This window comes from Moschus berezovskii, chromosome 8 (assembly GCF_049115385.1).
Source record: "Moschus berezovskii isolate FMDL1 chromosome 8, NW_MosBer_1.0, whole genome shotgun sequence".
Classification (NCBI taxonomy): Eukaryota; Metazoa; Chordata; class Mammalia; order Artiodactyla; family Moschidae; genus Moschus; species Moschus berezovskii.
In genome coordinates, this window is record NC_142467.1 from 78,086,385 (window position 1) to 78,374,742 (window position 288,358).

The following is a 288,358-nucleotide window of genomic DNA, read 5'->3' on the forward strand; positions in this document are numbered from 1 at the left end:
ATGGATATTTCTCCTGCCAATCTTGATTCCAGCTTGTGCTTCTTCCAGCCCAGCGTTGCTCATGATGTACTCGGCATATAAGTTTAAATAAGCAGGGTGACAATATACAGCCTTGACGTACTCCTTTTCCTATTTGGAACCAGTCTGTTGTTCCGTGTCCAGTTCTAACTGTTGCTTGAGATTCTTCTGTACAATTGATTGCTTGGTATATAGGTATGACCTTTGTAACAGAATCTAAGCAGTACAATGTTATCAGCCCAGGATATGAGTTTTTAAAGTTTTAAAATCTGTATTCCTCCCACATGCAAAACATTCATCACCCCGCCAATAAACTCCACAGTGTTTTTATCCTGTTACTGCATCAGTGTTAGGCTTTTGAACCCCCAAGATCTCATCTAAATCAGGTTCAGGTGTATATGTGACTCCTTATATGAGTTTCCTTAAGGATAGTACTTCTCAGTTTAAAGACCCATGAAGTAAAGAGGCAAGTTACGGGCCTCCTGCCTGTGAAACAGACAATGGTGAGACAGAGTAGCTGTCTCCTATTCTAAAAGATGAGAAGTAATAGTCATATGATGGTCTCTAGTCCAGAGGGATTCTGAAAGTTAGGTGGGTGTCTGTCACCAATTTCTTAAGTAATCCTGTCCCTTGCAAGTATTTCTCCAGAGCTCTTGGCTCCACCTTCTGGGCTGTTTTTTTCCCCTACCTCTAAGTTATTCTTGCCACCTCTTCTTAATATCTTCTGCTTCTGTTAGGTCTATACTATTTCTGTCCTTTATTGTGCCCATCTTTGCATGAAATGTTTCCTTGGTATCTCTAATTTTCTTGACGAGATCTCTAGTCTTTTCCCCGTTCTATAGTTTTCCTCTATTTCTTTGCACTGATTACTGAGGAAGGCTTTCTTATCTCTCCTTGCTATTCTTTGGAACTCTGCATTCAACGTTGTATATATTTCCTATTCTTGTTTGCCTTTTGCTTCTCTTCTTTTCTCAGCTATTTGTAACACCATCAGACAACCATTTTGCCTTTTTGTATTTCTTTTTCTTGGGGATGATCTTGATCACTGCCTCCTGTACAATGTCATGAACCTCCATTCATAGTTCTTCAGGCACTCTATCAGATCTAATCCCTGAACCTGTTTGTCACTTTCACTGTATAATCGTAAGGGATTTGATTTAGGTCATACCTGAATGGCCTAGTGGTTTTCCTTTCTTCAATTTAAGTCTGAATTTGTCAATAGGGAGTTCTTGATGTGAGCCACAGTCAGCTCTCGGTCTTGTTTCTGCTGATTGTGTAGAGCTGCTCCATCTTTGTTTGCAAAGAATATAATCAATCTAATTTCTGTATTGACCATCTGGTGCTGTCCATGTGTTGTTGGAAGAGGGTGTTTGCTATGACCAGTACATTTTCTTGGCAAAACTCTATTCGCGTTTGTCCTGCTTCATTTTGTACTCCAAGGCCAAATTTGCCTGTTACTCCAGGTATCTCTTGACTTCATACTTTTGCATTCTAGTTCCCTATAATGAGATAAGTCCTGGGTGTTCATTGGAAGGGCTGATGCTAAAGCTGAAACTCCAATACTTTGGCCACCTCATGAGATGAGTTGGCTCACTGGAAAAGACTCTGATGCTGGGAGGGATTGGGGGCGGGAGGAGAAGGGGACGACAGAGAAGAAGATGGCTGGATGGCATCACCGACTCGATGGACATGAGTTTGAGTGAACTCCGGGAGTTGGTGATGGACAGGGAGGCCTGGCGTGCTGTGATTCATGGGGTTGCAAAGAGTCGGACACCACTGAGCGACTGAACTGAACTGAACTCCCTATAATGAAAAAGACATCTTTTTGGGGTGTTCTAGAAGGTCCTGTAGGTCTTCATAGAACATTCAGCTTCAGCTTCTTCAGCATTACTGGTTGAGGCATAGACTTGGATTACTGTGGTATTGAATGGTTTGCCTTAGAAATGAACAGAGATCATTCTGTCATTTTTGAGATTGCATCCAAGTACCACATTTTGGACTCTTGTTGACTGTGATGGCTACTCCATTTCTTCTAAGGGATTCTTGCCCACAGTAGTAGATATCATGGTCATCTGAGTTAAATTCATCCATTCCAGTCCATTTTAGTTCACTCATTCCTAAAATGTCAGTGTTCACTCTTACCATCTCCTGTTTGACCACTTCCAATTTGCCTTGATTCATGGACCTACCATTCCAGGTTCCTATGCTATATTGCTCTTTACAGCATTGAACTTTACTTCCATCACACATCACATCCACAACTGGGTGCTATTTTTGCTTTGGCTCCGTCTCTTCATTGTTTCTGGAGTTGTTTCTGCACTCTTCCCCAGTAGCATATTGGGCACCTACCGACCTGGGGAGTTCATCTTTCAGTGTCATACCTTTTTGCCTTTTCATACTGCTCATGGGGTTCTCAAGGCAAGAATACTGAAGTGGTTTGCCATTTCCTTCTCCAGTGGACGACATTTTGTCAGAACTCTACCTTGTGACCTGTACGTCTTGGGTTGCCCTACATGGCATGGCTCATAGTTTCATTGAGCTAGACAAGGCTGTGGTCCATGTGATCAGTTTGGTTAGTTTTCTCTGATTGTGGTTTTCATTCTGTCTGCCCTCTGATGGATAAGAATTAGAGGCTTGTGGAAGCTTCTTGATGGGAGGGACTGACTGAGGGGGAAACTGGATCTTGTTCTGATGGGTGGAGCCATGTTCAGTAAATCTTTAATCCAATTTCCTGTTGATGGGCGGGGCTGTGTTCCCTCCTGGTTGCTTGACCTGAGGCCAAACTATGGTGGGTGTAATGAAGATAATGGTGACCTCCTTCAAAAGGTCCCATGCACACACTGCTGCACTCAGTGCCTCTGACCCTGAAGCAGGCCAGCATTGACCCACGCCTCCACCGGAGTCTCCTGGACACTCATGGGCAAGTCTGGGGCAGTTTCCTGTGAGGGTCACTGCTCCTTTCTCCTGGGTCCTGGTGCTCACAAGGTTTTGTATGTGCCTTCCAAGAGTCTGTTTATCTAGTCCTCTGTAAGTTCTGGTGGTTGTATAGTGGGGTTAATGGCGACCTCCTCCAAGAGGGCTTATGCCATACCCAGGTCTGCACCCAGAGCCCCTGTGGCAGGCCACTGCTGACCCGTACCTCCTCAGGAGACACTCAGACAATTCTGGCTCAGTCTCTGTGAGCTGGGCATGCCTTTTGTGCCCTTCCCAGGGCTGAGCAGCTCAGGCGACCAGGTGCTTGGCAAGCACACTGTCCCAGGTGGACCCTGCATCTTAATCACCTCCGTGGTCCTGGCCACTCTGTTTCGGACTCAGGTGTGCTGTATGTCTCCTCTGGAGAGCTGATCTCAAGCTGGTAGTCTTCTGGTGGATGTCAACCATCCATGATCTCAGGATGATGTGGTTAGGAGCTGGGAGTCTGCTCACAATTTGGTGGAAGTTGCCTTCCCTGGGACTGAAATTGTAGCAGCCCTTTGCCTTCTGGCCCTGGCTGTCGCAAGCCTGCCTCTCTGCCTCTAGGCGGGGAGCGACTGGTATGCAGCCAGCTGGCTCTCCTTTGGTATCCACTCAGTCCTTTGTTCTGTGAGCAGGCAGGCTGTACCTTCAGTTCAGTTCAGTTCAGTCGCTCAGTCGTGTCCGACTCTCCGTGACCCCATGAATCACAGCACGCCAGGCCTCCCTGTCCATCACCAACTACCGGAGTTCACTCAAACTCATGTCCATCGAGTCGGTGATGCCATCCAGCCATCTCATTCTCTGTCGTCCCCGTCTCCTCCCGCCCCCAATCCTTCCCAGCATCAGTGTCTTTTTCCAGTGAGTCAACTCTTCGCATGAGGTGGCCAAAGTATTGGAGTTTGCCTTAGGTTTTTAGGTTAGAGCCTTTCGCGGGAAAATTCTCTTTTTCGCAGTTGCAGTTAGGCGTGTATTCTGTGGTTTTGTTTTGTTTTTTCTCTCCCAGTTATTTTGACCTCTGAGATTCCAAAACTCCCCACAGACCCACCTGTGAGAGGGTTTCCTACTGTGTGGAAACTTCTCCTTCACGACACCTCCCCAGGACAGGTCTCTGCCTAACTCTTTTGTGTCTCTTTTTGTCTTTTAAATTTTGTCCTACCTCCTTTTGAAGAGAATGGGGTGCCTTTCTGGGTGCCTGGTATCCTTCACCAGTGTTCAGAAGTTGTTTTGTGGAAGTTGCTCAACATTCAAATGATCTTTTGATGAATTTGTGGGGGAGAAAGTGGTCTCTCCATCCTATTCCTCTGCCTTCTTGAAGCAGCAAGCAAGAATACACAGAAGAACTATACAAAAAAGATCATGACCCAGATAACCACGATGGTGTGATCACTCATGTGGAGCCAGACATCCTGGAATGTGAAGTCAAGTGGGCCTTAAGAAGCATCATTCTGAACAAAGCTAGTGGAGGTGATGGAATTCCAGTTGAGCTATTTCAGATCTTAAAAGATGATGCTGTGAAAGTGCTGCACTCAATATGCCAGCAAATTTGGAAAACTCAGCAGTGGCCACAGGACTGGAAAAGGTCAGTCTTCATTCCAATCCCAAAGAAAGGCAATGCCAAAGAATGTTCAAACTACTGCATAATTGCACTCATCTCACATGCTAGCAAAGTAGTGCTCAAAATCCTCCAAGCAAGGCTTCAACAGTACGTGAACCATGAACTTCCAGATGTTCAAGCTGGAATTAGAAAAGGCAGAGGATCCAGAGATCAAATTGCCAACATTCTCTGGGTCATCGAAAAAGCAAGAGAGTTCCAGAAAAACATCTACTTCTGCTTTATTGACTATGTCAAAGCCTTTGACTGTGTGGATCACAATAAACTGTGGAAAATTCTGAGAGATGGGAATACCAGACCACCCGACCTACCTCCTGAGAAATCTGTATGCAGGTCAGGAAGCAACAGTTAGAATGGGACATGCAACAACAGACTGTTTTCAAATTGGGAAAGGAGTACATCAAGGCTGTATATTGTCGCCCTGCTTATTTAACTTCTATGCAGAGTACATCATACAAAATGCCGGGCTGGATGAAGAACAAGCTGGAATCAAAATTCTTGGGAGAAATATCAATAACCTCAGATATGCAGATGACACCACCCTTATGGCAGAAAGTGAAGAACTGAAGAGCCTCTTGATGAAAGTGAAAGAGGAGAGTGAAAAAGTTGGCTTAAAACTGAACATTAAGAAAACTAAGATCATGGCATCCAATCCCATCACTTGATGGCAAATAGATGGGGAAACAGTGAGAGACTATTTTTTTGGGCTCCAAAATCACTACAGATGATGACTGCAGCCATAAATTTAAAAGATGCTTGCTCCTTGGAAGAAAAGCTATGACTAACCTAGATAGCATATTAAAAAGCAGAGACATTACTTTCCCAAGAAAGTCTGTCTAGTCAAAGCTTTGGTTTTTCCAGGAGTCATGTATGGATGTGAGAGTTGGACTATAAAGAAAGCTGAGCGCCAAAGAATTGATGCTTTTGAACAGTGGTGTTGGAGAAGACTCTTGAGAGTCCCTTGGACTGCAAGGAGATTCAACCGGTCAATCCTAAAGGAAATCAGTCCTGAATATTCATTGGAAGGATTGATGCTGAAGCTGAAACTCCACTACTTTGGCCACCTGATGCGAAGAACCAACTCTTTGGGAAAGATCCTGATGCTGGGAAAGATTGAAGGCGGGAGGGGAAGGGGATGACAGAGGATGAGATGGTTGAATGGCATCACCGACATGGTGGACATGACTTTGAATAGGCCTCAAGAGTTGGTGATGGACAGGGAAGCCTGGCATGCTGTAGTCCATGGAGTCACAAAGAGTAGGACATGACTGAACTGAACTGAAGTCATTCTTTTTCTAAAAAAGTGGCTTATGTTTTTACCTGTAGTTTTCTCACCCTGTTTTCCTGGCTAGAAAAGTTTGAGCATGCAAAGACCTCTTTACATTTTGTATTGTTCCTGTCGTTTATGGTTCAGTGTAGTAAAATTGCTTTTAAAAACGTTGTGGGTTCCTTGTTTTTATATTATATTAAATTATAATCCATTCATTGGATAAAAGCCACATTCATATTTTATTTCTGATACAGGCTCTACCTTGGGACCCCTGTGAGACTTCTGTGTTCAACTGTTCTGAGTTTCTAGTAGGTGTGATATCAAACAGTTGTCCTAACCTACCCAACCTGTACCTTGACTTCTATTAGGAAAAATGTTCTCTACCATACTCATACTGTTACTTTAAGGACATGTTATGATAAAGCTCTGAAAAGAAATAGAACTGGAAGGAGCTGAAGGAGTAGACAATCAGATAATGATCTTGAAGGATGGTGAAGTTATAGCCATGTTTTGAGTCTGGCATGTTACTAATACACTCCCATGAAACTGTAGTTAAAGCACAGTGGCCTTATAGGTATTTTTGTGGGCTATATTTGAGGTATATAGCCCATAGGTATGAAGCCTTGATTCAGTGCTTTTAGCCTGTAGAAAATATTATATGCGTATCTTCTTTCTCCACGATGCCTGGAGTACTTTCTCTCTCCCTGGTCAGCTTGAGTTCGTCCTTTTCGACTTGGTTGGATGGAATCTCTGTGAAATCTCCATTCCCCCAAGGAATGTGAATCGTCTCCACTCTCCTCCCAATGCATACATTTTTATTGCACATTTCACAGTGCCATGTAGTTATTTCCTTTTCACTCTGAAAGAGGAGGCTGATACTGAATAAGTGGAGTAGAGGCTTGAGGCAAATGAAGAGTACAAGAGGAAGCTGGGTCAAAAGATTTTTTAAGACACTACTACTGTGTGATATTAGTTACTATATCTTCAGCTGGGCAGAAGTGAAAATAGAAGGTATGTACAGAGGTATTTCTGGCATGCAGCTCTAGTTACAGCTATCTCCACTTTATGTGATTTATATGGTTTGGGGTCTTTTCTTGGGGGTAGGTGATCTGAGAGGATTCAGTTATTCCAGATACAGCTGTAATTATTTCAAAATATAATTAGCCATTGAATGATGGACTAGTTATTAGGAGATTCCTAGGTACTGTTCTTTTTTGTTTGTTTGTTTTGTTTTGGGTTTGTTTTTTTTTTAAAATAAATCCAAATGGAAATATGCAAGTACTAGTTTGAAAAAGAAATGATCCAAGTACTTTTTGGCCCAAGTAAGATAGAAAAGGTCAATATCTTGTTAATTTCTAAATATCATCACAGTATGAAGCAAGGTGGAGTCCTATGTCTTTATTCAAGAGAAGCAACACTGGTTGTTCTTTGATAACAGTGACACACATTTCCTGGAATTGTAGAGATTCCTTCCCAGGTCTCCTAAAGGAAGCACTGAGGCACTGGCCACTCTGTATTGTTTCTACTGTCAAGTCTAGATGGCCCTAGTAAAGAGGTGAGAGAAGGTGGTAGGATCCGTGGTGATATTTAAATTTTATTATTTTAGTATTAAAAAATCTTTTGTGGGGAAAGCATAGAAATTGAGAGGTTGAAAATAAAAGAGAATGGATATTCAACAGGATACAGCCTCTCTAAATAGAAGGGAGGACTCCTTAGGGACCCTGAAAGCTGATGAATGGGTTTGCTCTGATCCACCGGGATCAGAGGAAAGGAAGTCAAGGTGATTGTGGATGTAAATGGCATCTTTGTTAGCTGGGCTAAGTAGAGAAAATTCTGTATTGATGATCTGTATGTTTTCTCTGAAATAGGTAAGATCGTATATCAAGTGTAGGAAGGGTTAGGGGTGTGAAAGATGTCTTGAGGAAAGGGATAAAGATCGAACTCCCTTCTCCTTTCCATCAGTGATGCAAGAGAAAATCCATCCTGCTTGAGGATTTAACAGATCAGAGATCATGAATCTGCAGAGCATCAGGTTTCACATCTTTTGGTTCTTAAGTAGCACATAATGTGGATTGGATAGAAGGATGTGTCAAGTCAGAGAAGGAAAGGACGATGGCATAAAGCAATGAGAGGCATTAGCAGTGACTGACTGAGGTGCTGGCTCTTCAGGTTAGCCTGGTAGGAAGGGAAGTCAATAGAAATGCAGGTCTGCACGAGGTAAAGAAAGCATGTGAAGACCAAGGATGAGAGGGGTGTGGAATGATAAAGAGAAAGGCTAAAGAATATATCTAAATAGAAGTATCCCTGGAGAGTGCTGCTCCAGGACACAGCTTGAGACAAGGGAGACTGAAATGAAGCAATGATGAAAGTTACTGGGTTGAGGTTACAGACACCACAACACCCTGGCTGACTCAGGAATCATGCAGATGGGGCTCCTCCTATCCCACACAGTAGAAGAAGCCAAGTTTTACTGACGCTGTGTGCTCTGTCCAAAGTCATCCAGCTTACACAGAGCAGATCCATTTCCAGAACACTAGGCGGTAACAAGTATCACTGCCCATGGACTTTCGGGGACTGTTTCTAATGATTTTAAGGAGTAGGAAAGGCTTGCGAGTGTGTAAACCTTTTTAATCCTAGAAAGACCTGCCTTTGTCCTTTCCTCCACTGGGTGGCATCACCAAAGACAGCCTGCCAATCCAGAAACCCTGTAAATCAACCTAGATTAATCTCCTTCCTTCAGCCCCCACATCCCATCAATCTCCAGGGCCTTGTGAGTGTTGAATCCATCTTTCCATCCACTTAGTTTAAGCATTCAGCGTCTATAATTATTTCCTATTACTGCCAAAACAAATTAACACCAATTTAGGAGTTTAAAACAACATACATCTATTATTTTACACTTTTACATTTCTGGTCAGAAGTCCAGTAGCGGGGACGGTGGGGTGGGGGTCTCACCAGGATAAGCTGAATTCCTTTCCAGAGGCTCTAAGGGAGGATCCATTTCCTTATGGTGTTAGAATGAAATTCCCATTTTTTGTTGTTGTTGTTGGCTGAGGTCCATTCCCAGCTTCTGGAGGCCACCCACATTCCTTGGCTCCTGACCCAGGTCAAGTTCTTCTCATACTTTGAATCTCTCTGACTCATTCATCCTCTTTATGGGAATCATATAATTAGATTAGATCCACCCAAATAATCCAAGATAATCTCCCCATCTCATTCTCTTTGACCTTAATCACACCTGCCAAGTCCCTTTTGCAAAGGTAACATATTCACAGGTTCTGGGGATTCAGGTGGGGATATCTTTCCTGAAATTCGTATCCTGCCTACTGCTGTATCCTAGGGCTTCCCTGGTGACTCAGGTGGTAAAGAATCTGCCTGCAATGCAGGAGACCTGGCTTCAATCTCTGATTCAGGAAGATCCCCTGGAGGAGGGCATGGCAACCCACTCCAGTATTCTTGCCTGGAGAATATCCATGGACAGAGCAGCCTGGTGGGCTACAGTCCATGGGGTCACAAATAGTCAGACACGACTGAGCTGTATCCTAACTGATCCATCCTTGCAATGACTTCATAAGCAAGTTTCTCAGCTCTGATGTTTTCTATACTGTTTTCAGAGAAACCTTTCTAGAACATTTGATATGTCTCCCATGCTTAAAATCCTTCTGACTTTATACTTACCAAAGGTCAAATTAATGTTCTTCAACTCCTATAGGAAGAAAACACTTAGATTTGGTATTTTTCTATTGTTCCACTCCTTCACCAACCCTTCTTAATGCTTGAAAAAATGCTTACCATGTCCTTCCTTAGAAGAAAGAAGCTCCCATTCCTTCTTCTAAATTGATCTCAGACATTACCTCCTTCAGAAAAATTTTCCTGATTTTCCCCTCCCCACAGGACAGTGTCTTAAACATCTCTGAACCTTCTGTATATTCCTATTGTGGGCATTAAACCCAAATGTATTTACTTTCCTGTGTCCCAACCATACTCTGCCACTTACTAAATGTGAAATGTTGGTAGATTATTTTATTTCACTATGCCTCCCTTTCCCTTTGTGAAACTAAGGTAGCTATATTGTTCAGTTACTCAGTCTTGTCCAACTCCTTGCGACCCCATGGACTGCAGCACACCAGCCTTCCCTGTCCTTCACTATTTCATGAGTTTGAATTTGTTCAAACTCATGTTCATTGAATTGATAATGCCATCCAATCATCTCATCCTCTGTCACACCCTTCTCCTCCTGCCCTCAATCTTTCCCAGCATCAGGGTCTTTTCCAATGAATTGGCTCTTCACATCAACTAGCCAAAGTACTGGAGCTTCAGCTTCAGCATCAGTCCTCCCAATGAATAGTCAGGGTTGATTTCTTTAGGATTGACTGGCTTGACTTCCTTGCTGTCCAAAGGACTCTCAAAAGTCTTCTCCAGCACCACAGTTTGAAAGCATCAATTCTTCAGTACTCAGCCTTCTTTATGGTTCAACTCTCACATCCACACATGACTACTGGAAAAACCGTAACTTTGACTGTACGGACCTTTGTTGGCAAAGTGATGGCTCTGAGTGATGTCTCTGCTTTTTAATATGCTGTCTAGGTTTGTCATAGCTTTTCTTCTGAAGAGCAAATGTCTTTTAATTTCATGGCTGCAGTCACCATTTGCAGTGGTTCTGAAGCTCAAGAAAAGCCTGTGACTGTTTCCATTTTTTCCCCATTTATTTGCCATGAAGTGATGAGACTGGAAGCCATGATCTCAGTTTTTTGAAACTAAGGTAGCTATAGGATCTATAAGTTGTTATGACGATTTTAACAGTGACCAGCACATACAAAGTTTTGCTAGTATTACTAAAATTTCCAGTCCTCTGCAAAGAACCATCATACAGTAGGTGCTTAATGGAAGAAAGGCAATGCCAAAGAATGCACTAACGCACAATTGCACTCTTCTCACACACTAGTAAAGTCATGCTCAAAATTCTCCAAGCCAGGCTTCAACAATATGTGAACCGTGAACTTCCAGATGTTCAAGCAGGTTTTAGAAAAGACAGAGGAACCAGAGATCAAATTGCCAACATCTGCTGGATCATGGAAAAAGCAAGAGAGTTCCAGAAAAACATCTATTCCTGCTTCATTGACTATGCCAAAGCCTTTGACTGTGTGGATCACAATAAACTGTGGAACATTCTGAAAGAGATGGGAATAACAGACCACCTGACCTGCCTCTTGAGAAACCTATATGCAGGTCAGGAAGCAACAGTTAGAACTGGACATGGAACAGACTGGTTCCAAATAGGAAAAGGAGTACGTCAAGGCTGTATATTGGCACCCTGGTTATTTAACTTATATGCCGAGTACATCATGAGGAATGCTGGGCTGGAAGAAGCACAAGCTGGAATCAAGATTGCCGGGAGAAATATCAATAACCTCAGATATGCAGATGACACTACCCTTATGGCAGAAAGGGAAGAGGAACTAAAAAGCCTCTTGATGAAAGTGAAAGAGAAGAGTGAAAACGTTGGCTTGAAGCTCAACATTCAGAAAACTAAGATCATGGCATCTGGTCCCATCACTTCATGGGAAATAGATGGGGAAACAGTGGAAACAGTGTTAGACTTTATTTTTTTGGGCTCCAAAATCACTGCGGATGCTGATTGCAGCCATGAAAGTAAAAGACGCTTACTCCTTGGAAGGAAAGCTATGACCAACCTAGACAGCATATTAAAAAGCAGAGACATTACTTTGCCAACCAAGGTCCATCTAGTCAAGGCTATGGTTTTTCCAGTGGTCATGTAGGGACGTAAGAGTTGGATTGTGAAGAAAGCTGATCGCCGAAGAATTGATGCTTTTGAACTGTGGTGCTGGAGAAGACTCTTGAGAGTCCCTTGGACTGCAAGAAGATCCAACCAGTCCATTCTAGAGGAGATCAATCCTGGGTGTTCATTGGAAGGACTGATGCTAAAGCTGAAACTCCAATACTTTGGCCACCTCATGCGACGAGTTGACTCACTGGAAAAGACTCTGATGCTGGGAGGGATTGGGGGCGGGAGGAGAAGGGGACGACAGAGAATGAGATGGCTGGATGGCATCACCGACTCGATGGACATGGGTTTGAGTGAACTCTGGGAGTTGGTGATGGACAGGGAGTCCTGGCGTGCTGTGATTCATGTGGTTGCAGAGAGTCCGACACGACTGAGCGACTGAACTGACTGAATGGAAGATGGAGTCATCACACTCCCAAGAAGGTCTGGCAACATTTGCCCTTGAGAATGACTACGTCGGGTTAAGGACCCAGATTCTGCCCATTCCGGTAAATAGCCATTCTTAGACTCTGTGGGCAGGGGCAGTCATTGAAGTCCGCAGAGGTGGCTTAGACCAGACTGACTTGCTGGGATCCAGTGACCCTTTAACTCTTAAAAAGAAACCTTGCATCCCTCGCGAATGGAAACTTAAGAATCACTTATGCATCAGCTATCGCCGGGTAGACTTGAGGCCAGTAAAGGCTGAAAAGAGAAAGAAAAAAAGTTAAGGGCAGGCGGGCTTTTGGGGCTTATACGGAAAATGATGTCGACGACGAAGATAACGGCAACAGATAATAGATAATACATGCGTACTTGTTAGGAGCCTGGCATGAGCTCGCTTAAAGAGACTCAGTAGACTTGACTCTGGTATCTCATTTTCATAGCTGAAGAAACCGAGAGACCCGAAAGGTAACTTCTTCCCTGCGTATCTCCCAAAGCCGGTCCTGGCTCCTTGAGCCCAAAGCTCTTGCCTTACAGCTGAAGTCCAGCTCCTCGGCCGCTGTCCAGCTCTCCTCCGCATTTCCCCGAGCCCTGGCCACTCCTGACCCCCAGTGCCAAGCCCTGCCTCTGAAGCCCGGGCTCTCCTCCCCGCCCTGCCCGGAATGCCTCCGCGCACGCTCCGCCCCCGACCTCCGGCTCCTCCTCCTCGGTCGGCTCCGCCCCCACTCTCCTAAACCCTCCTCCAGCCCCGCCCCTGGCCCTTTAGCTCCTCCTCCTGTCCCCGCCCCAGGCTCATTTAGCCCCGCCCCCGGCTCCTTTTCTCCCGCCGTCTCTGACCCGCGCTCTGCTGGTGAGTCCGCGGCAGCCCGCGTTCGTTCAAGCGGCGAGGCAGCTCAGCGCCGTAACCTCGCCCAGCTCGCCTCTTAGCGTCCCCGCGCCACCGGGCCCCTCTTCAGAGTAAGTGCCTCCCGGGCGCGCCGGTCCCGCATACACCCTCACAGGACTTCCCCGGCCACTGGGCTGCGGGGTGTTCCTGGGGGCACGCTTTCAGCTCACAGAGAGTTTCTGAAGTAAATGTGAGTGGGTGTGAGTGAGTGCGTCTGAGCGTGTGTGTGTGTGTGTGTGTGTGTGTGTGTGTGTGCAGGCGCGCACAGCTCCGGAAACTCCCGGGAGTTTTACCCAGTTCCTGTGTCGCCGAGATAATCTGAGACCTCCAGCTGGGAGCGAGCCCTTACCGATTCGAGCTGATGACCCCTTCACTTCCACCCTCCTGCCCTAAGCCGCTTACTGTTCCTTCTGCAGATGGGGGTCCCGCTACGTGTCACGCCCTCCTGGTCACAGCTCCTCTGTCGAAAGGACCGCCCCGGTTATCAGAATGTCCCAGATTGCAGACCAAGATGCTGGCCTGAGATTGTAATCCAACCCTGCATTGTAAAATGGGCAGGGACTAGAGTTTTGCGTTGAGACCTTTCCTTCCTTTGAGGAAGAAAATGTGTGTGTGTGTGTGTGTGTGTGTGTGTGCGCGCGCGCGCGCGAGTTCGTGGCTTTGAGCGCTCAGCACCTGATGCAAGAACACTTGGGCGCCTTAGAACCTGGACGGCTGGTAGGCAAGTCCAAGACCAGGTTGACCAACAGGATTTAGGGCCAAAAGATCTTCATTGATTGAGTAACACCGTATTGCTAAAGCCAACAGACTTCCTAAAACAGAGCACTGGGTAGGAGGAGCAGTACTCTGAGAGAATCAAGGGAGGTAGGAGATAGTTGGGTGCTCAATGTTGAAACAACGGAAATCCTTGCGCTACTTAAGACTGATAATTCGACCCTTCTATACATAATTTTTATTGAGGAGGTCAATACTATTTCAATATAGGGTGTATTTTTGCCCTAAAAACATATTTAATTGATAGCAGGACAGTACTCTAATCCACCTGTAAAATGATTCCCTGATTGCTGAGGTCCCATCCAATTATAACGGTCTCTGAATTCTTCTGTATCTCGGTTTATTCTTGCCATGTTCTTGCTGTGAAAGTAGAGATGGCCATAATGTTTTCCCACTTTCTTGATAAGACTTCATTTATGAGATGCTGGCAGGAAAATGGAATATAGAGTAGAAATTATTCATTGAGGCCTAAGGAAAACACAACTATATAGTTAAAGGAAATAACCAGAACAGAGCAGACTTGAAGTTGCCATTGTGCCCTGGCATATGAAACTTAGAGCTGATAAATCACTTTAAGTGCTGCTTATCACAGCAGATATTTTTATCCTGGTTTGAATCCTGTGTTTCACAAAAGTATTTCCACAGTGTTTTAACTAAGGAAACATTATGCTTTGAAATGTAAACATATGATTCCATCCGTCTTTAAGGAAAGAAATAATTATCACACTTAATTAAACACCTGGAAAGATTTATTGCCACCTTCTAATTAGATCTGTCGTGGGGAGTTAAGTCAGCAAGTTATGGTGACACAACTGGCTTTTTTGTAGATTTTTTTGGGAGTACCAGTTCGCCCCATGTGTACTACTTGGCTCTGCCACTTCTTGGCTCGGCTTTTAAGTATATACCTGTAATTTGAATAAAGAAAGTTTAGGAAAATGGACTACCATCTACCTCCCTGTAAAATATGGATACCTTAGACATTGAATGTTTGGTATTAAGGTCTTTGCATTAACGGAAATAAGCTTCTAAGCCATTATATCCATCTAGATTAGCTGCTAATTTAAGAATGATCAATAAAATATTGAATATAAGAAGGTTCCCCCCTAAATGTAGTAATTATACACAGATGGTCCCTTAAATTGTTTTCTTTAAGGGAGACTTTAATCTTAGTGCCTTTTGTTCTGTTTAAATCTAGTAAGAAAAGGGGTGACGTGAACTAGAAAATCTACTTATCTTTGTTGTCTCTCAATTTTCTGTTTCTACTACGTTGCTGGATATAGTCTCCCTCTGTGTAGCGAGTGTTGTGGACAGGCTATTCTGGGAGCCTTACGGAATGGCAGAAACTGAGGATGTGCCCTCACACTGCAGGGGCCAGGAACAGAGCGTTTTATGAGACCTGTTCTCTGCAATTCTTTATTCTGTTGAAATTGGAGGAAAGGGTGTGTGGAGAGAAATGATTGCATCTAAACAGTGGCCATTAGGAAATGCTGTGTGGGGGGAGGAGCAGCTTCTGGATGGTTTATGACTTAGGGAACTTCGAATAGCAGATCCTTGAAACTGAGACTGCCTTAGTGCCAGGCACTCGAGAGACCTCATAGTTTGTTGATTAAATTAATCCTCGTCTGCTTGGATCAGCCCCTTGGAATGAACACATTTCCTTCTTGGAGATTTCGTTTGTCCTCAATCAGAATTTAGCTTTGCTTCCACATCTAGTGGAAGAGTCCATTCTCTACTCCCTCTGTTTTTGCATGGTACAAATTGAGGGGGTTGAGCATGGGGTGACCTCTTGGAGGCAGGGGAGGGTGGGTGATAGTAGATAAAGGCCACCTGTTTTCTCATGGAGGTGGAAGGAGCATTCGTGCAACCCCAGTACCATGGACACTGACACAGGGGCCAACCTGGATAAATGGGGAACACTTCCCTCAGTTTGGCCTTCACAGAATCGGCTCCACTGCAGAGTGTAAGAGTAGGCACTGTGTGGTGCCAGATAAACTTTTATCACCTCAACTTGCCTCATGCTGCCCACATCCTGCCTTTAATACCAAATGCACACAGTAAGAACTCAGCAAACCCCCAAAAGGAGCTTTTAACACCTCAGCCTTCATGTCTCCCTGTGAGAAACAGTTTACTTCCTGCTCCCCTCCCCTTCTAGTTTTGATAACTTTGGCCTAGGGGTCTGAGCCAATTGCATTTTCTAGACTTCTGTCCATCAGTGGGTCTTCCCAATAGCTAAAAATGGATGAGTCATTACGGGTAAAAAGAAAAACAATCAGTGAACCTTGCTGCAAAATGTAAATGAGGTTAAGCAGTACCAGTGAATGTCAATTTGAATTCTGCATTTTGGCCTTAAGAGGAAATGAGCTGCCAGTAGTGGGTAGATGATTCTAGAATGAGAGGCAAGCAGTACCTTAGGGACCATCTGGCCCATGAGTCTTAGATTGCAGCATTGGCCCTTATACAAGTTGAGAGGTGCATCCCCCACATCCAGCTTGCCAGGGCTCCATTCATTCAGGCAGCAGGTATTATTGAGCTCCTACTGTGTGAATGGCACTGTGCAACCCTCTCATGTTTCCACCAGGGCCTGGGATCCAAGATGACTGGTGACATACACAAAAATATTTGAACAGGTCCCTAAAGGTAAATTGATAGTGCAAAGATGGGTTCACAATTCTTCTGAGTTTCACAAAGGAAAGTAAAGGCACTTCCTTAGTACAGTAGATGAACCATTTTCAAAATATTTTTTTATTTCTCAATAATAAGAAGCTGAAATAAATGTCTTTCTTCTGATGTCTATTTCAAACGACCAGAGGCATAATTGCAATAAACCTGAGTCCATAGGTTTTGTTTTCTTGGTCTTGCATGTGAAGCATGGAAATTACCTGAGAAACTTGTTTTAAAGTGTCACATGCTCCACCATAATCAAACAACATCCATTCATCCTTTTAGAGAGCAGTTGCTTTTTCTCTGGAAACAAGTGTTTATGGTTCGGAGCCAAGGTAGCAAAGATTCAGTGTGTGTGTGTGTATACTCAGTTATGTCCAACTCTGCAATCTGGTGAACTGTAGCCCTCCAAGCTCCTCTGTCCATGGGATTTCCCAGGCAAGGATATCGGAGTCGGTTGCTATTTCCTTCTACAGGGGATCTTCCTGACCCAGGGATTGAACCCTTATCTACCTTCATCTCCTGCATTGCAGATGGATTCTTTACTTCTGAGCCACCAGAGCCAGCTGCAAAGCTGGATGGACATCACTAAGTTTGTTTTCCAAGAATTGTATTTTTTTTTTTTTTTTTGCCACCTGCAAGGCTTGTGGGATCTTAGTTCCCTGATTAGGGATCAAACCCAAGCCCTCAGCAGTGAAAGTGCAGAGTCCTAACCACTGGACCACGAGGGAATTTCTGTATTGTGCTTTTTTACATAGAACAAGATGGGTGATTGTTCTCTTGCTGGTCAAACATGAAGATATTTCACTCGAGGTGACTGAGGGGTAGGCATGCAGCCATCTTCCCCACCAAAAAGGGTGAGAGATCACTGGAATGGGCCTTCCCTGGAGCAACCCAAGCTAACTTATAAACAGTGGAGTTTGTTTCTTTAATAACTGAGTATGGAATCAAGTCCAAATTTCCACTTGTTGTCATTTCCTTAACACTGGGAATTAAGATGACTTCTAGTTTAGTCAAAAAGTGATTGGTTCACAGGACACTGATGGAATCACCTGTTCATATCTCGGCTACTACTGGCTGTGTAACTTGGGATAAGCTACTTGAGCTTTGAGCCCATTGCTTTATCTAAAAAGTAGGGATATATATTTCTATTACAGAATTGTTGTTTTAGTTAAGCAGGATATTCCTCTCTTTATATCCAGTGTGCCAAAGCAAGTGGTCAACTTTGCTGGACTGGCCAAATTACTCTCATTTCAAGATGATGGTGTTTGTACATAGTGTATCAGAGAGGAAGAGTGGTGACTTGTACCACATATGCTTTTAACATGAACTTTCCTTTTTTGCCTCTGATGATGCCAGAGAAGCCCAGAGAAGAACAGGCATGTAGCACAGTTTCACTGATTCTTGGGCTTCCCAGGTGGCACAGTGGTAAAGAATTCACCTGCTAATGCAGGAGATATAAGAGACTTAGGTTTAATCCCTGAGTGGGGAAGATACCCTGGAGTAGGAAATGGCAACCCATTCCAGTATTCTTGCCTGGAAAATCCCGTGGACTAAGGAGCCTGGAGGGCTACAGTCCATGGAGTCACAAAGAGTCGCACACAACTGAGCATGCACGCACACACGCAGTGATTCCCGGCTGCAGGACCATGTGATTATATAGGCAAATCTTGCTGCTGCTGCTGAAGAGAAATGAACCAGAACAGGGCACCTGGGTTTTATGTGTCTGGGCAGGAGAAGAGCCATGGTATACAGTAACCCTTCCTGTACATGAGGGAAAGTTTTAAAAGATTTGTTACAGTTCATTTGTGAGCCATGGGTTGCCCTTTCACCTGTGGGGGCTCTTATTTGAAACAGGTAATGGATGAAACCAGGTTTTCCGAGCCAGACAGGAAGTGATGTCTCTGCTGCCCTTGGTGTCTCAAAGTTGCCTTGGCTGTCCTCAGGGAAAGTTGTGAGAGTTCTCAGCTGTAGAAGGCAGGGACGCTACCTCCAGGGCTGTCCCCTGGAGCTAACTCTTCCGGGAACACAGCACTCCGCAGGGCACACAGGACACTGTGAACATTTGAAAGGAGCCACCTGGCCAATACCCCGTTTAAACCTGATTCTTATTCCTTCAAGCCAAATTCACCTAGTTCAAGCCTTCTCCACTCCTGACTATTATTTTATTTCAATAAATGAGTTCCCTGGGACTTCCCTGGGGGTTCAGTGGTTAAGACTCTGTGCTTCCAATGAAGGGGGCACAGGTTTGATCCCTGGTCAGGGAACTAGATCCCATGTGTTGTGTGATGCAGCCAAAAAAAAAAAAAGCATTCCTTAAAACATGACTTATAAATGGCACCATCAACTCAATAGACACACGTCTGAGCTAACTCTGGAAAACAGGGAAGGACAGGGAAGCCTGGCGTGCTGGAGTCCATGGGGTCACAAAGAGTTAGACACGACCAAGTGACTGGACAACAGTAAATAACATGACTGTCAACCAAAGTGAAAGAGACAGAGGTTGTGTGTGTGCTTGTGGAGCCCTCACTGTCCTCATCTTTTCCCATCTCCAGCTTCTTGAGTTGTGTGTAGACTCTCACACACACATAGATGGGAACAAGGGAATTTTATAGAAATGCAACAACAAGGGAATTCTATAGAAATGTTAGTGTCCTCTGAGAAAAAGTGCCGGTACAATGTTGGCCAGAGGTTGCAAAGTTCAGAACAATCTTTGATGACTCAGAACTTTAAGAAATAAATCCAATACCTGGTTCCATCCCTCTGTGATCAGGAAAAAACTCCTTTTCCCCTTCCCCTTCTTCTCTGTTTAAAAAGATGAAGTAGTTTTCTGGGAAATGGCTGGTGTTTGATTCAATACTATCCCCGCCCTGGAAGGGTAGAGCAGTCTAGACTCAGTGATGGAATTCTGTCTGCCTCAGTACAGAGATAGGCCCCAGGTGACTCACCAAATATACCTGGGAGAGGTGGTGAACTCAGACCTCTCCTGGCATTCAGCGATGGCCTCTGTGTAGCCGTTTTGCTCCTTTGCTTTTAATGGCCTGGAACACATGAAGGTTCTTGAAAAAGCAGCTGCTCTTCTTGTTAAGGTGAGAGACTCTTTGTCGACAAGTAACTTCCTGGGTCCCTGCCCTGTGTATCCTGAGTGGGCTGATTTGAGGATACAGCTATCTGAGCAGCCACAGAGGTGATCTCTCAAGTGAAACTTTGAATTTGTCCAAGATGTTGCTCTATTTTAGGGCTCATCTGGGGTCACAGCTCCCAAAATGACTGCAAATTAGAATCATCTGAGAAGCCTGATCCAAAAGGTGCAGATTCCTGGGCCCTACCTACTGTGTTATCACAAAGTGGGGCCTGGGAATCTGCATTCCTAACAAACCTCACAGCCCTCCCACCCCATCCCCAGGGACTGACACCCAGCCAATTGAAAACCCCCAGCCTGGGAGAACAGTTTTAATGTCTTGGTCTCTAAAGATAATTCATTCAGCAGGTATCTGTAGGTGTTCTGTGTTTTTCGGCAGTGGAAAATGCAAATCTCTTGAAAGTAATAGAGTAGCTTTCAAGTTTAAAGATGATTGACAGGAGCATGCCCCAAGTGAACACCTGTGTACCCATCCTAAGAAATAACGAAGTTTATACAAGTAGATCCTCACTGGGTTGAAAAATGTTGACCAACAGCCAGATCAGGAACAAAAAATAACAACCAAAACCACTTGTGGTGTCGCACAGATAGATTCAGGACTTGAAAGCCGTGAAGCAGGGACACCAGGGAGTCTGCTCAGCGCACATTTGTTCACAATCTCGCTTTCAAATCACTGGCGGTGCTGACCTCATTCTTCAGTGCTGCTGACTTGATACCTCGTGTCTCTTTGATCCCTGACATGGGTGAGTGGGACCTGTTGGGAGGAGCCCCAGGCTCAAGACTCTTGAGTTGCCCAGTGGCCTGTTTTCTCTTCCCTGAGTCTACCCCTCTGTCCAGAGGTCCTGGCACCTCCCGGAATCTATCCTGTTCTGAAGGTACCCTTTTCGTGTTGTAATTGGTGAGCAGTAGAAAATGGAGAACAATTTTCTTTGTAATGGTCTTGCTTGCTCTAACTTCCTTTTCCCTCTCCCCTCCTCCACGTCCTCTTCCTTTTCTTCTTCCTCCTCCTCCCTTTGCTTTAGTTTGCATTTTGAGTTGTGTCAGTACTTGAGACTTTCTTCCCTATTTCTAAATTCTGATCAGTTTTTAATTTATCATTCTCATAGCGGCCTTGAAAACTGAATAATAGTGGTCTGCTACTGATGATTGTTGTTTAGTTGCTCAGTCGTATCTGACACTTTGTGACCTCCGTGGACTGTAACCGGCCAGGCTCCCCTGCCCGTGGGCTTTTCCAGGCAAGAATACTGGAGTGGCTTACCATTTCCTTCTCCAGGGGATTTTCCCAACTCAGGGATTGAACCCGCATCTCTTGCACTGGTAGGCAGATTCTTTACCCCTGAGCCACCAGGGAAGCCCACTACTAATGATACGTAATACTAATTTTCATAGAACCATGATTTTTTTTTTTAATCTAGGTTTAAATATCTGACTAGGGACCCACAAGTGTGGATGATTTGAGTTTGCCTGAGGCTTCCTCTCTAGCCAGCCATCCTCTGGGTTTGCTGCCCCCAAGTCTAGCACACCAGGGGCTTTCCAGCCTCATAATTTGGGAAAAGGGACAGATGGAGGAGGTTGGGCACTGACTTGCAGAGACAGACCACAGGGCAGAGAGTGAATCACTATGGTCTTCCTGGTTCATACCTGGGCTCTGAGTTCCTTATAAACATGTCCACCTGAAAGTTTACCCTTCGATCAGTCTTTTGTAAGTTCTCTTCCCTTTTGTGGTTGCCCTAGTATTTGTGTATTCCTGATAATAAATAGTATACTAGATCCCTGTAACAGTTTGCTGGGGCTTTCATAACAATATACTGCAGACTGGGGGGCTTAATAGGAATTTACTTCTCACAGTTCTGGAGGCTGGAAAACCAAGATCAAGTTGTTGACAGGTATGATTTCTCCTGAGGCTTCTCTCTGAGATTTGAAGGTGATCACCTTCCTCTTGTTTCTTTTACATGGTCTTTCCTCAGTGTTCATGCATCTGTGGTCTCTTTCTCTTTGTAAGGACAGCATCCATATTGGATTAGAGTCCTACCCTTTTGATCTCACTGAACTGAACCTTTATAACTTTTTAAAAAGCCCTCTCTCACCCTGGGGTTAGGGCTTCACCATATGAATTTGCGGGGGAGGGGGCAGAAGTCTTATCTATAACAGTCTCTTTTGTAAAGGTTATTACAGAGAGTTCCCTGGCAGTCTAGTGATTAGGACAGGGCACTTTCATTGCAGTGGCCTGGATTCAATCCTTGATTGAGGAACTAAGGTCCTGAAAGTTGTACAGAATGACCCTCAAAAAAGGGAGGGGGTATTACAAATAATACCCTTTGTAATATTATATGGTTTACGTCTACATATAAGTCATACAGCATGGTCAAAAAAAAAGGGGAGGGAGGTATGCCAAATAATAGCCTTTTTGTTATCACATGGTTTATGTCTACAGATATAATCCTCAGAAATCATGGTTATTAGTTTTCACTTTAAGCAATGATCTATTGAAGAAATTAAAACATGGGGAAAAGTTTTTTATATTTGTCTACTTATTTGAGGCTCTTCATTCTTTAGTACAGATCTATTTTCATCATGTGTTTTTCAATCCTTCTGCCTTAAGGAACTTCCTTTAATATTACTGCATTCCAGAGCTGCTGGCAACCAGTTCTCTCAGGCTTCTTTGTGAATGTGCCCCTCATGTCTGTGTGTCCAAATTTCTTCTTATAAGTACAGTAGTCAGATTGCATTAGGGCCACCCGAGAAGCCTCAGTGCACTTGAATCAAACTTTTTAAAGACCGTATCTCCAAATATAGTCCCATTTTGAGGTAGTGGGGGTGAGAAAGTCAGTATATGAAAGTGCAAATCTCTCTAGTTTTAGTGGAACCATGATTTGTTTCCTCTGACCGGGGACCCACAAGTATGGATGATTTGAGTCTTGCTTCAACCTTTCTCTCTAGCCAGCCATCCTCCAGGTTTGCTGCCCTTGAGTCCAGCACATCGGGGGTTTTCCAGCCTCACAATTTGGGCAAAGGGGCAGATGGAGGAGGTTGAGACAGAGACAGACCACAGGGGGCACAATTTATCCCATACCAATTAGGATGGGGTGGGGGTGGGGGCACAAGTCAGCCCATAATTAGAATGCGTTAGGCTGCAGGTAAGAGAGTGCACAGCTAACAGTGGTTTGAGCCGTAAAGACATTCAATTATCTTACGTGACAGGTACCAACCCAGAGTTGACTCAGTGCCTCAAGCAGTGTCATCCGGAACCAGGTTCCATCCATCCTTCTCTTCTCCCATTCTTAGTATGTTATGTTTTTTTTAATTGCAGAACTGCGACCTACTAGACAGAAAATAATTTCTTCTGTGATGGGTATCACAAGTGTCTCCAAACTCATTCAAAGGCAGGAGGAGCTGGCGGATATGGGGGGAGGGATGGGCACAGAGAGGGCAGCGATAAATCTGTTCTACTGTAGTGTCTGTCTTTTTTCTTTTTACTTACTTATTTCTATTTTGGGGCCAGGCTGGGCCTTGCTGCGTAGCATGTGGGATCTTCCCTGTGTGTATGGTTTTTTTTTTGCATGTATGTACTCGATTGTGTCCAACTCTTTGCAGTCCTATGGACTGTAGCCTTCCAGGCTCATCCATCTATGGGATTTTTCAGGCAAGAATACTGGAGTGGGTTGCCATGTCTTCTTCCAGGGGATCTTCCTGACCTGGGGATTGAACCCATGTCTTCTGTGTCTCCTGCATTGCAGGTGGATTCTTCACCACTTAAGCCATCCTGACCAGGGATCAAACCCGAAGTTCCTACATTGGAAGTGTGGAGTCTTAACCACTGGACCACCAGGGAAGTCCCCATCTCTTTTCGTTAGAGGATAAATCTTTCCTGAAGCCTCCTTAGGTCTCACTGGCCAGAACTGAGTTACAGCTGCCAGGGAAACTGTGAAAGTAAGTAGTGGATAGTAGGGGAAAATTTCTACTGTGGGAGGTTGGCAGTACTCATGGGAACAAGGGAGGGAGGCATGATTATTGGGCAGACAAATAATATCTGCACCAGCCCTAGGCTCCCAAGCTCTAGAAGCTCTCTAGCTAAGCCATCACTATTACTGATAATAATAATCCACAGTTTTATTGGAATTAAAATTATCCACCCAGGATGAGTAGTTGGGGAAAAAAAAAACAAAGCAGAGATGTGGAAGGTATTAATCACACATATATACTTAAGCACTGCTAGTAATGACTTTTTAATGTTGTGGGTTTATAAAAATAGCACCACTCACTTTGGAGACAGTAGGCTGCATTGAAACCCAGCAGATGTTCATCAAATAGAGAGTTCTGTAGGTTTATAGAAATGTTTACAACACCAATCCAACAACGGTACTTTTTGAGTGCTTACAGTGGGGCGGGCACTGTGCTAAATGCTTTATACACATTGTTAAATTCATCTTCCTAACAGATCTGTGAGAAAGGTATTGTTGTTAATCTTCATTGAGGCTCTGGGAGGTTAAATGACCTGCCACAGATGCGTGGCTGAGCAGGGAGTCACACCCTCAGCTTCATCCCATCCTCGTGCTCTGAACGGCTGCAGGATATTACCCCTCAATAAAACTGCTCTAGACTCCTCCAGCCAGAGTCTGTATCACAGCTTATGTCCCATTTTATTCTTCACATTTTAAGATTGAGAGAGAATTGACATTGTGGTGTTTTTAGTAGTAGAAAGATGAACCTTGAGAGTGTGCTCGGCTGATACTGACTCACCTAGTGACCTTCAACAAGCCACCTCAGTCTCCTCAGCGAGGTGCAGGTGACGACCGAGTCTGTGGGGCCATGTCCAGGCATTTAGGGTCTGTCATTCACAGACCCTTGCCATTGCAGATGATACTAAAGTCCTGTGTTTATTTCAGATGTAATTCACTAATGTATTTCAGCATAAGGATGTGGAAGTTCAAGATCAATGGTGATGCACTTCCCAAGTAGAAAATAACATTTATCTCCTTTTTTATATTGGGAAGAAGTTGGACAATTTTCATAACCCAGACGAATGTGTGTTTCATTATTGGCTTGTACAGAAGATTGCCAGTCTGAGATGGGAAATTTGTGCTCAGGTTATAGAATCATAGTGTGAGGCCAATTCAGTAAAAGCTGGGAAAACTCTTTTTAAATTGATTTTTTTTGTTTATTTTTGGCTGCGCTGAGTCTTTTGTTGCTTTTGAAGGCTTTCTCTAGTTGTAGCACCTGTAGGCTACTCTTCGTTGCTGTACACAGGCTTCTCATTGCTGTGACTTCTCTTGTTGCAGAGCCCAGGCTCTGAGGCATGCATAATCTTCCAAGACTAGAGGTCGAACTTGTGTCCCCTGCATTGGCAGGTCTATTCTTCCCCACCGTGTCATCAGGAAAGTCCTAGGAAAACTTCTTGATGGTCATCTTGCAGAGACTGCACCTTGCAGAAGACTTGGCAGCTGGGAGTTGGTCTTAGCAGATGCAGGGCTAAATATGCTTCTCGTTTGGTGACTCTGATCCAGGGATGCAATGCAACTGCTGCTCCAGGTCCTGTCTGCAGAGTTCAGTGCAGACCTGGGGAGCCTGTGTCTCTTCTCTTAGTCCTGAACTCACTTGCCAAAGCTGTAATAACATTTTGTGTGTGGCAGTTCACTCAAACTTTAGGATGTTTAATGTTTGGGGAAAATTCTTTTTCTCATTTTTTTTTAAATAGACTATTGCTAATAATATGCATCTGGAGCTAAGTAGGGGAGTAAGGGGTGTAAGGTTCTTGTCTAATTCTGGGAACTCAAAGCTGCCTTACCTTGGTATGCTGAATGCTACAAGTTTGAGTCAAATGATTAATCTTATCTCTGTGAGAAATCAATACCCAACAGTTATTTGCAATTCCAGTTAAGCATCCAAGAGGTCGTTTTGAATTGAGAGCAGCTTTGAGATATTTTGGAGTACACTATTTGCCATACGATTTAAAACATAATTTGAGGTGTTACGAGGCAAATTTTCATTATAACAGTATTCCAACCTGGATTCCTTGTCTTGGAATTAAACCTCCCACATGCTATGTGGCAGGGCTTCAGTTCAGTTCACTTCAGTTCAGTTCAGTCGCTCAGTCGTGTCTGACTCTCTGCGACCCCATGAATCACAGCACGCCAGGCCTCCCTGTCCATCACCTACTCCCGGAGTTCACTCAAACTCATGTCCATCGAGTCGGTGATGCCATCCAGCCATCTCATTCTCTGTCGTCCCCTTCTCCTTCTGCCCCCAATCCCTCCCAGCATCAGAGTCTTTTCCAATGAGTCAACTCTTCGCATGGGTTGGCCAAAGTATTGGAGTTTCAGCTTCAGCATCAGTCCTTCCAATGAACACCCAGGACTGATCTCCTTTAGAATGGACTGGTTGGATCTCCTTGCAGTCCAAGGGACTCTCAAGAATCTTCTCCCACACCACAGTTCAAAAGCATCAATTCTTCGGCAATCAGCTTTCTCCACAGTCCAACTCTCACATCCATACATGACCACTGAAAAAACCATAGCCTTGTGGCAGGACTTAAGAACAAAAAGAAATCATTTAATGTCACCATGAGCAGTTCATTGAGACAGAAGGCCTTCCTAAGATACTGGCTTCAAGCTGATTGGCTGCTTCTCTGTTACCCTGCTGGGTTTTCTACCAGTTGGCTGTTACTGTGCTGAGAAGTCTAGATTTTCTTTTTTTAACTTAAAAAGAAAATGTTACTTTATTGCTTTTTATTTAAAGTATAGTTGATTTGTAATATTAATACAACATAGTGATTCAATATTTTGTAGATTATATTCCATTTAAAGTTATTATAAAATATTAGTTCTATTCCCTGTGCTATACAGTATATATATCCTTACAGCTATTTATTTTGTATTTGGTAGTTTGTACTTCTTAATACCTTCCCTTCCTCTTTCCCCTCCCTCTCCCCTCTCCTCAGTGGTAACTGCTGTCGCTAGTTTGTTCTCTCTATATCTGTGAGTTTGTTTCTGCTTTGTTATACTCATTCATTTGTGTTATTAGATTCCACGTATAAGCAATAAATACAATATTTATCTTTCTCTGTCTGACTTGTCTTACTAAGCATAATACTCAGTTCCATCCATGTTGTTAAAATGGTAAAAAAATTTTTATGACTAATATTCTATGTGTATATAAATACACACCAGTTCTTCATCCACTGGTCTGTCAGTGAACACTGAGGTTGCTTCCATGTCCATGGGGTTCTCCAGGCAAGAATACTGGAATAGGTTGCCATTCCCTCCTCCAGGGCATCTTTCTGATCCAGGGATTGAACCCATGTCTCTTAGGTCTCCTGCACTGGCAGACCATTCTTTATCACTGGTGCCACCTGGGAAGCTCTGCATCACATGGTAGTTCTATTTTTAGGTTTTTGAGGCACCCCCATACTGTTTTCCATAGTGGCTGCACCAACTTACATTCCCATAACAGTGTGTAAGGGTTTCCTTTTCCTCCACATTCTTGCCAGGATTTGGTATTTGTGGTCTTTTTGGTGATAACCATTCTGACAGGTGTGAGGTGATATCTCATTGCGGTTTTGATTTGTATTTCTCTGATGAGTAGCGACATTGAGCATCTTTTCATGTGCCTGTTGGCCATCTGTATGTCTTCTCTGGATAAATGTCTATTCAGATCGTCTGCCCATTTTTTGATTGGGTTTTTGTTGTTTTGATATTGAATTATATGAACAGTTTGCATATTTTGGGTATTAACCTGTTATATAGGTCACATCATTTGCAAATATTTTCTCTCATTTACATACAAACATATATACACATATAAAGATGAAATACTTTGTGAGTTCATATTGATATTTCCAGTTCAAATTCAAGACTATGGGGTTTTGTTTAATCTCTTCTATGTTGCAGTTGTATTTCCTTTCTTTCATACTTACAATCTTTGCTTTTTAGTCCCAAAGGAGATAGAATATCTTTTAATTACCCATTTATTATCCTGTACTACACATACATCAGTCTCTAAATAATCAGCTATGATTAATGAAAACCGTAAAAGTAGTTTGTTTGGCATGTCCCTACTCATTCTTCCCCAATTTTTTAAATGGTTGTACTATATCTGCTGCTGCTGCGTCACTTCAGTCGTGTCCGACTCTGCGTGACCCCATAGACAGAAGCCCACCAGGGTCCCCCATCCCCGGGATTCTCCAGGCAAGAACACAGGAGTGGATTGCCATTTCCTTCTCCTTCTACACTGTCAGATAATATAGCCATTATATACTAAAATAGATCCCTTTCAGTGCTCAGTCATATCTCTACAGGTAACTATATATGTCATGCTAATCATCAATCCTCATATCACTATCTTTACAAATTTTGATTGAAGCTGTTTCTCTAGTGGATTCCTTAGGTAAGGCTCATGGGAAGAGTATTCTGTAATTTCTTTTTTCCTCCTAATTTCTTGATAAAATCGTGACCTTTATATTAAAGGTCAGTTTTGCTGGGTATAATCTACTTGGCTCACATTTTCCTTCCTTGAGAATCTTAAATATGTTACTCCACTTTCTTTGGACAAAGTATCATTGTCAAAAGTCTGATGATGATGATAATTTAATTTAATTAGCCTCTATAGGTTGCTTTTGAGAGCATCCACTGCACATCTTTCCCCTTCAATCTGCTATCTGTCTAGCCTTCCTGCACAGTGCTTAGAGAGCTAGTAAGTTACCAAGTCCAAGTTTATGACTTGGTCAACCCTGGTGCCAAACAATCTCTCCCTCTCGTTAACCTAGAATGATGAGCCACTTGCTCCCAGTAGCTATAGCTTTTTATTTTTGTAACCTCAACTGTACCTTGTAATGGATAAAGAGTTAGCACTAAACACATCCTTTTCCAAGAAATAACTGAATTGGAAAGGTGTGTTTTTTCCCCTTTCCTTTAGCCTGTTCAGAACTGCCCTGCCCCTTAGGCTCTTTGCCTCCAATCAGGTGCACCCTTGCCGCAGACTCAGCTGTGCTCACCAGGGCAGGCCCTTCTCTGAGCGGGCATGTGGGCGCTGCACCTGTGGGACCCTGCCCCTGTCCTCACCGCATCGAGATGTCACACCATGTTCTCGTGATACTGCTTTCTCAAGATGAGCACTAGGAGTCCCTGGCTCACAGAGTGCTGGCTCCACAACAGACACCACCATGGTCCCCACACCTGCGTGCGTGCCCTCCCCACGGTCAGTACTTCGTTTCTCACTGTGAGTGTTATGGCCCAGGCCCCTAGCATGTGCGGCCCAGACCCCTGCATCTCTGAGAGTGCCTGACCTTTCTTTTCCTGGCTGACCTTTTTCCTCTTCCTATTTTGATAATCGGAACCAATGGCAGGACATCATAATGGGAACCCTTGCCCAGACATGATCCCTGATTTTCTTATACACAAACACACTCTTTAGTTTTTGAAATGGAAATGCCAATTGGTCAGCATTGATACCACATTGGCCAAAGCCCCTGCTGCTTGCTTCTTTATTACCTGGGTCAGCCACACATTCTGTTTATCAGTTGAGTTTGTGGCCTGTGACCTCTGTTACCTCCTAATTCTCTGGGCACTGTCATATGGGTATGACCTTGCCCGATTTTCGGCTTCACCTGCACTGTGGTCAGAGATGTCCCTGCCCTGGCTCTCCTTGTCAGGTCCTGGCCTGTGGTTGTGCTTTTTTTTTTTTCATTCTTTCTTCTGGAGAACCTCCGGGGTCTCCTGCATTGCAGGCAGATTCTTTACCAATTGAGCTATGAGGGAAGTCCTGGAGTACCTCAGGTCCATGTAATTAAAAAAAAAAAAAAAAAGAGCATTGTGGTACATGACTTTTAAAAACATTCACCTGCATTTTTTTTTCCTTGTGATGAGAGCTTTGAAGATTTATGTTCTTGGCAACTCCCAAATATATACTACAGTGTGCTTAATTGCTCAGTTGTGTCTGACTCTTTTCGACCCTCTGGACTATAGCCCACCAGGCTTCTCTGTCCATGGGATTCTTCAGGCAAGAATACTGGAGTAGGTTGCCATTTCCTCCTCCAGGGGATCTTTCCAACCCAGAGATCAAAATTGAGTTTATTTACAGGGCAACAATGGAAAAACAGACATAGAGAATAGACTTACGGACATGGGGAGAGGGGAGGAGAGGGTGAGATGTATGGAAAGAGTAACATGGACACTTACATTACCATCTGTAAAATAGATAGCCAACAGGAATTTGCTGTATGACTCAGGAAACTCAAACAGGGGCTCTGTATCAACCTAGAGGGGTGAGATGGGGAGGGAGTTGGGAGGGAGTTTCGAAAGGGAGGGGATATATGTATACCTATGGCTGATTCAGTTGAGGTTTGACAGAAAACAGCACAATTCTTTAAAGCAATTATCCTTCAATAAAAAAATAATTTTAAAAAATCAAGTCTCCTTCATTGTAGGCAGATTCTTTACTGCTGAGCCATCGAGGAAGACCACATACTACAGTATTATTGACTATAGTCACCATGTTGTACATTACATCCCCACGACTTGTTTATTTTATAACTGGACATTTGTACTTCTTGACCCGCTACCCCCTTTATCCATTTTGTCCACCCCCTGCAACCCTCCTCCCGCCTGGCGACCCCATTCCATTCTCTGTATCTATGAGTTTAGTTTTATTCTGTTTGTTCATTTGTTTTGTTTCTTACATTCCACATATAAGTGAAATCATATAGTATTTGTCTTTCTTTGACCTGTTTCACTGAGCGTAATGCCCTCAGGATCCATCATGTTGTCACAAACAGCAAGATTTCATTCTCTTATGACTGAGTAATATTCCATTATAAGGCTTCTCTGGTGGTTCAGTGGTCAGGAATCCACCTGCCAATGTCGGAGACACTGGTTTGATCCCTGAGTCAGGAAGATCCCCTGGAGAAGGAAATGGCAACCCACTCCAGTATTCTTGCCTGTGAAATCCCGTGGACAGAGGAGCCTGGTGGGTTACAGTCCATGAGATCACAAAAGAGTAGGACACTACTTAGCAACTAAACAACAACAAATATTCCATTATATATATGTGTATATATATAAATATCTTCTTTATCCATTTGACTGTCAGTGGATGTGGTTGTTTCCATATATTGGTTATTGTAAATGATGTTGCAGTGAACACAGTGGTGCATATATCTTTCTGAATTAGTGTTTTCACTTTCTTCAAATAAATACCCAGGCTGGGTCATATGGTAGTTCTGTATTTATTTGAGGAACTGCCATACTGTTTTCCACAGTGGCTGCACCAACCCAGATCTAGTGTTTCAAGTCTCAGTTGATACAGACCTTGGAATGAGTCTATTGCTCCAAGGAATCTCCATAGGCAAATATGAACTTATATAAACACGTAGCTATTTTTTATTCCTCTTTTGTTAATTTTAGCAGAAATTTTGCTGAAGGCTTTTGCTTCTTTTTCTATGCCCAGCTACGTGTGTTTTTGTCTTTGGCCTCTGGTTGGCTCCTGGTAAACCAGCTGTGGTGGTAGACGCTCAGTATTCATCAAGCGCTTACTATGTGCCAGGAATTGTACTAGGCTCAATAAATGTTGAGCCTCTACCAAATCCTCAGTTCTATTGTTATTATTTCCATCTTAAAGATAAGGAAACTGAGACCATGAGAGTTTAAATCCTTACTCAAGGCCAAAACCAAAGCTGATATTCACATCCTTTGGTTCTTAACCATATTGCTGTACTTCCTCATGAAGAAATATAGGCTCAACAAGGACCTTCTATATTGCACAGGGAACTATATTCAATATCTTATAATAGCATATAATGGAAAAGAATCTGAAAAAAGAATATATATACATGTATAGCTGAGTCAATTTGCTGTAACCTGAAACAGTGTAAATCACCTATAGGTCAATTAAAAAAAAAAAATGAAAGAAACACAGGTGTTACCGAGGCAGCTTGTAGGTCTTGCCCAAGGTCAGTAACCTTGCTGGGCTCCAGGGGTTGGAAGGTGGAGCTGACGGCTCTATGATGTTTAGTTCTTGAACAGACTTCTGTTAGAGCTATTTAAGAGCCTTGATTTAGACTGTGCAGCATGAATGGGAGGGGGAGTGGGGAGTAACAGAAATACAGCTCCAGAGTCTCACAGCATGGGGTAGCCCCAGGTTTGAAAATCCATTGTGAGGCCTGCAGACATCCTGAGTGCTGCTTGTCTTGCTGATAACAGGTCAGTGTTGTTAGCAACACTTGCTTGTTAACACAAGGGGTGGGAGAAGGAAAGGGACACTTCAGTGTGTCAGTATTGACACTTGGTAGACATTCTAGTAGTGAATTTGGTGGAGAAAGGGTTTTAAATTATCTAAAATAAGATTTGTCTGTGCTGTCTCTACATACGTTCTCATGATTTTTTTTTAGCATGATTGTTTCTATCCAGGGAAATATTATAGACACATTTTGCTTATGTGATGTTTTTGAAATGATTAGCTGAGGATGCAGATATTTTTGGGCTTCTCAAGTGGTGCTAGTGGTAAAGAACCTGCCTACCAGTGCAGGTAGATGTAAGAGACATGGGTTCGATCCCTGGGTTGGGAAGATTCCCCTGGAGGAGGGCACAGCAACCCACTCCAATGTTCTTGCCTGGAGAATCCCATGGACAGAGGAGCCTGACAGGCTACTATCCATAGGATCACAAAGAGTCAGACACGACTGAAGCAACCTAGCACACAAATGTTTTTTGGTACTGTATAATGGAGAAAGCTCTAGATAGGTATGTGGAAGGTGGGCTGTGCGGTGACCTGCTAGGTGAGTTTGTTGAGATAGTCGCCCCTCTGGGTCATAATCACCACATCTGAGAAATGTAAGGTATAGACTGGATAATCTCTGATCCCTTTAGCTCTGAAATTCTGTGATTCTGATTGTTGATTGTTGTCATCTGAATTTTTCATTGCCATTTTAACCATGGAAACCAAGCCACTGGTAGAGCAGGAAGGTAGAGCCCTGGATTTCTCTGGAAGGAATGCCACCCTGCCTCAGCGTGGAATGGGGAATTCCATACCAGAGCCTCAGGGTGGAAAACTAGAACTCTGGCCCTGAGTCTTTCCTGTAGGCTCCAGCACTAAAATGAGATACTCCTGTGAGTAAATTTATTTTTAGGTTATCTTTGTGTTCCCTTTCATTGCTAAGATATGTGGCTGCTAACTATATGAATATCTGAGGAAATTTGCTAAATTATGTCTTATACCAGAGAGCCCATCTGTGACTATCCAAGAAACTGATAGAAGTGACCACAAGTTAATTTGGTTTGAGACTAAAAGAGTTTATTGCAGTGTTGTATTTAAGAATAAACAAAATGAAAACTTTAAACAACTTAAATATGCACAAACAGCTTATATACATTACAGTACTTCCATGACATGAAACATTATGCAACTTTAGAACAAGGTTGGTCTGTGTGTACTGATGTGGAAAGATCTCTAGGACAGATTAAATAGAAAAGCAAAATAATGATCTCATTATGTTTTAAAAAAGGCATATTATGTGTTTATGAGTGCATAAGCTTTTTCAAAGAATGAACAATACACTATTAATAGTGGAATTTGGATTTGAAGGAGAAAAAGGAGTTTAACTTCATTTTATGCCTTCTATTGTTCTTAAATTTCATAATAAAAATACATTTGGTAAAGGAGAGAATTTAGATTTCAGTTGAGTTTTTGAGGCAGTCTAATATTTCCTTTAGTATTAGTTGCTCAGTCGTGTCTGACTCTTTGGAGCCCCATGAACTGTAGCCTGTCAGGCTCCTCTGTCCATGAAATTCTCCAGGCAAGAATACTGGAGTGGGTAGCCATTTCCTTCTCCAGGGGATCTTCCGGACCCAGTGATTGAACCTAGGTCTCCCGCACTGCAGGCAGACTCTTTACCATCTGAGCCACCAGGGAAGCCTAGTACTTTCTTAGAAAAATCTTTATAAACAAAGCATACTGAGCAAAGCAAGATGTTAGTAAACACGAGTCTCCCAGTATTAGATAACCCCCTACCTCCCCAGCCTTTACTGTCCTCTTCTTAACACACAGCTCTCAGATTACACATCCTTTAACCCCAAATCGCCAGTGGCTCCCATTGTCTGTCTTAAGTCTGGAAGTGCATTATTGTGGACCAGCAGCTCACGGGCCTGCTGGTTCATCGTCCACGCATCCGGCACTATTTGTCGAGGACCTGGGGACAGGATACAATGCTAGTTCCAGGATGTGTAGGTGATGGTTGTGCTTTTCAGAAACTGTATATGACTTCTTGGAGCCTCAATCTTCTCACTTATAAAACAAATTGTTGGGATTAAATAGGAAAGCAAATGCAAGACTCCTTGCCCAGGCCCCAAAGGACAATATTTGCTTGCTTGCCTCACCCTTCTCTCTGTATTGAAGGCCAAGTCTGATCCCCACTACTCTTCTGCATGTTTCCTTTGGTTCCTATTCCTAAAGTGTGCATTGTTCTAGCACACAACCCACTATTCCTTGCTTTCATTTTTGCTGGTTATATCCCCCTTGCTTGCATGCCCATCACTTCTCTTTCCTGGGCAAAGACTATCCTTCAGGGTTTGGTTCATATGTTGCCTCCTCTATGCAACTTTTCCTGGTCCTGTTCTTTAACAGGAAAGAGTCCAAGAATAATGTCTTCCTCTTAAGAATTTGAATAGCTCATTCTGGTCTCCCTATCTTTATATCTTTTATATTATCACTTATGACACCGCGCCTTAATTGGCAGCTGTCTGCCCCCAACTATGGAGAAGGAAATGGTAACCCACTCCAGTGTTCTTGCCTGGAGAATCCCAGGGACGGGGGAGCCTGGTGGGCTTCCATCTATGGGGTCACACAAAGTCGGACACGACTGAAGTGACTTAGCAGCAGCAGCAGCAGCCCCCAACTAAATACTTTCCTGAGAGCAGTAACTAAGTTTGGTTCATGTCTAGAAGTCATCTGTGTCTCCATGTTCTCAGGAAATATGAATGACTTCATTTTTATGATTACCCAAATATCATTTTTACTTTTCTTTAAAAGATTGGTGGTGGTTTGGTCACTAAGTCATGTTCGACTCTTACGACACCATGGACTGTAGCCTGCCATGCTCCTCTGTCCACAGGATTCTCCAGGCAAGAATACTGGAGTGGGTTGCCATTTCCTTCTCCAGGGGATCTTCCTGACCCAGAAATAACCCCCTGGTCTCCTGCACTGCAGGTAGATTCTGTATCGACTGAGCTGTGAGGGAAGCCCAAACTAAAAATGAGGACATGGTCTTGAAATCCACTATCCACAGCAGGTTAGACAGAGTTTATTTCCCCCTTCTGGGATTAATCTTGGAAATTGTGTAGTAGCTGTTGCTGAAGAATATTCAGGAAAGGAGAGACCTCTGTCTAGCATGGTCCAGGCAGTCACTGCCTTTGAGTAACTGGCTCATAAGATCTTGTCTGATGAGGTCAGATCTTATCCTGATAATTTCAAAAAGCAAACAAACTACACCCACTATAAGACAACTCCTAGCAGAAATAAAGGAGATTAGAAAGAAAAAAATCTTAGGTTTCAGATGTGTGTGAGAAAAACGTTTCATTTTTCATATTTCTTTCTATCTTTATCCTTAGTCATACAGTATAGCTATGGCCATAGCATATACACAGTTTAATGTTCTGCTTTTCTCTTAACATGATTTCCTACAGTTTCCTATGTTTTTACGGGCATTTTTGACTCTGTTTTCTCAGTGAAAGGATTGGAGTTCAATTGGTACCTTTCTTGAGTAAGAAATGGAGACACTAAAGCAAAGATGTAGCCTAAGGAAATGTCAGCATAGTGTATTTTTAAAAGATGTGATCTTATTCTGATACTGCTGAGATATACTGGAGCACAAATATTATCAAATAATTTTATTAAATCTTGCAGCACAGTAAATGAGATTAAGATCATGAGCCACTTTAAATGTTTTATTAAATGGAAATACAGCATCTTTAAGAGATTAGACAGACTTTTGCCCAAGCAATGGCTCTTTATTCACAAAAGCGTGTGGGGAACAGCTGGAAGGCAGTCTTTTCTTATCAGCAGGTTTGTGTAACTAGCTTCAAGTTGTTTGCTAATGAAGTCCAGGTCTCCCACAACTAATAGAACGGAATAATTTTATGTAGAAGAATCAAACCCTAGCCTCCTTTTTCAGAAGAAATTAATTTGACTGGTGCCTGTAGGCAACGAGGTGTGTTTAACATGTGGAAATCATTAGGCTAAATACCAGAATCTCTTTGAGGTCTGTGGATATAGTCTCTGAAGAGAGAGAGAGAGGCATTTAAAACCAAACTGTACAGAATTCTAACAAGCACTCTATACTCATTCTTGGAACTAATCCTCTGTCTTTGGCCCCAGGCTAAATTGACTAGATTTTTACTCCCTTTGTTGATTTCAAGCCACATTCACTCCTTTCTACAATGAGAACCAACTGCCCTTTAATGTGATTTTGCAGCTTTCCTATAGGGAGGTTCTTAATTATTTTGCTATGTCTATCACCTGTCAGAATCATTCCTATAAATGTCAGTTCAAGGTAAGTTTACCCTCTGGGCCAGCTCTCCTGTTAGGAATTGGTATATTTCATCATTTCAGATGGTCCCTGATTTACGATGGCTCGACTTAAGATTTTTTGATTCTATGATGGTGAGAAGGCCATGTGCATTCTGTAGAAACTGTGGTTTGAATTTTGAATTCTGATCTTTGTCTGAGTTAGTGACAGATGGTGCATACTCTTTTGTGATGCTGGGCAGTGAAGCCCCCAGTCAGCCATGTGATCATGATGGTAAACTACCCATACACTTAGAACCATGCTGTATTCACACAACCATTCTGGTTTTCACTATAAGTACAATATTCCATGGACTTCCCAGGTGGCGCTAGTGGTAAAGAACTGTCAATGCAGGAGATGCTGGAGACAAAGGTTCGATTTCTGTATCAGAAAGATCCCCTGGAGGAGGGCATGGCAACCCACTCCAGTATTCTTGCCAGGAGAATCCCCATGGACAGAGGAGCTTGGTGAGCTACAATCCATGGTGTCACAAAGAGGGTGAGAGACGAGTCCTGAGGTAGAGATGAGGCAAGATCTCCCTGTACTCCTGGCATCCTGGCAGTATTTCCTGGCAAGAGGAGACTGGCTATCTCAAGAGGCAATGTTCTTGTGTAGAAATGCAAAAAATAGTGTTGGAGGTGCTCCAGGGAAGGAGATGGCTTGTGAAGCTGATGGATTTTCAGTGGCTGAGATTGTGGGAAAAGGTGTTGAAGGACAGAGCATCGGGAGCCTAGAGGGGATGGAACAGCATTAGGTATTTGTGTGTTCAAGGAACATGCAGCTGGAGCAAAACCTGGCAAGGCGAAAGGGGCAGGGCCTGTGAGGTCTTGAAGGGGAAGCTGGGAAGTGTGGAATTTTCTTTGATTCCTAGTGATAAGAACCAGGAGAATTTTTGAGCAGGCAAATAGCATAATCATTGTCACAGCTCAGCTTTTGTCTGTGTGTGAGCTTTAGGGTTTTGGGGCCCTTGTTTCCCTTTTCTTCCTTGGTATTATCCAAGTTGTCAGCTCTGTAATTTCTAAAATTCTTTAACACTTCTCCCCACGCCCCTTAACCACATACTTCCTTGTACTGTTTAACTTTTCATGCTTTTGTCTTATCACAAGTAGATTATAAGGGTCATAAGGGCCATATCTGTATCCACTCCTATTTCCCCTGCTGTGCCTAGTGCACTGGATGCCCAATAAATATTTGCTGATTGGATAATAGCAGCCAATTACTGTATGTAAGTACAGCCACAGCTTCCTTCCTGTGGGGCATAATTTACAGCTAAACCTTTTTCAAGAGAGAGAGCAATCATAGTGGATTTGATTTATGTAGGTTAAGAAAAAAAAAAGAAATATTCAGAATCAGTTTTGTGATCTTGGTGTTTGCCGCCAACATATTTTTAGGAAACTTAGGATAATCCTTTTATTTTTAAAATCCCATGGATTATTTTCAGCTTCAAACAGAGTTCTTATTTTGCCTAAAGTAGGCAAATGGAGTAATAGCCAGCCACAGAGTGAAGTCAGGGCTGCTTGACTCTTTGAACAGTGAAAGGTCGCCTTTTTTCGTGCTGATGTAAAGACACTGATGGAATGAAACTCTCGTTTGGGATTTGGGGCAGGGTTTTATCTCCTTCCCCTTTTCCTAATTTGAATGAAATTTTCATTGTCTCTGTAATTTCATTTACCAAATGTTTCATCACATTCTCATGATTGTTGGAGACTTTTGCTTCCAAGCTATCAAAGACAATTTGCTTTCTTCTCCTGACAATGCCCCCAAACCAGTGAAAAGGGCAAAAGATCAGGAATATTTTCTGCATACTCTATTCTTATAAACCTAGGAGATATCTATAACCCCAAACCACACAGAACTTTAAGAAGGAAAGCAGATGAAGTGAATGCAAATGAGTTTGCAGAGAGAGACGGTCAAGAATAAACTGCTTGTGGGAGAGTGAGGAGGGAGGACCAGAGGTCACTGATGTGCTCACGGAATCCCAGGAAGGCTCGGAAGCAAGTTCCCAGTTCCCCAGGGGTGAGACAGAAGGCCCTACGATGTTTGTGGGGGGGATGTGAGAGTTGACAAGAGGTATAAGGGCATCCTACTTTGACTAAGAAGAGAAGTTCTTCAATAGCAGCTCTGGAACAGAGAATAAGCAATCCAGAATGGGGCAGAGCAAAGAAGGCTCCATGAGGGATGTGGGTGAGCAATGAAACTGACTAAAAAAGAAGGAAATGGAAGTCTGGGTTTAAATCCTGTCTCTATCACCAGTGAACTATGAATACAGCAAATCAGTTAATGCCTCTGGTCTTCAGATTCCTCTGAAGGTTAGAAATAAAGGTTGCTGCTGCTGCTGCTGCTGCTAAGTCGCTTCAGTCGTGTCCGACTCTGTGCGACCCCACAGATGGAAGCCCACCAGGCTCCCCCGTCCCTGGGATTCTCCAGGCAAGAACAGTGGAGTGGGTTGCCATTTCCTTCTCCAAGAAATAAAGGTTAAAGGTTAAAATAAAAGGTTAGAAATGTGATGTTTAAGGGCCATTCAAACTGTTGATATTTTGACATGATGTTGGGTGGAAGGCAATAAAACCCCAGTAGTTCCACTTCTAGGTGTCTGCCAAAGAGAAACAAAAAGATATTCACACAAATACATCTAAGAAAATATTTGTAGAAGCATTATACATAAGAGCCCCAAACTAGAAAGAGCCTAAATATCCATCAGTTGGTAAATGTTTAACAAAATGTGAAATAGTTATACAATGGAATACTATTTAGCAATTAAAAAGAACTACTATATATACTAGGAGAAGGCAATGGCAAGCCACTCCAGTACTCTTGCCTAGAAAATCCCATGGATGGAGGAGCCTGGTAGGCTGCAGTCCGTGGGGTTGCTAAGGGTCAGACAGGACTGAGCAACTTCACTTTCACTTTTCACTTTCACACATTAGAGAAGGAAATGGCAACCCACTCCAGTGTTCTTGCCTGGAGAATCCCAGGGATGGGAGAGCCTGGTGGGCTTCCGTCTATGGGGTCACACAAGTCGGACACGACTGAAGGGACTTAGCAGCAGCAGCAGCAGCAACTATATATACTACAACATGGATGAACCTTGAAAATATTATACTAAGTGCAAGAAACCAGATACAAAAGACTGTATTGTAAGATTGCCTTTATATGAAATGTCCAGAAAAGGCAAATGGGTAAAGAGAGAAAATAGAGGCATGGTTGTCTGAAGCTGAAGTGAGAATGGAGATCAAGGGCACACAGGCACTTGTGGGATGATGAAATTTTCCAAAACTGGCTGTGGTGACGGTTGTAGAACGTTCTAAATCTACCAAAGCTCATTGCGTTGTACATTTATCATTATAAATTGTACCCCAGTGAAGCTGTAAAAAAAAAAGAAAAAGATAACCAACCAACAAAGGGTAAGGGAAGGAGAGGTGTAAGTGACTCAGGGTTGGCAACATGCTGATGATTGTTGAGGGTGAGTGATGGATAGTGAGGGCTTGTTATATGTTTCTTTCCACTTCGTGTATGTTTGAAATTTTACAAAATAAAAAAGTCTAAAGATATAAGAATAAGGAAAAAAGGCAACCACAAGCCTATTCTGTGGGTGTCAGGTAACACTTGTGATATGTATTTTACATGTGATAGCAGGGAATGTTATAGACATGCTTAGGATATAATTTAAACCCCATTGACAGCAAATCTGTAGTCTATCAAGTCCCTGTTTTTTCTTTTTTAACTTAAAAAAACTGAGATACTATTGATGTACTAGATGCACAGCATTATATAAGCTACAGGTGTACTTATATAGTGATTCACAATTTTTAAAGGTTCTAGTTTACTTAAGACTATTATTATATTTGGGGGCTATATTCCTATCAAGTCATTTTTAATGTGACTTACCCTTTACCTCAGCAGGCATTTGAGAAAAGCATGGTGACCACATCATCAGAAAGAAGCTTTCATTTTTATCAGCATGTTCTGTTTAAGTGTTACACATTTTAGAGAGGATAAGGTTAAAATAGGCTTTCTGGCTTTACAGGGAACCCTACATCTTAGAAAAGTAGACCATCTAAAACCATGTCATTTGTAATAGTTGTCAATAGCTAGATTTTTTTTTATACTTGAAACTGAGAAGCAATATCCATTGCAGAGGCTGTCTATTGTCAAAAGTGGGTATAAGAATGAGTCTTGTATTTCTTGTTTACTGTATACTTGTGCGTGTATGTGTGCTTAGTCGCTTCACTCATGTCCGACTCTTTGTGACCCTATGGACTGTAGCCTGCCAGACTCCGCTGTCCATGAGATTCTCCAGGCACGAATACTGGAGTGGGCTGTCATTTCCTTCTCCAGGGGATCTTCCTAACCCATGGATCAAACCCATGTCTCCTGTGCCTTCTGCATTGCAGGCAGATTCCTTACCTACTGAGCCACCTGGGAAGCCCACTGTATACTTGTACAAGGACCTGTTTTTAAACATCATATCAACATTCTGAAGAAGATCGCTGTTTTGTTCTTACTTCATGATGAGAAAAGTTAAGGCCGAGGAAGCTGAATAACTTGCCTGAGATCAAGCAGCTGGTTAATGTTCGGGCTGGGACCACCTGAGACTCTATAAGATTGAGCTCTCATTGGTTTTATTCTCGTGGTTGTATTGGAACATATTTCATGTCAGAGGCCTTTCTTCCACAAACCTCAGGCTCACTTATGTGGTGCGCTCCCTCAGTGGAGTGGACGTGAGGTGGATGAGAAAGAGGAGGAGGCATTCTTCTGGGGTGTGGTGCTGTACATGTCGATCCCTGTTATGGCAGTGACCATCCTGGTGGCAGGTTTTAGGCTGCTTCATGCTAAAAATGTTACAGATGATTCCCGAGCTTTGATTTGAAAGTGATGGAGACAGTTGTCTCAAAGTCAGATCCCTAAGTAACCATGATTATTATTTCTCACTTGTCTCTTGGCTTCCAGTCCATTCTTGAACTTGCCACCCAGCTGTGTTACTTTCATGTGTGAAAAACTGTCAGTTAATAAACCTCATTGGCTACAGAGTAAACTCTGAAATCTTTTGTGTTCAGAGCTCCTCATATTTTGCTTCACCCTGTCTTTCTACTCTTCCTCCCACTGTTTCCCATCCGATACCCTATGCCCATGACATCTGGTATATTCCGCAGTTTGTACTCCTTTGTATATTGTTTTGTTCCTACTGACTATCATTCCCTGATTCCCCCTTCTCTACTTGGCCAGCTCCTATTCAGCCTTCAAAGTCCCAGTGAAGCATCATCTCCTATGGGAAACCTCTGATTTTTCCCTCATCAGCAATAGGCTCTTCCTTCTCTGGATCTTCATGATACTTTCTACACACCTCAATTACATGTGATTTTTGTAGTTATGTATGTGCCTCAGCGACTTCAGGCTGGAGACCTGGTAGCCCCATCTTTGTGTCTTATCACCCACTTCTATGTCTGGCATTTACTAGGCCCTCAGGGAATGTTGGTAGAACTTATTTTTCCACAGAAATCTGATTTACATGTTTTAAAGACTTTTACCAAATGTCTTTATGTGGAAAAGAAATGAGAACTGGCCTGGAAGTATCAATATGAGATACTTACAATGTATCAGAAATACAGTCCTATTCCTTAAGGTAAAATATATTCCAAGTACCAGCCAGGATGCTAATATTCCCACTATGCCCTCGTCCCCCTCTAGTGTCTCATCTAACTGTTTTTGTGGGGGAAGGTGTAGTCAGATGAGGGTCCAGTTACTGGACAGGGGTGAGAAAGATGTGCCCAGGAATTTTCCAGTTTATCATAAGAAAGAAGACACCACTTAGATTAAATAATTTCTAAGGTCCCATCAAGCTCTGAAATATTTTTAGTTGTTTTAGTCTCCATCTTTTAGCAAATAAGAGAAAGGAAATTTTGGTTAATCACTCACTAGATATTGTGAATCATAGGACAATATGTGGTGACCTATTTGGGGTCAGACTGGCCGGTTCTTTGAACTTGACCTTCTAACCATCTGTTTGAACCATCCATATGTTCAGATCATTTGGTTCTAAGCTATAGCTTGTGTGACTGCTTACTAGGACTTTATGGACAAGAAGATTCCTATGCTTTCATGATGATAATCCCAATAGATTTATATTTCAAGGGAGCTAGTCTAGAAACATGAAATCTTTTTATGAGAGAAAATAATTTCTAGAAACTTGAACAGTTTTTTTCCCTCCTCTGCTTCTAGTATGTTTCCAATAGTCACTGGGTAAGTGTTAAAAGTAAAAATTCACCTTTCTTTGGGAAGGATGAGCTGAAAATGATCTCTGTTTCCTTGGAAAACTGGTTTGCAGTTTATTCATCTGAACTTTCTCCCTGCCCTCCTTTTGCATCTCCCTTAAAGGAGAGAGACTTCCTAGTTGGATTTGTTTCATATTTGATATTGTACATTATTATACTTTGAGCCATTAAAACTATAATTTCTGCCTTCATTCATTTGATTATTCATCCATATCGAGTGGGAGAGCATCTGGTTTTCCATGGTGCCCTCCTGCTGTTTCCCATCATGGTTTAGTGGACATTTTATGAGCTCACTTGGAGGGTGTTGCTCTCCTGACCGTCATCTTTTCATCTGGGTTAGCTGGCTCAGTGCATTAATTTCCATTCTTAATTAACACTTTAAGCATATGAGCTAAGACGGTTCACCTACAAAAACAAATGAAAATGCTAAACTGCAAAGCAAAGCAGGTTTCCTGTCATGTGCTAGGAAGAAAATAACTCTGAACTTTCTCCCTGCCCTCCTTTTGCATCTCCCTTAAAGAAGAGCGACTTCCTAGTTGGATTTCCCACTTCTCGTTTCATATTTGATATTGTAATATTTTGAGCCATTAAAACTATAATTTCTGCCTTCATTCATTTGATTTTTATTATGTTTTAGAACTTTGCATGGGAAGATCTACCTGTCATGCCTGCCGTATCCTACCCTGCTTCTCTTCTCTGAAAAAGACTGTTTCTGTGCCCTAGAGCCCTGCAAAGCAGAAACCACAAAAACGGGAAAAATTGGGGAACTGGGGCCTGGTTTCTGGGTGAACTCCTTTAGGGGAACAGCTCTGCAGCCAGAATAAACATTCCAATTTTGTAGAGATAACTACTGGGTTTTCCATTACCCACGCCAGTGAGGTCATACAGAGTATGGTTACTTTAATGAGCGTCATGTTTTGTTTAAAGTGTGTATTGCTTGGTGGCAAATGCTCAGAGCTCAGCAGCCAGAGGACTGGGTCCCAGTCAGTGTTTTGCTGCTGATGGCATGTTGCGCAGAAAGCACTTGGCCCACTTCCTCCTCCCTCTGCCCTCTCTTGCCGCGCACAGAGTGCGGAGGGCTGCGGGGTGGGCTTGGGTAGATGGACCTGATCTCTGGAGGGCTGGCACCACTGGGTATCTTCACAGCCCTCAAAGATAGGAGACAGGGCTTTCTCTCCCATTATCCTGTGGGTGCAAGAGAGTGAAGTAAATCCAAGAAGATGTATGTGTTGTGTTAGTCGCTCAGTCGTGTCTGACTTTGTGACCCCCATGGACTATAGCCTGCCAGGCTTCTCTGTCCATGGGATTCTCCAGGCAAGAATACTGGAGTGGGTTGCCATTTCCTTCTCCAGGGGATCTTCCCGATCCAGGGGTCAAACCCAGGTCTCCTGAATTGCAGGCAGATTCTTTACTATTGAAACACGAAGGCAGAAGGCTCGTGAATGCTTGCTTCAGAGGAAAAAAAAGAACTGAGAGGAAAAACAAGTTGAATTCAGTAGAAGGTCAACGCGGGAACCAGAATAACCATGGGCAGAATAGGAAGCAATGGGAGGAAAGGGTGAGCCTGGTCCAGCCCTGGCACAGGCATTCCTGAGAGGGTCACCCTGCCCGTAAGTTCTAGCCCTTCACATTGTGTAAGTGAACCCAACAGTGAGAAGTAAATAGAAATCAACAGTTTCTATCACCTTGTGTAACAGTTTCCCACCATTGTTTGGGGGTGAAATATTTCACCTAAGTAAATTTACCGGGTAAGTGGTTTCCACCTGTTAACATTTCAACCAGCTGGAATAGAACTTTTCTCCACCTTTCTGCCCTCTGTCTTCTGAGTATAAACTAAGGAGAGACTCTCTTCCGTGTTTCTGCCTCCTGCAGGCTCTTTCTCAGACATGAATCCCATCCTGTCTCACCCAAGCTTCAAATGCTAGAAATTGGTCCCCCTGCTTTCAGGATCAAGTTCAAACTCCTTCACTTAAAAATGAAAGGCCTCATTAACTGGTTCTGGTCCAACTCTCAAGTCTCATTCCCTTCCCCCTTTCCAGAGGCATTCTGTGCTTCAGCCATCCTGAGCTATTTCTTACACTTATGTACATTATGCGTGCCTAGTCACTCCGTCGTGTCTGACTCTTTGCATCCCCATGGACTGTAGCCGACCAGGCTCCTCTGTCCATGTGATCTCCCAGGTAAGAAAACTGGAGTGGGTTGCCATCCCCTTCTCCAGGGGATCTTCCTGACCCAGGGATTGAACCAAGGTCTCCTGCATTGCAGGCAGATTCCTAACCATATGAACCACTAGGGAAGCCCTTCTTACAGTTAGTTGAATTTAAGCTTTCACATATATTGTTCTTTCTGCATGGAGTGCCCACCTGCCTCATTGATCTGCATTCCTGATGTGAGATGCTCCTAGGTGTATCCTCCTCTTCTCAGCCCCTGACTGCCCCACATAAATAGGATGATGCCCTTCTGGATTTCCCCAGGGTGTCTTATCACAGAATTCTCTACTGTACTGTAACTGTGGGTCTACTGACCTGCCTCCCCAACAATGGTGATTATAGCATTTAGTGAGCAGTTACTAAATATTAGGCGCTTTTCTAAGGGTTTAATGTGTATTAACTAATTTCATCTTTATAGCAACATTTTTTAATAGATGCTATTATTTTCTCTATTTTAAGGAGGAGTAAATTGAGTCACAGGACACTGTATAACTCACCCACGGTCTTGCTGCTACTGTTGATAGAAGTAGGATCTTTTTAAAAGGCTTTTTAACCATTTTATTTGAAACTGTTTTAGTTGCAACATTTCAAAAAAATTAATTTATTTTTTATTTTTTGCTGTGCTGGGTCTTTGTTGCTGCATGGGGGCTTTCTCTATTTGCATCAAGTGGGTGCTACTCTCTAGTCATGATTCGCGGGCTGCTCATTGCGGTGGCTTCTCTTGATGCAGAGCACAGGCTTTAGAGCAGGGGCTCAGTAGTTGTGGTGCAGGGGCCTAGTTGCTCCACGGCAGGCGGAATCTTCCTGGACCAGGGATTGAACCCGTGTCCCCTGCATTGCAAGGAAGAGTCTTAACCACTGGACTACCAGGGAAGCCCTGAGGTAGGATTTGATCCCAAGCACACTGGCTCCACAGCCTGAATCAGTACACGCCCTGCCTGTCGGTAGCGACTGCATCCCTCATTAGGGATGCTTTTGAACTGTGGTGCTGGAGAAGACTCTTGAGAGTCCCTTGGACTGCAAGGAGATCCAACCAGTCCATTCTAAAGGAGATCGATCCTGGGTGTTCATTGGAAGGACTGATGCTAAAGCTGAAACTCCAATACTTTGGCCACCTCATGCGAAGAGTTGAGTCACTGGAAAAGACTCTGATGCTGGGAAAGGTTGGGGGCGGGAGGAGAAGGGGACGCCAGAGAATGAGATGGCTGGATGGCATCACCGACTCTGTGGACATGAGTTTGAGTGAACTCCGGGAGTTGGTGATGGACAGGGAGGCCTGGCGTGCTGTGATTCATGGGCTCGCAAAGAGTCGGTCACGACTGAGCGACTGAACTGAACTGAACTAGGTTGGTCATAACTTTCCTTCCAAGGAGTAAGCGTCTTTTTATTTCCTGGCTGCCATCACCATCTACAGTGATTTTGGAGCCCAAAATAAAGCCTGTCACTGTTTCCACTGTTTCTCCATCAATTTGCCATGAAGTGATGGGACCAGATGCCATGATCTTTGTTTCCTGAATGTTGAGCTTTAAGCCAACTTTTTCACTCTCCTCTTTCACTTTCATCAAGAGGCTCTTTAGTTCTTCACTTTCTGCCATAAGGGTGGTGTCATCTGCATATCTGAGGTTATTGATATTTCTCCAAGCAATCTTGATTCCAGCTTGTGCTTCTTTCAGCCCAGCGTTTCTCATGATGTACTCTGCATAGAAGTTAAATAAGCAGGGTGACAATATACATACAGCCTTGACGTACTCCTTTTCCTATTTGGAACCAGTCTGTTGTTCCATGACCAGTTCTAACTGTTACTTCCTGACCTGCATACAGATTTCTCAAGAGGCAGGTCAGGTGGTCTGGTATTCCCATCTCTTTCAGAATTTTGCAGTTTATTGTGATCCACACAGTCAAAGGCGTTGGCATAGTCACTAAAGCAGAAATAGATGTTTTTCTGAAACTTTCTTGCTTTTTTGATGATCCAGTGGATGTTGGCAATTTGATCTCTGGTTCCTCTGCCTTTTCTAAAAGCAGCTTGAACATCTGGAAGTTCACGGTTCACGTATTGTTGAAGCCTGGCTTGGAGAATTTTGAGCATTACTTTGCTAGCATGTAAGATGAGTGCAATTGTGTGGCAGTTTGAGCCTTGTTTGGCATTGCCTTTCTTAGGGATTGGAATGATAACTGACCTTTTCCAGTTCTTATTGTCTTATTGACCTTTTCCATTCCTACCCTCTTCCTGTTTATACACAGATAGAACTGGCTAGGGAAAAGAGCTTGTGAGGAGGGGCTAGAATGATGACTGCTGCAGAATACAGTGCTGGTCTTTTGTAAACTTGTGGCCCTCCTTGACCCACAGGGAAAGCCTTCATGGTGCAACCAAAGTCCCCAGAGCCTGAACTTCGGAATCCTTATCATTATCTGAGTACAGTGTGTAGTCAACACAGTTACCATCTTATTGGTGATGTTGTGAAATCAAAGACTCTGAATATAGGAACTCATTTTTCTCAGATGAAACTAACTTAACTATCCCTGTTTTCTTGTAATTTCCTTTCAATAAACTGATAGTATCTTTTTAGAAATTATTTTAAATGATCTTCTATACCAATCTTGTAGCACACGTTTCCCTTTTGGATGTTTCCAGAAGCAAGACAACACATCTCTGTTTAATACAAATTGATTTAAGTGATACCTTTTCCTAACTTCTAACCTGGTGTTGTAAACTGCGCTGTACCAGAACAAAGAAGTCCAAAGGAATGGGGAGGCGAAAATTATCGTTGAAAGAGAACATATAATTAAACCATTTACAAGTCAGTCAATGTAATATGCCTTCTATCATGACATAAAGAGAAAAATAATGCCACGTTGCTTAAAGGGAGGGGGCGGTAAATGTAAATCTTTACATTCCAAACTGTAACAACAGAGATGGAGGCATTTGAAGTGTAAGTTCTGGCGCTGTGGGCTACTCAGGTACAGGCTCCCCCTATGAGCAGAATTTAAGTAAGCTGATTTGCAAAAGAAAATGGGAGGTCTGAGGAAATACAGAGTATTTAAAATATTTTCTTGATCATCATTTTAGGAGTTCCTCCCCTCAAAAATGAGCTTAATTTTCAAGTGGCCATTTTCTTAATTGATTAAATTGGGTAGGGAGAGAGTATACTTTGTCATCAGGGAATGAAATTTCTGAATGTTTGCTTCACTTTATAACAAGTGTTAGAATATTAAGGTCTTAATCTCAAAAGATTTAGGTCTTTCATCTCAGAATGGTATTATCAATTCTTATTTTTCTGTTTCATTTTGCTTTTATTTATTTTTTTCATTTCCCTTTTTTCTTTTCAATTCTAATCTTAAAAATCATTTGGAAAAAGTTTTTTAAACTGTGTTACTTCTAATCTATTTTTTATGTGTTATAAAGGATACCCACCTTATGTGAAAATATTCAGGTCATGGTAGCTCTGGCCTCTGCTGGACTGCTATTGGAAATTTCTTTGCCTTAGACCTGGGTAGGCCAGAGAATTACTGCCTTCCCCCCCAGCCCCTGCCACCTTAGTAATTCCAAGGATGGAGGACCTTAAGGTGAGAATCACTGCCCTGAAGTTTCACCTTCTGAGAGTTCCGCAGGGACCTAGCGTACCTGTGCTCAGGACTGGCGCTGGTCCTTCTGGTTGGCATCCTCCGCTGGTGTCCTCGGCTATGGCCAGACTCGGTCTCTCACCCCGACACCCGCTGCTTTCTCCCTCAGATAACACTTTCTCTGCTTTGCTGCTCTGTCTTCCCAGAAGGCAAGATTTCCTCTGAGTTCCCAACCCTTCCCCCCACCCCCGCCCGTCTTGCCCCCACCAGTCTTCCAGCCTGAAGACCAAGCTAGAGCTTTTGGCAGTACTTGCCTCAGTGATCAGAAAGGAAGAAACATTGCTATGTGCTCAGGATTTCTTAGTGAACTTCCCTCTTCTTCGATCCTTGCTTTTAATTTCTTGTAAAATAAAAAAATCTCCTGGGGGTGATTTCCCCAAAAGGAATAACCTGTCCCAATGTTTGTCCAAGTCACTACTTTTTAGGAACCTGCAACTACTTATAAGTGGTTTGTTTTGTTTTTATTTGGAAATAATATGTGTTCCAGGAAACACCTCAAACCTTAAGAAAGAATGTAGGATAAAGTAAAATAAAACAAAGAAAACATTGTTTGCTTCCCTTGTGTTATAATTAGAAGTAATTTTCCAGAAAATCGTAATGCATGTTCAAGCATGTGTATTAGTATGTACAGAAATAGTATTGTACCACTCTGTTTCATGGATTCTAAGATGCCATTATTTGTACACCAATTTCCCAGATGTTAAGACGTGAAGAAATGTGCATTTTACAGTCAATCAGATATAGAATATTACTCTTAAAACTGAGACCTTTCTTTTTTCACACATATTCAATATCTCGAGCATCAGTCCATATTAGCAGAGAGATCTACTTCATTTTTTTATGTCATGGTAGTCTACATTCCCAATCTATATTCAGATACACACGTGCATATGTGTGCTTGTGTGCTGAGTTGTGTCTGACTCTTTGCAACACTATGGGCTGCAGCCTGTCAGGCTCTTCTGTCCATGGGATCCTCTAGGCAAGAATAATGGAGTGGGTTGCCATTTCTTCCTCCAGGGGATCTCCCTGACCCAGGGATTGAACCTGAGTCTCCTGCATTGTAGGCAGTTTCTTTACTACTAAGCCACCTGGGAAGCCCATTCAAATACACATTCCATATTTCAAATCCACACTGTATCATGATTTAAGAATTTTTTTATTGTTGAACATTCATGCTTTTATAGGTTTTCTATATCAGTTTTTATAGAAACATAGTTTCTTTAATTTATTTTTATTTTTATTTTTTTAATTAAATGAAAGAGTCTTTAAATTCTATAGTATTTTATAGTTTTCGAAAGTTTCACACACATGTATTCATATAATCCCATAATAACTATCCCTCCAGCTTTATATTGCCCATCCCCTCTCCTCCCCCCAGTGGTAACCACCAGTTCTCTATATCTGTGGGTCTGCTTCTTTTTTGTTTTATACTAGTTTGTTGTATCTTTTAGATTCCACATATAAATGGTATCATACAGTGAAATATAGGTTTTATATTCCAATTAATGCTACAGTAAACCTCCTTGTTTATATGTCACTGTATTCAAGCAGTAATAAGTTTCTCAAAGTAAATTGTTGGGTCATTATACTTTTTTTAGTGCAACTTTTATAAAATTATTTTAATAGCTTCTGTGCTTTCAGTGTGAGGAAGGAGTCAAACACCCTGATGCATAGCTTCTGCTAGTGATCCCCTGTCAAGAAAACTTGGAAAGATGGATAGACACATCTAATTAAGCATCTGTATTTATCCATTCATGGGCTTCCCTGGTGGCTCAGACGGTAAAGAATCAGGGTTCAATCCCTGGGTCCCTGGAGAAGGGAATGGCTACCCTCTCCAGTATTCTTGCCTGGGAAATCCCATGATTTCCTCTGAGCCTGGCAGACGACAATCCATGCAGTCACAAAGAGTCAGACACAGACTAAGCAACTAACACTTTCACTTTTTTTCACTTTCACTGTAGTCTTTCATTTTGAGGTGCTGTTTTTCATTTTTAACAATTCTAATTGGAGATGTGCTATCATGTTGTAGTCCTTCCCCTATAACTCCTGCTATTAAATTGTATATCTTAACCATCAATTGAATCAAAATATGATGTATTTTAGTGTGTGTGTGTGTATGCATATGTAGATGCACTTCAAGACTTACTTGGAAATGATTCTTATTCTGATTTAATGATGAAAATGTAGTTGTTATTTTCCCACTGAAGCAGTCTTGCCACTAACCAGAGTTTTACAGCTACACTGTGTTTATCTAGCATCAGCTACTCCTCTCCTTTAGAGTCTGCACATGTAATTTAAAAACATTCATTTACTGAAGAGTACCTTCTCAAGGAAAAATCAAATCACAAACAGCACCTTGAGAATTGCTAATACCATTTCACTTAGAGTTAAAGCATTTAGAAGGTGATTCCAACCTCCTTAACTTACAGAGGAGGAAACTCATGACTTAACACATGCTATCTTGGACATCTTGCCCAACTGATAATTGACAGTAAAAGAATATTATTAAGTGAATACGGCGGAGCTTGAAGGCATACTTGAGTCATGAAATGACAGCTTTGGTGCAAATAACAGCCTTCCCTCCTGTCCTGCTGACGTCCTCACAAATATTCTACCTGCAAACTTTTTTCAGGGTAATCTGCGTCATTTCTTAGGAGCTTGGTGTTGGCGAGCCTGGCCCCTCACACTTGTTTCTCCCTTTCTGCTTAATTCATATAACTCTCCTGTATTTTTCTGTGAAGCACTCTTCCTCCACCTTTATTTTTTTAGTTTCCCAGCTGGTGGGCAGTATATCATACAGGCTGCCCTCTCCTGACTTTTGGCGCCAGAAGGCTTCCAGTACATCAGAAGTGGCATTGTGAGTAGGTCTTAAACGGTTGGCACTTAATAAATGTTGTTGATTGTCTTAGCTTTTTTTTTTTTTTGGGCTCTCTTAAGACCGGTCCAGTAGTGCACTGGCAGGGTATCTGAGCCAGTGTACTCCTCTGTGCCCCATAGAAGTTGACTTATTTTCTTTCCAGCCATTGATCATTTACCTAGTCAAAAGGCAAAAGCAATCTTGCATGTGTATAATAAAATTGTTAAAACTGCTTTCTTGTTATCTGTCACCCAGTATGGAAGGAGACAGTTATTTACATTTTCAGTTGCTTTTTATGAAACAAAGATCAAATACCTCTTCTGCAGTTTCCTCCTCTACTTAAACCACAACTTCCTTCCTCTGTATTAAAAGCCTTGGTAACATGCATTAGTATTAGACTTTCTCACCCTGAGTGGCAGATAATAATTTTGTTGGACCAAGATGACATGTGGACACTTCATCTGTGGGTGCCCCTGTATTTCTGAATGGAAGCCCTTGCAACACATTTAGAGGTCTATGAAGAAGTATATTTTGTTTTTATTTCTTTCAGGGAGAAAGACTTTATGGGGGTGTGTCTCACTAATTTTCAATCTTTTTCTGGTTATGGACCCTTCTGAGCATCTGATAAAAGCTTGAGGTGTGTGAGGCTTGGTAGCTCAGGACAGCCATGATTCATTTCAGCACTTCTCTGAAAGTGATTCCCTTTCAATTGTTGTTTAAATAATATGTTAACAAGATGACTCCTCAGGATAATGAAAAGCTAACAGTAGAGGAATTATGGTAAGAGCAAGGGTGGGTAGTTCTACACATGATTGAAGCATCAGTGTTCAGACTGTTGGAGAAGGAAAGGAGATCAAGGGGGGCATTTGGTGACCCTCCCACAAAAGGCAAGCACCCCACTCTCAGGATATTCTGATGCCCTCAGAGCCCATTCAGGGGCTCTTAGGGGTCTGCAGGCCTCAGGTTGGGAAGTTCTGCTCTCAGGCTTGATGGGAATTACTTTCTTGGGTCCAAGAAACCTGGAGTTGGGGGGGGAGCATTACCTGAATTTCAGCTCACGCTTCCCAGGTGTGAGGCCCTGCCAGTCAAGTTCCTTCACCTCTTTTAAGTCACTGTTTTCCCACTGAAAGTGGGAAGAAATAAAACCAGGCACACAGGATGGTGGGAGGCCTAACAGGGATGTGGTGAATAAAGCACCTGCCACATTCAGCTGGTGGCTCTTCTTTTCTCTTTCCCCATCCCTCTTTGCTTTCTTTTGTGGGGAGTTTTCTTCCTTAAGGAGTTAGATTTCACAGAGTAACAGAAATCACTAGCTGTACTGAGGCTGCTTTCAGAGCTCCAATGCCTTTGCAGAGGTTGGGAAATGGATGTCACTCTTTGACCCCCCACCCCACTTCCCCATCCTTCCCCCAGCCCCCCACCACCAAAGACACCACTGGGGGCATGCACCGAGACCAGAAAGGCAGTGGGGCCATCCTCAGAGGACCCCGAGGGGAGAGGGGAGGGAGCACAGTGCACTTTGACCAAAATGGAACCTCCCTCTAGGACAGTAACAACCATGGGAGACTCTGATGGGGAAGGTAAGGCAGGACAGCGCCCCCTAGAGGATTCCAGGACAACTCTCCACAGTGGAGGGAAGGAAGGTCTCAGAAAGCTTGGAGAAGGCGAGAGACAAACCTGGCCTGGGCCAAAGACTGGTCTTAAACCTGATGACTGCTCCGAGAGCAGGGCTTTGTCTTTCCCTTCTTTCTTTTCCTTCCCCTTTTCTTCAAGACCAAAAAACCCTATGCCCCAAAATCTTAAATATTCCTAGCTTTGTTTGGTGTTCATTTTAAAGGGAATTAAAGGAGGAGAAGGGGGTGACAGCAGATGAAATAGTTGGATGGCATTACTGACTCAATGGACATGAGTTTGAGCAGGAGATAGTGAAGGATAGGGAAGCCTGCTGTGCTGCAGTCCATGTGGTTGCGAAGAGTTAGACATGACTTAGCGACTGAACAGCTACAAAGGAGGAAATGGCGGCATGGATCTTGAAAGATTAAGTGAGTATGACCCTAATGCAAGAACACTTTTATATCAGTGTGAGGAGGACAGTGATTAGCAAAAGTGGAGTAAAATTAGTAAGGAATGCTGATGGAAGGACCTTGTAAATGTTCATTCAAGAAGGAGGAATGAAGTTCGGGTTTGTGGAGTTGGAGTGTTCATCAGTTCAGTTCAGTTCAGTCGCTCAGTCGTGTCCGACTCTCCGCGACCCCATGAATCACAGCACGCCAGGCCTCCCTGTCCATCACCAACTCCCGGAGTACACTCAAACTCATGTCCACAGAGTCGGTGATGCCATCCAGCCATCTCATTCTCTGTCGTCCCCTTCTCCTCCCGCCCCCAACCTTTCCCAGCATCAGAGTCTTTTCCAGTGAGTCATCTCGTCGCATGAGGTGGCCAAAGTATTGCAGTTTCAGCTTTAGCATCAGTCCCTCCAATGAACATCCAGGATTGATCTCCTTTAGAATGGACTGGTTGGATCTCCTTGCAGTATAAGGGACTCTCAAGAGTCTTCTCCAACACCACAGTTCAAAAGCATCGATTCTTCGGCGATCAGCCTTCTTCACAGTCCAACTCTCACATCCATACATGACCACGGGAAAAACCATTGCCTTGACTAGACGGACCTTGGTTGGCAAAGTAATGTCTCTGCTTTTTAATATACTATCAAGGTTGGTCATAACTTTCCTTCCAAGGAGCAAGCGTCTTTTAATTTCATGGCTGCAATCAGCATCTGCAGTGATTTTGGAGCCCCAAAAAACAAAGTCTGACACTGTTTCCACTGTTTTTCCATCTATTTCCCATGAAGTGATGGGACCAGATGCCATTATCTTTGTTTTCTGAATGTTGAGCTTCAAGCCAACCTTTTCACTCTCCTCTTTCACTTTCATCAAGAGGCTTTTGAGTTCCTCTTCACTTTCTGCCATAAGGGTAGTGTCATCTGCATATCTGAGATTATTGATATTTCTCCCAGCAATCTTGATTCCAGCTTGTGCTTCTTCCAGCCCAGCGTTTCTCATGATGTACTCTGCATATAAGTTAAATAAGCAGGGTGACAATATACAACCTTGACGTACACCTTTTCCTATTTGGAACCAGTCTGTTGTTCCATGTCCAGTTCTAACTGTTGCTTCCTGACCTGCATACAGGTTTCTCAAGAGGCAGGTCAGGTGGTCTGGGATTCCCATCTCTTTCAGAATGTTCCACAGTTTATTGTGATCGACACAGTCAAAGGCTTTGGCATAGTCAATGAAGCAGAAATAGATGTTTTTCTGAAACTCTCTTGCTTTCTCCATGATCCAGCGGATGTTGAGGAATAAAAATATCTATCCGGAGGAGGAAATAGCAACCCACTCTAGTGTTCTTGCCTGGAAAATCCCATGGATAGGGGAACCTGGTGGGCTACAGTTCATAGGATCAGAAAGAGTTGGACACAACTGAGTAAGTACATACAAACAACAAAATTACCTACAGACTTTTGGTCCTTTTGAGGTTCAGCAGAATGCTACACTAGTTGTTTCTCCAGGATGATTGCAAAGTATGGAACTGGCTTCCTCCTTGCAAAGTATTGATTGATTCTTCATCCATCGTATCCTTGAACCGCTTTTTCCCTCTTTGAATTCTCTTTCTCCTACATCCTTTGTATTTCTTTCTTTCTTTTTTGGACTTTTGCAAAGTAGATTTAGCCTCATAGTATGGACTGTTGAACATAGCACTTGACGAAAACCTTATAACTCAGAATTGGTGTAAACTGATTTCTTATCTAGAACATTTTCAGTGGGAACTCAGGCATTAGGATAATCAAGGGGGAAATTGAAGTCCTAGATCTGTGTGCTTTGGGATGTTACTTCCTAGTTATCTGATAGGCAGAGTTTGGTAAGACCCAGGGTTGGAGGGCAAGGGGGCAAACATGGGAATTTTTCAAATACTATTTATATATTTCTCAAATACTATTTATAAGATTGCAATTTACAACTTTCTGGGGAACAGTCTGTCGCTATGTATCAAAATTTGAAATATGTATATCTTTTGACCCTGCCATCCCACTCCTAGGAATTCTTGTTTTTCCCTAGGAATCCATTCTTAGGTAACAACTGGACACATGCAGAAATATGTTAGGCTCAAATGTATTCTTATGATATCCACTGCAATATTATATGTAAAAGAAAAGAATTGGAAGCAACCTAAATGATGATTAACCAAACCTAGTTTAACTAAAGGACTTCCCTGGTGGCTCAGGTGGTAATGTGTCTGCCTGCAATGCAGGAGACCCAGGTTTGATCCCTGGGTTGGGAAGATCCTTTGGAAAAGGAAATGGCAACCCACACCAGTATTCTTGCCTAGAGAATCCCATGGACAGAGGAGCCTGGTGAGTTAAATTAGTTATGAAACTTCTATCTGGTCACTAGTGTTGAGCCATGACAGGAAGAAAAAAGACCTATACATTCTCTTTGAAAGATACTCATAATATATTATTGAATTCCAAACTAATGTGTATGATATGTTTTAGGTAAGAGTAAAGGCATTGGAAGGACTGATGCTAAAGCTGAAACTCCAATACTTTGGCCACCTCATGCGAGGAGTTGACTCACTGGAAAAGACTGATGCTGGGAGGGATTGGGGGCGGGAGGAGATGGGATTGACAGAGAATGAGATGGCTGGGTGACATGACCGACTCGATGGACATGAGTTTGAGTGAACTACAGGAGTTGATGATGGACAGGGAGGCCTGGCGTGCTGTGATTCATGGGGTCGCAAAGAGTCAGACACGACTGAGCAACTGAACTGAACTGAACTGAACTGAAAGGCATTGAGGCCAGGAGTAGACATGCTTGTTTGGCATTTAAAATTTGGAAAGAGGGAGGTGGGTGAAGCCCTTGAAGGTGGTCAAAGGAACAAACTTCCAGTTTTAAGATGAATGAATTCTGGGGATGTGAAGCACACATCATGGTGACTGCAGTTAACAATACTGTATTGTGTGTTTGAAAGTTGCTAAGAGACTAGATTTAAGAAGTTCCCACCATTAAAAAAAAATGTAACTGTGTGAGGTGATGAATGTGTTAAGTAACCTTATTGTGGTAATCATCTTGTAATCTGCACGTTTATGAAATCAGTATGTTGTACATCTTAATGTAGTACAATGTATATATCAATTATATATCAATAAAACTGAGGGAAAATTTTAGAAGGAAAAAACAAATGTTATCAGCTATTCTAACTGGGGAAAAATTGGGAAGAATGCTATGGTTTGGCACAGCAGCTTGAGCTAGAGTCTGTACTTATTGTTGTTTGCTTGTTTTGTTTTTTAAATTATTTGTTATTTCAGCCAGGCTTTGAAAACAGGGATCTGGATTCATGTATCACGGCCCTGCTGTTTCCTAGAGTTGTGACTTTGACATTGTGCTTAACCTCTCTTCCTCTGGGTCATGGAACTCATCATGACTCTGACCTCACTTTGTGAGGATTAAAAATCAGACAAAAAAAATAAAATACTTAGTTCAACACTCGGCACATAATATGTAGTAAGTGTTCAGCCTATTGTAATTTTTATGAAGAAAATGTGTTACTTCTTTCATTACAGAGAAAGGAAAGCTATTTCGTAGGAAATGGTAGTGCCGTTTAGAAGCTTAAGTAATATTCTCAGGAACTAGAATGTAACCACCAAAGGGGACAGATTTGTTAACAGGGTAGAGTAAGAGCTTGTCAGCTTTGTGAAATCCAAATGTGAAAGAATATTAAAGGGCAGAGGGAACCTAAAGGCAAATGGGGTAAAGTTCTATAAAAACTAAATAGGATACAAATCTTTAAAGTGAAGTTAACGTTAATTGGAACAATCTGTGCTTGGAAAAAAAAAAACTATTCAATAAAAGCCAGGATAAATACTTGTTTTGATTGTCACTATAATCTTTGGCTTCAATATTAAAAGGGGTAAAATACGTTGAAAGGATATTATATAAGGTAAAAAATGGTTGACAGTACTCCAGAAATTTTCCATAACAATTGGATAAGAAGTGAGAGCTTTGTATTTGTCATTTTTGTCATTGATAATTAGTTCAAGGCTGAGAATTTAGATTTGACTTTAAAGTTATTTAAAAGTTCCAAAGAAAATTATTTTCCACTTATTTTAAAAATCCACTTAAAAAAAAAATTAGCCACAGTCTCAAAGGATTTTCATGAAAACCTTAGAGACCATTGGGAGTCTCAAAGTGCTCAGCTTTTAAATTGTACAAGGCTTGGAGCAAATGTCATCTGGATCAAGGTGAGGTTGGAAGGCAAGCGGAGAGCAGGGAGATCATCATGGCCAGACCTGCCAGGGTGCTGAGGCTTCCTGAAGGATCTCATAGTAGGCACAGGTTTTACCATTTTGTTTTATTCCTTAGGTGTCCTACAATAGGGGAGGGTACATTTGCTGGAGTTTAATACACTGTAGAATATAGTAGTTGCCTTATTAACCTGTGGTTGATTAATAGAATTCTCAGCACCTTTAATGACTTCATTAAAGTACAGACAGTGTATGCTATTTTTCTTTTTTTCTTTCTTCCCAGTCTTACTGAGATATAATTGATATCTAAGACTGTAAGTTTAAGGTGTTCAGTGTACTGATTTTATATATGTATGCATTAGTTTGAGTGAACTCCGGGAGTTGGTGATGGACAGGGAGGCCTGGCGTGCTGTGATTCATGGGGTCGCGGAGAGTCGGACACGACTGAGCGACTGAACTGAACTGATGCATTGCAAAATGATTGCCATGATAAGCTTAGATAATGCATTCATCATGTCACGTAGTTATAATTTTTTCCCCTTTGGTGAAAACTTTTAACATCCAATACACTATTGTTAAATTTAGTCACCATGATGTATATTACATCACCATGATTCATTCATCTTGTCACTGGAGATTTATACCCTTTGATTTCCTGCACCTATTCCCTCCTCCACTCCCTCCCCTCTGGCCGCCACCAGTCTGCTCTTTGTTTCTGAGTTTGGGGTTTGTTTTTTTGATTCTGTGCATAAGTGATGTCATACAGTATTTGTCTTTCTCTGTCTGACTTATTTCATTAGGTTAATGCCCTTGAGTTTCTTTCACACTGCTTCAAATGGCAGGATTTTCTTTTTTACGTTTGAATCATTTTGTTCATCCATTCATCCACTTAGATTTTGATTGTAGGTAATGCTGCAAACATGGAGGTGTAGAGAGCTCTTCAAGATAATTTCATTTCCTTTGGATATAGCTCAGAAGTGGATCATATAGCAGTTCTATTTTTAATTTTTTGAGAAACCTTCATACTATTTTCTATAGTGGCTGCTCCAGTTTATAGTCTGACCAACAGTGCACAAGGCTTCCTTTTTCTCCATATTCTGTGAGCAGTATCTTGTCTTTTTGATGACAACCATTCTGATAGGTGGGAGGTAATCTCTCATTGTGGTTTTGATTTGCAGTTTCCTGATGATTGAGCATTTTTTCATGTACCTGTTGGCCATCTAAATATCTTCTTTAGAAAAATGTTTATTCAATTCCTTTGCCCATTTAAAACCCAGATTATTGTTTTTATTAAGTTGCAGCAGTTATTTGTATATATATATGTTTGCATATGAATCAAACTTATCAGATATATGGTTTGCAAATAGCAGATATTTTCTTCCATTCCATATGTTATCTTTTCATTTTGTTGATCATTTCTTTTGCTGTGCAGAAGTTTTTATTTTTTAAAATTTTATTTGGAGGTTAATTACTTTACAATATTGTATTGGTTTTGCCATACATTGACATGAATCCACCCCGGGTGTACATGTTTTCCCCATCCTGAACCCCCCTCCCACCTCCCTCCCCATATCATCCCTCTGGGTCATCCCCGTGCACCAGCCCCAAGCATCCTGTATCATGCAGCGAACCTGGACTGGTGATCCGTTTCACATATGATAATATACATGTTTCAATGACATTCATCCCACCCTCGCCCTCTCCCACAGAGTCCAAAAGACTGTTCTATACACCTGTGTCTCTTTTGCTGGCTCATATACAAGGTTATCATTACCATCTTTCTAAATTCCATATATATGCATTAGTATACTGTATTGGTGTTTTTCTTTCTGGCTTACTTCACTCTGTATAATAGGCTCCAGTTTCATCCACCTCATTAGAACTGATTCAAATGTATTCTTTTTAGTTGCTGAGTAATACTCCATTGTGTATATGTACCACAGCTTTCTTATCCATTCGTCTGCAGATGGACATCTAGGTTGCTTCCATGTCCTGGCTATTATAAACAGTGCTGCGATGAACATTGGAGTACATGTGTCTCTTTCAATTCTGGTTTCCTCGGTGTGTATGCCTAGCAGTGGGATTGCTGGGTTGTATGGCAGTTCTATTTCCAGTTTTTTAAGGAATCTCCACACTGTTCTCCATAGTGGATATACTAGTTTGCATTCTAACAACAGTGTAAGAGGGTTCCCTTTTCTCCACACCCTCTCCAGCATTTATTGCATGTAGACTTTTGGATAGCAGCCGCTCTGACTGGCATGAAATGGTACCTCATTGTGGTTTTGATTTGCATTTCTCTGATTATGAGTGATGTTGAGCATCTTTTCATGTGTATATTAGCCATCTGTATGTCTTCTTTGGAGAAATGTCTGTTTAATTCTTTGGCCTATTTTTTGATTGGGTCATTTATTTTTCTGGAATTGAGCTGCAGGAGTTGCTTGTATATTTTTGAGATTAATCCTTTGTCAGTTGCTTCATTTGCTATTATTTTCTCCCATTCTGAAGACTGTCTTTTCACCTTGCTTATAGTTTCCTTTGCTGTGCAAAAGCTTTTAATTTTAATTAGGTCCCGTTTATTTTTGCTTTTATTTCCAGTATTCTGGGAGGTGGGTCATGGAGGATCCTGCTGTGATTTATGTCGGAGAGTGTTTTGCCTATGTTCTCCTCTAGGAGTTTTATAGTTTCTGGTCTTACATTTAGATCTTTAATCCATTTTGAGTTTATTTTTGTGTATGGTGTTAGGGAGTGTTCTAGTTTCATTCTTTTACAAGTGGTTGACCAGTTTTCCCAGCACCACTTGTTAAAGAGATTGCCTTTTCTCCATTGAATATTCTTGCCTCCTTTGTCAAAGATAAGGTGTCCATAGGTGCGTTGATTTATCTTTGGGCTTCTTATTTTGTTCCATTGATCTATATTTCTGTCTTTATGCCAGTACCATACTGTCTGTGCAGAAGTTTTAAATTTGACATAGTCCCACTTGTTTATTTTTGCTTTTGTTGCTTGTGCTTTTGGTGTCATGTCCATGAGATAATTTCTAAGGCCAATGTTAAGGAAATTTTATTTTATGTGTTGTTTTTTATTCTAGGAGTTTAAAGTTTTAAATTTTACATTTAATCCATTTTGTGAGTGGTGTCAGAGAGCAGTCCAGTTTTATTTTTTTGCATGTGATTATTCAATTTCCAGCACCATTTATTGGAGACACTGTCAAATTTAAAAGCTTTGTCATTGAATCTTTTTGGTGTCCTTGTCAAACATAGTTGACTGTATTCATGAGTTCATTTCTGGGCTCTCTATTCTGTTCCATTGATCTATGTGTCTGTTTTTATGCCAGTACCATACTGTTTTGATTATTATAGTTTTGTAATATATTTTTAAACCAGGAACTGTGATGCCTCCAGCTTTGTCTTCTTTCTCAGGATTGCTTTGGCAATTTGGTGTGTGAGTGTGTGTGTGTGTATTCCATATAAATTTTAGGATTGATTTTTCCTATTTCTGTAAAAAAAAATGCCACTGAAATCTTTATAGTGATTGTATTGAATCTATAGATGGCTTTGGATAATATGGACATTTTAGCAGTTTTAATTCTTCCATTGTCTGAGTACAGGATATCTTGCCATTTATTTGTGTCTTTAATTTCTTTCATCAGTGACTTATAGTTTTCAGTGTAGAGTTCTCTCATTTCTTTGGTTAAGTTTATTAAGTTTATTTTTTGATGCTATAATAAATGTTTTCTTAAATTCCATTTTGTATAGTTCATTGTTAGTGTTTAGAAATGCAAGTGATTTTTGTATATTGACAGTGTATCATGCAACTTTACTAAGTTTATTAGTTCTAACAGTCTTTCAGTGGAATCTTTAGGATTTACTATATAAGGATCATGTTATCTACAAACAGAGATATGTATGCTTCTTTTAAATTCTGAGTTCGTATTTTATGAAGCAGCCTTAAGATGGGATAGTTTCATTTGGTACAAATAAATAGAACATGATCCTTGTGCTTAAGAGGTTTATACTCTGGGAAGACAAAAGCTAAAGCACGTGAAACATTTTCATACATCTAGCTTAGTTTGTAAACTAAGTGCTAACTTGTATAACATTGGCTGATTGATTTTTCAACAAATCTGAGAGTGCTTATTATGTGCTAAGTATTTGTATATCAGGTTGGGGTTAAAGTCAAGAACAAAATTTTGTTTTCTACACTGTAAATGTGTTGTTGCTGAGTTGCCAAGTTGTGTCCAACTCTTTGTGACTCCAGGGACTATAGCCCACTAGGCTCCTCTGTCTATGGAATTTCCCAGGCAAGAATACTGGAGAGAGTTGCCATTTCCTTTTCCAAGGAATTCTTCCCGACCCAGGGATCAAACCTGTGTCTCCTATACTGGCAGGAGATTCTTTACCACTGAGCCACCACGGGAGCCCACACTATAGAATAATTATTATTAATATTATCCTAGAATAATAAAAATTACTCCACACTGTTGAATAATTTGGTCAAATGCAATTAGCAGATACTTTAGTGGAGGCAGCATAGCCTAGTGATTAAGAATGGCTTATGTCTGTTTTGTTCACCCGTTAATCTCTAGCAAGTGAGACAGGAACTGTTTCATAGTAACCATTCAGTAATAGCTGTGGACTGAATTAATGCTCATAGCAATAGTTCATGCCCTTTGGGAATTTACAAACTAGTGGTAAAAGCAGTTTTTCCCAGAAGATATATCCTGTAGGATTTTTCTTTCTTCTTTCTCTCTCATGAACACAAGCAGGTTTCTTTGATGACTACTAGATTGAAGCAAGTAACCTAACTCTGTTCTGCAGGACTTCTCATGTTCATTCCTCAAGAGGGTGCTGGCTATAGCACACAGCATTTACTAAATTCATTTGAACATTAGCATGTATGGTCCTGGCATCTTTGGGAAATGTGGCTCATGTGCATGCTCAGTCACTCAGTGGTGTCCTACTCTTTGCCACCCTATAGACTGTAGCCTGCCAGGCTCCTCTGTCCATGGGATTTTCCAGGCAAGAATACTGAAGGGGATTGCCACTTCCTCCTGCACAGGATCGTCCCATCCCAGGGATCAGATGCATCTCTGTATCTCCTGCATTGCGGGTGGATTCTTTACTGCTGAGCCATCCAGGAAGCCCCTGGGAGAGGTGCATTTGGCCATAAAGGTCCTAGGAGGTTTAGAGAAGGAACAATGCCAGGAATACAGGGAACTTAGCTCTTATACTGTCTGGTCTGTCTCCACACCCAAAACAGTGTTTGAAGCCACTTAATAAATTTTGAGAGAGGAATGAGAGTATGCCAAAGTGGATGGAGTCCCATCCAAAGACGGGAGTGTCTCAGTAAGGTAGTTTTGCCTTAGACATCTATCCATCTATCTACTGATATCTGTCTATGAATAGATGAATATAATAAAGGATTTGAAGTGAGGGAAGTGGGTCTTGATTCAGACATGGAGAATGGGACTCTCAGTGCCAGGTCACAAAGGTTGGTATCACAGAGAGTGTTTTGGGGAGGTATTGGAAGTCGGTCCGACTTAGAGTTTTCATGTTTTAATTTTAGTTTTTTAAATATTTATTTGTCTGTTCCAGGTCTTAGTTGTAGCATGTGAAATATAGTTCCCTGATCAAACCCTGGCCCCCTGCATAGGGAGTACCAGTCCTAGCCACTGGACTGCCAGGGAAGTCCCTAGAGTTTTGAGATTTTGTACTGAGAAATAGTGAGGAGAATTCTGGATGGTAGGAGCCTTCAGAGGTGTGCAGAAGAGTTGGGGGTATCTCAAAGAGGGAACTCTTGCACATTTTTTAGCAGAAGAGGGAAAACTTGAAAGTGGCACTAAAATATTTGACATCTGTATGCAAGATGGGTTGCAGTTATGTGAGCTGATGTAAGCCAGTTCAGAGGCACTTGCAAATCCAAGAGTGAGAAATGAGAGAATCTTAGCATGAACAATAGAGTTTTAGGGAGAGACTTGAAAGAAGAATCAGTAAGCATGCTGAGTGTGAGGAGTCAAAGCTGAACTCCAGGATTAATTCAAGGCAAGTTCAAAGACACGTACAATGTCCTGTGATCTCATTGATGCAGTCTGGGATGAAACTGGATACCACACATCCTTTCTGTACCTGGGAAATTTTCTCCTATCCTAGGATTTCTAACCCAAATCAATGAGAACTTGAAATGTTAATAGTTGGTGGAGTTTAAGTCCAAGTTCAAGAACCATGGGAGGCAGGATTAAGTGGTGGTTAAGACCAGGGGCTTTGATGCCCCAGAAAAATGCATCCAAGTCCTGACTTGGCCTTGGATAAGTTTCTTAAACTGCATAAGCCTCAATAAATTTTTCTACCAAATGGAGACAGTACTAGCATCTCCTTTACAGTACTGTCAGGAGTCAGATAATGCATATACAGTTCTTAGCAAAGTACTGTACACATCATAAATACTCAATACAAATTGCTGGTTAGTGTCCTTGCTGAACTGGCAGAAGAATCACTTTCATGTTTGTATGCATGTGTCTACTTGCTGTTTTTCCAACTTAAAGAGCAGCAGTCAGTCTGTCAGCCCAGCTGATAGGTTGGTACATGGTTGACCGGAAAGCCACAGCCAGAGACCAGGCAGTTAGGGGAACAGTGCCTTCTGGGGAAGTGCCATGCCATTCTCTGCAAAAGTTGGAACTAAGCCTAGAGTTGAACATATTGAGGCTGGCAGAGGATGCAGAGGCATAAGTGAGGAAGAGAAGAATTTGGGTTGTTTGTGGCCATGAAGCTTTTGTGCAGGGCTCCAGCTATGCTGTCAGCTCCAGGTAGGTCCCTGGTAATGTCATCTAGTACAAGCATGATCCCACCGGAAAGGGCTTGATTTCAGTTCCCATGTCGGTTCTCTGAGTGTCTTTCCAGCCCACAGATTGTTTGCTTGTGTATTGTTTTTAATGAACTCTGCATTTCTCCAAGGCCAGTTTAGTGGTGCTCATTAAAGAGATGGCAGCTCCATCGTTTCTTCATTGTAGAGCTTGTATTTTCACCCTGTGAGGACATAGTTCTGTTTTTCCTGTCTATGAAGCTTGGTTTCTAAATCACCCAATCTGTGTTTGAAGATACAGCATTAAGATTCAAGCAAGTCCTTTTGTACTTGTTCCTGTCCAATCAAAATGGAAAAGAAGTTGTCAGAACAGGACTACAGTCAACATTTTTCCATTTCCTCTACTGGTTTACTATAATTGTATAGATTCTAATACTAACATAAAAAAATACTCTAACTTGCAGGAATATAATGCATTTTTGTGTTGCCTTAGATTGGTTCAGTGACTTCCTTGATATCATTGATAAATCTAGGGCAGATATCCTCACACTTGGCTGCATAATTTAGAATCTCCTGGCTTTCAAAAATTCAGATGCCCAGCACTCAGCCCAAATGAATTAAATCAAAATCTCATGTGGGGATAGGAGTTGGGGCAGGTGGGTGGGACTTGGAATCAGTATTTTTCAAAAGTCCTCAGGTCCTTCCAATGTGTAGCCAAGAACCAGTGCTCTAGAACAGTGTCTCTCAACCAGGAACAGTTTTGTGCGCCCCTCCCCGCTCCCAAGGATCGTTAGCAATGTCTGGATATACTTTTGATTGTCACAACTAGGAGGGGTCTTCTTCCTGGCATCTACCAGGTAGAAACCAGAGATGCAGCTAAACAACCTGCAATTCACAGACAGCCCTACCATAAAAAATCATCACTCAGAAAATGTCAGTAGTACTGAGGTTGGGAAACAGTGCTCTAGAATAATCAGACTTAAGAAATGAGATATGTCAGAGCAGTGGGTAAGGCCATTGTGATGAAAGCCTAGCATGAAGAAGTTTACATTTTTGACCTCCCAGCAAGATGAGGGGAAGGGAGTGGCTTAGCAAATGTCTCTACTGTGCCTTACATCACAGGGGTCTGATGGTGTGTTCCTGGCCTGTCTGTGTAGCGGGAGCATCTCCTGGATCTGATTTTTTGGACAGGCTATCTTCTTGTGGTTCTCTAAGTTTTTTGCATTTGAATGACTTGGAAGAATACTGAAGTTAGGAAAATTAAACCTATGTAAATTAGCCAAAATAAATTATTTTTAAGTAAGCTTTTGAATTGGTTGTTTTTTATATATAAAGTTTTCTAAAATCAGAGAGTGAATCATTTGAAAGTGACTATAATGGGCTATAAGAAATATCATTCTATGTGCTGTAGAGCTTTATTTTCTCTTCTTTCCTTTTGATTGGATATGAGGAAGGTAGGAAAGGCACTTTTAATTTTAGTGCAGTTAGCGTTTGCTCTGAGACACTCAGAAAAACTTTTCTAGCAGTTTCTTTCATCTATATTTATTATATTGTATAATTTATTTAATGAACTTTATCTCCCTCTGCACATACCCAGTTTTCCAGAGCGTAACACACATAAAAGATATTTGCCATAAACAAGTTGAAGTTTCCTGGGTACACTTGTCAAATTTAATTGAAGTGGTGAAATTCAATATTAAATATAAACATAATATACTGAATATTTTCAAAACTGTGCTTCTAAAAACCTATGAAAATGAATAAAGCTCTTGAAGTAGCTCTGAATTCATTGATCTTTATGCAAGTGGTTGACTACCAATTTTTTAAAAAATTTTGTCTCTTTACAGAGATTTCAAGAGATTTTAAGTAGTACCTTTAGTGTTCTACATCAGCCTTTTGTACTTAAAGTTAAATTCATGTTTATGAATCTGGGGTTATGTCTCTAATAGTTTTTCAGTTTTTCTCTTCTTTGGGGTTGGGGGGCCCTTTTTCTCCATGTAATGCAATCTATTCATTTACTAAACATTTCAGGGCCTACTATACATTAATAACTAAAATAACTTTAAAATTGTTTAAGTCTAGTTTATTGAAATTTGAGGCATTATGCCAATACTCTTGTGTGCTGGGTCCCTTTTACACCTAGTGGTTGGAATGTTTTAAATTAAGACTAGAAGAATAACAACTCATGTAATATTTGGCATGAATACTCCAAATTTCTTTGTTGAAATCCCATATCTTGTTTCTTCATTGAGTTTCAGCAATAACTCCATAATCCAAGGGACACTTTAATTTTAATCTAAAACTTTTTTTTTGTAGCTATGGTATTAAATTAATTTATAATTGCATTTTTTAAAAAGTACTCTTTGGATAGCTAAACATTTATGTTTTTCTTCATACTTTGGAGTTTTGTTGAATGAAGTCTGTAAAAATTAATCTAAATTTATAGTATAGAAATTACTAAAAACTGGACTGCCATGAGAATCATGACAAGACGCTTAATGACAGTTATATTTAATAGTAAATGGACCGTATTCTGCTGAGAGTCAGAGTATGCATATGTGGTGGATGTGTATGTTGAGGGGAGGATGTGTCCTGGGATTGGGGGACAGGATGCGTCGGAGAATTAAATTAGTGCTTAAGGATTGAATTGGAGAAGGCAATGGCAAGCCACTCCAGTACTCTTGCCTAGAAAATCCCATGGATGGAGGAGCCTGGTAGGCTGCAGTCCGTGGGGTCGCTAAGGGTCGGACACAACTGAGCGACTTCACTTTCACTTTCACACATTGGAGAAGGAAATGGCAACCCACTCCAGTGTTCTTGCCTGGAGAATCCCAGAGACGGGGGAGCCTGGTGGGCTTCCGTCTATGGGGTCACACAGAGTCGGACACGACTGAAGTGACTTAGCAGCAGCAAGGATTGAATGGATCAAGCCAAACCTAGAAGGAGAAATCACTGAGAGCCATTCTGGTTTCTTGGAAACCAGGGCTATTGTGGGTAATTTGTATATCTATGGGTGTAACTTTTATTGCAATATGTTTGCCCACAACTTCATCATATTAAAGAACAACTGGGTTGATTGGTAGCCCCTGTCTAGATATTTCCTAAAATGGAAACGTGTTTGTCAATACATATAAAAAGAATTTATTTGGTTTGGGAGTATGGGAATAAGAGAGTGGAGCAAGAATTAGTCGTTTCCCAATGTTTGAAAGACATAGAAGACGAATTAGACATGTTCTTTGTGCCCTGAACATATGGAACCAGAACCAGTGGTTTGACATACAGGAAAACAGCTTCTGGCTCAGTTCAGGGAGTGTCCAAAAATATCATGAACCATGGAGTTGTGAGGTATAAGATGGTTAAGTGAAGAGGTATAGGGAGTCCCTTTCAATGGAGGTTGTGAGGAAGACCACGAATGGGAAAGGAAATGGGATTTCAGCTGTGGATTAGTAGTGGACTTTGGATAGGATGATCTTTAAGTCCCATTCCTGTCTAGCCATTCTGTGATTTTTAGGACATATTACCTCCCCCGAGTAATGAAAAATGAAGACCCATGGCATTTGAAGGGGAATTTCAGATTCAGGGTCCTATTACTAATGACTTTTTCTCTCTACCTCGTGCAAGTCCTCCTGCAACTACCCCCCACTTGTACAACATCCTTTTCTTTCTCCATGTGGGAACAATCCTCATCAGTATCAGAATATGCCTTTTTGTCACTCATCTTAAAAAGCAGATGAAAGCAAATGATGAAGAGAAGAATGCACTTGTGCCAAAAATGTTAGCACATTGAGACTCAGAAAAACAAATGAAACTTCCTCAATCGGAAGTAACCTTCTAACTCTCACCCTACTTCTCTGCTCTGTGTTCCAGTGAACTTTCCCATGGAAGTATCTCCGCATGTGATCTCCCCTTCTTACTGCCCTCTTCACTGTTCCCCTCCTCCAAAACTGCTTCTGTTAAGGTCAGCAGAGACCTCTATTTTTTTTTGGCAGAGAGTAGATCACACCACATGGATTATGGGATCTTAGTTCACCCAACCAGGGATGTATCCCACGTTCCCTGCATTGGAAATGCAAAGTCTTAACCACTGGACCACCAGGGAAGTTCCAGAAACCTGTTTTAATGAACCCTGTGGCCATTTCTCCATCGCCTCCACCCTCAGCCTCAGCAGATTCAGCATCCTTCATCCCTCCCTCTTCCTAGAACACTTTCTGGGCTTGGCTTCCAGGGTAGTACAACCATCTTTTCTCTTACCTCCTTAACTCCTTCCAAGGACCTTTGCTGGCCTCACACTCTCTGGGCAGTGCTTCTTTACCTGACATGGGTAGAAAAGTGAAGGAGGGGCCAGGTCTCATGCAAGTCTGATTAACTTCGAGTCTCTGGGGAAGACTCATGGGCATCATTTTTTTAAAAATTAATTTTATTGAAATATAGTTGATTTTACAATGTTGTGTTAGTTTCAGCAAAGTGATTCAGTTTGGATTCTGAATCACTGCATGTTTGGAAGAGAAACGAACAGGACTGGCTGTGACTAGCTGTGGAATGATGAGGGGTCAAGATGCCACCTAAGCTTTTAGCCTGAAAGCTCAGTATACAAATTTGTTGACAGAGAAGGACAAAGCCAGGGGAGGAGAAGGTTTGGGTTAGAAGAATGGCTGTGGAATCAAGCCATTTTCCATTATACGTTATTATAAGATATTGCATGTAGTTCCCTGTGCTATTCAATAGGTCCTTGTTAGTTATCTCTTTTATATATGTTGTCATTCAGTTGCTCAGCCATGTCTAACACTTTGTGACCCCATGGACTGCGGCACCCCAGGCTTCCCTGTCCTTCACTATCTCCCAGAGTTTGCTCAAACTCTTGTCCATTGAATCAGTGATGCCACCCAACCATCTCATCCTCTGTCATCCCCTTCTCCTCCTGCCCTCAATCTTTCCCAGCATCAGAGTCTTTTCCAGTGAGTCGGCTCTTCGCATCAGGTGGCCAGAGTATTGGAGCTTCAACTTCAGCATCAGTCCTTCCAATAAATATTGAGGTTTGATTTCCTTTACAATTGACTGGTTTGATCTCCTTGCTGTCCAAAGGACTCTTAAAGAGATTGCCGACACCACAGTTCGAAGGCATCAATTCTTCGGCATTCAGCCTTATTTATTGTCCAGCTCTCTTATCAGTACCTGACTACTGGAAAAATCATATCTTTGACTCTGTGGACCTTTTGTTGGCAAAGTAATGTCTCTACTTTTTAATACGCTGTCTTGGTTTGTCATAGCTTTTCTTCCAAGAAGCAAGCATCTTTTAATTTCATGGCTGCAGCCACCATCCACAGTGATTTTGGAGCCCAGGAAAATAAAATCTGTCACTTTTTCCATGTTTCCCCATCTATTTGCCATGAAGTGATGGGACTGGATGTCATGATCTTTGTTTTTTGAATGTTGAGTTTTAAGCCAGCTTTTTCACTCTTCTCTTTCACCTTCATCAAGAGGCTCTTTAATTCCTCGTCACTTTCTGCCATAAGGGTAGTGTCATCTGCATATCTGAGGTTATTGATATTTCTCCCGGCAATCTTGATTCCGCCTTGTGCTTCATCCAGCCCATCATTTTGCATGATGCACTCTGCATGTATGTTAAATAATATATAATATTTCATGATATTCAATATCATATTGGATATTCAATGACATACTCCTTTCCCAATTTGGAACCAGTCTGTTGTTTCTTGTCCAGTTCTAACTGTTGCTTCCTGACCTGCATACAGATTTCTCAGGAGACAGGTCAGGTGGTCTGGTATTCTCATCTCTTTCAGAATTTCCCACAGTTTGTTGTGAGCTACACAGTCAAAGGCTTTAACATAGTCAGTGAAGCAGAAATAGATGTTTTTCTGGAACTCTCTTGCTTTTTCTATGATCCAGCAGATGTTGGCAATTTGATCTCTGGCTCCTCTGCCATTTCTAAACATCTGGAAGTTCTCAGTTCACATACTGTTGAAGTTTAGCTTGAAGGATTTTGAGCATTACTTTGCTAGCATGTGAAATAAGTGCTATTGTGTGGTAGTTTGAATATTCTTTGGCATTGCCTTTCTTTGGGATTTTGGAATGAAAAGTATATAGTAGTGGGTATATTTTAATTCCAAACGCCTGATTTATCCCTGCCCCTTCTTTCCCCTTTGATAACCATAAGTTTGTTCTCTAAGTCTGTGAGTCTATTTCTGTTTTATAAGTTCATTTGTATCATTTTTAAAGTTCCACATACAAGTGATATCATATGAAATTTGTCTTTTCTATGTCTGACTTCACTTAGTATGATAAACTCTAAGTCCATCCACATTGATTTAAATGGTATTATTTCATTCTTTTTAATGGCTGAGTAATATTCCATTGTATATATGTGCCACATTGTCTTTATGGGAATAGACATCTTGATTCCACGGCCATTCTTCTAACCCAAACCTTCTCCTCCCCTGGTTTTGTCCTTCTCTGTCAGTGTATTTGTATACTGAGCTTTCAGGCTAAAAGCTTAGGTGGCATCTTGACCCCTCATCATTCCACAGCTAGTCCAACAGCCAGTCCTGTTCGTTTCTCTTCCAAACATGCATGTCTCACATCTCTCCGCTTCCCCTGCCACCACTGTTTCTCATCTTGATGGCCTCAGTGGCCTCCAATGTCTCCTGTGCTCTTGCCGCACCCCTCACCGCCATCTACTTCTCAAGTCATCTGAGTACTCTCAGAAAACCCAGCAGACTGTGTCACTGCCTTGGTCTAAACCCTCCTGTGCCTTCCCATCACAGTCAGTGAAGTCCACCCTCTTTGCCCTGAGCAGTGGGGCTCCCTGACCTGGCCCCCGGCCCAACTCTCCCATGTCATCTCTTACCATCCCCACTCCTCCTCTCCTGTTGGCCCACATCCCCTTGCTGCTTCCTCAGACTTTCCAAACTTGATCCTGCCTCAGAGCCCTTGCACCCACCCTTCCCTCTGCCTGGAAGGCCCTCCCCTTAGCCTGTTCCTTATCTCTTTCCCCCACTCTTCTCAGTTTTCTGCTCAGGCACCACCCCATCCAAAAAGAGACATAGGCATTTAGAACAGTCTTTGGGACTCTGTGGGAGAGGGTGAAGGTGGAATGATTGGGGAGAATGGAATTGTAGCATGTATATTATCATAAGTGACCAGTCCAGGTTCGACGCATAAATTTTCCTCTGTTCATTTCTTTGCATTTGTGCTTTTTTAATAAAATTCTTTTAAAAAATAAAATATCAGAAACAAAAAAAAAAAAACAAAATGCTCCTCTCTCCCAGTCATTCTTCCCCTTGATTCTGGTTTGTTTTTCCCTTCCACAGGGAAGGAAAAACATTTATCTCTGCTTGAAATCCTGTTTTTCTGCCTAGGGTTTTGTCGCAGCTCTATGCCCAGCACTGTAGGCGGTGCCTGTACTTAGTAGATGACCAGTAAATACTTTTGATAGAACAACAGAATGGCACCTGTGTAGCTTCATGTTTTGTGACTTCTGTGGCCTTTGGCCCCCTTTCCAGCTCCTGATCAGATCACACTGGCTTATGTCCAGGACCTCCTGCCCTGTTTATCTCAGAACCTGCTTTCTTCTGCCTCCCCCTGTTTAGCCCCTACTTGCTCATAGCCAACTCCAGAAATATCAAGGGTGGGGAAGAAGTGGAGCAGCATCTGGCATTTTAATGGTGGGTGCACAGCCACCGTTCACTTCCTTCTTGACTGCTCAGTGCAAATCCCTACTGCTCTTGTTTTCTTTTTTTTTTAATTGGAGGATAATTGCTTTACAGTGTTGTGGTGGTCTCTTCTGTACATCAACACAAATCGATCATGGTTACATATACAAAGTGAAGTAAGTCAGAAAGAGGAAAACAAATATCACATATTCAGTTCAGTTATTAACGCATATATATCGAATCTAGAAAATTAGTACTGATGAACCTATTTATAGAGAAGAAATGGAGCTGCAGGCATAGAGAATGGTCTGGTGGACCCACTGCTCCTGTTTCCTGTATGCAGTCCTCTCCTTGACAATCCACCCTCCTGATTTCTTTCTTTTCTCTCTCGGTCCTTTCTCAGTCTCCACTGCAGGCTCCTTCCTCTTCTTTGTCCGTCCCTTAAATGTCAGTATTTCTTAGGGCTTTGTCTGGGTTCTCTGCTGTCCTATCTTTTTTTGGCCATGCCATGTGGCATGTGTGACTTTAGTTCCCCAACCAGGGATTGAACCCATGCCCCCTGCAGTGGCAGCGTGGGGTTTTGGCCAATGGACCAGCAGGGAAGTCCCTCTATGCCCTGCTTATTCCACTCTTTCCCCTGATGACCCCATCCATTCCTGGGATATCAGAGTCTCTATGTGGTAATGACTGTCAGAGGTATATTTCAAGCCTAGCCCAGACTTGTCTGTCCAGTTGTAAAGTGTTTATCAATACTTAGACATCTCACAGGCAACTCAAATGTGACGGGGAGTCAGCTGAACTTACCTTCTCTTTGCATTTTCCCCTCAGCAGTGACCTAACTGACTATCCAGAAGCCTGGAAGGCATCCTCCTCTACGGCAGGCAGCTGCCAGTGTTACCGGTTCTCCCGCTCAGTAGCTGTAGAATCTGTGCACCGCCTGTCCCAGCCTACTGCCACCACCTGAGGCCAGGGCGCCACTGTCATCTCTCACCTAGACTCCTTCAAGGACACTTGACATGCCCCATGCCCCCCTCCACCCCCGCCGCCGTACCAGTCTGACTTCCTGTGCTCTTATTGCTCTTTGCAAAACAGCCACCTGATTGTGTCATCCCCTGCTTAAGATGCCTAATCAGAGTTTTGAGAAAGTCTAAATTTTTACATAGGTCTTATAAGATCCTTAACAGCCTCTTCTCAAACTGATCGTGGCTGTTAGAATATCTTGGAAGTAATTGTCTTCTTTCCTCCCTCCCGTCATTCTGCTCATCCCCCGACCCCGACCCCGAGTCCTTCATTTTCCTCCTCTGGTCCCTTTGTTTATTCTTCATTCTAAGGGCTACTGGGGGCACAGGAAGGCCTCAATAAATATTTGTTGAATGAATGTGGGAAGACCGAGGTCCTGGATAGTAACTCTCAGTGTCCTCAATCTCTGATTTAATGTCTCAAAATTTTTAAGGTTTCCAGAGTAAAAAAAAAAAAAAAATCTGCTTTCATGTACAATCCCATGTATATAGTTCCCTCAGCTCTGTGGCTTCCAGGGGAATTGTTAAAAACAGAACTAAAAGAAGTCTGTAGGATTCTACTAGCAAATCATTTTCAACCTATGCTCTTTGAGTGGCCGTTAAGTGCTGAGCTTAGAAGGCTGCCAAACAGGACAGGGAACCAAACCACCTCTGTGACCCAGGGGCCAGCAGAGAGGCACGCTGGCTGAATGGGCCTCTGCGGTGAACGTTTTTCACCTTGGGCATTCATAAGCTGACATCGAAATACCTGAGACTTGTTGGGACTTGTCTGAATCATTTGTTACATTTTCAAACCTGTTTGGGAAGAAACCTTACATACCACAGTGTGTTTGGGGCTTGCACAGTAAATCTTATTTAAAAGAAAGAGACAAAAACATAATCATGTTTAGCCTGTAATAATATAAGTGAGAGTGTTTGACTCAGTTGTAAGGAATCTAAAGAAGAATGGGGAAAGGCTTTTCCCTTGGAAAGTCCAGGTTGGCATTTCAGACTTCAGCCCCAGGGCTGGGAGCTGCCGGGCGAGTTTTCCAGGTCTCCATCCTGTCAGAGCACCCATCTCCAACTTCTTCACTTTGAGGACCCGAGGGGCCTGACAGTCAGTGCTGAGTCAGAGGGATCAGTGAGAAACGAATGACACACTTCCTGCCTGAAGTTCTGGGGAGTCTTGTTTTGTTGTTTTGTTTTTCTCTTTTGCTCTGAAGATTCCCTAAAAAGAAGACTGCCCTGGCCATCTCTTGATCAGCAGCCTTTGTTATTTATAGGAAATCTACTCTACCATACCTTCTTGTGACTAACAGGTTTGGTGTTTTTGTTTAATAATTTTCTTTCTTTATTTGTGGCTGTGCTGGGTCTTCATTGCTGCGCTGACTTTTCTGTAGGTGCGGTGTGCGGGCTTCTCACTGCAGTGACTTCTCTTGTGGAGCACAGGGGGTGCGCAGGCTTCATTAGCTGTGGCACGCAGGCTCAGTAGTTGAGGCTTTGGACTCTAGAGCTGAGGCTCAGTAGTTGTGGCGCATGGGCTTAGTCACTCCATGACATGTGGGATCTCCCTAGATCAGGGTTGAACCTGTGTCTCCTGCATTGGCAGGTGGATTCTTTACCACTGAGCCGCCAGGGACGCCCCACTAACAGGTTTTTGAAAACCTTTCTCCCCTTATAACAAAAGCATCACATGGTAGTGTCGTATATTTATAAATCATAATTTGACAAAAAATTAGAAACGACAAAAAAAAAAATGTTACTCTTTAACTTAAGCACTCAGAAGAAAATATTTTGTGACTATAACTCCGGGCTGGTTTCTGTATGCCTATAGTTTTCTCTATAAAAATTGTATAGTAGCTCATATGATTTCTTTTATATATTGCTTTGTAGCCTTTGTGAACAGTTCACATGTATTAATTACTCTCTAAAATCATTTTTAAAGACCGTATTATGTGCCATTATATAGCTATGCCATAATTCACTTCACCAGTCTCCCATTTGGATAGGTGAACTGTTTTTAATCTTTACCACTGTCATAACACCACACAACTGCCTTGCTTTTAGCAGCTGTCCACACTTGTCTCTGTTTCATTGGATGTGTTCCTGGAAGTGGTTCAAAGGACATGTGGAGTTTGAAGGTTTTGATCTTTATTGCCACTTTGCCTTCCAGACATTTGTCCTGCTTTCCATTCCCACCATGTAACAGAAACTTCTGACCATGCCCTGTATGGCCTTACCTCTGTGGGCCTTTCCCTGACTCCCAGAAGCTTGTGCCACCCTGGCCCCCTCTCCTCTCCCTGGAGTGGGCCAAGCTTGTCCTGTCTCAGGCTGGAGTGCCTGTCTTCTTGCTGCTTTCCCTGTTGTTCTTCTGGCGCTTGGCCTCCGAGGCCACCTCTGCCAGCACAGTCTCCATCAGAACCCCCTGTTCATTTCCATCCCAGCATCTCTTGCAATCTGCGCTTTAGTTATTCATGTGTCTACTTGACTGCCACATCTTCCTCCCATTGAATGTTAGTTCTTGTGTTTTATTTCTCACAATGAGCCCAGCACCTAAGTCGGTACCTGACCTTCAGTAGGTTCTGGATAAATGCGAGTTGATTTTCTTGAGTGAATGAAGCAATCTCCTTGTCACCTAGGAATGTGCAGTGTCATGGGATGATGAGACATGTATAACAGTGCCTCTCCCTTTGAGCAAAATGGGTTAAAGGTTGTAAGGAAGCTTCCAAGTCGCATAGGGAGACAGGAAGAGGAGCTGGCTTCAGGCATCGTAATGGGCTTCCTTATGGCTCAGTGGTAACAAATCCACCTGCAATACGGGAGATGCAGATTCAATCCCTGGGTTGGGAAGATCCTCTGGAGGAGGAGATGGCAACCCATTCCGGTATTCTGGCCTGGGAAATACCATGGACAGAGGAGCCTTGTGAGCTACAGTCAATGGGGTCACAAAGAGTTAGACCCGACTTAGCAACTAAACAACAGCAACATAGGCATCATAATGGCCTTATGTGAACTGAGCCTTGGGAGACTGGCAGTATTTTGTAGCTGATGATGGCGGAATGGATCCCAGAGGCCAAGGACAGTGGGTGAACAGCGGCCCAGAAGTAGAGCAGTGCTAGGCCTGATGGGGGCAGGGCTAGGGAGCATCTTGAATCCTTTGCTGACAGTGTGGACTCTGATCCGTGAGCCGCTGGGAAGTGCTGCACATTTCTTCATCGGAGAGTGACGTGGTAAAGTGAAGATTTTCAACTCAGTTCTAGGCACAGATGATGATGTACTTTGAGAAGATGTGCCATGATGGCAAGTAAGTGAAAGGAGCAGGAAGCTGAGGCCTGAGATAGGATGGGGCTTTGGGGTTGAAACAAAGGAAGGCAGAGGCACTCTGCAAGGGTGGGGAGACATGAGAGCTTGGTGGCTGGCAGGGAGAGACGGAGATCCATGCTGACACTGAGGCTTCAGGTCTGAATGACCGGTGGGAAGATGAGATATGCAGTGCAGAAGAGAAGCTCTTTGGGGATGAGTTATATGAATTTAGTTCTAGCCCATCATTTTACTGTATCAGGGAACATTTTCTGGATGAAACTAGCCCATGTGCCCTCCTTTGTCCTGAAAGACTTTGGGTGATGAGAGGCTAGAGGTAGGGAGACAGAAATGTAGCACAGGATAGGAAACTCTGGGCTCCTGTGGCCACCTCCTTATCTGGAAGAATAGGACCACTTAGTGGGACCGGAATACAGCGCTCTCACATCTCTCCAGGGGTGAGAGGTGGTGTGCTTGGCAATGTCTGCTCTTCAGTCCCGTGTGGCAGGAGCTTGTTTGATGTCAGCCTGCCATTCAGTCAGTTTGTTCAGTTGTGAGACTGAGGAGGATGGGGCAGAAGACAAGTGATGACTGCTGTCTGCCTGAGTGCGGGGCTCTGGGTACCAATGGAATAAGGCCCCGAACTGGGTGATCATCCTTCCCCTGCAAAATGGTCAAAACTGGTGTGTGTGTGTGTTTCCTGGGGGCCAAAAATCAAGGAGAAATGTTACTCAAGATGGGTGTAATTCCTGATGGCTCGCTAAACTGAAACATTTCTGAAAGTTGGGTTTTTTCTTTTAATATAGGTTTCAAAATAGCCACGTGGGTAAAGCTACAAAATGACAAAGCTCCCTGTCGTCTAAAGGAGGATAGAAAGTAGAACTGCTTCAATAGTCTTCTTTGGAAATGCACAGGTTTTAACAAAATCCAAATGAGACTGGGAGAAGCACAGATGGAAAGACAGCAGACGCTGGTGAATGAGAGGCTGTCCAAAGGAAGTGAGGGATCAGCGAAGACTGGGGGATGACGGGATCCACAGAGGTTAAAACAGACAGGAAAACGATCAAGTTTGGTGACAGAATGGGATGAGGAATCCAAATTGGGAAATACCGTGTGTTGCATATTCACAAGAAATTCTAGAAATTTATAGAGAAATTTACTCTACCATTGGAGAGTTTTTCTTGGCAAATTTAGGGTTTAATTAGTTGAGTATTTTATTATGAGGGCTCATGTTCAGTTTCACAGGAAGGTTTGCAATGCAAGAATGCTATAAAATGTCAAGACTCTGTTTATACTCAGCTCAGCAGAAAATAAACCACGTTCAAGTGCCAGCATATTTATTGCAACAGGCACTCAGTGTTTCTGTGCTTTGTAAAGGTTGATTTAATGTTTTCGTTGGTGGTGTGTGAAGAGAGATTTGAGCCTCCTAGGACAACAGACATAAATGCTCATTCTAGAGCCCTAAGATCTGGCTGTTGACATCACTGTACTGCAGCTAGCAGTTAGTTGTTTATTTATTCATTTATTTGTTTGCCTGCTTCTGAGTAACATTTTATAAAACTTATACTTGAAACTTAGAAATACTATGTGATAGAAAAATCTGCCTTCCCACACTTATTTTTTATGCAGCCCATAAAATGTGGGGAGGCTGTGAAGGGCAATCAGTGTGAGGATGGAGTTAAGAAATCTGCCCCCCAAACCCCCTGCCCTGTCCCTGAGGCCAGCGCTGGCCCGCAGCAGCTCCAGTTCACGTTGGTAAACTCACTGCTCTGCCTGTCCTTAAAAGGTGGGTTGCCAGGTGTTCTCTTTATTTTCCAGACAGTCCCCTATGTGTGCTCTCTGGTGAACCATATCACCCTTTCGTGATATGACAAGAAAAAAGCCAACCAATTTGGAATAAGAGATCCCATGTACCTGTGCTGGCCTTACCCTGAGCAAGTATGTTACATTTATGGAGCTTGGTTTCCTTGGCTACAACTCAGGGATCATGGTGCCCACCTCCCAGGGTTTCAGGGAGAGCGAGCAAACGCAGGGAAATCGCACACGCTGCTCAGCATCTGGTAGGGTTTCTCTGCTCTCCTCCAGGCATGAAACATGCGCTCCTGTTGGCACAAGCCTTTTCAGGTAAGGTGGCCATTCGCTATCTCTGTGATAGCATTCAGAAAGTGCTTCTGGAGCACTTTACCAGACTCAGGCCCTGGAATGATCCCCACCTCAGCCTGCCTTCTTCCTTCGCCAATGACTCCGTCCTCCCGGAAGAAGAGCAGAGGGACAAAGGGAATCAAGTCGAGTCAAAGAGGGAGGCCCTGTTTGCGGCACTGGTTTTAGGGAGGCCATTGAGAGGGCTGCGGTAGCAGGAAGAAGATTGAAAAGGACGGTCTAGATAGGATTGATGGGGAGAGGGGAGGGTTGAATGAAGAGAAGAGAGCAGTACTCTTGGCAGTCACCAGATCATGCCCTAGGGACTAGGGAGCAGATTGGGAATGCCAGAGCATGAAGGTCAAGGGGTTTCGCAGACATTTCCAGTTATGACCTGGAGACTATAGCGTCTGTTGAAATAAACAAATGGTGCACATTTTCGTGCAGCCATAAATTGCGTTACCTTTGTGGTGATTTTGTCGCGTGTACTGCTGATAAGGATGTGGGTGGCCATAGAGGAAATGTCTTTCTTGGGTGCGTAATAAGCAGTCAATGAAACTAGGCCAGTGAGAGTGCCTGTGTTTGGAGATGGTTCTAGGTCTCATGACTTCTCTCTAGGTCCTGCCCCAGCTTGCAGGGCCTTGTCGAACAATCTGCTTAACCTCTTTGAAATTGTGCTTGTCACCTGGTTTCCCTGGGCGTGGAGACAGTGAAATGATTGAAGAGATAGTGCCTTGCTGTGAGATGCCCAGATAACATGGAGAGTGTGCGCACTCAAGAGGAGAAGCTGGTTTTCTGAAAGCCACTGTCATGTGGTGCAGATAGATGGAGGAGAAATAGGAGATAAGATGCACCCAGACTTCCCTAATGAGACGGCGTATCCACTGTCACTGAGAAGCTCCAGGGTGCGTCCATCACCAGCAATGCCACTCACACTCCTGGGGTGGGGCCTGGGGGTGTTGGGGTGCTGAGCAGTATCCTGCTTCAGTTGCAGAGCTGAGCTCAACAGAAAGAGACAGAGAACCACGCCCGCATCTGAGCACCAGTCACCTTTGCAAGGGTGGATTGGACAGATTCCTCTGCCGCCAAGCCATCATGCTGTTTCTAGGGCTAGAAGTTGCACCTGCTTCCTCTTTTCCTGTCTCAGAGCACGGATGATGCTCTGGCTTTGGGTATCTGTCACAACTGTCGATCCTTAAATCTGTCGAGAACGTCCTGATTTCCTAGTTGCAAGTCCTAGGGAAGCATAGGAGAGCATAGGAAGCATATCTCCAAAGGCGTCCTAAGTGGGTTAGGTACTGATACATAAGACTATTCTCTGAATTTGGACTGCTCTATGAGCTCCCTGTCTTTAGCCTCTGTCTATAATTATTCTTTCTTCTCAAATGAAGTTGGATGTAGGATGAGTAGAATTTAAAATTATAACTGCTGGGACTGCTTAAAACAGGCAGACTTTTAAAAGCTTTGAACATGTAAGACCTGGGCATTCTGGTCTCACATAAAAGAGGAATGAGGTCTCCTGACTTACTGCCTTATCTGCAGCCCATCCAGATGTTTTACTCTTTTTGACTGCACCATAGCGCTTGCATGATCTCAGTTCCCCGACCAGGAATCGATCCCCTGGCCCCAGCAGTGAAAGTGCTGAGTCCTAACCACTGAACCTCCAGGGGATTCCGTAGCTGTGTTACTTTATATTCTCCTGTTGTTGGAGTGCTCTTTCCAAAATCAGGGATTGGTCCTCTGGGGGTGGAGGTGCCCAGTTGATGCACAAGACTCTAACGCTTGCAACCCACTCTGCCCTTGCCTCACAGGTAACCGCATCACTGCCGTGGTCCCTGTGTTTGGAGCTCAGGCTTGGGCTGTGGTGCCGTGCTGGCCGCCGTGTTCTGTGATGCTGTGCAGTTTTCCCTCCTGCTGTCCCTCCCAGCGGCTTCACCATGCTGCTCCATCCTCTCCCCGCGGCAGTGGACAAAGTGGTTTCTGGTAGCCATCTAGACATCCAGCTACCACCACAGCCACATTGCAAGGAAATGTGAGAGCCTGGTTCCTGTGTTTAGATATAGCATTTCTAGACTTGACAGTGAATCATTGTTTGGGAAGTCTTTATGATTTAGAACCCTACGTTTCCAGAAAGCGTTGTCTCTTGGCATCTTCTTTGACCCTTAATCCCTGTTGAAGTTGTCATAGCATCAAGGGGCCAGTCAGAATTTGGAGAAGTAACACAAAGGAACACAGAAGGGTGTTTTCTAAAGTATAAACTTCAAACCTCTATGAGTTAGCCACATGATAATGCAGGCTACAAAGAAATGTGTAATATGTTTGTCAGTTGGTGTTGATTTGGTATTTTTTCCCGCCTCCTCCCTGAATTAATAGTAGGCATTTGGTTTTAACTCAGGTCAACAAGAATGCTTATTGCTATTCTAGCAGTGACTATGTGTCAGTATGTTATTTGTGCCACATGGTTCTTTTTACCTCTTGATAGCTGTTCTATGAAGTAGATGATATTATTCTCATTGGACAGAGAGCAAAATTGTTCTGAAGATGAAGTAACTTGCAAGTCTACAAAACTAGGAAGTGGCATGACTGAAATCTGAACCTGACCTAGCAGATTGTAAAGTATTTGTCCATTGCATTCCACTTGGTATGGTTTCTGCTGTGTGCAGAAACAGGCTCAAAGCAGAGTGTTATTGCTGCAGAAAATAAGAATAAAGTCAAGAAACTTGAGTTGACGATAAGATAGCTCACCATAGATCACATAAGGACAACTGTGAGAAGATCCCAGAAAGGAAGCTCAGTTGAGGTGCTTGGGGATTAAAGGAAGAGGCTGAGAGCCGAACGCCCATTTGGGATCTTTAGGAAAAGGTTCACAGAGGAGGTGCATGTGAAGTGGGTCTTGTGGGACTGGCCAGACCTTGCCTGGGGGGATGGATGAGGGAAAGGCTTGTGGGTGATGATAACTGTCAAATGCCCAGGTTAATAAATAAACTGCTAAGCAGACTATTAGAACATACATGTGCCTGTATCTCTACGTATGTACCTGTGCATGTTGCATGCGCATGGATGCAGTCATACATACATTCTTTATAAAGACCTTATATTCTCTTCAAAAGCAAAAGGCTAACGATTTTAAGTAGCAAAGTTGTCCGAACTGTTCTCTAGCTCTCCTGAGAACCGGAACACCTTTAAGCAACACTTACTATTAATAGACATTCATGTTTATACAGGCCAGGTAGGAATGAGTTTTCTTTTTAATTTTTTCCGGGCATCTATGATTAGGGCTGCTCCCTTTTTTTTTTTTTTTAAGTATCTGCTCCTCTTTTCTAGCATGTGGAAGCATTAGACTTCCTGTTTCTGCTTGATTTTGAAACTGTCTCCCGTCCTCCTATCACAGGTAATCCCTGTGTCTCCGTGTAGTCGTAGCTTACAGGTCGCAAGTGCAGGCAGCAACCAGTCCGTCCCTGCTGTGGACGTGAAGACCTCTCTGGATTCACAACGAAAAGCTATACAATGCATTCCACTACAGGTGACGAAACCCGGCTTCCAGAATAACAAGCAAGACAACTTTTAAGTGACTGTTGTTGACCAGTGTCTTCCATTCATTGGTTTGGTATGCTTATGGTTGGTTTTTTGAAAGGATGGGACAAATACTTTGAATTATTTATTCTTAGGGAGGACTGACTCCCTGAAGTCAGTACAGATGCCGTGGGAAAGACATCGGCAGGGTGGCTATGTATGTTCCTCTGGTCTATGTGACTGCTGAGACTCTGGGAAGCTGTCCTTCTGATTGATACGGGGGAAAATGCCGAAACTAGGTGAGTTAAAAAGTGCCCAGACTAATTTGGTTGTAACGCCTTTGTCGGAATCTGGCAGGGTGTTCGGATGACTAAGCACCATGGTGTTGCTGTCTACAGGGAAATAACCTTTGGTCACAGCTTTCGAGTGGTTGTGTTCAGAAAAATCACTGCTTTTCGTTTGCAAGGATTGGGTGTGGAGGAGCGTTAGGAGGCTGAGGGCTGTTTGAGGCCTGTGGGTAGAAAAGATGGCCTCTGGAGTTTGCGTGTAGACAGTTTTCATCTCTAAACGGATGAAGGATTGAAATGCTTCAGAAATGGGGCTCTGAACCGATGGAGAACTTTTGCACATCAAGTTTCTCCTTCTCAGAATTTCTGTGTGTTTGCTAACTCTCAGATGTCTCTGGATCCCAGTGATCTGATAGTGGCAGGAACACCTTGTAGAGACCTGCAAACCCAACGGTGTTTATTTGTGTTCTCCCATCATGTAGGGGTTTGTCAGAATATTGACACTACCATTTCCTCTAACAGCCAGTAAGCAATTTGAACTCACAAACAAGGCCTTTTGTACTTTAAAGTAAACCTTAGGCTTGTTTTTAGCCTTACTTAATACTTCTACAAGTAGATTTCATTTTATTTTTCAGGTAGATTGGAAAAGTTTTCAAGGATTGAAATATAGAAAGCATTTCAAAATAGCTTTAAAGGTTATATTGGTATTTACACACTCTTGTTCAAGTCTATACATCATATTTTGTTGAGGTTTATCTGAAATTTTTTGGCTCAGAAGGCTTTCTGGACCTTAAATTGAATACTAGGAAGGAATTCAAACTTGGAAGACATAGATGAATGTTAATATATCTAGTGTCTTGACCCATGAATTGAACCTCTGGCAGCCATGCTATTTCATAGAGCCATGACTACTCCTGTTATATGGAGTGTGGTCACCTGCAGATCAAGTAAAATGATCAAGTAAAATATATGTAAAATGTACATTTGCCTTCCAGATGCCCAGAGCTGTGCATGTGATTTTCTGTCAATTTTATATATGTATATACGTACATTCTATCCAGTATATAAAAATGGTTATGTATCTGACTATATCACAGTGCATATATACAGTAGGAATCAGAGCCAGGCTTGGTTGGGAAAGGTTTGTGGGAGAAGTGAGGTGTTTTTTTTTAGGGGGGAGGGGGAGGTTGGGCTACGTAATGTATTAATACTTTGCCATAAAGAAGCAGACATAATGATTCCAAGGCTGGAGTTAAATGCATTCATGATTAAGCATGAACCATTTATGAGCATATTGTAAATTACTGGTTGAAGATAGCCAAGCTAAAAGTGAAGAGGCGGCAAGGAGAGAAGTGTGGAAGAGAACAGGACGGGTGTGTGGGAGCTTCTGTAGCCAGTGTGGCTGGTAAATGTCAGCTTTTGCATACCAGCACGCCAGACCATGCTGCCATCTAGTGGAACTGGTTGAAATCACTGCCTCTCTTCAGTTCAGTTGAGTTCAGTCACTCAGTCGTGTCCGACTCTTTGCGACCCCATGAATCACAGCACGCCAGGCCTCCCTGTCCATCACCAACTCCCGGAGTTCACTCAAACTCATGTCCACAGAGTCGGTGATGCCATCCAGTCATCTCATTCTCCGTCGTCCCCTTCTCCTCCCGCCCCCAACCTTTCCCAGCATCAGAGTCTTTTCCAGTGAGTCAACTCGTCGCATGAGGTGGCCAAAGTATTGCAGCTTCAGCTTTAGCATCAGTCCCTCCAATGAACATCCAGGATTGATCTCCTCTAGAATGGACTGGTTGGATCTCCTTGCAGTATAAGGGACTCTCAAGAGTCTTCTCCAACACCACAGTTCAAAAGCATCGATTCTTCGACGATCAGCTTTCTTCATAGTCCAACTCTCACATCCATACATGACCACTGGAAAAACCATAGCCTTGACTAGACGGACCTTTGTTGGCAAAGTAATGTCTCTGCTTTTTAATATATTATCAAGGGTGGTCATAACTTTCCTTCCAAGGAGCAAGCGTCTTTTAATTTCATGGCTGCAATCAGCATCTGCAGTGATTTTGGAGCCCAAAAAAATAAAGTCTGACACTGTTTCCACTGTTTTTCCATCTATTTCCCATGAAGTGATGGGACCAGATGCAATGATCTTTGTTTTCTGAATGTTGAGCTTCAAGCCAACCTTTTGACTGTCCTCTTTCACTTTCATCAAGAGGCTTTTGAGTTCCTCTTCACTTTCTGCCATAAGGGTAGTGTCATCTGCATATCTGAGGTTATTGATATTTCTCCCAGCAATCTTGATTCCAGCTTGTGCTTCTTCCAGCCCAGCGTTCCTCATGATGTACTCTGCATATAAGTTAAATAAGCAAGGTGACAATATACAACCTTGACGTACACCTTTTCCTGCCTCTCTTCACTGCTGTTCAATTAGCAATGTGGTATCTTGACCGCAGAGAAGCTCACTTTTCTTCCCCCTGGGGATGTTAGGTGAAGAATTCGAGAAAGGAGATGGATACCACTATGCTCCCTCAAACGGTATTAATTTTGAATCTGGAAAATGGAGCTGAGTACCAATATAAAGAATTTCCCAAAGACAATTTTAAAAGCTGTGATCTCTTTTTAAAATTAATGTTCACAGCAGTAAAGTTGCTTTACAATGTTGTGTTAGTGTCTGGTGTACAGCAAAGTGAATCAAGCACACATGTACATATATCCCCTTATGTTGGGCTGTCCTTCCCATTAGGTCACCACAGAGGACCGAGTGGAGTTCCTTGAGCTACACAGGAGGTTCTCATTAGTTATCAGTTTAATACAGGATACGGTGGAGGCTGTGGTCTTGCTGAGAGTGGTGTACATGGCCCTTCAGCTCAGAGAATGGGACATTCAGGAAGCAGCACTTGAGAGGGTCTGCAACGGAGTGAAAGCGCACCCATGCAGCTCTGGGCTGCCTTGTTGTTTCAAGTACAGGGGCGACAGAGCAGAGCCCTCCGATTGTAGACACCGCAGCCCACAGACCTCAGAGCTGGCACAGAGCTGTACTCCTCCTCCCCTCCCTTCCAGCCATCTGTTCAGAAAAACTTACTAAATTTCTTTTCTGCACCAGGGACCCTTCCAGGTACCAGGCATATACCAGTGAACAAAGTAGAGAGAAATTCCTGCCCTTGGAGAACAGACATTCTCCTGGGAGAGATAGACAGTAAGATAAATAAGTTAAATACACAGTAGGTGGGATACTATTAAGTGCTAAGGAAGAAAAACAAATTAAGCTGAATAGGAGGCTAAAGATTGGGGGTGTGTGTAGGATTTGCAGTTGTGTGTCGTCACAGAGAATGTGATATTAGACTCGCTTGAAAGTTGTGAGGAAGGCTAATCGGTGAATATCCTGGGGAAGAACTTCCCTGCCAGAGGGCATGCATATGCAGAGGTCCTAACGGGCAGTGGGCACAGTATTCCAGAAACAGCTAGAGTGCTGATAAGGAAAAAGACAGGAGATAAGACAGAGAGATGGTGAAGGGCCAGATTCGGTGGCCTGTTGTGGACAATTAGGGGCTTTCCAGGTGGTGCTAGTGGCAAAGAGTCTGCCTACCAAAGCAGGAGGTGCTGGTTGGATCCCTGGTCAGGGAGATCCTCTGGAGGAGGGCATGGCAACCCACTCCAGTATTCTTGCCTGGAGAATCCCATGGACAGAGGAGCCTGTAGGGCTTTAGTTCATAGGGTCACAAAGAGTTGGACATGACTGAACCAACTTAGCACTCAGCACTCTGTGGACAATTTTAATGAATTTGACTTTCACTAGGCATAAGATGAGAAGCTGCTCGATTTAGTCTAGTATTTTCGTTTTACAGATGAAATTTAGGACAAAGAAATCAAATCAGGTATCCGTAGCTATCCGGCATCATACTGCCAAGGCTGGGATGGGAACCTGCTTCCTAACACCCCTGCCTGCCCAGGTGGGGTGCATAAGCACACACAGGCCCAGACTTCCAAGTGCAGTGGTCTGTGAGGAAGCCAAGTGCTGTTGGCTCCTTGGGCAAGTGTTTGGTTGTTCCCACAGCATGAACTACCTATCTATAGAGGACCCACAGCAAACACAAGAAAGGCTCAGGCCTCTTAACTCAGAAGAGTCCTCTGCTAAAAATGCCTGAGTGTAGAGAGAAATCCTTCAGATTTTCCCAGTGGTTAAAGTCAAGAATGTACAATCTCGTAAAGCTTCCCTATGTTCATTTCTAAGTAACTGGATAGAGTTAAGAGATGATTTCTGTATTCCCAAGTGTTTGATCCCAGATCTCAGTATCTCAGTATAACAGTTAGTAAGATTGAGTATCATGTTACCTAAAATGAATTTGAAAACAGGATTACCAGCTGAAGAGAGAGCGAATGGTTATCGTCAAATACAGTCTGACTTGAACTAATTTTGCCCACCGTTCTTGCTTTGCTATGAGCTAATTCAAACCTTTCCCCTCCCCCTTCTGTCTCCTTTCGATCTCAGGACAGCTGTCCTCTGGACGCAGGCCAGGTCCTCTGATCGCGCTTTCTGATGGAGGCTGGGCTAGTGCTGAGTCCAGAGGAGAGTGGCTTTGCACTGCTGTCTGTATCATCTTGCGTCCTTTCATCACGCGCGGCCTGTATCTTGTGCACAGGACGTGAGGTCTTGCCTAAGGCGGTGCCACCTTGTGGAGGGAACTGATTCATCCCTGACTCTGTTCCCCTTCTTTCATTTCTTTCCTTCTAAAAGGAAGCTCCCATTATAGGTGGTGTGAAATCTATAGCACCGTCTTATTCTGCATTTATGTTTGTTTGCATGGTCCTTTCTCTTCCACTTTATCTCTCTCCTTTTGTCAGATGTGGTGATTTCATATGTTCACTTGTATATGTTGTCTGTCAATGAGCGTGCTCCTCATTCACTGCCTAGAATTTTTTATCTGTTATGGTTCTTCTTGTGCAGAAAAGGAACCCTAGTTTAAACTGGCTCATAACAAAGTGGATTTTTTATTAGCTACATACTGAAATGAGCTTTTCTTTAGCAGTCCTGTGATGTCTAGAACCCACTATTTTTTTTCCCAATCTGCCTCCTGTGGTTGGGTCTCATCCTCAGTTGACTTCTCTCATGATAGTTGAATGTCCTCAGCAATCCTAACTGTGTGCCCACAATCCACTGTCCAGAAGCAGAGAGAACTGGCTTTTGGAAATTCTATCAGAGTGACCTTTCCCAGAAGTCCCCAGCATTGACCCAAACTGAGCCAGGTGCCCAGTCTTAAACAAGTTTATCGACTAAGAAATGTGCTGTGTTGACTGGCTTTAGGCTTGGGTTGCCTAAACCAGTTTTTTGTGGTGAGGAGGATGGGATTACTAGAGTGGGTGGAAATGGTCAGGGCTGAACCTGAGAGCTGGGAGCTGGGGTCAGTTTCCCCCTCAAACAGCATGCTGCTCCACAAGGATAGAGGGATGGAAGTGATGGCGAGTCAGCCACAGTGTCTGCTACACGGGCTTCCTTTCACTGTGTTCTTTATTTTATCCCTGTTGCTTCTTATTTGGTGACTGGCTGTGCTCTAATACAGCAAATGGAGCCCTGTGTATTGGCTTACCGACCTCTTCTCCCACCCAATGACAAATGAGATAGATGCTCTCAGGGAGAACAAGGATGCAGCCTCCGTGAACAATAACAGCACTGCAGGTCAGAGAGGGAAGATCTCACCCCCAGACCTGGTCTGGTAAACACTGAACAATGAGAATAAGAACAGAGAAAATTAATTACAGGCAGCCCTTCAACCTATAATAATTATAGGCCCCCACAGGACACTGTTGCTGTTGCTAAGTCGCTTCAGTCGTGTCCGACTCTGTGCGACCCCATAGATGGCAGCCCACCAGGCTCCCCCATCCCTGGGATTTTCCAGACAAGAGTACTGGAGTAGGGTGCCATTGCCTTCTCCTGGAGTCCAATATAATTTTTTTTTAATCAGTGTAATACACTTTTGTACATCATGTACACGCCCATGAAAATATTTCATGAAAGCCCCTCAAAGTTAATTACTGTTGTTACCATCTTTTAAATAGCTGCTTGATATTTCGTGATGTATATTTTGTTCATCTGTTCCTCCTTAGGGATATTCTTTTGCCACTATAAACCATGTGTCAATACAAGTTTAAATAAATATGTTAATACTTTAAAAAAAGCAGTGTAGTAAATCCATGTATTCCTGTAAAGAATACCCTTACACTTTTCAGATAGGAGCTTAATTGTCATATTTGATTATTTTATCTATTTTAATTGATATTACTGGGCTCTGGATAATGTAAAGACTTTGAAACTGCACTCAAGTAAACAAAGCAGGGCAATTGAAAAAGGAGTTTCATTTAGTTTACTCTAGATGAGAGCTCCAGGAGAATGGCTGTCTAGGGCAGGTTATGGGGCTGGGGCAACATTCAGAGGGCTCTTGAGAGAGTGAAAGTCATGGTGATGTAGAGAAAACACCACTTTTGTGATGAGTAAGTTGGAATAAAAGAGGTACCAGTTTGTCTTTCTAGATGAGCTCTGTGGCTAGGGTATAGCATTCCACTCCCCAACCAGCCAGTATGCCCTGCCATATCCCCAAGGGAATCTATGTACAGAGGGCCTATCAAAGCAGGGGAACTCCTTTATTACCAGAGAGCTTTGACCCAAACCCTAGTGATGACCTCAAACTAGGCTGCCCACATGGGTCACAGAAATCAAGTCCAGGAATCCTGGGCTGGGCTGCAGAAGGACATGGAGGCTGCCTCGAGGGGCTGGTCACAGAGAGGACACCCCCATGGGGGAGGTCTCAGAGATCTACGTTCTAGTCCTTTTTAAGACGCTTATGTGATAAGCCTTTGGACTGGTCGTATCAACTTACTGGACCTAATTTCTCATTTGTGAAGAAGTTTGAGGAATGAGGAGGTTGAGAGGCCCTCAAAGGCTTCTTTGAGCACTAGCTTTCTGATTTTTGGAGTCTATGCCTGGGAAATGTCATGTGGAACTGAGGTGAGTTTAGTGGTGAGGACCTAACTCCTCTTTGCCTGCACTTGCAGACAGACAAGGGATGGCACAGTTTCTGTATTACATGCGATAAATGTCTTAAATAGCCACCAAGTGGCTTGACTGGCTGAACGCCGGGTGTGAATTGCTCCAAATTGAGTGTTGTTTGTTAGATCTTACAGATGTTGCGGTATAGCCACAGCTCACTGAATAGTGGGATTGTTTCCTATGCCAAACCAGGCTTGGATTTTGGCTGCCAGGCTTGTGTTCTGGGACATCCAGATGTCAGGGATATTGTGGGAGCAGTGAGAACAGACGGTGACTCGTGGCAGATGCTTCTGTTCTAAAGTGGTTTCAAAGTCATGGTCACGTGGCTTATCCTGGGATGAGTGAGCGCCACTGGTGTTCCAGTCTCCTGTTTTGTTAAGAGTCTGATTGCAAGGGCTGCTCCACACTGTTGTGGTTTATTGATTTTTAGTGATCCTGTTACTCAATAACCCCTGCATGCTCTGCTCTGAAATGTTAAGCCCTGAGCTCTGCCTTAGTAGGACAGGTAGTTTGTTTTTAACATCAGTCTGTATAAACCGGTGGTCCCAAACTCAAATGTCTACAAGAACTAGGCAAGAAATATTAATGTGTAAGTAGTGCTTTCTATGGGCTTCCTAGGTGGCATTAGTGCTAAATGCATGAGACTATGAGACACAGATTCAATCCCTGGGTGGGAAAGATTCTCTGGAGAAGGGCATGGCAACCCACTCCAGTATTCTTACCTGGAGAATCCCACGGACAGAGGAGCCTGGTGGGCTATAGTCCATGGGGTCTCACAGTGTCGGACATGACTAAAGTGACTTAGTACACATACGCTCAGCTGGTAAAGAATCCGCCTGCCGTGTGGGAGACCTGAGTTCGATCCCTGAGTTGGGAAGATTCCCTGGAGAAGGGAAAGGCTATACACTCCAGGATTCTGGCCTGGAGAATTCCATGGACTGTATAGTCCATGGGGTCGCAAAGAGTCGAGCACTACTGAGCTACTTTCACTTTCACACACACACACACAGTGCTTTATATGAACAGTTGGAAATCTTGAGGCCTGTGGCAGACTTGCAGAAAACAGTTTTTATCTAAAGACATTAAAGTTCAGATGAAAAACTTACGTGACCCAAGAAAACTGTGAGTTGGATTCAGTCCTAAGGCTACCAGTTTGTGATTCTTTATAGGCCACCTAGCTTCAGCTGTCATTGATAGGTTTGCTGAGCTTCAGAGAGGCCAGATTTTTTTCATGTGAGCCTTGTGTATTTTTGTTTTTGTAGTAGACTTTACCTTTTTACCTTAGATTAGAAAACTGACTATCACTGGAGTAAAGTGGGCCACCATGATTTTTACTCGCAAATTGCACATACTCCCAAAGAAACCATGTCCTCGATAAAAAGAATTTCTTTCGTTCAGTAGCCTTGGGAGACTGAATCAATTTAGAGAAGCAGAGGTAGAAATCTCAGTCAAAACAATTCTGGATATTTTACCTCATTAGAAGAATTTGTATCACTAAAGGTAAGGAACCCTAGGCATTTGAAAGTCACACACCTGTCTGGCAAGTTGTCTGCTGGATTTTACTTCTCTTTGCCTTTTCCTGGTATGAGGCAGGCAGGAGGTTAGTGAGCTGGGTGGGGTTGGGGTGGGATCAGCTTGCATTCACTCTTCCCAGTCCTCCAAGCCTCCCCGCACTCTTAATTCCTACATTCCTGCTACCACTTGGGATGCCCTGTGAAGGAACAAAGAAATTGGTGAATTCATTTACTTTTTTTTTGACCACACCATGCAGCATGCAGAACTTCCCTGACCAGGGATCAAAGCCATGCCTCCTGTAATGGAAGCACAGAGTATTAACCACGGGACCACCAAGGAAGTCCTTCATAATTTTTTAGATATTGGTCATCCACAGGCTTCTCCTCCAAGGGATGCTTGTATTTTTAAAAGAACTTGGATGGTAGAACAGAAAACAGGGCAAAGTTTAGTGCAAAGTACTAAATCAGTATTCTAATGAGAGTGTTTCCTGTAATGCTAAGAACATAATTTGGGGCTTGGGAGCCTCCCAGGCGCCTTAGAGGTAACATTTTATGTTGCCCTGCTTCAGGTATGACCTGCTGGACTAGCATCAGCCACTGAGCTTGGAGAGGGGGGTCTGAATTTATTCTTTTTTTTTGTATAATTGAAACTTGTGTGAAAGTCCATGCAAATTATCACAAATGTGTTTTTGTAAGAGATTGATGGCACCCTGCTTCCCTGTGTCTGGTATTGGCCAGTGGGAGACTATGTGACTTTAAATATTCCTTCAGCAAAACCACTGAAATCAAGATGTGCTAAAATTGTGTTCTTCTGATAGTGTTTCCTCCTGAATACTCTCCCGACTTACTCTTTTCAGTGGGATTCCATAAGTGAGTAGTCCACCAGTCCTTTCTCTACTACCTTACATGCATGCGTGCATGCTAAGTCACTTCAGTTGTGTCTGATTCTTTGTGGCTCTGTGGACTGTAGCCCACCAGGCTCCTCTGTCCATGGGATTCTCCAGGCAGGAATACTGGAGTGGGTTGCCATGCCCTCCTCCAGGGGATCTTCCTGACCCAGGGATCAAACCCACATCTCTTATGTCTGCTACATTGACAGGTGGGTTCTTTACCACTAGCACCACCTGGGAAGCCTCTCTAGTACTTCAGTTCAGTTCAGTTCAGTTCAGTTCAGTTGCTCAGTCGTGTCCGACTCTTTGCGACCCCATGAATCACAGCACGCCAGGCCTCCCTGTCCATCACCAACTCCCGGAGTTCACTCAAACTCATGTCCATAGAGTTGGTGATGCCATCCAGCCATCTCACTCTCTGTCGTCCCCTTCTCCTCCCGCCCCCAACCTTTCCCAGCATCAGAGTCTTTTCCAGTGAGTCAACTTGTCGCATGAGGTGGCCAAAGTATTGGAGTTTCAGCTTTAGCATCAGTCCTTCCAATGAACACCCAGGATCGATCTCCCTTAGAATGGACTGGTTGGATCTCCTTGCGGTACAAGGGACTCTCAAGAGTCTTCTCCAACGCCACAGTTCAAAAGCATCAATTCTTCGGCGATCAGCTTTCTTCACAGTCCAACTCTCACATCCATACATGACCACAGGAGAAACCATAGCCTTGACTAGACGGACCTTGGTTGGCAAAGTCATGTCTCTGCTTTTTAATATACTATCAAGGTTGGTCATAACTTTCCTTCCAAGGAGTAAGCATCTTTTAATTTCATGGCTGCAGTCAGCATCTGCAGTGATTTTGGAGCCCAAAAAAATAAAGTCTGACACTGTTTCCACTGTTTCCCCATCTATTTCCCATAAAGTGATGGGACCAGATGCCATGATCTTAGTTTTCTGAATGTTGAGCTTCAAGCCAACCTTTTGACTGTCCTCTTTCACTTTCATCAAAAGGCTTTTGAGTTCCTCTTCACTATCTGCCATAAGGGTGGTGTCATCTGCATATCTGAGGTTATTGATATTTCTCCCAGCAATCTTGATTCCAGCTTGTGCTTCTTCCAGCTCTAGTACTTAACACCAGTTTATTCTGCAAGTCCTTGCAATTTGGCTTTTATCTCTAGTTCGGTTACTAAATAGTTTTTCTCAAAGATCCCAGGAACCAGATGATTATCATATCCATTGGTCTTCTCTTTAACCTTCCTTTCTGACCCTTTATTCTTGCCTCTGTAGACCATCACACATGCTGTTAACTCTACCTTCTTTCTCCTAACCTCCCTTTCTTTGGCTAACTCTTTGACCTTCAGATCTTAGTTTGGAAATCGCTCCTCTCAGGAAGCCTTCCTTGATGACTCCCTCCTCCAGGTCCAGTTTAGGTATTTGTCCTTTGAGCCTTCATAGCACCCATACTTTTGTGCTATTCCCTTTCCTACTGTATTTTAATTAGTGTCCTCCCCTCTGTACTCCCCTTTCCACTGTACTGTGGGCTCTGTGAGAGCAGGCACCATGGTGGTTTTATCTATACTGTTTACCTTATACCTAAACTTGGTAGGTGCTCAAAAAATATTTGCAGCATGAAGAACTACAGAAATGAAGATGACATCTGAACAGCAAAGTCTACAGCTTCCTCCAGAATAGATGATGAGCCCCTGATTTTCTTTATCACCCTTTGGTTCTCCCTATGTCCCTGGACCTCCAATTAGAAGATGTAGAGGAGTTGTTGGATGCCGTCAATAAAATGCAACATCTAACCTGAAGAAGAAGAGAGGTGTCAGGAAATCCTTACCATTCCCATTTAGCTGCTCATAACCAGACAGCAACTCTCTGTGTTGCTTATGATGAACAAGTCATGGTTACCTGTTATTGAAACAAGTGGAAAGAATGAGTTTTAAGGATTCTGACCACCAGCAGAATGGGAAACACGTTTTTCAGGAGACCAGGCAAGTCAGTTGTGATGATTTTATCATCAGCAGGAAGGAAGGACTTAATGTCTGATTGGCAACAGTAGAGAAACACAGACTCAGAGCAGAACTGATCAGTATTGTGTAGATGGTATTGTACTTTCCAGGTTATTTAAGAAATTTTCAAGATCATTTTAACTATTTGCAATTTCCTATTACTGATTTTAGAACCCAGTGTCTGCCCTCTCACCTCTGAAAACATTATTCTTCTATATTCAGAGCGTCACATCTGTGTGTAGATCTGTGTGTTGGGACAGGCTTTCTAGAGCAATTAAAAAGAATGTGAAATCTTGATCACATGTTTCTTCTTGTCTCTTGAAATTGGGTAAGAATTGTTGACCAGGTATAAAGACAATGAAAAAAAGACAGATTTATGAGGGAAGGTTTAGTGAGAAAATGTAGGCTCTTATCTGTATTACAGAAGAGTGTGATTAACACCAGTTGATTTTTTAGAAAAAAAAAAAATAAGGTATGTTCTATACCCTTCGTTCCATGAAGAGGAGAGATCCTATGCAATCTGTTCTAGAAATTTTGTCATCAAAGGCTCTGAGGTCTGAAGGAGCAGTAGCACTCCCCGAAGAAACTTGGTCATCTGGGAAAATGGTCTGGTAGAAGAACGCATCCCCACTTTGGTTTTCCTGCTCAGACCTCAGACTCAGGTGTGTGAGTGGAGCCACCTTCCCCACTATCACACCTGTTCCACCTCTGAACTTCTTTGCTGTTCACATCTGGCTCCCTCTTCCTCCAAGTCAGGCAGGCTCTGAACCTCTGAATTGTCTCTGCTGTTTGATCTCTCTATATCTTTCTTCTTTGGGGGCACGTGGCCTGTTTGCTTCAATTATAATGATTTGTGCTCTGCTCATTCAGACACATCCTAGGATGGAGAAAAATAGCCTGGGATGAGGTCAGAGGACCCTCATTCCAGTCTCAGTCCCAGCTAAGTGACCTAGGGCCAGCTGCTTCCTTTCTCTGAGGATGCGTGTCCTCATGGTTGGAGAGCATCACCGACTCAATGGACATGAACTTGGGCAGACTCCAGGACATGGTGAGGGACAGAGAAGCCTGGCATGTTGCAGTCCATGGGACTGGGCAGACTCTGGGAGATGATTGGGGATAGGGAGGCCTGGCATGCTGCAGTCCGTGGGGTTTCAAAGAGTCAGACATGACTTGGCAACTGAACAACAACAGCAACAACAACATCTTCATCAGAAGACTCCTTCCTTACAGGATTATTATGAGGATCAACGATGATGTATGCAGAAGCACTTCAAGAGCTAGAAAATCTCACCCTACTAAGATGCAGTAAGAGCAGGGGTATGCTCTGTCATGTGCATGCCATAATACCTAGCACATTGTAGGTGCTTGATAAACTACACTTATTAGCTAATGATATTAAGACATAAGCTTACACATAAATTGCTTGGTACTAAACTGCATTGCTGGTTCCAAATTTGGGTCTATGTCCAAGGAGGATATACTCTCCTTATTCTGGTCCAGGTAACAGGATATTTGGAACCACCAAGGTGCTGCCTTTACATTCATGGGCGAGTTTGATCCATTAAGAAAACAGGTGACAAAATTAATTACATATTGTGCAACCATGGATCCCAAATTGGCCTTAGAAAACGTAGCATGTTATAAATGCAAACAGCCTCTGAGGGAAAGCTTGTTCCAAGAGGCTTGCTTAATAGAATGTTGATCGCCTGCAAGGAGTTCATGCCTTGAGTAAAAGAGGTGTCTGGAATTTCCATCTGACTTTATTAGTATATATATATTCAGGTGGCCCAGTGCCGGATGTTAGTTCTTTAAGGAAACAGTGTTCCCACTCTGAAGAAGGTAAGGCTGCTGCTCTTTGTAAGTGGGCAGCTTCTGCTTGTACCTTGCTGGCCCTGGAAATTCCATCATCTGAAGTGGAATTTTGTTCAATCCATCTTATTCATGGCTCCAAGGACAACTGTGCTGGGTTTGATAATGGGCTAGTGAGGTTGCCTCTGTAAAAATAAGAACAATCCATTAGTTGAAGCCTACACTCCAGTGGCTTCTACTGGGGCTGTTTGCATTTGCTCAGCATTCTCTGTTTATGAGAATGTTAAGAGGAAGTACATCCATTCTGTGCATGTTGTAAAACAGAAGGCTTGCAGCTGTCAGAATTATTTTCTTCTTGGCTCCTTATCTGGTAGAGTTTTGGATTGTTACAGATTACCAGCCTCAGTTCTCCAGATGCAATGCAAATTTTCTTGTTTTCTGACTTTGAAGATAACAGATATTTATATACACAGTTCCTTGTAATGTACTTTTAGGATAAGGAAAATTAGGCTTATTCCTATATGTTGTCATAATTCAATATTATGAAATGATTAAATGATTGTTTTATTAGTTATATAGTGCATTCATAGAATCCAACATATTCTACTCTCTAGAAAGGAAAAAAAAAGCACACAAGATACAATCTTCTGTTCCAAATAGCTTACAAATCTGCCTCAGAGACAACTAACATCGACTTTGTGTTAGAAGTTCACAGTGAAAATTAAGTTCACTGTGGGCTCTTACTGAAGCTTTATGGAGGGATTGAGACCTGAGCTAGGCTTTGGGGTAAAAAAAAACAAACAAAAAACAGTGTAACAGAGCAGAAAAAGTAGACCTGAAGCCTTGTTCCAACAGCATGGCTGCACATGATGTCATGGTGTGTCCTAAGGTTTGTTTCCAGTAATTTCCAGTTAATGAAAACAAGTGTCAGAGTTTCTGAATGATTGCTTACTTTTCAAATCATTCATATCTATTTGTGTCTCAGTTCAGTTCAGTTCAGTTCAGTCGCTCAGTCGTGTCCGACTCTTTGCAACCCCATGAACCACAGCACGCCAGGCCTCCCTGTTCATCACCAACTCCCAGAGTTCACTCAAACTCATGTCCATCAAGTCAGTGATGCCATCCAGCCATCTCATTCTCTGTCATCCCCTTCTCCTCCTGCCCTCAATCCCTCCCAGCATCAGAGTCTTTTCCAGTGAGTCAACTCGTCGCATGAGGTGGCCAAAGTATTGGAGTTTCAGCTTCAGCATCAGTCCTTCCAATGAACACCCAGGATCGATCTCCTTTAGAATGGACTGGTTGGATCTCCTTGCAGTCCAAGGGACTCTCAAGAGTCTTCTCCAACACCACAGTTCAAAAGCATCTATTCTTCGGGATTAGCTTTCTTCACAGTCCAACTCTCACATCCATACATGACCACTGAAAAAACCATAGCCCTGACTAGACGGACCTTTGTTGGCAAAGTAATGTCTCTGCTTTTTAATATGCTATCTAGGTTGGTCATAACTTTCCTTCCAAGGAGTAAGCGTCTTTTAATTTCCTGGCTGCAATCAGCATCTGCAGTGATTTTGTGTCTAGGGGCGGCAATCAGGATTTTGCCACTAGTAGTGTCATTCACTTGCATCGCCAGTGCTTTCTTCGTGAGAGAGAGGTCAGTGTTCCAGCTGTATCCCGGGGCACCTGGCTCACAGCCTGCTTAGCTCAGCTGCCTTCATGGGGCAGGGACTGTGGCAGGTACGAATTATTATATTTCCAGCCTCAGTGGGCATTTGAATTTTCAACCCATGGTCTCATTTAAGGGAGACTGGCTTGAGTCTGTTAAATAATACTAGTTCGAGATGACAGACTAACAGCTGTGGGAACAGAGGGGAAAGAGGCCTCTTCAGGAAACATTTAGATGGTGGGACTTAGTGAAATGAGAAATAAGAGAACGGTAAAAAAGAAGAAAGAAAGAAAGAAGAGGGACTTCCACAGAGGTCCAGCGGTTAAGAATCCACCTGCCAATGTTAAGATCCCACATGCCACGTAAGCCCAGGCTCCACAACTACTGAGCCTATGTGCTTTAGAGCCCGGGCTCTGCAACCAGAGCAGCTACTGCAATGAGAAGTCCAAGCACTACAGCTAGAGTGCTGTACATGCGCCACAACTAAAGAAAGCTTGCGTGCTGCAATGAAGACCCAGCACAGCCAAAAATAAATAAGGAAAGAAAGAGGGGGCCACAATGCAGCATAAGTTACTGATAGTCATAAGTTTCTAGCTACCATTGTCTAAGTAAGAACAAATGTAATATTCTGAAGAAAACCAAGATGTTGGGGGTAGGGAGGGGATCTATCTATACCTTTAAGTATAAGGATTCTCCCTAGATGAGTATCCTTCCAAGGTGAGCCTAAGGAACCTTCCAGGCAGACAGTTGCTGAGGGCAGCTAGAAGCACATAGGTGGGAACAAAGGTTCCCAACAGCTTCACTCGTGGAACCCACAGTGTCTCAGGAATTTTTTCATGTCATTCCCAGAACGCAAGAGTTGCCTCACAATTTCACTTGTGATGTGTTAGGTCCCAATAACTTAATAAGTATTCATATACTAATAACTTTGTAGGCATGTGAAAATATACATAAATTGAAATGTTCAAAAATAATATTTTTATTTCATTTTTTACCAGTTACTTATTGATGGAATGGGTGCATCTGTTGGGCCTTGTGTGTTTCAGTCAGGATCCAATCAGGAGATAAACCACATGATAATTTGAGTTCAGTTCAGTTCAGTCGCTCAGTCGTGTCTGACTCTCCGCGACCCCATGAATCGCAGCACGCCAGGCCTCCCTGTCTATCGCCAACTCCCAGAGCTCACTCAAACTCATGTCCACAGAGTCGGTGATGCCATCCAGCCATCTCATTCTCTGTCGTCCCCTTCTCCTCCTGCCCCCAACCCTTCCCAGCATCAGAGTCTTTTCCAGTGAGTCAACTCGTCGCATGAGGTGGCCAAAGTATTGGAGTTTCAGCTTTAGCATCAGTCCTTCCAATGAACACCCAGGATCGATCTCCCTTAGAATGGACTGGTTTGATCTCCTTGCGGTACAAGGGACTCTCAAGAGTCTTCTCCAGCACCACAGTTCAAAAGCATCAATTCTTCGGCAATCAGCTTTCTTCACAGTCCAACACTCACATCCATACATGACCACGGGAAAAACCATAGCCTTGACTAGATGGACCTTTGTTGGCAAAGTAATGTCTCTGCTTTTTAATATATTATCAAGGTTGATCATAACTTTCCTTCCAAGGAGTAAGCGTCTTTTAGTTTCATGGCTGCAATCAGCATCTGCAGTGATTTTGGAGCCCCCCAAAAATAAAGTCTGACACTGTTTCCACTGTTTTTCTATCTATTTCCCATGAAGTGATGGGACCAGATGCCATGATCTTTGTTTTCTGAATGTTGAGCTTCAAGCCAACCTTTTCACTCTCCTCTTTTACTTTCATCAAGAGGCTTTTGAGTTCCTCTTCACTTTCTGCCATAAGGGTAGTGTCATCTGCATATCTGAGATTATTGATATTTCTCCCGGCAATCTTGATTCCAGCTTGTGCTTCTTCCAGCCCAGCATTCCTCATGATGTACTCTTCATATAAGTTAAATAAGCACGGTGACAATATACAGCTTTGACGCACTCCTTTTCCTATTTGGAACCAGTCTGTTGTTCCATGAACAGTTCTGACTGTTGCTTCCTGACCTGCATACAGGATAATTTGAGTAGGAACGTGTAATATAAAGAAATGCTAGCTAGTGAAACAGTATGGCAGCTCCTAAGAACTTAAAAGTAGAATTACCATCTTCTTGTTTATTTGGTAAGTCATGTCTTGACTGTTTGTGACCCTATGGACTGTAACCCGCCAGGCCCCTCTGTCCATGGGAATTCCCAGGCAAGAATACTCCAGTGGGTTTCCATTTCCTTCTCCAGGGTATCTTCCTGACCCAGGGATCGAACCCGCATATCCTGCCTGGCAGGCGGATTCTTTACCACTGAGCTGCCGTTATGACCAAACAATTTCCACTTCTGGGTGTGTATACCCAAAAGGATGGAAAGCACAGACTTGAGCATGTATTCGTATACCCATGTTTAATAGCAGCATTATTCACAATAGTGAAAAGGTAGAAGCAACCTAAGTGTCCATTGATGGTTGAAAGGAAGAAACAAATCATGGTATATACACACAATGGAGTATCATTCAGTTTTAAGAACGAAGGAAATTCTGACACATGCTCCAACATGGATGAATCTTGAGGATATTAACTTAGTGAAGTAAACAAGTCACAGAAAAGACAAATACTATGTAATTCCATGTACATGAAGTATCTAGAATAGTCAGATTCAGGACGAAAACATAGGATGATGATTGCCAAGGGCTGAGGAGAGGGGAGAATGGGGAGTTAGTGTTTAATGAGTATAGAGTTTCCATTTTCAAGATGAAAAGCATTCTGGAGATGGATGGTGGTGAGACTGGAACAACAAAGTATGTGTACTTAATCCTACTGAACTGCATAGCTAAAAAACGAGCAAGATGGTGGTACTTTTATATGATGTGCATTTTACCACAATTGAAAATAGTAATAAGAAAAGTTAAATATTAATTTTGCTGAGGGCTGGCTGTTAGGAAGAAAACTCTAAAGAATAGGGGAATAGCAAATGTAAAAAGCAACCCCTTCCCATGGGCTTGAAACAGGGCACCAAACCCAAACTTCCTCTCTCTTCTACTCTAGACCTTGTTGGAGAGAAGGTGGCTGGCCTTGGCTCCTTGAGTAGCAGAGAAGTCACAGCAGTGCTGTGCAGGTAGAACTTGCTGGAAATCTGTCCTCTAGGATGCTGAGGAAATCTGTTCATGGGGAGGTTTTCCACTGAAGGTGCTTTGCCACAAAACCTCCTAAGGGGGATGCCAGCAGAAGCTGCTGCAGGCTGGTTGTTGCTGACCACCACGTACAGCAGGAGCCAGTTGTTGAAGAAGGTGCCTGCATTACAGGAACTGGGGGCTGGAGAAGTCATGCATGCTTGTGGCAGCTTGCAGCCAGGGCAAACCAGAACCAGGAAGCCAAAGCTCTCCTTCCTGTAGTGTCTCTCCATGGCTCTCCAGCAACAAAGCTTAGGACAGCACCAGCTGGCAAAATAAAAACTAGCTAAAGTCTCATCTCTATTTTTTCAGAGCAGGTAAGGTTGCTCAGTGGTAAAGAATCCACCTGCCAATCCAGGAGATACAGGAGACACAGGTTTGATCCCTGGGTTGGGAAGATCCCCTGATGGAGGAAATGGCAGCCCACTCCAGTATTCTTGCCTGGAGAATCCCATGGACGGAGGAGCCTGGTGGGCTACAGTCCATGGGATCGCAAACAGACAGGACTGAGCATGCACGCATGAATGAAAGGTGAATTGGAGCCGTGAGACAATAAATTGATAACTAGCCACCTCATAACTTCTTAAACCTTGAAATCAAATTGGATCCACTACCCTCATTTCTTCTTTCTTGTTACTCTTCACGTAATATTTGCTTTTTAGTACAGCAACTTCCAACAACGTAGCTTTGCAAAGAAATGACATCAAAAGAAATGTATCACAGTCTAATGTTACGCAGTGAATTGTCTTGAATTAGTAGTTTACGCAGTGTCTGAGAGACATTGAATAATGCTATGTCTTCCTCAAAAATTTAAAGTCTCCTTTAACACCCCTGTGAGTTTGCTGTAGTGCTCTCAGGCACCATGGCACAATTTGAAGATCTCAGGGCTAAAAACGTGAGACTCTTTCACCAACTCTGACCACATTGCTCTCATATATGAGAATCTAAGGTACTGATTTGCTTAAGAGTCCAGAAGAGTCATGTGTAGTATAAAAATTGTACAGGGTCAGTATTACTTCAGAAGATCTTTCAGGAAGTTACCAGATTGGAGAATAACTTACTGTCTTCCAGTAAGTATAGGACTTACTGTAAGTGTTTCCTCTAGCATTGGAGCAGGTTCCTGTTTCTTTAGAACTGGATGAGATAGTTGCCTTGTCTTCCAAGGCTCTTTGACATGAAAAAATCCATAGCCTTAGCTACAGCATTCATCATCAATATGCATAAGATGCTCACAGTGTAAGAGGCAATGCTGAGACAAGGCTCAGGGAGGGAACAGCAAAGTCCCAGCTTTATCCCACGCTTACTCTGCAGCATAAAATCACTTACTGGTGACTGATGCACCATTTGGGTTGTTATTTCCTCTCTTTGTCTGTCTGTTTTGGGCTGATGGTACATAGTTGAAATTGAGAAAGTTGCATGCCATTCAAGAGGACTTTGCTGAATTCAATAGTAAAAATTCTATTGCGATAGTTATGTATGTAGGTATGTGAGTGAAAGTCGCTCAGTGTCTGACTCTTTTTGACCCCATGGACTATAGAGTCCAGGGAATTCTCCAGGCCAAAATACTGGAGTGGGTATCCTTTCCCTTCTCCAGGGGATCTTCCCAACCAAGGGATCAAACCCAGGTCTCCCACATTGCAGGTGGATTCTTTACCAGCTGAGCCACAAGGGAAGAATGTTAAAAAGTTAGGGTTTTTTTTTTTTTAAAAAAAAAGCTTTTGGCTTCCTGATAGCTCAGATGGTAAAGAGTCTGCCTGCAATGCAGGAGACCAGAGTTCGATCCCTGGGTCAGGAAGATCCCCTGGAGAAGGGAATGGCTACCCACTCCAGTATTCTGGCCTGGAGAATCCCATGGATGGAGGAGCCTGCCAGGCTACAGCCCATGGGGTCACAAAGAGTTGGACACGACTGAGCGACTTCACTTTCACTTTTCTTTATTTTCTAGTAGAAACAGAAAAGTGAAAGTGTCACGTTCTTCAGTTTACCATCTGAGCCACCAGGGAAGTCCTAGAAAATGGATGGACTTAAATAAGACCTTTTTAGGTAGGTAGGCAGGCATACTGTTCATGTTACTGGTTTCCCAGAAGATACATTCATTTTGGTGATGTTTAACAATTTTGTGAATCATAATTGATACATGTTTCTGTATAACTTTTCTTTAAAGAGCAGCTGAATAACTTAAGTTTTGTAAGCTGACCCATTCGAAAGGACAAACTTCTGACCCATGCCTTTCAGTGCTACCTGCAAAACAGCCTTCCCTTTCCCCCGAAACACTGTTTGGATAAGTTCTGTTTTGGTTCACGTTTTCACCTCCTGCTGAGTTTGTCGGCTGAGTTTTAACCTTGGCTGCTTTCAGCGGGCAAGCCTGTCTAGCCCTGTAGCTTCATTTGCTGGTGTTTTATGTCTCTTAAGCAGTGATGGGTTGGCACAAATATTAACTTGACAGAGATTCTACCCATGTCAGAAACTCACTGTTAAAATCCAAGTATGACAACTTGGAGTGGTTTAGACTTTCAAACAGATATCTGAACAGGAGTCTGTGGTCCAGATTCCACATACGAGCACTACTTCTGTTTCCTTGTGGATTTCAAATGTTCAGAAACCTGAATAAAGTTCGTAACTGCTCTGATGGAATCAATCAGGGCCATTACCCTCCCAGTCTTGGCTGCCTTTTCTACCTCCTTGGAGTAGAGTGAACACACAGGAGAGAAGGAGATTGTCACTGCTGCTGCCTTAAGCAAAGCTGCTTACTTCTGAATTCTTCATGATAATCAATAGCAGATGTGTGGCCAGCCCTGGAAACTTGCATAACTGTCTCACGTTGCATTCGACTGCAATTGCTAGGCAACATGAGGGGGTCTCCATTAGGCAGTTGAAAAAGAAAATTTTTGTTTATCTTATCATAAAATTATTTCCTTGCTGTAAGTGGTAAAACCAGTGGTTAGGGTGGAAGTAATTTGAATATCACTGCCCTTAAACATGAATTTCAGTTCATGATAAGGAGGAACTTTCTAATGACTAGAGAGGAAGTGGGGCTTTGTTAAGGCAGTGAGTCTCTGTTAATAGAAGTAATCAAGGAGAGTCTGGATGAAGGCTTGCTGCCTGTGATGTGTCTAGGAGATGGCTTCACAGCCAGTAGAGGATTAGAATAAGTGACCTGTAAGTTTACTTCCAAGTCTGAGTTTCTGTGACTATGATCATTGATCACTTTTTCCTCCTGTTCCTTTTCTGAAGGTGAGTCAGGGATGTATAGATCAGTTGTGGCACTAGCTGCCTCTCTCCTTCCTGGTGAATCCCTTCGTAGCCCTTCTCAGGTTATCCCTGGTTGACCTCGTTAATCAAAGTACAGTGAGGTTTGGACCTTTTATTTTCACGTTCCATCGCTGGGCCACACGCATTAAGTTGCCCACACCTATGTGGAACTTCTGTACAGTCAGCATTTAGAGCTTCCAAATGGATGCTCCACCACCTAAAATAATCTGGCCTTATTCATGAAAATGATTAGGGGGATTTCATAATTTTCAGTTCTTCATCACATTCATGACTCATTTTTATTTTCACTACTTTGTGGAATAAGTGGCATTATTCCCGTTTTACAGATGGGCTAACAGAAGCTCAGAGAGGTTAAAAGGCTTCCAAATTTTAGAAGAAAAGTGATAGAAGAATGAATAGAGAAATAAAATCCTATTGTCAATGAGACAGTGCTTACTGGGTTTATGGTAATCAGGCCCAGGTCTTCCAAACTGAGTCTGGCTTTCTTTGCCCTGCTTCTGGCAGCCTTACATCCAAGGAAGTTTAGTTGGGGTCTTGACTGAACTTTTAATTAAAAAAAAAGCATTTGTAGTTTCATGTAGCTGAATAAATAGAAGCTATTAAACTTATGGCTTATTTAAAGCATTGAATATCAGGAATGGGATAGTTTTGATTTGAGGCTGTGATCTAAGCCTGCGAACAGAACCATCTGAGCATTCCATCCTAGAATCATGATCAACTCAAACTCTTTGGGAATCTCCCAGTACAGCAAACTTTGAATTATTCCTCTGCAAAAGGTCTCAAATTTTACACGAGTAGTTTAATAGAGTGAGAAAGTCTGGATAGAGAAGACAGGAGGCCTGGTCTGCATTTACTGTAGTCTCAAGAACATTATTACTTAGTTTTGTGACCTTGAGCAAATTGTATAAACTCCCTTGCTTTAATTACATGTCTGTAAAATGAGTATGATGATCCAAGGGAGCTAACTGGGAAGTCTGCATAAAGCCTATGTAAATGCAAGGCATCCTAGCTAAGTATTACAAAAGAAAGATCCAAAGTCATAAATTCTTCAGGTAATATTTTCAGACCTGATTTTGAATGTGCGTGTGTTTCATCATCTGCTAGAAAGACTTCTTAGGAGAAAAAGAAAAGCAAACAATGAAAGCCTAGGAAACAAGTGTCTCCCAGATGTTTTTTCCCTGTGTATGCTCACCCCAGATGTCAGCACTTCTCATTCCCTCAGAATTATTCACTCACACCCAGAGCAGTAGTGAGCCTGGAGGATTTACGGGAAAAGCCATAGGGAAGACTGAAGAGAGCATTTACTCAGAACAAACTTCTGACTCCCAGGCGTGGCCCCTGGGAGGCAGCTTTCCCCATCCATTGACTCAGCACCCATCCTCAGCCTTCTTCCTTGACTCACAGCACTGCTGTCCTGCCTCCCAACCTCCCCTGCCTCATCCCAATACCAGCAAAGTGTAAGCAGGAGGTCACTTGAGGCTCAGGGCTTGGGCTCCTGAGAAGGTACGTGAGAGATTTCCACTGTCATTTGAGTGGCCCTTTCTCCATTTTTGGTAAACCAAACTTTCTTAAGCCATGAAGAGTGAGATCACCTGGGCTATGCAGGGACTCTGGTGAGATACCCAATTAGCCCCAATCTCCTTTTGGAAGGTTAAGTGCAAGGTGCCTAAGGAGGATAAGGACACAGAGCCTGCAGTCACGACCAGGTGAGGCCAAGAACGTAGGTCCCTCTGTGAGGAGAGGGGCTGAAAGCCAACATTATGTAGAGAGCATGGAAGCCTGTAAAGACTCTCAAGGGTGTAGACATAAATAATACAAGAATAGATGAGGAAAGCTTCAAAGTGAAATAGGAGAAAGCTACTTTTTATACTAAGTAAACAACTCTTTTTCACACACACCCCCACTGACTTAAATGTTGTTTGTATAGATTCAGCCTGTCAGCAAGGCAGAAATAAAAATATTGATGAAATTACCATTTTTTGTGGCATGGAATTCTTAGACCTAGAAGCTATAAGTGAAAGTCGCTCATTTGTGTCCAACTCTTTGTGACTCCGTGGACTATACAGTCCATAGAATTCTCCAGGCCAGAATACTGGAATACTAGTCATCCCCTTCTCCAGGGCTAGAAGCTATACGTCTATACAAATTGACAGAGATGCTTAGTCTTTTTCGCTGCAGAGAACTTACCACATTCTCTAATGTGAGCAGAGTATGGTTCCTCCTGATTGAATTGTACCTTCTCTTCCCAATTCTGCTGGTCTTCTCTTCTAAGTCTGAATACTTGCTGACCTCCCTTGTTCTTGGCAGACATCTGGGCGGCTGTAAGGAAAAGGCCCAAAGCCCAGGCATTTTTCCAACAGCTTTCTTGATGCATAATTTAAGAGATGTTTTTGCTGTTCTATGATAAAGTTCAGTTGAGAGGTGGTGTTACTATCTTCCTTAGAACCAAGGTCACTTGGAAGGTTGGACTCCAAGTCTGTGATCAAAATTACCAAAATTTGCCAGTAAGCTCCAGGTGAGCAGAGTTCTTTTACATGTGACACACGTAAATATTTGGTAATGACTGACTGAAGAAAAAAAAAAAAAAAACACACCAGAATCCTGGTGGTGATGGTTTAGCTGCTGAGTCCTGTCTGACTCTTGCTGCCTCAACCGACTGTAGCCCACCAGGCTCCTCTTTCCATGGGATCTCCCAGGCAAGAATACTGGAGTGGGTTGCCATTTCCTCTTCCAGAGGGTATTCCTGACCCAGAGATCTCAGATTTTTAGCCTTCACTTTAACTCAGGTGGCGTGCTAGTGGTGAAGAATCCGCTTGCCAATACAGGAGACGGAGGAGATGTGGGTTCGATCCCTGGATTGGGAAGATCCCCTGGAGGAGGAAATGGCAACCCACTCCAGTATTCTTGCCTGGAAAGTTCCATGGACAGTGGAGCCTGGTTGGCTACAGTCCATGGGGCCTCAGAGAGTCAGACATGACTAAGCAACTAAGCTCTTACCTACACAAACGTAGGTAAGCTACTATTTTTAGGCTACTATACAGAGAGTATTATGGAAAAAATAAACATAGAAAGCTCTGGGCAGTTTTTCTGATGATTTCATAGAACTTGTACAAAATACATACATCATTTTAACTGACATCCTGATGTTACATATTATACAGTTGTAGTTCAGAGGAGTGAAGTGAGAAGTCAGAAAGAGCTAATTAGAGGCAGACTCTGAACTCATACATTACTTTACTAATACAGTCAGCTGGTTTCTCTTTTAGGTGGTTAAGGAAATTTAGATAAATTTGCAGTTAACCACAAAACAAATAAATAAATGCTTCTAAACAGTAAAACATAGGTCTATAAAACTTCTGAGAAGGACACAGATGCTTTCACATGGGGAAGTCATAGAGTATATGGAAATTTGAATCCTAAAGAAGAGTGGTTTTGGAGGAGGATAGGACAAGATGGCAGAGAAGGCAATGGCACCCCACTCCAGTACTCTTGCCTGGAAAACCCCATGGACGGAGGAGCCTGGTGGGCTGCAGTCCATGGGGTCGCTAAGAGTCAGACATGACTGAGCAACTTCACTTTCACTTTTCACTTTCATGCATTGGAGAAGGAAATGGCAACCCACTTTAGTGTTCTTGCCTGGAGAATCCCAGGGACGGGGGAGCCTGGTGGGCTGCCGTCTATAGGGCACAGAGTCAGACACGACTGAAGTGACTTAGCAGCAGCAGGACAAGATGGAAAGAGGCTATGATACACTCACAAAATAAACTGAGCCTGCCTTGCACCGGAGCTAGATTGGGACATTGTTCCTCAAGGTGACTGCTGGGCTACATTTAAATACAAAAGAAGTTTCTTGCCAGGTTTCTCGAGGACCCCAGTGAAAGTCAAAGATCAACCTAGCTGCTAAAATGATTCTAAATTGGATTAAGAGGCTGACACAGCAGCGCTTGAACTGTTCATTCAGCAGTTGTTCTCCTTGGCTAACCTTAGCAAAGCTGAGGGCCTTTTTGTGAACCCAGCGTAAAAACAAGTTGGACGTTAAGGACATGTACTTCAACACACCTTGTGTGGTTTGAACATAATTGGACTTGTAGAAGGACCTTTTATAAATCACTCTTATGGGGACACTTTCTGAAGGAAGAGGGTAAAAGTGAGCCCTTCCTGTGACTGGTGAGACGGGACTTTGGGTTGTGTGAATTTGCATAATCATCACCTTGAAAAGGTGTTTCGTCTTACTCCAGTTATAGATGAGTGGGAGCTATCTTTGTGAAGTTCACAGCCCTGGTGAGATGCTGCTGGGCTCCTGGCAGACATCTGTGGAAGTCTGGGCTGCCATGGGGGAGGGCAAAGGACAGATGGTGTGTGTGGGGTGGGGTGGGGGGACTTCCAGAATAATTCCTTAGACAAGACAGGAAAGGTCGCTTCTGACTAGTGAGGGAGCATGTCTCAGAATGACCTTCATGTCTCCTCCATAAGTCTGAAGTTATAGAATGAAGTTACTAAGTTATTGCATCTTAGCGGCTCAGGATGTGTGGCACAGGGGACCTCGCAGTTAACTGGGACTTTCAGAAGGGTGCAGCCTGGTGAGGTCAGCTTCCGGAAGGCTCCACAATACTGATACTTTCCAGATGTTTATCCTCTTTTCTCCTTTCTGACCGGCTATGTCTTCCTCTCATCATTCTGTCCTGTCCTTTCAGGGAATTGAGATCAAATACTGCCTGGTGTCTTAGGCGTGACAGAATCACTCAGCAGTAGGAAGTGATTTAATATCTTATGTTAATATTTATAATAGTCCTCACTGCTTGTGACTCGCATAAACACTTTTTTCCCCCTGTTCAAACCCAATATTGGAACAAAACACTAGAGTATCCTTTACAAAAAATTACTTTTAGTGGTGCAGTAGTTTGTAATAATCTGTGTAGGAGTTTATGGTTTTCAAAGCACTTTTTGCTTATATTACCTTATTTAATCCCCAGCATAAATCTGAGGAGTAATTAATACTCTTTAAACTCTCTTTTTCCAAATGAGGGAAGGGGGGCCCAGAGAAGTTAAATAATTCACTCAATGTTGTACAAATAATAAATGGCAGAACTAAATCTTAATTCAGACTCTTTACATCTGTATCTTTTGTATATTCTTATCATTAAATTTATATTTACTATAGAGCCTATTCACTAAATTTTCTATAGAGCCTCTCTTCTTGTTTTTTGCCCATATAAAACGAAGGAAATGATGGAAAGGAAAGCAGCTGGAGAATAAATTTATTAAAAGAATGTGACTTTTCTCACAGTTTCCTAATGGATCTTTCAGGTATGTTATTTGAGGACCTGTTGCCTTATATCTGTAGTAAAACTGACGTGAAGTCGCTCAGTCGAGTCCGACTCTTTGCGACCCCATGGCCTGCAGCCTACCAGGCTTCTCCGTCCATGTGATTTTCCAGGCAGAGTACTGGAGTGGGTTACCATTTCCTTCTCCAGGAGAACTTCCCGATCCAGGGATTGAACCCAGGTTTCCCGCATTGTAGGCAGATGCTTTACCGTCTGAGCCACCAGGGAAGTCCGTAGTAAAACTAGTGCTCTGCAAATTCCTCCATTAAGACAAGTATGTCGGTGGCAGCTCTTGTTCCCCCTTCTCCAAAGGAAAAACTAAGGCTTCACAAACCTGAGACGTCTTCCTCTCAGCTGGTGGACCCGACCAGGGAGCAGAATTGAGATCTCCTCTAAGGACTCTCCAGCCTCTTTATTCTATCAGCGTTTCAAAAGCCTGAATACCTCCCCGACCCCCACCTCCACCCTCGCCTTTGGCTTGCATCCTTCGAAGAAGAGAGTGGCGCCCCCTCCGTCTGGGAATGGCCCTTTGGGGTAACTGCAGAGCACTTAGTGCACCAGGTTGGGGTTTGAGTAAGGTTTGAGTAAGTCATACGGGTTATACTGAATGACTAAGCCTTCTGGTATGCTTTTCCTGTCCTAAGGTAAGGGGTGGAGTTACCCCCTACCCGCACCTTTCTTCAAAATGCCCCATTCCTGGGCTTGTGCCGCAGGTCCTTCCAGCGTCATGGACCAATATCCACGTTACTTTGCTGCAAAAAATTATGTATAAAACCCAGCAGCTTTAAAATCCTTCGTTTGGGAGCGTTTAAGACCCCAAGACACAGAAAGTTAAATGGGCGTCGAAAAATGGAACCTAAAGATGGAGGTGCATGTCTTTGACCGCGTCTGCATTTGTGATTTATGTAAAACAGCAGAGATGTTCTTTCTTTTCTTCCCTGCATATCGAACTCCCAGACGTGGCCCATCCTTGGCCCCGGTGGCCGGCGCCCCTCTGCCGGGCCCCCGCAGATCAGCCCCACCTGCCTGCGCCCGGCCACGAGCCGCCAGGTCGGCCGCCCGCGACGGGCTGCGGCGCACTGCCCCGGGGGCGGACTCCTGCCGCCCAGCTGAGACGCGATTCGTCACTCTTGCAGAACTTTCCCCTGAAAATCCCTGCACCAGAACCAGCCCTCCCGCCCCGCGGAGGTTTTGATTTTAGTGGCTTTCCTTCCTTTTATTTTCCGTGTGCTGGTTTTGGCTGCCAGCTCCTGCGAGTACATGTCCGCGGTCGTCGCCCCTGCAGCCGCCTACCCGGACACCATGCACTTCGAGGCAGAAGAATCCAAGGAAGGTACGGTTTGCATTTGGCTGAGGGGACCCCGCCAAGTTCTGCGGAGGAATGTGGAAGTAGGGCGGCGGGGCAGTGGAGCAGATGCGAGTTTAAAAGTGAGCGATGGGTACTTTGTCCGCTCTGACTGCGCCTTCGCTGCTAGTTTCTGGGCGACTCTGCCGAATACACTTCTCACCCCACAGCCGTTCAAAGGGGAGGGAGGAAGAGTCAGACCTGGCTCTGCCAGCCCACTAAACGCTGCTTTCTAGATCTTTCTGGAAACGAAACAGCCCCAGTATTGACTCCAAGAATGCGAAATGTACTTAGAAGAGCACTGCCTGCCTGCAGTCAGGACAATCGAAAGCTGGATCCTTTGGAAGAACCCTAAGAGTCCAGGGTCCCTTGAAAAGGGGTTTCAGAAATTGGAAACTTTGTGTGTTTCCGGCTAAACGGGGAAGCTGCGTGTGGGGGAGAAGTGAAAGATCTTTATTTGAGGAATAGGGTTTTTGGTTTTTTTTTTTCTTTTCTCTTTTATCCTGGCTTTTCAGCAGTGAATTTGTTTTGTTGGGGGGCTTTAAGGGGGCTGAGAGATATGAAGGAGGGCTTTTGCAACTTGAAACTGAGAAGAGTTTGTTTCTAACTTTGCCAAAGCAAAGGGTTTCCATTTACTCCTAACAGAGCGGGTGACAGGGCTGGAAAAGCTCCAACCAAAACACAATTATACGCTGGTGTTAGTTCGGGGAGTTTATTTGTGTGTGAGTGTTTGTACGCTTTGTTTCCTGAAACTTTATGTATACAAAAGTCCTCTTGTAAGTTGAGGTAGAAGTGGGGGAAATGAGAGAGGAAGAGCAGACTGTGCAAGATTGTGAAACTTCTTTCTTTTTAAGTGGTCTGTTGGGAAACGGGTAAATTTCGAGTCAATCATAGCAGCTCAGGGAGCCTGAGGAGCAGAAAGGAACCCCATCATTTCTCGGTTTGGTAGATACCAGTCAGGGAGAGCCCTGGAAATTTGTCCTCTTCTTTTCCTGATTCCCATCCCCAAAGTTAAGCCCTGCGTTTCAAGATGTGGCCTCTGTGGGCTGATATTTCCTTTATTGTGCTGTGTGAGGGAAGCAGTCAACATAAAAGTCTTGTTTCATAGAAATATGGGACTGGTGTGAATGAAAAATGACAGCCAGGAGCATTGTTTTTGAGCTTGATGTGGGAACTTGGGGGAATTAATGTTTCTTTGCTGCCGTGGAGTCTGTGCTGATGGAGCTTTGTGCTGTTGGAGGCTTTTCTTTTAAGCAGCGATGTACAGTAAGTCACAAGTGGGGTTGAAGGCACATGGGCTGAGAGAAGCCAATAGTGAACTTTTATATGAATTACAAGTAGCACTTACATTGGTATTTTTCTCCCAGGCATGTTTTTTTTTCTTTTGGGGAAAAAACCAAAAACAAAACAGTGAGGAGAAAGTGGAAAAACAGTATCCCAAAGCATATTCTTTGGGATACATTCTTTCAGCCAGCACCCACATTCTTCTCTCCAGCCCAACATTGCAAGCCTGAAAACTGGAGGTGAAGAGGTGCCTTAATGGACACCCCCTTGTTCCTAACCTTTCCCTTCCCCTTGCCATCACTTACATTCTGCAAATCTGTAGCAAATTATCCTCCCTCTGTTTTTTACTGAATGCTCAACATGTTTCTTTTTATATAATATGAGGTTCTTGAGGTTTAAATTGATGGCAGTTAGAATAGGATGTAGAATAACTCTTGAGGGAGATTAAACAAATATTTTATTAACAAATGGAATCATAGTAGCTTCTACCAGGAAATAAAGGACTAGTGTGTGTATATGTGTGTTTGTGTGTGTGTGTGCATGTGTGTCCCGGGCAGTTCTGACAAGATTGGCTATTGGCTGTGATCTAGAATCCTCTGTTTAGCTATCACCACTCAGAAAGGAGCAATGCTGTTTATTTTTATTTTTTAAAAAAGATTTTTTGATGTAGACCATTATAAAGTCTTTATCGAATTTGTTACAATATTGCTTCTGTTTTATGTTTTGTTTTTTTGGACCCAAGGCATGTGGGACCTTAGCTTCCCAAGCAGGGATCAAACCCTCACCCCCTGCATTCAAAGGTGAAGTCTTAACCACTGGACCACCAGGGTAGTCCCTCAATGCTGTTTAAATAGCTCAGTTATCTTTATTGTCTATCCTTACTAATTCTGTCCCTTCTCCTTAGCTTTTTTTTTTTCTCCTTGTGGATTTATGTATCCCATTTAGTGTGAGATCACCACAAGCTCTTCACAGTGTCTGAATTGCAAGCAAATTGCCCTTGATGTTTCATGCCTGATTTGCCATAATGGGAGATAGTTTAAATCATTAGTCTGAAGTAGTGAGAGACTAGTATACTTTGTTTAGGATTGAAAATGAAACAAAATATCAAGTTGAATTCAGATATCCTTGGAGGCCAACATATTTGTGTATGTGAGTGAATGTAGAAGCAAATGACTGGGGATATTGTTAAGCCACCATGGCTTAGGACAAACTTGACTCTGTGCCAGGAGTGCTGAACCTCCATCCTCAGTCAAAAGCCACCTCCTAAAGAATCAATTTAATTTTGCCTGCTTACAAATGAATAGGTGATTGTGCTTTAGTATTAAACAGAGAAAAAGAACTCAGACCTTGCTCAGTTAGAAGCTGAGTGAGTTTAAGATATCCTGGCATAATGTGAATAGGAAAGCAAGAGAAAGGGAGGAAGAAACCTAATTTATTAAACAGGGGAAGACTGTTGACCAAAGAATATCAACAGTTTCCCATGGATGGGGGCTTCCTGAGGAGATGCGTTGATGGCCGTATTTTTGGCATTTAATTGATTCCTGTTGAATAAATTACTTAATTATGAAGTAGGAGAAATGAATCGCAGTTAAGATCTCGGCAGATCTTTCTAGTGCTAAGCATCAAGGGGTCTGGGGCTCCTCTGACTTGGTTATTGAAGCTTTGGTACCAAAAAATGAGGATGCCACTATTACGGAGTTGCTTTGGGAGGGCTGAGCTGTGAGTGAGCTCGGCTCCTCCTCTCTTGCCCATAATAGCACTTCTCGACACCACCTCACCTGATTCTCTCATGCCTCACCAGGACTGCTATTTCACAAAGAAAACAGTAGCCATTAGACAACTCCCTGACTTCCTGCTTCCAGACTAACAGATTCACCTTTACCCACACCCATCCTCCCAGTGTCTGTGGAACAGGCGTGGTTCCTGCTGGAAGGAGTGGAAGGAGGCCTCTCCTTCCACTGTGGGCTCCTCACTGCTCCAGTTGGCTTTCCTGGCTCCTTCCCTTCTGTGTATAGATGGGCCCAAGCTCCCTACTTTGTGGGTGTTGGCACTTGATGGTCTTTCTGCCTGAAATTCTCCCCACCTGACCCCCTTTCCCTGATCAGGTTTCTGGGTTGGAGAGGCTCTTTCTGAACCTCCAACTTAAATTAAAATCCCTTACTGCAGTCTCTCAGAACACCTAACCTTTTTGTGGCCGATACCACATTGTTTAGCATCTTTCTCTAGAGCACAGGCTCTTGAGGGCAAGACCATGTCTGTTTTATTCCCCACTGGGTCTCCAAGACCTATGCAATGAGAGGTGATCATTCAGTATTTATAAAATGAATGAATGATCTTCATTCTTTAGAGGTAATCCTCAGTACTTGGTTAATTTTAGGCATGTATTTCTCCTTTAAAAGGAACCTGCTTTGTTCTTTTCTTTTTTACCTTTTGCATGATGCCTACTTTCTCACTCTTCATCATCCTTCATCCACTGAAGTCTGTCTTTTTCTACATTACTCCACTGAAATTGCCCAAATCACCAGGGACTTCCCAGGTGCTAAAACCACCAGTGACCTAGCATTCATATTTTTGTCCTGATTTACTTGACTTGGTTTTGCAGTGCTTGACACTAGAAGACCAGTGTCCTGGCAGTCCTAAATTCCTCCCTTAGTTCCTATACCTCTACACTCTTTAGCTGTTTCTTTCTAATCTAGACCTCCAGCCTAGTCTTTTCTAAAAGTTACCTGTACAGCCAGCTGCCTGGTAAACACCATGCTTTTTTTTTTTTTTAAAGTGAAGTATAGCTGGTTTACAGTGTTGGGTTAGTTTCAGGTATACAGCAAAGTGATTCTATATGTGTGTGAGATATAGATATATATAATATTCTCTTCCATTATAGTTTGTTGTAAGATATTGAATATAGCTCCCTGTGCTATACATAGGACCCTGTTGGGTATCTATTTTATATATAGTAGTTTATACCAAGCTCCTAATTTCTCCCTCCCATCCCTTTTCCCCTTTGGTAACCATAAGTTTGTTTTCTATGTCTGTGAGTCCCGGTAAACACCTGGCTTTGACTGTCATATGGGTATCTCACATTCAGCAGATCAGCACTGAGCCTGACATTTCCTACTCTTCACAAACCTCACCCTCCTTTTGTGTCATCACTGAATAGAACAGCACTCTTTTTAGCTTCCAAACTGCAAATCTGCTAGTTGTCCTTAATCCCGCCCTCTGCTTTATCTTCAGCTTCCAGCTGGCACTTCCTCCTCCTCATTATCTGTTGAGTGCATCTCCTTCTCTCCATTTTCCTCGACCCTGCCTTGCTTCGGGTCCTCAGTATTTGTACCTCCATGAATACAATAACTACCTCTCATCAGGGTTCTTGGTTGTAAGAAATGGAAGTGGATTACTGCTATCATGGGGAATGGATTGAAATGAAGAATGTCTTGAAAGTATACTGGGTTCGTTCACACATCCCCAGAAAGAATTAGCTTCTGAAAGATACATCGGGAAGTGCAGCCAAGAATCTCCTGGTTAGGACCTCACGATGGCCTTGGCCTCCTGTATATTTTTCAGTTCCGCCTCAGATGGGACTCCGGTTGTGCCTGAGTCATGCTCCACAGTTAAAAATCTCAGAAATAAGCCAGCTGACGTGTCTGCTAGGTTGTGTCCTTGCCCTTGCTGCTTGTGGGAGAGATATCCTGTGGTTTCAGCTTTGCTACAACCACTTGCAAAGTGAGGGTTTCTTCAGAATTAGGAAGGGACTTCTGATGTGGATCACCAAAACAGCAACAGACATCTGCCACCCATGGGACTGGCCCATTCGACCCTGGTGCTGCCCTGCCTATTTACTTCCTTGTTCCCTCAGCAAGCGTTTCCTTTGTTAGGTGTACTCTCTTGCCCCTCCTCAAGTGGGTAACGTGTCTGGCAGGACCCCATCTGGAGTTGAGACTCTTTCTGGCGTTCCCATAATACCCTGTACTTCCTGCCGTTGCACCTTGTTTTCATGTATTACAGCCATTAGTCTTCTTTTCCTTTGCCTCCTCTTCCTTATGAGGTCTTTTTGTTTGTCTGTTTGTTTTTTCTCTTCAGAAAGCAAGATTTGTGCTCTGTTTTGTTTTTGCTTGACTAGGGCCTCTATTTCAGTTCAGTTCAGTTCAGTTCAGTCCAGTCGCTCAGTCATGTCCGACTCTTTGAGACCCCATGAATCACAGCACACCAGGCCTCCCTGTCCATCACCAACTCCTGGAGGTCACCCAAACTCATGTCCATCAAGTCGGTGATGCCATCCAGCCATCTCATTCTCTGTCGTCCCCGTCTCCTCCCACCCCCAATCCCTCCCAGCATCAGAGTCTTTTCCAGTGAGTCAACTTGTTGCATGAGGTGGCCAAAGTATTGGAGGTTCAGCTTTAACATCAGTCCTTCCAATGAACACCCAGGATTGATCTCCTTTAGAATGGACTGGTTGGATCTTCTTGCAGTCCAGGGACTCTCAAGAGTCTTCTCCAGCACCACAGTTCAAAAGCATCAATTCTTCGGCGATCAGCTTTCTTCACAGTCCAACTCTCACATCCATACATGACGACGGGAAAAACCATAGCCTTGACTAGACGGACCTTTGTTGGCAAAGTAATGTCTCTGCTTTTTAATATGCTATCTAGGTTGGTCATAACTTTCCTTCCAAGGAGTAAGCGTCTTTTACTTTCATGGCTGCAATCAGCATCTGCAGTGATTTTGGAGCCCCAAAAAATAAAGTCTGACACTGTTTCCACTGTTTTTCCATCTATTTCCCATGAAGTGATGGGACCAGATGCCATGATCTTCGTTTTCTGAATGTTGAGCTTCAAGCCAACCTTTTCACTCTCCTCTTACACTTTCATCAAGAGGCTTTTTAGTTCCTCTTCACTTACTGCCATAAGGGTAGTGTCATCTGCATATCTGAGGTTATTGATATTTTTCCTGGCAATCTTGATTCCAGCTTGTGCTTCTTCCAGCCCAGCATTCCTCATGATGTAGTGTGCATATAAGTTAAATAAGCAGGGTGACAATATACAACCTTGACGTACTCCTTTTCCTCTTTGGAACCAGTCTGTTGTTCCATGTCCAGTTCTAACTGTTGCTTCCTGACCTGCATACAGGTTTCTCAAGAGGCTGGTCAGGTGGTCTGGTATTCCCATCTCTTTCAGAATTTTCCACAGTTTATTGGCCTCTATTTAGGAGGGCCTAAAAAGTATTGTCAAATTAATCAGTTTAAAAATGAGATTACATGACATGATGAAACTCTGTAGAGCACTGCTTAGAGATCACCCAGCCTTGCTTTTATAGGAATAGTGCCTTCCAAGCCTAGAGAACAAATCTATATAGTGTTTCTTAAATTCTCCACTAAAGTACTTTTAATGGCAGAGGCAAAACAAGCATGTGTCTTTAATCACAGGCATTGGGGCCCAAGATGGCTTGCAAGCATCTCAAATTGCCTTGAGGACCAAAGAAGTGATTTTGAAACTAAAATGTTTTGAGTGCTTTCCTGTGTCAGGCACAGTGCTAACTAAACATCTGATTATGTATATTATCTCATTTGATACTTGTCTAATAGCCCTTTGTTTTAGTTCTGCATAATGATTAAGAAAACTGAGGTTCAGAGACATTAAAAACCATGCCTGAAACCACAAAACCAGAAAAGGTAGAATCAATATTTGAATGGAAGCCATCTATCCCTAGACCATGATATGATGTGGTACTTTCAGGGCTCTCCCCCATCCTCAAGTAATTTTGACACTCAGGAGAATGCTGTCTGTGAGTCCTGGGTCCACTTGTACCCCATTTCTGAGAAGACAGGAGTGGAGAGACCAGGTATCTTGGAGGGAAAGAGAAGAGCCCAGGCACATGGGCAGGGAGCCTTGAGTGCATTCTTCTACCTCCATGCAGGAGATCTAGGAACCCAAAAGGGCTGGGTGGGAGGTTCTGGAGCCTACGCCAGCAAGAGAGACCAGAGTACCTATGGGAGAGGAGAAGGGACGTCACTTTCTGAATCAGAGGACAGCTTGAGAATGGAGAGCTTGGACTTCCCAGTTCACTGGGGATGTGTGTGTTATGTTATTATAATAGGGTGACCTTGTAGCATCCACTGAGTCTCCAGTTTCTTTAAAATCTGCTAGGTGTATAGATACATGTGAGTGATTCTCAGCAGAGTTGTGTTCCACTCACTTAATTTGTCATCTCTCCTGGTAACATGTGAACTTGTTGGGCACACGCACAGGCTTTTATGCTCTCAGTTGCAGCCCTCCTCAGAGTTAGTGTCACTTAACAGGTGCCTAACCTGTTTCTCAGTGCTTCTGCTGTGGTTTCTCTGAGCTCCAGGTTGCCTTGAGTCCCTCTCACCAGAATCTGCCAGAGCTGGGGTCCGAATTCCTGTTGGGTTTTTAGGAAGCTGGTCTGGATCACAAGGTTGCAGTCAGACGACTGAGATCAGTCAAATGCCAGGACAAAGTATGTCTGAGCTTTGCCCCCCCAGCACATGTGCCAACGGGCAGCCTTGCAGAACCTTCCAGGAACCTCATGGTCGGCATTGCCCCACCTCCCAGAAATTTTAACTCTTCAAAAAGTAGAGACTTCCACTACAAAGAAGGGGACCAATATCTGTCAGAGTATTGATCATAGAAAAGCTCCTTTTTTCCATGGTGGTCGTTTATTAATATCTTCTGTAATCAAAAAGCTCAATGGTATTGTATAAGCTGCCACACACAGGGGTGCCTTCCCTGTTTTAACCTCACATGCTGTGGCAGCTTATAAATCAGGTTCATTGCTAAGCATCACTTTACCAACATTCTCCCCCCTTTCCCCAGCCCTGCTTTGCCCAGAGAGTGATGAGTTCAGAGGTGAAGCTGTAGTTCAGCTCTGATGAAATCCATAGCCCTTGGTACAGCTGACCTTGATGTCCTATATAATGTAGAAGGTGCAGCCTGTGCTTTAAAACACCGGACTTTGATGTGATTATGTTTGCTTTTATATAGTCATTAGCCTTGGAGTGCAGTGTGCTGACAAGGACTAGATCTGGAAAGTCCATTTAGAGATCCACACCATCCTGTGTCCTCACAGGGTACCTCACTGGTAACCTGGTGTTGCCTGACCCCCGACCCCAGCTCTGTAAGCTTCATTATCCAGGGGCCTTTTTCTTCCTCACTTCTGAAATTTTCATCAGACTGAATTTGCATCACACTTTTCTTGTCCTTGCATGAGGATGCCCTTGGGAGAACCAGGATAACGTGGCTGATTAAATTCCCCACTCCTGGCAGTTGATAATCCAGGAAGCAGCAAGAGAATGCAGTAGGGTGAGGCAGAGTCTCAGGACCCAGTGATTTCATTTCAGAATAATGTAGCACATCATTTCATTAATAATGCAGACTAATCCTAGAGTTGCCACAAAGCATTCATTTGTCAACATTTCCACCCATACGAGAAAGATGCTAACAACTTGGGAGACAGGTGAACATGGCTGTATACTTCTCTACCTTCAGTACATTGTACCTAAAAAGATAGTATAAGCTGAAATTTAAAAAAAAAAATCAAATCATTATGTATATGTGTAATATTTAAGGAAGTCCCACAGTGAAAAGCTTTTTGTAATGAAATTGCCCCCTACAAATACAAGTAGAATCCCCATGACTGAGAGTTAAAAGCAACTCTGAAGGGCCTTCCATCTAACTTCTTTATTTAGAGATGAGGAACCAAGGCCTAGAGAGGGCATGTTTAGGTCCTTTCTATCCACCTTGTGTCTGTTTGGCAAACGAGAACTTTAACAAGCCTAGGTTTTAGCATCGCGGATTGTTGCATGCGATCTCCTGGAAGCAGGACAACCTAATTTGTTTGTGGGTGTCCTACACTGCCTTCCGGGGGAATTTGCCAAACCTAAATGGAATGGTTGAACACACAGAGATTTACGATTTCACCTTCTCTTATGTGTTCCTCGGGAAAGTGAAAAATGAGGAGGTACCGTGAAATAAAATTTCGCTCTGCAATAGAGCCTTCAAGATCCCTGGTTTTAAAAGTGGTAGACTGAGTTAGACTGAGAGGTGATTAAGAGTGAGCTCACTTGTTTTCATTCCTTTAAGAACGTGGCTCAGAAAATTAGCTCAATAGCTGCTGATTGGGCAGGGGTGTCCTTCCTTGGGGAGAAGGTTTGCATCAACGTGGCTGAGGAGTGGGTGGGTATTTGGACACCAGACACGCAGTTGCAGGAGCAGGTGGGTGGCTCACAACCAGATTTTCCCCAGAGCCCTGGGAGCCCGGTGCAAACTGGGGGTCAGAACACATTGTTTCCTGAGAAGCAGCTCAGTGTTCCCTCAGCCATTGATCAAGATTCCTGAAAGACCAGTTGCTTGGATCTTTTTTCTTCTAGTTGTATTAAGATATAATTGACATGCAATGCTAAGTTTAAGGTGTATGGCATAATGATTTGATGTACATATATCATGAAATGATTATCACAATGAATTTAGGGGAGATCCGTCATCTCATGTAGGTGCAAAATTAAAGAAACAAAAAATTTTTTTTTCCTTGTGATGAGAGCTCTTAGGATTCACTCTCTTAAAAACTTGTATGCGTAGCACATAGCAGCGTCAGTTATATTTATCACATATCTTAAACCTTGTTCTAAGGGCTTCAGAACCTTGAGGGGGAGTTAGGTATGGAGCTGGAGTGTGAGATGAGTGAGTGACCACTGAGCGGATTGCTCTGGGAAACTGGAACTCCTGTGTTGTTATGTTGGTACCTTATGATATTTATGGTTCTAAAGATGTATGGAGATTTGTGTATGGTGTATATAGCACTGCCCGTGGACTTACATGGGAATACAGTCTCCAGCTTCATCGTGACAAACAAGATTTAATAATATAAATAACTGGGAGTAAACTTCTTCCAAGGAAATGCAGAAGCAAAGAGGCCACTAAGCTGAGTGCCCTGGGTGACCACGTCAGCCTGAGGCCTGAAGCCTTCAAGACTTCCTGTGCCCACACCACGGTTGCCTGTCAGGAAGAGAATAAGCAATTTATGAACTTGCCTTCCGTCATGACCTGCCATGTATCTAGCTGTCAGTTCACCTGGCCCATGTATGTGTTTTCATGTGGCGCCCCTCCTCTAGGCTGAGGAGCTGGGGATCAGAGGTGTCCCCAGGGCACAGGCTGTTGTGCTCACTATGGACAGTCCTGTTTCCTGGGTGCAGCCTCTCTCCCTCCGTCACTGCCGCCTTCTCTGGGCCTTGGATGCTCACAGCAGCAAATGTTGGCTGAGTTAGTACTTCTTCTGTGTGTGCAGAGAGCCCCGCCCTCAAAGAACTGGTTCAGGGCATCACATGCAACACGTGTGCGTTCATAGCAAGGAATACATGATGAGGGTTTAGGCAGAGTACAGGCCAGAGGACGATGTAGTAGACCCTTTGAGAATCCAGAGGAGAGTGTTTTCACCAGACATCACAGGCAGTGGTGCCTTCACAGAGGGGTTAGCTGGGATTTCAGTGAGGCCCTTTGGGGAATATGAGTGGAAAGAAGAGTGGAAGAAGAAGGTTTAGAGCACCATGGAGTGGAGGGTTCATGGTAAGCCTTGGTGGGCCATATTGCAGCAGTACATGGCACCAGCCGAGAAGCCAAGCTGCCCAGAGGGACACTATGTAGCAGACAAGGCACTGGGCATCAGGAGACCAGTTCTCCTCCTGACTTTACCCTCTGTTGTCTGTGCAACTTTCAGTCATGGATGAGTCTCTCTGAACTTCAGCCTTCCTCATTAGAAAAGTGCAGGCATTGACAGTAGACTAAAGCATGCCCTGTATAGTGAAGAACAGGGAAGCCTGGTGTGCTTCAGTCCTTGGGATTGCAGAATCAGACATGACTTAGTGACTGAACAACAACAAATGCCCCATATACAATTTAGGAGGCAAACAAAATTATTCTAAGAAACTGTGGGATTTGAACTGGAACACGGCGGGTGTAAAATAGTGTTTTAGGAATACTAAGCGGACAACTGTCATATCTTTTTGCCTTTTCATGCTGTTCATGGGATTCTCAAGGCAAGAATACTGAAGTGGTTTGCCATTCCCTTTTCCAGTGAACCACATTTTGTCAGAACTCTCCACCATGACCCGTCCATCTTGGGTGGCCCTACATGGCATGGCTCATAATTTCATTGAGTTAGACAAGGCTGTGGTCCATGTGATGAGAAAGTGAAGAAGAACTAAAGAGCCTCTTGATGAAAGTGAAAGAGGAGAGTGAAAAAGTTGGCTTAAAGCTCAACATTCGGAAAACTAAGATCATGGTGTCCGGTCCCGTCACTTCATGGCAAATAGATGGGGAAACAATGGAAACAGTGACAGACTTTACTTTGGGGGGGCTCCCAAATGACTGCAGATGGTAATTGCAGCCATGAAATTAAAAGGTGCTTGCTCCTTGGAAGGAAAGCCATGACAAATCTAGACAGCATATTAAAAAGCAGAGACATGTAATATGTTTACTTATGTTTCTTGTTTCCCATTTTGAGGAATAAAGAATTGTCAGATGAAAAAAAAAAATTAAAAAAAAAAATAAAAAGCAGAGACATTACTTTGCTGACAAAGGTCCATCTAGTCAAAGCTATGGTTTTTCCAGTAGTCATGTATGGATGTGAGAATTGGACTGTAAAGAAAGCTGAGCACCAAAGAATTGATGCTTTTGAACTGTGGTGTTGGAGAAGACTCTTGAGAGTCCCTTGGACTGCAAGGAGGTCCAACCAGTCAATCCTAAAGGAAACCAGCCCTGAATATTCATTGGAAGAACTGATGCTAAAGCTGAAACTCCAATACTTTGGCCACTTGATATGAAGAACTGTCTCATTGGAAAAGACCCTGATGCTGGGCAAGATTGAAGGCAGCAGAAGGGGATGACAGAGGATGAGATGATTGGATGGCATCACTAACTCGATGGATGTGAGTTTGAGTAAGCACCGGGAGTTGGTGAGGGACAGGGAGGGCTGGTGTGCTGCAGTCCATGGGGTCATAAAGGGTTGGACAAAACTGAGCGGCTGAACTTAACTGAAGCAGACAATAACCCTAGATTGGTCTGGAGGACCAACTGAGCCCAAGTAAATGAGCCCAGGCAGCAAAGTGCGTGCATCTTCAGTCAGAAGAGGAGAGTAGGTTTCCCTGATGTGAACTGTGAGGGAAGGATTGAAGAGAGAGGTGAGGGCTGGTCTGAGAATACCCACTTTTACAAGGGAAAGAGATAGATGCATCCAGTAAAGGAAATAGAAATGGAGACACTCAGTAAGTAGGAGGAAACCAGAGAAAGAACAGGGCTTTAGAAGCCAGGAGAAGGAGATCCTCATGGAGGCAGTGGTCAGCCATGTCTGAGGAGAGGTGCTGTAGAAAATAGCTTTGCTGTTTTCTCCTTAGGCCTCAGTAAAAACTGGGAGCCTGTGTTTGAAGAGCTCATCTGCCGAGAACCCTTCATGAGTGTTCAATCAATATTTAGTGTATAAAAACACAACATAAAATTTACCATCTTAACTGTTTTAAGTAGACAGTGGGAAGTGGGGGCAACCCAGGTGGCACAGTGGTAAAAAATCCACCTGCCAGTGTGGGAGATGCAGGAGACATGGGTTCAATCCTGGGTTGGAAAGATTCCCTGGAGTAGGAAATGGCAACCCACTCGTGTTCTTGCCTGGAAAATTCCACAGACAGAGAAGCCTGGCAGGCTACAGTCCATGGGATCACAAAGAGTCAGACATGACTGAGCACACACACATTTGGGGCCCAGGGAATAGCTGTCCCAGCAGTGAGCAGCTGCCCAAGCTCCTGAGGAAGGAAAACTTTGATATTATTCAGGACCTTCCAGGTCCTACTTGCCTGCAGATTCCTTCCTGATCTCTACCCCCTTCACCTCTGACCTCTCCCTGTGGAACTGTACAAAATCAGCCCTGGTGTATAAGGGTAAGAAGTGAATATAGGTGTAAAATTTAATCCAGTTCTTCGTACTGCAGACTGTAACTGCAGCCATGAAATTAAAAGATGCTTGCTCCTTGGACCGAAAGCCATGACAAACCTAGACAGCCTATTAAAAAGCAGAGACATTACTTTGCCAGGAAAGGTCCATCTAGTCAAAGCTATGGTTTTTCCAGTGGTCATGTATGGATGTGAGAGTTGGGTCATAAAGAAGGCTGATTGCTAAAGAATTGATGCTTTCAAATTGTGATGCTGGAGAAAACTTTTGAGAGTCCGATCAAACCAGTCAATCCTAAAATAAATCAACCCTGAATATTCATTGGAGGACTGATGCTAAAGCTGAAACTCCAATCCTTTGGCCACCTGATGCAAAGAGCCAGCTCATTGGAAAAGATCCTGATGTTGGGCAATATTGAAGGCAGGAGGAGAAGGGGACAACAGGGGATGAAATGGTTTGAAAGCATCACTGACTCCAAGGACGTGAGTTTGAGCAAAGTCCTGGTGTTAGTGAAGGACAGGAGAGCTTGGCTTGCTGCAGTCCATGGAGCTACAAAAAGTCAGAGATGATTTAGGTAGGTACTGAACAGCAACAGCAACCTACTGGGGAAAAGTTTGGTCCAGTCTGATAATTAGAGAGCTTTTCTCTCTTCCCTTTCACCTACCTTCACTTCCTATCTGCCGAACTGTTTTCTTCCTGTGTGACAGGAACACATATCTTGGAAAACCACTGATGCTTCTATCAGGGATACCCTAGATCTGACATATACTATGAAGCTCTGAGGGTTTTGGTCTTATACATGTTAAATAGGATTTGGGCCATGCTAGTAAACTGAGCCATCCTGAGGAATTTTTAATTTCCCCTGAGGTAAGAATCAATGAGGTAAGGCTTTGGTCTATGATTAGACAGCTTCACCCAGGAGGTGCTGGATAAATAAGGAGATTTCCCTGGTGGCTTCCTGCAATGCGGGAGACCTGGGTTCAAACCCTGGGTCGGGAGATCCCCTGGAGAAGGGAATGACAACCCACTCCAGTATTCTTGCCTGGGAATCCCATGGACAGAGGAGCCTGGCGGGCCACAGTCCTTAGGGTTGCAAAGAGTCAGACACGACTGAGTGACTAAGCACAGCACATAATCACAGAGACAAAACCAGCTGGGGTCTGCCTGTGATATTTACCTGGTTGAGAAGTACTATTTCCCATTCTGTAAAAAGCAGTCAAGGATGGGCTTGCTCCACAGAACATTTTCCTTTTGTGAAGTTATCTGATAAAAGTGCACTGACTGTTCTCCTTACTGTAAAGCACATACACTTTCACTTTGGGATTTAATATCACAATTAAGTCAGTTATGAAACAGCTAGAATGAAAATGCACCCCTCCCCAATATCACAAGTGTAAAAACTGGACTCAGGTTTTTCAGAGAAAGGAGATAATTAAAGAAGGAGTCTCTGTTAAAAAAATTTTTTTTAATTAAAAAAGAAAAAGACACTTTCTCCAGAGAGTTTCTGGGAAGGTAGAATTCAGGGGCCAGTAGCACCAATAAAAGGGAGGGAGAAGAACCACTGGGAAACCAGAGCAGTGAAGGAAGTCAAGGGAGTGGCGTTCTGGCAGGTTTTAACATTGCAAGGGAACAATGAAGAAGAAATAGTGGGAGCCAGGGGGAGTGGCAGGCGGAGGCAAGCACGGGGTGGAACCCAGGCTTGATGCAGAGCCTTCAAGGGGAGAGAGAGAGGAAAGGAGGAGTAAGGAAATAACTTTAAAAAGGAAAAAAAAAAGGTACTTTATGCAAAACAAGAGAGGTGAGCAGCAGTATAGGCAAGAGGCCACTATGGCTGAGGGGAGGCATTTTGGCAGTCTGTCTATTTTGTTTGCTGGTAGTTAACAGGGAGTATGAAAGGCTGCTGGTCTCCAAAGCACGGTGCAGACTTGGAGCCCCTGAAATAGTGGTGTTCGGAGGACACACAAGCTCCCCAGTTCTTCTCAGGCAGGATTAATGCTGGGGCCCATAAACAAGGACCTAACATTGAGGAATGCTGATGCTTATCCACCAGCCAAATGGGGGCCTGTCAGAATCAAGGGCTGTGTTGTGCTGGCTTGGATTCCTACTGACTTTCTTACTGGGTTATAAAAACGATTTCCTCAAAAAGCTTGGCAGTGGCAGATGATGAATTAGAAAAGCAGTAATGTCAGCCCTGGGGAGGCATGTCGAAGCTGTCAGCTGTACTGTGCCGTCCATTGCATGGAAAGCCAGTGGGACTTTTGGTGAATAGCTGTTGGAGGGGCGGAGAGCTGTCACCCTGTCTCTCAGTGAAGCTGCACCCAATTTCTGGGGGGTTCACTCATTAAAAAGTCTGATGGTTAGCAGGCTCACTGAAGAATTTCAGGACGAGGGTTTTTATGGGCTGAGCTGCTCTAAATTATTTGGCTCACTCGACCATCGGTCTGACTTGATGATCAAGGTGAGAACCCCAGAAGTGTGTGGGCGGTTCCTCAGCATTCCTGTTGACACTGCCCATCCCAGCATGCTCTGGGGCTGCCCTTGGTGCCAACTCTTGGGGCGTGGGGGAGGGGAGGTGTTCCTCCTGCTTCTCGGCAGTGGAACTTCAGTGAGCTTGTCTCAACACGCGTAAGGGTTAATCGGGTAAGTGTAATTGCTGCTGAGAGAGGCAGCCTAGCTGAAGCCTGACATAGCCCTCAGAGTTGCTAGGGAAAGGTCATTCTTATAGTCCTCAGTTGTTCTCCTCTCCTTCTCAAAGATGGATTTTTACTGTAACATTATGATAGTAGAATCCCATGGACAGATCTTCTCTGGTGACTCAGTCCGTAAAGAGTCTGCCTGCAATGTGGGAGACCCAGTCTCTGGGTTGGGAAAATCTCCTGGAGGAGGGTATGGCAACCCATTCCCGTATTCTTGCCTGGAGAATTCCATGGACAAAGGAACCCAGTGGCCTACGGTCCTTGGGGTCACAAAGAGTCAAACAGACTGAGTGACTTTCACTTTCATGGTATTAGAATCCCAGGGACAGAGGAGCCTAGAGGGCTACAGTCCATGTGGTTGCAAAGAGTCAAACCCAACTGAGCAACTAGCACTTTCACACTTTCACATGGTGTTATACCAGTGGATAAAGACATTCCTGATCTATAGTTCAGTCCTTTGTATTTTTTTCTGTAAAATTCTCAGGTGACCCTTTGTTTAAAATATAATTAGAATGAAATTAAAGAATAAATTGATTCTGTTGTTGCTTAGTTTCTTGTGGCCTTCTGCATCTTCAAGTTTTTCTGTAAATGAAGATATGGAATGTCAATTGGACTGTTTAATCCAGAAGGGGAGTGGGAGAATGGTTATATTTGGTAGGAATACTGGAATATCCCAGAAATTACCAGAAAATTGTCTCTTAGAGTAACATTGTCTGTTGTCTTTCTGTTCTGTTTTCGTGCCACCATCTTTCCTTATTCTGTGAAATAGTCAAACCTGTTTTCACTGCATATCTTTTACAGCTTCAGTCAGCCAGATTAAAAAAAAAAATACTTGATGCTGTTTTTTTATTCTGTGAATAACTCAATTGACTGAATGTAGCAGCTACTAAACTTGGCAGTTTGTTGCCATCGTCATGCCCCTGGACAGGAAGTGTTTAGTATAGATATGACTAACCAGTTTCCAGGCTTAAAAATAAAGTGGGGGATTTCTGGACAGAATAAGTCTTTGTCACCCAGTTCAACATGCCTGACAAATCTGAAGCTCACAGCAGCGGCTATACTTTCTCACTTTTTCCAGGCCAGCACTTCACCTGACATTTTCTGTTATACAGATTGAAACTTACTTTATGGAGTTTGGTGGGTTGTAAGAGGACATTTGAAGAGTCATGAGAATCAGCTGCAGTCAGTATTCTCTCCTTGTTACTTCTTTTATTTTTAGCTTCTTTTAAATCATCACCCTCCTGAGGCAGGTGATGGGGAGAAATAACCTTCAACTGCCTAGGTAGCAGCTTAAACTCAAAGCATCAAGGACATGCCAGAACGCTGTATTCTCAAGACTTGTCTTCTTGAATTTAAGGATCATTTGAAGCAGTACTGTTTCCCCAAAAGTTACTTCTGATCATTTTAGCGATTCTTAAGATTTCTTTTGTCAGAAAGAATTTATACTATTTTGACAGATCCCCAAAGGTTTTTCAGTATCTCTCTACCTATAGTTATTGTTTCAGGACTTCAAAGATAAACTTCATATTTTATTTTACCTTGCTGTCTCCCTAAATAATGTCATTTTCCCTCTCTTAATACAAATTTTTTCTCTCCTTTCTTATTCTAAACAGCTGTTTGTTTGTGTGTTGTGTGTTTTTTTTTTTTTTTGGTCTTAGGATTTAAGAAGTGTAAAAACCATGTTTTGTGGAAATGTTAAATTAGATACAACATTTATTAGATGAGAGTGTCTATAACGACAACAGCAAGGTGTTTCTCTTAACTCTGTCCAAGTGTTTGTCTCTGAGCTTCTATTTGCTTTTCATATAAGAAACTATGCCAGAGAATGATGATTTAAAATACAAAATGCATACAAATATTTTAGTTTGGGTTAGGGTGAGGTCTGCAGTCGGTGGGGTCGCTAAGGGTCGGACACGATTGAGCGACTTCACTTTCACTTTTCGCTTTCACACATTGGAGAAGGAAATGGCAACCCACTCCAGTGTTCTTGCCTGGAGAATCCCAGGGACGGGGGAGCCTGGTGGGCTTCCGTCTATGGGGTCACACAGAATCGGACACGACTGAAGTGACTTAGCAGCTTAGCAGGGTGAGGTCAGTAATGATTCTTTGGGACAACTCAGATTTATTTGCCAAATTTAGAAATAAATCATAAATTTATAAAGAATGGGGCTATAGTCACTATTTGAGCTGAATGTGGTTTTGACCCTGAAATGATGCTTCTCCTCTGCTCCTCCTTACCGCCTCCTTTGTTTACAAGAGCGAGGCAAGAAAGAGTGATGTAGTCCCTGCTATGGCTTGGATTAGAACCTGATAAAAATCAAGTTTATTGAAAATATAGACATCCTGTGCTCCAAAAAACCTGCACCTATCCTAGCAAGATGTTTTCAGGGAAAAGAGGGAACTGTGTATACAAGCCAAACTTTCACTGAATAAAATGATTCCCTGAGTTTTTTTTTTAACTTGAATATCTTACAGTTTATTGCTTGGATGTTGAATGCATAGAAGTAGAACATTACAGACATTGGCAGGGTGATATTTTTTCTTTTTATTTCATTTCTGTCATGTGCCCAATTTGCCTTATCTATCTTTTCATGCAGCTGCTCAGTCTCTCTTCGTTAGAATAAGCAGAGTCTTCTTTTGTATTTGTCACAGCAGGGTATTACTCATAAATTAGGCCTCTGCTGTGGTGATTCCCTGATTTAAAATGTTAATCTTCTCTACCTTTTTTTTGTGTGTGAAGACTGCTCTACCTTTCTAGCCTCGTTGTGGCAAGACTCTTCTAGTTGTGATATTGGACACGTTGTAGGCAAACGGAAAATGCTTGATAATCAATGAAGTATAAGGGTAGACATGGTCTAGAGGGTAAAATATTTTGCAGAACTTAAACCTCTGCTGTTTCATGAGATTGATGGATCATCCAAACATTGATAATGAGCCATCATCTGGCCTTCTATCTGATTTTTAGGTACAGGAGGGCACTGTGCTCTATAGGTAGTTTACCATCCATGGTGCCAGCTATCAGCTGAAACCAAGATGGGCATTCAGAATGTACTCTGCATATGAAGGGCATTTAAGAAGTCCAGTTAGGACCTTCTTTTTGCTGGTTCTTTTGAGGCCATGGAGGTGATAACCAGCCTCTTGGCTAGTGTTTTGAATCACAGTGGTCATGCTTAGGCTCAGCACAAAGCCATGGTGGACTTTAACCAGCTCAGATCTGTCCAGGTTGATGGAGGATGTTACAGGCTAATTTAGTACTTTATCAAAAAATGGAAACTGGAGACTTGTCTTTCAAATTTGGGTCAGTCAGGCTCTATTATCAGAGCGTTTTTGGTACATCTTATGGGGCAATGGAAAAGGGAGTGTTTTAGGCAACTCTTGTGTTTGAAATGCCTTCTTTTTTAAAAAAAAAACAAACTAATTTTTAGTTGTTGTTCATTGTGCCACAAAAGCATCCTCCATTTCAGTTCATTGGAATTGTTATCTGTGGAGTTCTTCCTGAGTTCCAGATTTTATTTAAAATAAAAAAATTTTAGAAGAAAGATCAGAGAAGAAAAAGATGTTGATTGAAGGACAGAGAGACAGTGGGTGGATCCAGATGTAAAACTCTTTGGGGCTCCATAAAACCTTTTAACAACTAAAATCTGAGCTGTCACTTGTTTGGTTTATACCTGGAAGATAAGAAATGAACTTAATCAGACTTTGATAGCAACTTAAAGGCCTCAGCCCTCTCTTTAATCGGGCACATACATGCTCAGAAGTTCTGTCAACTAATGAATGATAAAGGTAAACCGCTAACCAGAATGATGTGAACTGTGCCTAAAAAGAAAATCTTGTCTCTAAAACCAGAAGGGCCCCCAAAATGGCCACCAGTTTGCCATGAGCCCAAAGACAAAGGAATAGCTGTCACTAAGACCTCTACTGACCCAACACCAGCCTCCAACTAATGTTGCAGGCATCTTTGCAGCAATCCTTCATGATGAAAAACATACTGTATTAAAATATTTCAGATTCTTTTTCCTCCATCAGAATGCAATGAGCTGTAAGTCAGCTCAAGAAAACATGACCCAACCCCTGACCCCTTGGTACTTTATAAGACACCATTAAAACCTTGAAGACCCTGGTCATTACTGAGGGCAACATTTGGAATCTTAATCCAAGAATTCTAAAACATCCTCTCCCCCCACCCCCCGCCCCTTGGCCTGTATCTAAGGTTGCTCTATTTTGTGATAATGCCAATTTAATGGAAGAAAAATATTCAAGATGTTAGACACTTGCTATTCTAAAATTAACTTTCTTTTCGTTAGCTGGAATCTCTAAACATGGATTAAACATTGATTTAAACATGGTTTCTAAGTTTCGGGAAGAGGGGGGTCAGTATGATATATGGCTTTTTTTTTTTTATTTTGTATGATATAGTGGGAAAAGATTTCATTTTAATTCGTCAACAGGAATAATGTAGTAGTATTCATTTTGGGTGTTTGCTACAGAATGTGCCCTGCATTGGAATGTGGGTGGAGTTCTGGCACTTTTATATTTGTATGTTTCAGAGAATTAAAGGTACAGAGAAGCATTTGTCCATTGCCTATATAAAGACTAACTATACAGCTGACAGCTTAAAAATACTGTATGAGATGACATTTCATGTACAACAGTAGCATCTGTTTCCTTAATTCTGAGATTAACAGATGGCTTTAAAGATGGATGCTGAAAAGAGGAAAGGCCCTTCTTTTTGCCAAATTTGTTCACTCCCCTCACCATCCTTTTCAAGGCAAGAGTAGATTGAGTGACATCAACTGAAAATTAACAAGAGATTAGTTCAAGGGGAAAACTGTTCTGGTAGGGCAGATTTAATTTTCAGATTTAGAAACTGACTCAAATCATATACTCTAAAGATTTGATTCATCTTTTTTCTAATCATCTATTTCTTTACAATATGCATTGTCTCATGTCTTAGAGATAAATTAAACATAATCTTTCTAAGATATGTTCTATTTTTGCAGCAATAAGAATATTAGAAATCATATGAAGAAACAAAATTAATAAAGGTACATTGCCACAAACATATAAAGGCAGTGTTTACTAAACTAATATTAAAAATATATAAAACACTGCTTCTATATGCTTGTGGAAATCTTTGTCCTGTGTCTCTTTACCAAGTTGAGCCAAGTAGTGTGAACTGATTCTTCCTGGGCATGTGTGACATGGAGTCATCCCAGAAGGTGGTCAGCCCCTTTGATCACCCCAGAAACAAAGCCTAGACACTTCCCAACAAAGCCCCCTTCCCAACCTGCTAGGCATACTCACTTCTCTTTAAAACCAAACCTGACCTAAATGACCCTGATGCTGGGAAAGTTTGAGGGCAGGAGGAGAAGGGGATGACAGAGGATAAGATGGTTGGATGGCATCACTGACTGGATGGACATGGGTTTGGGTGGACTCTGGGAGTTGGTGATGGACAGGGAGGCCTGGAGTGCTACAGTTCGTGGGGTCGCAAAGAGTCGGACACGACTGAGCAACTGAACTGAACTGAACTGAACTGACCTAAATAGGATAGTTGTTACTTAACACACCCATAGTCACTGTTTTCAGTTCTTTCTAATATCCTCAAATTTAAGAAAGAGCAACAGTATACAGTTATGTGTCCCTGTGTCTTTCACCATATTGGACACTTTACCTATTAGAACATGTTTCAGTTCATTTAGAAACTGGTTTGCAATTTCTGAAAGTTCCTTCAGAGCTCTCTCACAGGGGTTCTCAAAACAGGCGTATGCCAGGAATCTGACCAGGTGTAAGTTAATGCCAGTAGCTGTCACCAGAGAAGATGATGCAATACAGAAGACCCATCTCTGCCCTTGAGGAGCTTTCAGTCCAGAGGAAATATCAGACATGTGTGTGAAGAAGTGCATGCAAGGGGATGCCACATTCGGGTTAGAGAGGTTCAGGAAGGGCTGTCTGTGGCTGGGTTACCTGAGGTACAATTGTTGAGATGAGTAGCATTGGTAAGAAGGTTTGGACGGGATTGGATAGGATTTCCGGAACTACAGTGCCTGGACCATTGGTGGTGGTACAGTGCATGATTTTAGGAGGCCTGAGGCACAGAGCTAGATAGTCTTCAGTAACTTTACAAGGCCATTAGTCCCTTTCAACTCCCTTCGAATCCATTGCATCATTCCCAGAGAATGCCTATGTTTGGGGTTGTGTGACCTTTGCCACCTTACTCATACTGATTCATACCTTTTGTACCATGCAGGTAGACTCGAGGCTCATGGCCTTTGGCAGTCAGCAATGTCTGGCTAGAAATGAATAGTACTGGGGATTTTCTTCTCATTGAAGTGATTTATGATTTAAAAACATTTGAATGATTTTTATGCTTATGGTACATTTAGGGGAAGAGTACCGCTTTCATTCTCGTTGTTTTTATTGGTTCCTTTTAAAATAATTTTTTTTAAATAACATTTTAAGTAACCAGAGGGAAACAAAATACAGATAGTAAGTGGAAAATAAAGACAAGCATTAACATGGCTGAACTTGGAGGCCATTTTGCTAAGTGAAATAAATCAGAGAAAGACAAATACTATATGACATCACTTATACGTAGAATCTAAAAAAATACAACAAATAGTGTATATAACGCAAAAGAAGCAGACTCACAGATATAGAGAACAAACTAATGGTTACTAATTGAGGGGACAATACAGTGGTGGGGAAGTGGGAGGTACAAACTGTTGGGTATAAAGCAGTTTCAAGGATTTATTGTACAACATGGAGAGTATAGCCAATATTTTATAACAACTATAAATGGGAAGTAACCTTTTAAATAGTATAAAAATTATTTTAGATATTTTTTTAAAAAACAAAGGCAAGTTGTGTTGGTGGTGCTCAAAGAACGAGCATTTAGATTGTTGCTCAGGTAATACAGGGGGAAGGCAATGGCAAGCCACTCCAGTACTATTGCCTAGAAAATCCCATGGATGGAGGAGCCTGGCAGGCTGCAGTCCGTGGGGTCGCTAAGGGTCGGACACGACTGAGCGACTTCACTTTCACTTTTCACTTTCACGCATTGGAGAAGGAAATGGCAACCCACTCCAGTGTTCTTGCCTGGAGAGTCCCGAGGACCGGGGAGACTGGTGGGCTTCCATCTGTGGGGTCGCACAGATTCGGGCACGACTGGAGTGACTTAGCAGCAGCAGCAGCAGGTAATACAGGATAGCTTCTGGGATGAAGAGAGAGATTTTCAGCAAATATGCTGAGGTGGAAAATGCAAGGCATTTTGAGGGAAAGGTGATTCTAGAAGGTGGTGGAAGCCTGGAGACGTGTTGACAAGTCACAACTAGGAAGCCTTCTTACTCAACCTGATTGCCAGCCAGGGGAACAGAGGGCTGAGACTGCACTCACTCTTGGAGTCACTCCCAGGTCTGAAAAGTGATTCAGAAAGATTTGAGTCCCTGCACCTCTAAAGCAGGGTGGTTAATTCACATGTCTTAGCTAATTTCCTGGCCCCTGGGCCTGTGACAGATGGTAAACTGAACAAGACCTGTTTCTTACCCCCTTGCAACCTCTGCCCCCAGATGCTACCAGAAGATCAGATTTTTCTTGAGAAATGGAAAGTGTGAATTTTTAGGTCAGTGCTACCAATTTTTACATCTTTTTACTAATTAGAAAAACAAAATGAAAGCATTATGAGGGCCCATTTTAGGGTTGATGAAAGTGTTCTGGAATTCAATAGTGATGATTGTCACCTGTTGTGAATATAATTAAAAAATGATGGACCTTTATCCTTTTTAGATGGTTACAATGGTCATTTTTATGTGATATGAATTTTATCTCAATTAAAAAAAGTATGGGGGTCCAACCAAAACATGTTGCCAGCCCAAAGTTTGTAAGCTGTGTTTTAAATGAAGGAATTACTCTTTGCTACTTTGAGCAAAATTTAGAATCCCAATATAAAGTACCTTCTCACTGGGGAGCCAGAGACCAGGAGTTAATGAGGGTCGCGTTGTAAATTTGCATTAACCTCTGGCAATGTGTCTGTGGTCTCTATGGCTTCTTCCACCTCCAAAAGTAGGACTGGCAACAGACATGAGGGGAGAGAAATGGTGGCTTAAATTCTGAAGGACTGAGTGAGTGGGTGGAGAGGCAAAGCTTCAGAAAGGTGGGGGCTGCCAAAGTGTTTCAGAGAAGTGATTTATTTTGTTGTTATTTGGCAGCTAGTGGTAAAATTGATTGGTTATTTTATTTGCCAAAGTTTATGTTACCCAAATATCTACCATTAGGGAAGTAATCCATCTCTGAGACAGCAAGTTAATGCACTTAGGGAAACGTTTTTTCGTTCTTAAAAGAGATCTACTATAATGGCCTTTTTTAGTTATTTTCTTAACTGAAAAATGAGTTTAATATACCAAGTATGACTCAACATAAAAGGATTATGATTATTTTAACAAAACTATTTGGCTTTATTATTTTTAACTCTAAGTTAGCCAGCTTCAATAAGGGCAAAATAGAAAAGATTTTTATGTTATAACCCTAACTTAATTTTCAACTTTTTCTTTCTTAACAAACAAGCAAAGAAACGTGGAGTTTATGTCTTTTTAAATTTCCAGTTTCTTATGAATTTATTCTTAAAAAATGCCTTTTTTAGTCTTAAAGAAAGCAACATTTGCCCTTAAAACAGAATTGTCTTATCTCTGCAGAGTGTGGGTTATTCAATAATTTTTACCAGTTTTAAGTTTTATCCAAAGATGATTTTTTTTTTCCGGATGCCTATCTCTAGTTATGAATTGACTCGTTTAGAATACGCTTTTTCCAAAGGACTATATTGCAATATTTGTTTCTTAGGTAAATTTGAGATATGATATTTTAGGTATAATACCTAATTAAAATAATATAATTAATTTATAGTTTCTCATGTTTTTATATCTTATTTAAAAAACCAGTACTGTTTTCCCATTCCTCCCTTGGCTTCTTTTTCCCCCAGAACAACCTGAGAATTTCTTTTGGCCCAGCAGATGCATTTTAAAGATTAATTGAACATTTATTATGGATAGGAATAAATAATTAATTATAACTAACCCCAAAGATTTCACTTTCAGGGAAAATGGAAGCAAATAATTATGATACAAAGCAGTTTGCAAAAAGAAAGTTTTTGACAGGATTAGTCAATAAACACTTCAAGGAAGAGATGATATTTGGGAAGCATCATTGAGAAATGGATAGAATGTCACCCAAGGTGGCTCTCCCTTGTTTCCATCAAGTTTCTGCTGAAATGCCACCTTTCCATAAAGGCCTTCTCCAACTACCCTGGAGAAAATAACATAGTCTGTCCGCTACCCCTGCTGTTTCCTCATCCTCCCCACTCCCACCAACACACACAATCCCATTGTTTTTTTCTAACTCCTGTCATTGTTTGACATGTGTATATACACATTTGTTAATTTGTGTCTTAGGGTCTCCCTTTACTGGAATCTGTGCTTCTTGAGAGCAGGCATTTGGTGTTCAGTAAAACGTGTGTTGAGGGAATGAATGAGTAACTGGCTAGGAGAAAGCTTTTCTGCTAAAAGTCTGTTTCCTGTTAGAGCTCCAAACTGTATGGAAAATCCAAGTTCAACTTTTTCCCAGGATATTTATAAATTTGGCACATTCGCCACCTCTCTGAGACCCAGTGAACACGTTCTGTAGAAATTAGGGAGAGATTTTGATGCCTGTAACTAAATAGCAAGTGTTATGAAAACGAATTCATTACTCTTAACCTTCCTACCTTTTTCCCAAGCAAACTTTCCGTAAACATTCACTAACTACTTGTAATTTAGGTTTAAATTATTTCTAATTTAAACTCTCACATATCCTTTGGTTTCGGACGTACAGACTCTGCTGGGCAGAATTCTAATTTCTGAAAAGCCAGTAGGAATTCTGTAGGTTGGCTCTGAAATGTAGTCACATTTCTTTCTTTCTTTTATTCTTTTTCCCCTATTTTTTGACCGCACCATGAAGCATGCAGGATCTTATTTCACTGGCGAGATCAAACCCATGCCCCTTGCAGTGGAAGCACTGTGTCTTAACCACTTACCTTAACCAGAGAAGTCCCTATTCATATTTTAAAATGGCTGCAGAGCCTGGAAACTGAACGTACTTGTGTGAAGATGGCCAGGGAAGGCCTGTGGTAAACCAGGAAGGATATCTCCTTCTAAAGGCGGACAGCCACAGTTTACCTCAAGACTCACATGGTTGCCATGTGGGAATGTGGGACTGTTTTGGTCAGACCTTATGATTAGCCAAAAGAAAAATCAGAAACACAGAATTTGAGGCTACATTTTTTAATTTTTTTAAAAACATGACTCACTAATTCTAAGAATACAATTACCATATGTAAAATAGATGACTAGTGCAAGTTCGATGCATGAAGCAGGGCACTCAAAGCTGGTGCTTTGGGACAACCCAGAGAGATGGGGTAGGGAGGGAGGTAGGAGGGGGGTTAAGGATGGGGGGACACATGTATACCTGTGGTTGATTCATGTTGATGTATGGCAAAAACCACCACAATATTGTAAAGTAATTAGCCTCCAATTAAATAAAGTAATTAAGAAAAAAAAGAAATACAACGCTATATGGGCCAAACAACAGGGTGTCTAGGTTGCAACCTATGTAAGGCATCCTAATCTAAATAAAACAATGGAGGATACCTGAGCATTAGGAACAGGGAAAGGATTAGAAAGAGGGGTAGAAATCACTTCACAGAGAACCTAAGTGCCACTCTGGAGGTAGCCAGAAGTAAGCACATTGCTTCTGTAAACCACTAGGGTCTTTTTTTTTTCTTTTCTTTTCTTTCAAGGTTATACTCTGTAATTTTAGAGCTTCACTATATCTTGATATTTGGAATGAGATAATTTACTTTAAGACCCAGCAAATCTCATCTTACCACTTGCTTACCTTTAATGGAATCTAGCCTTTTAGGACTTGACACGGCTCTAAAATGCTTGACTAGCTTAACCTTATCATACAATTATTGGGGAAGGGTTTTGACAAGAATGTTGGGAAGCTGTGCCAAGAGGCATATTTGAAAGATGCCCAAACTGAGGCCAAGAGGTTACTGCTCCTAAAATACTCAAACAGATGGGTTTGGGATATTTTCAGGGAAGATGCCAGAACATTTGCAGTACAGATTCAGTTAGCTAAATATGGTCTCTTCACCAAATAAAAGTGGCTGGTTATTCTGTATGTTTTGGCAAAAGACAGGGGAGAAAAGCAGTAGACCAAAAAAAAAAAAAAAAAAAAGAGAGAGAGAGAGAGAGAAAAGAAATGAAAATGCATATCTTTTATATAGATTATTCTTCTTTAAAATAAAAGGTATTTAACATCCCACAATTGAGACTATGTTTTTGTCCATGGAGTATAAGTGAATCCATTTGTTAAGCTCTAGACACAAGAGAAGACTCTACACATGGACTTCACCAGATGGTTGACATTGAAATCAGATTGATTATATTCTTTGCAGCCAAAGATGGAGAAGCTCTATACAGTCAGCAAAAATAAGACCAGGAGCTGTCTGTGGCTCAGATCATGAACTCCTTATTGCCAAATTCAGACTGAAATTGAAGAAAGTAGAGAAAACCACTAGACCATTCGGGTATGACCTAAATCAAATCCCTTATGACTATTCAGTAGAAGTGAGAAATAGATTTAAGGGACTAGATCTGATAGACAGAGTGCCTGATGAACTATGGATGGAGGTTCATGACATTGTACAGGAGACAGGAATCAAGACCATCCCCAAGAAAAATAAATGCAAAAAAGCAAAATGGCTTTCTGAGGAGTCCTTACAAATAGCCGTGAAAAGAAGAGAAGTGAAAAGCAAAGGAGGAAAAGAAAAATATACCCATTTGAATGCAGAGTTCCAAAGAATAGCAAGGAGAGATAAGAAAGCCTTCCTCAGCGATCAATGCAAAGAAATAGAGGGAAACAATAGAATGGGAAAGATTAGAGATCCCTTCAAGAAAATTAGAGATACCAAGGGAACATTTCCTACAAAGATGGGCTCAATAAAGGACAGAAATGGTATGGACCTAACAGAAGCAGAAGATATTAAGAAGAGGTGGCAAGAATACACAGAAGAACTGTACAAAAAAGATCTTCATGACCCAGATAATCACGATGGTGTGATCACTCACCTAGAGCCAGACATCCTGGAATGTGAAGTCAAGTGGGCGTTAGGAAGCATCACTCTGAACAAAGCTAGTGAAGATGATGGAATTCCACTTGAGCTATTTCAAATCCTAAAAGATGATGCTGTGAAAGTGCTGCACTCAATATGCCAGCAAATTTGGAAAACTCAGCAGTGGCCACAGAACTGGAAAAGGTCAGTTTTCATTCCAATCCCAAAGAAAGGCAATGCCAAAGAATGCACAAACTACCACACAATTGCACTCATCTCACATGCTAGTAAAGTGATGCTTAAAATTCTTCAAGCCAGGCTTCAGCAATACGTGAACTGTGAACTTCCAGATGTTCAAGCTGGTTTTAGAAAAGGCAGAGGAACCAGAGATCAATTGCTAACATCCACTGGATCATTGAAAAAGCAAGAGAGTTCCAGAAAAACATCTATTTCTGCTTTATTGACTATGCCAAAGCCTTTGACTGTGTGGATCACAATAAACGGTGGAAAATTCTGAAAGAGATGGGAATACCAGACCACCTGACCTGCCTCTTGAGAAACCTGTATGCAGGTCAGGAAGCATGAGTTAGAACTGGACATGGAACAACAGACTGGTTCCAAATAGGAAAAGGAGTACATCAAGGCTGTATATTGTCACCCTACTTATTTAGCTTATATGCAGAGTACATCATGAGAAATCCTGGGCTGGAAGAAGCACAAGCTGGAATCAAGACTGCCGGGAGAAATATCAATCACCTCAGATATGCAGATGACACCACCCTTATGGCAGAAAGTGAAGAAGAACTAAAGATCCTCTTGATGAAAGTGAAAGAGGAGAGTGAAAAAGTTGGTTTAAAACTCAACATTCAGAAAACTAAGATCACGGCATCCGGTCCCATCACTTCATGGCAAATAGATGGGGAAACAGTGGCTGACTTTATTTTTCTGGGCTCCAAAATCACTGCAGATGGTGATTGCAGCCATGAAATTAAAAGACGCTTACTCCTTGGAAGGAAAGTTATGACCAACAATCCTGGGTGTTCATTGGAAGGACTGATGCTTAAGCTGAAACTCCAATACTTTGGCCACCTCATGCAACGAGTTGACTCACTGGAAAAGACTAATGCTGGGAGGGATTGGGGGTGGAAGGAGAAGGGGACGACAGAGAATGAGATGGCTGGATGGCATCACCGACTCGATGGACATGAGTTTGGGTGAACTCTGGGAGTTGGTGATGGACAGGGAGACCTGGCGTGCTGTGATTCATGGGGTCACAAAGAGTCGGACATGACTGAGCCACTGAACTGAACTGAGACAACATATTAAAAAGCAGAGACATTACTTTGCCAACAAGAGTCCATCCAGTCAAGGCTATGGTTTTTCCAGTGGTCATGTATGGATGTGAGAGTTGGACTATAAAGAAAGCTAAGTGCAGAAGAATTGATGCTTTTGAACTGTGATGTTAGAGAAGACTCTTGAGAGTCCCTTGGACTGCGAGGAGATCCAACCAATCCATCCTAAAGGAGATCAGTCCTGGATGTTCTTTGAAAGGACTGATGTTGAAGCCGAAACCCCAATACTTTGGCCACCTGATGTGAAGAGCTGACTCATTTGAGAATACCCTGATGCTGGGAAAGATTGAAAGCAGGATGAGAAGGGGACGACAGAGGATGAGATGGTTGGATGGCATCACCTACTCAAAGGACATAGGTTTGGGTGGACTCTGGGAGTTGGTGATGGACAGGGAGGCCAGGTGTGCTGCGGTTCATGGGGTCACGAAGAGACGGACACAACTGAGCGACTGAACTGAACTGAGATATGTTAAGTGGAGTTGATTCCCTGACACGTCTTGATGAATTACTGGTAAAGATGGTGATAGATTCCAGGGAGGCAGATGGGAGCAGTGGACTTTGTCTCACTCCATGGAAGCTGGAAGGCATGTGTTAAGATCTTTGAAGAAGAGAGAGGTGCATAGACAGAATGGTCCCTTAATTGTCAAGGATCATAATCATGTAAGCTGAGACAGAAAGTTAACTTTCCCACAAGGCAGAAAATGCACTGGAAGAGGGTACATTTTATTCTTTCCTTTGGATTTAGATTACTTTGCCACTGGATTTTGGAAAAACTTCTTGGACGAGGTGGCATTTAAACAGAGCCTTAAAGGATGAGCAGGACTTTTTCAGGAGTGAAACATGGTGGACACATCATTTTGCTTTCCTTTTTTTTCCTCTCTCTTCTGATGTGCAAGACCTAGACTCTTTTTTTTTTTTTAGTTCGAGGAGTTGCTTTATCTTGAAGAGTAGATAAGCTCTAAGAAATGAGATTATATAGCTGGCTCAGCAGCAACACAGCATTTGATATAAAACTCATGACGAGTATACATTCTCTTAATTTCACTTTTCTTACAGAGCAGCCATGCACCGTAATTGACTGCCGTGGACCCTAGCTCTGCCTCTCGCTAAATGCCCTTGGACAAGTCCCTTGACTGTTGCGCCTCAATTCTCTCATCAGTTCCCTCAGGGTTACATAACAGTAAGAGGACCAAACCAGAACAAAGCCTTTCATAAACACATGAAAGTGTTATCGTAAAAATATTTTGCAGACTATGGAGTGCCACGCAAATGTCAGCTGTAATTTGGTTGTCTTGTGTTATATAGCCAGGAGTAGCGGAGAAGGCAATGGCAAGCCACTCCAGTACTATTGCCTAGAAAATCCCATGGATGGAGGAGCCTGGTAGGCTGCAGTCTATGGGGTCACTCAGTCGGACACAACTGAGCGACCTCACTTTCACTTTTCACTTTCACGCATTGGAGAAGGAAATGGCAACCCACTCCAGTGTTCTTGCCTGGAGAATCCCAGGGACGGGGAAGCCTGGTGGGCTGCCGTCTATGGGGTCGCGCAGAGTTGGACACGACTGAAGCAACTTAGCAGCAGCAGCAGCAGCCTGAAGAGACCTGAAAGGGTGTGCTGATCACCGTTTCCAGTTTTAGGGGTGGCTTAGCAGCTAAACTGCAGTCTAGAGTGCTGGCATTTTAAGTCTGTTACTGGTTTTCATAGCACAGGAGTAAATATAAATATTCATGAGAGGCCAGGACCTCTGGCAAGATGGGAGAACTTAGGGGGTGGAAAAGTATAGAACACCATGGGGCTTGTTTAGAGGACTTTCCTCTATAGTCTGGTAGAAGCTTGGCTTATATCAACAATGGAAAGGCTTCATGTCCTCAAGAAGGTATGTAAATAAACCCAGCTTAATTGAAAAATCTTTAAGAAAAACATAAAGTATCCTAATCCCATATAATAAATAAGGAAAGTTTCATTTAATTTAAAAAGGAAAAGAATAGCTCACTAAAGTCAGTTTGATATAAACACTTGTAGGATCCCATGGATGGAGGAGCCTGGTGGGCTGCAGTCCATGGGGTCGCTAAGGGTCGGATACAACTGAGCGACTTCACTTTCACACATTGGAGAAGGAAATGGCAACCCATTCCAGTGTTCTTGCCTGGAGAATCCCAGGGACAGGGGAGCCTGGTGGGCTGCCGTCAGTGGGGTCACACAGAGTCGGACACGACTGAAGTGACTTAGCAGCAGCAGCAGCAGCAGGATATTTTTATTTAATTTCAAACTCATGTGAAGCCTAGTGATAGAGTTAGATCCTGTTCAAGTTTTGATTAAAGTATCATATAAAGAGGCTAACTTTTCTATTCTCTTTGAGGCTTCAATAGAATAAGATCTATTGTGAAAATATTTTCTCTGAATTCTGTGTGCAAACTCACATCTAGTTTTGGGTGAAAAAAAATTTGAGGAGTTACATCTGTTCATAGGCTTCCCTAGTGGCTCAGATGGTAAAGAATCTGCCTGTAATACAGGAGACCGGAGTTCGATCCCTGGGTCAGAAAGATCCTTCTGGAGAAGGGCATGGCAACCCACTCCAGTATTCTTGCCTGGAGAATCCCATGGACAGAGGACCTGGCGAGCTACAAGCCACGGGATTTTAAAGAGTCGGACATGACTGAGGGACTAACACTTTCACTTACATCTGTTCATAGGCTACTTACAGCATGTCTTAATAGCCAAAGTATGTCTGTTGAAAATTGTGAAGTGTTATGTTATAGAAGTACACCTTGGAGTAGGGATCTTCCACCATTACCCTCCATCAGAACCATCCATCAGGGTGCTTCCTCCAAATACAGCTGCTTAGACTGAAGTCCTGAGGATTCTGATTCACTAAGTCCAACAATGCATTTCTAGGAAGCTTCAGACCTTCTGATACACGTAGCCCTTGCCAAGGAGATTGCTGCCAATTTCCTGCTGTTCTGTCCCTACCAAAGCTTTCTCAGAAACTGAGTACCATTGTAGTAAATTTTCCTGGCCTTGACAACAAATTGTACATAGTTTGTGTTTTAGGTTTCTCTAAAGTGATGACCTAGTGGGGTGAGGTGGTGGTGGGGGGCACAGGGTGAAGGAGAGGGAGGCTGAAGACAGAGGGGATATATATATATACTTATAGCTGATTCACATTGTTGTTCAACAGAAACCAACACAACATTGTAAAGCAATTATCCTTCAATTAAAAGTAAAAAAGTTTCTCTAAAATCCACAGGACCCACATGCCTCCTTGGGTTTCTTACATATGGGTACACTGCTGGGCAGACTTTTTCATTCCTAACTCTCTTGTTGGAATTCTGTAGGTCAGCTCTGAAATGCAGTCACATTTATTTCTGTTAAGGCAGAATCTTTTTCTTCCAAGGCTGCCTCTTGGGTCAGTCTCTACTTGTGAAACCTTCCTCAAACCTAATTTCCTTCCATTCCAGCAAAATTATTATTCCTTCTCTTTGCTACCATTGCTTTCAGGATTCTGCTGGGCTGTGTAACCATCTGCTTCCTGCCCCCACTCCACCTTAGACTTGAGTGTCTGGACAGAAAGAATAGGTTGTTTATCTCTGAAACTGCAGTATCTGATATCTTATGAACACTCAGAAGTTTTGTTGAATGATTCACATCTTTGAGTTAATGTCTTGTCATCTCTCCTCACTCCTGTTTCACAAGTCATGATCACAAGACTTATCATCCCACACCAGCTGAATGTCAACAATACCTACCTACCTTAACAATAGGGATAACAACATTAATGACAGTAGTAACAATAATTGATGTTGGCACAGAGAAGTTAGGTAACTAGCCTCAGAGACCCAGCACTCAATAGCCAAACTAGGCTTCTGACCCAGACAGTGAGCCTCTGACCCAGGCTCACAGTCACCACCTTGCTTGTCTTTTTGCCTGACTGCCTGTCCTGCCCTCCCCTATTTACAGAAGACAATTATGAATCCATTCCAGAGGAACAGCAAGAACTCAAGTCCATTTGTTAGCCAATAATTTTCACTGATCTTAGCCTACAAATTTGTTAATGGGTCATCTGTGTAGTTTGAAAAACCTGAGTAAGTAAAGTTAAAATGTTCCTTTACTCCACTAATCCTCAAGACCTTTAATATTATTAGTACATTTTTTGTAACTCAAATGGGACCCTTGTCCCTCGTATACACTGTTTCCCAAACTTATTTAGCTAGAGGGAATTATCCCTCACCCCTCGCTTAAGACTCTTAACTTCTTGAAGAATTGAGTTTTTGTTTTTAACATAATTCAGAATAAAAGCTGGCTAGTGCTCATGTGGGGTTCCCAAGAAATTTCTCAGCTTCTAAATATTTGGGTAACCCTGACTTTTGACCCTTTTTTATTTAGTCTTAAGTGCCTTTAGTGCTTCAGTACTTAAGTAGTCTTTTGTGACCACTTACATTTACCTGCTGGAAGAGGCACAGATTTGTTGTCGGAGCATAATTGCCAATAGTCCCCTTTGCAGAGGGATCCCATTAGGATGATAAACTACACAACTTCTCTAATCATAACCTCCCCCTGCCCCAGTTAAGTAAAGACCTCTGTTTCAACCTTGCTACCTTCTCACCACTCACTGAAGGACTCTTATCATGTGAATGGGAATAAAGATAATAACCATGTGCCTCTGGCATCTCACCATTTTATGTTCTAGTCATGCAAGGAATTACGGAATTTCATAAATTGGAATTACTCGGTTTAGTCTCTCATCACTCAAGAGTAGCATTAATAAGAATTACAAGCCTGTAAGACTTCTTAACACCTCTTGATGAGGGTGAAAGAAGAGAGTGACAAAGCTGGCTTAAAACTCAACATTCAAAAAACTAAGATCATGGGATTTGGTCCCATCACTTCATGGCAAATAGAAGGGGAAAAAGTGGAATCAGTGACAGATTTTATTTTTTCGGATTCAAAAATCACTGTGGACAGTGACTGCAACCATGAAATTAAAAGATGCTTGCTCTTTGGAAGGAAAGCTATAACAAACCTACATAGCATATTAAAAAGCAAAGACATCACTTTGCTGACGACAGAAGTTTATATAGTCAAAGCTATGGTTTTCCTGGTAATCATATATGGATGTGAGAGTTGGACTGTAAAGAAAGCTGAGCACTGAAGAATTGATGCTTTCGAATTGTGGTTCTGGAGAAAACTCTTAGGAGTCCCCTGGACAGCAAAGAGATCAAACCAGTCAATCCTAAAGGAAATCAACCCTGAATACTTATTGGAAGAACTGATGCTGAAGCTGAAGCTCCAATACTTTGGCTACCTGATGTGAAGAACCGACTCATTGGAAAAGACCCTAATGCTGGGAAAGATTTAAGGCAGGAAAGAAGGGGATGACAGAGGATGAGATGGTTGGAGGGCATCACCAACTCAGTGGATATGAATTGGAGCAAACTCCGGGAGATAGTGAAGAAACGGAAGCCTGGCATGCTGTAATCCATGGGGTCGCAGAGTCAGACACGCCTTAGTGACTGAACAACAACAAAAACCTCTTTCCCCTGCTCAATTCAGTTCAGTTCAGTCGCTCAGACGTGTCCGACTCTTTGTGACCCCATGAACCACAGCACGCCAGGCTTCCCTGTCCATCACCAACTCCCAAAGTTCACTCAAACTCATGTCCATCAAATCGGTGATGCCATCCAGCCATCTCATTTTCTGTCGTCCCCTTCTCCTCCCGCCCCCAACCTTTCCCAGCATTAGAGTCTTTTCCAGTGAGTCAACTCGTCGCATGAGGTGGTCAAAGTATTGCAGTTTCCGCTTTAGCATCAGTCCTTCCAATGAACACCCAGGATTGATCTCCTTTAGAATGGACTGGTTGGATTTCCTTGCAGTCCAAGGGACTCTCAAGAGTCTTCTCCAGCACCATAGTTCAAAAGCATCAATTCTTCGGCAATCAGCTTTCTTCACAGTCCAACTCTCACATCCATACATGACCACGGGAAAAACCATAGCCTTGACTAGATGGACCTTGGTTGGCAAAGTAATATCTCTGCTTTTTAATATGCTATCTAGGTTGGTCATAACTTTCCTTCCAAGGAGTAAGCGTCTTTTAATTTCATGGCTGCAATCAGCATCCGCAGTGATTTTGGAGCCCCCCAAAATAAAATCTGACACTGTTTCCCACTGTTTTTCCATCTATTTCCTATGAAGTATATTTAAAGTGAGAAGTCTCACTTTCAGCTTTGCTTCCCGCTGCACAGTCCCGACCCTGACCACTGCTTTCCAGAGACAACTGTTCTGCACAGATAAGCAGAGAAGATAGCAATTCTGAAAGGATACCAAAAGAATAGTTGTCTCTGGAAAGCGGTGGTCAGGGTCAGGACTGTGCAGCGGGAAACAAAGCTGAAAGTGAGACTTCTCACTTTAAATATTTATACAATGGCTTTTGAGTAATGTAAGCATATTATTTTTTTTAATTTCATTTAAAAATTTTTTGAAACTACTCTGGGTTTTCCCTAGAAATACAGGCTGTTTCAAACCCAGCTGGATTGATCTATTTTATTGAGTCCATTTCTTACCCCCAGGGAGACCTGGTATCTTTATTTTTCTTTTATTTCATTTCACTTTGTCAAATATTAATAGGTCTTCCTGTTCCCATACTTCAAGAGAGAGGTTTTTTGTTGTTGTTTTGTTTTATTTTTATGCTTGTATGGTGTAGCAGAACTCTTAAGAGAATAGGTTGGAGTTGGACATATCTGAGATCAAGTTCATCTCTTCCACTTACTGACTGTACGACATTGAGAAAGCAACTTAATTTCTCTGGGCCTTATTTACCATATCTCTAAATGGGGATAGTAACCTGCCTCCTAAGATTGTTGTGAAGCTTCAGTAAGATAGTGCAGATTCTAGGCAGTTCGGGGGATAATGTGGTATTAAGTTCAAAATATAGTGACTGGCCAGTGGGTTCTCATGACTGTCAACCTCTCACTCTGAGTAGCCACAAAATCCATTTCTATTCCTGTAATCTCTGTTCTAATATTTACAAGACTGACATTCCATGGGATCCAACCATACCCCTTCATACAGATATCATCAAGCTTTCTTCCAACCCTGGTATTAGTGGATTTAGACGCGTCAGGCATATCTTGCCAGAGTTTATGCTTTCTAGAAAGCAATCAAGTCATCTCATGATTTATGGAGCAAATTAACTGAAAAAAACAAAAGAACAACGAAAAAGCAGAGATAGAGTCTAATATGGAGTTAACGGTATTGAAACTTAGGAAATGACATTTTCAATTTCAAAATCATCACAAAATTAAGCCATAGGCATAAAAAACATACAATTGAACCCAAAATCAAAATGAAAAGGTTCCAGAATTAAAGCAACAAAAACAGCTCAAGATCACACAGAGGAAAGCTTCACAGTGTTTTCTTCAGGACTTAATTTCTCTTGTCCACAAATTTGGAAAACAGAACATATATGGAGAAATGAGTAGAAAGAACACAGTGTGTACAAATGTTGGATTTGAATTCCTGCTTCTCTCCCTCAAGTGTATTAAAACAAGGAAGGAAAACTCAGTGTGCTTTTGTGACCTGTAGTCATGAGCCCAGAAGCACACTGCTGGAGTTTTCTGACTTTTAGTGGTAAAGAACCACTTTAGTGGTAAAGCCAATGCAGGAGATATAAGAGACCCAGGTTCAGTTGGTGTGTTGGGAAGATCTCCTGGAGAAGGAAATGGCAACCCACTCCAGTATTCTTGCCCGGAGAATCCTACAGACAGAGGAGCTTGGCAGGCTACAGTCCATCAGGTCACAGAGAGTCAGACACGACTGAGTGACTTAGCACACACGCACACAAAACTTAAGCCAGACCACCTTGAAATGATGCCCCACTTAGTAGATGAGAAAGCAGATATGAAGCAATTAAATTGCAGCCAAGTCTAAAACCCAGGACTCTTGACCTTGATCTTTCGTTTCCATCCATGCTGTTCTTACCTGGCAGGAAGCTCTGCCTTTGGGTCTCTGGTTCTCTGGGAAGCTTTGGAAAGTCTGGGGGTGAAGCTGTGACTTTATGGAGTAATCTTGTTGTCTGCTGTGGGTTTTCACTTTGGCTTTGTATTTGGCTCATTTCCTTTATATTTTACTCACTATCACACAGCTTTGTGTGGATGTTGATGCTGTTTGTCTTTTTTCCTCTCCTCCGGGTTTGAGTCTGTTCTCCATGAGTCTGTTTTCCCTAGACAAAACATACTTGTGTTACCTATCAGAGTCCTGGTGGTACTGAAATCTACCTGAAGAAAAAAAAAAAGAGAGAGAGAGAAAGAAAAAAATTCCCTGATAAAGAAAAATTTAATATATGTTAGTTTTTTTAATGTCATCATGGAAAAGGTTCTATAACTTGTTTTTCACTAAAGTATGTGAAGTCTCTATATTCATACAGTCATCAGGCATTTTGCATTTCTAGGCATTTTGCATTTCTATATTGAGTCCAGAAGGAGTTGATTGATATTCACCAAATGTCATTCTGTACTAGAGAGCATCAGAAGGTATTTGAAGTTTAATTTGTTGACTTCTTTAAGCAAACCTGTGGAGAAAGCTTCTGTGCCAGGTACTCTGTGAGATCCTCCTTTGTGGTCCATGTCCGTTTATCTTTGCAACAACTCCAAGAGGTGGGGATCATTAATCCCAAGTTGTAGGTAGGGAAATTGAGTCTCGGAAATATCCCTGTGCGTGCATGCTGCATTGCTCAGTTGTGTCCAACACTTTGCAATCCCATGGACTGTAGTCTGCCAGGTTCCTCTGTCCACAGGATTTTCCAGGCAAGAATATTGGAGTAGGTTGTCATTTCCTCCTCCAGGTGATTCACTATCCAGGGATTGAACCCACGTCTCCTCTGTCCGCTGTACTGGCAGGCAGGTTCTTTACCACTGAGCCACCTGGGAAGCCAGTCATATCCCTAAGCACTATGGCTTCATGGAACCGTTAGCTACAGAATATTGGACTTTTATTAATACACTCTTCCAGGACCCTGGAAAAATTAGTTGCCATAGGAAATGTGTATGAGTTCTCGTTAAAGAATGATATGTATTGCAGTTTTGTTTTGTTTTTACTTCACATGGTTTTGAGCGAAAAATTCTATTACGTGTTAAAGGGTATATTTTAAGAAGATCAACTCATGACTCATATAAATACAAAATGGACATGGCAAAGATATTGCTTAACTCTTTCACTAATGAGGAATCATTAAGCTCTGATGATCATTGCAAAGGAGAATGCTATGTGCCACACAGGCAGACAAGAAAATGAGGAAGCAATTGCACCTCCAGTAGACAGAATTTATGTGTCTCTGTGGCCAGGACCCAATTGCAATACTACCAGACTTGCTTAAGAGCTGAGAATCCGCTATGTGCAGAACCAGGAAAGGAATCTGCAAGGGGGTGCTTTACTATTTTCAGCACTGCATTAAAAATCATCCAGTGATTTCTTTTTTTTTCTTTTGCCCCCCTTTAAAGTCACTGTCTTCCCTGACATTTGTCTTCGTTAATATGGTGCCTTTTAAAATGAGCATGTGCTTTTCTAAAGGTGATAGGAGACACAGAGTGAATGACTTAGCTTGTCCCTGTGATGAGGCCCACCACTGGTTTTCAAGCACTTGGGGTCAGAAAATGCATGCTCCCCCAAATTTGCATTCAACATTAGGTTAAGAAGCTTAGATATATTGGTTTTCCCAAGACTGTTCTTTTGTGTTAGGGTCTCCATCTGTATGACCTGAAGGTGATAAGGGATTAAGGTTCCTGGTACTCGTCTTTTCTCTCTGGATAAGATTGCCTCTGCTTGCTGCCCTGGTCATTGCTTCTGGGCCTTCCAGGGTCAGCCCCTCCCACAGCCTGAATCTCTGCTTCTGCTGGCTGTGGCCCTCTCCCCATCCCTCACTCTTTTTCTTTCTTTCTTTGTTTCTTCTCTGTCCTGTTGAATTTTCCACCCTGGAATGTTTGTGTGGAGGCTGGTGTCACAGATACATAACCAGGGACTCAACAATTCCTTTCTTTTCTCCTAGAGTGCTATCAAATCCTGATATAGGGGGTCAAGTCTTAGCCATTTGACTTCTTGTGGAGTGTTTACTGTTGGTTATGGCCACTCATATATCCCCAAAGCAGTCTTTTTACTAAGCCCTATTTAGATTTGGAGTAATTCAAATGCAGGAGAGCTAAGGTTTTACACATTAGTTTAAAGAACTTCTGTTAACAGATCGCAGCAGCCAGACATGCTGTCCAAATTGTTTTCTTTTCCATCCTTCCTAATACTGGGCCCACTGGATCAAATTTTAACTAGGCAAGAATTAGTAATGACATATACATGCATCTGTAGTCACCATTTCAAAGTTCCAAGTATAACAAATTTCATGGGTAAATAAATTGTGTGTTTGCAGGTGAGGTTATAAAGCAAGTGACTTGAGTTCTTCACTATATTAACAATTTCTTAATTGGGATAACGTTGTGTGTGTGTGTGTGTGTGTGTGTTCAGTCGCTTCAGTCATGTCTGAATCTTTGTGACCTTGTAGACTACAGCCCGTCAGGCTCCTCAGTCTGGGATTCTCCAGGCAAGAATACTGGAGTGGGTTACCATGCCCTCCTCCAGGGAATCTTTCCAACCCAGGGATCAAACCCACATCTCTTGTGTCTCATGCATTACAGATGGATTCTTTACCACTGAGCCACCTGGGAAGCCAGTGTTATGGCTTTTGTTGTTGTTCAGTCACTCAGTCATGTCCGACTTTTGGTGACCCCATGGACTACAGCATGCCAGGCTTTCCTGTCCTTAACCATCTCCCAGAGCTTGCTTAAACTCATGTCCATTGAGTCGGTGATGCCATCCAACCATCTCATCCTCTGTCGTATCCTTCTCCTCTTGCCTTCAATTTTTCCCAGCATCAAGGTTTTTTCTAATGAGTTGACTATTCGCATCAGCTGCTCAAAGAATTGGAGCTTTAGCTTCAGAGTCAGTTCCTTCCAATGAATATTCAGGGCTGATTTCCTTTAGGATTGACTGATTTGATCTCTTTTCAGTCCAAGGGACTCTCAAGAGTCTTCTCCAACACAACAGTTCAAAAGTATCAATTCTTGGCGCTCAGCCTTCTTTATGATCCAACTCTCATATCCATACATGACCACTGGAAAAACCATAGTTTTGACTAGATGGACCTTTGTCAGCAAAGTAATGTCTCTGCGTTTTAATATGCTATCTAGGTTTGTCACAGCTTTTCTTCCAAGGAGCAAGCGTCTTTTAATTTCATGGCTACAGTCACCATCTGCAGTAATTTTGGAGCTCAAGAAAATTAAGTCTGTCACTGTTTTCATTGTTTCCCCATCTGTTTGCCATGAAGTAATGGAACTGGATGCATGATCTTAGTTTTTTGAATGTTATGGTTAACTTTTGTTAATTTCAGAAAACTATAGGTTTTCATCCATTAGTGTCATGAAAAGGTTTGGGTTTTTTCCCCGTTCTGAGCACTTTTTTTTTCTTGTATAAACGGGTCATTATAGTTTTGACACCAGTATTTATCTCCAAATTTATAATTGTTGATACTAAAACCAGTATTCCCTAAAAATCAGTTTCCTTTACAACAAACATTGCCAAAATAGACTATTTGATTATGCCAAGAAAGGAGATGTAAAGATCTAGAGGAGAGGCAGTGAGATAAGCAGATGTCAAATAGGGGTCATACCTATTTCTGTAAACTATCTTAAATAGTTTTGATGTCGTGGTGATCCTTTATATATATATATAAAGCATCATTTCTCATTAGTCAACAACATACATGTGTATTCTCAAACAAGTAAATCAGTACTTCCAACACTTTCTTCTTTGAGAACATTTTTTCATACATCTCAGTTGCTTCCCGGGCATACCTTTGTTTATATGTTTCATCACAGATCCAGACAGAGTGAAAGGTGCGTGTATGTTTAATCTTCCACTGTCAGTTCAGTTCAGTTGCTCAGTCGTGTCCAACTCTTTGCGACCCCATGAATCACAGCATGCTCAAGACAAAACAACTGCACCCTGCTTTTACACTAAATATTTGTATTGTTGTCCTTTGAGGTTTTCTCATTGTACATAATAAGTCTTTCCTCATTATTTTTTTTGTATTTACATTTTTAAAAAATTATAATTAATCTGCAAACTTGTTAGCTTCACATGTACAGTAACATGATATATATATTCAATTACATATTTTCAGATTATTTTCCATTATTGATTGTTATAAGACAGTGAATATAGTTCTCTGTGCTATACAGTAGATAGCACATATATATTAGGGGCTTCCCAGGTGGCACAGCAGTAAAGAATCCACCTGACAATGCAGGAGATGCAGGAAACATGAGTTCAATCCCTGGGTTGGGAAGACCCCCCGGAGTAGAAAATAGCAACCCACTCCAGTATTCTTGCCATGAATAATTCCATGGACAGACTAGCCTGGCAGGCTACAGTCCACGAGATTGCAAAAAGTCAGCCATGACTGAGTGATTGACCACACTCACACAGGTATATGTTTATTTCAAACTGCTATTTTATTCTCTCCCTCATCCTCTCTGGTAGCCATAAGTTTATTTTCTATGACTGTGAGTCTATTTCTGTTTTGTAAATAAATTCATTTATATAATGAACTCCACACATTATTTATGAGTGTATTATTAATAATACACTCTTTTTTATATAAGACTCCATACATATGAATGATATCATATCACTTAGTATGAGAATCTCTAGGTCCATCCATGTTGATGCAAATGGTAATATTTCTTTTTATGGTTTAGTAATGTTCCAATATGTACCACTTCTTTATCCACTCATCTGTTTGATGGATACTTAAGTTGCTGAATCTTGCTCTTCAAAAGAACTGATTGATAACAATAAGAGAAACCACAGTCTGAGGTGCACTGCCAAAGAAGAAAACCACATATTTAACCAGGTAAAGAAGATACCTGTTTCTCTAGCTTTTACAGCAAAGCATCCGCATATGTATTTAGGGCTCTCATTTTTCAGGTCAGCATGTTTTCATGGAGAAGTGTTTAAATATAATGAAGAGAGAGGGGCAGTTAACTTCTGCTTCTGTCAGAGTGTCAGGTACCAGGTACCCTCAGAGGCCCAGAGGAGGACATAGTGAGTAAGATACACAACTTCTCCTCTCAAAGCGCGTAGAGTCTAGCAAAATAAGACAATGAAAATGTACGCAAATGATAAAGCTTTCAGGAACAAGGAAGTATGATGGTTAGCAAAGAATTTAAGTGAAGCATCGTTTTCAGATTTACATAAAAACCCTGGCTGCTGTGTGGGAAGAGATTGGGAAGGGGCTTAGGCTGGGGCTGTGGTCCATGGAGATAGAGGAAAGTGAATAGAATTTAGAGAACTGGAGGAAGGTAGAATGGAAAGAACTTGGTACTGGACTAGGGAAGGGAAGGGATGGTGTGGTGGACAACTCCCAGGTCTCTGACTTGAGCACGTGGATGGAAGGGATGCTGTTAATTAAGATAGTGAAGAGTGGAGGAGTAGCAGTCTGGGGACAGGAAGGAATCAAGGATTCAGTTTTGGACATGGTACATTTGAGATGCCTGCAGAATAGCCAAGGAAAAGAAAAACCTTGAGTTTGTTTGCAAAATGAGTCTGGAAAGGAGGTCAGGACTGAGTTGTAACGGTGGGAGTCATTGGCCTGTGGGTGATATCTGAAGCCATGGAAGTGGATGAGATCACTCAGGGACGAGGATTGTGAAGGAGAAAAATGTGGTCCAGGACTAGCTGTGAGATACACCAGACATTTCATCGATCTAGTGTAGGATGTAGCACTGACAAACAAGCCTGAGCAGGAGTGGCTAAAGGCAGTTAATTTGCAAGAAAAAAAAGCAATCATATTTCATGATCACAGACCACGCAATCCTGGCCAGCACCTCTCAGCCACAACTCCCAGCTGGCTCTGAAAAGGCCTTCACTAATGGAAAGAAATGTACTGCATGCATGTCTTCCCCACGGAGCAGGGAGCAACAGCTTCATCCTCATTTTCAAAGATGACTGTACTGGATATAATCCAGAGGATAAAATACAAGTGTGAAGCTGCTGCTGTATTTCTGGAGCAGGGTTTGAAGTTCCTCTGAAACAAATGTGAAAGCCTCAGAGATCAACTTCTCTGTCCTGGTTCAGATTTGGTTCTCAGTAAATGAGGAACGATCTTGCTTCATGGGCAGCTTCTTCTCTTGCAGGAAGTTAAATGTGCTACACCAGAGAGTTAGTATTGTCTTTATTTGCAATTAAATGGGACATTTAGATTTAATTTTTAAAAGTAGCCTACAAGAGGTACAAACTTGCAAGTCCAGCCTTGGAAAGAGGAGCACAGGGGAGTCTTTCAAATTCTCTCTCTCTGGTTTCGGTTATTTCAGAATGTATTTTGTTGCCATTTCATAGGCATTGCAGTAAACTCCTAATGGGATGTTTGTAGACTGTGCCACATTCTAATCAATTAAAAACAGAATAACCTTTCAAGTTTATGTAAAATAAATTGCTGAAATCATAATTAGTTACTGTGTATCTGAAAATTTGGGAGTATCCCTTCTTATATAGTGTATGGGCTTCCCTGGTAACTCAGACAGTAAAGAATCTGCCTGCAATTCAGGAGACCCAGATTCGATTCCTGGGTCAGGAAGATCCCCTGGAGAAGGGAATGGCAATCTGTTCCAGTATTCTTGCCTGGAAAATCCCATGGACAGAGGAGACCGGCAGTCTACAGTCATGGGGTCGCAAAGAGAAACAGAATAACCTTTCAACTTTATATAAAATAAATTCCTGAAATCCTAGTGTGTCTGAAAATTTGGGGGTATTCCTTCCTATATAAATCAGGTTTATTTGTAGAGGTCTGTGTCTTAAGTTCAGTCATGGAAGATGGTCCCTGGTCTTATTAATTTGATAATACTAACTATGTGAATGGACTACATTCATTTTGACATAAATTCTTTAGTGTGAGGCCATGCCTTCTTGCAAACCATTGAAAAGTAGGAATAAATAATGAACTACTACTTAAATGATCAAAGTATTAAAAAGCCTGAAAACTTTCAACAAGTTGGCTATCTTGTGCTTTTTCACTTTCCATTTCTTTCTCAAAATCTGTTTCAGTTCTGCAGTCTCAGTTCATGTTTCACAAGTTTAAATATCGACATTTGTGAGAGACCATCTCTAGGTCAGTCAGGATGTTCTTTCAGGGTGTATGGCCGTGTAAAGTTCTGAATGACATCCTGGTAGTTAGGTAATTCACAGCTACTGTATTTGGCCCTGATTTCAAATCTGACATGGTAGTTCCACATCGAGGGAGTTACTTTCTTATAGACCTTCCCAGCCTGGACTTGGAAGCACCTACCTTTTTGTTTTCTAATGTTGCTAACATGTTCAAGCTAGAAATAATTTCCTACTTATTTCTAATAATATCATTGATCCCCTGACTCATTCCTGCATATCTGTATTTTTAAGCTTTTCATCTTTACTGAGGGACTGCTTTCCAACACTCCGGCACCTCAGAGAAGAGGAAGGAAGCATGGTTGTAGCAGAGCAGCATGCACAAAGTAGGGGAGAATTTTGGAGAGGAGAAAAACTAAACTTGGTTTGGGGAATAAACATTTATTGAGCATATTCACTGACTGGCTATAAGTAGAGAGCATCACAGTGTCTTATTAATACTTTACATACAACTCTAATTGTGTCTTTACTCTCAGTCCAGTTAAATTATGATAATTCCAGGAGTGAACTCTAAGGATTTGCTTTTTCAAAGTGTGTTCTTCATGTGGCACATTTCATTAGCTCATACAGAAGGGTTATTTCCTCAAATCATATAAATATGTAAAGGGCACAGTGGCCATTCATTAGATATAGCAAGTGACAATGATTTCTTCAAAGAATATTTCTTTCCAACACTCTGCTCTGGAGAGTTGACACTCAGTGTGGTTAGGATGATCAAACTGGTAGGTGCTGACCAGTGGCTCAGGAAATTTGACTTTTTGCAAATTTAGGACTACAGAGCAAGGTTTTCCTTTTGATTAGCTTCCAAATCCAATTTGTCAATTTACTCAGTATCATGGCTCTGTCACTTTTTTCCTTTTACATTTAAAAGGATTTCTTTAAATTGTTCTCGATTACTGTTGCTCGGAGAACAATTGTGGAGTTGACTTTATATTCCTTATGTGATTCTTATAAAATTTAAACTAGGGAAAAATTGTGTAAAAACTTACTCCTCATGAGACATACTCTCTTTATAATCAGAGCCCTTTAACTTCTTTTTTAAAAAATTTTAGCTTTTTAAAAATTTTATTGGAGGATAGTTGATTGACAGCATTATTAGTTTCTGGTGTACAGCAAAGTGACTCAGCTATACATATACGTATATTAATTCTTTTTCAGATTTTTTTCCTGTATGGATTATTACAGAATATTGAGTAGGGATCCCCGTGCTAGGGTACTTGGTGTGTAAGTCCTTAATTATCTACTTTATATGTAGTAATGTGTGTATGATAATCCAAAGTTCCTTATTTATCCTTCTCCCACCCCCCTCTCCCGGAGCCCTTTAACTTCTAAATGAAGTATTGGCTATAAAGCAGAAGGTATAAATAGAAGGTAAAGCAGAAAGTATAAATAAAATATTTGAATTGCCAAAAAACCTTCAAGATTATGCATAGCCACCCATTAATTTCACCAGTGAGAGCCTAGTTCTGCCTCCCAAATGTAGGAAAATTATTTTAGTTCCTTTCTGAACCAAGAGGTTAGTAGGTGGGAGGCAAACCACAGAGTGGGAACATCAGAAGGAAAATACTCCTCCAGATGAGATTTTTAATTTGCTCCTCTTGCTGATCTTTACTGAATTTTTATCTCCCCCCTCCCCTTTTATTTTCAGTGGCTACAGATGTCTTTAATTCCAAAAACTTGGCTGTTCAGGCCCAAAAGAAGATCTTGGGTAAAATGGCATCCAAGTCCATTGCAACCACCCTCATCGACGACACAAGCAGTGAAGTGCTAGATGAGCTCTACAGGGTGACCAAGGAATACACCCAGAACAAGAAGGAGGCAGAGAAAATCATCAAAAACCTCATCAAAACTGTCATCAAGCTGGCCATCCTTTACAGGAATAACCAGTTTAACCAAGACGAGCTGGCACTGATGGAGAAATTTAAGAAGAAAGTTCATCAGCTTGCTATGACGGTGGTCAGTTTCCACCAGGTGGACTTCACCTTTGACCGGAACGTGCTGTCCAAGCTGTTGAATGAGTGCAGAGAGATGCTGCACCAGATCATCCAGCGTCACCTCACCGCCAAGTCACACGGACGGGTTAACAACGTCTTTGATCACTTCTCAGATTGTGATTTCTTGGCAGCCTTGTATAATCCCTTTGGAAATTTTAAACCCCACTTACAGAAACTGTGTGATGGTATCAACAAAATGTTGGATGAAGAGAACATATGAGCATGTGAGTTGAGATTGTGACTGCTCATGATTTATTTGAAGACGGAGCTCTGCTGGTTTATGAAGGAAAAAACAAGAAGAATGTTTTAAAAGCTTACACATATTTCAGAAAGACTTTGCCCAATTCAGTTGTCAGACATTAATGGTAATGTTTAACGAGGCTTGTTTTATTTGAAGAAAAATGTATTGCCAAATATTCTGGTTAAAAGCTTCCCAACAGTTAACAGATCCTGGGAAAGATGTATGGTTGCATGATGCGAAAACAGAGTTATATAAAGAAAGATACGTGTGGCTCCAAACCTCAAGACATTTTTTTTTTTAGGGCGGTTGTTGTGTTGGTGGCACATTGGATATTTCTAATGTGTACAGAGTTGTGTATTTTGGTTCACCTTTATTCCTTACTGTGTATGTGTACCTCTTTTAAAAAGCCAAGAACCCTCTCTTACTGTCATTTCTCCTTTTGAAACAATTCCATTTTCAAGTTTACCTTTTGTTAAAGACTTTCTAATTCATATTCAGAAATTCCATCTTAATTAAGAGTTAAGACATTCAAGTATTAAGACAGTCAAATTAAACCCTCAGAAAAATAGAAAACTTCTTCTCTGAAATTGATATTCTAGAAATCAATTGTATTTGACATTATGAATAATTTAGTCTAACATAAGACTGTGCTTCTGGAATCGAGTCCTGTTTCTTAGTAGCAACAGTAATACTTCCTCAAACATGAAAATTCCCCAAAATGACATGCCATTTGCCTTGAAATGCTTGCTGAGGGCTTAACTTGTATGTCATCTTGAAAATGTGCTGATGGAATCTCCATTTTTCATATCTATTTTAAATGTCAGAAACAAAGAGAAAATCTAGATCATTCCTGATATTGGGACTATACGAAGTAAGTGCTTTTAAGAGTGATAAAACAATCTATACTTTAGTGATGAGCCCATCAGAATAATTTAGGAGGAGGAGAGGCAGAAGGGAAGAATGAATCTTGCTACAAGAACATGAGAATGAATGCATTTCAATGTTTAGTAAGGTTTTTTAGGTAAATAAAGTGTTACTTTTTTATTTAACTGATAAGATTTTGCTGTTTTGTTATTTGCTGTTTTGATGAGTAAACCAAGGAATATTTGCATTCCAAGCAGTTTGTGTGTTGATTATATATAATTTTATATGTATGAATGATAAAGTAAGCATTTGCTTATTTTGTGAAAAAGAAATAGAAACCTGCTGGCTATCTCCTAGGAAATAACAGACTTGGTCACCAGCACTAAATATTTGCATTGTCACTGTGTCTGTGATTTAGTGTACTCCTTTGCCTTGAATTTGCCTTCCTCCCAGAATATTTATGTTAATAGCTTACCAGCAAAGGTCCTACAACTAAAATTTACTATAGGCTAAAGGAGGTGGTAGCTTTCTCTGGGACCCTCACGTTCTTGTCTGAGTCAAGCAACAGAGGAAAACAGTCTCTCGCTATTTGATATTAAATCCGGACACCAAAATTTGAACTGAAATTACCATCCTGCCTTCCCCGGGTCAGTAGGTGACCACTGTAAGTTATAGCAATAGCATAGTGATTGCAGAATTGGTCCCTCTAGTTTCAGAGACTGCTAAATAGCTTATAAATTTAGTTTAGCAGCCTTTCTTGACCAGCTCTGGGAAAATCAAGAGTGTGTTATGTGGAAGCAACTGACCTCATTCATTCTGTGTACTACCGGATTCCCTCAGCAGGGGGAGTGTGGAAAATGGAGTGCCCAGGCAGTTGGCGGATGCTTCTTGCTTATCTCCAGCTATAAACAGGACCAACCAGAGAGAGAGAGAGCACCTAAGAATAAATTTAGATGAGTCTGGACACCTTGGGATCATAAACTTGTACCTTCAGGATGGCAGTCAGATGTGCATGGGGGAGGGGAAGAGCAGCCCTGAATTTCACACAGAAGGAAGGCAGTGAGGAGTATCTTGAAGCAGGGGAAACTGTTTGCTCCCTGTTTCAGCATCATCTTCTGAGGGAACCCATCTCCTTACCCATCCTGTGCCTGGAAGGCATGACTCAGAAGGATCAGTGTCAGTTTTCACCAGTTCAGTTCAATTCAGTTGCTCAGTCGTGTCCGACTCTTTGCGACCCCATGAATCACAGCACGCCAGGCCTCCCTGTCCATCACCAACTCCTGGAGTTCACTCAAACTCATGTCCACAGAGTCGGGTATGCCATCCAGCCATCTCATTCTCTGTCGTCCCCTTCTCCTCCCGCCCCCAATCCTTCCCAGCATCAGAGTCTTTTCCAGTGAGTCAACTCGTCGCATGAGGTGGCCAAAGTATTGGAGTTTCAGCTTTAGCATCAGTCCTTCCAATGAACACCCAGGATTGATCTCCTTTAGAATGGACTGGTTGGATCTCCTTGCAGTCCAAGGGACTCTCAAGAGTCTTCTCCAGCACCACAGTTCAAAAGCATCAATTCTTCGGCGATCAGCTTTCTTCACAGTCCAACTCTCACATCCATACATGACCACTGGAAAAACCATAGCCTTGACTAGACGGACCTTGGTTGGCAAAGTAATGACTCTACTTTTTAATATGCTATCAAGGTTGGTCATAACTTTCCTTCCAAGGAGTGTCTTTTAATTTCATGGCTGCAATCAGCATCCGCAGTGATTTTGGAGCCCAAAAAATAAAGTCTGACACTGTTTCCACTGTTCCCCATCTATTTCCCATGAAGTGATGGGACCAGATACCATGATCTTTGTTTTCTGAATGTTGAGCTTCAAGCCAACCTTTTCACTCTCCTCTTTCACTTTCCTCAAGAGGCTTTTGAGTTCCTCTTCACTTTCTGCCATAAGGGTGGTGTCATCTGCATATCTAAGGTTATTGATATTTCTCCTGGCAATCTTGATTCCAGCTTGTGCTTCATCCAGCCCAGCATTTCACATGATGTACTGTGCATAGAAGTTAAATAAGCAGGGTGACAATATACAACCTTGACATACTCCTTTTCCTATTTGGAACCAGTCTGTTGTTCCATGTCCAGTTCTAACTCGTGCTTCCTGACCTGCATACAGGTTTCTCAAGAGGCAGGTCAGGTGGTCTGGGATTCCCATCTCTTTCAGAATGTTCCACAGTTTATTGTGATCCACACAGTCAAAGGCTTTGGCATAGTCAATGAAGCAGAAATAGATGTTTTTCTGGAACTCTCTTGCTTTCTCCATGATCCAGTGGAGGGTGGCAATTTGATCTCTGGTTCCTCTGCCTTTTCTAAAACCTGCTTGAATATCTGGAAGTTCACGGTTCACATATTGCTGAAGCCTGACTTGGAGAATTTTGAGCATGACTTTACTAGTGTGTGAGATGAGTGCAATTGTGCAGTAGTTTGATCAGCAAGTTCATTTCTGATGCAACAGGACTCCCTTTGTGCATAAGTTTATTTGAGGTGGAAAGCTGGAAAGAATGTGGATGTGCTTAGGATAGATAATTCTGAGCCAAGTTCATAGTCATTTTAGGGTCTTATGAAAAACTGAATCTTTTTATTACATTTTGGAAAAAAATCATGTATTAGAATTGATTTTTAAAAATTTCATTCTGATGGCTTCTCTGCAAACTTTATGATCTAATTTATTAGGTGAGTGACAATGCTACTGTCAACAACTGACAGTACAGAGTAGATATTATGTGCCAGGCATAGTAACTCATTCAATGCTCACCACAACCTTCACTGTTCTACAGATGAGGAAACTAAGGCAAGAGAAACTAGCGAATTTGCCTGAGGTCACATAGGTCTGGTATCAAAACCAGTTTATATTAACAAAACCTTATTTTCATTTAATGATGATATAGAAAAAAAAAAAAAAGCAGTCCTAGAAACATCATTAACTCAGAGAGGAGTGGGCAGTGTCCTTCTGAAATGGATTTTCACATAGTGGCATTTTAGAAGGTATTTAAATCATACAGATCTGACCCGTTCCGGGTATGGCTTTAAGCAAAGAAATCTTAATGAAGTTTTCAACATGGCTCCAAATTTGGAGGCATTTCATGGTTCAAATTTTTGGTCCCTTCTGGAACTTCAAGGTGCTTCCAATTAACAATAACTTTGAACATTGACCCCTGAGGTATGGTATGCCTCTCCCCCAAGGTAGTCTTTCTGTGGATACACATGGCACTCTATCTGCCCGCAACCAAGACAAGCAGAAGTTCACCACTATATTCCCCAGAAAAGGTATGGCACTGATTTAAAACTTCAACATTGTTTTCCAGGTTGAGAGACTGGAAACATTGGAGCAAGTAAGCCTAAAAATAGCCTTGTGTTTTTCTGGTTACTATATCTTTCATATAGAACTCAAAATTAGTGAAAAGAAGACCAAATGTTAGGAACTTTAATGGCACAGAAATAATGCTTCTTTTTTTCTCTTATAAACCAGTTCTTTTTTAGATTTTTTTCTCCCACCATGTTACTGCTTAAAAAAATAAAATAAAATTTAAACTTTCTGGTGGATTCCTCCCCATTAAAGGACTAAAATCGCATTTTTTGGTGCTCTATATGTATCAATTAGATTTTTACTGAGCATTTTAATTTATCCTTGAGGTACTTGATGAGAGCACCTAAGTTATAAGTTAGCATACAGATAAAAAATGTAAGATGAATGTGCCCATCCATTTGATGAAATATTTGAAGTAAAAAGTTAAGTACTATTTAACTGCTAGGAAATTAAAATATCCTAATAAAAGCAAAATTAGCATGTTAGTAGTATTTATACTATTTTTACATTTTTATCCAATTTTGCATTTCCAAACTGGCATTATCTAAATTAGTTGAACTTTGAAGTGTTCAAAAAAAATCACTGTTTTACTTGATCTATTGCATTTGTGGGCATAAAGCTTCTATATTATTTGTTTGGCTCAAAGCAGGTTTTAGTACTCAGTGTTGTTTATGACATACAATTTTATTCTAGCTCTGAAGTAATTTTCCTTGCTGTGATTCAATTTTAAGTCTTTATAGAAACCCCCTAATGAATCACTGAGCCACTAACCAGGAAAATGAGTTAACTTTTTGCTTCCAAAACAGGACAGTAGGAAAATATTTAGTAGCTTATAATCTCATATCACCATCATGGCAAACTATTGGAAATCCATTTTCTCTTTCACTGAGGTGTCCTGCTGGTTACTTGCATGTGCCCAGAGCCAGAAAGACAGATTTATCTCTTGGAATTTCCCAAAATGGAAACACTTTTGTATAATATTGATTCCTGTCTGTCTAGTCAAAGATGTATTTTCCATCTAGCAAGAATCATCAGCCCCAAGTTATAGGGGTACAAGTTATTCCAAAGACATCCTGTCTGCTGAGCCCTGAAAAAGGATACAGACAAGTCAGCCAGCGTTCACAGTTAAGAGAAAAACATCTGTGCCTTGGAAAATATTCTTAAGTATAGAGCATTGTGCTCTGTGTCCACCAAATTTCCAATGCAGTCTTTGTAAGGGTAGCCAGCCGGTGGGTAAGGCCCCTCATCTTCCTTCATGGGTGGCTAAGGAAATTCTTTGCCTTCCCCACCAACAACTGCATAACTGTAGTTTTGCCTCATGGAAATAATTGGCTGATCAGGCACTTGGGGTTTGTTCTTAACACAGGGGAAGAATATTTGATTTTTAAAAGTATGTGTTTTTCTTTGCAGAATGATCCAAAACAATATACTTCTTTGTACTTTGGTTTTTCCATTTAAAAGCTTATAGATGCATGAAGTCATTTGAAACTGCCTGATGTAAGGTATAAACACAAGACAGAGAAGTGAAAACTCTCTGAAGTTTTCTCAGTGAAGTGAAACCTACCTAAATGCATTATCTGGGATGATTGACATTTTATAAGAAGCTCAGGTTTCATTTTCCTGGAAGTTGGCTTTTATCAGCCAACCCTCACCCATCCTAAATGACTTTATAAGCCCTCTTCTAAGACTGCTTATTTTCACTAAAGGGTAAATACTTGCCAAGCAAATTTGCAAATATTTATAAGACATCTAAAGAGTCAGACACAACTGAGCGACTGAACTGAACTGAACTGAACTGAACTGAATGTCCTAGGAAGACTTGATGATGATTAGATAAAAGGGCCAGCATTATTGCTGTTCCCCAATCGTATGGACTTTGTGCTCTCGTGATGGAAGAGGCACGTACTTAACTTGCTAAAATAGTCACTGAACAAGTGAAATCCGTGAGTAGAAATGTTCCATAGTATTTTCAGACTTTATGTGTCTGAGCTTGGCATCTTTTCCTCCTGGGGACTCACTGTAGGGTGGCCAGGGGAGCCCAGCAGCGTCCAGAGGGCGTGTCTGGAGCAGTTGAAACCAGTATTCCCAGCTCCTTGTCTGCCAGGGAGCTCTCTTTTCTTATCTTTAAATTTTGAATGAAATCAACTACCTCATAGTTTCATTTTAAGGATAAAATTAAACAAAACATGAAGAGCTTTGAAACCTCCTAAAGACTATTCCTGTGTGAGGTATTGTTTACATAAGCTATGAAAGTAAGCCTGGAGCCTAAAACAAAAGATACCACTTCTGCAGCCTGAGAGAATTTTATTAAATCCAAGTCCTCTTTAAAAAATGTTTCTTGCCTTCAAGTTAGGAAAATTGTTTTGAGTTGAATTATTAATCGTTTGTGACAGTTACTTATGTGTGATCCTTTAGCAAATTAAACTCTGAATGTCTTCAATTATTTTATCATTCTGCTGGTTTTAGTTACCTGATGCTACCTAACAAGCTACCACAAAAATGTAGTGTTTTAAAACAACAATTTTGTTAACGGCTCATGATTCTTTGGGTTAACTGGGCAGTTGTCTTTGATGGGATCTTACATGGTTACAGGCAGCCGGTCTCTGAGACTGATGTTTTGAGAGATTTGACTATGCTGCTGGAGTGGCTGAGCCTCTCCTCTTCCTGAGGTCTCTCGTTATTATTACTCAGGACACTCCCTAACTGCAGGAGCAGAAGTTTCTAGGCCTTCGTAAGGTATATACCCAGAATAGGCAGTGTCACTTCTGCTTCATTCTGCTGGTTGAAGCAAGTTACAGGCTATGTGTAGGTTCCTTGAGACTGACATCAGGACTGCAGCTTCTCTAGAAGAAAAGAACTCAGAAATTCTATCATACTTGCAGTTAAGATTTACTCCAGTGAAAGGGCACAGATTAAAATCAGCAAAGAAAACAGGAGCATAGAGCAGAGTCCAGGAGAAACCAAGTGCAAGCTTCCAGCTGCACTTTTCCAGTGGATAACACAGATAACACTTAATTGTCTCAACACTGATGTACACATGTACACGTGTACACGTACAAAGTGTGGCCAACCAGGGAGCTCACCTGAGCCTTGTCCAAGGTTTTTACTAAGGGTCAGTCTCATAAGCGTGTAATGCCCACGTGATTGACCAGAGTTACTTGGTCTCCCTGTCCTCCAGAGGTCAAACTGATACAGATGGGTTCAGAGTACCAGATGAACAAAAACAGGTGTTTACCATCAATCACACAATTAACATGTACTATCTGGTTATGACTTAAGGCACTAGATATACACAGGGACTCTTATCAGACAGAACATGCCAAGGTCTTAGAGATCACCTCCCAGGAGTTAGTCAGAGATCAGTCCTCTCCTTAAAAAGTACAGAATCTGACCATCCCAAGCCTGCTGAGTTATTCTTTTATTATGTATGGGCCCAAATCCAATTTAGTCTAGGAAGGACTACACAAGGGCACGGATTCTAGGATGAAAGATTGTGAGAGCCATCTTTGAAGATTAGATACTGTATCATTATTCTCCCCTCATGGCTCCAACAGAGACAACAGAGTATATAGGGCATCTGGATTTCTTCATGGAATAGTTTGTTTTAACTGGAAACAATATATACATATATGCACATTTATATACATTTTTATTTATATAATTATATATATTGATGCTAAAGCTGAAACTCCAATACTTTGGCCACCTCATGCGACGAGTTGACTCACTGGAAAAGACTCTAATGCTGGGAAGGATTGGGGGCAGGAGGAGAAGGGGACGACAGAGAATGAGATGGCTGGATGGCATCACCAACTCGATGGACATGAGTTTGAGTGAACTCCGGGAGTTGGTGATGGACAGGGAGGCCTGGTGTGCTGTGATTCATGGGGTCACAGAGAGTTGGACACGACTGAGCGACTGAACTGAACTGATATGTATATAAAATGAAGTAATATAATGAAAAGGGCTAAAGTTGTCCATGTGAAAATGTGAGTCCCATCTATGCCTAATATATTAATCTTTTCAATTTAAGAAATGATGATTGAACACCTATTATGTGCGCAATGTCATGCTGGGCTTTGGAACTACACAATAACTTCTGGTTCCTATACCTGAGGAGTTTACTGACTGATGGGGACACTGACAATGCACAAGTAAGTCACCAAATTTGTATTCCAGGGATGAGGAGGGGTCCAAGGCTTTGTTATCTTCACATAGGCTTTCTGGCTTTAACATTTTCAGTTTCTTGAGTGTTAAATGCATACCTTAAAAGTAATAAGCTTAGAGACTTCCCTGGTGGTCCAGAGGTTAAGACTCTGCTTCCAATTCAGGGGGCATGCATTTGATCCCTGGTTGGGGTACTCAGATCCCCAATGCCATGGTGTTGCCAAAAAAGAAAGTTTAAAAGCAATAAGTTCAAAGTAGTGGCAGATTTCTTTTTCAAAATCAATGGAGGGTGTGTGTGTGTGTGTAGCTAAAAGAAAAATGTTTATAGGCCATATTTTTTCATTCAAAATAAAAATGATTGTAAATAAGTCCATGGCAAAATATTGATTACAAGCTATACTGAATGGAAGAATCTAAAAGCTAAGAAACAATATTTTAATTAACGCTTAATTAATTGTTTTAATTCTTGGAAGTATCTGAGAAATAGCAATAGGAAAGACTTTTTTAACTTTATTGAGGTATTGTTGATTTAAAATATTGTGCTAATTTCTGCTATATTGAAAAGTCATTCAGTTATACATATATCTTTTTCATATACTTTTCCACTGTTTTACCCAGGATATTGAATAGAGTTGTGTTGTATTTTAGATTCCATGTATAAATGATATCATGTGGTATTCATCTTTCTCTTTCTGACTTTGCTTAGTGTGATAATCTCTAAGTCCATCCATGTTGCTGCAAATGACATTGTTTCATTCTTTTTATGGCTGAGTACTATTCCATGTGTGTGTGTATGTGTGTGTGTGTGTAAACACACATAGACACAGCATCTTTATCCCTTCATCTGTGTATGGACATTTAGGTTGTTTGCATTTCTTGGCTACTGTTAATAGTGTTACATAGAGAAGGAAAGAATTTTTAAGTCATTTTTTCCCCCAGAAATAGATTGCAGCCCAACTTGCAAAGTTAGATAAACTCTGGTTTCATATCCTCATCTTCAGTGATGTGTATCTATGTCCCTTGAGGCCTCAGGCCAGGACACAGAAATATATGACTGAACTGACCCAGGGAGGATGACACTTCCATGTTTCTTTCCAGCCACGCCACTGAACCAGATCTCTTGGGTCCTGCCCATTATTTGGTTCTGTCTGCTCTCTTTTCACTAATCACTGCCCTGAGATCCTTGAGTGTGGGAGAAGAAACATTGACAAACAGCACGTGCTCTTACTGGCAAAGGAATGGAGCAGGCCCAGGAACACAGCCTGAGGATGAAGCCCTGGGTGGGGTTTAGACGCTGACTGTGTTCCATCACCAGTGGTTTTCCTTGTGGTTCTAGACAAGGTAGAGGTCTTTTCCTTTTCATTGGGTTACATTCAGAGAGTTGGTGTCCAAAGTCCTATTTGGGTAAGTCACACTTCCCAATACTTGCTAATGTGACAGAACTTTTTAATTTCTCCTTATTACAAAATAAGATCTTTGAAATTTTAGTTTATCTACCCTTTGACTAACCACACAAATTCAACCAAGAATAAATACTACGTAAACATGACCGACGGAGAAGGCAATGGCAAGCCACTCCCGTATTCTTGCCTAGAAAATCCCATGGATGGAGGAGCCTGGTAGGCTGCAGTCCATGGGGTCGCTAAGGGTCGGATACGACTGAGCGACTTCACTTTCACTTTTCACTTTCACACATTGGAGAAGGAAATGGCAACCCACTCCAGTGTTCTTGCCTGGAGAATCCCAGGGACGGGGGAGCCTGGTGGGCTTCCGTCTATGGGGTCACACAGAGTCGGACACGACTGAAGTGACTTAGCAGCAGCAGCAGCAAACATGACCGATGGCTGAAAAACCTGTCCTTTGTTTTGAACTGTGTTCTAAAAGTTTGGCTTTTATTCATTAGCAGGCCAAGAAGGATAATGGCATCTCTGATATGCATTAAAGTCGAGTTTGCCATGTTCTCCTTTCCCAGACTTTAAAAGCAGCAATCTCATTGATGGTACATTGGCTCCTGTTCCTTTTAGTGTCAGGGAAAGGAAAGTAGCCATCCTAGTGAGAGGCTCTCACTTCCTGGTCACTGTCAGTAGAAAATGAATTTGGAATCTGAGACAATCTAAACTTTTGAGTCATGTTCCAATGGTGGTATCAATACAGATGTTAACCCTAGGGTCTTACCTTTTCTGTTTGGTTCTCATATTTTTTATAATTAATTTTATTGGAGAATAGTTGCTCTACAGGTTCCCATAATATTTAAGAAAATCATTCTACACATATATGGAGTATAGTTTTATGAAAGGAACCTGAAATTCTAAATTGGTGTGAAAACTGTTTATGCAAATCATACAAGAGAGAGAAACCAGTGAGTCTGAATGCATAGTTTGGTTGCTGTTTTCCCTCACCATTTGAGAGCATTTTCTGTAGATGTACTTCCATGTGAGGATTGTATGTTTTCATCTGACAGTGCTTGACACTAAGGTAGGAATTCCAGGGTTACAACCTTTCCTGAGGGGAGCAGCTTTTGCAAGTATGTATGGGAATAATCTAAACTGGATAGGGTCAGACTTTTTAAAATGTTTTGTCTTTTAAGGTTTTCATTTTAAAATAATTGTATTCATAAAACATTGTAAAGATAGTGCAGAGAGTCCTTTGTATGTTTTATCCAGTTTGGTCTATGGTGATCTGTTGTATAGGTGTAGTACAATTCCAAAACCAGGAACTGACATTGTTACTAGATAGTGACTTTATTTAGTTTTCACTGAATAAGGTTCATTTTTTCTGATCTGCATTCATGTGTGTGTGTGTGTGTGTGTGTGTATAGAGTTCTATGTAATTTTATACCATGTATAGATTCCTGTAACCACCACCATAATCAAGATACAGAACCACAAAAGAATTCTCCCATGCTACCCGCTCCAACTCATTAGTCTTGCTCTGTCCTCAAACCTGTTCCCATTCCGTTCCCTTCCCATCCCTAGTTACCAATCCTCTGTTCTCCACCTCTAGTTTTCTCTGAGAATGTTACGTAAAAAACAAACACCATTTGAGACTGACGTCTTTTTCACTAACGTGCTGGACCTCTTGCGTGTGTCAGTAACTCATTCCCTCTATTGCTGAGCAGTATTCCATTGTATGGGTGTATGAGAGACTATTCAACCATTCACCCATTGAATGACTTCTGGATTGAGTTAAATTTTCATTCATGTCCTTTTGTTCTTTATTATGTTTCATTCTTTCCTCCTTCTTTACTTCCTCCTTCTCCTCCTCTTCTCAGTAAACTTACTGAAGTATAACATGCATGTGGAAAATTATAAGGGTACAGTGCTATAAATTTCTCACAAAGGGAACACACCTGTTAAGCAGCACTCTGGCTAAGAAAAAGAACATTTTGGGAATTCCCTGGTGGTCCAGTGGTTAAGACTCAGGGCTTTCACTGCCGTGGGCCTGGGTTCAATCCCTGGTTGGGGAACTGTGATCCCACAAGCCATGTGATGTACCAACACAAAACAAAAAAACACAAGTACTACCCAGAAGTCCCCCACCCAAGGCATCCAGTATTTTGACTTCTAATACTAGATTTGTTTTGCCTATTTTTGAACTTCATATAACTGGAACCATTCAGTATATACTCTTTCACATCTGGCTTTTCTTGTAAGATTCATCAAGCATTCTCTTGAACCATCTCTAAGAGGGACTGACTGCCAACTTTAGGAAGCAAATACCAATGTGGATACTCTCCAACATATGTCGTAGTTAGATATGGCCTAATGTCAGCTGCCAACCAATAGCAGTTCTGATGTCTAAGAAACAGCAATGACCAAATAATACTGATGATGATGATGAGGATGATGCTGTGACCTAAGTAAATTCTGAAATATGTACTGCTGTGTACCGAACTCCTACCCTCTCCTCCTTCTTAGTCCATCTTTTCAAGGAAAAAAGAGTTGCTTTTACGGAGGAATAGTTTTGGTAGGGGGAAGCAGATATCACCAAGAAGCAAGACTAATGAGTTGGAGCAGGGATCATAGCCCTGAGCGGTGGTGAACCATCACCATCAGCTTCTTGGTATCACAAGAACGGGCAGCCCTAAAGGTAGTGGTCAATTGCCTGACCTGTGCCTCCAACCCTCTCCCCTACCTTTCCTCTCCTTTAACAGAACTGCTGCTGTGGTTATAATTTGAAAACCCTACATACAAGTAAGAGTGGATCAGCGAAATGTTGATGGAAGTTCTCACAGATGATAAAATTGTTCTTTGCTCCAGAAAAGAGGAAGTGGCACATTGAGGGTTATTTCCGTCAAGATTAGCTCATGCAGAGACAGAATGGCTATCTCTGAATTTAATCCTTTCCTGTATTCTTGTGAATTTTCTGTTCCTTTTGCAGATATCATCTATTGATCATCTTGGGATTCAGTCTTTCCCACACTGAATATGATGCTGTCATGAAGCATTTGCTGGGGCTAACGTGCCAGGTGGCTCAGTGGTAAAGAATCCTCCTACCAGTGCAGGAGACGTGGCTTCGATCCCTGGGTCAGGAAGATCCCTTGGAGTAGAAAAGGGCAACCCACTCCAGTATTCTTGCTTGGAAAATCCCATGGAAAGAGGAGCCTGATGGGCTATGGTCCATGGAGTCTCAAAGAGTCAGACATGACTGAGTGACTGAGCACGTGCGCACACACGCACCATAACGTGGCATTCTGTGCTGTACTTTCTCACTGGGAGGGATACGATGTTCTCTGTTTTATAGAAGAGGAACTAACCCTAAAAAGATAAGAAAATTTCCCAGTGACTCAGTGGTAAGTGGTAGTCCTGCACCCAGGACAAACACTGAGAGCCCTACTCTCTCTACAGCCTGCTACAGCTCCCAGAAAATGGGTTGGAGGCTGAGTTGAATCGGGTGTTCAGTGGCAGAATGTTCTGTGATAGGTCAAAGAAAGTTGTTGTTAAAAAATTACCTAAATCATCTTAGTCCTGTCCTTACTTATGCGAGGCTTGTTTGTGCACATCCAAATTCAAATGCTGACAGTTATTAGAAGTAACAACCAACTTATTATTGAAAGCAAGAAAATTGAGATACATATTATCATGTCCACAGATCAGATGACTGGGTTAAACATGTGGTGAGGGAACCCACTTGCTGTGTAGCTTACTATTTTTTCCATCTTTTGTTACTTTCATCTGTTAAGATAATATTTTTTTAAATGAATTAATTTGTTTTCAATTTATTTTGATTAGAGGATAATTAAAAGACGCTTGCTCCTTGGAAGGAAAGTTATGACCAACCTTGATAGTATATTAAAAAGCAGAGACATTACTTTGCCGACCAAGGTCCGTCTAGTCAAGGCAATGGTTTTTCCCGTGGTCATGTATGGATGTGAGAGTTGGACTGTGAAGAAAGCTGATCGCCGAAGAATCGATGCTTTTGAACTGTGGTGTTGGAGAAGACTCTTGAGAGTCCCTTATACTGCAAGGAGATCCAACCAGTCCATTCTAAAGGAGATCAATCCTGGATGTTCATTGGAGGGACTGATGCTAAAGCTGAAACTCCAATACTTTGGCCACCTCATGAGACGAGTTGACTCACTGGAAAAGACTCTGATGCTGGGAAAGGTTGGGGGCGGGAGGAGAAGGGGACGACGGAGAATGAGATGGCTGGATGGCATCACCGACTCTGTGGACATGAGTTTGAGTGTACTCCGGGAGTTGGTGATGGACAGGGAGGCCTGGCGTGCTGTGATTCATGGGGTCGCGGAGAGTCGGACACGACTGAGCGACTGAACTGAACTGAACTGACTGATGATATTGTAATGGTTTTTTCCCATACATCAACATGAATTGGCCACAAGTATACATGTGTCCCCACTATCCTGAACCCCCCTCCCACCTCCTTCCTCACCCCGTCCCTCTGGGTTGTCCCAGAGCACCGGCTCTGGGTGCCCCGCTTCACTCATTGAACTTGCACTCATCTATTTTACATATGGTAATAAAGGAGATCCAACCAGTCCATTCTAAAGGAGATCAATCCTGGGTGTTCATTGGAAGGACTGATGCTAAAGCTGAAACTGCAATACTTTGGCCACCTCATGCGACGAGTTGACTCACTGGAAAAGACTCTGATGCTGGGAGAGGTTGGGGGCGGGAGGAGAAGGGGGCGACGGAGAATGAGATGGCTGGATGGCATCACCGACTCTGTGGACATGAGTTTGAGTGAACTCCGGGAGTTGGTGATGGACAGGGAGGCCTGGCGTGCTGTGATTCATGGGGTCGCGGAGAGTTGGACATGACTGAGCGACTGAACTGAACTGAACTGAACTGAATATAGAAAAGAATTGTAATACTTAAATAACCAATGCAAAGCACTGGGGTAAGGAAGAGTGTTCAGCACATAGTAAGGGCTTGGTTCTTATTAGCTGCCATTGTCGTCATCACCACCATTTCCAGGAGAATGTGGACAAGGCTGTGAAGGTGATGGGAGTGGTTTGGAGTGTGACCTGAGGCTAGGTTGCTGGGCTAAGATACCTCTGTAGTTAGTAACTGCCTTGTCTAAGAAGGTAGTTACTGCTAGTTGCTGAACCTTATATTTGAACAAGCTTTCATTATCCTGGCTGTTTAATGAAGAAGGATTCCGATGCACAAAATTTATTTAGGAGACTTGGTTAATCCTTGGGACATTTAAAATGAGCAATTTATATTTGAGAAAGATTCCTATTTGGAGATAAATATTAATACTCATTTTGAAAATATTCACTAGCTACTGTGTTGCACCTTTCTCTTTTGAAATATAATGACGTATTCAGCCAAGCCTACCAGGGCTGTGCTAACAGTTCCATCCAACCAGAACCACATTCTGTCTTACAAGTCCGCCAGCTCCCTTCAACAATGACCCCTCTTATTCCTGGTGCTCGGCTGAGGCTGTATTCTCAGAGGCTCCCAGCTCTAAGAAAGGTGATTGGTTGGTTCCTTCTGCATCGTCCTTGTCCCTGGCTGTAGATTTGACTTAAATCTCATGTACCCTATATGTGAACCATATGGACACCATCTGAGAAGAGTCTTTCTTCTCTGTTAGCTTTTCAGCACTAAGCTGAAACCTTCTGAGACTGCTTACCTTTGGCCCCTTCAGTCTCTGTTATGGCTCGTTTGTTCTAAATCCTGGAATTTCCAAGGTCATGACAAAATGAGTGTGGAGGAACAGGGGTGGTTGACACTTGTTACAATGCTCTGGATTCACAGGTATTGACTCTGGAAAAACTTCACTGTTGAGTAAGAGATGCTTTATGTTAACTGTTTAAATCTATATATACTTCACCAGAGCATAGGACCTCTGCCTATATGTTGGCAATCATTATCTGACCAGGGTTTCAGGAATTGTTCTGACTTCTAACGTTATGCCTTGCTGTCATTCACTGGCCCAGAGTTGAGTTAAGAATACATGTTGTCAAGTCCTTGGGCTCATAGTGTATTAGGACCTATCACTGTTTAGGTTATGATCATTTACATTCTGCTGCTCAGCTTCCATTCTCTTTCTGTTGTTAACAACATCCAGGTTCCTCTGTAGGTCGGGAGTACCATCTGTCCCCAACTCTCTTTCCAGACGCTGATGGGACCTCTGATGACAGCTGGGCACATGACCTGGGTCGGGCCAATCAGAGCATTGTGCTCCCTTTTGCATCAATGATTGATTCAAGGTTGAATATATAACACACCTTTGCAATGAGGCTCAACTGTAAATCAACCTAGCACTTTTGCTTGAGACACAGGCCAAGAATCATCCTTTCTCCTCACTGGACTTGAAATTGTGAGGCTATGAGTCTGGAGCTTCTGGCAGCCAGTGTGCCTCCCTGAGAAACAGAGGCGTGGAGATAAAGTGACCTGTGATGCTATCATCAGAGGCAGCGCTTCCAGTCACACCTGCGGTCGCCTCTTCCTGGACTTCTTCAGTTTCAAGAGCTGATATATTTACTTCCTTTTTTTTTTTTGGCTTAAGCCAGTTTAAATCATTTCTTTTCTATAACGGAAAGAGTTCTGATTGATACTAGATGATTGCTAGGTTGGTTTTATATTCCATGTTGAAAATTCTTGCTCTTTTAGAGAAGGGAGAGGGAGCCTAAGAAACTTTCAGTTCAGTTCAGTCGCTCAGTCGTGTCCAACTCTTTGCAACCCCATGAATCACAGCACGCCAGGCCTCCCTGTCCATCACCAACTCCCGGAGTTCACTCAAACTCATGTCCATCAAGTTGGTGATGCCATCCAGCCATCTCATTCTCTATCGTCCCCTTCTCCTCCTGACCCCAATCCCTCCCAGCATCAGACTCTTTTCCAGTGAGTCAACTCGTCGCATGAGTTGGCCAAAGTATTGGAGTTTCAGCTTTAGCATAAGTCCTTCCAATGAACACCCAGAACTGATCTCTTTTAGAATGAACTGGTTGGATCTCCTTGCAGTCCAAGGGACTCTCAAAAGTCTTCTCCAACATTATAGTTCAAAAGCATCAATTCTTCGGCGATCAGCTTTCTTCACAGTCCAACTCTCACATCCATACATGACCACTGGAAAAACCATAGCCTTGACTAGATGGACCTTGGTTGGCAAGTAATATCTCTGCTTTTTAATATGCTGTCTAGGTTGGTCATAACTTTCCTTCCAAGGAGTTAGCGTCTTTTAATTTCCTGGCTGAAATCAGTATCTGCAGTGATTTTGGAGCCCCCCAAAATAAAGTCTGACACTGTTTCCACTGTTTCTCCATCTATTTCAGGTCAGGAAGCAACAGTTAAAACTGGACATGGAACAACAGACTGGTTCCAAATAGGAAAAGGAGTACGTCAAGGCTGTATATTGCCAACCTGCTTATTTAACTTAGATGCAGAGTACATCATGAGGAATTTAGGGCTGGAAGAAACACAAGCTGGAATCAAGATTGCCGGGAGAAATATCAATCACCTCAGATATGCAGATGACATCACCCTTATGGCAGAAAGTGAAGAGGAACTCAAAAGCCTCTTGATGAAAGTGAAAGAGGAGAGGGAAAAAGTTGTCTTAGAGCTCAACATTCAGAAAACTAAGAAACCATAGTGCTGGAAATTTTGCCTAGAAACAAACTAGTGGGCACCTGGACTGGTCAAGGGAGGCAGACCAGTTAGAATTCAGAATTAAAGTCTGTCCTAAACTATCATGAGAATATATTAATTCAAATTAAATTATATTATTTTTAAGCATTTGTGATCATTTAAAGTATTTTGGGGTCTGGTGGCTGAGTGGTAAAGAATCTTCCTGCCAATGCAGGAGATGTAGGTATGATTTCTGGGTGGGGAAGATCTCCTAGAGAAGGAAATGGCAATCTGCTCCAGTATTCTTCCCTGGAAAATCCCATGGACAGAGGAGCCTGGCAGGCTGCAGACCATGGGGTTGCAAAGAGTTGGACACAACAGTTTCCTCATCTGTATGATGGGCATATCCAGAGTGCCTATCTCAAATAATCAGTAAGGTACATTGAACAGAATGTCTAATACCTCCTCAATAAATATAAGCTATTAACAATGCTCTGAACTTTTTCTCTTGGGATTGTGTGATGCATCATATTATATCTCTAGGAGTCAACATAATGTAAACTAGAAGTACAAGCTCTCCAGAAAGAAGATATTAGAGTTTTTAAACATTCCTTAGGCTAACTAAGCTTTGTTTGCTAGCTCTTCCAAGTTGCTAAGTAAAGGAAAATCTAAGCACTGGTTGTTTTCTTCTATTTAGTGAAGGACAATGTTTTCTAATGGTTGTTCCCCTTGCTCGGTTTAAGGCTGCTCTAAGTTGTCAATGACAGTCCTTCTCCTGATGGAATTAAGAGTTCAGACCCAGCTTTACCTCCCAGGCTCTTAAAAACACAATGAAAAACAAAAACCACAGCACAAATCAAAACCCTCATCAAATTCAATTTCTTTACTTAGTACTAAGAGTAGGAACTCTTATATCCATTTTATAGGTGAGAAAATGCAGTCTCAGAAAGGAAGGACTGTTGAAGAGCACACAGCTGGTACGTGGTGTAGCTGGGGTGGTGGCTGCCCTCTTAGCCACTGCATGTACCACCCCGTGCCTGTGAGCTCTCCAGTCTAGCAGGGTGAAGTCCTCACCCTCTGGCTCCTGAGCCCACATTTGTTCAGTATAGGGCTGAGAGCATCAGCAGGCCTAGTTCCTAAGAGTTAGTACGCCCACAGCCATCTGAAAGGCTGATGGTGGGATTTTCCAGTAGCAAACTACAGACTGTGGAAGCAGAGCTGGATCACTCTGAGGAAAAAAAGATGTCTTTTCCTGGGAAGAATTGTTATGTTCTCATTACATCTGCCTGCTGCTCTGAAAATTTGGAGAAGATGTCTCACTGTGGAAGGACAATCCCTCTTTCCTAGTGAACCACTCAATAATTGATTTGATTATACGTCGTTAATATAGAAACCAGATGTAGGTAAAATGTACCTGCTCTTTTTTTTAATGCTGAAAAGGGGGAAATAGAGATGTTTATTTGAAACAAATGGTTTATTTTACATGAATTTTTGTATAGATGACATGCCTTGTTTTATGATGAATTTATTTACAAGATGAATTTAAAACAGTGATAAGGAACACCTTCCATCACCCTTACCATCTTTGAAGTGTCCCCTATCACAGTGATGGCTGTTATCTGAGGTCTGTGGTTACTGTTAGATGTTATTATTGGTTTGCCTTGTCTCCCTGTGATGTGTGTGTGTGTGTGTGTGTGTGGTGCGGGTGGGGGGTGTCACTTGGTGACAATATAAATTAACAAAAGGTATGAGCAGAGACTGAAACAGCATTGAACAAATGAATACTAGTGATCCTCATCACACAGCAATGACCAGGTGTGTGTTCTCCAATAGTCAGGACCCCCACACTGCACAACACCAAGAGCTCCATTTGCACTAGATTCAGACATCCAAGTTTCTGTAAAAGCCAAAGGGGACTGTGCTAGGATATGATGGAGAGGGAAGGGCTGAAGTGTGGTGGAGGTGCGCATGTGTGGCTTCTTGGCTGCTCAGAGTTCATTTACTCTATTTCTAAAGCTTCTCACTTTAACTGGGAATCTACTCTTCTCCTACTCCTAATGTAGATAGAGCTTATTTCACCCCCAGCTCTAAATGTACCTGTAACCCAGGTCTAACCAGTCAAAGCTTCATCTTCCCGTGACTGCAGAGACGGGTCATGACAAGCCACTGGGATTCACATTCCTTGGTTGAAGCTTCTGAGATAGAGCCTGACAGAGAGACTTAGCCTGAATACAGCCTGGACTGCTCCTGAGAAATTTCTGAGCTTTTGGAACCCAACTGTAAAACTGTTTTGATTTGAGCAAATCTAAAGCGAGGAAGAAACATGGATAACAATGGCAGGAATACAAGTTTGTAATGAGATAGAGGCATAGATTTCTCCATAATGAGCATTGTAGAAGAGGGACCAGTATTCATAGCAGAAGAGTATTAGGGAGAAGAGTCTGGGGAATTGCATCATGAGAAGTTCTGGATCTGAAATCTGTAGGAAGATTACAAGATTCAAGACGTGATGTGTCTCCCAAGTTGCAGTCAGCTCCCTCAAACTTTTGAGGTGGCTATGGCACATGGCTGTGGCCGTATTCTCATTCCTTTAGCTTAGCTGAATGTTGTCAGGTCCAAAGATTCCACCAACGCTCTTTCTTCAGCCATCTAGGGTCATCGTCACTCTTTAAGGCACCTTGGTTATGGTTTTCCCATCTTTTCTCCCAGCACATCATAACTAGATTAAGCTTTGCCTCTGACAGTGTTTTTAAAAAAGGAACATTTCTATTTAGTACAACACTTTGAACTCTTTGGAGAAGAGTTATCACAGAAATCAAGTAAAAGAGTAAACCTTGTGACAGTAATTTGATCATTTATTTAAAAAAAATTTTTAAACTGTAGTTTGGAAAACTGCTCTATTGAATCTGTGTGTATTCACAAACATTAGTCAGTACTCAAGGAATCATATTTCTGTTGTCATGAGTTACCTCCCATTGTATTTACTCCTCCCTGTATTTTTTGCCTGACAGTCTGCCTGCAGCATATGACTTACTCTGCTGAGGGGAAAGAAACTATCTTACTCAGCTCTATTCATCATTTTTGTTCCCCAGGCTGTGCTAACAATGAAAAAAAAAAAGATCCCCAAACACCCCATATGCTTAACTGAGTATGAATGTGCTACCACTTATGGGGCTGCGTGTTTTAGAACTTCCCCAGGCGCCAAGGACTCAGAAACGATTGTGGATTATAACAGAACTCTCTATTTATTTCATTCCAGGAAAGATGTGTTTTCCTAGGCTCTAACTCTGACCTTTCTCTGCTTATTGAGTCCTTACTGTTGGCCTTTGAAAGTTAGTCATTGACCACTATATCACCTAGTTACAGTGATAAGTTAATTCAAGGATTACTTGAATCACCGAACATGACACGTATACTCAGAAACCAGATATTTGGGCTCAGGCGGAAAATTGGAGAGCAGAGGCAGGCACTGAAGGGTGCCTTCAGCATTGAGACAGGAACCTGTTTCAATTCTGTGTGAATCCGCATGGGGAGTGCTCCATGGAAAGTCAGCCTAGGGACAGCACAGGAGAAGTAAGCTGCTTCCGCTTCTATTTTCCTTGTCTCTATAGAGGGATCTGAAGGTACTGGTCCTGTCTTTGACCAGAAGAAAATCTCTGGATTGTTAGACCAGGAAAGAGGGTGCTGCTGCTGCTGCTAAGTCACTTCAGTCGTGTCCGACTCTGTGTGACTCCATAGACGGAAGCCCACCAGGCTCCCCCGTCCCTGGGATTCTCCAGGCAAGAACACTGGAGTGGGTTGCCATTTCCTTCTCCAATGTGTGAAAGTGAAAAGTAAAAGTGAAGTCGCTCAGTCGCGCCCGACTCCTAGCGACCCCATGGACTGCAGCCCACCAGGCTCCTCCATCCATGGGATTTTCCAGGCAAGAGTACTGGAGTGGCTTGCCACTGGGTGAGGGAAATAGAAACAGCCAAACTTCTGTTTTCTCCAGAGCGCTAGAGCCTAGCTCTAAAAATATTGAATGAGATGCTTTTGTGGCTCTTTACTCCCTCTTGTGGTGAGATGGTGCCACTTTTTCCCTGCTATCCTAGAGATTTTTGTTTCCAACTGAGGCAGAAATCACTATGAGAACATACTTAGGTTGGATGTAACTATCCACTAAGTCAATGAGCAGAGGTTCTGTGCTTCATGTGGGCACATCTCTCAGAGAGTTAAGGGATTCATCTGTTAAAAGTTGTCAAGCGAGTAGATCCACTGTTCCCACCAAGAGTTGGTTTAACAGATACTTTTCCCACCAACTGTTGGACTAGTTGGGGGATTTTAGGATCTGAGGAAGGAAAAAAGCACCATATATCACCCTTCCATACCAACTGAGGGTAAATAGTATAAAGTTTCCCTGCAAAAATTAAAAAATGTAGAATCTGATTTCACATATACATTTCAGTGGTATTTTATTGATTTATATATAAAATGTCACAAATATACGTATTTTGCTATGAGTATTGGTAAATATTCTTCATTTAAAAATTTCCACGTTACTGTTTAACATTACATCTAAACCTTTAGCAAGTGGATCCCTACTTTGTGAAACCGGATATTCAGTTCATCGTCATTTCTGTGCAGATGTATAAGTAGATACATATACATATATGCAATATCATATCAATATCAGTTCATACATATATGCAGTAATGCCAGAGTCATCTTACTCATTGGATATTTTGTCTTCTATTATATACTCCATTTTGCAGCACAGGGAGGAGTGGGATAAATGGCACAGTTTAATTGGGAGGTCCATTTTTTAGAAACTTGAATGGGGTGGGCAGTTGTACAAGAAAATGTGCCAGAAGAAGATTCTATCTTTCCGGTAAAAATGAGCTGGGAGCAAATTTTACAGCGCTATACGTTGCTTTAGGATCATTCTCAATAGGGCCAAGAGTATTCATTGTGTTGCTCAGTAGTTCTTAGTACTTTGGTAAATTATGCTACAGCAGAACAGAAGTAGACTCTTTTCAGCCACAAACGCTATAAAGGCATGGCTTTAATTGGCATGACTGCTTAGGCATGCTCAAGTTAGCTCTAAACATTTATCTCCTCTGGTGTGGTAAGCAACCTCTAAGACAGAGTTCATGATTCACCCTCCCCCATCTTGATTGTCACACACTTGTGTAATCTCTCCCTTTTGAACGTGGACTGGACTTACTGATTTGCTTCCAAAAAACCGAATGCCACAGAAGTAATGGATTATTATTTCTAAGATTAGATGACAAAAAGACTATGGCTTGCCAAGACTTGGTAGCAACCAAGATGTCCTTCAATAGATGAAAAGGTAAATAAACTCTGGTACCTCCAGACAATGGAATGTTCAGTTCAGTTCAGTTCAGTCACTCAGTCATGTCCAACTCTCCGCGACCCCATGAATCACAGCACGCCAGGCCTCCCTGTCCATCACCAACTCCCAGAGTACACTCAAACTCATGTCCATTGAGTTGGTGATGCCATCTAGCCATCTCATTCTCTGTCGTCCCCTTCTCCTCCCGCCCCCAACCTTTCCCAGTCAGAGTCTTTTCCAGTGAGTCAACTCGTCGCATGAGGTGGCCAAAGTATTGGAGTTTCAGCTTCAGCATCAGTCCTTCCAATGAACAGCCAGGATTGATCTCCTTTAGAATGGACTGGTTGGATCTCCTTGCAGTACAAGGGACTCTCAAGAGTCTTCTCCAGCACCACAGTTCAAAAGCATCAATTCTTTGGCGATCAGCCTTCTTCACAGTCCAACTCCCACATCCATACATGACCACAGGAAAAACCATAGCCTTGACTAGACGGACCTTGGTTGGCAAAGTCATGTCTCTGCTTTTTAATATACTATCAAGGTTGGTCATAACTTTCCTTCCAAGGAGTAAGCGTCTTTTAATTTCATGGCTGCAATCAGCATCTGCAGTGATTTTGGAGCCCCCAAAAATAAAGTCTGACACTGTTTCCACTGTTTTTCCATCTATTTCCCATGAAGTGATGGGACCAGATGCCATGATCTTAGTTTTCTGAATGTTGAGCTTCAAGCCAACCTTTTCACTCTCCTTTTTCACTTTCATCAAGAGGCTTTTGAGTTCCTCTTCACTTTCTGCCATAAGGGTAGTGTCATCTGCATATCTGAGATTATTGATATTTTTCCCAGCAATCTTGATTCCAGCTTGTGCTTCTTCCAGCCCAGCATTCCTCATGATGTACTCTGCATATAAGTTAAATAAGCAAGGTGACAATATACAGCCTTGACGTACTCCTTTTCCTATTTGGAACCAGTCTGTTGTTCCATGTCCAGTTCTGACTGTTGCTTCCTGACCTGCATACAGGTTTCTCAAGAGGCAGGTCAGGTGGTCTGGTATTCCCATCTCTTTCAGAATTTTCCACAGTTTATTGTTATCCAAACAGTCAAAGGCTTTGGCATAGTCAATGAAGCAGAAATAGATGTTTTTCTGGAACTCTCTTGCTTTCTCCATGATCCAGCGGATGTTGGCAATTTGATCTCTGGTTCCTCTGCCTTTTCTAAAACCTGCTATAGCACTTGCTAAATTACTTATGTGTTGTTTATCCTCTTTCTTCTCTAGAATATAAGATCTGTTAAGTGCAGAGAACCTGTCTGTTCTGTTCTTAGGCCAAGAACAGTGTCTGACTCATGCACCCTTAATAAGTAAAGACTGAATGCATGAATGTTCAGATCTTGCCTCCCATATAGGGTTCTGAGTATACAAGAGGTAAGTTTAAAATGGAAACCATGGTCCTACTTTTATTAAAAATGTTTAACTTTTATACACTGGCCACTGTTAAGTGTGGTCACCATATCTTGCTCTGTTATACTAGAAATGGATGTAACTCCTCTAAACTCCACAGTAGGCTTAACCCAATTGCAAGTCTCTCCTGTGTCTTACTTTTCCAAAGAGCACAACAGAACAAAGACTGCCACCATGTCCTGCCTGCTGTCTTTTGCACATGGTGGAGTGTCACTCCAGGACCTTGCTTTACATGTGTAAGATACCCCAGCATTGAACCACTGATGTCTTTGTTGCTGAAAAACAAACAAAAACAAAACAGATAACAAAGAGTACAGCCTACAAAAAGTCAGTGTAACAGCAGCCTCGCCCCCATGATATTTAGTAAAACACTTGCAGCAGTCATCACAAGCAAAACTGACATTCCCAGATTCCAACAATTCCAATACAGACCTTTATTGCAGTTGCTAGCCAATTTATTTAAGATTATCTGCAGGGTGGAAGAAAGAGAAGAGCTTCTTGTTAGAGCTTGTCAGATTACCAGTCATACTGTTCTGGTTGACCAGGGTCTGTGAACCCAAACTCTGTTGGGAGAAATCTTCTATAGAAAGGTTGAAAAGTGAAAGTTGTTCAATTGTGCCTGACTCTTTGTGACCCCACGAACTGTAGCCCACCAGGCTCCTCTCTCCATGGGATTCTCCAGGCAAGAATACTGGAGTGGGTTGCCATGCCCTCCTCCAGGGGACCTTCCCAGCCTGGTTAGTTGTGCTTTCATGTACTTCTTTTGCAGAAACCCATGTTTTCTCCCACTGTGCTGCAGAGACCATGCTTCAGAGGTACAGGAAGGCTACATGGACATAAACTTTCCTACTCTGAAAGATGCATTAAAAAAAGATTTCTTTCCTGTAGGTATTCTCTCTTTTTTTCCCTTGAAAGTATTTTCTTGCTGCATTAAGTACACATTGGGTCATCTACCCAAAAGTAGGAAACAGGATAAAAGAAAAAAAATTAGCAAAAAATCCATTAGATTGCTACATACTAAGTTGAGCTTGAGAAAAAGCCAGGTCTGAGGTGCTTTGTTCCTGGTGTTATTCAGTTCAGTTCAGTTCAGTCACTCAGTCGTGTCCGACTCTTTGCGACCCCATGAACCACAGCATGCCAGGCCTCCCTGTCCATCACCAACTCCCGGAGTTCACTCAAACTCATGTCCACAGAGTCGGGGATGGCATCCAGCCAACTCATTCTCTGTCGTCCCCGTTTCCTCCTACCCCCAATCCCTCCCAGCATCAGACTCTTTTCCAGTGAGTCAACTCGTCACATGAGGTGGCCAAAGTATTGGAGTTTCAGCTTCAGCATCAGTCCTTCCAGTGAACATCCAGGATTGATCTCCTTTAGAATGGACTGGTTGGACCTCCTTGCAGTCCAAGGGACTCTCAAGAGTCTTCTCCAGCACCACAGTTCAAAAGCATCAATTCTTCGGCGATCAGCTTTCTTCACAGTCCAACTCTCACATCCATACATGACCACTGGAAAAACCATAGCCTTAACTAGACGGACATTTGTTGGCAAAGTAATGTCTCTGCTTTTTAATATGCTATCTAGGCTGGTCATAACTTTCCTTCCAAGGAGTAAGCGTCTTTTAATTTCATGGCTGCAATCAGCATCCGCAGTGATTTTGGAGCCCCCAAAAATAAAGTCTGACACTGTTTTTCCATCTATTTCCCATGAAGTGATGGGACCAGATGCCATGATCTTCGTTTTCTGAATGTTGAGCTTCAAGCCAACCTTTTCACTCTCCTCTTTCACTTTCATCAAGAGGCCTTTGAGTTCCTCTTCACTTTCTGTCATAAGGGTGGTGTCATCTGCATATCTGAGGTTATTGATATTTCTCCTGGCAATCTTGATTCCAGCTTGTGCTTCTTCCAGCCCAGCATTCCTCATGATGTACTCTGCATATAAGTTAAATAAGCAGGGTGACAAGATACAACCTTGACGTACTCCTTTTCCTATTTGGAACCAGGCTGTTGTTCCATGGCCAGTTCTAACTCATGCTTCCTGACCTGCATACAGGTTTCTCAAGAAACAGGCAGGTGATCTGGTATTCCCATCTCTTTCAGAATGTTCCACAGTTTATTGTGATCCACACAGTCAAAGGCTTTGGCATAGTCAATGAAGCAGAAATAGATGTTTTTCTGGAACTCTCTTGCTTTCTCCATGATCCAGTGGATGATGGCAATTTGATCTCTGGTGCCTCTGCCTTTTCTAAAACCTGCTTGAACATCTGGAAGTTCACGGTTCACATATTGCTGAAGCCTGGCTTGGAGAATTTTGAGCATGACTTTACTAGCGTGTGAGATGAGTGCAATTGTGCGGTAGTTTGAGCATTCTTTGGCATTGCCTTTCTTTGGGATTGGAATGAAGACTGACCTTTTCCAGTCCTGTGGCCATTGCTGAGTTTTCCAAATTTGCTGGCATATTGAGTGCAGCACTTTCACAGCATCATCTTTCAGGATTTGAATAGCTCAATTGGAATTCCATCACCTCCACTAGCTTTGTTCATAGTGATGCTCTCTAAGGCCCACTTGACTTCACATTCCAAGATGTCTGGTTCCAGGTGAGTGATCACGCCATCGTGATTCTCTTCGTCGTGAAGATCTTTTTTGTATAGTTCTTCTGGTGTTATTAATGGGTCTTTATATTTTAAAAAACTATAATTGATTTACAATGTTGGATTCATTTCAGGTGTACAACAAAATGATTCAATTATACAGCTATATATATATATTTAAAAAGATTCTTTTCCCTTATGGGTTATTACAGAATACTGAGTATAGTTCTCTGTGCTATACAGCAGGTTCTTGTTGGTTATCTATTTTATATAAAATAGTGTATACAGGATAAATCAATGGGTCTTAAGTTCACGTGCATTAGGGCTCACTTTATAGTATAGGGTCCCCTAGAGAACTTGTGATTCCAGGGGAAAAAAAATTCTATCTCCATCCAAGACTTGATCTTGACTTACTCAGTCTGAGTTCCTGGAAAGCCTGTGTTGGTTCCCAAATGAATCTATTTTCATATTAAACTTGGCTACTGTGGTCTCTAAGTGTTAAATCACCCTGCACAGCTGCAGTCTCAAACCAGCTGCAACTCAGTGACAGCTGACCAAATCTCCAGAAGGGCTAGCCCGTGAGGTCAAGGGCTCTACAGCCAGGATCTATTTCCCAAGTGGTCTGAGGAAGATCCCATTTTCCTTGCAGATATTAGATGCCACCACTCACCCCTCTGACACTGCTGCCATTGAACCTTGCCCACTGCCACTAGAAGTAATACCAATGCTGTTTCTACCACTTCTCAGCAGAATGGAGTCTGTAGAGTTTGTCATTCTCTCCATCCCAATTCAAAGCCTTGGGAGGAAGTATCTGATTGGCAGAACTTAGAATATGTGCTATGCTTGCTTGCAAGGGAGGATGGGAAAGTATCTCTTATATTCAGCCTCTGAGGAGGGAAATGAGTGGAAGCATTCTCCAACAACAGGAAGCAGGTTCAGAGATTCAGCAGCAAGAGAGAGAAAAATACTGTTTCCCTGTAATATCTCTTCATGATCTCCCAGCTCTCCACACACCATCAGGACTAAGTTACAAAGCTTGGTGTCTCCCTTGTAAGAGTGAAAGTGTTAGTTGCTCAGTCATGTCCTATCTTTGTGACCCCATGGACTGTAGCCTGGCAGGCTCCTCTGTCCATGGGATTCTCCAGGCAAGAATACTGGAGAGGGTTACCATGCTCTTCTCTGGGGGGGAACAGAACCTGGGTCTTCTGCATTGCAGCAGATTCTTTAGCATTTGAGCCACAAGGGAAGCCCCCTTAGAGGAGCAATCCCTTAGAAAAGAGCCAAATTTAGGAGGAGTTTGGATTCCTCTTAAGAAAAGACTAAGTAGAATTCTCACTGGGAAAGGGAGAAAGATTAGGAGGGTAGATAATAGGCGTGTAGTTGGTGTGGGGTTTTCAGGTACCCAACACCCTTCCCTGCCCAGGGCCTGAAGAGATGGGGGAGTGAAGAGGATAGACACACCAGACAGATATTGACTCTGAGAAGACGCTGCTGTGCAAGTGACTATGAATAGTCATGAAGTGACTGTGCAGAAGGTTAATTGCCTTGTTGCTTTATTCTGTAGTGAGCTTAAGGTCCTATTCCTGTTTTGCTTGGCTCCTGAATACACAGAAGAGATTCATTTCTATTAGCTTTAAACATTCATTTGAATATTTAAAAAATTTGAAATAATTTTAGACTCACATAGAAGTTGCTAATATAATTTCGAGAGTTAGAGATAATGCACAGCAGATTCTAGGAATACCTGAACTCATGCACTGATGTAAACAGGATTCAGAGCCTGTATAGACTTGAGCTGGGACTAAGTGCAGGTAGGTTGAGGATCACTGAGACTCCTTTGTTATGTTGAAGGAACTTTTATCTGCCACATGCTTTATCAGTAGCTTGGGGGAGTAACAGAGGCCAGCATGACTTTAAGCACCACTCCTACCCCTGCCAAAGCTTTCTTCTATGATGTGACCTTTAGTCTAGAAAAGGGAGGAGGGAGAAATCCTTCAAGATTGTATTTACCCCAAATAGACTGTTAACCTTAATTGGTAAATTTAAGTCCCTTCTTTTGCATGGGCTTCCCTGGTGGCTCAGCTGGTAAAGAATCTACCTGCAGTGTGGGAGACCTGGGTTCGATCCCTGGGTTGGGAAGATCCCCTGGAGAAGGGAACGGCTATCCACTTCAGTATTCTGGCCTGAAGAATTCCATGGACTCTATAGTTCACAACCGCCCCCCTCACCCCCGTCCAGCCAATGAATGAGGACTTGAGAACAAGAATTAGAGAATAGGTCACCCCAATAAAGCAACCCTCTTTGGTACTCTATTACACACCTCACTCTGCAACTGGCCTAGGGCAGTGTGAGCATGAGAAGTGGAGTGTTGGCTTCCCAGCAGTGGTTGAGAAAGCCTTCATTCTCTGTCTTGTTGCAGACCTGAGGCTGAGCACATCTTGTGAAGATCATAGTTGGGTTGGTCTTGCACTTACATTTCTGAAAGTAAGAATAATGCCCACAGCCTTTCTTTCTTTCTTTTGTTCTTTTTGAGGTGGCTTCTTGTTGTTATTGTTATTTTAAACAGAAGAATGGGGTTACTGGATTAAGCAAAAAAGACTGCAACACAAGACTGAAACAAATACCCAGCATGAAGATCTGGGCACTTGCACCAGGTGGAGCCTGGTGAAGGAGGTGCTACTCAGCTCGCTAGGCTTCCTAGTGAGATTTCGTTTGAGGAGGTTTGGTGCTACTCATTTGCAGTAGCCGTAACTTTAAGCATGGAGACCACAGTTCACTGAGTTGTCACACTGGCTTACCCCTGATGGTACGGGTGCATCCTGGTCCGAGTCTACATTCCAAATGTCCTCAACTTCCTTGTGCGCAATAAGCAAAGAAGCTCGCCGTTGGCCTGATGCTAGGATAGGGTACCCCTGATACCCAACCCCCTGAGAAGAGAGCTCTTCTTTCAGGCAACCAGCCCCACTGGTTGGAGGCAGCACTGGGCAGTGTGACGTCCTGGCTTAAAGCCTAGGACTGAGCTTTCCTAGAACAAGGGCTTTCTTATCTTTGAGCACCAAGAAAGCTAGCCTTACTGCAAAATAAGGGGTCAAAAGGCAGATGTGGACAAAGAGAGAGCAAGGGGCTGGTGTAGGAGCAAGCTTGCAGTGACAGGACTGCTTCTTGGAAATTTAGGCTTGAACTACAGAGAGACTTTTCCTGTTCTGCTTAAGAGTTGAAACCAACTCTCAGAGTTGTAGAGCCATCAGTGTCCACTCTGCGTCTCCAGTCACAGCTTCACTTCCCTTACTGGAGGCAGTTTGCCCAAAATTGAAGTCATGTTCCCGCCGAGAGCTGATATTCTCCCTCTATTCCTTATTCTGATGAGTGGCCCACCGTAACCCAGATTCTTCAGCTAGAAACATGGGGCTTATTTCTGTTGGATTCTCAATACATCCAAGTCCAATTAATCTCAAGGGCCTGTTGACTCCGTTTCCAAAAGTAGATTACTAATGAGAACCTACTGTATAGCAGAGAGAACTCTACTCAATATTCTATGATGACCGGGAAAAGAAACTAAAAAACAAGAATGGATATATGTATAATTGATTCGCTTGCTATACAGCAGAAAGTAAAACAACACTGTAAATCAACTATACTCCAATAAAAGTTAATTTTAAAAAATCTCCAAATTACCCACTCATCAACATTTCCTCTGCATTACTTTTGGTCTCAATGATTTTTCCGAATAGATTTCTATCTGTTCCCCTTTTCCACCTATAAGCAGTTCTCAATAATGAGGCAGAGTGATTTTTCCACCATGAAAACATTTTTCTGGAGTAATCCTGCTTAAAATATTTTAAGCACAAAATTCAAACATTGAAATGTGCTCTGACCCTGCTTACTTTCATGCCCTTACCCTCTACCCCAATCCAGCTAGTACTTCTGTTGCCTATATAGTACTCAATGCCACATAGCGGAACCTTGTTGTTTATCCATTCTATTGATTATATAATATTTTACATCTACCAACCCCAAAATCCCAATTCATCCCTCCCCCACCCCCACCCTCTTTGCAACAAGAAGTCTGTTCTCTATTTCTGTGACTGTTTCATAGATAGCTTCATTTGTGTCACGTTTTAGATTTCATTCATGTGATATCATATTTTTATGGCTGAGTAGTATTCCACTGGATATATATACCACATGTGTCTGTAAGATTATTGTTGTTGTTGTTTAGTCACTAAGTTATTTCCGATTCTTTTGTGACCCCATGGACTGTAGCCTGCCAGGCTCCTCTGTCCATAGGATTTTCCAGGCAAGAATACAGGAGTGGGTTGCCATTTCCTTCTCTAGGGGAACTTCCTCACCCAGGGAGTGAACTCATGGCTCCTGCTTGGCAAGCAGATTCTTTACCACAGAGCTACCTGGGAAGCCTAAGATTACTGTACTGTCAGATTAACAAAAAAAAAAAAAAAAAAAATTTTTTTATGTACTATTAGTGTGAAAAGTATTATAAACCTATTTATATTGGTGCACCTAACACCCAGTAAAGTGTTAGTTGGGTACCTAGGCTAACTTTGTTGGACTTATGAACAAATTGGACTTACAAACATGTAATTGGAATGGAAATCATTCAACTGTAGGGGACTAAAGGTAGTTAGCAATATTGAGCATCTTTTCATGAACCTGTTGGCTATCTGTATGTCTGTTTGGAGAAATATTTATTGAGTCTTCTTCCTGTTTTTCTTTTTTTTAATATTGAACTGCTTGTATATTTTGGAAATGAATTCCTTGTTGGTAGCATCCTTTGAAAATATTTTCTCCAAGTCAGTATATTGTCTTTTCATTTTGTTTATGATTTCCTTTGTTGTGAAACAACTTTTAAGTTTAATTAGGTTTCATTTGTTTATTTTTGTTTTTGTTTCTAAATATTACTATAGGAGACAAATCCAAAAAAAGCATTGCTGCAACTTATGTCAAAAATTGTTCTGCCTATGTTTTCCGCTAGGATTTTATAGTATCCAATCTTTCATTTAGTTCTTTGATACATTTTGAGTTTATTCTTGTACATGGTGTTAGACAATGTTCTAATTTCATTTTTTTACATGTAGCTGTCCAGTTTTCCCAATACCACTTACCAAAGAGACTATCTTTTCTCCATTGTGTATTATTGCCTTATTCATCACAGATTAATTAACCATAGTGCATGAGTTTATCTCAGAGCTTTCTGTCCTGATCTATTAATCTATATGTCTGTTTATATGCCAGCACCATATTGGTTTGATTACCATAGCATTGTAGTATAATCTAAAGTTGAGGAGCATGATTCCTTAAGCTCCATTCTTTCTCAGGATTGTTTTGGTTATTCTTTTGTGTTTTCATACAAGTTAAAAAATATTTTCTATTGTTCCAGTTTTGTGAAAATATGCCATTGATAGTTGGATAGGGATTGCACTGAATCTGTAGACTGCCTCGGGTAGTATGGTCATTTTAACAATATTGAATCTTTCAAATAAACCAGGATATATCTTTCTATCTGTTTGTGTGATCTTCAGTTTCTTTCATCAACATCTTATAGTTTTTCTGAGTATAAGTCTTTTGTTTCCTTAGGTTTATTACTATTTATTTCTTTTTGATGTGATGGTAAATGAAACTGTTTCCTTAATTTCTCTTTCTGATACTTTGCTTTTAGTGTATAGAAATGCAGCAGATTTCAGTATATTTGTTTTGTATCCAGCAGCTTTACCAAGTTCATTGATGAGCTCTAGTAATTTTCTGGAAGAGTCTTTAGGATGTTCTATGTATAGCATCATGCCATCTGCAAACAGTGAGTTTTACCTCTTCCAGTTTTAAACATTCCTTTTTCTTCTTTGATTTCTGGCTAAGGTTCCCAAAACTATGTTGAATAAAAGTGGTAAGAATGGTCATTCTTGTCTTGTTTCTGATTTTAGTGGAAATGCTTTCAGCTTTTCACTGTTGAATATGGTGTTGGTTACAGATTTGTCATATATGGCCTTTATTATGTTGAGACGGAGGAGTCTGGTAGGCTGCCGTCCATGGGGTCGCTAGGAGTCAGACACGACTGAGTGACTTCACTTTCACTTTCATGCATTGGAGAAGGAAATGGCAACACACTCCAGTGTTCTTGCCTGGAGAATCCCAGGGACTAGGGAGCCTGGTGGGTTGCCGTCTATGGGGTCGCACAGAGTTGGACACGACTGAAGCGACTTAGCAGCAGCATAGTCCCTTTTTCTCCCATTCTGAATTGCTTTTAAATCATAAATAGATGTTGAATTTTATTAAAAGAGTTTTCTGCATCCATTGAGATGATCATATGGTTTTTATTCTCCAGTTTGTTAACATGGTCTATCACATTGATTGAATTTGTTACCGAGCTCAAGTTCACTTTGTTTGCCACACTGCAGGTTAATAAATTGGAGATGAGGTATTGTGGCAAGAAATACAACTTTATTCAGAAAGCCAGAAGACTAAAAAGATGGCAGACTGATATCTCAAAATCATCATCTTATCGGGGTCTGGATGCCAGATTCTTCTATAGAACAAAGAGGGGGAGGAGGTAAGGAAGTCAAGTAAAAAGGTCATAAGTCTTGCAAAAATCTCCTGGAATGGCCATCCTTGGGGAGGGCATATGTTAATTTCTTCTTTTCTGCAGGCATTCTCAGGTGGGCAGGGTCAGATTGTCTCTCTATGAGCTGAACAAAGCCCAGAGGGGTAGGATTTCCTGTGGCAAGCCCTTTGTATAACTTCCTTTGTGGCTCAGCTGGTAAAGAATCCACCTGCAATGCAGGAGACCTGGCTTTGATCCCTGTGTGGGAAGATCCCCTGGAGAAGGGAAAGGCTACTCACTCCAGTATTCTGGCCTGGAGAATTCCATGGACTGTATAGTCCGTGGGGTCGCAAGGAGTCGGACACGATTGAGCAAGTTGAAGTGGGATAGCTATAGATAATGATTATAATAACAAAAGCAATGAAAAGTAAAGGTTAAAGTAAAAGAAATAGATCCAACAAGGAGTTAGAATTGTCTAACTGTCACTCTCTTACAGTTTGAGGATATTGAAAAATCCTTGCATCCCTGGAATAAATCCCACTTGATCATGGTGCATGATCAACAGTATTATATCCAATTAAATTATCACTTGATACTGAGGCTGAAATGAATATTTTTTCAAGTAAAAACAGTAAGAGTTTATCAACAGTAAACCCTGTCGGTAGTGAACTGTGTTCCCTCAAAATTCTTTGGTTGAAATCCTATCCCCTAGTACCAGAGAATGTGGGTATATTTAGTGAGAGTGGAACGGTTCACCTCAGATTGGGACTTGAACCCCTGTGCCAGGATTCAAACCCAGCCAAAACACTGCATGGGACTCTAGCCCATGTGACCTGGACTCCAACCTGGCTGAAACCCAGTTTGGGACTTTAATCCACATGGAACTCGAACCCAGTCAAAACCCTTCTTGGGACTTGAATCCATGATCTTTTAACTAGAATCACTCACCTGACATCTGGATTTACAGAGGCTCAGGTTTTTGAGTCTCAGCACAGAAGTAATTCAGCATGACACAAAGTAATAGGTAAGAAATGGATTTATTAACAAAGGATGCTTGTAAGAGATAATGAAGGAGGAAACAGAATAGGCTCCATCTTGAAAGCAGGACTCCATCTTGGACTAGACTGTGGACTTTGAGCTATATGCCTAGTGTCTATGGATAAGACATACCAACTGGAAAACCAGACTCCCAGGATGGAAGAGCCCCAGGGCTCATACCTAGGCCCTCTGAAGCCAAAAAGAATACCCTAATTATCTGTGTAAGCAAATAGAATCATAAATTCTATTATGCTTATTGGGGTATGACCACAGACCTATTGATAATTGTCCACTGTTAACTCCCTAGGCTTAAGGCATAAGAATCACGAGTTAACTTGGATTGTACCTTTTTTTTCCTTTGTTCAGACTAGTTTCAGAGAATTTGGGGAGGTGGGGTTGAGCACGTACACTTAGGGTATATAAGGTTTTCACAAAAACTGATCTGGGTCCTTGGCTAAGAGGAGACTCTGACTTGGGCCTGCAGGTGTAATAAACTGCACTCCACTATCTGCATTGTCCTTCTGAGTGAGTTTGTTTTCCAGAAACTGTGGCTACAACAATACAAGCAGCCTGGCAAGGAAGCTCTGTTTGAGGATTAAGTGGGCTACAATTTTATTGTCAAAGTAAAGTGAGGGAGGGGGAAAGATTGCTTTTCTTGAGTAGATGTCAGGCTTATACCACAAGCCCTGCCTTCCTATCAGGCAGGAGAGTGTCTGACCCCGTGAGGTTAAACTAGGATTGTCATAGTACTTTGGCTTCCCTGGTGGCTCAGACAGTAAAGAATCTGCTTGTAATGCAGGAGACCAGGGTTCAACCCCTGAATTGGGAAGATCCCCTGGAAAAGGGAATGGCAACTCACTCCAGTATTTTTGCCTAGAGAATTTTCTGGACAGATGAGCCTGGTAGGCTATGGACCATGGGATCACAAAGAGTTGGACATGACTGAGCAAATAACACACAAATATTATAGTGCTTATTAAAATCAGTAGAAGCGTGTTGAAATTTTTCTTTCACCTAATGGCCTGGGGCATAGCTCATCCTTTTACTTACAGGTTTATAGTTAAGCAAGCCTGCTTCATTCCACAACATTTCAATCGATTTCTTGAGAGATCCTTAACTTACAGTGGTCTCCCAAATTTTTCTAAGTTTTTCTCTCTATCTATAGTCCCTTACTGGGACTTCTACAGCTGCCTGTGTAACTATCCTTTCTATACCTACCAATAGAGCCTTGAAAATGAAGATTAAGTTAAAATGAGGCTCTAAGAGTAGGCCTTAATCCAATGTCACTGGTGACTGTTTGAGAAGAAGAAATTTGGACATATCTGCTGCAAGAAAAAACCACATGAAGACACAATGAAAAGACAGTCATCTGCAGTCATTAGGAAAGGCTTCAGAAGAAACCAAACCAATTGACAGTTCAGTCATGGCTGACTCTCTGCAACCCCATGGACTGCAGCACGCCAGGGCTTCCCTGTTCATCACCAACTCCCGGAGCTTGCTCAAACTCATGTCCATCGAGTTGGTGATGCCATCCAACTATCTCATCCTCAACCAATTGACACCTTGACCTTAAACTTCCAACCTCTGCAACTGTGAGAAAATAAATTCTGTTTTTTAAGCCATTAGTCTGTGGTATTTGTTATGGCAGCTCTAGCAAGCTAATGTAGCCTCTTGTAGCAAGTACTGGGGACTTCCCTGGTGGTCCAGTGGCTAAGACTCTGTGCTCTCAATGCAGGGGAACTGGGTTCAACCCCTGGTTGGGGAACTGGATCCCACATGCTGCAACTAATGGTTTGTATGCCATAATTAAGAGTTTGTATTCCACAACTAAAGATCCTGAACGCTGCAATGAAGATCAAAGATCCTATGTGCTACAACTGAGACCCAGTGCTGCTGCTGCTGCTGAGTCACTTCAGTCGTGTCCGACTCTGTGTGACCCCATAGACGGAAGCCCGCCAGGCTCCCCCATCCCTGGGATTCTCCAGGCAAGAATACTGGAGTGGGTTGCCATTGCCTTCTCCAATGTGTGAAAGTGAAAAGTCAAAGTGAAGTCGCTCAGTCGTGTCTCCAAATTAAAAAAAGAAAAGTACTGATACTTTAACTCCCAAATATTTTCAAGTCAGAGCAAATGTATGAAATATTTCTGCAGTTTTCTGACTGAAGTACAGTTGTCCCTTGAACAACACAGGGTGTAGGAACTGACCCTCTGCGTAGCTGAAAGTCCAAATATAATTTATAGTTGGCCCTTCACATCTGTGGTTCCACACCGTGGATTTAGCCTACCTCAGATCTTGTAATACTGTTCTATTTACTATTGATAAAAAGTTCACCCATAAGTGAACTTCAGTTCAGTTCAGTTCAGTCGCTCAGTCGTGTCCGACTCTCCGCGACCCCATGAATCACAGCACGCCAGGCCTCCCTGTCCATCACCAGCTCCCGGAGTACACTCAAACTCATGTCCACAGAGTCGGTGATGCCATCCAGCCATCTCATTCTCTGTCGTCCCCTTCTCCTCCCGCCCCCAACCTTTCCCAGCATCAGAGTCTTTTCCAGTGAGTCAACTTGTCGCATGAGGTGGCCAAAGTATTGCAGTTTCAGCTTTAGCATCAGTCCCTCCAATGAACATCCAGGATTGATCTCCTTTAGAATGGACTGGTTGGATCTCCTTGCAGTATAAGGGACTCTCAAGAGTCTTCTCCAACACCACAGTTCAAAAGCATCGATTCTTCGGCGATCAGCTTTCTTCACAGTCCAACTCTCACATCCATACATGACCACGGGAAAAACCATTGCCTTGACTAGACGGACCTTGGTTGGCAAAGTAATGTCTCTGCTTTTTAATATACTATCAAGGTTGGTCATAACTTTCCTTCCAAGGAGCAAGCGTCTTTTAATTTCATGGCTGCAATCAGCATCTGCAGTGATTTTGGAGCCCAAAAAAACAAAGTCTGACACTGTTTCCACTGTTTTTCCATCTATTTCCCATGAAGTGATGGGACCAGATGCCATGATCTTAGTTTTCTGAATGTTGAGCTTCAAGCCAACCTTTTCACTCCCCTCTTTCACTTTCATCAAGAGGCTTTTCAGTTCTTCTTCAGTTTCTGCCATAAGGGTAGTGTCATCTGCATATCTGAGGTTATTGATATTTCTCCCAGCAATCTTGATTCCAGCTTGTGCTTCTTCCAGCCCAGCGTTCCTCATGTTGTACTCTGCATATAAGTTAAATAAGCAAGGTGACAATATACAACCTTGACGTACACCTTTTCCTATTTGGAACCAGTCTGTTGTTCCATGTCCAGTTCTAACAGTTGCTTCCTGACCTGCATACAGGTTTCTCAAGAGGCAGGTCAGGTGGTCTGGGATTCCCATCTCTTTCAGAATTTTCCACAGTTTCTTGTGATCCACACAGTCAAAGGCTTTGGCATAGTCAATGAAGCAGAAATAAGTGCACTAGCACAGTTCAAATCCATGTTATTCAAGGGTCAACTCTAGATAAGAATGGTTATAGGCCAGAGATCAGCTAGGGGTTTGAGCTATTCTGGTCCCCACAGCAACTGTAAGGGTTAAAGGTATCACTATGTCATGCACATCTGTAACTCATTCGTGACACTTCATCTGGGAAGCTCTTTTCCAAAGGGTAAATTTTAGGAAGAAGTAAAATGATCTCATAAGGAATGTCTGACATTCACAGGAGAAGTTTGTTTCTATAATATATACACTCTGAGCCCCAGGCAGAGTTTCAGAATGGCTATCTAAAAAAAACAAAGTATTAAACAGAAGGACTCTACCTGATGACGTCTCACTGAGCCAAGCTCCAATTTCTCTTATCACAGTTACCTTCCAGCTATACTTTTTCTTCTTCTGCGTTTGGATTCCAGTGAGTCGTGAGAACAGATCTGTGAGTGTAGCCGCATTCTCTTCTTTGGGTTGCTCTCCGAAAATACAAAGATTTTTATCTTATGTTTGACCCTAGCTTTATAATTCTCTTTTTATATTTTATTTATTGTCACTATGTTTTGGACAGAGATAATGTGTTGAGAGTGAACAAATGGAGTCATCGTAATCAGAAACCCGACATAGCCATTATTTAAAAGAGCTCAAATTCCTCTTTCCCTAAGATATTGGCTTATGAGACAGTAGGTGAGGATTCATGTGTTCAATTCAGCTATGTTAAGGTGCATGAAAATACCCAAAATGAAATTTCATGCTTGATGATTGGACAATATTGAAGCTATTTAGTAACTAGAAAGCATTGTTTCAGTTCAGTTCAGTTCAGTCGCTCAGTCGTGTCTGACTCTTTGCGACCCCATGAATCACAGCACGCCAGGCCTCCCTGTCCATCACCAACTCCCGGAGTTCACTCAAACTCATGTCCATCGAGTCGGTGATGCCATCCAGCCATCTCATTCTCTGTCGTCCCCGTCTCCTCCCACCCCCAATCCCTCCCAGCATCAGACTCTTTTCCAGTGAGTCAACTCGTCGCATGAGGTGGCCAAAGTATTGGAGGTTCAGCTTTAGCATCAGTCCTTCCAATGAACTCAGGATTGATCTCCTTTAGAATGGACTGGTTGGATCTCCTTGCAGTACAAGGGACTCTCAAGAGTCTTCTCCAGTACCACAGTTCAAAAGCATCAATTCTTCGGCGATCAGCTTTCATCACAGTCCAAGCATTGTTGGACTTGCCAAATAAAGATTAAAGTTTAATTTTCCTAGTAAAATTATGTTTCCAAAAATGTTAGTTCTGAAGCTTACTTTATCTTAGTATAAACTAGTGCTCTCATTCGGGGGTTATCCCCAACCCACTTCAACTGAGGGCATTTGGCAGTCTAGAGGCAATTTTGATTTTTGTGACTTGGTGGGTGCTACTAGTGGGCAGAAGTCAGGGATGTTGCTAGACACCTTAAAGTCCATGGAACAACCCCACATAGCAAAAGTTGGTGAGCCGTGTCTGACACTTTGTGACCCCATGGACTCCAGCACGCCAGCCTTCCCTGTCCTTCACTGTCTCTGAGAGTTTGCTCAAGCTCATGTCCATTGAGTGGCTGATGCTATTTAACCATCTCATCCTCTGCTGCCCTCTTCTCCTTTTGCCTTTAACCTTCAACTTTCCCAGCATCAGTGTTTTTTCCAATGACCTGGCTCTTTGCATCAGGTGGCCAAAGTATTGGAGCTTCAGCTTCAGCATTAGTCCTTCCAAAGAACAAAAAATTATCTGTACCCAAATTTCAATAGTGTCAAATGACTGTACTCTCTTTCCTAGAGATCCAGGTATTAGAATCCTGCTGCTGCTGCTGCTGCTGCTGCTAAGTCACTTCAGTCGTGTCCGACTCTGTGCGACCCCATAGACGGCAGCCCACCAGGCTCCCCCGTCCCTGGGATTCTCCAGGCAAGAACACTGGAGTGGGTTGCCAGAATCCTAGAAATCGTTTATCTATTGGTGAGTGTTCCTTTACTTCTAAGGGGCTATTTCTGAAAGTTATTACCAGAGAGGAGCTACAATCTCACCTAAATCTAGGAAACACTTGCTGAGTGAATGACAAAACCATGATTAGAGGATAAATAAAGTGAGCAGAGTCAGCAATTTTACCAAACAAATCTAGCTGCTGTTGCTGCTAAGTCGCTTCAGTCGTGTCCGACTCTGTGCGACCCCATAGACGGACGCCCACCAGGTTCCGCCCTCCCTGGGATTTTCCAGGCAAGAACACTGGAGTGGGTTGCCATTTCCTTCTCCAATGTGTGAAAGTGAAAAGTGAAAGTGAAGCCGCTCAGTCGTGTCCGACTCTTCGCCACCCCATGGACTGCAGCCTACCAGGCTCCTCCGTCCATGGGATTTTCCAGGCAAGAGAACTGGAGTGAGTTGCCATCTTACGAGCTCCCATTACTTCCTGCGGCAGAACTGGTCCTTTTAAGCCAAGTCTCTTGAGCAGGGCCGCGACTGGAGGCATGTTGGACTACATTTCCCAGAGTGCCAAGGGATCTCCGCGCAGGCGCGCTTGGTAAACTACGTCGTCCCTCTCCTCAGAAGCTGGCAGGTCGCTACCAGCCTGCCCCCGCCACTCCCTCCGTCTTACCTGCCTCGCAGTCTGAAGTCCACTCTGCACTGTTTCTGCTAGTGTGTGTGTGTGCCGCTGCAGACTCGACTTATGGCCTCGATGTTGCGATTCAACGGGAGGGTAGTACTGGTTACCGGCGCGGGGGGAGGTGAGTACACGATGGCTGGAGGGCGGATGTCCAGCTCACTGTCCTGCTGGGAACCCCCTCGCCCCCACTTTTTTTTTTTTTTTTTTTAATTTACCCGCTTTGGTCGGGGTTCCGCACGCAGCTATAGCTGCGGTCCTAGCCTCTGGGCTGCGGGCCGCGGTGACTAGGCGGCTTGGGGAGCGAGCGATTGGACTCGGTGGGGTGGGAGTAGGAGGACGGACAATGACTATTCTCAGGTCTCCGAATCTCCTGCGGGTGGAGAGGTGGGGCTGGCCAGCCTTGAGTGGGGACCCAGAAACTCCTGGCGCAGCTCTCCCCACCTCCACCCCCGCCCCGGCCCCTCAAGGCTTCGGATCTGGAGAGGACAGAGGCCGGGATGGGCTGCGGGTTGCAAAACTAGGTGGGAGTTTATTCCAGCGCTCATCTGTGCGTATCAATTGCAACTCTTCCTGTCAGTAGACTCTCTAGGCCTCTGTCAAGTCTTCTAAACATGGCAGAAAAGCCATCTGGTGATTGGAATCACTTCCCACCCCTTCCTTGCCCCCAGTAGTAGAGATGTCAGCCCCTTGCCTTTGAAAAGTCAGTTGTCTTTTCCTCTGTCGGATGATTTTTAAACTCTTGAGAGGGCCTTCTTTTTAAAAAACGCATCTGGTAAGAGTTCTCCTTTTTGGACTTTGTATGCTTATCAAGCCAAGCACAGTACTGTCAAGTCCACTGGAGTCTTGGCATGGAGTTGTAAACTCAAGTGACTGCTGGGCTTAGCCAGGCGATAAAGGAGTAAAGTGAGTGTGGGGTGGGGCATTAGGAACTGGAGAGCAGAGGTCTTTCTGAAGTGGGCCCGACCTTCCTGTATTTCAGAAGCAAAGTGGAGATTGTTATGTGAAATAACTCTATTTTTAAAGGACAAAAATTAAGACAAACTACTTATACCTACATGGATGCTTTGCAGTGAGATTTTACACTATTCCAAGTGCAAAGGTCCATCCAGTCAAAGCTGTGGTTTTTCCAGTAGTCATGTATAGATGTGAGAATTGGACTATAAAGAAAGCTGAATGCTGAAGAATTGATGCTTTTGAACTGTGGTGTTGGAGAAGACTCTTGAGAGTCCCTTGGACTGCAAGGAAATCCAACCAGTGAATCCTAAAGGAAATCAGTCCTGAATGTTCTTTGGAGGGACTGATGCTGAAGCTGAAACTCCAGTACTTTGGCCACCTGATGCGAACTGACTCATTGGAAAAGACCCTGATGCTGGGAAAGATTGAAAGTGGGAGAAGAAGGGGACAACAGAGGATGAGATGGTTGGATGGCATTACTGACTCAATGAACATGAGTTTGAGTAAGCTCCGGGAGTTGGTGATAGATAGGGAAGCCTGTCGTGCTGCAGTTCATGGGGTCTCATTCTGACACGACTGAGTGACTGAATTGAAGTGAACTGAAGTGCAAGAATCTTGACCTTATGGGCCTTTGATTACCCACTGGTAGTGCCTTATACCAAGAATGGACCTAATGCAGAATTAATTTAAATTATATATTAAAAGTCACAATGGAGTTCTGACAGTTGAAGTGAGGTCAGTCGCTCAGTCATGTCCAACTCTTTGCGACCCCATGAACCAGGGCTTGCTAGACTATTCTGTCCATGGGATTTCCCAGGTGAGAATACTGTAGTGGGTTTCCATTTCCTTTTCCAGGGGATCTTCCCCACTCAGGGGTTAAAGCTCTGTCTCCTGCCTTGCAGGCAGACTTTTTATGCTCTGAGCCACCAGGGTTAAATCATACATATTTTCATATTTTCATTTATAAAATGGATTCTCATGCTTCTTTTTAGAAAATGTCTTTAGTGTTAATGAGTGGCCAGATGTTTTATATCCATAGCTATTTTCGTTTTGACATGATCATATGTTTTGGGGAAAACATTTTGTTTACACTTAGTTTTTGTTGAAAATAAGTAATGCACTCATGTTTTAAGCCATTTTTTGACAGTGAGTGATTCACAGTATGCAATAACAGTTATATGCCAATACCCAGTACACACACACACACACACACACACACACACAATCTGTTTTTGAAACATAGTACATGCAGTGCACTTTGAACTTTTCTATTCTGTTTCATTAAGTAAATGCAGATTACAACTCACTAAATTGATGTTGTGAAGTATTAATGAGTTGTTCACATGGACCACAGCCTTGTCTAATTCAGTGAAACTGTGAGCCATGCCATGTAGGGCCACCCAAGACGAACAGGTCATGGTGTAGAATTTTGATGAAACGTGGTGCATTGGAGAAGGGAATGGCAAACCACTTCAGTATTCTTGCCTTGAGAACCCTATGAACAGTATGAAAAGCAAAAAGATATGACACTGAAAGATGAACTCCCCAGGTTGGTAGGTGTCCAATATACTACTGGAGAAGAGTGGAGAAATCACCGACATGGTGGACATGAGTGTGAGCAAGCTCAAGGAGTTGGTGATGGACAGGGAAGCCAGGAGTGCTGAGTCCATGGGTCGCAAAGAGTTGGACACGACTGAGCGACTGAACTGAACTAATGAGTTGTTACTGGACAGTTCTGGATTTAGCACCTTTTGTTTATAAACTGATCCATATTTTAAAGAACCTGGATTATGTTAGTTACTAGCCATTAAATTTAAATACTGATTTGGAGCAGATACATGTGGGAAAGTTGAGACTTACATTCGGTCGTTATTAGAAAAGAAAGACTGAGATCTGATTGCAGTCCCATAACACAGACTGTTGCCCTTGAGGCCTTGGCGTTCTCTTTTAACGATGTGTATCTGTAGAACTGCATCACTGCTGAACATCCCAGGAGTGTGGCTGTGAATGCTTGCCAGGTCTGTGTCTGGGAATTAGTCTGACTCCAACTCATTCATATTCTGAAATGAAAAGAAATATCTTGGCACTATTCAGGTGCTGTTGTTTAGCTTGGAATATTGAAGAGCTTATTGGGCGACTTGGAAGAAGTTTCAGAATTGTCTGCTGCTGCTGCTGCTAAGTTGCTTCAGTCATGTCCGACACTCTGCGACCCCATAGACGGCAGCCCACCAGGCTCTGCCGTCCCTGGGATTCTCCAGGCAAGAACACTGGAGTGTGTTGCCATTTCCTTCTCCAATGCATAAAAGTGAAACGTGAAAGTGAAGTCGCTCAGTTGTGTCTGACTCTTAACGACCCCATGGACTGCAGCCCACCAGGCTCCTCCGTCCATGGGATTTTCCAGGCAAGAGTACTGGAGTGGGATGCCATTGCCTTCTCTGTCAGAATTGTCTAGCCTGTAAACAATTTAGCCACGATGGGTGGTATAACAGGAAGTTGTATTTATTAGCAGATGGTGGTAGCAGTTGCTGGGGATGGAAATGTGAGAGTGGTGGAATTGCGCAGTGGAAGAGGGAGTCTGGCCATTGTGAATTTGAGATGATTGTATAATAGCAAGCTGTAGACCTGGAGTTAGTAAGAAGTGTGTGAGTAGTTGGAAATTCTGAAGTCAGGAGAGACTTTGAAGTTTGACTTCCTTTGTGTAAACCTAGAAAGTGAAATAGTCCAGGAAGCTAGTCTCAGAGACTCTGTTAACTTGAAGAAGAGGGTAGTCAAACCCACTGAGAAGAGCACTAAACAAGCACTGTGAGAAAAGAATCAACTGATTTTTGACAGTGCGAAAGAAGTTAAGGTCAGAAGAGAAATACGGAAGAGAGGATGGTTGACAGTGAACTTAGGTGCAGGAGAAAGTTAAGACAGGCTTTGAAAGAGGATTAAGAGAAAATAGAAGCTCTTGAATTTAATTTTTTTGTTCATTTTGACTCTAGTTGTGCTGGCCATTGTGGGGAATGCAAAAGAATGACATAAATCTCATCCTTTAAGAACCTTCTAGTTTATTTGGGGAGACAGACTGACACATAAAGTATTTAAATGGTGTTTATATAAGCATAGATACACAAACATGGGAGGACACAGTGAATCTGTTAATGGACTAGTGGTGGTGTTAGAGAGAAACAGGAAAGAGAATTTCACTTTTAACTTTATGTACAGATTTGTGTACAGTTTGCTTGTGTCATTAGGATAAAAGTAGATTACTCACATACCTTTTCAGAGAATTGGATAGCTTGGTTTTGAGATAATACTCTGATTAACTGAGGTCAATCTGTACTAGAGATGTGTCCCATTCCTTTCATCTGATGTTTTTCCACTTTGTTACCATTTTTTGCATTCTGGTCATGAGTATTGATTTCGTTGAAAACCTCATGTTTAAATCTAGTGTTTCAGCCTTGATCTAATAAAATATGAAGCGGCTTGACTTACTATATTGGCTGGGTTCTTGCTCATCCATTTAGAGTAGATTAAATTTTAAAGTAAATTATTTGATGATCTTTTAGTTTTGGAAAAATTTTTAATTTGGGTTCTTTGTAGAAGAACTTGATAATTTAGCTGTCTCCTTTTGTTATTTGTTCACTTATTTATGAATTAATTTAAATTCAGTTCAGTTCAGTCGCTCAGTCTTGTCCCACTCTTTGCGACCCCATGAACTGCAGCATGACAGGCCTCCCTGTCCATCACCAACTGCCACAGTCTACCCAAACTCATGTCCATTGAGTCAGTGATGCCATCCAGCCATCTCATCCTCTGTCGTCCCCTTCTCCTCCTGCCCTCAATCTTTCCCAGCATCAGGGTCTTTTCCAGTGAATCAGCTCTTTGCATCAGGTGGCCAAAGTAGTGGAGTTTCAGCTTCAACATCAGGCCTTCCAATGAACACCCAGGACTGATCTCCTTTAGGATGAACTTGTTGGCTCTCCTTGCAGTCCAAGGGACTCTCAAGAGTCTTCTCCAACACCACAGTTCAAAAGCATCAATTCTTCAGCACTCAGCTTTCTTTATAGTCCAAATCTTACATCCATACATGACTACTGGAAAAACCATAGCCTTGACTAAGGGGACCTTTGTTGACAAAGTAATGTCTCTGCTTTTTTAATATGCTGTCTAAGTTGGTCATAACTTTCCTTCCAAGGAAAAGTCTTGGAATTTCATGCCTGCAGTCACCATCTGCAGAGATTTTGGAGCCCCAAAAAATAAAGTTAGCCACTGTTTCCCCATCTAATTGCCTTGAAGTGATGGGACTGGATGCCATGATCTTAGTTTTCTGAATGTTGAGCTTTAAGCCAACTTTTTCACTCTCCTCTTTCACTTTCATCAAGAGGCTCTTTAGTTGTTCTTCACTTTCTGCGGTAAGGGTGGTATTATCTACATATCTGAGATGATTGATATTTCTCCCAGCAATCTTGATTCTAGCTTGTGCTTCTTCCAGCCTAGCGTTTCTCATGATGTACTCTGCATATAAGTTAAATAAGCAGGGTGACAATATACAGCCTTGACGTACTCCTTTTCCTATTTGGAACCAGTCTGTTGCCATGTGTCCAGTTCTAACTGTTGCTTCCTGACCTGCATACAGGTTTCTCCAGAGGCAGGCCAGGTGGTCTGGTATTGCCATCTCTTTCAGAATTTTCCACACTTAATTGTGATCCACACAGTCAAAGGCTTTGGCATAGTCAATAAAGCAGAAATAGATGTTTTTCTGGAACTCTCTTGCTTTTTCGATGATCCAGCAGATGTTGGCAATTTGATCTCTGGTTCCTCTGCCTTTTCTAAAACCAGCTTGAACATCTGGAAGTTCATGGTTCATGTATTGCTGAAGCCTGGCTTGGAGAATTTTGAGCATGACTTTACTAGCATGTGAGATGAGTGCAGTTGTGAGGTAGTTTGAGGATTCTTTGGCATTGCCTTTCTTTGGGATTGGACTGAACTGACCTTTTCCAGTCCTGTGGCCACTACTGAGTTTTCTAAATTTGCTGACATATTGAGTGCAACACTTTCACAGCATCATCTTTTAGGATTTGAAATAGTTCAAGTGGAACTCCATCACTCCACTAGCTTTGTTTGTAGTGATGCTTCCTAAGGCCCACTTGACTTCACATTCCAGGATGTCTGGCTCTGGGTGAGTGATCACGCCATCGTGATTATCTTGGTCATGAAGATCTATTTTGTATGGTTCTTCTGTGTATTCTTGCCACCTCTTCTTAATATCTTCTGCTTCTGTTAGGTCCATACTATTTCTGTCCTTTATTGAGACCATCTTTGCATGAAATGTTCCCTTGGTATCTCTAATTTTCTTGAAGAGATCTCTAGTCTTTCCCATTCTGTTGTTTTCCTCTATTTCTTTGCATTGATCGCTGAGGAAGGCTTTCTCCCTCCTTGGTATTCTTTGGAACTCTGCATTCAGATGCTTATATCTTTCCTTTTCTCCTTTGCTTTTTGCTTCTCTTCTTTTCACAGCCATTTGTAAGGCCTCCTCAGACAGCCATTTTACTTTTTTGCATTTCTTTTCCACGGGGATGGTCTTGATCCCTGTCTCCTGTACAATGTCACGAACCTCCGTCCAGAGTTCATCAGGCACTCTATCAGATCTAGTCCCTTAAATCTATTTGTCACTTCCACTGTATAATCATAAGGGATTTGATTTAGGTCATACCTGAACTGTCTAGTGGTTTTCCTCACTTTCTTCAATTTAAGTCTGAATTTGGCAATGAGGAGTTCATGATCTTAGCCACAGACAGCCTCTTGTCTTGTTTTTGCTAACTGTATAGAGCTTCTCCATCTTTGCCTGCAAAGAGTATAATCAATCTGATTTTGGTGTTGACCATCTGGTGATGTCCATGTGTAGAGTCTTCTCTTGTGTTGTTGGAAGAGGGTGTTTGCTATGACCAGCGCGTTCTCTTGGCAAAACTCTGTTAGCCTTTGTCCTGCTTCATTCCGTGCTCCAAGGACAAATTTGCCTGTTAATCCAGGTGTTTCTTGACTTCCTGCTTTTGCATTCCAGTCCCCCATAATGAAAAGGACATCTTTTTTGGGTGTTAATTCTAAAAGGTCTTGTAGGTCTTCATAGAACCATTCCACTTCGGCTTCTTCAGCGTTACCGGTTGGGGCTTAGACTTGGATTACCATGATATTGAACGGTTTGCCTTAGAAACGAACAGAGATCATTCTGTCATTTTTGAGATTGCATCTAATTACTGCATTTCGGACTCTTGTTGACTCTGATGGCTACTCCATTTCTTCTAAGGGATTCCTGCCCACAGTAGTAGATATAATGGTCATCTGAGTTAAATTCACCCATTCCAGTCCATTTTACTTCGCTGATTCCTAGAATGTCAACGTTCACTCTTCTCATCACCTGTTTGACCACTTCCAATTTGCCTTGATTCATGGACCTACCATTTCAGGTTTCTATGCAATATTGCTCTTTACAGTATCGGACCTTGGTTCTATCACCAGTCACATCCACAACTGGTTGTTGCTTTTGCTTTGGCTCCATCCCTTCATTCTTTCTGGAGTTGTTTCTCCAGTGATCTCCAGTAGCATATTGGGCACCTACTGACCTGGGGAATTCATCTTTCAGTGTCCTATCCTTTTGCCTTTTCATACTGTTCATGGTGTTCTCAAGGCAAGATAAACTACCAGTAAGTTTATCAGTTCAATTTTTAAAAATGTGTACATATTAAAATGATTGAAAAAATACAGAAGTAAGCTTTCCATTCCTTGTTGCTAATCACACAATTCTGTTACTCAGAGGTGAACCACTAATTCCCAGTCTCTTATAGTCTTCCTAAGATATTCTCTGCCTATAAAGTTTACATAGGCATGTATCCATTTTTGGATGTATAAATTTATATTCTATAGCTTTGAATCTGAATTAAGTATTTTGTGTGTGTATGTGGTGATTATGTAGTCAAGGTTCAGAGCAGAATGTAGAAACTGTTAGATATTTGAAACAGGAAAGGGCTCAGTAGAAGCACTTGGCTTTTGTAAAACTGCCCCATTAGTGGAGCCACTGTCTCTGAGGCTGCCCTTGGAACTGCCACTGCCCAAATAGTCACTGGCTCTATGAACCTAGAGAATGGAAGTTGCCATCCAGAGATTAGGGAGCTTGATCTAGAAGCTGCCAGTATATCCACTTAATACCTAGAAAGCTTCAGGAAATTGGTTTCCTAACCAGCAGCACTGGCCAGTTGTCACAGTACAGTGACTTCTGCCTCATTTCCTCCTTCCAAATTTCATTTTGTGTGCGTTTTCATGCACATGCGTTTAACGGTGGAACACAGATCACATCTAGCATCCTAGAAGCTAGGTAGAATGTAGGAAATGGTAGATAAAATGGGTGTAAAGTATAGTTTTACGTTTTCCAGCTCCTAAAAGTAGAAATAGGTACAGTAGAGGCTGAGAGTACCAGTGAAGCCTACCTACTCTTGTAATTAATTGCACATCAGTTACTTTTCAATAGGGATTGGATCGAGTAGACCAAAAAAATTATTCTAACAGTTGCTCAACTTTGTGATTTTTTTTTTTTCTTCAATAGGATTGGGCCGAGCCTATGCCCTGGCTTTTGCAGAAAGAGGTGCATCAGTTGTTGGTAAGTTGATAAATTTTTCTTTTCATTTAGTACTTAGGAACTAAAATACAGTCTTCACAAGACAGACACCTTAGTATTTACATCAAATAATTTGTCAAGGTCAAATTTTATCACCAATTTTTTTTCTTCTGCCAGCAAAATATTTTCCCCATTGAGGCTGATTTTGTAACTTACTTTTTATTTATTTATTTATTTTTTTGTAACTTACTTTTTAAAGTAAACTAGAATTTGCAACTCAGTAGAATTGAGAAAGATAAGTAGGCGTTCATTATAAAGTTCTTGAATTTGGTATATTGTGGGCTGTAATTTTTTCTTATAACAGACTGGTAGAAGATCAATCCCTGTAAGTGTAAATATATTGGTAAGGAAAGAAATAAGTGCATTTTTGTAACTGGAAGTTTGAAATCAGGAAATCCAAAGTATGTTTTTTTTGTTTTTTAATTTCTTTCATCAAAAATTTTCAAATGGGAGCTTTTATAACAGTTTAAAAAATTTTAATTGAAGGGGCATTTACATGAGGTTTACTGTGGGGATTCAGTTGGAGGATGGGGTATTTGAGAACACACTAAATGTGGGCAGTTTTAGTAATCTCAGTGGTTTGTCTGGTGTGCTTGGCAGTTGGTGTGGAATAGGAGTGGGCTTGTCTACAGCCCCATCTTTGTGGGGAGTAACTAAATGGATCTTCGGTGTCAGGTAGGTATGTAGGGCAGTTGTATGCCCCAATATTTATTAATATCTTTCCTGGGCTTTGACCTCCCAATCAGTTTTCCTACATCTTACTGGGGAATACAGAGAGATAGATTTCTCCCAATTTGTTTATGAATACATGTGTATTCATGTGACTTAACAAGCAGCCAGGTTTTCTAAACCAGGAAGACCTAAGCAGGATATTGAATTACTTTTCTCCCTCAGTGTGGATGGGTAGCTTATTTTTATGGAAGATCTTGGATGTTGTTTAAGGTCATAGCCACAGTGTGTCAATCCAGTCTGCTTCTTGCAGCAAGAAGAAGAACACAGTGTCAACACATTTTGACATTGTGATATTTTGTCAGGGGTGTATAGTTCAGACTTTTTTTTTTGCCAGATTGTCCCAAGAATGTGTCATGTCAGGGCCTGTTGTTTCTTTACTTTCTTTAAAAAGATATTGCTATTAATTTATTAATATTTTTACTCATAACATTTTATTTACATCTTTGCACTCAGTTCCATAGATGCTAGGATCTCTTTTTATCTTTTGCATCTCCTAAAGGACCTAGAATATTGCCTTTTATAAAGAAAGGGTTTTATTCATTGGTTCTTTTATTGTTGTAGCCCCTTTTTGGGGATGGGTTGAGTAACTTGCTACTTTTTTGGTTGTGGCTGAGTTATAATCTTAGTTTATAAATTTGTTTTGTAAAACCTTTTGCAGCAATATGTGTGTGGATCAGAATTCCTTTATCTTTTATGTTTGTTGAACTCAGGTTGGACTTTTTCAGGGACGGTGTGTCTCTTGTCATTGACCCAGGGATGGTATTGCAACAGGTGCTTGTTAAAGTCCAAAAAGGTAAAAAGTTCATGTTTTTGGAAAATTATTTACCAAAATTGGCTGGAGAACCAGATATAGTTTAGTTTATGTGAAAGTGCAGAACTTTTCTACCACTTGTTAGCCTGTGACCTGGCTGTGAATTCTCCAGGCTACCAATGGTTTTTGTCCATTCTAAAGGAGATCAGTCCTGGGTGTTCATTGAAAGGACTGATGCTAAAGCTGAAACTCCAGTCCTTTGGCCACCTCATGCGAAGAGTTGACTCACTGGAAAAGACTCTGATGCTGGGAGGGATTGGGGCAGGAGGAGAAGGGGACGACAGAGAGTGAGATGGCTGGATGGCATCACTGACTCGATGGACATGAGTTTGAGTGAACTCTGGGAGTTGGTGATGGACAGGGGGTCCTGGTGTGCTGTGATTCAGGGGGTTGCAAAGACTCGGACACAACTGAGCGACTGAACTGAACTGAACCACCACTACCCTGTGCTTTAACTTATTAAAACATAGATGCCCTGCTTCCAGATTTTTTTATGTGCACTGACATTTCTCCTGAGTTAATTTTGTTCTGCTCAGCATATTTTTACTTGAGGAAGCAAAAAATAGGAAACAGGAGTAAGCATATGTAGGATTTATGACAGAGTAGCTTGTTTGTGGTAAAATTACTGATCAATTAGTCTTAGGACTACCTCAGAGGCCAGTAAGAAGTAAAACCTTAAGACATGGAGTAGCTTATTTCTCATGTGAGAGTGCTTTTGCTTGGTTATGCTGAGTTAACAAACAGATCTTATTGGTTTATCATAATAAGGGATAGTTTCACACTTACATGATAGTTCACCTTCTGGTCAGCTGTCTCTCTGCTCTGTGTATCTTATTAATTTCAGGATCCCAGCTGAAGGAGTGACTCTCATCATGACTGTTCCCCATGGTAGTGCTTAAAGCTTCTGTTTAGAAGTGACATGGCACTTCTACTCACATTTCACTGGCCAAAGGAAATCACCTGGCCAAGCCCAAAGTTAAGGGTATCACTTAAGATAGTCTCAAGCTTCCTGTTAATATGATTGCTGTCTTTTATGTTCCATAATATCAAGCATTATGGGAGATTTAAATCTGAGTATAAGAACTGCTAAGCCTTTGGCTGATAATAGGGGACATTTGTTTTTGTACAGATTACATCTTTGAATAAATGTGTGTGCATATCTGAAGAAAATGTTGGGAATGGAATAGGTTTGAGATTTCCTCAGTTGGTGAGCCATATCAAGTTCTCTGAATAGTAAGTTTTATCCTGAGGGCTTGAACACAAAGAAGATTGAAGTGTTCCAGGAAGCAGAACCTCTTCTTTGACAGTAAGAAAGGCAAAATGCTTTCTGTTCTTGAACTGGAGGAGTAGCACTTAGGGGTAATTTAAATTGATGTGTTTTAAAGTAAGATTGGCACAATTTCTTTTCTGTGCTGTAGTTACGTGACAACTGGTAAAGATGAGTTTTTTAAGTTCCTGTCGTCAGATGCCAGAGCCTGTGTTTTTAGCTGCTGTGTGATCCTGATAGCCAGAAGGGGAACTTCAGTGTGGGAAAGTGAATTGTCTCTGAAGTTAGGTAAGGCTTTGAATCCTGGCTCTGCTGTCCAGTTACATGACTTGTCTGAATATTAGTAGCCACCTTACCTAATAACTGCCAGGATTATGGTGGGGATTAAATGACACCAAGAATTAAAGTCTTTTGTAAAGGTGGGGGGGGAACAGTATTAGTGACTGCCTACCATGTCTTGGGCACTGTGCTCAGGATTATATCAAAGTGAGCTTTGGGGGCATCCCAGGTTGGAGTAATGTAATCTAGGGGACGGAGGATGAGAGATGAGAGGTGACAGGAGGTCAGATCATATAGGACCATTTAGTTCAGAAGGACTGGCTTTTACCCTGATTTTTTTTTCTTTTTAAAATGAATTTTTATTGGAGTATAGTTGCTTTACAATGTTGTGTCAGTTTCTACTGTACAGCAACCTGAGTCAGCTGTAAGTGTACATATAGCCCCTCTTTGTTTGATTTCCTGCCAATTTAGGTCATCACAGAGCACTCAGTCAAGTTCCCTGAGCTATACAGTGGGTTCTCATTAGTTATCTATTTTATGCTGCTAAGTCGCTTCAGTCGTGTCCGACTCTGTGCAACCCTATAGATGGCAGCCCACCAGGCTCCGCCATCCCTGGGATTCTCCAGGCAAGAACACTGGAGTGGGTTGCCATTTCCTTCTCCAATGCATGAAAGTAAAAAGTGAAAGTGAAGTCGCTCAGTCGTGTCCAACTCCTAGCGACCCCATGGACTTCAGCCTACCAGGCTCCTCCATCCATGGGATTTTCCAGGCAAGAGTACTGGAGTGGGTTGCCATTTCCTTCTCCATATGCAGGATTATCTATTTTATGCATAGTATCAATAGTGTATATATGTCAATACCAACACCCCAATTCCTATGTCACCACCTTTACCTACTTGGGGTCCATATGTTTGTACTCTCCATCTGTGTCTCTATTTCTGTTTTGCAGGTAAGATGGCGTATACTGTTTTTCTAGATTTCTAATGAGAACCTACTTTCATGACCTGATTTAAGGTTTAAATTGATCATTCTGCTTGCTCTCTGAGGAGGAGGTTCTGGAGGAGTAAGACTGGAATTGGAGGAGGATGTTGAGCATGTGCGGGTTTATTATCATATGAACTCTTATTGTCTGTACTTATAATAATTTTTCGTTAAAAAAAGAAGTGGAAGCAGAGAGATCTGTCAGGTTATTGCAATAATCTGTAAAAGAGAAGGGGTTGATTCAGACAGTTGGTAGGGATGGAAGTGGTACAAAGAGGTTAAATTCTGGGTATATTTGGAAGGTAGGTATGGCAGGATTTGGTTATTTGATGATGTGGGTTGAAAAGGAGAGAGGATAGAGTGAGATAGAAAAGACTGAGAAGGGCCAGATTCCCAGAGAGGGGACATTCCTGTCGACTTTCAGATGAGGATGGTAAGTGGGCAGTGGGACATAGGACTCTATAGTTGGGGGGACAGTGAAGCTATAGAAATCTATTTTCAGTTCCCAGGTGGTACTTAAAGCCAGGAGACGATCACATTACCCAGGTGGTGAGTGCAGATAGACAGGAGGTGGAGTCCCAGGAGGACTCAGTTGCTCATTTTCAGTTTCTTATTCCTTTAAAGAGACCTTTGATGCCTTCTTGTTGAGACAGATTCAGTCCCTTAAATTAAGGGGGCCTCATTTAAGATACGGCTTTCTAAACTGTTAAAACATTTTGGAGGCCTTCATTGGAAGGACTGATGCTAAAGCTGAAACTCCAATACTTTGGCCACCTCATGCGACGAGTTGACTCATTGGAAAAGACTTTGATGCTGGGAGTGATTGGTGGTGGGAGGAGACGGGGATGACAGAGAATGAGATGGCTGGATGGCATCACCACCTCGATGGACATGAGTTTGAGTGAACTCCGGGAGTTGGTGATGGACAGGGAGGCCTGGCGTGCTGTGATTCATGGGGTTGCAAAGAGTTGGACACTACTGAGTGACTGAACGGAACGGAACGGAACGGATGGCCATTCTGGAAAAGATTCCTGATGAACTAGGGTGATGGTATCTTTCTACCAAACCATGAAAATCAAGGCATAAACAGAATACACAAGGAAATCCCCATTGGGGCCACTGTATCAATGAAATGATTCTTAATGCTACTGTTTGCTATCAGAAACTTTTCAGAATGGGAGGAAAGGCATCGATATAGAAAACAGAAATGCCTGGAAGGACATCTAAAAAATGGTTAATAGCAGTTACCTCTGGGATAGGACACGGGTTAGAAAGGGCTCTTTGAATCTGTAGTGTTTGAATTTCTTAATAGCATTAAAAAAAAGTAAATAACCTCTCCAAAAAATAAGTACACTTGTAGTATAATATTGCCTTTGTCATCTTTTTATACACTTCTCAGATTACTCATTGTAAAGTATGTCATGTGAAAAATCAATGCATATAAAAGTTATTTCGATTTTGTAGATTTGGAAGCACCATTTTACTTTGGAAATAAAAGTAGTTTATAGGTATGTCATTTGTCATAGATATGACTTAGCTGGTGTCAAATCCTTGGATTTGAATAAATATATGAACAGGAATATGTGTAAGGACAGTTACAGAGCTCTCTTCAGATGCAAAGCATTGTAACATTATTATTCCTGATAATTAAGTGGGAACTTAGAAATTGCTATATAAGCAATTTCCCAGAGAGAAGGAACTACTTTTAGTAAAGTGAAACAGTAAAGTGAGGTCAGACTTTAAGGGATCTTGAAAGTTAGGCAGTGAATGATAGATAGGGTTCTACTGCAGATTTTCAGTGGGGGAATGAAAGTTTAAGGCTGTTGTAGGGCCATTACCCAGCAACTGGCTGCTAGCAGCCTGGAATGATTAAGATTGGAGGGAAAAGGCCACCAGGGAGGCACTTACAGTAGTCTGGGCATGAAATGATAAAACAGGAAAGAAATGGCATTAATTGGTTCCTCAGAAGAACTGGAAACTCCTCAGCACACAATCTATCTACCTTCCAAGCTCAAAGTGCTGGATACAGAGTGTGAACAGAGTGAGTATTTGACGAATCATAATGAAATGGATGTCAAGCCTTGATAGCATGGTGGCATGTACTCTTCAGAAATGGGAGAAAAGAGAGAATCCCTGGGAAATGACTTAGCCAGCAAAGTGCTGCTGAGAGGGTGGGACAGTTTGAGGAAGATGATGATCAGTTTGATTTGCATTTTTTTTTCCACAACACACTAAAAGTGATATATGTTGCCTTAGCTGGTTTAGCAGCCCTGATATCAGGAGACCCAAAACATGTTTCTGGCTCTAGTCTTTGAGGCCAGTAGTCAGAGCTGAAGAATAGCATGAGAGAACAGGAAAACTTTCTGAGAGCCAAGTCCTATACACACATAGGATTGCTCAAGAAACACCTGGAGTAACAGGCAAATTTGGCTTTGGAGCACGGAATGAAATAGGACAAAGACTAATAGAATTTTCCCAAGAGAACACACTGGTCATAGCAAACACCCTCTTCCAAAAACACAAGAGAAGACTCTACACATGGACATCACCAGATGGTCAACACCAAAATCAGATTGATTATACTCTTTGCAGGCAAAGATGGAGAAGCTCTATACAGTTAGCAAAAACAAGACAGGGAGCTGACTGTGGCTAAGATCATGAACTCCTCATTGCCAAAGTCAGACTTAAATTGAAGAAAGTTAAGAAAACCACTAGACCATTCAGGTATGACCTAAATCAAATCCCTTATGATTATACAGTGGAAGTGACAAATAGATTTAAGGGACTAGATCTGATAGAGAGAGTGCCTGATGAACTATGGATGGAGGTTCGTGACATTGTACAGGAGACAGGAATGAAGACCATCCCCATGGAAAAGAAATGCAAAAAAGCAAAATGGCTGTCTGAGGAGGCCTTACAAATGGCTGTGAAAAGAAGAGAAGTGAAAAGCAAAGGAGAAAAGGAAAGATATAAGCATCTGAATGCAGAGTTCCAAAGAATAGCAAGGAGAGATAAGAAAGCCTTCCTCAGCGATCAATGCAAAGAAATAGAGGAAAACGGAATGGGAAAGACTAGAGATCTCTTCAGGAAAATCAGAGATACCAAGGGAACATTTCATGCAAAGATGGACTTGATAAAAGACAGAAATGGTTTGGACCTAACAGAAGCAGAAGATATTAAGAAGAGGTGGCAAGAATACACAGAAGAACTGTATCAAAAAGATCTTCATTACCAAGATAATCATGATGGTGTGATCACTCACCTAGAGACAGAGATCTTGGAATGTGAAGATCTTAGAAAGCATCACAATGAACAAAGCTAGTGGAGGTGATGGAGTTCCACTTGAGCTATTTCAAATCCTGAAAGATGATGCTGTGAAAGTGCTGCACTCAATATGCCAGCAAACTTGGAAAACTCAGCAGTGGCCACAGGACTGGAAACGGTCAGTCTTCATTTCAATCCCAAAGAAAGGCAATGCCAAAGAATCCTCAAACTACCGCACAATTGCACTCATCTCACATGCTAGTAAAGTCATGCTCAAAATTCTCCAAGCCAGGCTTCAGCAATACGTGAACCGTGAACTTCTAGACGTTCAAGCTCATTTTAGAAAAGGCAGAGGAACCAGAGATCAAATTGCCAACATCTGCTGGATCATGGAAAAAGCGAGGGAGTTCCAGAAAAACATCTGCTTCTGCTTTATTGACTATGCCAAAGCCTTTGACTGTGTGGATCACAATAAACGGTGGAAAATTCTGAAAGAGATGGGAATACCAGACCACCTGACCGCCTCTTGAGAAACCTATATGCAGGTCAGGAAGCAACAGTTAGAACTGGACATGGAACAACAGACTGGTTCCAAATAGGAAAAGGAGTACTTTAAGGCTGTATATTGTCACCCTGCTTATTTAACTTATATGCAGAGTACATCATGAGAAATCCTGGGCTGGAAGAAGCACAAGCTGGAATCAAGATTGCCGGGAGAAATATCCATAACCTCAGATATGCAGATAACACCATCCTTATGGCAGAAAGTGAAGAAGAACTAAAGAGCCTCTTGATGAAAGTGAAAGAGGAGAGTGAAAAAGTTGTCTTAAAGCTCAACATTCAGAAAACAAAGATCATGGCATCTGGTCCCATCACTTCATGGCAAATAGATGGGGAAACAGTGGAAACAGTGTCAGACTTTATTTTTGGAGGCTCCAAAATCACTGCAGATGGTGATTGCAGCCATGAAATTAAAAGACACTTACTCCTTGGAAGGAAAGTTATGACCAACCTAGATAGCATATTAAAAAGCAGAGACGTTACTTTGCCAACAAAGATCCGTCTAGTGAAGGCTCTGGTTTTTCATGTATGGATGTGAGAGTTGGACTGTGAAGAAAGCTGCTCGCTGAAGAATTGATTCTTTTGAACTGTGGTGTTGGAGAAGACTCTTGAGAACCTTGGACTCAAGGAGGTCCAACCAGTCCATTCTAAAGGAGATCAATCCTGGGTGTTCATTGGAAGGACTGATGCTGAAGCTGAAACTCCACTACTTTGGCCACCTCATGCAAAGAGTTGACTCACTGGAAAAGATTCTGATGCTGAGGAGGGGATGACAGAGAGTGAGATGGCTGGATGGCATCACCGACTCGATGGACATGAATTTGAGTGAACTCCGGGAGTTGGTGATGGGCAGGGAGGCCTGGCGTGCTGTGATTCATGGGGTCACAAAGAATTGGACACGACTGAGTGACTGAACTGAACTGAAAGACAAATCCAGATTTCTCAATCTGGTTTATGTAACAAAATGTTAAAAATCAATGTACGTAATACATCAAATAATAGTAATGCTCTGCTGTTTCTCTTTCAACATTTCAATAAAAGAATTTTATAATTTGCAACATATAGGATAAAAAATTAACATCTTTTATAAATAAGTGACATGTATATGGGGCTTCCCCAATGACTCAGAATCTACCTGCTATGCAGAAGACACAGGAGACCAGGGTTCAGTCCCTGGGTTGGGAAGATCCCCTTCAGGAGGGCATGACAACCCACTCCAGTATTCTTGTCTGGAGACTCCCATGGACAGAGGAGCCTGGTGGGCTACAGTCTATCGGGTTCCATAGAGTCGGGCATGACTAAAGTGACGAGCATGCGTGCATGCAATGTGTACACATCTGTACGAAAAAAAGGCACCCCAAATGAAATGTTATTTAAGCAGAGAAAACAGTAAACAGAAATATAAATGACAAGCCTATGAAAATAATGTAACTTTACTAGTGCTAAAATAACGGCTACAATTTATAATTATTTAATTGTTATACTGAAAAGAATGATAATGTCTAGTGTTGGGAGGATATGGGGAAACACCCATTCTCACAAATCTGGTTCTGTTTTCAGGCTTTGTTAGCTGATAACTCAGTACTTTGTGTTTAGGTATCCATTTTCCTATTTATAGGGTACTTTTATAGGCTCCAAGTGTGTTTATAATTCTCTGGATCCGTATGTCTCTACTCTTGTGGTTAGTATATAGTAAGTAGGTGTTTAATAAAAATTCAGTGGATTTTTAATTTAAAAAACTTACATAGTCTTTAATAGAGTATCCAAGTCATTGATTTATTTAAAATGCGGAAATAGGCAAAAGATTTTACATCTTAAAAAAACCAAAAAACTCTTCAGAGCTATAAACTGGATTTTATATGGGGGATTTACAAATATATCACTTTTGGGGATATTTTGATGATTTCACTCCAGTACTCTTGCCTAGAAAATCCCATGGATGGAGCAGCCTGGTAGGCTGCAGTCCGTGGGGTCACTAAGGAGACTTCACTTTCACTTTTCACTTTCACACATTGGAGAAGGAAATGGCAACCCACTCCAGTGTTCTTGCTTGGAGAATCCCAGGGACGGGGGAACCTGGTGGGCTTCCATCTATGGGGTCACACAGAGTCGGACATGACTGAAGTGACTTAGCAACAGCAGCAGCAGCTGAAAAAACTCTCTCCCTTAACTATCATAATCTTACCAATAGGTAGTAAAATTATTGTGTATTTTGAAGCTGTTTGTTTGAGTGAGGTGGCTGATTTATTGTTTCTTCTGTATTCTCTCCAAGCAAACATGACTTTTTTTTTTTTAAGTGGAAATAATTAGGATAAAAGAAACTTGTTCACAGCATTAGAGGAGCAGAGTGGTATTGTGGTGGGTCCAGGTTCTTGTCTGAATTTTACTATTTCATGTAGCCTTGGCGCCTGGAACAAGTTACCTAACTTTTCCTAAACTCTTTCATCTTCTGTAAAAATAGCAACAACTGTTCCTGCCAATCTCCTGGAAAACTGTATGGAGCTCAAATGCAGCAATGTACAAACTTGTGTCTTTAACAGTAGGTGGTAGGGATATTTTAAAATATTGTTATAATTGGAATATTCAGTCAGTTCAGTTCAGTTGCTCAGTCGTGTCTGACTCTCTGCGGCCCCGTGGACTTCAGCACGCCAGGCCTCCCTGTCCATTGCCAACTCCCGGAGTTTACTCAAACTCTTGTCTATTGAGTCAGTGATGTCATCCAACCATCTTAACCTCTGTAGTCCCCTTCTCCTCCAGATGTGTCTTTAACAGTAGGCGGTAGGGATATTTTAAAAATATTGTTATAATTGGAATATTAGTCATATATATATATAAATGATGACAGGGTCACGTAGTATAAGTACATTTCTCTTTGTTTACAAACAGTCTTTTAATGTTGTTGCTGGCTAAACCCTTCAGTGTGTAATCAGTGCTTTTCTAGTTAAGGCTGTAATCCCTGTGAATTAGCTCTGGTAGGGTAACTGAGTAGGGTCAGTGTTAAATATGTCCTCTCTGAGGTGAATACTTGTCTTGAATAAATCTATTTTGATACTGTTTCACTGCACTGGTCATTGATCTCAGTAATTATTCAGGCTTCAATGTTTACCTTTAATTGCACTTGGAATAGTTTGTACTTGGGGATAGTGTTTCATTTCATAATTGTACATTTCTTTCTTTACTTCAATATTGTCTTCGTCAATTTGCCTTTGAACTTTCCCTTGCTTGGGTAAAAAAGGTCTTAGAAGACTGTTAGTTATATGTTTCAAAATCTTGATTTCTTTTTTATTGTTCATTTCCTGTTATTTAAGTAACTGTACTCAAATAATGAATAGTTAATAGGAATTTAGTCTTGAGAATCTTAGCACTTAAAAAAAATTCTCTGAGGGATAATGTAAGGCATTCCCCCATTATTTTTTGTCTTTGTAGCTTTTTTTATTTGCAATAAGGCGGATAAGACTATATTGTTAGAAAAAATACACCTCAGTCCAAATTTTGAAAAACTAATTTCCTTTAAGCACAAAAACACATTTGACTAGTTTTTCTCTGAGTCCTCTCTTTATCTCCTTTTACAACCCTACCCCAGTTCCAACCCTCACCCCAATTCCCCCATAAAGAGAGTTATACTTCAAAACAAAAAAAGATCTTGTGCATTTTTTTTCAGGTATGATAATCATCAATTTGATCATATTAAGAGAGTTTAAATTTTAGCATATATCTCTATGCCATTATTAATTAGTAATTTTAAAATTATTATATTCCTCATGGTTTATGCAATAACCCTACAAAAACGATCACTTTGCAATGTAAGTTAATTCTTTGTCCCCAGTATTTGTCTTAAAATCTGTTTTTTCCAAGATGTTTGGCATCAATCTATTGTGGCTCAGATGGTAGGGAATCTGCCTGCGGTGCAGGAGACCCAGGTTTGATCCCTGGGTCAGGAAGACGCCCTGGAGAAGGGAATGGCAACCCACTCCAGTATTCTTGGCTGGAGAATTCCACGGACAGAGAAGCTTGGTGGGCTACAGTCCATGGAGTTGCAAAGAGTTGCACATGACTGAGTGTCTGACACATTATTTACCTTTTCATTTGTTTTTGCGTGTTATTTTGTAAATTCAACCTTGAATGATTGTGTAAATTACCTTTGTTATCATATTGTTTAGTTATGTTGCCTTTATATACTTTATGATGCAATTAATGCATTAGTATAGTTACCACATACTTAACTTTCAATACATTATAAACTCTTTGAGGATAGGCACCATTCTTATACATCTGTAGATTTCCTTGCAAATAGTAAATGTTCAGTTAATGTTTGTGTCTATATATATAGGAAGATGTAAAAATGTAATGAAAGTCACTCAATTGTGTCCAGCTGTTCGTGACTCCATGGACTGGAGCTGGCTAGGCTCCTCTGTCCGTGGAATTCTCCAGGCAAGAATACTGGAATGGGTAGCCATTCGCTTCTCCAGGGGATCTTTCCAATCCAGGGATCAAAACTATTCTCCTGCATTGTAGGCAGATTCTTTACCATCTGAGCTACTAGGGAAACATATAAATTACATATACGGTATAAATTAGTGACTGAACACATGTTAGTTGTGTGTGTAATTTTTGACCTTTTTCAATAAATAGTTTTATTTCTTTTTTGGTAGACCATGACATGTTTTACAGAAATTCACCAGTGTGAATTTAGTATGCTTGTTCTTTATCACCATTGCTGTAAATGGCTTTCTTGACATGGAGAAGATATGTCACATTATATATTTAGCCTTTCTTTTCTTTCTTCAGTCGTGATAAGAACTCTTAATATGAGATCTACCCTTTTAACAAATTTTTAAGTGTACAATAGAGTATTATTAACTACAAGCATTATGTTGTACAGCAGATAAGATCTCTAGAACATTTTCATCTTGCATTATTGAAATTTTATGCCCACTGATTAGCAACTCCCCATTTTTTCTTCCTGCTAATCTCTGCAACCACTATTCTACTCTTTGATTCTATGAGTTTGACCATTTTAGACACAATCATGCAGTATTTGGCCTTCTGTGACTGGGTTACCTTATTATCTTCAGGGTTTATCCATGTTGTTACATATTGCAAAATTTCCTTCTTTTTTTTTTTAAAGGCTAAATAATAGTACATTGTATGTATGTTCCACTTCTTTATCTATTTTGTCTGTCAATTGATATTTAGATTGTTTGCACATCTTGGCTATTGTGAATAGTGCTGCATTGAACACTGGAGTTCTGTTATCTCTTCAGTTCCTGATTTCAATTCTTTTGAATAAATACCCAGAAGTGGGATTGCTGGATCATGTGGCAGTTCTATTTTTAATTTTTTCTGAAGGATGTCCATACAGTTTTCCTCTGTGTTTACTCTTAAAAGTGATCTTTTTTTTCTAAAAATGGGTTGACTCAGTCTTTTGCTTTCCAAAAAAGAAGCTTGCACACTTAAAAATTTCATGGCATGAACCTGTGTTTAAATATTTTCACTGCTTCATATCTATATTTAAAAACAAAGAGACATGTTTTGAAAGTACATATATCATGGTGTCTTCAGTAGAATGGATATACAGTAGGAGGGAGTTAGGAAGATGACTGAAAACATATGCTAATTATATAATTTCATTCCACCTCGTATTTTTAAGGTCTAAAACTGAATTCTTATTTGTTTATTTTTGCATTGCAGTGAATGACCTAGGAGGGGACTTCACAGGAGTTGGCAAAGGCTCCTTAGCTGCTGATAAGGTTGTTGAAGAAATAAGAAGGAAAGGTGGAAAAGCAGTGGCTAACTATGGTATGGTATTTGAGAGAATTATACTGTTTCTTTTATTGTTCCTCAACTAATGCTATTTCTCATGTTAATAAATCACTGAGCAAATATCTCAGCATTCAAGTGTAATTATGAAATTAGATTTTATCTAAGTCTACCAAAGATGTTTAGCAACAGATTTTATATGTGAGATTTTTTTTGATGTAGATTATTTCATGTCTAAATTTTATTCAGTTGTTTTTAGTAATGAGCACGTGATATAACCAGTACATTACTGTAAATGTGGATATGAATATGCTCTTGTGACTGCATTGGGTCTTAGTTGCAGTTTGTGGGATCTCGTTTCCTGACTAGGGATTGAACCTGGGTCTTCTGCATTGGGAGCTCGGAGTCTTAGCCACTGGACCCCCAGGGAAGTCCTTATTCTTGTTCTTAAAGGCTAAAACATCTCCTATATTTCTACAGAATTACATTAAATTCTTAAAATTTTTTTTTTATATTTCTTAAAGTAATATAGTGTAAGAAATGAAATGCCCCATTTCTGTACCCAGCTTTCATATTCCATTCTGCACAGGAAATCATTGCTATATGTAACTTTCTTAACTTTATAAAAAGAGTCAAAAGTAGGCTTTAAGAATAAAGAAAAAATCATGAAAAACAGCAAATATAGCCTTTAATGTTTGATATTTAATTTTTAATGTTCAATGTTTAATACATTGATTCTAATAGTATTTGTTTTGTTTTGTTTTAAATTAATGTATCTATTTTAATTGCAGGCTAATTATAATATTGTAGTGGTTTTTGCCATACACTGACATGAATCAACCATGGGTGTACATGTGTTCCCCATCCTGAAGCCCCCTCCTACCTCCCTCTCCATCCCATCCCTCAGGGTTATCCCAGTTCACCAGTCCTGGGCACCCTGTTTCATGCATCAAACCTGAACTGGAGATCTGTTTCACATATGATAATATACATGTTTCAATGCTATTCTCTCAAATCCTCCCATCCTCGCCTTTTCCCACAGAGTGCAAAAGACTTTATTATATATCTGTGTTTCCTTTGCTGTCTTGCATATAGGGTCATTGTTACCATCTTTCTAAATTCCATATATATGTGTTAGTATACTGTACTGGTGTTTTTCTTTCTGACTTAGTTCACTCTGTATAATAGGCTCCAGTTTCATCCACCTCACTAGAACTGATTCGAATGCATTCTTTTTAATGGTTGAGTAATATTCCATTATGTATATGTACCACAGCTTTCTTATCCATTCGTCTGCAGATGGACATCTAGGTTGCTTCCATGTCCTGGCTATTATAAACAGTGCTGCAATGAACATTGGGGTACATGTGTCTCTTTCAATTCTGGTTTCCTGGGTGTGTATGCCCAGCAGTGGGATTGCTGGGTCATATGGCAGTTGTATTTCCAGTTTTGTAAAGAATCTCCGCACTGTTCTCCATAGTGGCTGTACAGTTTGCATTCCCACCAACAGTGTAAGAGAGTTCCCTTTTCTCCACACCCTCTCCAGCATTTATTGTTTGTAGACTTTTTGATAGCAGGCATTTTGACTGGTGTGAGATGGTACCTCATTGTGGTTTTGATTTGAATTTCTCTGATAATGAGTGATGTTGAGCATCTTTTTGTGTGTTTGTTAGCCATCTGAATGTCTTCTTTGGAGAAATGTCTGTTCTTTGGCCCATTTTTTGATTGGGTCGTTTATTTTTCTGGAATTGAGCTGCAGGAGTTGCTTGTATATTTTTGAGATTAATTCTTTGTCCATTGCTTCGTTTGCTATTATTTTCTCCCATTCTGAAGGCTGTCTTTTAACTTTTCTTATAGTTCCCTTCGTTGTGCAAAAGCTTTTAAGTTTAGTTAGGTCCCATTTGTTTATTTTTGCTTTTATTTCCATTACTCTGGGAGGTGGGTCATAGAGGATCCTGCTGTGATTTATGTCAGAGAGTGTTTTGCCTATGTTTTCCTCTAGGAGTTTTATAGTTTCTGGTCTTACATTTAGATATTTAATCCATTTTGAGTTTATTTTTGTGTATGGTGTTAGAAAGTGTTCTAGTTTCATTCTTTTACAAATGGTTGACTAGTTTTCCCAGCACCACTTGTTAAAGAGATTATCTTTCCTCCATTGTATATTCTTGCCTCCTTTGTCAAAGATAAAGTGTCCATAGGTGTGTGGATTTATCCCTGGGCTTTCTATTTTGTTTCATTGATCTATATTTCTGTCTTTGTGCCAGTACCATACTCTCTTGATGACTGTAGCTTTATGAAGTCAGGCAAGTTGATTCCTCCAGTTCCATTCTTCTTTCTCAAGATTGCTTTGGCTATTCGAGGTTTTTTTGTATTTCCATACAAATTGTGAAATTATTTGTTCTAGTTCCCTGCAAAATGGAAATGGCAACCCACTCCAGTGTTCTTGCCTGGAGAATCCCAGGGATGGGGGAGCCTGGTGGGCTGCCATCTATGGGGTCGCACAGAGTCGGACACAACTGACGTGACTTAGCAGCAGCAGCAGCAGCAGCTTAATAGGGATTGCATTGAATCTATAGATTGCTTCGGGTAGTATACTCATTTTCACTGTATTGATTCTTCAGATCCATTAACATGGTATATTTCTCCATCTTTTTGTGTCATCTTTGATTTCTTTCATCAGTGTTTTATAGTTTCTGTATATAGGTCTTTTGTTTCTTTAGGTAGATTTATTCCTAAGTATTTTATTCTTTTCTTTGCAATGGTGAATGAAATTGTTTCCTTAATTTCTCTTTCTGTTTTCCCATTGTTAGTGTATAGGAATGCAAGGGATTTCTCTGTGTTAATTTTATATCCTGAAACTTTACTATATTCATTGATTAGTAATTTTCTGGTGGAGTCTTTAGGGTTTTCTATGTAGAGGATCATGTCATCTGCAAACAGTGATAGTTTTACTTCTTTTCCAGTCTGGATTTCTTTTATTTCTTTTTCTTCTCTGATTGCTGTGGTTAAAACTTCCAAAACTGTGTTGAATAGTAGTGGTGAGAGTGGGCACCCTTGTCTTGTTCCTGACTTTAGGGGAAATGCTTTCAATTTTTCACCATTGAGGATAATGTTTGCTGTGGGTTTATCATATATGGCTTTTATTATGTTGAGGTATGTTCCTTCTAATCCTGCTTTATCATAAATGGATGTTGAATTTTGTCAAAGGCTTTGTCTGCATCTATTGAGATAATCATATGGTTTTTATCTTTCAATTTGTTAATGTGGTGTATCACATTGATTGATTTGCAGATATTAGAGAATTCTTGCATCCCTAGGATAAAGCCCACTTGGTCATGATGTATGAACTTTTTAATATGTTGTTGGATTCTGTTTGCTAGAATTTTGTTAAGGACTTTTGCATCTATGTTCATCAGCGATATTGGCCTGTAGTTTTCTTTTTTTGTGGCATCTTTGTCTGGTTTTGGTATTAGGGAGATGGTGGCCTCATAGAATGAGTTTGGAAGTTTACCTTCCTATGCAATTTTCTGGAAGACTTTGAGTTGGATAGGTGTTAGCTTGACTCTAAATTTTTGGTACAATTCAGCTGTGAAGCCATCTGGTCCTGGGCTCTTGTTTGCTGGAAGATTTCTGACTACAGTTTCGATTTCCATGCTTGTGATGGGTCTATTAAGATTTTCTATTTCTTCTGGGTTCAGTTTTGGAAAGTTATACTTTTCTAAGAATCTGTCCATTTCTTCTAAGTTGTCCATTTTATTGGCATATTGTTGCTGATAGTAGTCTCTTATGATCCTTTGTGTTTCTATGTTTTCTGATGTGATTTCTCCATTTTCATTTCTAATTTTGTTGATTTAATTCTTCTCCCTTTTTTTCTTGATGAGTCTGGCTAATGGTTTGTCTATTTTATTTATCTTCTCAAACAACCAACTTTTAGCTTTGTTGATTTTTGCTATGGTCTCCTTTGTTTCTTTTGCATTTATTTCTGCCCTAATTTTTATGATTTCTTTCCTTGTACTAGCCCTGGGGCTCTTCATTTTTTCCTTTTCTAGTTGCTTTAAGTGTAGAGTTAGGTTATTTATTTGATTTTTCTCTTGTTTCTTGACATAAGCTTGTATTGTTATGAACCTTCCCCATAGCACTGATTTTACTGAGTCCCAGAGAAAGTTGGCTTAAAGCTCAACATTTAGAAAACTAAGATCATGGCATCTGGTCCCATCACTTCATGGGAAATAGATGGGGAAACGGTGGAAACTGTCAGACTTTATTTTTTTGGGCTCCAAAATCACTGCAGATGGTGATTGCAGCCAGGAAATTAAAAGACGCTTACTCCTGGAAGGAAAGTTATGACCAACCTAGATAGCATATTAAACAGTAGAGTCATTACTTTGCCAACCAAGGTCCGTCTAGTCAAGGCTCTGGTTTTTCCAGTAGTCATGTATGGACGTGAGAGTTGGACTGTGAAGAAAGCTGATTGCCAAAGAATTGATGCTTTTGAACTGTGGTGTTGGAGAAGACTCTTGAGAGTCCCTTGGACTGCAAGGATATCCAATCAGTCCATTCTAAAGGAGATCAATCCTGGGTGTTCATTGGAAGGACTGATGCTAAAGCTGAAACTCCAATACTTTGGCCTCCTCATGCAAAGAGTTGACTCACTGGGAAAGACCCTGATGCTGGGAGGGATTGGGGGAAGGAGGAGAAGGGGACAACAGAGGATGAGATGGCCGGATGGCATCACCGACTCGATGGACATGAGTTTGAATAAACTCTGGGAGTTGGTGATAGACAGGGAGGCCTGGTGTGCTGTGATTCATGGAGTCGCAAAAAGTCAGACACGACTGAGTGACTGAACTGAACTGAACTGATAGGTTTTGGGTTGTTGTGTTTTCATTTTTATTCGTTTCTGTGCATATTTTGATTACTTTTTTTATTTCTTCTGTGATTTGTTGTCAGAAGCGTGTTGTTTAGCCTTCATATGTTGGTATTTTTAATAGTTTTTTTCCTTTAGTTGACAGCTAACCTTAATGCATTGTGATCAGAAAAGATACTTGGAATGATTTCAATTGCTTTGAATTTACCACGACTCGGTTTATGGCCCAGGATGTGATCTATCCTGGAGAAGGTTCCCTGTGTGCTTGAGAAAAAGGTGAAATTCATTGTTTTTGGGTGAAATGTCCTATAGATATCAATTAGGTCTAAGGGTTCATTGTATCATTTAAAGTTTGTGTTTCCTTGCTAATTTTCTGTTTAGTCAATCTATCCATAGGTGTGAGTTGGGTATTAAAGTCTCCCACTATTGTGTTATTGTTAATTTCCCCTTTCATACTTGTTAGCATTTGCCTTACATATTGCAGTGCTCCTATGTTGGGTGCATGTGTATTTATAATTGTTATATTTTCTTCTTGGATTGATCCTTTGATCATTATGTAGTGTCCTTCTTTGCCTCTTTTCACAGCCTTTATTTCAAAGTCTATGTAGCTGATATGAGTATTGCTACTCATGCTTTCTTTTGCTCTCCATTTGAATGAAATATCTTTTTTCAGCCCTTCCCTTTCAGTCGGTATGTGTCCCTTGTTTTGATGTGGGTCTCTTGTAGACAGCGTATATAGGGTCTTCTTTTTGTATCCATTCAACCAGTCTTTATCTTTTGGTTGGGGCATTCAACCCGTTTATATTTAAGGTAATTATTGATAAGTATGATCCTGTTGCAATTTACTTTGTTGTTTTGGGTTTGAGTTTATACACTTTTTCTGTGTTTCCTGTCTAGAGAAGATCCTTTGAGTTCAGTTCAGTCGCTCAGTCATGTCCAACTCTTTGCAACCCCATGAATCACAGCACGCCAGGCCTCCCTGTCCATCACCAACTCCCGGAGTTCACTCAAACTCATCTCCATCGAGTCGGTGATGCCATCCAGCCATCTCATTCTCTGTCGTCTCCTTCTCCTCCTGCCCCCAATCCTTCCCAGCATCAGAGTCTTTTCCAGTGAGTCAACTCGTCTCATGAGGTGGCCAAAGTATTGGAGTTTCAGCCTCAACATCAGTCCTCCCAATGAACACCAAGGATCGATCTCCTTTAGAATGGACTGGTTGGATCTCCTTGCAGTCCACAGGACTCTCAAGAGTCTTCTCCAGCACCACAGTTCAAAAGCATCAATTCTTTGGCAATCAGCTTTCTTCACAGTCCAACTCTCACATCCATACATGACCACGGGAAAAACCATAGCCTTGACTAGATGGACCTTGGTTGGCAAAGTAATGTCTCTGCTTTTTAATATACTGTCTAGGTTGGTCATAACTTTCCTTCCAAGGAGTAAGCGTCTTTTAATTTCTGGCTGCAATTAGCATCCGCAGTGATTTTGGAGCCCAAGAAAATAAAGTCTGACACTGTTTCCACTGTTTTTCCATCTATTTCCCATGAAGTGATGGGACCAGATGCCATGATCTTTGTTTTCTGAATGTTGAGCTTCAAGCCAACCTTTTCACTCTTCTCTTACACTTTCATGAAGAGGCTTTTGAGTTCCTCTTCACTTTCTGCCTTAAGGGTGATGTCATCTGTATATCTGAGGTTATTGATATTTCTCCTGGCAATCTTGATTCCAGCTTGTGCTTCTTCCAGCCCAGTGTATTCTGCATGTACTCATGATATACTCTGCATATAAGTTAAATAAGCAAGGTGACAATATACAGCCTTGACGTACTTCTTTTCCTATTTGGAACCAGTCTGTTGTTCCATGTACAGTTCTGACTGTTGCTTCCTGACCTGCATACGGTGGTCTGGTATTCCCATCTCTTTCAGAATTTTCCACAGTTTATTGTGATCCACACAGTCAAAGGCTTTGGCACAGTCAATGAAGCAGAAATAGATGTTTTTCTGGAACTCTCTTGCTTTCTCCATGATCCAGCGCATGTTGGCAATTTGATCTCTGGTGCCTCTGCCTTTTCTAAAACCTGCTTGAACATCTGGGAGTTCACGGTTCACATATTGCTGAAGCCTGGCTTGGAGAATTTTGAGCATGACTTTACTAGCGTGTGAGATGAGTGCAATTGTGCGGTAGTTTGAGCATTCTTTGGCATCGCCTTTCTTTGGGATTGGAATGAAGACTGACCTTTTCCAGTCCTGTGGCCATTGCTGAGTTTTCCAAATTTGCTGGCATATTGAGTGCAGCACTTTCACAGCATCATCTTTCAGGATTTGAAATAGCTCAACTGGAATTCCATCACCTCCACTAGCTTTGTTCGTCATGATGCTTTCTAAGGCCCACTTGTCTTCACATTCCAAGATGTCTGGCTCTAGGTCAGTGATCACGTTATCATGATTATCTTGATCGTGAAGATCTTTTTTGTACAGTTCTTCTGTGTATTCTTGCCACCTCTTCTTAATATCTTCTGCTTCTGTTAGGTCCATACCATTTCTGTCCTTTATTGAGCCCATCTTTGCATGAAACGTTCCCTTGGAATCTCTGATTTTCTTGAAGAGATCTCTTGTTTTTCCTTTTCTGTTGTTTTCCTCTATTTCTTTGCATTGATCGCTGAGGAAGGCTTTCTTATCTCTCCTTGCTATTCTTTGGAACTCTGCATTCAGATGCTTATATCTTTCCTTTTCTCCTTTGCTTTTCGCTTCTCTTCTTTTCACAGCTATTTGTAAGTCCTCCTCAGACAGCCATTTTGCTTTTTTGCATTTCTTTTCCATGGGGATGGTCTTGGTCCCTGTCTCCTGTACAATGTCATGAACCTCCATCCAGAGTTCATCAGGCACTCTATCTATCAGATCTAGTCCCTTAAATCTATTTGTCACTTCCACTGTATAATCATAAGGGATTTGATTTAGGTCATACCTGAATGGTCTAGTGGTTTTCCCTACTTTCTTCAATTTCAGTGTGAATTTGGCAATAAGGATTTCATGATCTGAGCCACAGTCAGCTCCTGGTCTTATTTTTGCTGACTGTATAGAGCTTTTCCATCTTTGGCTGCAGAGAATATAATCAATCTGATTTCGGTGTTGACCATCTGGTGATGTCCATGTGTAGAGTCTTCTCTTGTGTTGTTGGTAGAGGGTGTTTGCTATGACCAGTGCGTTCTCTTGACAAAACTCTATAAGCCTTTGCCCTGCTTCATTCCGTGCTCCAAGGCCAAATTTGCCTGTTACTCCAGGTGTTTCTTGACTTCCTACTTTTGCATTCCAGTCCCCTATGATGAAAAGAACATCTTTTTTGGGTGTTAGCCCTAAAAGGTCTTGTAGGTCTTCATAGAACCATTCAACTTCAGCTTCTTCAGCGTTACCGGTTGGGGCATAGGCCTGGATTACTGTAATATTGAATGATTTGCCTTGGAATCGAACAGAAATCATTCTGTCGTTTTTAAGATTGCATCCAAGTACTGCATTTCGGACTCTTTTGTTGACCCTGATGGCTACTCCATTTCTTCTAAGGGATTCCTGCCCACAGTAGTAGAAACCATGGTCATCTGAGTTAAATTCACCCATTCCAGTCCATTTTAGTTCACTGATTGCTAGAATGTTTGTGTTTACTCTTGCCATCTCCTGTTTGAGCACTTCCAATTTACTTTGATTCATGGACCTAACATTCCAGGTTCCTATGCAATATTGCTCTTTACAGCACCGGACCTTGCTTCTATCACCGGTTACATCCACAGGTAGGTATTTGTTTTGCTTTGACTCCATCCCTTCATTCTTTCTGGAGTTATTTCTCCACTGATCTCCAGTAGCATACTGGGCACCTACCGACCTGAGGAATTCCTCATTCAGTATCCTATCATTTTGCCCTTTGATACTGTTCATGGGTTTCTCAAGGCAAGTATACTGAAGTGGTTTGCCATTCCCTTCTCCAGTGGACCACATTGGGCTGTGGTCCATTTGATCAGATAGACTAGTTTCCTGTGATTATGATTTCAGTTTGTCTGCCCTGTGATGCCCCCTCGCAATACATATTGTCTTATTTGGGTTTCTCTTACCTTGGGCGTGGGATCTGTCTTCACAGCTGTTCCAGCAAAGCGCAGCCGCTGCACCTTACCTTGGACGAGGGGTATCTCCTCAAGGCCGCCCCTCCTGACCTTGAACTTGGAGTAGCTCCTCTTGGCCCTCCTGCGCCTGCGCAGCCACCGCCTATTGGACGTGGGGTAGCTCCTCTCTGCCGCCGGCCCTAACCTCAAGCATGGGGTAGCTCCTCTTGACCGCGCTTCTTTGCATGGTTGGTTGCGCTGGGGCCGGCGTCTCTCCCACCTGCGCCGCTGGGGCCGGCGTAGCAAGAACTGGTTTGGTGTTGCTGAATTCTCTGAGCTTTTGCTTGTCTGTAAAGCTTTTGATTTCTCCTTCATATTTGAATGAGATCCTTGCTGGGTACAGTGATCTGGGTTGCAGGTTTTTCTCTTTCATCACTTTAAGTATGTCCTGCCATTCCCTTCTGGCCTGAAGAGTTTCTGTTGAAAGATCAGCTGTTATCATTATGGGGATCCCCTTGTGTGTTATTTGTTGTTTTTCCCTTGCTGCTTTTAATATCTGTTCTTTGAGTTTGATCTTTGTAATTTGATTAATAAATGGTCTTGGGGTTTTTTGCCTTGGATTTATCCTGTTTGGGACTCTCCATGTTTCTTGGACTTGGGTGGCTATTTCCTTCCCCATTTTAGGGAAGTTTTCAACTATTATCTCCTGAAGTATTTTCTCATGGCCTTTCTTTTTGTCGTCTTCTGGGACTCCTGTGATTCGAATGTTTGGGTGTTTGACATTGTCCCAGAGGTCTCTGAGGCTGTCCTCATTTCTTTTAATGCTTTTTTCTTTTTTCGTTTCTGCTTCGTTTATTTCCACCATTCTATCTTCCACCTCACTTATCCTATCTTCTGCCTCAGTTATTCTACTGTTGGTTCCCTGCAGAGTGTTTTTGATCTGTTATTGCATTATACATTATTGATTGACTCTTTTTTATTTCTCCTGCTGCTGCTGCTGCTAAGTCACTTCAGTCATGTCCGACTCTGTGTGACCCCATAGATGGAAGCCCACCAGGCTCCGCCTTCCCTGGGATTCTCCAGGCAAGAACACTGGAGTGGGTTGCCATTTCCTTCTCCATTTCTCCTAGGTCCTTGTTAAACATATCTTGCATCTTCTCAATCCTTTGTTCTAATCTGTTTATCTGTAACTCCATTTTGTTTTCAAGATTCTGGATCATTTTTACTATCATTATTCTGAATTCTTTTTCAGGTAGACTCCCTGTCTCCTCATTTGTTATTTTGGTGGGCATTTATCATGTTCCTTTACCTGCTGAGTATTTCTATGCCTTTTCATCTTGTTTAGATTGCTGTGTTTGGGGTGGCCTTTCTGTATGCTAGAAGTTTGTGGTTCCTTTTTGTGGAGGTTCCTCCTTGTGGGTGGGGTTGGATGAATGGGTTGTCAAGGTTTCCTGGTTAGGGAAGCTTGCGTTGGTGTTTTGGTGGGTGGAGCTGGATCTCTTTTTTCTGGAGTGCAATGAAGTGTCCAGTAGTGAGTTCTGAGGTGTCTGTGGGTTTGGTGTGACTTTGGGCAGCCTGTATATTAAAGCTCAGGGCTATGTTCCTGCATTGCTGGAGAATTAATGTGGTATGTCTTGCTCTGAAACTTGTTGGCTCTTGGGTGGGGCTTGGTTTCAGTGTAGGTGTGGAGGCTTTTGGATGAGCTCTTATTGATTAATGTTCCCTGGAGTCAGGGAAGACCAGAACATTTCTGGTCTTCTCAGGTTTTGGACTTAAGCCTCCTGCCTCTGGTTTTCAGTCTTATTCTTACAGTAGCTTCAAGACTTCTCCATCCATACAGCACCAATGATAAAGCATCTAGGTTAATGGAGAAAAGATTCTCCACGGTGAGGGACACCTAGAGAGGTTCTCAGAGTTACATGGAGAAGAGAAGAGGGAGGAGGGAGACAGAGGTGACCAGGAGGAGAAGAGGGGGCATCAAAAGGGGAGAGAACAAGCTAGCCAGTAATCAGTTCCCTAAGTGTTATTCACAGCCCAGAACACCAAAAGAGACTCACAGAGTTGGGTAGAGAAGAGAAGGGGGAGGGAGGAGATAGAGGTGACCTGGGGGAGAAAAAGGAGAGTCAAAGGGGGAGTGGGCAATCAAGCCAGTAATCACACTCCTAAGTAAAAATGGGTACTGAAGATTGGAGTCTTAAAGGTACAAAATTGAGAGCAAGTACAAAAAACCTAAGATTAAAAATCTAGTGTAGAGGCTAGACTCTCAAAAATACAATATTAAAAAAAACAAAACAAAGTCACAAGAATTATAAAAAATATATATGAAATTTGCTTTAAAAAAGGGTCTTTTTTGCAAGATAATAGGTTATAAAATGAAAATTAAGCGAGTAAGAACAGACTTAAAAATAAAAAAATGATAATAGTAAAATATATCTAGGAATTTCTCTGGAGCTGTTGCAGGCAGTGTGGGGTCAGTTCAGTTTCAGATAGTTCCTTGTTCAAGCTTATACTTCTCAAGGTCTAAAAGGCCCCTTTCAATGTAGTTGGTGCTAACTACAGGGTTTTAATCTGTTACACCTGTCACTTCCAAAGCTATTCCCTCTGTTTATTTTGTCTTCTAAGTCTCTTCAGTGTCTAATTTCTGTCCTGACACAAGGGGGCGGTGGTGGTCACTTATTTAGGCTCATTTTTTCAGTTGTGCTGTGGGGAGGGAGGAACAATGCTAACAAATATCACTGGCGTGTGTGGGGAGTACTCGCAGTGCCTGGGCCACACTGGGTTTGCCCCCGTTCATGACGTGTGTGCTTTCCTGGTCTACACTGCTCAGGCTCCAGGTTGCTCTGCAGGGGAACTGTCTAAAGCAGTCCCTGGGTTCCATGCACTTCCCAGGTCTAAGCTGCTCAGGTTCGGGTTCTCGGGTACTCCACAAAGGCACAGACTCAGTTGGGCATGCATTTTGCGCCCTTCCCAGGTCCGAGCAGCTTAGGCGACAGGTGCTTGGCGAGTGCACTCTCCCCAGGTGTGTGGTGCGTCTTATCACCTCCCCTTCCCAGCTGCTTGGTTTCCTGGGTGCGCAGTGGGAGCACCGTCTCAGGTGTGCTGTGTGTCTCCTGTGTGCAGCTGATCTCTGGCTGCGACCCTCCTGGCAGATGTCAACTGTCCAGGATCCCAGGAAGATTTGGTTAACAGCTGGGAGCCTGCTCGCAGTTTGGTAGAGGAAGCCGTCTCTGGGGCCAAGATTGCCCTTTTCTGGCTCTGGCTGTCGCCTGCTGCCTCTCTGCCTCCAGCAGGGGATGGGCCGTTCCGCAGCAGGCTAGCTGTCCTGTGGTATTCACTCAGTCCTTTGTTCTGTGAGCGGGCTGGCAGTGCCTTAGGTTAGAGCTTTTCGTGGGAAAGTTCTCTCTCTTTTTTTTCCTCTCTCTGGCTATCCCACAATTTGGGTTGCTATCTCACGTTAGCTTCCTCAGATTGTCCTCAGGGCATTCAGGCCCGGTCCTTACCCTAAGCAATGCAGCCTGTGCCTCCCTGTTCAGCCCCCGCTTGCTGGTGGCAGATGCGAGCGTCTGGGCTACTTCTCCGCTAGGAGTTGTGGTTAGGCACATAATCTGTGGGTTTTATTTATTTGTTATTTATTTCCCCTCCTGGTTATGTTGCCCTGAGATTCCAAAACTCCCCACAGACCCACCAGTGAGAGGCTTTCCTGGTGTTTGGAAACTTCTCCTCTTTCACGACTCCCTCCCCGGAACGGGTCTCTGTCCCTAACTCTTTTGTCTCTCTTTTTATCTTTTTATGTTTTGTCCTACCTCCTTTTGAAGACAATGGTTGCCTTTCTGGGTGCCTGGTATCCTCTGCCAGCGTTCAGAAGTTGTTTTGTGGATTTGCTAAGCGTTCAAATGATCTTTGGATGAATTTGTGGGGAGAAAGTGGTGTCCCTGTCCTATTCCTCTGCCATCTTAGGGCCACCTGATTCTAATAGTATTTGTAAGGAATCCTCTTGAATAGATTTACTTTTAAAAAGCTAGTGTTTAGTGACTTTTCTGCAAATTAGATTTTTTTGTGTGTGGGCCAGGGAGAAAATTAAATTGCCTGTGTCTTTGTTTTGAAATTTTAGAGGGAAGAAGATAGGATATGATTTGTTTTTTGTGCTCAGGGGAATAAAGAGACAGATATTTTAGTATCTTATTTCTGCTTTGAGAGTCTAGGAAAGTGTTTTCACATTTAGAAAAAAATTCTAATTTTTAAAGAATTTAATTTTAAATAAAAATTTCAGACTCTTCTCTCCGCCCCTCAGTTTCTATATACAAAGTATATTAGTCAGAATTCAGTCAGGAAAACAGAAGCCTCTCTCGGTTTTCCCAGAGTGAAGGGTTTTATACAGAGAGTTTGAGGCTTACCATTGGAAGGTCTGGGCTGGTGCAAGTCAGTGAGGCTGTAGGAGACCATCTCAGCCTGTGGCAGGTGGTTCTCAAGAGCCTGCCTGCATGTGCTGCCAGTGTCATGTCTGCAGCCTGCTCATGAGACTGCCTGCCCCTGAAGCCTCCTACTTTTCTACTTTTAAGTGAGTATCTCTCTTTGAAAGATCTAACTCAGGACTGTATGGGCCTCAGAGAAGGGCCCTGGCTCATCCTGTGACTGCAGAGAAAGTAGAAAGAAACACTGGTGATGTTGAGTTGACAGCTGACCATTTGACACACAGCTCTGGTGATATCAGCCCTTCTCCTGGGCTGATTAGCAGAAAATAACAAGGCGATAATATTTCATTGAGCTTTGCTTTTTGTGATTAGTATTATATTATAAAAAAGGGCTTCCTTGGTGGCTCAGTGGTAAAGAATCCACATGCACTGCATGAGATGTGAGTTTGATACCTGCGTCGGGAAGATCCCCTGGAGGAGGAAATGCAACCTACTCCAGTATTCTTGCCAGGGAAATCCCATGGACAGAGGAGCCTGGTGGGCTGCAGTCCACAGGGTCTCAAGAGTTGGACACAACTTAGCAACTAAGCAACAAGAACATTATAAAAACAGTCGGTTTGTTTTCCAAATGTAGTCATATAGACTTGACCATGCTTTTTCAAATTAAATACACTCTTCTTTCTTTCCCTCTCATTTGCATCCTTAAGGAGAAGTCCTATGTGAAAACTTAAAATGCAATAGAAATGAAATAATAATCAATTTGTCATCCTAGCCACATTTCAAGTGCCCAGTAGCCACAGGTGGTTCATGGCTACTGTGTTAGTGCAGAAATAGGGACATATTCATTTTCATAAGACACGGTTCTATTAGGCAGTGCTGTCTTTGATATTATTTGTCAAATGCTGGTTATTTACCCAGCTCCTTTTTTTTTTTTTTGGTAGGTTAAAGAATTGTCTTAGGGACTAAATTTCTTTTGTAATGTAGATTATATTTTAGTTTGTTATATGCCTACAATATAAATGTATTTTTCCTGGAAATGAATTCTCTTCAATGAATTGTATCTGTCATGTACTCTGATCCACAGAATTTAGAAGTCATTTGTGAGGATTATTACTGAAGTTTTGTCCTTATTTCCCTTTCCTTCAGATTCAGTGGAAGAAGGAGAGAAGATTGTGAAGGCAGCACTGGATGCTTTTGGAAAAATAGGTGATGTTTCTTTGCATTTATGGTACTAACAGAGCGGGTTCTAACTTTCTAATGAATTATTTTTTATTTTACTTTTGTTTGCTAAAAACTCTTTCTTGGTAATCAAATTTTTAGATTTGTTTTAAAATTTAATTTTTTAACATACCCTAATCTTATTCCACAAAGGGCTTGATGTGACAGTTTGTATGCATGTAGGTGTTGGATGGGTTGTTTGTTTTTGTATTTTAAAGGCCTTTAGAAAAACTTAAAAGCATTGTCTAAGTTTCCTTTTTATAGTAACTTAACCATATCCCCAATGTATAAAAATACATATATAATATACAATAAGTTACACGATTATATAATTATTTAATAACTATTAAAGATATAATAATTTAATTATACCCCCAATATATTGGGGGTATGATTATATATGTATATCAGAAAGAAAGAAAGAGCAAAAGAGAAGTCGCTCAGTCGTGTCCAACTCTTTGTGACCCCATGGACTGTAGCCTACCAGGCTCCTCCATCCATGGGATTTTCCAGGCATGTATATCAGAGGTATGATTAAAAGATGCTTATTCCTTGGAAGGAAAGTTATGACCAACCTAGATAGCATATTAAAAAGCAGAGACATTACTTTGCCAACAAAGGTCTATCTAGTCAAGGCTATGGTTTTTTCCGTGGTCGTGTATGGATGTGAGAGTTGGACTGTGAAGAAAGTGGACTGTGAAGAAAGCTGATTGCTGAAGAATTGATGCTTTTGAACTGTGGTGCTGGAGAAGACTCATGAGAGTCCCTTGGACTGCAAGGAGATCCAACCAGTCCATTCTGGAGGAGATCAATCCTGGGTGTTCATTGGAAGGACTGATGCTAAAGCTGAAACTGCAATACTTTGGCCACCTCATGCGACGAGTTGACTCATTGGAAAAGACTCTGATGCTGGGAGTGATTGGGGGCAGGAGGAGACGGGGACGACAGAGAATGAGATGGCTGGATGGCATCACTGCCTCGATGGACATGAGTTTGGGTGAACTCCGTGAATTGGTGGTGGACAGGAAGGTCTGGCATGCTGTGATTCATGGGGTCGCAAAGAGTCAGACACGACTGAGCGACAGAATGGAACGGAGTGGAAGTAATTATAATTATGGGCTTCCCTGGTGATTCAGATGGTAAAGATTCTGCCTTCAATGCAGATTGGGTTAAATTCCTGAGTCAGAAATATGCCCTGGCAACCACTACAGTATTCTTGCCTGGAGAATTCCATGGAAAGAGGACTCTGGTAGTCTACAGTCCATGGAGTCTCAAAGGGTCAGACATGACTGATCAACTAACACTAGTTTATATTTAATAGTTATTAAATAATTCTAATTATACAATAGTTATATACATATAAAATATATATATTTATTATTTTTGGCTGCACTGGATCTTAGATGTGGCTCATGGAGTCTTTGTGGCGTGTGGGCTTCTTAGTTGCAGTATGTGGGATCTAGTTTTCTAGACAGAGATTGAACCTGGGCTTCCTGCATTGTGAGTGCTCAGACAGGCGCCCCCACTGAACAGACGTCCGGGGAAGGAGACACCGGCACCAGGGACTCTTCCCTGGCTCTGCAGCTCCGCCCCGGTCACCCCGCCCACCTGCGGACCCGGCGCTAGGGGGCGTGCGGGGGCCTGGGACGTGCTCTTGGGACGCGTGGTGCTGCTACCCGGGTTCCCCTCCAGCCTGCTGGCCCAACGTGACCCTGCACGTCCCTGTGACTCCCCACTCCCTGCTCGCGCATCTCGGGGCCAAGGTACCGTGGAGAGGGGCTCAGTTGTTGAACAGACGTTTCCTGTCCAAATTTATAAATCATAAAATTTATAAAATTTTATAAAATTAAATCCTAAATTTTATATTTAGAAAATAAAAAAATCAGTATTTTGGCAATAGAGGACTCAGTGGAATATTTTGGATAATTATAATTATCCAGATTAAAGTGATTCCATATCTTGCAAATTAAGGTGAATTATATAAAAGTTCATTTCTAACAAGTATTTCAATATATTGTTTAATCTTCCTGATTTAATCCCATACATTGTAAAAGGTTACTGAATTACTGGAGGAACTGACCAACATGTTTCTAGTCTGAAAAATGTTGATTTTTATAGTTTGAATGTGTTCACCCTACCTTTTTTTTGGTCTACCATGTATATTTTTTCTAGCTAAGTTTGGTTGAGTTTGTGAGAGACATGTTCACATATTGTCTGACACAGGGATAGAAGCCCTAAAGGTTTGAAGTCATAAAATGAAGATAGCCACAAGATGGTGGTTGAACCTTAAAAAACAATCCCTTTCTTTTTATAGTGAGGATGCAATTGTATATTAACATAGGCTGTCAGTTTCTAATTCTAATGGTTTCCTTTCTGGGCTTTTGACTTTTCATTGGCAAGGAAATTTTTTTTAAACTTTTAACCTTCCCTGTGAATTTTGATGTTGCTTGAGGGATGGCTTATGATTACTGCTGAGTTCTAAGAACTTAAGTTATGTGACTGCTAATTCTGTAAATAAGTTCATAGAATTTTGGCAGAAGGTAGAGATGGAAAAATCTAAAAAATTTTTAGACATGTAGATTTGAAAGGAAAGCACTAAATAATGTGATTCTTACGCTTTTGTGAATCAGATTTTTTTTGCTATACGTATAAAATTTTGTTTTGCTAGCACTTGTTGCTTATTATATCTACTTACCCATGGGGAGAAAAGCACTTTTGAAAGAAAAGTAAGTTTTAAGCAAATGTAAATTAATATGTTTGCTTTTATATATGTGACTTGGATGTTTTTATATTGTAGATGTTGTGATCAACAATGCTGGGTGAGTATTTCTTTTTTCATTTCCAATAAAGTAATGTACTTGCAAAGTTTTTTTTTTTTAGTGTTTATTTTCTCATCTCAACAAATATAATATCAATTTTTAGGATTCTGAGGGACCGTTCATTTAGTAGAATAAGTGATGAAGACTGGGGTAAGATGTTTTAATATTCTCTATGGAACATACTTATCCATTTGGCTGTCTAACACTGAAGGAAAATCTTGCTTCTACCTATTCTTCCTTCTACTAATGTAAATGATGAATAAGCTTTATGACTGAAAATGATGAACATTTGGGAGTAACCTTTTTTTAAACATTCAAAAAATTAAAAAAAATTAAAATCTGTTGGCAAAAGTTATCTAAAGGTTTTTGTGCTTTTCATCTTTTTTTTTTTTGTCTCTGAGAGATTGTCAGCATTTTCTTGCAGTAATGTTGTTTTTAACAGCTTTTTATGTATTTGTCTGGCTGGATAATTGTTATTTCAACAGCAAGAGAAGGCTGTGGAAGTGTCTGAGGCACTAAAAATGATGGAATCTGAGAACTGGGTGGGAAAAGTCTAGATATAATTTTGAAACTTCTAATAAGTAGGAAAATTTCGAATGTCATGTTGGAAAAATTGAGTTTAGATAGTGAACAGTCACCATTATGAAAATGTTTTTCCATATTTGCTCTTTTTTGCCCTTACTTTCATTAGCTACCGGAACTAAAACAATCCGAGACAGTGGCAGACGTAGTAACTGAGGTGAATCGTGTCATTGTTTATAGAGTGTGTTTCTGGGAAAGATTGCCAGAAGTCCTTTTGGAAGAAGCACGCTATCTCTGTGACATAGAATTAAGCAAAAACAGGCTTTTAGTTTTCTCTTCCTTTGTAATAACTGAGTAAAAGAGAAGCTGAGAAGGGTAAGTTTTGTTGGCAAAGGAGACTACCTTGGTGCTTTGCTTTGAGCTCTTATGGGGCTGCAGTGGCTTCATCAGGATAAAATTAAATCTAGAGTTGTCTATCTGAATCATCCTCCAAGTTTTCTGTTCATTAGATTGCCATTTCTAAAAGCAGGCATCTCTTTCTCTCTTTTTCCCTCTTTGTCTCCCCCTATTTCCTCCATCTCTTCCACTCCTCCCCCCAACTCTTAACTGATTTAGTAACCCCTGGTAAAAATAGGGATTAAGGGATATTATGAACATTTTATAAACATTGATGGTAAACTTGATGATAAAGTGGATGATTTTTGATTACGCTTTAATTGATGTTTGTGTTGAGTCCCAATTTACATATGTAGATTTCTTGGGTCTTTGTATTAATGAATTTTTATATAAAATAGGCATATATTAAAGATGACATTGTATTTAGATGTGTGTACAGGCATCTTATTTAGATGGCGTTATATTTGTGATAAAGTTGCAATAATCTAATCATAATTTATAGGCAAAATAGATACGAGTTATTGATTGGATATATAACTGGGACTAAAGCAAAAATGATTACTCAGAGTACAATGTGACAGTAGTTGATTTTGAATGCTAGGTATAAAAAAGAACATCTTTGTATAAGTAAATCATTGCTAATGTTGATTCTGAGATAGGTCTGTCTAAATTTTGACAACATTCATGATAAAAATTTCTTGTTTTAGACATAATCCAGAGAGTTCATTTGCGGGGCTCGTTCCTGGTGACCCGAGCAGCATGGGATCACATGAAGAAACAAAACTTTGGAAGGTAGAGTTGTATGTGGGTGTCAAGGGAGATTGGAGATGTTGTATGTGGGTTCTTGTGTATAGAGGAAAAGAATTGTTTTGATATTGAAAAATATACCTCCAGATATGCAAAGACTTTTTAAATATAGTTTTGGCATATACTTCCCCATTAAATTTGAGTCAGTCACAGATCAGCTGAGCTGGACAACTTTGTATTTCTTTTTACCTCCTACTTTTCATTATTAATGATTTTCCTGCCATTTTCCGATATTTTAGCAGAACAAACAGGGAAGATTCAGCTGTGCTTTATTCTTTAACCAAAATATCATTTTATGTGTCCAGTGACCAACTGGGGAGAGAAGAGTAGTTGTTTTCTACCAGCTGGCACTGCTCAGACACGAATTAGTTTTTATTGACCAGGAATAGTAGAACTCTTACAGTTGCATTTGTGTGACTCAGATGTGACAGACCTATTAAGTGGCTCCATGCACTCTAATGTTATTTTTTTTTTTAAGGCTATTCTTATTAACTTAGGGTTCACATACATCTACTAGAAGTAAATTGTTTGTGATGTATTTTCTTATTGGAGAGTTTTGGTGTATCCTGATATTAGCAGTTTATGAAACTAGAGGATATGATTTACTTTACTTGTTCTGCTAAGTAGAGTAAGTAAGATTAGGTCAGATTTTCAGATGGTATTGTTTTAATATAGAGGCATTTAATATTATCCAGACAGGGAAAGGAGCGAAATGATGAGGACTAAAGAATTAGGATTTCATGATCTAATATTTCTTACTAAGATTTTGACCTGTCAATTAGCAGTTTATTTGTTGTTTTTAAATACTTATTTTTGTTTTCAGTAGATAATGAATATATATTCTTACACTAGAATTCATTTGTTCCTGACCAGGGATCCTTTTTTTTTTCAGGGATTCTTTTTAAAACAGTAAAATCTTATAGTTGAATTTTGAGACATTACTTTTGTTATTAGTTTAGGTATATGAATTGTGACTTTAAGAACCTAATGCCAGTATACAGAGTTTCTTTTGATAGGTATAATAGTAATGAAAAAGGAAAAAAAAGTGCTTAGAGTTGCAACATTATTAAAACATAGAAAAGATGATGTTGAGAGATTGATTTTTTCTTTTTAGAATCATCATGACTTCATCAGCTTCAGGAATATATGGCAACTTTGGCCAAGGAAATTATTGTGCTGCGAAACTGGGTCTTCTGGGCCTTTCAAATTGTCTTGCAGTGGAAGGCAAGAAAAACAATATTCATTGTAACACTATTGCCCCTACTGCTGGATCACGGATGACCCAAACCGTTTTGCCTGAAGGTAAGTTTAAATTTTTCAGCGCTGTTCTTCACATATCTGTGTGGAGTGAACTTTGCCAAAGTATTTAATTTTTTGAGTAACTAAAAAATTTCCTTACAATTTATAAAAGCATGATGTGTAGTTTACAGTCATTATATAAAATTTAGGAAAGCACAAATAGGAAAAATTAAAAAAATGACCAATAATTCTAATACACCAAGGTAAACTTTCTCTTTGTGTCGGTAGACATACATATTTTTTTTAACAGAATGAAGTAATAGCATTCTTACTGTTTTGTAATAATTATTTTAAAAAATTGATGTAAAAATTAACATTGTTTTTTAAAACGGTTTATAGAAGAATTGATCAGATAGTAAAGAGCGTGCTCATGTACTCCTCCTCCCACACAATTACCCATATTTTTAACATCCTATGTCAGTATGCTACATTTGTTACTACTGATGAACCAGTACTGATCCCTTCTTACTGGGTTGGCCAAGAAGTTTGTTTCAAGTTTTCCGTACCATCTGATGGAGAAACCAGAGTGAACTTCCTGGCCAACCCAGTATTACCTACAGTTTACTTTAGGGCTCATTCTTTAGGTTGTCCAATCACATAGGTTTTCACAAATGTGTAATGTTACGTACCCACCATCACAGATCATACAGAATGGTTTCACTTCCTGGAAAATCCCCTGTGTTCCATCTCTTCATCCCTCTCCTCTTTCTCCAAAATGTCTGAGAGGATTGAAGCTAGTTTCTTTTTATCACTGAGTAATATTACATGGTATGGAGGTACCTCAGTTTGTTTATTCATTCACCATCAAGGAATATTTTGATTATTTCCAATTTTTGACAATTATGAATAAAACTTCTGTGAACATTTATGTGAAAGTTTTTGTGTGGGTGAAGTTTTCAACTCTTTTTGTTAAATATTGAGGAGGATAATTGCTGAATTGTATGCTAAGACTAGCTTAGTAAGAAATTTCAACCGTCTTCCAAAATGACTGTATCATGCTTCATTGCAACTGGCTGGCTATGAGAGTTCTTGTTGCTCCACATTTTGGCCAGCATTTATTATTGTTAGTCTTTTGCATTTTAGTTCTTCTAATAGGTATGTATGGTATTTGATTGTTTTAATTTTCAGTTCCCTAATGACACATGATGTACATTTTTTCCTGTGCTTTTTTGCCATTTATTTGTCTTTTTTTGGTGATATATCTGTTCGTATCTTTTGCTCATTTTTAAATTAGACTCTTTGTTTTCTTATTGTTGAGTTGTAAGAGTTCCCTGCAGATTTTGGAAACAAGTTCTTATCAGAGAAGTGTTTTGCAAAATATTTTTTAAACATGTTCTTAAAAATCTCTTAGTGTCTTTCACTTTTGAAGCATAATTTTACTGCTACAGAATTCTGGGTTGGTAATTTTTTTCTTTCAGCCCTTGAAATATTTCACTCCATTCTTCTATTGATAGCATGGTTTTTGAAGGAGAGTTTGACATAATTCTTTCCTTATTTCTTTATGCATAGGGTATATATATTTTTTCCCTCTGTGTTCTGCCAAGATTTTCTCCTTGTTTTTCTGCAGTTTGAATATAGTATGCATAATAATAGGTATAGATTTTTGGCTATATGCTACTTGATATCCTCTGAGCTTCCTGGATCTATGGTTGGTATCTGTCATTAACTTTGGAAAAATCTCAGCCATCAGTGTTTCAACTATTTCTTCTTCCTTTTTTTTATTTCTTTTTTCCTTATGATTCTGGTATTCCCATTATGTGCCTGTTTATCTTTTATAATTATACAATACCACAATTCCGTGATAGTCTGTTCCTCTTCTTTTTTTCCTTCTTTTTTCTCTTTGTATTTCATTTCAGTTTGGAAAGTTTCTATTAACATACATTCTGGCTTGCTGATTGTTTTTTTCATTTCAGAATGTTACATTGTTTTTTAGCATTTCCTTTTCATTTTTTTCCAAAGCATTTCCTTCTGTCTGCGTATAGTAGTCATCTGTTCTTATAAATTGTCCACTTTTTTCCCTTAGAGCCCTCAGCATGTTAATTACAGTTATTTTAAATTCCTGGTTTGATAATTCCAAAATCTCTGCTACATTTGAGGCTATATCTCTGGTTTGTTGTTCTGTTTTGTTTTGTTTTTTGTTTGCACTGTGTGGCTTGTGGGATCTTGGTTCCCTTATCAGGGACTGAACTCATGCCTTCTGTAGTGTAAGTGCAGAGTCTTAACCACTGAACTGCCAGGGAAGTCTGTTGAGGCTGGTTCTCATGCTTGCTTTGTCTCTTCAGCCTGTACTTTTCTTGTCTTTTAGCAGGGTTTGAAATTGTTGTTGAAAACTGAACATGATGTGTTGAGGGAGTAGATAGAAAGTGTGGTATATTGAACTTTACTGTGAGCTTTTATGTTTGTCTGGCCAGGAGTTAGATTGTGTTTATTTGTTGCTGTAGCTGCTGGTGTCAGAGGCTACATTTTCCTCCTTATCCTATTGTCTTTGGGTTTCCTTAGATACTCTTTGTTAAAGAGTATGTGTGTTTCCAGCTCTATCAATTGTAATCTGCTGTTGTTACACTGGAGTCCTATTGGAGTGACTGTAAGATAATGGGAGGGGATGTGTTCTCTAATCTTATAATTACATCTCCAGTTTTTTAGAAGTTCAAAGCCCCTTTACACTGACTTTTAGAAGAGTTTCTTAGCCTTCCCCCACCCCCGTTATTTGAGTGGCTTCACTGGTCTAACTGAAGCTCTGATAGTTTCCCTTAAGGATAGGCCTTTGTTAAGGAGAACAGAATGCTCTGGGCATATTTCAAAATGATTTTATTTTATTGGCTTATTTTGTTACCTTCTCCCATTTTCTCTGTGATATTTCAAAGCAAATTTCAGGCATTACTTCTCACCTAATATATACTTGGAAATGTGTCTCTCCAACAGATATGGACATTATAACCACAATGCCAATATCACACTAAAATAATAATTCATTCAGTTCAGTTCAGTTCAGTTCAGTCACTCAGTCGTGTCTGACTCTCCGCGACCCCATGAATCACAGCACGCCAGGCTTCCCTGTCCATCACCAACTCCCGAACTTCACTCAAACTCATGTCCATCGAGTCGGTGATGCCATCCAGCCATCTCATTCTCTGTCGTCCCCGTCTCCTCCCACCCCCAATCCCTCCTAGCATCAGACTCTTTTCCAGTGAGTCAACTCGTCGCATGAGGTGGCCAAAGTATTACAGTTTCAGCTTTAGCATCACTTCTTCCAATGAACACTCAGGATTGATCTCCTTTAGAATGGACTGGTTGGATCTCCTTGCAGTCTAAGGGACTTTCAAGAGTCTTCTCCAGCACCACAGTTCAAAAGCATCAATTCTTCGGCGATCAGCTTTCTTCACAGTCCAACTCTCACATCCATACATGACGACGGGAAAAACCGTAGCCTTGACTAGACCGACCTTGGTTGGCAAAGTAATGTCTCTGCTTTTTAATATGCTATCTAGGTTGGTCATAACTTTCCATCCAAGGAGTAAGCGTCTTTTAATTTCCTGGCTGCAATCAGCATCCTCAGTGATTTTGGAGCCCAAGAAAATAAAGTCTGACACTGTTTCCACTGTTTCCCCATCTATTTCCCATGAAGTGATGGGACCAGATGCCATGATCTTCGTTTTCTGAATGTTGAGCTTCAAGCCAAACTTTTCACTCTCCTCTTTCACTTTCAACAAGAGGCTTTTGAGTTCCTCTTCACTTTCTGCCATGAGGGTGGTGTCATCTGCATATCTGAGGTTATAGATATTTCTCCCGGCAATCTTGATTCCAGCTTGTGCTTCCTCCAGCCCAGCGTTCCTCATGATGTACTCTGCATATAAATTAAATAAGCAGGGTGACAATATACAACCTTGACGTACTCCTTTTCCTATTTGGAACCAGTCTGTTTTTCCATGTCCAGTTTTAACTGTTGCTTCCTGACCTGCATACAGATTTCTCAAGAGGCAGGTCAAGTGGTCTGGTATTCCCCTGTCTTTAAGAATTTTCCACAGTTTATTGTGATCCACACAGTCAAAGGCTTTGGCACAGTCAATGAAGCAGAAATAAATGTTTTTCTGGATGTTAAAGCTTCCTAGTTACCTAAAAAGTATCTTTTTAGAGTTAATTCATTCTGCAAGGATCTAAACAAAGCCCACAGGCATTTTGTTACTGTGAGTGTCTGTGTGTGTGTGTGTGTGTGTGTGTGTGTGTGCGCTCAATCACTCAGTCATGTCTGACCCTTTGCGACCCCATGGACTGTAGCCCACCAGGCTCCTCTGTCCATGGAATTTTCTAGGCAAGAGTCCTGGAGTGGGTTGCCATTTCCTACTCCATGGAATTTTCCTGACCCAGAAAAAGAGCCCACATCTCTTATGTCTCCAGCATTGGCAGGCAGATCTTTTTAGAGTTGGTTTATTCCCCAAGGATCGAAACAGAGACCATAGGCATTTTGTTACTGTATCTCTGAAGTTTCATTTAACATGTAATAGTTCCTTCTCCTTTTTAAAACAGTGCCAGTTATTTGTTGAAGGAACTACCAGTTCACCTATCCTATAGACTCGTCCTCATTCTCAATTTGTATTGCCCTTGCTCTGCTCTTGAAAATCAGCTGGTCACATATGCGTAAGTCCATTTCTGGATTCTCTGTTCTGCTGTATTGATCTATGGGCCTGTCCTTTTACTAATACCGTGATGTTTTGATTACTGTAGTTTTACAGTAAGTCTTGAAATCAGGTAATGGGAGTCTGCCAACTTTGATTTTTGAAAACACGAAACATAAATTTTTAAATTAAAAATTTTAAACGGATGATTGAGAGCCAACACTGATTACAGTCAGTTCAGTTCGGTTCAGTCGCTCAGTCATGTCCGAATCTTTGTGCCTCCATGGACTACAGCACGCCAGGTGTCCCTGTCCATCATCAATTCCCAGAGTTTACTCAAACTCATGTCCATTGAATCAGTGATGCCATCCAGCCATCTCATTCTCTGTTGTCCCCTTCTCCTCCCACCTTCAATCTTTCCCATCTTCAATCTTCCCACCTCCCACCTTCACTCTTCAATAAATGCTGATTTATTTGGTTATATAATAGAATACTTCACTGGTGCAAAACTGTGTGTAGTTTCTGATACTCCTGGCTTTAAATATGTTTTAAAAAGAAAGTATAATACTTTAAAAGTAGTTTCTGTGAAACAGTACAAAACAATTGATGAGTGAAATTATTTTAAAATTAGCTACTTCATGGAATGAAAGTGAAAGTCGCTCGGTCATGTCCGACTCTTTGCGACCCCAGGGACTATACAGTCCATGGAATTCTCCAGGCCAGAATGCTGGAGTGGGTAGCCTTTTCCTTCTCCAGGGGATCTTCCCAATCCATGGATCAAACCCGGGTCTCCTTCATTGCAGGCGGATTCTTTACCGGCTGAGCCATAAGGGAAACCCAAGAATACTGGAGTGGGTAGCTTGTTGCTTCATGGAATACAACTGCTTATTCACATTTACTTTCTGGATTTGAGCTACCATTCATTTTAGAACTTGCTGGCTTTTTCTAAGAGCTGTGCCTAACCAGTTTGCTTTAGTGTTGAATAGTTATTTGTACCTGAGATCTAATTTTTTTCCTTTTCCTTGTCAACATGGCCATTTAAAAAAGTCCCTTATTTTAAAAACTCTCTGTACTCTCATATCTTATTGAAGGAATTCTTGTTAAAGAACTAGATTATAGGAAGGAGAGATACAGTTCACTTTTTTCTCCCTTTTAAGTGTGTGTATGTATATATATATGCACAACAGCTACATACATATGCACAACAGCTTAGGTTACTGGTAAGAAATAAAGCATCAAAATGTAATCATAGTCATGAACTTGCTGCTCAACTCAAGAACTGAAACATTACTTGCATCTAACTTTATACCTTTTATTCCTCTGCTTCATGCCAAGAGATAACCACTATTTAGATTTTTATGCTTATCATTTCTTTGCTAGATTTCTACTTTAGTCACTTTTTGCCATCAACTGTAGACTTTCTTGGGAAAGCAGCAAGTCTTCAAGAAAATATTGAAAACTATAGCTTTTAAATTCGCTTTCCTTTGAGAATGTAATTTCCATTAATTTGGGCAGGTCTGTACCTCCGGAGAAGTTAAGTCAATGTTTAATGTAGTGTCTTTACGTCCAGCAAACTCTACTGAAAGATTTTGGGAGAATAAGATCTACTTTAGACAAATAGCTTAATCTTTCTAGACCTGTTTTCTCTTCTGTAAAAGAAGGGAATTATTGTTGGTCATTTTTAAAAGACATTTTAGATTCTAAATTTTTGTTATTTTAAATTTTGATATCTATTACTTTTTTATAGTTTAGAAAAAGCCAAAAATTTATTTTGCCTCAGTGTTTTTTTCTCTTCTGAAATATTCACTTACAGGCTATCAAAGGAATTATTTGTTAAAGAACCAGGTGTTCTGAGTAGTGTGTGGAGACATCTGTAATTTCATTTTCCCCTTTGAAATATATTTGATCAATGGAAAGTCATATATGTAACTTACATGTTTGTTACATAAAATGAGACATCATCTGAGGATGGATACCCATGAACTTCCCAAGTTGTATTAGTTATTTACTGCTTTGTAATACAGTACTTCAAATTTTGTGGATTAAAACAAGTATATATTATCTCACAGTTTCTGGGGTCAGGAATACCATAAAGTGAAAGATTTTTAGAGCTGCTCTTTCATTTACAGGGACTGTAAATGTCATCTTTGTCACTTCAAAATGTAAAACTGTATTTTGTCATTTCACAATTAAAATTTATATTTATTTGATTCTTTAAAGTTTATAAGCTGTGTTAACAAATTACATCTCTTTTGAACCTTGGAACAACTTGGTAGGATGGGCAGGCAGAGCATTTTGACTACCGTCTTACAGATGCACACACATGCCCTTGAGAGTTGAGTGATGTTCTCAGTGCCCTAAGTTGCCTATGTGACAGGGCCGGCGGTAAAATACAGGTGTTCATACTCCTTGTGCCGTACCTTTCTGCTTGTTAAGTTGCTCACAGAAGGTATGCAACAGGAAGATATTTCCTACCCTTTCTGACTCATCAGTAATGGCTGCACAATCCATTTTACATCATTATCTTACTGTCATTACACTTATCAAGGCTCTTTTATAGTTTTCTAGCTCCTGGGAGAGCAGAATAGTTTTGTGAATAGCTGGTATCTAAGTTCCTTATGCTGTGTATGCCTTTGCTCACCAGTCTTCTCTGAGATAGCTTCAACTTGTCTTCTAAACAGATCATTACTGACCTTGGAAAGGTATATCTGATGCTTTCTGTGTTAGAAACCTGTAAGTCTCCATTGGGATGAAAAGATTCTTCTAAAAGCCTTGGATGTTAATACTAATTAATTTTGTATATTTGATTCTTATTTAAAAAGCCTCTGAATCTATAAGTAAGGAATTTTTAGAAAGTAAAGTAATTGATTGAATATGTATATATTCTTGTTTGTAAGGATATTTTTGCTATTTATTTCAGATCTTCTGGACGCCCTAAAGCCAGATTACGTGGCACCCCTGGTCCTTTGGCTTTGCCATGAGAGTTGTGAAGAAAATGGTGGCTTGTTTGAGGTATTCTGCACCTTTCTACTTTCTCCCAAAGGAGAGAGTAGAATATATATTTATATAATAAACTTTATTATTTATACAATAAAATATTTATATAATAAATATAAATATATTTATTATATTATATAAATATTTATATAATATAAATATATTTATATAATAAAATATAAAGAAAGATTCAAAAATTCATATTTTTCAATTGTTTATACCTGTAAAAATCTATATCAGTTGATATCACTTATGTGCATATATTATAAAAAAAGACTGGGAGAGAATATACATAAAAATGTGAATAGGAATAATCCTTTTTTGAGAAAGTAACGTGTAAATTCTGTTTTTCCCTAGTTATTTTTTTCTGATATTATTTTCAGATGAAAGATTGTGTTTGGTATGATGCATTTAGTCATACAGAAAATCTTATTTTTTTGATATTGAGATATTGAGTGATTTTGATATTGAGATACTGAGTAATAAAATGAAAGGGTAGAACTGATGGTTTAAAGTCAGCCAGGTTGTATTTTGATTTCTTGCTCTGGTAATTTCTGACTCTCTGGAGTAGTGTACAGATTAATCTCCCTGAGTTTAGTTTTCTTGGGGTTTTGCTGGGAGAACTGGAAATCGTATTTTTAAACTCTTAGTATACATAGCAGTCACCCTTTAATTTTAACTATTATATCAGCATAGCAGGAATTCAGCCTGGGTATGATAGATCAGTAAACACAACTTATTAGTTGTATTGACTTTAAAAAGAAACTTTTCTATTTTTCCCTGTTGCAAAAAGCTTTATAAATGTTATAAAAATAAAAACCACACATAATCACAACATCCAGTGAGATCCAGTTTTCATTTTATAGTCAAAATCCCTTCAGATTTCTTTATGCTGCTACATATATAAATGTATATATTATACACACACACACACACACGTATATTTTTTTTTTGGCTGTGCCTGCAGTGTATAGGATCTTAGTGCCCTGACCAGGGATTAAACCCATGCTACCTGCATTGGGAGTGCAATGTCTTAACCACTGGCCTGCCACAGAAGTCCCTGTATTTGTGAGTCCCCATTTGAGTTTGATCTTTTTTCTTTTCTAGCATGAACTGTTATGTTTTAGGTCATCCTCCTTTGTTTGATTCTCTGTGGTAATATAATAATAAACCTATTGTACGTGGAAATACATGACTCCAAAACTATTTCTTGGTAGCAAAATAACCTGGCTCAGTTTGAAATTAATGATATATTAGTCTGATTTATTTGAATAAAAAGCTGTTTAGTAAGTGAAAAGCAGTCTCTACAGGTCTAAGCAGAGGTAGGTACCTCCACTGTCTTAATCACAGTCACAATTGATTGTGAATTTTGAAAATTAAAGGTGGAAAGAACTTTTTGACTCTGGGTTTATAGAAGATGAGATTTAATAATATGAAGCTATGTGGAGCTCCAAATTTGGCCTTCGTATCTTATTATCTTATTAAGGGAGTTTTAAAAATCTTTTTATCTTTTCTGTTTATATTTGTTATTAATTCTGTGAACAAAAATAACGTATGCTTTTTTTTAGAAAACTTCAAATATGCAGGGGAATATATAGAAGAAAATAAAATCATCCACATTACCACTATCCAGAGATTATTCCTATTCATATTTTTATGTATATTTTCTCCCAGTGTTTTATTAGATGTGCATTTTACATGAGTAGTCTCTTTTTTTTAGATATGCATTTTACACACTTTGTCGAGGGACATGTATTTCAAGTGATGTGCTGGGCACATTTGGTATTTATATTGTTTAACCTTCATGGTTACCTCATGAAGAGTGTATTAGTATCCTAATTTTATATAAATGGAATCTTGGATATAGGGAAGTCAAATAGTTTGACCAGGATCGCACAGCTAGTCAATAGAAGAACTGGTTATCACACCTTGCAGAGTCATGCTTACTACATATGTTTCTACTGTAGGTGCTGCTTAAGTTTTCTACTTTGATAGCGTAAATAGTGCAGTCATATGGGCCAGTGAGCTTTAGTAGATCTGTAGGTTTAGTAGATTTAGCATTTTTAGTAGATTTAGCATTTTTTTAATCCATTGTCATCTAGCATTCTGATACTCTTAAATAGCCCTGTTTTTTTTTTTTTCAATTTTGAAAATTCTATTAGTAGTTCCACATTAGATAGTATAACTTTTCCCCCCTCTTTTTGGTAGGTTGGAGCAGGATGGATTGGAAAATGTAAGTGTCTTTTGATTTTTGGTTTGCTGTACATTATTTCCATATTTTTAAATCTGTATATCCAGTTAGAGCTGTCAAATATCTAACCATAGGATCTAGTGCAAGCATAATCAAGCTCAAACACTGTTATAGCAAACACGTCTTCTAAATAAAGGAAGTTGTCCTGCACTCCTGTGGCATTTTCAGGGATCTTTTCAATTGTTTTCCTGTTGGCCGTCCTTATTCAGTATTTGTCCTGTCTTCTTCAGGGCTGGCTGTTTTCTTCAGACAGCACCGTTTCTATATTGATGTTTGTCTTTCCATGTCTCTGACACACCCCCACATGGTTGTTCAGCAAAGTGAGTGGGAGGGAGAGTGTTTTTTGAAAAGATGGGAGAAGCTGTGTCCTAGATGGCTCAGCTGGCAGGTTCTCTACTTCTCTCATTGACTCTTTTCTTCCTTGGAGCTGTTCTTCAGTCCAGTATTAAATTCATCTGGCTTCAATCCTTTCTTCCCCCAGTTCTTAAATGCTTGTGCTCCAAACTGGTTAATTACTTTATGGCATTTTAAAAAAAGTTGTGAACATCCCAGTATCCCAATTCAAGTTTTCAGTTGGATGTTGGTATCGATATTAATTGAATTATGTAATAGCCTGCCATTTGTGGATGACATTGTTACAATAGAGTATTGTTAATAATCTCTCCAGTTATGAAGTAACATATTATTCAAACATTTTTAAGTTACATAAGAAAGAAAGGTTAGATATTGCAATAAAAGCCATATGTGGAACTTTATCAGTAGGAAATCTCTAGAGGCTTCTGTCATTACCCAAGACAAATCTTCAATTTAGTCATCATCAAAATCTGACCATTACGTTTAAATAAGGTTACTAGTGATTATTTATTTCTGAGGCCTTTAAAAAAAGAAACAATGTTCAAAATCTTGGAACTTATGCAGCAATGATAATTTTTGTGAATCTGGGCAATCAAGTTGACTTCCCCTGGACAGAGAGGAAAAGCAAAAGGAGGAAAAGAGAATTATTTGGGGCTGATACTGAAGCTGAAACTCCAATACTTTGGCCACCTCATGTGATGAGTTGACTCACTGGAAAAGAGTCTGATGCTAGGAGGGATTGGGGGTGGGAGGAGACGGGGACGACAGAGAATGAGATGGCTGGATGGTATCACCGACTCAATGGAGATGAGTTTGAGTGAACTCCGGGAGATGGTGATGGACAGGGAGGCCTGGTGTGCTGTGATTCATGGGGTTGCAAAGAGTCGGACACGACTGAGCGACTGAACGGAACAGATACATTAACTTGATTATATGGAGTCTTTGACCTGTTATAATTTCAGTTTGCTATCCAGCAATGCTCTATTCTGTTCTGTTACCTTGAAGTATAGTATCTAAGTGATCTGTGGTGATGAAGTCAGTCTTTTTCTGTGATTATATATAATTTAACTTTTTCTGATGCAGTAATTCATCCTACCTTTAGTAGTATCTGGCGTAGTCAGAAGAGAAAGAGGTTTTTTGCTTCAGCTTTAAATATTAAAAAAAAGAAATTTAATACTATCTTAGTGGGTTTGTTATTTTAAGAATAAAATGCCATTTAAGGCTTGTCAGTCAGTCAGTCAGTCAGTCAGTTCAGTCGCTCAGTCGTGTCTGACTCTCCACGACCCCATGAAGCACAGCACGCCAGGCCTCCCTGTCCATCACCAACTCCCGGAGTTCACTCAAACTCATGTCCATCGAGTCGGTGATGCCATCCAGCCATCTCATTCTCTGTCGTCCCCTTCTCCTCCCACCCCCAATCCCTCCTCAGCATCAGACTCTTTTCCAGTGAGTCAACTTGTCGCATGAGGTGGCCAAAGTATTGGAGTTTCAGCTTTAGCATCAGTCCTTCCAATGAACACCCAGGATTGATCTCCTTTAGAATGGACTGGTTGGATCTCCTTGCAGTCCAAGGGACTTTCAAGAGTCTTCTCCAGCACCATGTAGTAAAAGTCAAAACCAATACAATAATGTAAAGTAATTAGCCTCCAATTAAAATAAATAAAAAAAAGTTAGAATCTTTTTTCCGAATTCCATCTTTCTTGAAGTTAAAAAAAAAATTCACTGGATTCATGAATTCTACTTTCTGTCTACGTGTTCAGCATCTCAGTTTTGTTTCTATAACCAGTACGATGGGAGCGAAGTCTTGGAGCTCTTGTGAGACAGAGGACTCAGCCAATGACTCCTGAGGCAGTGAAGGCTAACTGGACGAAGATCTGTGATTTCGATAATGCCACCAAGCCTCAGAGTATTCAAGGTAAAGAATTGAGTTCAGTCCTGCCTGGGGAATCAGAGGAAATAAAGCATTCTCTTCTCTTATGGAACTGTCTTCTAAACTGTGCTAACTTAGGTGCTCGAATCACCCACAGTACATTTTCTGCTCGAGTAGGTATTAGGACTCTCCAGTTTAGATATGTATGTTACTCTCACTGTCAGTTTATCAATTTTCTTTTTTTTTGTCCTGTTACATTTTTTCAAGCCTCTTTTTATTTTTATTTATTTAAAAAATATGAGCATCCAGTGGTCTTTTTATTTATTTATAATTGCACTGGATCTTCATTGCTTTTGCATGGGCTTTCTCTAGCTGCAGAGAGCAGGGACTGGCTACTCTTTGTTGCAAGGCAGGGACTTCTCATTGCAGTAGCTTCTTTTGTTTCAGAACACAGGCTCTAGAGCAGGTGGGTTTCAGCAGTTGCAGCACACAGGCTCAGTAGCTGTGGCTTGTGGGCCCTAGAGCACAAGTGCTTCAGTATTTGTGGCATGCGAGCTTAGTTGCCCCTTGGTATGTGGAATCTTCAAGTATCAAACCCATGTCACCTACATTAGCTGGCAGATTCTTATCAGCTGCGCCACCAGGGAAGTCTAGCTTTTCCAGTTTTCTTATGATCCTGGTTTTTCAGTACATGTGTGACTGGGGGATGGTAGAAAGTGTTTGCCCGTTGGTGCTCAATGCATCTATTCCCCATCTGATGGTTGATTTCAGTCTTGCCATATCTAATCACATGCTCCTTACCTGACCTGATTTTTTCTTTCCTCAAAAGTTCATTTAAGTCTATTTTATTTAAGCTTCAGGCTTTTCTATTTAGTGAATAGATTTTACTTTGTTTTAGCACTTTGTCCTTGTTACTGTTTCTCTGCCTTTCTAAGATGCTCCTTACTCCTTTTATCACCTCTGCTAATCTCAGTGCTTCTTCAGAAAAACTCAAGCCCTAGATGTTCAACAAAATCTTCCCAGATATTCTGGGCTTCATGGATCTCTCTCTTAGCTGAACTCTTCTGCTTGAGCGTCTAATCACGACTGCTTTCCACTGCTTTTTTTTTCATAAGTAGGTGGTTTCTTAACTGGAGAGTTCCTTTGGAGGTAGAGACTATATCTTGGGTGTCCTTCTTTTGTATTTGGTGTTAGGGTAGTGCTGAACTCATAGAAAGCATTTAGTAAATGCTTGTTATCTTGAGTTATTGAATCGTCTATGATATACCACAGGAAATGACCAATAAAAATTATATGTTTTTTCTAGTATAACTCACATATGTATATAATATATGAAATTTAAAGGGCTTGTCTAGGAAATATCATGAATTGAAATTATTTTACAGGAAAATTATTTTTCCGCCGGCATTATTTTTAATGTTCAATATAAGAATATATCTGAAAAATGACTAGCCTGTTATTTTTCTTTTTATCCTAATGATGCTTCCCTGTCTGCTGGTACACCTGTTGAAATTTTCATTATGCTTTTCTCAATCAGAGTATGATTGTTATGTCATTAGAAGTATCATTTTCTATATTCTTTGTTTAGTATTTGGAGTAAATTTAGTCTATGAATAGCAATCACCTATCAATAAAAATGAGGAAAAAGAAAAAGGAAGAAATATCTTAAAAATTTTTCTCTGATGTCAGAATTCTCCTTTATTGCCTTAAAAGTATTAGACTAATTCTTTGTCAGTTGCTTCGTTTGCCATTATTTTCTCCCACTCTGAAGGCTGTCTTTTCACCTTGCTTATAGTTTCCTTCATTGTACAAAAGTTTTTAAGTTTAATTAGGTCCCATTTGTTTATTTTGCTTTTATTTCCATTACTCTGGAGGTGGGTCATAGAAGATCTTGCTGTGGTTTATGTCAGACAGTGTTGTGCCTATGTTTTCCTCTCTGAGTTTTATAGTTAATCTCAAAAATATACACACAACTCTTGCAGCTCAATCCCAGAAAAATAAACGACCTGATCAAAAAATGGGCCAAAGAACTAAACAGACATTTCCCTAAAGAAGACATACAGATGGCTAACAAACACATGAAAAAATGCTCAACATCACTAATCAGAGAAATTAAAATCAAAACCACAATGAGGTACCATCTCACGCAGGTCAGAATGGCTGCTATCCAAAAGTCTACAAACAGTAAATGCTGGAGAGGGTGTGGAGAAGAGGGAACCCTCTTACACTGTTGTTGGGAATGCAAACTAGTACAGCCACTGTGGAGAACAGTGTAGAGATTCCTTAAAAAACTGGAAATAGAACTGCCATATGAGCCAGAAATCCCACTGCTGGGCATACAACACTGAGGAAACCAGAATTGAAAGAGACACATGTACCCCAGTGTTCGTTGCAGCACTGTTTATAATAGCCAGGACATGGAAGCAACCTAGATGTCCATCTGCAGATGAATGGATAAGAAAGCTGTGGTACATATACACAGTGGAATATTATTCAGCTATTAAAAAGAACACATTTGAATCAGTTCTAATGAGGTGGATGAAACTGGAGCCTATTATACAGAGGGAAGTAAATCAGAAAGAAAAATACCAATATAGTATAATAACGCATATATATGGAATTTAGAAAGATGGTAATGATAACCCTGTATATGAGACAGCAAAAGAAACACAGATATAAAAACAGACTTTTGGACTCTGTGGGAGAGGACGAGGGTAGGATGATTTGAGAGAATAGCATTGAAACATGTATATTACCATATGTGAATAGATGACCAGTCTGTTTGATGCATGAAACAGGGCACTCAAACCTGGTGCACTGGGACAACCCAGAAGGATGGGATAGGAGGGAGGTGGGAGGGGGGTTCGGGATGGGGGACACATGTACACCCATGGCTGATTCATGTCACTGTATGGTAAAAACCACCACAGGGTTGTAATTCAGTTCAGTTCAGTTCAGTTCAGTTGCTCAATCGTGTCCGACTCTCCGCGACCCCATGAATCATAGCACGCCAGGCCTCCCTGTCCATCACCAACTCCCAGAGTACACTCAAACTCATGTCCACAGAGTCGGTGATGCCATCCAGCCATCTCATTCTCCGTCGTCCCCTTCTCCTCCCGCCCCCAACCTTTCCCAGCATCAGAGTCTTTTCCAGTGAGTCAACTCATCGCATGAGGTGGCCAAAGTATTGGAGTTTCAGCTTTAGCATCAGTCCCTCCAATGAACATCCAGGATTGATCTCCTTTAGAATGGACTGGTTGGATCTCCTTGCAGTATAAGGGACTCTCAAGAGTCTTCTCCAACACCACAGTTCAAAAGCATCGATTCTTCGGCGATCAGCCTTCTTCACAGTCCAACTCTCACATCCATACATGACCACGGGAAAAACCATTGCCTTGACTAGACGGACCTTGGTTGGCAAAGTAATTAGCCTCCAATTAAAATAGACAAATTAATTTTAAAAAAGTATTAAACTAATATAAAGAAAAAACTAACTAATGAATTATATACTTATAAATGAAAAGATACCCCTAATATTTGAAGTACAGTTAGGGAATAAAAACCTTACATAGTTGGTAAAATCAACTTTCCAAGCACCCATGTCAATGTTCTCATTTTACAGATGATGGAACTAAATTTCAGAAAAGTTCAATCAGCGGGCCGCACTGTCTGTGTTTGAGCCAAGTGTTAATTCAGGTGGTCTGTATGTGAGTTCAGTACTGTCAGTCTGTACCAAGGTTGTTGTTGTTGTTTAGTCACGGAGTCGTGTCTGGCTCCAGGAGAGGCTCCTCTTTTCGTGGGATTTTCCAGGCAAGAATACTGGAGTGTGTTGCCATTTCTTTCTCCAGGGGATCTTCCTGACTCAGGGATCATACCTGCATCTCCTGCCTTGGCAGGTGGGTTCTTTTTACTACTGTGCCGCCAGGGAAGCCCTGATGCTTTCAGTTAAATGGCCTCCTATCTAGGCAGCAACCTAAATAGAGTGGTAAGAGAAGCATTAGTAGGCAAGAAACCTCTCCACTAGCTTCACCAGGAATGGCCGAAACCCCTGGCCGTGTCACATTCTGTAGTCTAGGTACCATTTTTGTCTGAGTTTAGGAGGAGGCCCATGTATATAAGGTTTGTTAGGAAGGTCCCAGAGCTTTTGGAATCTTAGAGCACATGTGAATGCTCTATGAATCTCTTTTATTAGCCTTTTAGGTCTCAGAATAGCAGCTTCTGAACTCTCTCTGGAGTCACTGGTCATAATGGGTGGTTTTCTGTGGAGGAATTTTCAGTAATATTTTCTGAGGTTATCTGTATAGAGACCTGGGGTATAATCTTGACATTGTTCCATCCTAGAGGTGGGGTGATGGTGGGGAAAGAAGGCAAATTAGTTTTCCCTCCACCAGCTTGGAATCGTACGTCTGCGGACAAGGGTCCCACTTTACAGAATTGTAAAATTGCTCAGAGACTTTGCAAAACTCTGAGCTTCCTTTGAGTCATAACCTGAAGAGAGTATGGAAACACCCAGTTATCTTTCGTCTGCTCAGTCTTTCACATTTTTTCCTGTAATAACAGCCTGACGTCAAATAGTCAGTTCATGAGCACAAGTGAAGTTTCTGTAGTAGGTTTGCTGGATATTACAAGCGTGATTATCTAAAGCATTGTAGTTTTTCTTAGGCACATCTGTAACAAAAGCTTTTTTCTCTTTTTTTAGAAATAGCTTACATTTATTTGGATTTCACCAGAGGAACATGGCATGGGAATTCGGAGAAGGCACTGGCAAGCCACTCCAGTACTCTTGCCTAGAAAATCCCATGGATGGAGGAGCCTGGTAGGCTGCAGTCCATGGGGTCGCTAAGGGTCGACACGACTGAGCGAGTTCACTTCCACTTTTCACTTTCACACATTGGAGAAGGAAATGGCAACCCACTCCAGTGTTCTTGCCTGGAGAATCCCAGGGACGGGGGAGCCTGGTGGGCTTCCGTCTGTGGGGTCACACAGAGTCGGACACGACTGAAGTGACTTAGCAGTAGCAGTAGCAGGGGAACATTAGGTCTTTATGACTCTTGAAAGATGATGCTTTTGTGATCTTTATGTAATAGGTTTACCAAAGCACACTGTCATATTTAAATTCCAGTATCCTAAAGAGAAAATTCAGTTTGTGCATCTTTAGTTATCCTGCAGTTGAGGGACTTGAATTTCATGACTGAAATTTTTTTTCAGTACAGATGAAATATAGTTCTATATAAGAAAAATCTGTAAGTTTGTCATGCATGTCACTTTTTTTTTTTTTTTTTGGTATACCACTATTTAAACGGCAGTGTGCAGTAACTGGCTAGATGTTTCACATATGCAAATGTTTTTCTCGTACCTTAGTGGGAGTGGTATTTTTAAATTTATTTTTAATTGGAGGACAATTGCTTTATAATGTTGTATTGGTTTCTGCTATACAACAACATGAATCAGCTCTAAGTATACATATATCCCCTCTTCCACCTTTCCTCTCCCCTGGACCCCATCCCTCCCTGTCATCACAGAGAAGCAAGCTGAGTTCCTTGTGCTATATAGCAGCTTCCCACTATCTATTTTACACATGGCTAGTGTATATATGTCGATGTTACTCTCTCATTTTGTCCCCTGCCCTTCCCCTGCTGTGTCCACAAGTCCATTCTCTATGTCTCCATCTCTAGTCCTGGCCTGCAAATAGGTTCATCAGTACTCTTTTCCTAGATTCCATATATATGCATTAATATATGATATTTGGGCTTCCCAGGTGGCACTAGTGGTAAAGAACCTGTCTGCCAGTGCAGGAGATGTAAGAGACATAGGTTTGATCCCTGAGTTGGGAAGATCCCCTGGAGGAGGCCATGGCAAACCTCTTCAGTACTCTTGCTTGGAGAATCCCATGGACAGAGAAGCCTGATGGGCTACAGTTCATAGAGTCGCAAAGAGTCAGACATGACTGAAGCAACTTAGCACAACACATATGATATTTGCTTTTCTCTTTCTGACTTACTTCACTGTGTATAACAGGCTCTAGGTTCATCGACCTTGGAATGATTTTTTAAAATTAATTTTTATTGGAATATAGTTGATTTACGATGTGTTAGTTTCTGTTGTACAGCAAAGTGAATCAGTTATACATGTGTCCACTCTTTTTTGGATTTGTTTCCCATTTAGTCATTATGGAGTATTGAGTAGAATTCCCTGTGCTATACAGTAGGTTCTTGTTAGCTATGTGTTTTATGTGTGGTCGTGTATATACATCAATCACAATTTCCCAATTTATCCCTTCTCCTCTCTTCTCCCTTGGTAACCATCAGTTTGTGTTTTACACCTATAACTCTGTTTTATAAATAAGTTCATTTGTATAATTTTTTTTTAGGTTCTAAATAAAAGTGATATCACAGGTATTTGTCTTTCTGTTTTTGACTTACTTCACTCAGTATGACAATCTCTGGGTCCACCCATGTCTTTATTTAACATTATTTCAGTTCTTTTTATGGCTGAGTAATATTCCATTATATATATATGTACCACATCTTTATCCATTCATCCATCGATGGATAAAAAGCATTATTGTTATTATTATTTATTATCCTTTTTTTTTTTCGTTTTTAGAGTCCATTGGCAGTATAGTTGAAGCTCTAAATAAAATAAATTCAGGTGGAGGAGTTTCAGCAAATCCTGCCAGTCGTGCAACATCAGCAGCCACATCTGGATTTGTAAGTGGAGGAGAAAACCTAAAACTCTGCCTTCTCTAAAGATTTTTTCTTGTCTTTCCTTTTTTTCTTTCTCTTATTTCATGCAAAAAGTGGTTTTTCCAAGCTATTAATTTATTGTTAAATAGGAAAGATAAATGACCATAAAACTTTATAAAACATGTACTAAATATGTATAAAATTTGAATGGAATTAGGGTTAAAATATTAAATGTAACTTTTACTTACTCTTCTTTAGTGTGTCTTTTGTATTTTGGAGCATTTTGATAATCATATTCTCGTCACTGTCTAACTTTTTAGAAAAGGATATTTAGTTTAGTGCCTCTTTTGAGTCATGTCTTTTGAGAGGAAGCATTGACAGATTGTATTTTGGAAATATGTCAACATAGCTGCAAGTAAAAAGTCTCCCACTGTGTCAGAAAGTCTAATAGAAGTCTGGTTATAGCTCTTGCGAAGTTTGCTGATTAACTATCTCTGGCGCGTCTCCTTTTTTTTTTTTTAATTGTAGTGCATAAATAAGAAATAAATCATTTGACACATTCAGTTGTGGTGTTTTGTTTTGTGACTCACGGCAGGCATAGTAATAAAATAAACATCTAATTTTAACTCTGAGAGTATGATCAGTTTATAAATGTGATTTTACTCTGTTGGCCCACTTTTTGATTAAGGGCCAGATAGTAAATATTTTAGGCTAGATGGACCACACACTGTTTCTGACACATAATCTTATTTTTCTTTTGTTAGACCACTCTTAAAAGATGTAAATAATCATTCTTAAGTCTTGGCTGTTGTTTGTTGACTTCTGCTTAGAATGAAAGTGATCAAAAATTGGACATCGTTCTTTTATAACCTAATATGCTTCACAAATTAGCTAGGCAGGTCATCACTAAGTAGAAAAATACAATATCCAGTTAGATAAAGAACAGTCCTGGGTAACAACTTAAGGTAAAAATCTAATTTTAACTCAAACCATTATGAGGGAGTCTAATTTATAATAAGCACTAAGCAGCGTTTTGCTCATCTGTTTATACTGACTTTTATATAATAGAGTTTACAGAGCCGTTCACTATTCCTATTTATAATAAATTTATTTTTTATAATTTTGAGTAGCTAACAATCACTGAATTAATAGGGTTTTCCATTGTCAGAGACAGGAAGGTTGAAAATGAGCTATCCTACCTGTTAGCACAAAGCAGGCAATAAAAAAGTACTTATTTGGAAATGAAGTCTTTTTCCATGTGTTTTTAATTGTTTTTATTAAAAAATCAAATGTAATGAAACATTCCATCAAATTCACTAAAATACCATTCTATTTACGAAACTAAATATGTAACAGTTAATAGTTTTGAAAAGTTAAAAATTTGATAAGAATATCAGTGAAAAAATAATTTTCTACAATTGGTCCACAGGCTGGAGCTATTGGTCATAAATTTCTTCCATTTTATTCTTCTTATGCGGAGCTGGACACTATTATGTATGCCCTTGGAGTGGGAGCATCAATCAAGGAGCCAAAAGATATGAAATTTATTTATGAAGGGAGTTCTGATTTCTCCTGTTTGCCAACTTTTGGAGTTATTTTTGCTCAGAAATCTATAATGAGTGGAGGATTAGCAGAGATTCCTGGGCTTTCAATCGACTTAGCAAAGGTATGCATAATAAGAAATCTTTATTTTGTTTTTCTGTTTCTTTAAATATGATTGGTAAATGTCACGTGTGTGTGTGTGTGTGTGGGGGTGTATTAATACAATAGTATGTAGTGGTTGATTCAAGAATAAAGATTAAACATGTCTTTTGATTTTTCTTTTTAAGAACGGAAGGGTAGGCAGTTGAAAAGGCAAGCAAAAGGAAGAAAACAGTAATTATGTACAGTCTTGCAACCTTGGCATAATGTTATTAATTCTCTTTCTGTCATTAGTTGCTATTTGACCAAGAGTGAACAGCTTCTCTAAGCTTCAGTTTCCTTATGTGTAAGTTCCATATGATAATCGTTACCTGATCATAGTGATGAAGGAGCAAGAGGAAAGAGTATATGAAACAGAGAGAATAGGTGAAAAAGGCCCAAGGCAGGTGCATACTTAGCTTATTTTTGGAACAGCAAGGAGGTCAGTACAGCTATAAATGAGCAAGGGGGCAGTGATCGGAGAAGAGGGCCTTGTAGTCACTTGAGAATTTCAGCTTGTACTCTGATTAATATGAGAGGCCGTTTGTAGTACTTTGAACAGAGGAGTGATATGATCTGGCTGTGTTCACTCACAGGCTCATTTTTGCTCCTCTGTAGAGAATAGATTATATGGGGGCCAAGCATGGAAGCAGGGAAACCAGTTTGGAGTCTATTATAGTAATTCTAGCACAAAGCTTGATGTGCATGGAAAGAAAGAGGAGTCAAGGATGAAGGTTTTTGGTCTGGTTAACTGGGATGTTATATATGCATGTTTATCTATGTATGCTGCTGCTGCTAAGTCACTTCAGTTGTGTTCGACTCTTAGTGACCCCATGGACTGCAGCCCAACAGGCTCCTCTGTTCATGGGATTTTCTAGGCAAGAGTACTGGAATGGGTTGCCATTGCCTTCTATCTATGTATGATTTATAATTAATTATATGCAATATATTTAATATGTATGGTAGTTACATATGACATATTACTATGTATAATAAAATAGATGTGTACAGTTACTTTAAGGTGGGGATGATCAAGAGTTGGTTTTAGTGGAGATACAAAGTGGGCAGTTGAATATATGAGTTTAGAGGTTGCAGGATGGGCCTCCTGGGATTCTTAGCGTTTAAGTAAGATTTAAAGACATGAAACTAGGTGAAATCACTAGTGTATGAATATAGGTAGCAAAAGTTCCGAGTTTGGGGATCCTGTGGTGAATTGAGGTTGACAAGATGAGGAGTTAACAAGAGAGACTGGGAAGGAATGGACGAAAAGGAAGGAATGGGAGGAAAGAGACTGGGAAGAAAGAGACTGGGAGGTATGAGGAATGTCAGGAGAATGTGGTGTTTGAGAAGCAGAGTGGATAAGGTGTTTCAGGAAGGAAGGAGCAGACAGTTGTGAGAAGGCTTTGGAGGTAGGATATATTTTATTTCTTGAAGTAAGGTTCAGGTCATAAACCCAGTTGATAACCCTTGAATCGTAGACCCTTAAACTGATTTCTGTGATTTTGATTGATTGGAGAAGCCATTTACTAGAGAATCGTTAGTTCATTGCTTCTCTGAGTCCATGAGAATCTACACTTATTATTTGATGAAGCTGGGAGGGAGGCAAGAAACAGATGCCATGCAGTTTGTTGTTTCAGTCACTCTTCCATGGCATTTGTTGCAAACAGTCTCCTGTTTGGATAATGTCCTTGTAAACGATTAAAGCCGATGTTTCAGAATTCTTCCTTGGAGTTGAAAGGAATTGGACATCATGAATGGTATTCAAAATCTGTGACTGGAAATGATAGCCATCTTGGGATTTGAATCCCAGTCTTCCCAACCTTGAGTTTCCAGACATGATATTGAGGCTATCCTTCATTTGTCCTCTCATCACTATCCTCCTCCCCATCCTGTTTCCTTTGTGGGTTCTGAGGGAAACTGGGAATTAAACTGTCCCATGGCAGTGGAGTGTGGTCATTCGGATATGTGCTCAGGTTTTTTTTTTTTTTTTATTGTTAACTTGTTTTCCTGTATTATATTCTTGTTTTGACAAATTGAAGTTTAATGTGGCTATGAAATTACACAGGGTCTTTAGTGTTTACTCTTTGTAGGTAATTTGTAAGATATAACACTAAGGATATGTTGACATTGATAGTGCTTTTACTGTAGCCATGGCTTTAATATTTATCTTTGTGTTTTGGCCAAGTCATTTGTATTTTCCAGGTATTACCTGAAATTACTAGTACTGACCAGTTTGTTTATTTTTATTCAGTAGATATGTAGTGGATACCCAGTATGTTCCAAGCACGGTGATGAGCCCTGGGAATATACTGAGTTTAGTGTCTCCATGGCAAATAATCCACGATTATCACTCAGCAAGGATTAAGAATGTCAAGAAAGAAGACTGTATATTTTCTCTGTTCCAGAGAGCCGATAGTCTATAAATTGGGGGACTGATGATTTCTGAATAATGTAGTTAAGGAAAAAGAGCCAAACTGAGATAGATAGTTTGGGGGAAGTAGTCATGTGAACAAGTGGGCAGTGATATATCATTTAGGATTAGCAGTATTCACAGAAGAGCCTATGGAGAAAGGAAGTCTACTGACAAAATTTTGCTTACCTTAATGTAGAGTCTTCATGGGGAGCAGTACTTGGAGTTATATAAACCAATTCCCAGAACAGGTGAGTTCTTGATCATACCGTAATTTTATGTTCTGACTAACCTTTGAAACTGCGTCAATATGTTAAACTGGCAGAGAAGTGACTAAATAAATTCTGTGGTAAGTTATTTGTGTGCATGTCAGCCATTAGTGTTTACTGAGGTTGTTTTTTGTTTAGTCACTAAAATCATGTCTAATTCTTTGCAACCACAAGGACTTTAGCCTGCCAGGCTCTTGTGTCCATGGGATTTCCCAGGCAAGAATACTGGAGTGGGTTGCCATTTCCTTCTCTCCAGGGGATCTTCCTGACCCAGAGATTGAACCTGCATCTCCTGCATTAGCAGGTGGATTCTCTCCTGCTGAGCCACCAGGAATCCCCATATCGATGTTAACTAGTACTTATTTTGGTTACTTAAATATCATCCTATTTGAATAGTTTTATTTCATAAATTACTTCAAAATACTACTTAAAATCTGATCAACAACTGAAAGGAGCATTTTCTGTGTGTATCTTAAACTTAGTGATTGTGTATAATCAGTCCCGTGGATGTGATTCGTCATTCTTTTCTCAGGTATTTGTGTTGGTACTGATTTTCATAAAGCAAAGAATGTTAAAAGACACAGGATGTTTTGTAATTAACTTTTTCCTATTTTCTATTAGAGTAAGTAAAATCAAGTCTGTCTTAGTAATCAGTTTATTTTTCTCAGTAATTTCTTACTTGTTCAGTAGAGCTTCTCATTTTTGCACTTTAATTTGATGTATTTATTTTGTGTTGCTACTCTGATGTCAGAATATTTATATGCTGACTGTATAAGGTGGTAAAACACAAAGTATCATTTCATATTATGTAATGTAGAGGTTAGCAAGTAGCTAGAATTGTACTTTAATTTTTTTTCTGAATCTTTTTATTTTGGAGAAGGAGAAGGCAACCCACTCCAGTATTCTTGCCTCTAGAATCCCATGGACAGAGGAGCCTGGTGAGCTGTATAGTTCACAGGGTCACACAGAGTCAGACGTGACTTAGCGACTAAACAACTTTATTTTGTTAAACATTATAAGATTCCAATTGCTTAAGGCCGAATAGTTCTATTTCAGTGTTAGTGTTACTTGTTTCTGGTTGTTCTTGTAGACTTCCCTGTGTTTTTTTTTTTCCTTTTAGTTTCTTCCATTGTGGTTTTGTGCTTTTCTTTTGCCTGTATTCCTTTCTCTTTTGTTTTTGGGTATCTGTTGTAGGTTTTTGATTTTCAGTTACCATGGAATTCATATCCGTTGATCTATAACTATATTTGTTTTAAACCAGGTAGTCCTTTAAGTTCAGACACATTCTAAAAGAGCTGCATGTTTTACTCTCTTCCCCCACACTTTGAGTTTTTGATGTCATAGTTTACATCTTCATGTTTCTCTTTACTTATTGTTGTAATCATACTTGATTTTACAGGTTTTTGTTTCTTAATCTTTGTACTAGCTTATTTAAATATCCGAGCCTCTGTCTTTCCTATATATTTGCCTTTACTAGTGGGATTTTTCCTTTGCTATACTTAATTCTTGTTATATCCTTTCCTTTTCTATTTAGAGAAGACCCTGTAACATTTATTTTAGGGTTGGTTTAATATTGATGAACTCTTAATTTTTGCTTATCCAAAATGTTTTTTTATATCTGCTTCAATTCAGAAGGATAATCTTGCTGAGAAGAGTAGGCTAGGTTGTAGGTTTCCCTTTTGGCACTGTAAATATATCATGCCACTCCTTTCTGGCCTGCAAAGTTTCTGCAGAAAAATCAGCTGATAGCCTTATGGGGATTCTTATGTATATGACTCTCTCTTTTTCTTTTTGCTACCTTTAGAATTCTCTCTTTAGCTTTTTCCATTTTAATTAAGGTATGTCTTGGTGTGGGTCTGTTTGTATTTATCTTCTTTAGGATCTTCTGTGCTTCCTGTACCTAGACATCTGCTTCTCCCAGTTTTCAGTCAAATTTCATCAAATAAGTTTTTACTCTATTCTTCTTCTGGGACCCCTATAATGGAATGTTGGTGTGCATGATATTACCCAAAGATCCCTTAAAATGTTCTCTGCCTTTTACTTTTCACTTTTCTCATTGAGTGAATTCCAGTATTCTCTCCTCTAGATCATGTACGTGTTTTTCTGTATCACCTCAGTTCAGTTCCCTTCAGTTGCTCATTCATGTCCGACTCTTTGCGACCCCAGGGACTGCAGCATGCCAGGCTTCCCTGTCCATCACCAACTCCCAGAGCTTGCCCAGACTCATGTCCATTGAGTAAATGATGCCATCCAACCATCCCATCCTCTGTTGTCCTCTTCTCCTCCTGCCCTCAGTCTTTCCCAGCACTAGTGTCTCTTCCAGTGAATCAGTTCTTTGCATGAGGTGGCCAAAGTATTGCAGTTTCAGCTTCAGCATCAGTCCTTCCAATGAATATTCAGGACTGATTTCCTTTAGGATGGACTGGTTGGATCTCCTTGCAGTTCAAGGGACTCTCAAGAGTCTTCTCCAACACCACAGCTCAAAAGCATCAATTCTTTGGCGCTCAGGTTTCTTTATAGTCCAACTCTCACATCCATACATGACTACTGGAAGAATCATAGCTTTGACTAGATGGACCTTTTGTTGGCAAAGTGATGTCTCTGCTTTTTAGTATGCTGTCTAGGTTTGTCATAGCTTTTCTTCCAAGGAGCAAGCATCTTTTAATTTCATGGCTGTACTCACCATTTGCAGTGATTTTGGAGACCAAAAAAATAAAGTCTGTCACTGTTTCCCCATCTTTTTTTTTTTTTTTAACATTTATTTTATTGGAGGCAAATTACCTTACATTAATATATTGGTTGGTTTTGCCATACATTGACATGAATCCGCCCCGGGTGTACATGTGTTCTCTTTCTTGAACCCCCCTCCCACCTCCCTCTTCCCCATATCCTCCCTCCATGTCAACTGTTTCCCCATCTATTTGCCATGAAGTAATGGGACCAGATGCCATGATCTTAGTTTTCTAAATGTTGAATTTTAAGCCAACTTTTTCACTTTCCTCTTTCACTTTCATCAAGAGGCTCTTTACTTCTTCTTCACTTTCTGCCATAAGGGTGGTGTGCTGTTAATTCCTTGTAGTGCATTTTTCTTTTCAGTTAGTCTATTCTTCAGCTCTGATTGGTTCTTTTTAAAAATTTCTAGTTCCTTGTTAAAACTCTCATTGTATTTGTCTATTCTTTTTCCTAATTCAGTTAGCATTCTTATTATTAACACTTTGAATTCTTTATCTGGTAAATTATTTATTTCTGTTTTTTTTTTTCCAGGAATTTTCTGTTGCTCTTTCAATTGAAACAGACTCCTTCGTATTTTCATTTTGCTTATCTATTTCTTTATCTATTGAAATTAGGTGAAACAGTTACTTATGGATTTTCTTTTGTGGGTGTGCCCCTATACAGTCTGCAGATGCCCAGTGGCTTTGATGGGAGAGCTGGATTTGATGTGAGCACAATTTAGGTCTTCCTCAGAGTGTGCTGACAGCTATCACCTTTGTAGGGGGTGGGGCTGGAGATGGAGGAGTAGAATCAGATGTTAGGTGGGGTTGTTGCTGTCTGCCCCCCCGCCGCCCCCCACCACTAGGGGCAGGGGCAGATCTCTAATTGCTGGAGCAGAAGCCCTGAGGGTTGGGTCTGAGCTGGTTCAGTTCCCTTTAAGTGTTTGCTCTTCCCACTGCAAGCACTGACACCCTTGCCCCAGAGAGGTTCAGTAGAGAAGCAGGAGCGGCTGATATGGATATTTCAGTGAAGGTTGGGGCATGGGTTTTGTTGGCCTGGCCACCATCAGAGATCTGGGCCCCCTGTGCAGTCACCAGTAATGGCTGCCCCCTCCCTGTTCAGATGCCGCTTAGTGTTTGGATGTCCTTAGCATCTTATAGGAGAAGGCAATGGCAAGCCACTCCAGTACTCTTGCTTAGAAAATCCCATGGATGGAGGAGCCTGGTAGGCTGCAGTCCGTGGGGTCGCTAGGGGTCGGACACGACTGAGCGACTTTACTTTCACTTTTCACTTTCACACATTGGAGAAGGAAATGGCAACCCACTCCAGTGTTCTTGCCTGGAGAATCCCAGGGACAGGGGAGCCTGGTGGGCTTCCATCTATGGGGTCACACAGAGTCGGACACGACTGAAGTGACTTAGCAGCAGCAGCAGCAGCATCTTATAGCTGAGCCTTCTCCTTGATCATGGCAGCCTAGACTGTGGAGCTGTGATGTGTGAGTGGTGCTGGAGTGTTCCCTCAGCTCAGGCTGGGAACCAGAGCAGTTGTAGAAAACCAGTCAGCCACCCAGGTGGTTTCAGTGTGCCCTCTATGCTCTGCCTTGAGAATAAGTAAGAATTCACTCACTCCTGGATTCCAGGCTTCCCATAACCCTCTTGTCCCAGTGGCCTTCCAGCCAGCCACGGGGGCTTGTCTTCCCTTGTTGGACACCCAATATGTGGCTTAAATTGCTTAGTCCCCCAGGAAGGTCTCTCCCTATGCCATCTCCCTTTTCCTTTGAGTCCTCTCCCACATGTCCTTGCTGCTGCTGCTGCTGCTGCTGCTGCTAAGTCACTTCATTCGTGTCCGACTCTGTGTGACCCCATAGATGGAAGCCCACCAGGCTCCCCCGTCCCTGGGATTCTCCAGGCAAGAACACTGGAGTGGGTTGCCATTTCCTTCTCCAATGCATGAAAGTGAAAAGAGAAAGTGAAGTCACTCAGTCGTGTCCGACCCTTAGCAACCCCATGGGCTGCAGCCAACCAGGCTTCTCCATCCATGGGATTTTCTAGGCAAGAGTACTGGAGTGGCTTGCCATTGCCTTCTCTGCCACATGTCCTTACCTGATTGCTTTTCTTCACTTCCTACCTGATTACCTGTGGGTCTTTCTTATAGTCTTGGTCGTATAGGAGTCTTTCTGTTAGTCTCCACTTAATTTTCAGTGGAGGTGTATTTTTGATGAGTTTGTGTGGGAGGTGAATTCTGTGTCCTCCTACTCTGCCATCTCAATTCGAGTCTTCAGTTTGGTATTACAGCCTGTTTTTACACAGTTCCTTTTATCTGAGGCAGTGTGCAGTGTGTGGTTATGTGAGGAAGTTTGACTTTATTTTAAAGACAATAGATAACCACTGAAGGACTGTAAGGAGAGAATTACATGATCAAATGTGGATTTTAGAAAGCATCAACTCTGGCTCCTGTTTGTAATGCTTGGATTGATAAGGGAATGAGATAGAGGGAAGGAGATTTTGTAAGAGGCTTTTGTAATAATCTAGGTTGGAGAATGTGGTTGATTGACAAGGATTGTAGGCATCAGTAGGGATTTAAGTGGAGAAACTGTAGGGATATGAAAGGAGTAGGCTTGGTATTTGTTTAAATATGGAGTTGATTATCTTGGGTTATCATCTGTAGTTTGACAATTATTTATCAGTTGCTTCCTAACATCTAGGCTTTCTGTTAGGGTTATAAATAAATGGAAAATGAAACAAATCTTGACTGTGCCCTATTGGAGCATATAACTTCATTGTTGGGGAGGGCAGCCTATAATAAAAAAAAGGACATAATGTGTAATTGCAACTATATGTGATAAACATTACAGATGAAACATACTTGATACCATTAGAACTTAAAATAGAAGGATTTGATGTAATCAGGTTGACTCTGGGAGAAAATAGCTTCAGACATAATATGGAACATGTGTTAAAGTTGGTCAGAGTGAATGTGCAGGTAACTAATTAGAAGTCTGTTGTTGAAATAAAATGGTGGTAGCTTAGACAAAGGTGGTGGTGGAGATAGAAGTGGAAGAATCAGAAGCAACTTAGGAGATGAAAGCGACAGCAACCTAGTTAACCTCAGCATTATTTTATTTTTTGTAATCATCTTTCATACCCAGGCAGGAACCAAGAGCTTTGACTTTCTCCCTTCAGTGCATTTAAGATCCGATTTCTGTCTGCCTCATTTCGATCGCCATTATCTCTCACTTTCCAAGTGTTCTCTCTGCCTCCATTCTTGCTCCCCTCAGATCTGTTCATCTTACTGTAGCCTGAATATTATTTCTGAAATGCAAGTGTATTTGTCACTTCCTTATTAAAAAGCCCAGATGGCTATTCGTAGACTTCAGGATGAAGTAAAAAACTTTTTGTATCTTCTGACTTCTCTCAATGTCTGCCTACTCAAGTCTTGTCACATATTTAGACACTAATTTATGAGGCAGGTGTCATGCTGAAGTTTCTGCCATGGCAGTTGGGTGGATAGTACCATTCATTCATGTAGGGAACAAAAGAGAGAAACAGGTTGGAAAAAAAGATTATGGGTTCACTCTCAAACAAGGATAATCCATTAAGAGGTCACCAATTAAATGATGAAAAGAAGAGTACATGAAATAACAAAGTGGTTAGAAGGAAACATTGTCTCATTGAAGCCAATAGAGGTTCCATAAGGAATGGAATAAATGGTGTTGATTGTTTGCTTAACAAATGTTCATTGAATGATTGAAAATTGTTACTTTTTACCACCTATTTTATCAGAATTACTAATATTTCAAATTTGCTAACTCAGGCATTATGATTGCTTTTAATGTTTATGATTCAGCATGATATTGAAAATTGTTCTAAACCATGCATTTTTTTAGTTTTGCTGAACTTCCAGTGGAAGTTTTGTTAAATTCTCTCATGTCTTCATATAATATATTACTTATGGCTTTTAAAATAGTCTCATTTATTTATTATACATTTATTATTTTTACTTTCCATTTTAGGAAAATTAAGAAATGAAACAATTGTTACTGATATCCTGGATAAAGGATCCGGTTTAGTAATTCTTGTGGATGGTAACTAATTTCCAGTTCTTATAATAATATTGTTAAATTGATAGCCTTTGTATGCAGTATGATACTTTATCATAGAAGTTGATGAATAAGTTTCTGTTTGTCTTCCAGTTTGTGAGAAAGCAAGATTAGCATTCTAAAAATTTATGAACTCTTCTAGAAAATAAGGGGTTAGGAGAGTGGGACATTTCAGGGGATTTGTGACAACATAACCAAAGCCGAGATGAAAAATGTGTCTGGTCTAGTGAACCCAGTGGGGAATTATGCTTCCTGGAGTATGTTTTAGCAGGAATGACTACAAAGACAACCCTCAACTGATAACTAGGCTGTGTTGTAAACAGTCTTTCGTATGTTAGCTCTTTGCAACTGGGAACCTATTTGACCCCTGAATCATTCTTGTAAGTGGTAGTTAGGTTTTTAACCGTGCACAGTCAGATGTATTGAACTCATAATGTGGTTCAAACACCATAGCCACATTTTATTTGCTGTGGAAAAAAAAATTATAGTAGTTTAATAAATATTGAAATACTATTAATTAAATATAAGCCAAAGACACCTTGCTTAAAATTTATCTTTTAAAGTTTAAGAACAAAAGCAAGAAAGATTATCAAAAATTTTGGAAGTATCAGTGGAAACTTTAATATTTATCTGGTATTTGGAATATAGGTTTTATCATTTTGTTCTAATACATACCTAAGAGGTTATACTGAATATGTTGTTTTGGAACTTGCCTTGTTTTTACTTAATAATGTATTTAGAACATTTTTTAATGCTTTTAAGTATTTTTCTATTGCATGTTTTTGTTAAAATTTCACCATAGACACATAGAACATGAATCTTTTCTCTCTCCTTTTCCTCTTCTTCCTTCTCCCTCTTCTTTTTTAGATATTCGTATTGTCATTTCAAACGTTGGCTAACATTTGGGTATAGTTCTCCCAGTTTTCTTTTAATCTTCTCACCATTCTACCAAATGTAATGTACCACTATGAAGTTTTGTGGTAATCTTAGCTTTAATTTTTACTCTTGTTTCTTGATCTACTCCATTTATTTACCTATAGCTTGACAATGGATAATCATATATTAGAATTTGTAGATAAAATGTAGATGAAATTAGATATCCAATTTTCTGTGTAATAAAGATGAATGTCTTATTTTAAATATAAGTAATCATGGCTTTTATTATTTTTGTCATAAATATATTTTTCCTTATGTTATTCAAAAGCATATTCCTAATTTTACAGAGCTGGAGATTTAGATGCTGCTCAAACTCTCACAAGGATAGTAGTAGAAAGAGGAACAGCTATCTTTCATTTATTACTTGCTTACTTATTCTCTAATATGCTCACTCATGTCATTTGTTCATTGATTCATTAATTAATGCATATTTATTAGGTGCTCTTTCTGTCTCAGGTACTATTCTAATTGCTGGGAGTATGATATGAGCAAAAGAGTCATGATCCTGCCTTCCAGAAGCATATACCTTCACTCTTGCTATTTCCTCTTTTATATTTCAGGCTTTATTGAGGGCTTCAGCAGAATGTTTGAAAATTTTAGAGTGTGGTTATCTGCATTTTATTTTTTAATCTTACTGAATTTTAGTGGATTTACAATGTTGTGTTAATTTCTCTTGTACAGCAAAGTGATTCAGTTATATACATTCTTTTTCATATTCTTTTCCGTTATGGTTTATCACAGGATATTGAATATGGTTCCCTGTGCTATACAGTATGACCTTGTTTATCCACCCTGTATATAGGATGCATCTGCTAATCCCAAACTCCTAATCCATCCCTTCACTACCTCCTCTCTCCCTAGGCAACCACAAGTCTGTTTTCTGTATCTCTGAATCTGTTTCTGTTTTGTAGATACATTCATTCGTTTTGTATTTCAGATTCCACATATAAGTGATATCATATGACATTTGTCTGTCTCTCTCTGACTGAACTTTGCTTGGTATGATAGTCTCTAGGTGCATCCATGTTGCTCAAATGGCATTATTTCATTCTTTGTTATGGCTATGTAGCATTCCATTTTGTGTGTGCACACACATTTTGTGTGTGTGTGTGTATCTCACATCTTCTTTATCCATTTATCTGTTGGTGGATATTTAGGTTGTTTCCATGTTATGGCTATTGTAAATAGTGCTGCTATGAACATAGGGGTGCATGTATATTTTTGAATTATAGTTTCATCTGGATATATGCCCAGGAGTGGGATTGCTGGATTATATGGCAATTCTATTTTTAGTTTTTTGAGAAGCCTTTATGCTGTTTTCCATAGTGGCTGTACCATTACATTCCCACCAACAGTGTAGGAGGGTTCCCCTTTCTCTGCTCCCAGTCTAGCATTTGTTATTTGTAGACTTTTTGGTGATGGCCATTGTGACCAGTGTGAGGTACTACCTCATAGTTTTGATTTGCATTTGGACACGACTGAGTGACTGAACTGAACTGAACTGAATAATTAGAGATAAAAATCTTTTCAGGTGTGTTAGTCTGCTTTTTATAGTGGAATTGTCTGAAAAGTTTGAGAAGGAGAGAACTGAAATATGAAGGGCAGTTGGGGAGTTTTAGAAGAAGGTAGAGGAACTGCTATTTCATAGATAAGAAAGGATTTGTCAAGATCTTCCTTTCTCTGCCTTCTAGATACTGGTAGTATGTATGATTAAAATGTGCTCTGTAACCAAAACTTGGGTGTCTTTAAATTGCAAAACCTTTTAGTAATTGGATTTTGTTTCTGAAACATTTACAGGGATTGCTGATCATGTATTGGTTAACTGGTTATGTCTTTTGATAATAACTGCTTTTCTTTCTTCTTTCATTTACTTTTCAGTCTACACTTACTCTGGGGAGGAACTTATATGTTATAATCAGTTCTCCATCTTTGTTGTTGGTTCTGGAGGCTTTGGTGGAAAACGGACATCAGACAAAGCCAAGGTAGGCTATGACTTCATAAATGACATACGTGTGTCATTAAGGATGCTTATCTGTGTTTTGAACTTACTATATGTATAATTTCATAGAGTAGGGCTTTAGTAATCTAAACTTCCTTGAATCAGAATATGTTCTTGGATTTGAAGTGCTGTTTATATTTGTATATTTTAATATATAACATGTTATATTTGTTACAGGCTGAGCTAAGTGTAACGTACATGAGATAATTAGTGGAATATCCTTACTTATACAAACTTTGCCTGCACCCAAAACTCTTTAGAAAAACCTAACATGTACAAGAGATCCTGGTGTAAATGAAAATCTTCACTCATTAAATGTCTAGAATATTTCTTATGTATAAAACAATTCAAATTATTGTTGAGTTCTCAAAATCTGCCCCGAACCATATTTTTCCTAAAAATATTTTGTAACTTGGATTTTATTCCAGTTTAACCTGGACTTCACCTCTGCCCTCAGCTCTCAGAATAGGGCCATGCTATCTTCCTAGACAGAGCAGGCCATTCATTTTTCTTATTACCCACTCCTACCTTCCTTAACTTGTGTAGTAAAAGCTCTATTCCAGGTAAAAGTGGCTGAGAGTTATGGGGTTCTCTTCTTCCACCCAGCCCCAACTTGTAGTGTGGAGAGTTTTGTTCTACTATGGCAAGTTAAGAATACTAGGGCTCTGATAACTCTTCTCCAGCCTGCTCATAGGATGAGGGTTCCCTGCTGCTAGAGGCAAGCTGAGAAGACCAGAAGCTCCTACTCCTGCTCAGTACCCTTCCTTTAAAGTGAGGATGTCACTTGGAGAGAAGTGGGCCATGGCCTTGCCCTCATCTGTGTTGCAGTGGCGGAGAGGTTTTGCCTGGGGGCCAAGGCAAGCTCTAAAAATAGAGAGCTCAGAAAGGAAACTGACTCATTTTAGAACCAAATAATTGGAACCAAAAGTGAGGATGGTTTCAAAAACAAAGTTACTTTAGTAATACTCAAGAGGAGTCTGGTAGCTCCATGGAAGCAGGAAGTAAACTAGTCCAACTAGAAGTTTGCTAGAGAACCATGCAAGGAGACAGCTAGAAGAGTTGTCATGGGATCATTTTTGTTGTTGTTCAGTTGTTAAGTCATGTCCGACTCTTGGCGATTCCATGGACTGCAGGATGCCAGGCTCCTCTGTCCTCCACTATCTCCTGGACTTTGCTCAAATTCATATCCACTGAGTTGGTCAAACCTCACAGACTGACCTCAAAGACCTCCTTTGGAAAGAAGTATTCTTTTGCATTGGGAAGAGTCCCTATGTTTGTTGCCTAGAGAATGGACCTGGTTATATAATTCCTGTCATTATACAGAGGCATTTCAGGGAAATCATAATGTAGATGAAGCTCACAGTTACAGAATTTTAAAGGTCATTATGTGCTGAATGTATTAAAAAAAAGCTTCCTTTTATCCAGCTTACAGATTTCATTACAGTCAGCCCTCCATATCCATGGGTTCTGCATCCGCAGGTTCTGCATCTGCAGATTAAACCAGTCATGGATCAAAAATATCCAGAAAAAAAATTTCTAGAAAGTTCTCAGACTATTTACACAGTATTTACATTGTGTTAGGTATTACAAGTAATCTTGAGATGATTTAAAGTGTATGGGAGGATGTGCATAGGTTATACGCAAATTTTATACTTCCCCATTTTGTATAAGAGACTTGAGCATCTGCAAATTTTGGTGTCCTGGAAACCGAGAAACAACTGTACATTGAAACATGGTTGTTTGTCAAATACCAATTTCTGTAAAGAGACTAGCACTTATTTTGTTAACTATTTAGTGTGTCATGGCTTGTTTTTAATTTCAGGCAGCTGTAGCCGTACCCAATAGACCTCCTGATGCTGTACTTACAGATACCACCTCACTTAATCAGGTAACAAGGTGTTTTTGAAAAGTGGTAAAGCCACCTGGCTTCTGGCACTTTAACTTGTAACTCTTGATACCCTGTAAATCCTATGAATTCAAAAGAATTCTGCATAATAGAAATAACAGTATATTTCTCTAGTTGAAGTTTGTTCTTTGTGAATTTTTACTTAGCAGTTGTTTTTCTCTACTAGATATCAAAAGAAAATATAAAGTGGTTTTCACAAGTCAGTTGAGAAAGCATCATGTTTTGTTGGCATGGATTGCTTGCCTTAAAAAGATTTCCTAGCTTTGTGAAGAATTTCATTAAAACTTTAGAGAACAGGATAAAATAAAGGGCAGATTTCAGTTATCCTCTCTTCTGTTGGAAAAGAAAGCTGAGCTACACTGTGTAGAGACAGATTATTTTATGCCAACTTTAGTGGACAGGTACAATAAAGCATCTTAGAAGGAGTAGGTGATTTAATCTGTTCTGTTTGGCATGAATAGTATGTTTTCTGATGAAAGAGATAAAATACCCTGTCAGTTAACTGATTCTGTAAGCATACAAAGATTTATTTAATAAACAAAAGGTGACCTTGAAGATGAAAAAAGCAACTTTGTTTTTGAGAGTTATGAAGGTTCTTCTCTAAGATGGCCAGAATACTAATCATGCAGATATAGAACAGAATACATAAAGCTTTGAAGTAAAGCAGTGAATAAACAAGTAATGACAGCAGATTATTTATAAAATTCACTTATTTTTGGATACTAATTTTGACATATTGATATGAGAACTTCTGCAGGATTTATGTTTGCTAACAAATAGAATATAATTTCATGAGCTAGAAAGAATTAAGTTTGAAACATAGTAATTGTGTTTTTTCCAATGCTATATAATTGGATGATAGAATAATACTTTTTATCTCAGATTAGTTTTTGCCTTTAAATGTCTTCCCATCCCTATTTCTTATCAATTTCTTAAGAAAACACTCATATTTATGTTTAATTAAAGCTTCATAGTGAAATTAATTTTATTATGGCACTGAAGAACAGAAAAGACTTTGTGGTTTCATGGTTCAGAAAGCCCAGCAATGCTCTATTATTATTCTTGGGTTTCTGAAATAATAAAAGGTATCTGCTGTAGATAAGAAAAGCTGAATAGTTTCCATGGCTTGAGTTTCTTAATGCAGTAAGCAGGAAGATTTTCTTTTTCTGGTTTTTCAGATGAATAGAACTTTTCATTAGCTTTTAGCCAACTTGAGTACTTTGCTATGTGACAAAGAACAGTTTGTAAGTTAACACAAATTTTTTGTATGAATAATGGGCACTCATCATTTCAAAGAGGTTCCTGGCCATTTGTATCACATGGTCATTTGAGAATGTGATTAAAAACTGTATACAATTTGGTTAAAAACATTTTGCATAAAATTTTACATAAAGTTCAGGGGATTTGTGAGCTGTTTTAAATTAGATCTGTAATGTAGGAGACACAAATCAAGAAGTGTCTGAAGTATTGACAAGGAACTGAAAGTATACTTAGAAATGATGTGAAAATGTCTTAATAACTAGGGCATCTATTCTGAGCAATGAATGATTAAATACAAGGCTTTGAATTGTAGAGTAAGTGCTGTCGACATTCAGAGAAGTGTTACTTATTAGAGAATGATACACAAAAGAGTTTAGTAGGAAAAATGAGACTTCTGAACTAAACTGGTGTATAGATATTCTCTCTTACCAGAGATGTAAAGCTTGCAGTATGGCCTGAACAGGGATAAGAACTTAATGATGATAGCAGATAAGAGCTTGATGTATGTACAAGGAGTCAGAATTAGAGAATTCACATTGGAGAGTGGTGGGAGGTCATTATGGATGAACAGACCTTTAAGGAGAAGTGGGAATGGAATGGATTATGCTACTATAGCGTAAACTTTTTGCCAGGTATTTAAATTAAATGAGTCATTTTTTAATCAGTAAGAAAACTGGCAATCATAGTTTTAGCTCTACCAGTGTCACTTCTGGAATATTTTGTTTTTCATTTCTTTAGGAGAATTTCTTGATCTTCAAATTGGTATGATATTATAAGTATGGTTCATGGTTTGTCATAATTAATAAAGAGAAAATTCATCCCCAATAACCTGGAAAGACCAAAGAATAGGAAGGTAACAGATGTCAGACTCTGTATTTGGGAAGAAAGAAAACAAATATCTTTAGTTTCCTCAGTTACATATCTTATACTACTTATTCTAACAATTAGAATTTTTAGCTATCATCTTTGTTAAATAAAGTTAATCTTGGAATATTGGTTATACCATCCATTAAAATGTAATTCTTTATTAAATTACCAAAGGAGAAGGTGTCAGACACGGAATAGATTATTGGTTTTGGTATCTGACAGACTGAGGTTCAAATCAAGCTCTGATTTGGGGTTTGAAGTTTGTCATTTTTGCTATTTGTATGTAACGTGATGATGTATATTTGCTTAGTGTTTTATTTTTTAAAAATGCTTTCTAAAATTTATCATTTAACCCTCTACAACTTATACAGAATCTTGTAAATCACATCTATTTGATAATTGTTGATTTGATTTAATTATTTTAGAAGCCACATAAAGGGAAAAAACACTAATTCATTGAAAAAGTGAATAATTTAGAAAACTATCATATGGAGTGATGGGAAAGATAAAGAGTTTTAAAAAATTATGTAAAACATATTAAAAGGTAAATGATATTTTCCTGTGAATTGTAGGAAATGTTATTTTCTGTAGATAAAGTTTATTAAAAAGGAATAATCAATAATTAAAAATAATGAAAAACACTGAGAAAATCAGGTATGCTGACATGGGTAGCCATTGCACAATATTTTAATAGTCTTGGAAAGCTTAATAGCAATAGATAAGAAAGAGTTCTTGAGTCAGACTCAAAGTTAATACACAGATATATTAAAATACTTACTCTTAGCGTTTTTGAATTTTCTTTCCTTTAGTACTGAAAAGTACTTTTTTTCCGTTTGATCAGTGCACAATTTAAATGCTGACAAGTATAGTGAATTTTTGATCCTGCAGTTATTTTTGTGCATGTCTGCTCAGTCGCTTCAGTCATGTCTGATTCTTTGCTACTCTGTGGACTGAAGCCCTCCAGGTTCATCAGTCCATGGGATTCTCCAGGCAAGAATACGGGAACGGGTTGCCATGCCCTCCTCCAGGGGGATCCTCCTGACCCAGGGATGGAACCCTCATCTTCTGTGTTGCCCATGGGTTCTTTTCCACTGAGCCACCTGGGAAGCCCTGTTGTTATCTCTTTTTGCTAACCCTGCCTTATCTTAGTACAGAAGTGATGTGAGGATCTGGACTAAGCAGAAATGTAATCTTAATGCTAAGCAACTAGTCTGCTTTTTTTTTTTTTGGCAGGATGAGCTGATCTCAGGTTTTAGTGCACCCAGTCTATTGAAAGTTTATTAGAAGTGTTTGATGTTTATGTGTCTAGTATTGGGTTATAGGCTTCAATTTAAAACACCCCACAAGAAAGTTGGCATAAATTTTGCTTCCTTAGAAGAGGCTATAAACATTTACACCTTGTCTTCATTGTGTTTTAATGACAGTAGATTGATGGATGCCTTTTTTGTGAATTTCTCCTTAGGCAGTGGTAACCAGTGTTATTCCCAGATGTAGTTCTTGGTTCCCATAGCTATTTTTGTACAGTCCTCATCCCTTCCCAACTGATTTCAGTGGCAGGTGTTACAAAAAGCATTTGATTTATGCTTAACCTTTTTTTCTTAGAAGTAGTTATTTTTAAATCAAAACTAGAGTTAGGTATATTATTATGCATTTCTCATGCAATAACCAGTCATATTTTCTGTTATTATTTTAATGTATTCTAAGAAAGCACTGATATGCTAGTTACTTTTATAATTCTCTCTCCACAGGCTGCTTTGTACCGCCTCAGTGGAGATTGGAATCCCTTGCACATTGATCCTAACTTTGCTAGCTTAGCAGGTGAGTTGCTAATAATATGTGCCAATGAAAATATTAGCTCAGGTATCTAAATAATAAAGACACTGCTACTTATGACATTTAAAAAATAGCCTTTGCCTAATATATTTATGCAAAGGATACGGAAAGGTAGGAAGTAGTGTTCAGAAAATGGTGTCCTTGAAATTCAGATTATGGTGGAAGGTAGCTCCTGCTAGTGCAAAGTCTATGATAGGACCATGGGGATGAATATCTGAGTTATCATGAAGGACAGGGTCATTGGAGGACATGGATGATTTCATGGTTACAACCAAACCTAACAAAATAATTCTTTGTGTCCCCAGATCTCTGACACTCCTTTCTTATATTTTTTATTTTCTTTCTTTGTTTAGTTCATAATTTTTTCCCAAGGAAGTATTATTTATAAAATATTTTTCATGTTTCTTAAAATACATGGTATGATTCAGGTTAATGCAGTTTAAAAATTATTTTTGAAGTTCTGAATTAACTGTTGTTGGTTTTTAAACATGGAATGTTTCCTTATCTAACTAAATTATCTCTCTTATTTTTAGGTTTCGATAAGCCCATATTACATGGATTATGTACGTTTGGATTTTCTGCCAGGCATGTTTTACAGCATTTTGCAGATAATGATGTGTCAAGATTCAAGGCAATTAAGGTATATGTAAATTATTAATTTAAATATTTGTTCCTTTTTAGTGTTAGAGGAGAGAAGGAGTCTTAGTGACTTCATTTAAAGTAGGTACTATACTGAAATTATTATTTTTATTATTTTGTTGACTTGGTATTCAGCAAGTTTTCTTTTCATAGCTATAAATACCTCTAATACACATGTATCATGAAGAATATTATATACAATTATATTTATAGCAGATTGATTATTTTATAAATTATCAAATAGTTAGGAGCATACATATGTCAGTGTATATGCCTTAACAAAAACTTGTGGTATACCTTTAAAAAATTATTGTTATTATTTTGTTTTACTATTTACTAATTTACCTTAATTTAATTAAAAATGTTAACTGGCTGCATTTGAACTTTAATAAAAATAAACCTATATCAATATGCTAGCTTCAAGTTTTCATCCATTATAAATTACCAAAAAAAACTGTCTCTGCACAGTATCTTTGCATAAATCAAGACATACACTTAAAAAAAAAAATCATTAAGACAGTGTCAAATAACTCCAAAAACTTTTATCAGTTTGTGCTCCATGCAGCAGTGGAAATTTATTTTCTGATGTCTTATCTTTGATAACACTGATTATTCTCATTATTAAAACTATTTTATAGTGATTATTATAAATAGTTTTTATTATTGTCCAATAATATGTACACAGAACAAAAAAAAGTATAGAAAATTATGAAATAAAAAGTAGAATTGTTCTTTCCTATATGCCAACCCCAGATCTTATTCCCTAGACTTAATTAGTACCACTTTTAATTGCTTCTTGCCTGTATAACTTTGCTTAATATGGTTATTCTTCTATGTCTTGATTTGTCAAGAGTGAACTATTTATTGATTCTATACTTAGAAAGACGTTTAACTTATACGAACTATAACCTTTCTTTACTAATTTTATCATATTACTGTTTTTGTGAATTTAAGCATAGTCAAACCTATTTCTTCATTTTATGCCCTCCAGCCTCCATCCGAAACTACTCCCTTCCCCAAATGGAAGAACTTTAAATTAAAATATTTTTAACCCTTAAACACATTTTCTTTTAAAGGTTCGTTTTGCAAAACCAGTATACCCAGGACAGACTCTGCAGACTGAGATGTGGAAGGAAGGAAATAGAATCCATTTCCAAACCAAGGTATGAGTGAGGTGGTTAGAGGTACATTGTTTCATTCCCTTCTTCACCGTATCCTATAATTATGTTCTATCCTAGCATTCTTTTGGTTAATAACTATGGATATGAAGTAAAACTTAGGAATTAAAAAAAATCAGTAGTAATTTTCAATTGAAAATAAAATGACTCTGTACCTTGTTATTTATTTTCTGTTTTATTCTCAACGAGATTGGTGCCTGTTAACATAACATTTCTGAAAATCCAACCAACCATATCTTTTTGGCTCAACTTATCATTCAAGTTGTCAGAATATAATCTTCAGAAAGTTGAAGGCATGATTCATAGACAGATATAAAATGAAAACATGATGAAACTTTAATTCCTTAATGAGGGTGCTAGCAAGATGATAAATCTGGTTCAAAGGAGAAGTAGAACAACGGGGTTTATGTAGTCCAATGGGGAAGGCATTCTAAAATAATTTTACTGAGTTAAGAGACAAAACAAGTTAATTGTTCTATAGAACAATAAAACCATATCCTTTATGGTTATATTTTCTACTAGACAGAAATCATATGCATCTTGATCACACAAAAACCCATAAATTAACATCTTATGTCACAGAATCTGAGCTTAATCAATAGTAAGTAACAAGACAAATTAAAGTGTATCTCCTTAAGTTAAGTGCTTTTGGGGGTGAGGCTGTTAGCAGTGCTCCAGTAAAATACTAAAAGGACATAAAATCCTCATTTTATAAGTTTTTTACAGATAATTTTTGTTAACACAGTTGACCAGGCTGATACCTTTTGGCCTGATCATTTGTACTACATAAATGTCTTGTGTTGAGCAATTTAAATAACACCACCAACAGTAGTAGCAGCTTATAGTTACTGAGTACTTACGAGCAGCCTGTCCCATTATCTCTGCTATGCATAAAAACTCTACATTTAATTTGGGAAAATCTAGGTTCAGATCTTTTAAATAATTTGCTCATGGTCACATAGGAAGTGGTAGAGCTGGGACAGACACCCGGATCTGCCTGGCTCAGCACTCAGTTCCTAGGTCCTAACTTTAAAAAAAAAAAAAAAAAATACTATGATTTCTTTCCTACATAAATAACTTTCCAGAACTGTTCTTTGTATCGCTGCCTTACTCCTTATTACTTCCTGCTGCTCTCAGTATCATTTTCCTGGTTAATTTATGCACACTGTTTATTTCACTTTTCAAATTTCCTTTGTCTTTTCAGCATCAGCTGAAGCTCTGCCTTGTCCTCAGAAGCATTCCCTTACCACTCCCCTCCCCCCCATTCATGCAAACACACATCCTGGCTTTCCTCTGAAATCCTCTTGGAATAAATGTTTGTACCACATATTCTGGAACCCTCTTATTTTCTAACTATTTCATGTAAGTTTATTTTTTGAATAAAATTATGAACTGTAAAAGAATTAAGGACAATAAAAACAATTATGGGCTCTATTTTCTCAGAATGAACAGTATAGAAATAATTCATATAGATAAAAACTTAAAGGGTTGAGTAATAGTTTAATGTGTAAATATAATATGTTGTCATTTTGATAAATTCTAAGCACATCTTCGTATCTATTCAGTATATTTGCTATTTTTTCCTCCAGTGATTAGAGGTATTCTTTTTCTATTAGCTATTTGTGGGAATCCTTTCCCTTCCTTAGTTACAAGAGAGTAATTTTCTAAAGTGCATTTTGTTCATAAATTGTTTCCTTTCATGCTTTCCACTGTATGTAATTTGAAATAAAATGAAGAAATTGTTTGAAAGATCTATTTTTCTGAAGTATAATGGAAAATAGTCAGGGGAGAATGATCTTCCTGATTGTTAAAAATAAGTTTTAATAAGTGCTACCTTAAGGTTTGGGGCTTCCCTGGTGGCTCAGAGGTTAAAGCGTCTGCCTCCAATGCGGGAGACCCGGGTTCGATCCCTGGGTCGGGAATATCCCCTGGAGAAGGAAACGGTAACCCACTCCAGTATTCTTGCCTGGAGAATCCCATGGACGGAGAAGCCTGGTAGGCTACAGTCCACGGGGTCGCAAAGAGTCAGACACAACTGAGCGACTGAACGGAACGGAACGGACCTTAAGGTTTAGACATTATCCTATACATTTGTAGCAATACCATAATTTTATAAAAGAATACTATTGGAGTAATTTTAGGTGCCTTATTAGGAATTAGAATTTGAGTTCTTTTAGTGAATATTCTGAAAAAAGGCTATTCAGGTGTTTACTTTGTACTGTGTATAGTTCCTATTTGAAACAGAAGGTCTATTTCTACCCAGTCTTGTTGTATATTAACCAAACAAATACAGTTTGAGTACCCTGCCTCATGTGGATTTTGTGCCATGCCTTAAGCAATTCTGATCCTGGCTCCCTGCTAGACATACTTATAATGCAAAATAAATCCTTCAAATACCAATGCTCAGACTCTACCTCAGACCATATAAATTGGAATCTTTGGAGATGGGACCCGGTCGTAAGTATTTTTGAGAAAGGCTTCAGTTGATTCTATGGTTAGGGTTAATTACAATTTTAGTAAGTCAGTAAGCTTTCATGTTTATTCCTGTTGACATTTAATTTATGAACTATTTATTTAATTTGGATGATTTTCTTTTTCATATGAAGAAAAATGTACATTTCTTTTAAAAGACTTTATAGCGTTTCACAGTAAAATTTCATTTTCATTGGCCTCATCAGAGTGAGCTGTTTTTTTCCCCCACCTCATATCCTTTATAAGGTCCAAGGAACTGGAGACATCGTCATTTCAAATGCATATGTGGATCTTGTGCCAGCGTCTGCTATTTCAGCTAAGACACCATCTGAGGTAGGTCATAGCCACTGATATCCAAGTCATGGCCTTCTCTGGTAGCTTAGCTGGTAAAGAATCCACCTGCAATGCAGGAGGCCTTGGTTTGATTCCAGGGTCAGGAAGATCCCCTGGAGAAGGGATAGGCTACCCACTCCAGTATTCTTGGGCTTCCCTGGTGGCTCAGACAGAAAGAATCTGCCTCCAGTGCAGGACACCTGGGTTTGATCCCTGGGTTGGGAAAATCCCTTGGAGGGCATGGCAACCCACTCCAATATTCCTTCTTAGAGAATCCCCATGGACGGGGGAGCCTGTCAGGCTACAGTCCATGGGGTCACAAAGAGTCTGACAGGACTGAGTGACTAAGCATAGCACAGCATCCAAGTTATAGCCTGATTTATGAATTTCAGTTGAGATCACTTTAAGAGTATTCAGTTCACTTTAGAAAATTCAGAGCTATGAAAGATTCTTAATTCTTGAACTAGAGACCATTAATTCAAAACTGCTTGGAAGAAAAGGAATATTTTGAAAATTACGAATTTCTAAAAAACTTTTTTTGTGGTGATACTAGGGTATCTTTTAACAGAATATAATTGATTTTCTAGTTTTAGAGTAAATAAATCACTTGTTTAATAAGAAATCTTAAGTAAATAGTATTTTGGAGAAAGGTTAAAAAGTTAAATATCTTGTACCTTTTTCTTGATTTAAAAATTTGTATAATAATCACAGCAGGATCCTCCATGACCCACCTCCAAGAATATTGGAAATAAAAGCAAAAATAAACAAATGGGACCTAATTAAAATTAAAAGCTTTAGCACAGCAAAGGAAACTATAAGCAAGGTGAAAAGACAGCCTTCATAATGGGAGAAAATAATAGCAAATGAAACAACCGACAAAGAATTAATCTCCAAAATATACAAGCAGCTCCTGCAGCTCAATTCTAGAAAAATAAACAACCCGATCAAAAAATGGGCCAAAGAACTAAACAGACATTTCTCCAAAGAAGACATACAGATGGCTAACAAACACATGAAAAAATGCTCAACATCCCTCATAATCAGAGAAATGCAAATCAAAACCACAATGAGATACCATTTCACACCAGTCAGAATGGCTGCTATCCAAAAATCTACATGCAATAAATGCTGGAGAGGGTGTGGAGAGAAGGGAACCCTCTTACACTGTTGGTGGGAATGCAAACTAGTACAGCCACTATGGAGAACAGTGTGGAGATTCCTTAAAAAACTGGAAATAGAACTGCCATATGATCCAGCAATCGCACTCCTGGGCATACACACCGAGGAAACCAGAATTGAAAGAGACACATGTACTCCAATGTTCATCGCAGCACCGTTTATAATAGCGAGGACATGGAAGCAACCTAGATGTCCATCTGCAGACGAATGGATAAGAAAGCTTTGGTACATATACACAATGGAGTATTACTCAGCCATTAAAAAGAATACATTTGAATCAGTTCTAGTGAGGTGGATGAAACTGGAACCTATCATACAGAGTGAAGTAAGCCAGAAAGAAAAACACCAATACAGTATACTAGTGCATATATGTGGAATTTAGAAAGATGGTAATGATAACCCTGTATACGAGACAGCAAAAGAGATACAGGTATATAGAATAGTCTTTTGGACTCTGTGAGAGAGGGCAAGGGTGGGATGATTTGGGAGAATGGCATTGAAACATGTATATTATCATATGTGAAACGAATCACTAGTCCAGGCTCAACGCATGGTACAGGATGCTCGGGGCTGGTGCATGGGGATGACCCAGAGGGAGGATAAGGGGAGGAGGGATGTGGGAGGGAGGTTCAGGATGGGGAACACATGTACACCCGGGGCAGATTCATGGCAATGTATGGCAAAACTAACCAATATAATATTGTAAAGTAATTAACCTCCAATAAAAAATAAAATAAAATGTAAAAAAATAAATAAAAATTTGTATAAAGCGTTCAGTGCATATATAAAAGCAGTAGCATATGTTATTTATTTAAACATTTGTATTACTGTCTATTAACATGCTGGAATTAATGAAAATATTTATATTCTGTCTCCAGAATATTAACTTTGTAATGTTTTGAAGTTTTCAAATCCATGATATTTGTGTTTCATTAGCCATATTAGCACATAACTGAATGAAAATTAAAATCTCTTTAAAAAGAATCTTAGATCAAAAACTTAAGAAATTTTAGAGCTAGAAGGAAATTCAAGTTTCATGTAATTTAGTCTCATTTTACAAATGAAGAAATGCTATCACAGAAGTTGATTAATTAGTCCAGTATCTTCCTGCTGAAGTCTATTAGGATATAAGTTGTTAAGTTAGTTCCTAGTCTACTTGTAAAATATTATTTCTGAGTTCTGATAAAACTAAAATTAAAGGGATCGAGCTTCTGGATGACAAATAAGTAGAAAGGTGTGAAAGACGGGTGTAACAAAAACTAGTTTGCCTTATTTATGTTCAGGTTTTTAAAAAATTACCTTATTGCACATTGATTTTGTGGTGGTTTTTCCCCTTGAGTCATTTTTACACGTCTTTTAAAATGAAACGATTATCTTTTCTGTTTTTGCTAGGGTGCGGAGTTTCAGAGTACCTTTGTGTTTGAAGAAATAGGTCGCCGCCTTCAGGATATTGGGCAAGAGGTGGTAAAGAAAGTCGGTGCTGTGTTTGAGTGGCATATCACTAAAGGTGAAAATACTGCAGCCAAGTGGAGTAAGTCCTGTCCCTATCATATTCTAAGATAACTCTTAGTCAATTGGAATAGAATATCCTTGTTATACTAAAGCCTGTCTCTTTGAAGGTAGGTAAATCTTACCTTCTTCTGTAATGTTTTTTTTTTTTTTAAATGGGAAATAACGGGTTTCATGGGCTTCCCTTGTGGCTCAGCTGGTAAAGAATCTGCCTGCAATGCGGGAAACCTGGGTTTGATCCCTGGGTTGGGAAGATCCCCTGGAAAAGGTAAAGGCTACCCACTTCAGGATTCTGTCCTGGAGAATTCCATGGAGTGTATAGTCCATGGGGTTGCAAGGAGTCAGACATGACTGAGCGACTTTCACATTCAACGGGTTTCATGGCCCTCAGACATGTATGTTTTTTAGAGATGAAAAGAATTAGTTAAAATGAAAATAATCTGTTTTGAAGATTTCATTGTAACACCCGAAATTAGTACTTTAAACAGTTGCTTTAACTGTATGCTTCTTTAATCTTCAAATTCCTCTTAAACATAAAGAAAGTACATCAAGTTAAATGAAATATTTTAAAGTTTTGAGTAATTATCATTATATTTTAACAGTTTTAAAATCATTTTTCTTCCTCCCCCTCAAGTTAACATTTTGGATTACCACCTTAATTATCAGTATAAAATCATAATTATTTTCTCCATATATAAAACTGTCACTCAAAGGTACTAATTTTATTTAATCTAGGAAAGTTATCTATCAGAGTGCCGTTAGCAACCTGGCAAGGTCTCCAATATAAGCCAAGTTGCTGCAGAGAGAAAGCAGTCATGCTTCCATTCACTTACATGGAGCTCCAAAAGAACCTTACTACTGTTTTATGAAGAAAGAAAAATTAGATGATAAAAAGAGAAACGGAGAAGAAATTTTTTTTACCATATCTTTTGTATCTGTTGTGTAACTACATTCTTAATCACGGCACAAACTTTTCTGTTCTGTGGCCTATTAAGAGACTTCAGAGTCCAATTTTAATTTAATTCTTAAAGTAAAGTTGGGGAAGGTAAGATGAAATTAGTAAATATGAATAAAATTTTTTTTCTAGATTAGAAAGTTTTCTCTCTTTTTATGTCCACATAATAAAAGCACTAACACTTTTGTGGACTCACTTTACTAGTCAGCCAGATCTGTTAGCACGTTTTTAAGTATCCAGTGTCTATATGTCGTGACAGAAAAATGCGTGACTTTTTCAGATTTCACTGTGTTTCTCTATAGGTGAAAGGACAGTGAAGTGAGTATACATCCCTTCTCTTTCTCATCATCAATCATACAGACTGGGAAGCCACTGCTTCTAACAATGAGAGTATCTTAGTTCAGGCTGCTGTAACAAATATACTATCGACTGGGGAGGTTAAACAGTAGAAACTTATTTTCTCATAGTGAGGAGGCTGGAAGGTCCAGTGTGAGGGTTCCAGCAGGGTTGGGTTCTGGTGAGAACCCTCTTCCTGGTTTGCAGATGGCTGCCTTCCTACTGTTTCCCCACAGGCAGAGAGAAAGATCATCTCTCTCATGTCTCTTCTTACAGACACTAACTCCATCATGGAGGCTCTTCTCTCATGACCTCATCTAAACCTAATCACCTCCCAAAGGCTCTGTTTCTAAATACCATCATTGTTTGGGGATTAGGGCTTCAGCATATGAATTTTGGAGGGATACTAACATTCATTCCGTAGCTGACAGCAATTCATATTTTGAATCATGAAACATGCTATTAATGAACTTTCACCATCATTTCTTTACCTTTATATTATAGAGTATTCTAGTCTTACTTTGATCTGTAGAGCATTCTTTCTTTATATTCTAACTATATGTTTATTTTATATAATATTCTAATCTCTAGAGATGCTGGAGAAATATGGTATCCCAGTGAATGTTCACTGAAGATTTTTGGATTGTCATGTTTTTTGTCTTGAAGTCCCAAGTGACAGAGTCCTTTCATTTGTAGTCAAGCATCTATCTACTGATGTGGTACAGGGAGCATTCAGAATAGTTTTTAGCTCTAGGATTTTCCCCTTCCTTCATAATCGTGAAATATTACAGTGAGATCTCATGTT

General features: G+C 41.0%; 2 protein-coding genes across 10 annotated transcripts in view; both read left to right on the forward strand.

Moving 5' to 3' along the window:
- The first annotated feature begins 12,894 nt into the window (after positions 1-12,894).
- Positions 12,895-174,967, forward strand: TNFAIP8 (TNF alpha induced protein 8). Of its 9 annotated transcripts, none has more exons than XM_055428912.2 (5): positions 12,895-13,038; positions 23,282-23,474; positions 156,463-165,426; positions 169,820-170,231; positions 174,186-174,967. In XM_055428912.2, coding segments are annotated over exons 2-3 (567 nt in total). In that variant the 5' UTR covers positions 12,895-13,038; positions 23,282-23,473; the 3' UTR covers positions 157,029-165,426; positions 169,820-170,231; positions 174,186-174,967. The 9 variants fall into 9 exon arrangements, with proteins under 9 accessions (XP_055284887.1, XP_055284889.1, XP_088694917.1 ...); XM_088838792.1 differs by lacking the exons at positions 12,895-13,038; positions 23,282-23,474 and adding exons at positions 74,050-74,139; positions 80,071-80,291; XM_055428910.2 differs by lacking the exons at positions 12,895-13,038; positions 23,282-23,474 and adding an exon at positions 109,941-110,124 and having other exon boundaries at positions 156,463-159,610; positions 165,306-165,426.
- A 22,460-nt stretch (positions 174,968-197,427) lies between these two features.
- The window catches only part of HSD17B4 (hydroxysteroid 17-beta dehydrogenase 4), a 104,822-nt gene continuing 13,891 nt past the window's right edge, over positions 197,428-288,358 (forward strand). The window contains exons 1-22 of the mRNA XM_055429357.2: positions 197,428-197,641; positions 206,057-206,110; positions 219,715-219,822; positions 234,296-234,355; positions 237,165-237,186; positions 237,290-237,336; positions 238,812-238,896; positions 240,026-240,213; positions 247,744-247,835; positions 250,029-250,053; positions 252,212-252,340; positions 258,902-259,005; positions 260,411-260,647; positions 263,271-263,322; positions 270,065-270,136; positions 272,966-273,069; positions 274,909-274,974; positions 278,868-278,937; positions 279,486-279,592; positions 280,668-280,754; positions 283,488-283,574; positions 286,146-286,284. Of these exons, the coding sequence (XP_055285332.2) occupies positions 197,584-197,641; positions 206,057-206,110; positions 219,715-219,822; positions 234,296-234,355; positions 237,165-237,186; positions 237,290-237,336; positions 238,812-238,896; positions 240,026-240,213; positions 247,744-247,835; positions 250,029-250,053; positions 252,212-252,340; positions 258,902-259,005; positions 260,411-260,647; positions 263,271-263,322; positions 270,065-270,136; positions 272,966-273,069; positions 274,909-274,974; positions 278,868-278,937; positions 279,486-279,592; positions 280,668-280,754; positions 283,488-283,574; positions 286,146-286,284 (1,993 nt within the window). The 5' untranslated portion in view covers positions 197,428-197,583. The remainder of the gene's footprint in view (positions 197,642-206,056; positions 206,111-219,714; positions 219,823-234,295; positions 234,356-237,164; positions 237,187-237,289; positions 237,337-238,811; positions 238,897-240,025; positions 240,214-247,743; positions 247,836-250,028; positions 250,054-252,211; positions 252,341-258,901; positions 259,006-260,410; positions 260,648-263,270; positions 263,323-270,064; positions 270,137-272,965; positions 273,070-274,908; positions 274,975-278,867; positions 278,938-279,485; positions 279,593-280,667; positions 280,755-283,487; positions 283,575-286,145; positions 286,285-288,358) is intronic.

Bases quoted from the DNA above. Each gene is read 5' to 3' on its own strand.
- TNFAIP8 (XM_088838789.1), top strand. From the start codon at position 110,052: ATGTCCGCGGTCGTCGCCCCTGCAGCCGCCTACCCGGACACCATGCAC. The intron at 110,125-156,462 runs GTACGGTTTGCA...TTTTATTTTCAG, and splicing joins GGCAGAAGAATCCAAGGAAG to TGGCTACAGATGTCTTTAAT.